Source organism: Amblyomma maculatum, chromosome 3 (genome assembly GCF_055883805.1).
Source record: "Amblyomma maculatum isolate TAMU_Amacu chromosome 3, ASM5588380v1, whole genome shotgun sequence".
Taxonomy (NCBI): Eukaryota; Metazoa; Arthropoda; class Arachnida; order Ixodida; family Ixodidae; genus Amblyomma; species Amblyomma maculatum.
This window is the reverse complement of record NC_139346.1, coordinates 116400477-116620476: the sequence shown is the minus strand read 5'-3', so window position 1 is coordinate 116620476 and position 220000 is coordinate 116400477. Positions and strand designations below refer to the sequence as shown.

The 220000-nt window shown below is 47.4% G+C and overlaps 2 protein-coding genes and 2 pseudogenes across 2 annotated transcripts; 1 reads left to right on the top strand and 3 right to left on the bottom strand.

Annotated features, from left to right (window-relative positions):
• Positions 1-4568: 4568 nt before the first annotated feature.
• On the top strand, positions 4569-61592 carry LOC146195770 (uncharacterized). The gene is made up of 4 exons (XM_084596274.1): positions 4569-4641; positions 57219-57500; positions 59565-60148; positions 60233-61592. Exons 1-4 carry the CDS (start codon positions 4630-4632, stop codon positions 61590-61592), a joined length of 2238 nt encoding a protein of 745 aa, XP_084452400.1. The 5' UTR covers positions 4569-4629.
• A 17056-nt stretch (positions 61593-78648) lies between these two features.
• On the bottom strand, positions 78649-138690 carry LOC146195769 (uncharacterized). The gene is made up of 5 exons (XM_084596858.1): positions 138553-138690; positions 136890-136973; positions 88584-89048; positions 86474-86775; positions 78649-84081 (listed from the first exon to the last, which is right to left on the bottom strand). The coding sequence occupies exons 1-5, from the start codon at positions 138688-138690 to the stop codon at positions 81279-81281; spliced, it is 3792 nt and encodes a 1263-aa protein (XP_084452984.1). The 3' UTR covers positions 78649-81278.
• Positions 138691-146059: 7369 nt separating this feature from the next.
• Positions 146060-147095, bottom strand: LOC146195768 (uncharacterized; annotated as a pseudogene).
• Positions 147096-150771: 3676 nt separating this feature from the next.
• Positions 150772-164773, bottom strand: LOC146195767 (uncharacterized; annotated as a pseudogene).
• Positions 164774-220000: the final 55227 nt, after the last annotated feature.

Sequence of the window (220000 nt, the reverse complement as noted above, 5' to 3'; positions counted from 1 at the left end):
TGCGAAAGCACTCGGGATGTCTTGCGTTGGCTTTGGTTCTCTGTTTATGTGTTATTAATTCTAAATTGCCTTGTTGGCTATGACTTGTATTAGGGCTATGACTAATGTCACAAGTTATTATGCCTTATCATTAGGCGTTATATCCAATTAATCATGCCTGGATTCGGCATTGCCTTGTTCTGTGGATTCTGGATTGGATTCAAGGCTATGACTTGGATTCGGGATATGACTAATGTTAAAAGTCATTGTCCATTTTTATTAGCCCATTATAGCCAATTAATCATGACAGTATTCGTTATTGACTTCTCAGGTGGATTCTGGATTGGATTCTTGGCTACGATTTAAATTCGGGCTAGGACTAATGTGGCTAATCATTATCATTAAGGCATTAGAGCCAATTAATTATGACTGAACTTTGTTGGCTTCTTATGTGGATTCTTGATTCGATTCTAGATTGGATTCTTGGCTATGATTTGGATTCGAGCTATGTCCAATGTGGCTAGTCACTGCGCCCTGTCATTAAGGATTATAGCCAAGTAATCATGACTGGATTCGTTATTTTGTCTTTTTTTTTCTTATATGTGGACTGTGTTGGATTGGCTTTGGATCTGTCTCTTGGTCGCGCATTTCGCGGACAGTCACTTTCTGCGCACGCGACTGATGAGCCAAGAAAGGCTTGAGCCTAAAAGCTTTAACCAAGCCATACGAATGTACCTGCGTCACCTAATCGTAGTGTCTCCATCTCGATAGCCAAGTGTTCAGAAGGGTTCGATTGTCATCAGAAGGGAAATACCCAAGTTGGTAGCTCTGCCAACTCGCGTGATCTTCTGAAGTAACATAGCCCGTGAACCAGCCATGTCCCCTGCCTCCATACTGCCAGACAAGCTTTATCATCTTCAACTACTACCTGCTACAGGTACCCTTGTGATTTTTCGCTCACAAGCCGACAACTCTGGAAACAAAGGATTTTGTGTACAATGTGGCCTTCAATGCAAACGAAGTAAAGTTACACTCTTTCTTACCCCTTAAAGGGTAAGGGGCACTGTATGAGTGCTCAAGTTCTCGGGTGGGTTTTTATGACTAAAACTATGGATTAGTTATTTACCGTGACGCAAGCAGATTCTCCTTCTAAACGTTCGGAGTTCCAGCAGTTACCAAGATTTTAATCGAAGTTTTTATCTCCTCAAATTGTTTACCTCAAGACTTCTGGAGACACGATAACAGTCTCCTTCCATTGCTAAATACATAAAATGTATGTGATGCACCCTGCATTCATGCCGTTGCGAACAGTATGGTATTTAGCATGTGACGAAAAGCTTCCCCATGGCTCTGCCGTAAATGAGCCCGCTAAAGAATGGGCTAGTCGCCTACTGCTCTCACATGAGGGTATTTGTTTTTAGAGTACAGAAGAAACACACGCACTATGCTGGGCGCTGCACTGCTGCAGGCATCCATTACCATTGGCTGCGCTTGCAATTGGTGTAAGTTTGACGCTTCTTTTAAGGCGAAATCCTTTCGAAGCTCATGAATGTGCACAGCAAGTGTCCATCGGCAGAGGGAATCCCACCGTAAGTGTCGAAGAATGGCGTCATTTAAGAGTAAAGTATGGTTGCATGATGTCTCTGCACGCAAAATATCGTTGACGTGAAACAATTAGTTGATTAATTAGAGCCAAAATTAGAGCCAATATCATTGTGTTACAATGTCGAAAACAGTCAGTAAAGACTAAAAGAGAAAAAAGGTAGTAAAGGGGAAAATGAGTAAATCGAATAAAAAAAGTGGAAACAAACAAGATAGAAAGCAGTAGAAAGAACGAAAAAAAAAAGCAATTGAGTGAAAGAGCACTAAATGAGTGCGATGAGTCGCAGGAAAGGTTTTTGCTTTAGATCACTTAAGAGAGATTTAAGAGCATCCAACGGAATGTTTAGTGCGACAGCAATCATCCGGCCATTCCTCTCGTCAAGTTCTAGTGGTGCCTCCATGTCTGGTTGGAGGCCTGTAACGACAGCCGCCTAGCTGGTTGCCCCGGGTAGCAACTTTGAGCCACCGAAGCAGAGAGAGGGACGACGGCATGCGCTACAGATCCCTGTGTGGGAACCTACCATTTGCTTGTACGGCATCACTAAGGGACCTTAACGTGAGCCAGATTTAGTTCCACTCTTCCGTGTGAAAATGGTCATTCAACGAATTTCATTTGTATGCCGTGAAACAAAGATGTTTAACCCTTTAACATTCGTTATACTAGTCTCTGGGCCAGTCTGTCGATGCTGAACCGCCTCTTTCGCAAGGCCATTGATTTAACGTACTTACATGCTTAAACATGTCTAACTTCTTCCCGCCCTTCTTCCCACGGTAGTTCGCATGAAAGACCATGCATGGTGCTGAGGCTATCATTTTCTTCATGTCCCGCTTTTTCACTTGTTTATCTTTTTCCTCTCATTTTCCTTATATAGCGCGGGTAATGTTTTATCCACTTATGTGAGCATATAATCAGTGCACAAGGTTATAAAAAGCTTGAGTCTCTTCGCTGCTATAGGGGCGTCCCTGTGCTTACATTTCTACCCAGATGAGTTCAGCAAGGCGGACGCGCAAGTTTCGCTGAGGAGGGTGACATGACAAGACACGGCACATTAATGAGTGCACCTTTATTCTGGCCCATTTGTCTATGTCCAGCTCACACTATTGAAACAACCAATAAACGAGAGAAGGTGATTACATTTGTTTTAGCGACAAAGATGCATTACCTTCCTCATCAATAACATCATCAGCGTAACTATATACGCCCACTTCAAGGCGAAGGCCACTCCCGCAGCCCTTCTATTAACCTCGCCCTGAGCAGGTTGTGACCGGGTCATCCCCGCAAACTTCCTAACCTCATCCGCCGGCCGAATTTCAGCCACATCTTTCTACGCTTGCCGTCCGCTGAAGTACGTCCGTTACGTCAAAACGATCATCAATTCACCGATGGGTACAGATGCAAGGATGTTTTGTTCATTCTGTAGCCATAGCGCACACACATTCAAGGGGAAGAAAATTGACTTGTCAGGGGTACGTTTTAACTGAACACATGATGATTTAGCCTCATGTACATGCGATCCGAAGTGCCTCTACATATAGGATAAAGATATCACTTCCCATACACAGATGTCATGAGAGCATCACCCCCGTAAAATTCATTAAGTGCATAGGAACCAGTTCCAGTCTGAGACTAAACGCACGACGACTGCCTTCTTCAATCGCCTCGATCTGAATTCCACAAATAAGCAAAAAAAAAAAGCTTCTTCCTCCCACGGGATATTACGTGATAGCAGTCTTCACCCCCGCGAATGCATAAGTTGACTTACAGGCGAACTAAGTAGGTCATTGATAACAGTGACCTGCTTGGTAAAGCAAATATTGTTTTTAGAGCATATTCTTTTTCAGCGTCCATTGGGAGCAACTCACTTGCATATCAGCCACAAGCACAACATGACAGTTTGTCTCTAGTTGGATGCTTGTTACGTCATCGCAGATCATGTGTCGCTTTTCTGATGAGCAAGGATGACCCACCAACACACTACACCTCGGAAAAGAATGCTTGTAGCGGGCTTTGCCATGCTTCCTTTCGCAGTGAAGCAACCAGGTGACTACTAGCCAGAATCTACAGTTTTTCAAAGATGTTATGAATAGGACTAGCATCGGTGACCGCTTTTGAAAGCCAATCGTGCAGAAGTGTATTCGTAGCCTTTTGACTCGCATATTCTCACTCAAATTGTCAGCACATGTGCCTGTCGCACTTTTGCTTATTTATTTTTGTTTTGCTAATAATATATTCCTTCATGTCTTCCGCGTTGTGCTTCTCATTCTAGGGGCTCAATAGAAGGCGAACGCATGAACTAATCCCGGTACAACCAGACCCGGTATGCCACGTTAAAGGGAGCTGGCGCAGACACGGAGCAAGGACGAGACTCAAAAGGTGTAATAGCCTTGCACGATGGCAGTTCACAACCCCCCCCCCCCCTTCCCCCAAGACCGGAAGAAAAATAGACAAAGACAAGACGGCACGTTGAGCATCCGTGAAGCCATATTGCGACTCTTGAAACCCGTCAATAGCGAATACTTCCTATGTTAACTCAGCGCCTTCGCCGTTGCCTGGAAGGCGGTCGTCATCGAACGACAGGTGGGACAGAGCGGCCGTGTCTTGCCCGTAATGTGTGCGGGCGTCGTTCGGCGTGTCTAACGGTGAAGCGTGGCCCGTGACCACGCCGCCTCTCGCCTTCCGGTTGAAACGGTCTTCTTCCGCGAGAAGGCGGCGGCTCCAGGGATGAGGGGGAGGAAGTCCGGGCGGCGACCACGCACCAAGCCGCGCTGAGAAGGAAAGCGTCAGAACCGAGGGAACGCTGGCGTCCACCTGTGAGGCGAGCGAAAGTGGCAAGGGGCCCCCGTGGCGGCTGCTGCAAAGGGACGAAAAGAGAAAAAACCCCGCTCGTCACGTGACGGCCGCTACCGTGGTCCGAGAGGGGAGGGCGGTGCGGTATAAAAGCATTTTGGCTGCCCCCGACCGGCCGCGAATTGTAGTTGACTCTCGCTCAGAACGGTGCCTGTGGTGGTGGACCTTTTACTCGTCAAAGGAGGGCGACGACCACTGCCATGTGTTCCTGGGTGAGTCAGTGGAAGCGTGCCACTTCTCCGTGCCGGCTCCTAACGCCACCCACAATGTGGAGGGCCTACGCGCGCTGGTGTATAATGTGCCGGGATTTCTCCTGCGGTCCGCCGCTCCTCCACACACACCCTGCGACAGCCGGATATATCGTACGCCAAAACGAAACCGGCGCTTCTCGGTCGGAGCTTCAACGTCGACTTCCTTCTCTCTTCGGCAGAAGATGCGGAAGGATGAGAACGATGAGGAGAGTCGCGCGCGATGCGCCCGGATGCGCATCTCTCCTGGGAGGCATTCTTCACTGCGCGTGTCGAAAGCGGGCGGTGCAGCAGTCACAATGCTTTACAATGCTCTGGGAAGATGCACCGGTTTACGCTTCGGCGTTCAGGCTAGGGTTCCTTGCCATTCGAAGATGCTTTTCTCGTAACGAAGTTTGCCAGAGCTCTAAGCTGCTCTAGCTTCCGTGCATCACTGCTTACAAGCCAAGCCAAATTAAAAGGCGCCTTTATTTCTTCTTCGCTAGCTTGGCGATTCGATACTGACTGTAGTCCTGAAGGCCAGAGAAAGCTCGCTGAAACTCGAGAGTGAGCGTTTTCTTAGACGTGGTATCTTTTCTGTCTTATCGGTAATAGTGAAGCTGTTTGTTCGCTCACAAGCGCGTCAGAGCCTATCCGTTTGAACAAAGTCCGCTTTCCTCGGGTACCGTACAGCACTGACATCTGGCACTCAAATCTCATTAATTTGCTAAAGTTCTGTTTTGGAAAACTGGAAACTTTCGCGTCGCTAGCGTAAGACATGTGGCTTGCTTCCGTACTCAGGTTGTTTGCTTTATGACAGAGGAACCCTTCAATCCATATGTTCTTTGGACATTTCGAGCTTGACTCCAGTCATCTATTGATGCGGTATTGCGTCTACACTGGAGTAGCAACAGATTGTTTGTTTAAAAGGGCATGAGCTTGCATTCGACACTCGAAGGCACAATTAAGTATTGAAGCATTAACATGTTAGGCGTCAGTAACTATACTCGCTGTGCTCTTCGTAAGTGCGGCAAACCAGTTGGTTGTGCAAATTTATTGTGCTACACTTCATGCTGTTACACAAATCTTCAAGCGCTTTGAAGTTCTGTGAGCGACGTTCATTGTGCTTTTTTTTTTTTGGATTTATATAACGTACGCCCTTAAAGCAAGTCCCGCAGCACTGGCTTGACGTGTATGACTCAGCATTATTCACCTTAGAGTTCCAGTGGGATATGTTACCGTATCTGCTATCTCGAAAGACTAAATCTGGATCATTAAGAGCATAAGAATTATCAAAGCAACTTTACTTGCCGTCATGTCTCACCGCTGACTGCGTTCCTGTTGGCAGCCTCAGATGGCGATATACTGCAGTTCTTCATAATCACTTTGATGCGTAACTATTTTCAGCATTCATTTTGAAGGGGATATTATTGCTTGTCCAACTATCGTGTTATAGATAGCAGCGAAGTTATTATTTCGCTGCCGGGATAAACTAGTTTTTATGAAAATGATATCTCTGAGTGATAACCCATGCCCACTCAACCCTCTTGACATATATGCTGTTGTGCCTTTGCAGTGCGCAACTGTTAGAAGGCCGCGTAAGAACAGCCATTATAATGGAAAAATTGCCTGCAAGAAAAAAAAAAAATGCGCCCTGGCTATTATTCACAATAACGGAAGATTACAAGTAATGAAATGATTTTGAACGTTAAACCGAAAAACAAAATAAAAAGTAATAAAATACATTCATTCAGTCCATTCAGGGCCCTCTTTCTTACCGCCTGTCCTTGTACGGTATCTATTAGTAACTGCTTTCGAGCGCGCAACCTTAACGAAAGGTAAATGATGTCTCGTTCATAATGAAATTCGAGTAACGAGTTGTCCAAGAACAAATAAAAAAAAAGCGGCGAAATATTTTTTCTTTCCCTAAAAGGGCGAGCAATACGCAAATTCCAGAGTAAGCGATCCCACTATCAAAAATCGCTCATATGCAATTCTTATTGCATGAAGCGCTCTAGCGCTGATTTTGTCGCGATTTTTTTAGGAGTGAGTTGAGAAACAGCGATATCAGAAAGAGAAGATTAGGTTGTCGCGTGGTGTTGTCAATTGTTAGGGCGATAGTGCGCCCACTGATCGCAATATAACGCGATGGGTGATCAACCACGGGACTGCAACTGTAGGCCCAGGCGCGTAATGCTCCTCTCGAAGTACATGGAAAGCGCACAAGGCTAGGTTCTTCTTACGCACGCACGCACACACACATACAGGAGCAAAGCGCGGAATCGCGTGTTCCAGGCCGTACTCCACCGAGGAGCCAGCGAGCTCTGCAAAGTGATAATTCGCGTGACCTCGATATATCAGCGGACCGAGAGCGCCCCTCCCCCCAGCTTCTCATTTTCTGCCCTTACTCTCACGTTGACGGGAGACGGCTTCGGACTGTGACGAAATCAGAGCAGCCGCATACCGTGGGATCGGGAACCACATAAGCGGAGCTGCAACAAAAGGAGATTAAGGTAGAAAAATAAAAATTGAAAAGGAGAAGAGATTTTGGAGGCAAGGAGGCCGTACGTCCGTGCAGGGGTTTCAAATCCAGACCTGTGATCGCCCAATAATCCTTGCATAGAAAAGAAAAGGCTGCCATAGGCGATGTGCTTCGTCATTTTTCTCTACTCGTCACTCAAGAAACAATAGACCCTCCGTTTCCTCTCACCCTCATCGCTTTCTCTCCCTTACTAGAGCTTCTGAAGCTCACTGCCCCGTCGTTCCATAGCTCGCAGGAGGAGTCATGACGGGCTTGTTCATAACACGCGCCGTTCATGTCGCCAGCTTCTCCGTGCGTCTTGGCCTGTCTTTTGCGCGGGCGGCGCTGTGTAGGATTGATGTTGGTCGCTTACGAAATCACTGCCGGCCAGGGGATCCACGTCGTCAGGCATCGATTGACGCAAATTACGTTTCGAAGCTGCCTCGGACAGCGACGTGGCGAGATGGAGAAGGGAAAGAGATGAGGAAGGATTACGGAGAGAAAGAGGAACGGAGAGAAGGATGTGGATGATGTGGACGTACAGACAGGCGCTGCGTCGGGAGAAGAGCCTAATTAGCGCGCGTGTCCTACTCTGTCGAGTACGAGCGGCCTTGGACACGCCCTGCAGAGGCAGCCGGTCGCTCCACTGACCGGCAACGCGAGAGACGCTTGATAAATATTGTTTTGTTTTTGTCCTGATAGCCTAATGCATTGCCTAGAATGCGGTAGCTCTGATGAAGGGTTCGGCACACCGACGCTAGTGGATCGAGCAGCAGAGTACGGTGTGCGTTTTGCAGCGTGTTTGCAATACCGCCTGCTACGGCCTGGCGAGTTCTGCTCACAGAGAAAGCGAAAAGCACAAAGCGGTCGGTTGGAGAAGGTTCATTATCCAGACCGTGCAGTGTTATGATGTGTGCGCAGATTTCCTTTCCGACCCCTCACCATTTGCTCGACACGACACGTCGGCAAATATGCGTGTGGTGCAGTGGCGCACGCACAAGACCACGTGCGTGACATGCTCGCTGTGCAGACGTTGGGGTAACGGACCACTTGTTTTGCATTCTTTTTTAATCCAATCATCTGGACAATTTTGCTACTACAACTACGTATGCAGGGATAATTAAAAGAGGTTACGTTTATTTGGTTGTTTTGGTGCGGAAAAAAAATTATTTTTGGTTTCAAATGCATAGCTTTGATGAGAAAGCGCACGCTCATCTCAGCTTTGCAACAAGAAAACAAAAAAGAGAAAAAAGAAAAGAAGCGTTTTTTTTTTTCTAGCATCATTTCGTTCCGAATCTTTTTTTTTTGTTTGTTTGTTTGTTTTGTTTTTCAAGCTGCCCCGGAGAAGGGCAGATTACGTATTGTGCGCTTCATTCAGGCATAAATATGGCCGCAAGCATTTTAGTGAAATAGGACAAGACCCCGATCCTTTCTAGCTTTCTTCGCGTGGATTGTGTTCTGGTCGTGCCTTCTGTGCCCTAGTGAGGCCCGACAAGGCAGAAAAAAATGCGATCGACGATTACTTCAATGATGCTACCCTCTTCCGGTTCCGCTCCTTGTTTTTTTATACCAACCGAGACTTGGGACGACGAATGCAGAAGCTAAAGCGTGTGGACGCGGATCTTTCAATAAAATACTGGAAAAGAAAGGAATCTGAGTCACGGTACGAGGCTTCACGAGTTGCGAGAAAGCGTTCTTAAAATCTTGTGGGAAATAGGAATACTCGTATACAGTACCCGCGCGTGGCAGGGGGGTGGGGGTGAAGGGGGGGGGGGGGGATGACATTCTCGGAGCACACGTGGAAGCTATAAGGGTTGTGAGTGGTTGTTGGAGGGGGGTGTGGCTGGTTGGTGATCGTGAGCTTCTTGAAGCAATAATAGCACAAACAATTGACAGCACTGGATGAAGTTGCCGCACACAGGGCACATTAACTCTTTTAGACGCTCTGTAACAGACAGTACATTTCTACCACGTTCTTTCCGCGGTAACTGTCACACTAAAGGATTAATCAGCCTAGGAAGTCGAGGCCGAAAAACGAACACGTTTAAGCTTGCTCCGTTCGATGCCTTGAACGACAGGCCGCAGATTCAGTCCTTGGCACCAGCTCACCTACTGCAATTTCATGTTGCCGACATGCATTTCACAGACCAAGATGCATTCAGATGCAATTATTCGCCTATTGCAGTAGATGCCTTAGAAGGAACAAGTCGCAACAAAGTGTTGTGCCAACTCTCTGTTTCGGAATCCGAGCGTATAGAAAAATGTTTTCGCAAGTCCACCCAGTAAGATTTGCCATGGAGCCCGCCATGACGCCTGATATGGTGGTATGGCGTTTTACAGCCTTTTCAATATAACCACTTGTGACAGGTTTTAAGATAGTGATTAGTACTACTTATTTAAATGACAACGCGCCAGGATCAGGACTGGGGCGACACAACAAAACAGTGAAGCGTTTCTCCTCCATCGCCCCCCCCCCCCCTCCCTCCGTCTCCCATTCAATGCGATACCTTTTGAAAATATATACTGTCTGGCTGTCATCTCACACTTCGCCACCGCTTGAGCGCCTTTTGGTCCCTTTTCTTGGGGGCCTACCATCTTTCGGCTTCTTTTCCAAGCGACAAGACTCAACTCTTTTTTTAGTTTTGTTTTGTTGCTCAAACAGTGCTTCTCTTTTCCTGCTCTCAGCTGGGCAACGAAATTTCCGGAGGTCGTTGCTTGTTGCCCTTTCCAGCAGCGCGATTCGCTCTCAAGAATCGAACCTCATCAAGTATTTTTCTCAGCAGCCCACCTCATTTCGCGTCGCTCAATGGTTCCCATCCAGGGTTCAAACGCTCGCTACAAAAACTAAGCACAGAACAAGAGGGGACGACAGAAGGAAAAAAAAAAAAAAAGAGCTCTCTGTTTTGGCGACTGAAAAGGCCTCACGCGGTGACCGGTTCCCAGCTTTTCACAGTTCGGTGCTTTGCTGCCCTGGTCGTACCAGCTTGATCTGGAGCAGGGTTTGTGTGCCGACGTCCCGACAGAATGGACCGAATAGCAGAGAACAATTGCTCCGGAGCTGCCCCGCGCGAAAGTGCGGATAAAACTGTAAAAAGGGACGCAGATATTTGAGAAGCAGTAGCTCTAAACCTCTAAGGAAGTAAGAAAAAAAAAACTATGTCTTGAAAATGGGACAGAACGGAGAGAATGATCACCTGCGCCAACGGTCTGTCACCGTTCAACGAGCGTACACCTGTAATGTGCGCGCGTGCTGTACGAAAGTTTTTTTTTTTAGTTTTTTCACGGAACCACGAGACACCGTATGTAGCTCTGCAAGTTTGGCATTCCATTTCATGACGCCGCAACGCATGTAGAGCTGACGTTTTACAAACACGCGCAGGTTTGCGCACATGCGCACACGCGTCCCCGAAAGACTGCTCAACTCAGCATTCGGTTTGCTGGCATTTAACACCATTCCTCGACGTTGTGGTCCCACGGTTGCGGGTAAATTATCCATGCTCTAGCGCCGCTGACGAATTACGCGCGTGTTTCGCGACGCGTGAAGGATGCAAGGTGTGTGGCATGTGCTGTAAGAACAAGCTAATCGGCATCTCGGATAATTGCGTCTTCTCTTTCCCAGAAACCGAAAAAAAAAAAAAGAACGAGTTTTCATTGTGTGCGGGAAGGATCGCTGTGCAGAGATAACACGAGGAGCGAAGTCCAACCTCGAGGTGGCTTGCCAAACGCATCATTGTTTTCTGGACTGATGGCCTCAGGTTCGAAACGCGCGATTTTGACTTTAAATGGTGGCATGCAAGAGAGCGAAATGACTTCCGGAAGGTTATTTGGATTCCTTTGAAAGCTGTGCAACGTTTTGGAGGCATGCAAACGAGGCTGCTTGCTGGTCAAAAACATCGACACGTCCTTTTATATAGATGCCACCGTGGGCAGGCAGAAACAGGCGCATACCGATGAAGATCGAAGTGTTGCCGGAGTAGGTGCAGTGCAGAAGTCGTGGAAAAAATCGGCTAAACATAATAAATTTGCCGCTGATACGTTCTATGTTTAAATGCGGTATGAATGGGTAAGTGCTAATATAGGGGCCCGAACAGAGCTTCAAGAAAACCTGATAACCCTTCTGTGCGGATTCTACGATCCTTCTGGTGCCTGTTTTACCAGTCATCGTGTTTCATCTTTGCATATATTTTTAACTCTGCCACCCTGTGCGATGTATTGGGCGTACCTAAAGTAATTTTAACATTGTCTTTTTTTTTTTCATTTATAAACTAGTATTCGTTTTTATAAAACGTGCGTAGACCTTTAAAGAACGTTCTTTTTTTTTTTTTTTCTACGAAAATTGCGAGTAGTGCCTCAGAGGACTAGCACCGAAGAGTACACCTTGACCTCAATGGCATCGACGACGCTGACAAGCGCAGGCGTGAAATCTCAAAGCGTTAAAAATCGGCGACTGTGATGGTCTGCCGCTGTTGAGGAGACCGACCACGAAGCGACTGCGATTACGCCGGAATTACAATAAAAGCTGCGCGGCTGCGTCATTTTTCCAGTTTCCCGGGACAAAAGGGCCCGACGGAGCCATACAAGTGCGGCGGCGAGGGTTTTGGTCAGTCGGGTGTTGCGCGGAACACAAGCTTGGCAAATTAGTCGCTTTCATCTCAAACGCGCGGAAATTGCTTTCAAAGTATGGCCCAAGTGGCAAATAGCCCGGAACTCTGCTTGTCAGTCAGGGCACGATGGGCACCGCCCTCCCGAAGCGACTGAGTAATAGTCATTAAGTGAAGGTAAAAAACAAGTTGGAGGGAACTTGAATGACTTATCACCTTGCAGAGGAGGCAGGCGGCGGCGGCGTACAAGGAGCACCGCGCGTATTTCACACAGGCGATGATATCATGAGGCGGGAAAGGAAGTTACGCCTCCAATATACCTTAGATCGTTGATAAGCGCATGTTCTCCTATACGTGTCGGAATATCAGTACAATTCGGATAGGCTGAATAAGAAGAGAGATGACTGCTCACGTCGACGTTTGTCTATTCCTTCTGACACGGTTTGGCTAATATATAAGTCTAGTGTCCGTGCCTTGGTTAAACTAATAACTGGGGCCTACACTGACATTTAACTAAATCACCTCCGAAGCATGTGCCGGAAAATAAACGCAGATCCAGGATCCCCTGATGGGGCTGGGACAGATAGGTCACTGCCGCTTGCGGCGGGGGCTAGCCTGTTCGAATGTTTATCTGTTGTAGGCCGTCATTGCACCCGCCACCTCTTCGGTGGTGGACGACGGCTATTGTTGCGGCGCGCGTCTTTCTTACCCTCTTTCTTTTCTTTCTTCTCTATTTTCTATTCTCTCTGCACGGGGCAGCGGAGATGGCTGAGCTACAGAGCCAGTAGCAGGCCCGTGCATTTTCTTTTCCTTCTTCCTACAGCCACAACAACAAAATAAACGCGGAAAGTGGGGAAAAGCACGTTTCCTAAACACACTGCCGGAACTAATTAAGTCACTATACTATACCCGCATTTTTCTCATTAAATTTCTGCTTCCGAATGATAAGAGTGATGCCACTTGTTTGCCTAACTTGAATAACTATACGGACACACACACCTCAAATCACGCTGGCACTGACAGCACAAACTGAAGCACTGCGCTCCTTATGTTGTCCCTCATTTTACGCGTAAACGAAATATTAATACATGCCAACATGCGTCCCAACACGACTTTCCTGCTTACGTGTAACCAAGAATGAAAGCCTATCGCGAGTCATTGAACGAAGAAACAGAATTCACTTTATGCCGATGACACGATCAGCAATTCCGCTGGAAACCGTGCGCGTTATACGTGCCGATATCGAGCATATTCAACGAGACCCGAAGCCGTCGAAGCTTGCGGCTGAATTATTCGCCGCGTCAAGAGGCCGCTCGACCAACTGGGCACTACACCATCGAAAACGAGGACGATAAGGGAGGCGAGAAACTGTTCGCGAGCTGCTGCTCGATTGATACCTAGAGAGAAAGAAGACAAAAAAAAAAAAAAAAAAAGGAGATATGAGTGGCCCGGGAAAGAGGAGAGAGTAAAGGAAGAAAAATTCGTTGAGGGAGGTGATGTGGCGGAAGCGAAAGCACAGGAATGTTTCTTCCCTCCGGGGACCAGTGGCGGAATCGCGCGGCATTCGCCCGCCTAGGGCTCGTTATCGTGTCGCTTAATGGTTGTAGGTCGCAGCACCATTAGCATCGGTGGCCCGTTTATGGCCTTCGCCTTTTGTCTCTCCGCTTTCATTTTTATATATCTTTCTTCTCCACGTTTTCTATGCGTCTCTTGCTCTGTTTATTGTCGGTGACGTAGCCGCTCAGCATGCAAGACGTTCCTAAGGCGTTAAGTATGCTCGCACGGCGCGCGCTGAGGCGTCGAACAGCCGCAGAGAGCGGTCGCAGTCGAGCTGACGATACGCCAGTTGCAAGATTCTTCTCTAATCAGGAAAAGTTGGAAGTTGGCGCTACATGCTAGTGGCTTTCCTTCTTTCTTCACCTATTTTTTGTCTTTTCGTTTCACTCTAGCGGAGGCAAGCCCTGATTATGCGGTGAGCTCGAATGAGATGAGAGGAAATAGTGCGGAACGGCAATGTGGCGTACTTAACCGCAGTTGCTCTAAACACTACTGCTTCGGCCAGGGCTCCTCTCTAGAAGTTGTCGAAGGGTGTTGCATACAAATCAAGATAACGTCTTTGAGTTCGCCGTTTAATAACTAGAGATTTTTCTTGAGCCAATGGTGACTAATAGAGGTAACGAATTGCTCGATCAAACATTTCTACGCCGAAAATTCGTCCCTATAGACCAAGTGGTTTGAATTTGAAGTAACCGCCGAAGCTTCTTAACCGGCTAACTAACACCGAATGCCTTTCAAGCTCGTGTAAAGAGAGTTGGTTAGTTAACGGTGCATAAGTTGATAGACAACGAAAGACCGCTGAAAATTTTCATTCGCCCACTTAACGATGTCACTTTTCTCAGGGAATGCAGAGCTCGATGCTTGCTTAATCAAACCTGACTTAAGTTACCGCAGCCTTCACGCGCGCTTGAAAAAAAAAAAAAAAGTCTTGAATAGTAAAATGCATCTCTAATTTGCCGAGCGCGCCATACCTATAAGACAGGCGTTTTCGGGACTCTGAAAATGAGTTGCTTGATGCATGCGTAGACGCAGCTGTTCATTAAAATTCCGTTTAGGCACAGCGAAGCGAGTCGAGGATGGATGTTTGGAGGGTCTTGGAAAGTTACGTTAGAGAAGTTCCAGTTTGCGAGAAATTGCCGGCTTTACCAGTTAGCCCGAACACGGAAGCAGGCAGGGGAGTACGTATCCACAGCTTGGCCCTCGTCTCGCGCATGCGCAGAGGTTCGGGGAGGCACTGCTGCTCCGTTCACTTGTTTGGCGAGGCGATTAAAGATCGAGCAGTTACCTAATCTTGACGAACGTGTTGCTCGGAGCTGTCCTGAAGATGCGTGCGCTATTTGCACACTTGAGGGATCGCAGTTGTCTTGTGCTGAGGGAGAGGACGAAGGGCAATGCTATTTAGGGTGCAGACGCCACCTGTCCCCGCTGCTTACGCATGGCAAGTTTTCGGTGCCTCATTATGCAGTGAAGCGGTCAATATTATGGCGAAGCGCTACCATGGAGAGGGAGGCGAACCTTGAGAACTCATCTCAGCTGAATACAGAAAAAGAGGAGAGAGTTACATCAGGCAGTGGTTCCTTCAGATTGAAGAAGTTGTAATAGAGACAGCGCTAAATATACACGTCAGTAACGCCGATCGGAGTCGCCTAACGATCATTACCTCGATGTTGCCACACTCAGGAAGAAGACTGAGTCCCGGAATGCACTTTTTAGCCGCCGCGTATTTTAACATTTTAACTGCCCTTTCTTCGTCGGTTAGACAAAGACATCCCTGTCAACGACTTGTTCGGTTCGTTTCGATTTCAACAGTTAACCCGCAAAATATTCCCACAAACTGGAACGCGTAGTTTGAAGGACATCTGAGTGGCAGCGAAAGGGATTAGGCCTATTATCTACTTATTACTGACATCCACACTACCGGGTAAGGAAGTTCGGCTTACACAGTCTCACATGTTGTGGTGAAAATTAGGCCACCGAGGGCAGACATGGTACCCATGCATTTCGATCACTTTTCACGCGTCCCGACGCCTTATGTGCCCGGAAATGTGTGGGCTATATGGCTCGTTATCTCCGCATATCATCAACGATGTCAGCAGGATGCCTTCAGTATAACAGCATGACATGAATCAGGCAGGTCAGACGAGTAACTGACCGACATATCTCCGTCTATAGTGAAACTTCTTTCCAAGGAGTTAGGCTGTGAGAGACAACCAAAAAGAGGTAAGCCTCACAGATAAACACAAAGAATGGATAAGGAGCTAAGCGTTTTCTGCACCAAGTTGACATGACAAAGAAAAATCAGCTGGAGCAGTCATTCAGAGAGTTCTGATAAGCCGCTGACATTTTCCACGGCCACAGTGCCGATATGGCTACATTTATCTCCTCTTTTCAATTTGCCCTGCTCCGTCACTTGATGTTCCGCACTTCATCGCTCACACCACTCGTCATTGGCGCAGCGTAATTAGGTGACCGTGATCGAAGATGAAAAGCCATCGCTGGTCGTCCCGGTTTGACAGTCCGATTAGGCAGGGCTATCGATCCGTCCGGGGAAGACGCGGGGTAGACGGGGAGGCTGGTCACCCACTGACGGGCCAGATTGCAGGGTGGCTTTGCACGCACAACTACTCGAACAATGGGGACCAGCCGCAGTGAGGAGAGAGAGTTCGAGGTGCGCCCATGCGCTCACTTCCTGACGCCACTCGTGTATGCGGGCGGTTTGCATCGAGAGCGTAACAGAGTGATCAGTCCGTGCTTCAGTGCGTGTTTATACGGTTTCGATTACGCCGCGGTCTCCCACGGCGCCAGTCTTCCGGCATTGGTTTATGGCTCGCGTCAGATCACACGTAATGAGGGCCACTTACATGGGAAATCTACTGCCTCCATTATAGCGGACAGTCCCTCCGTCTTTTTCCGCTCGTTTATTTCTTTCTTTTTTTTTCCTTTTTAATTTCCTGGAATGAACTCTACAGCTGCGTGACTGACTAACAAAGTTTTTTTCGCACGAGATACGACCATCGATAATTAACACTAAGCTTCAATGCTTTCAAATGCCTGTAGACGGCCACGTTTGGTTGCGCAGAGTGACAACGGCGTTTACGTAACGACGAAAAAAAAAAATCTCCTTTAACTATGTGTAGTACTGAGTTCTGAGGCTGGTGTCCGATGCGATCGTTGTTCACGCTGTCTATCCTCCTCTGCTGCGGTTCCCATTTCAATAAATATGCAATAAATGCAACATACTTTTGGAAGCGTTCTTTCAAGCATACCGCTTTCATAATTTACACCCCGTTTTCCTGGAGGTAGCAAAAAAATCGCGAGACACCCCAGCCGTTGTGCTTCATTACTTTTCCATGTCTGAAAAGCAACTTACAGGAATGTTGGTACGCGCTCATAGTGAAATCTTTTTAATTTACGAAATGCTCTATGCTCCTTGAAAAAAATATCAGCGGACTAAACAGGCGTTGCCAAACAGAGGCATTCTTTTGCCATGCTGTCGTGCTCTTGGCCCTCCCCCTGTCCGGCATGTTAAAAAATCCGGATCGATTACCCGCTGAAGTAAGGGCGGAACGCAATTACCTGCGCTTAATTACAAAGCTGCCTTGGGAAGCAATGTTTGGTATCATTCAAATCTCGTTATATATTAGAAAACGCAACTGTCTCTTTCCGCATTGCATTCGAGCTTGTTCCATATTTTAAACACTTGCAAGCAGCCTTCAGTGTGTATAGACGCGTTTTCGTGCGTGTTCTGCTGGGCTTGGTTTGAGCGCTCTTGGGGACGATAAGGGCTGCTTCTCTTCATAGAAGAGAAGGAATGAGCACATTCGCGATGGCCTTCAAGAAGAATGCAAGAGGCGGAAGAAAAAAAAAAAAAAAGACAGCAAGGTTAACAATGCCAGCCAGGAACTGCTGTGCAGGGCAGCATTGAGATGAAAAAAGAGCGCGGCTTCGTCGCGAAGAAAGGTGTCTTGCGTGTTTGCGTCCCGTTGCCTTCTCAATAGAGACACCTCTCTCGCGTCTTGTCGGCGCGTGCCAGCCGTCATTTCTACTTCCATTCGCGGTGTTGTAAACACCGCTCGGCCCGTCTTTTGCTGTCATCCGTGTTCTCAGCGCGTCGACTTTGTTGGCGACCTTAGGTGTGCACCTTCCCATGTCGCTTCCTCCGGTTCGCCTTGCTTTTCGAGTTTTCTTTTCCTTCCTATACCTTCATTCGCTTTCCCGCGGAGTTGAGTTTTATTCTTTAGCTGTTACCTGACTGCATGCCTCTGTCCTCCTCTCTCTCTCTCTATACATATATTTTTTTATTTCTTTGCGTTTTCTTTTGTCAAGCGGTGAGCTTGGAGCATGAAGGACACGTCTTCACTTTGTAGGCAGCCCGTCGAAATTCGAAAGCCGGAAAGGAGAAAAGAAAACCTGTCGAACGTCCACCGCGAATTTCACCGGCGGCTTAGTTGTCACTAGAATTGGCTTTTAGGCCGCCGCTGCGAACGACTAATCTCCTTTGCTGCCCAGCGCCACACGCCACGGACAGTTAACCTCGACCGATGGAAGGCCGCCGTGCAAAAATAACAGACTCGAGAAACCGACGCCTTTTCTTTCTCACTTTTATTCTGTCCTTCTCTTTTTCTCTGTGCTTTCTTACTAGGAAACTTAAAAACAGCTGCCGTTGACGCAAAGCCGTTTCATTGCAGTAAATATAAAATGCGAAAGATTTCATGGCACCCTCAGTGCTGTGGCTTTCGGTGTGACATTACAGTAAAGCTTGGGTCGTGCAGAATGAAATGCTTGCGTTGAAGGACTGACAATTTGGAGACGATTTGAGCTAGTAAAGTACATTATGCACCTTCCCGGAGATAATCTTTTTTCTCCAAAATTGAAGTGCTTCTCAAAGCGACCTTTCCTGCTCTGGAAGGCGCATCACAGGAAGCCAGGCAGGGCCAATTCAAGCAACACCCCGATAGTTATACATGGAGCAGTTTTACCTAGCTCTTGTATTCTGCAGAAGGCGACTTTGCTGATGTAACAACTTCTAAGTGTTGGCCATACTTTTCACTCGTAACTATTTCGTTGGTACTGAGCTCTAGTTGTCCTTTTCCCATGTGTATTGCGTTAACAAAAAAGGGTAGAGAAAGCCCTATTTCGATGGCCTCCTCGATGCGTGCGCCGGTACCAAAAAGGCGAGTACGCCTGTGTACCTAGCATGTTTACACATGCTTTCGGATTGCTTTTCATCTTCATCTTCTCCAGTACGGTGTCCATCGGTGGTCATTTTCGGAAACAGACATCTTTCAGACTGACAAGATGACGATGATAACGAACACAAAAAGTGTCCAAAAGCTTGTGTTGACATTAAACCGCACTTCCAGAAAAGTAGGCGGTGGGCCCACAACGCTAGCCCTGCCACAATTGGCCTGTCATTTATTATTCTGCATTCTTTCAAGTCGTTACATTTAGCGTTGTTTGATTGTTACGGACGGCTTCAGTTAGGTCTACATCTGTAGGCTGCCTACGTCCCCTGTTCGTATTCCTGACACTCGCTCTTTTTGCATTCAGTGAATAAGCCAAGTAGGCTCAGATAAGGAACTCACTCCGCATCTTTGCGCTTTACACCGCTTGAACGGGAAGTCTGTCACAGCATCGCATCTTTGGCCCACTGCCCAGACGTCGGTGGCCGCCGCTGTTGCGTTACGCAACTCGGTGGTCGCCAGACGCCCAGCTTCCTCCCAGCGCACGGCCTCGCCAGGAAGTGCAAGAAACGAGAGCACACCCAGTCCCCCAGGCGAGATTAACCCTTATTCTCCGGAGGCGCGGTCACCCAGCTCGGACCGGCGGGCTGCGAGCCGACACTGTTCATGCTTATGCGGCAGAGCGGAGATAGGAGAGAGTAAGAAAGAGGAAAGAGGAAGACAGGATCGTTGGCACCGCTTTCTCCGAGACTGGTCAGTTGGCCAAATGATTTCCAGCCTACGGGGTTCTGACATTGCCGGTCTCTGATCGATGCACTTGGGTGGTTACGTGTGGAACTGGGTTAACGTTAAGCCGTTTCCAGCCACCTTGTTGGCCGTGGCCCATGTATAGATGCCTCCAGAAAGTGCGTCTGCGTTCTGCCGCCGTCTGCAGCCGACAGAAAAATAGGAAGCTTGTTAGGAGTTCTGTGGTTGTGCCTCAAGAGCCGGTAGAGCTAAAAGCACGCGCTGCAGTTTGGTTGATAGGCCGGGGCAATTCTATCTTTGTCGTTGAAGGTGTCTGATCTTCCATTTTTATTTTATAAACAAAATGCTTTTATGCCTCTAAGTTCAATGCAGTACAATGTTGAGATGTTGACAGTCAGTATACGCTGTGTGTGTTTTTAGCATCTTTGTAGAGGAGAGGACAAGCGCTCTCTTAACGCCTTATAATTGGAGCATTTAGTAGGCATTTGGTGTTCTCGTGGCAACTGCATTCTTAATTTGGCATTACCTTGATCCCCCAGTGCATAGAAAATTAAACTGCGCTGTACCGTCTCGCGCCGCGTGACAACAGCTGACGTACGCGAGCGGCTTGAATATTTCTTACCGCATACCATACTAAGAGCTAAGGTTCACGTTCACCCTAGGCGGAACGCCTCGGGCGAGTAGGTGGGTCATGCAAGTAACATTCCGAAGCGCGCGTACACAGTCGCGGTGACAGCGTAAGCCGGCTCGCCGTACCACGTGGACACGTCGAAGAGGTCTGCATGCTCTTTGCGAAGCCAGAGCGGCTCTACTCTGCTCTAAATTGCGTTCCGGCGCTGGCGCTATCGCTGAAGGGCGGTGGTCGACCTCGCCCGAAACACCGCGAGCGAGCACCTCCTCTCTCTATGGCCTGTCTGCAGGCCAACCAAGAAAGAAAGCTGGCATATCGCAGGCTCGGACACAGAGCGAGCCCGTTCAACGCTGCCGACGCCCGGTCGCTTCGCCCGCGACGACCGTGGGTCAGTCTTTCCGGCGGTGTTATGAACGGGACCCTGGAAGGGGTTGCGGAAATCTCCAAGCGATGGCGACGAGAGATAGCGCCGCAGCCGCCTGGCTGCACTCTCCCCATGGCGGCGAGACGCCGAGCGAGAAAACGACGTGTCTGCTGTACTCGTGGTAAATTAATAACGTCCACCTTACGCTTCAGGGAGTGCTCTACTTATTTATTGGCACGCCGTGCCATCGTTCTCTTATTTTTGTTTTGCTTGTGCTCGTTGTTTTCAAAGTATTGTCTTTTATTTCCTGTCGAGGAAGAAAAAAAAAACCTAAACTCGTGCCGTTCTTGTCTGCTGAAGGGTTCGGATGCTCGACGAATTATTTCGAAGAAAAGAACTAGAAGAGCATGTGGTACAATGGGTGGGATACCGCAATCTCAGCTCCACTGGGTCGCACACGTGCAAACTCCGCTCTACCTTTCACTAGACGCACCGCTGAAATTCAGTTACGCAAGCTCCTTCAATTTTATATACATCGGCCTTTCCGCAGTCCGTCTGTGAAATTCGAAAAACCTAGAGAAATGTCTCCAGAGAACGCGGAACGCCACGTGGATGACCCTCCGTCGAAATGTGCTTGTGAAAAAGTGAGAAAAATGATCTGGCACGTGGATGTCCTTACTGAAACGCACAATCGTCTTCCAGCTTATTGCAGCCGCTGCTTTCCACAAAAAGAAGCCGACGGCCCAAGGGTACTCATGCTCTAACGACACGATGCGTAGCTGTGCGCGGTTTTTTCGGCGCCAATTAAACACGATTAGGTATGCACTGCATAGACCGCTCGGCGAGGCGTCTCGCGTTTCTTAAGAGGGAAGCCATAGGGCATGCGCGAACTTTCGCACGTTCGCGATTCCAGAGGAAAGAGAAGGCGCCCTGGGCATTACGTAACAGCGATTCGTGCTCTCGCTCGCGGTGGAAGAAAGACACGTGCTGCCGAAGGAAAATACGAAGGAACCCACGCGGCTAAGACACACCCACATGCCTTACACCTAGTGAGGGAAGGATCTGTAGAGGCCTGCCTGCACGAGCATGTAACCATATAGGCGTAAGAACACTATATGTCTAATTGAAACAGAGCTAACATATATATATATATATATATATATATATATATATATATATATATATATATATATATATATATATATATATATATATACCGGGTGTCCCAGCTAACTTGAACCAAGGGTTGAAAAATAATATATTTTAGGTAGGTCAATAAAACCAGTTGCATACAACTGGCAGTCGCCTTGCGCACTACAGGAAATTTTTTGTTTTGCAATTACTTAATTAGCTAATTATGTTAATTTTTCTAATTTATGAAATATTCATCTTAGACCAGAAATGTGAATTGGAAAGTTGTAGAGCACCTTCAGAAACACCCATTTCATTAATTGCGATAAAGAAAGTCTCACGTGTATCTTTTTTTCCGGGCTCAGAAGAAAGCCCGCGAAATACAAATAATACCACGTGACTAGCGCATTTGTGCGCCGCGATTGTGGTGCTCTCAGTCGTGGTTTGAGCGAGCGAAATTAGCTGCGGCCGTGTCTTCTCGGCCCAGTTAAAGCGGCAGGCCGATATGCCTGCGATGGCTTCTTCGCCCGCGTCAGACAGCCGGCCCACGTGACGGTGCAGTAGCAGCGAGAGCGGCGAGACGACACCAACGACATTCTAACAAGGCCTTTGCATCACCTTATTTCCCATCAGCGAACGTCACGACAAACGGATGAGCGATAAGGATGAGCGATCAGCCACTGAATCTGCGCATACAGGCTTGGGTAAAGGGGCGAGATGACATCATGTGACTCGACTAAAATTAGCGCTGCACCTTCATTTGCCGGTTGTTTATTGCCATCCGCCTGTCGTGATGTAGGCTGCTGCGGTGCGCAGGCCTGGCCAAAATCGCGGTGGCGACGGGCGAGCTCGAGCTCGCTCGAACCATCGCCAACATTTCTGCCTGCCGCTGCAACGGGACTATCGGGTCACGGCCGCAGATGATTTCGTTCGCTCAAACCACGACTGAGAGCACCACAATCGCGGCGCACAAATGCGCTAGTCACGTGGAATTATTTGTATTTCGCGGGCTTTCTTCTGAGCCCGGAAAAAAAGATACACGTGAGACTTTCTTTATAGCAATTAATAGAATGGGGGTTTCTGAAGGTGCTCTACAACTTTCCAATTCACATTTTTGGTCTAAAGTCGATATTTAATAAATTATAGAAATTAACATAATTAGCTAATTAAGTAATTGCCAGACAAAAAATTGCCTGTAGTGCGCAAACAGGCTTGCAGTTGTATGCAATTGGTTTCACTGACCTACCTCAAATATATTATTTTGTAACCCTTGGTTCAAGTTAGCTGGGACACCCGGTATATATATATATATATATATATATATATATATATATATATATATATATATATATATATATATATATATATATATATATATATATATATATATATATATATATATATGATATGTGCATGCCCCGCCGGGGTGGTGCAGTGGTTACGGCGCTCGACTACTGTGCCCAAGGACGAGGGAACAAATCGTTCCGATGGAGGCGAAAAGCAAGGCGCCCGTGTGCTCTGCGATGTCAGTGCACGTTGAAGAACCCCAGGTGGTCGAAATTTCCCGAGTCCTCCACTACGGCGTCTCGCATAACCTAAGTCGCTTTGGGACTTCCAACCCCACGAACCAAACCATATAAATGCATATGATTGTTTCTTAAATTCATGCTCTAATAGCTTTGTTTAAAGGTTTAGAGCTCTCAAACGAATGATAAATCGTAGCAGCACTTTTGTGAACATATCTCTCGACGTGCCCGACAGCACGAAAGGAACATGAGACCGAAGATAGAGAAGCCAAAGTTCGCATCTGGACATTTCGGGCAAGAAATCTCTGCCTGGGCAGAACCGGTTCCCATTTCTCGTTTGCCTTCGCAACAGCGTTTACTATGCGGTTCTTACGACCGTGGAAACAAAAGTAACACCATACTAATAGAACGCGCGAATCCAGGCCAAGAACGTAAAGCGAGTGTAGTGTGTTTACGGACCGGTTCGCGGGATGGGAGAGTAAATGTCAGGGAGAAAATGTGTGCCGGCCACATCCGTGGTTCTATATATGTTTGTCCCCTCCGTACCGCTCCTTTCAGACCTCCCCTTTCCATTTGCTCGTTCCCTGTTTGTCTCGTTCAGCGATTACGTGGGAACGAAGGAGACCAAAAAAGCCCCGTCAAGCTGGTCAGTCTTGTGCTGGTCTCCGTACCGCAATCAGGCAGCTACTAATAGAGGCCTTCACAAAGAGCCCCCGATAAGAGGTATGCTTGAGCAGGAGCCGAGAACTGAGCGCAGACCGTGACTGTACCACTCGACTGTGTGCTTGTGGGAATACAAAGTACACTAGCACGCAGCGCGTTACTATATCACCGTGAGTCGAACACCCGATTATTGCCATGCACGGAATTTGATTAAGCGCGATGGCAGTTTCTGTGGCCGAACTCTGGATACGATTATTAATAATTCCGCACAAACGGAAAGAACCGTGACAAGAATTTTTAATGACGAGTTGTGCACACTTAGAAGTCAAACACAGGAAGAGAACAAGGGAGATGGAGACCGCCCTCTTTCCATCTCCTTTGTTCTCTTCTTTTGTTTGTCTTTTGAGTGTGCTCAGCTCGTCATTAGCAACACTAGCCCACAAGAAGGTCTTCTAAAAATCGTAAAAACACGTTAAATCGGAGCCATGCCAGGTGACCTTTCTTGACATGACTGCTTAACCCGATACCTGATACATATGCAAGATAAAGTGCATGAAATGTGGCAATTCTATGCTACTATCTCTCAGAGTTCCTCAAATTCGAGCTACAAATATACGCGCTGACTCGTTTTGTTCGCTGTGGCCTGTCTTTGTCCATTTTAAAGTAAATTTATTGCCGAGAAGGGAGAAAGGATGACCTGACAACGCTTAGGGTGACAAACTGGATTCCAAGGGAAGGAAAACGTTGCAAGGCGTGGCAGAAAGTCAGGTGGGCGGATGAGGTCAAGAAGTTTGGCAAGGGTCAAGTGGATGCAGGTAGCACAGGACCGGAGTAATTGGAGGAATATGAGAGAGGCCTTCGCCCTGCAGGGGGTATAGTCATGCTGATGATGATGATGACAGCGCTTGTACAGTTGGCAGAAGCGCTGCAGCATCGATGTCGCCTGTGGCTTATAGACAGCGTCTCAGTGAAGATGCCGGGCTGGCTCCGATATGGAAGCATCGTGACGTCCCTTCATCCAGCATAAGAGATGATGCGCTGCAGATATTCTAGCAACATGAATGACACCTGAACTAAAACGCGCTATACCTCAAAACAAGCGCACCGAGTGCATTTAGTTACGCATTTTATCACTTTTTTGCCGGCTCTGAGGTTTTTTTGCGTCTTACAATCTGCTGTTTTTCACTTGTTCGTGCACTGGCGATTATCGACATGTGGATCTAAATGGCCCGTCCTGTCACTCTGGTGTTTCTCGGCCACCCTGTTTCAAAATCAAACAACTTTATAAAAAGACAACAAAAACTCACAATGCGTTCCACTTTATTGTAGGTTGAAGACAACAGGGTCACTCCTAATGTCAATTCCTTTGTTTCTCACATTAGTCCTGTTCACTCTAGGACCAACCTAAAAGCGAAGGCACAATCTGGATGTATCAGTACGCTTCTTCCTTATACAGATGCTCCACTCTCGCCGTTGCTCTTCCTCAGGTTGGCTGCACACAATGTTGTGAAATGCAGCTTCCGGTCTTCGAGTCACGATTTACAGCCGACAAAGAAACGCCGGCTTCGATGGAAGAATTTCTGACGAGCCGCCACTCAGGAGCCGATGTAACGCGATATCGTTCGTCAAACTTGACTCGCGTTGCATTGAAGGCTACCCATATGCGTTTCTAAAACGTTTTGAAGAGTGAAAGCTCAATAAAAGCCCGGAGGGATGCTCTCAATGTGCTTTAAGCGAACACACCCTCGATGCAGCTGTGATTTTCACGAAATCGACAAGAACAAAAACTTAAAGCCGTCTGAAATGAGGTTACGGGTGAATGTGAGGAACAGGAAGCATTCTCCTTTAACTGGGTGCCTTCGATTATTAACGCCTGCTTCCGCTGTTGCTTTGCGCTCTCAGCCGTGCATTCGCTCCTATACGCCAATAAAGACCGAGCACCTTCTCAAGGATGGCGATCAGCAATGATTATTCGAGCAGAAAATGCACCGCGCTCTAGAAAATCACTTTCCCCACGCGGAGTTTCATCAGTCAGGTGAGCACGCGAATAGCGTTTGCTGTCAGGTTGCTTGGGAAAGCGATGTTTTGTTTCCCTTTTTGCTTTTTCCTGGCCCATTGGTCACCGACCACTGCCGCATTCTGCTTATTTGCAAACGCATGCTGGGCGGTGGACCACATCAACGCATAAATAATGACCAGACCAATAAAAGGTGTCCAACCATTTCCTGGTCACTTCGTTTCCTGTCATTATGCGCGGACGGGATTTTCCTTACACGCTTGACAGGGCTCGTTTTGTTTATATTTTCTCTCTTTATTTATTTCACTTCCCGAAACAGTTTACGAGCGCACTCCCTCGCATGTTGTACGGCGGTCCGAACTTCCCGACGCTTGCCGCGTTCTTCAAGGTACGTGGCACATTCTATGCAAGGTCGTCTTCGTATTACACTTAGTAGCCCTACCGTTCTCAGTACGTAACTTGCGGTGAAAACGGCGGTGCTGAAAAGATCGGACCACAGAGCAAAGCAGTTACTTTTCTTTTGATTAACGCGCGCGTATTAGAGCCATATAGCACAATTGTAAATCCTCAATAAGGACAAGATATTAGCGCGAAAGCATTCACACGATCGTGCCGCACTGGTTGTCATAGCATTATCGCCTCTGGCGGGGCATTTGCTCTTAAGGCATCACTAAAGAACCTCTAGGGGAGGCCAGATTTCTTCTCTTTCCTGTAAAAATTATGACGCAATCGGTGTCTTGCAGTGCCATGATGGTGCCATACCATGTCGCTTCTTATTTAGCATCTATCTGCGATTCAAGTTGGAGCCCAGTTCGCTTCAAAGATTCGAACTGAGGACATAATTAGTACCTCCTATTGAATTATGTGTAATAAAGATGATCAACACTCTCTTTGCTAAACTCCATGCCGGCTTGTTTCTAAACGCTAAAACGCCAAGCAATAAATTCCGAGGCCACTGTTGTATCATGCATGCATACTGGAGAAATCCGAAAGCCTGAGCGTTACTTAAGCGCAGTTGAACTCACGCTTACTTTTTCGTTTCGCTAATAAGCGAGCAGCGCTTCAAAAAGACATCACCTCATCATGCAGGGGGTGTCAGCCCCGTTGGATTCCGTGAGCAGAATTAAACGGCAACAAAATGAAGTCTTGCGTCGCTATAGTGTAAGTGTGGAGCTCTTCCTTCAACAATGAAGTGAATCAGCTGGCCAGACAAGAAATGTTACTCGACCACTTTGCTCTGTTGCCAAGGATGCTTTTCGCTGCTTGAGCGAGACGCAACACTTTGGTTGCGTAATCTCGGCAAGACAAACAAGGCGTTGGCTCACCATTTGTTTACCCGAATCGTGCCGCTACATCGTACACGTGTTCTGTGCATTATAGAGCCTGCTCACGCTGTTGTCTCCCGTGTCTGGGCGCCGTGCCTTAAAGTAAGCCAGTAGGTTGCCCGTGTTCACGCGCGCGTGAATCGTCCCGCTGTGTGTCTAACCGTTAGCAGGGTTCCCAGCGAACAGTCGCGCGAACGCGTGACGTTCGGCGTTAATGGCGCGATCTGGCGTGTGCATACGCTGCTCGATAGTGGTGTGTGCGCGGGCTACGCACACAAGCGTGGGCGCAGTGGTCGTGAAGAATTGACTCGCCAACTAATGGTGCGTGCCTTTGGGAGAAAGCCATTCGCGCATTCAGAAGACCCCTCCCACTCTTTCATACGTGTTTTATAGGTGAGGTCGGCTGTTGGAACATTCCGCGTCGAATATGCAGCCGCCGTTAGGAGGTTACAGTTAAAGACGGTGGTAAGTGCTAGCTGTCGATGACAGTGTCGTGTATTATATAAACACACGTGCGAAACACCGCAAAATACTGCGCACTCACAAATGCGCACATGCCCTGCGCCGAATCGCGCTCTAGGAAGCGGAAACGGGGATACACCAGAAGTAATCAGGCAAAGACTAGTGGTCGCCGTTACGAACAAGTAAACAATGAGAACCGGGATTTAAAAACCGTGAATCAATGAACACAGCCAATATTTGCCGGCTGTCAGTGAGAGCGTTGATTCCCGATCACTGTTTTATATATTCAATTTAACTAGTGCCCGGAATGCTACAGAGATTGAGGTCGGAGGAATGGGATGGTATAGCGCTGGTTTCTGCGCCGGCTTTGAGCCGAGGTTCGCCTTGGCTGTGGGATCTGAAAACATGATTCTGGCCACCAAGAGAGGAAACATTGCCAGTACTGACTATTTGTGACAACAATGTTCTTCTTGAACTGCCTTTTCTCCTTTATATTCTTATCAAACTCGCATCACATTTCTTCAGCAGGGAAAGAACACGATATTGGGCGGTGTAGGTGGCACTTCTGTCATTTCTTCTTTTCCTCTTTGCAGTCACACTGCTTTTACCATGTCGTTGCGGCTCCCGCAGGCAGAAGTATCCGGTACCGCATCCCCTCTCCCCCCCCCCCCTCCTCCCCTTGCATCGCTCAGGTCAGTCGCGCCGTGTCGCAACTGCGGAAGTGCGCAGCTTATGGCTGATGATCAGCCGCGCGGCGTGACGCCATTGTCATCGCCTCGCCAGGTGCCGTGACAGAGCAATGGTCAGTGCACGCGCCCACTGCGCTCTGCAAGAAGGTGGTGACTGGAGACGGGCCTCACTCAGGGGCGTCGATTTCCAACTTATTTTGCATTTGTTATCGCCCCCACACTTGTATCGATGTGGTTTCTGCAATGACCCATTTGCCAGCTGTCTGTCGGATGTTCGGTAATAGTCGTCGGCGAGAAGTTTTCTGGCCGAAGATCAGCCCCCATAGTTCGAAATGCTTGATGATGTTACACTGACCAAATTCTTGCTACATATCTTCCGTCGTGGTATTTCGCAGAAAAAGGACAGTGCGGTAGCTGAAAAAGTCATACCAACCACCGTCTTCCGTATCAGCACTAACGGTCAAAGATAGAAACGGTGAACCCTAGATTTAAACCGCGTTGACTGAAGGTCGCTTAGGGTAACAAATCGGATTGCAATGGTAGGAAATCGAGGCAGGGGGCGACAAAAAGTTAGGTGGGCGGAGGAATTTAAGAAGTTCGCAGGAGTTAAGTTTATGCAGCTAGCACAAGACAAGGCTAATCGGAGATATTTGGGAGTGGGTATAGGCCAGCAGATGATGATGATGATGACGACGACGACCAGTAGAGGTTTGCATCGGGGAAGGAAGTTGTCTAGACGTCCTTTCCCTGGATTTCGGAAATCGTTTGCGCTGCCCCTTCCACTAGTACAGCGAAGCGCGCGTGGCAGTCCAGCGAGCAATAAGGCAGCGAATAGGAATGCGTTATTTCAAAGGTATATATTATCCTGCGAAGCAGCACGCAAATATATTTGAGATTCCCAACGTCCTTATGAATGATACATCGAACATCGAAACCCCGCTCAATTGCTATCTTATGGCAGCTCCATCTACAGTGTCTGAAGGACGAGCCCGGATTCCCCACAGGAAAAAAAAAAAAAAAAAAGAAGTACAACGGCGGGTTTTCGTTGGCGTATGCAAAACAGTCGCGTGCCAGCGGAGGCGTGCGCGTACCCATATCAGTTACGCGAGTAAGGAAGCGAAACGCAGGTTCCAGTGCATTGGAGATACAAACCCACTGGAGCGAGCAGTGGCGGCCACAGAAAGAGGGGTCAGGGTGCAGAGGCGACGCAAAATCCTCGGGGGCCACGCATCGAATGAGCACAGCAAACCCTAGACAAAAACCAGGTCGAAGTGCGTCCCCTGTTTGCCCGCATCCAGTTCAGAACACGAGCGACTCCCACACATGTGCACGTGCCGCGCAGTCGCAGTCGCACCCCATCGACAAGAAAGCACGCGATCTCTTTGAGGCTTGAGGTTTTTCGTTGTCCTGAGGGACCCCCACGGCCTCTCAGACCACGACTGTTGAGACGACGGCGTGTCAAGACTGCCCCCCACGTGGCAGCTCTTCAATGGTCCATGGTAGGAGTGCCCGGCAGAGAAAACATGGCCTGTTGCAGGCGCAACCGGGGCGCGGCAGCTCTGCCCAGCTGTGCCGGCGGGGCATTGTTTCTGCCACTCGTGCTCTCGTTTCGAGGCCGACGGGGTGCGTTTTCGCCTCACGCCGAGTTCGCATGAAGGGGGGGGGGGGGGGGGGGGGTTAGCACGGAAGAAATAGGTTTCCGTTATTTTCTCTCTCTCTCGCACCTAGCTATACCTCGCAGTGGACTTCTGCCATCATTATGCACGCAATACACACAAAGCCATTTCCCTTCAGGTTTTGCCAGTACCTTGGTGGTACTTGCGGAAAGCGCCGATAGACGAACCTATACCCCGAAAATATGAATACTAAACCGAGGAAGAGACGGACGCAGCGAGACAGTTCTACCCGTTGTTCGTCTTAGTGCGTGTGCCGCTGTCTATCCCCCGTAACTGAAGGCAGCTTCATGCGTACACTTTTATATTACGTAACATAGCTGCGGAATGTTAAGAGGAAGCAAAGAGAGAAAAAGATCCAAAGAACAGATCGATGCTTCAAGAACGTGGGAAAGCGCCTCGCGCATTCTTCAAACGGGCTCAGCTGAGCTGTGGAGGCCACGCCTGCTTGGTTCGCTCTTTCTTTTCAACTCGCGAGCGACCGCGCACTGCTGCAGTGAATTGTTTGCTCGATTATGCGCGCGAGCCAGGCCGTCTGCTCCTCAATGGCCGTTCCCGTCTCGAAAAGCGCTCTCAGTTCGCGCATAGCAATTTCGTGCCGCACATAACGTCCTTTCGTTACACACCTCAGGGCCTGGTCGTAGTGTGCATATATGTGTATAGATATACTTGGCCGTGCTTACACACTGGGAGCACTCGATCCTCTGCGTGGCCTTTCCGGTTGCGCCCACGTGTCCTGCAGGAAGCAGGAAGAGGCGCGCAAACGGTGGGGCGGTCGAGGACACTTAGCAGTCCGGCCGCGCGCGCGCCTGTAGTACGGCGGCGCCAAAGTATCGCGCATTTGCAAACTGCCGCGCTGCTGTCGCCACTCGCCTCTCTGCGGTGTGTGTGTGTCACAGCGGGTTCCTTGTACGCGTGCACATATGTCGTTACGAGGGGCGGATGGCGTGAACGATTGCGTGTTACGGGCAGCCTTTCTGTTTTCCTCCTCTTCTTTTTTTTTTTTTTTTTTTAACGGGGCTGCAACGGGAGGTGGCACGGCTGCAGTTCGAGCTTCCGGTTTACTTGGACGGGGCCGCCTGGACACGCTTACCGAGAGGAAACGTGCTTCAGCACATGAGCTGCCTGAATGATTTTCATTGCGCTGTATTCTCCACTAGCATATTGAGCAGCCGTGCCTATACACGGTCATCGCCATTTCGGAATTTCGGTATTATAGCGACGGCCTAGGAAATGACCGCCGTGAACAAAACGTTTAGTACGGATAACTACCCTGGCTAAACTATTTACATGGCTAATTGTCATGATTTAGTGCCCATCCAATTCCGCCAAAAAGGTATGAGTAGCTTACCATAATTTTACCTAGAGCCGCACGGTCATAATAGAACGTGGTTCTTATTGGGTAAACTAATCACATATGCAACGACGTAAACCATTTTTACGGCGTATTCCACAATGTCGAGCAACGTTTTCTCATTGAAATGACAGGATGCAACTGCATCGTGCCGTCAAACCGAGCAGAAGTCCTGTTGGATCTGCCAAACCGTTACCGAAATCGGATAGGTTGTTCGTCTATGTGTGGTGCCTTTTTCCCTACACGTTTTCTGCCCGGCTTATACTTACGAAAGCTTTGGCTATATATACTGTCGGAGAACTTATCGTAGGATCAACTGGCCATTTTTGGATTCGGTGGTTGCGGCAACGTGGACATTTTCTTAAATAAAACATATTGGCGTCCACCAGGGCTTTGCTAATAAATGTACTTGCCCCGTCCCATGGCTTGCAGACCTTCAACCGTGCCGGTACATCCATATTCTCCACAAAACACGGTCAAATTACGTGAAGCAACAAAATAAACACGTACTCAAACTTCGGCGACACATTTATTTGCTTACCCTTCGGGAGCTCTTATGTGGAGAAAGTGGTGAACCAACTTGCCCATTTTCTGCCTCTAAAAGACCGATGGCGCGGGTTTACAACTGATCATTTTGTGGCTTATCTTTGGCCAAGGCAACACCGTGAAGAGGTGCGCGGTATATAGGGAAGGGCTCTAGTTTTAGGTGTGCGTGTGCCAACAGCGCCCAGAAAAAGGACGTTATCGAATTTTTCCCCTGGAGACATGAATACTGCTGTGGCTACGAACCGATCCCCTGAGACAGCTTGAAAAATCATAAATCGACAGTTACTGAGCAAAAGATCAGCACCGGTATCAGAGATTGCGCAGTGTTCGGGCGACCTCTACATCCCCTGTAAAAGCAAATAGATCGTCAGTGATGTGAGCAAAGGGCAACGAAATGCTATAATATATACAGGGCCTGCACTGCCGCAGCGTCGAGAGCTCTGAATTCTTTATTCTAGAACCTCGCAGAAGTGTTCTCTCCCCCTTAGGTGATAACTCGGCGGCGCAGCATCATCGCAAAGATCGATGTCATACATCAGCGTCGCTGGCAGTCCCGGTAGGCGGTGCCTTCAGTCACAGTCGTGACTCGAGGGAATTTCTCTCGGCTCTGGAGATCCCTTCGGCCATTACAGCCGAAGTGCTCTGAGCTGAGCTATAAGTCTTCAGCCATCTCCAAGCTAGCGCAGAATGCCATCTCGAAGCTGTTGCCGGCAGCAAGTGTAGATACTTCGCTACGGCTTGGCTTTCTTGTAATTCTTTCCACGCGCACGCTCTTTACTCGATGCGATGCCATTATGGCTGCGCGTCGTCATTATGACCTGGAACTCCAATTACGACCGCAAGAAAGAAAAGGTGGGGAGAAAAAGAAAATATCGGGGGAAAAGAAAGTGCCGAAAAAAAAAGGCGTGGTCGGGGGGGGGGGGGGGGGGGGGTGAATACATACACACGAAGAAAACGCAACGGTTATTGCCGTTGGAGCTGATGACGGAATCGTTGCTCTCGGCGGTGAGCAACTACACTTTCACCGCCTCTTACGGGCAGCTCACGAAATATAAAAACGAACCACCAAATCATCATCTAAGAATCACGTGAAGAAACCCGAGTACAAGACGCGGAAACCGTCGCACTGGATGAAGCGGATCTAAGAAGGAGGTAAAAAAGAAACAGCACGCAGTAGCCCGAGAGGCGGAAAGAAGAAAAAAAGAAGCGGAATCGACACGTTCCAACAAGGCCGAAGACAGCTGGCCAGCACTCCGGTCATCATAATTGGTAGAAACGAGGCAAGGAAACCCAGGAAATTCCGCAGAGAATAGTCTTTTGCGCGCCGCTGCATTTTCCGCGTCTTCCAAAATTTGCAGCTGTTGATGGAGTACCATCAGCTGTGCGGAATCTAAAGCGTGGCCGAGAGTTGCTTGCGGAAGCCGGCACTCATTTTTCGAGACCGTGACTCACGACTTGAAAGCAAAGAAAAAAAAAGAAAGAGTAAAAAGGGGAGCAGACAAGCATAAACCTCACTTTTAAAGGTGTAAATAGAGCAACGATGCATAAAGCGCTTAAAATTTCACGCCCGCATATGTACGAGCACATCCTCGTCTCGCACTTGGTTGATGCTCGGCTCTCTACGGTGCGAGCTCACACACTGGCGTTATTCATGGCGCTTCTTGGAAAATCTAGCGCCTCTGAGTATAGGCAAAAGCTTCCATCACTCGACTGTCACTTACGAAGGATCGAACATGTCGAGCAACAGCGATGTATATACCTCGAGAAGCAAACGCAAAGCGCCTTTCCTCCAACCACTGTCGGATGCTGAGGAGGCGGAATTTACAAGCTTTACAAATTCTTCTCAAATGGCTATCTGGATCGCTCTGTCGAAAAAGAGCTGCTAATTCGTTAGGGACAAATTTATATTCTAGAATTAGTTCTCTGTACCTTGCCCTCATTTTTTTTTTTTTTTGCATTCACTTTGGCCTTTAACACGGCGGCTTTAAGGAAGTTCTACCAGCTGAAATTTGTTGCGGGATGCTTAGCCAGTCGATGAGTTACTGAGATATCCTGAAATGAGATTTACGGCGCTTCCTTTTTTTGTTACTCTTCGTTCAACTAGGGTCGTCTGTTTGACGTTACCGGCTAAAGCCTGCTGCGCCTCTCCCGTAATACAACAGCGGAAATAAACGAGGACAAAACGGAGAAATGACGGCACCCCAGAGCACTGACTTTCAACTAAATTTTAATACACACTTGCATCCATTTAAATCCCTTCTGCCAAAATAAACTTAAAAGGATGCCTGACTTATCAACACAGATCAGTATACCTAAGCCACTCTTAAACTATTCACGACTGTCAAGTGAAATGGAGGTTGACTGAGGGGAGAAAAACCAACCTTGGTGATATGGTAAGCCTCCACCACTCTCTTACAATCCGGTCGCTATGTGCGGGATATGACTGACGCGTGATTGAAGAAATAGTTGCAAGTTCGATTTTTTTGCCGACAATGAATAGGAAGATTCGATCCCGTGCCACAACTCAGCGATTTGGTGTGTTCCGTAAAGCGGATGTTTACGCAACGACCCGTCTAACCGACAGCCACCACTGGAAACCGGTACCGGTAGACAACGCCTTTTGCACTGTCAACTTTACTTTGCAACGCAACTTTACAACTTTACTCCCGTTTTAGAGCCTCCTTAGTTACGAGAGCTAACCATCTATTACACTGAGCACTGACAAGAAATTGTCGGCGGCTCTTTCACCAGTCAGCCGTTTTTGCCCAAACACCTGTGCGTGATCAACGCGGCTCAACAGAGGTTCTCATGTCAGGCTTATGCCCGTTCAAACGATGCAACAGAGAGGCTCCGCTTCTCTCATACTTGAACCTAACGCTTTGCTCTACCTTATTTTTGCTGGTAACGGCCCTCCAAACAAAAACAAGTTGTGGTTCGGGATTGAGAGGGCATGTAAAGCACTTTAGTTCTGTCACCCGACTACTGCTAAGATGTTTATTACTCGAGCGCATTGTATGCGACAACCGTGGTACAATGATTTTTAAGAGGCAAAAGTGGGTGAGAACAACCAAGTACGAATGGGTCTATTCAAGCCAGCGAGTTCTTGGGCATGATTCTTGGAAGCAAGTAGGTTTCTACCAGATTTAAACTATGTGCGAATGCTTATCACACACGGTAGAGCATGCGATGAAACGCAAGAAAGTAACCAGTAAGAAAAAAGAAAACATATAAAAACACGTTTCGTGGGCGTTACTTATAGCGCTTAAGCACAAACTGTCCCAAAGAACGAGGCCCCAAAGGACACACACCTGCGTAATAGCACCAGTCGCTTTACAGAGCGGTCAGTTGGGCAACCCCCGTCGGCCAGCCATACCTTCCAAGAGAGCAAAGGAAAGAGAGTGGAGGGGAGGGGGAGGGGAGCTAACGGTGAAAATAAACGGAAATGGACGCCTGGAAACATAACAGCCTGGACCGTTTTTAAGTAAGACATAAAATAATATGACGGGGCGGTGGTGAAAGTTGACGACCGGCGCCAGGGTGAAAGAAGCGGCCTTCTGCGCCGTTGCAAAGTGCTCATGAGTGCGGGACTCTGTATCCTTCGCCCCCTCTATAAACACATATGAAAGCGATGACGGGAAAGCAGATGGAGGGACAACTGACAGAGGCACGTCCAACTCTTAACTCCTGCTCCCGAGGGCTCAACTGCGAACGCGGTTAAGCGCGCAGTGGACAAAACGGTCTTGCGTAAAAGGAATGGAGACGGAAGAAGCCGATACCAGCGGGCGTACGAAACTCTCTCGCGTTTATTGAAAACGAGAAAGCGAGACAAAGTGATGAAAAAAAAAAAGATGAAAGATGAGACTGAACGCATGGAGGCAAACGTCGGCCGAGTGTGGATATTACGAAAGGGACAACCTTTCTTCCGTCGATAAATTACAGCATCGCGAACTGCTGCGACGATGAGGCCGAACGAGTGTTAGCGGAGCTATATCGTTTGGAGACTCGTTTGAAATGACGCCAGCGAAGAATGGATATGCGAGTAGAATTTGCCGAGACGTGTGGCAACATTGCTATAGCGCTGCACTACAGTTCTTGACGGCTTTCTGCCGTCCAGTGCCCGGCAGACGGAAACCTTGCATGTATCTTACTTGCATGCACCCACACATGAACTAGCTGTGCACCAGACATGGCTTAATAGCTGTTTAAGTACACATATAGCTGGTGTGGACATGGCACGCATTCTGTGCTCCTGCCTGCAAAGATGTACGTAAAATTTGCCAATGAAATGCTATTTACTTACGATAGGGAGAGCTCTTTGCTCTATAAATTCCACCTTTTCGTAAACATACTTGTCCATTCAAAGTATCGTATTAATCCTGTGCGCCTTAGAATTTTTTTCCTTTATGCTTCATTGTTTGAGGTGTGTATATTCTAACCTGCTTGAACAAAGGCAACTTGTTTTATACTAACTTTTGGTTATGTCTCTTAGTATTATATATTCCCTGACGCAATGTTAATAAGTTTCATGGTTGTTTTCGGCCACGCCTATAAAGAACAGCTACGAGGACCTCACTGTTCAGAAACCATACCTCACATCAACGCAGACCCGCAATATCGGCCTCCACCCAACAGGCAACGCGAAGAAAATAGCCGGCCTTTGAGCAAGAAAGCGTGTTTTACAGCGTCAAGCCGTCACTTGTCTACACATCATTCCGTATTATTCTTTACCGCTGGCACGGATGTAAAATAAGCCGTTGCCTGCTTTCCGGAGCCACTTTCCATACTGCACCCCACCCTGCTTGGCAACGCCTAGAATAATCCCCGAGATCACCGGAGTCCAACCAGAATATTCTAGTTCCAGCCTTGATCTGAACTCCGACGTCTTTGTTCTCGCAAAGTCTCAACAATGGACGCTACACCCTGGGCTGCTTCTCGTTCGTTCAAAGAGAACTACTCAATCGAAGCATCCGGCTGGCGCCCGCAGCGAGAGCCGGCCCCATGAAAACAATGCGTTGTAGCTCAAGACGACGAACCTAATGCAAGCAGGAGGTGCAGTACGTCCGCGTGTATGAATAGACGGCGCCGTCCTCGCCCTTGATGCGTATACATGGGCAGGGCAAATCGCGGTTAACCACCCGTCCGGCGTCGTTCGTCCTGACAGCACCGCGAGAGAGGAGGCTGACACCCACCCTTGCAGGCGAAGCAGTTCAAAAACTGGCGCGCAAATCAAAGCAGCGGTGCGAGAAGTGTGCGCGCGTGTATGAAGGAAACCTACGCGACGGCGGACGGCGTACGTTCGGGCGTACTGAACACAAAGCCTTAGCTTCTGGCCGTTCGTGATTCGTACCTTTAATTTTTTTTTACTCTCTCTCTCTCTCTCTCTCTCATCATCAACTCGCTTGCTTGAGCGCGAGCACAATGGCGTCTGCGGCAGGCGCCCACAAAAGCGGGGTGCGCGTGGTCTGATCTTTTGCGCGGATTCCGGCGACGGAGAAAACGATAAGCGCGCGTTGGAAAAATCTGGAGCACGGCGTTCCGGCGCCTTTGTTCCGGGTCGCGCTCGTAGGTGTTGCAGCTCGCCCGAGAGCCGCCACCGCCACCGTAAGTTACAAGCTGAGCGATACGGTACGCTCGGATGGGGTCGGCGCCGCATCCAGTGATCGGGGGCGTTTTGCTTCAGCAGCTGAGAATTGCTATGACGGACTTTTCTTTCTCAGGCCGGACGCTGTATAGGAATGTGTAGCGCTCGAACCGGTATCCATCTGTGCTTGGTTCTCACTTTAAACCGCACACAGCTTACTCCGAATTTTCAAAATTTATAAACCCGTCTCTAGCTGACCTTCTTAAACATCTAATTTAAACCATGTTTTTCGAGTTACTATACGCTCTTTTTACTTTTTCTCTCGGCTACTACACTTGCTCGACAACATCCTCAGCACTGCAGGTCCACTCTATGACAAACAAATTCCCTTTCTCTCTGCAATTAGACACATTTTACGATAGCAGTTCTGCACTGCCTTCGGTAATTTCCTAATCCCATCTTACTACCGCTTCTACCGTGATATGCTAGGTTGTCCTCTTTTTGTAATGAACTTTTTTTTTTGCCACAAAAGAAGCAGGTATGCCACCCTTGCCGCTTCCACCAATAATGAAGGTGAGTAAAGTAGAAGCCTGCGAAGCGGAGTGGAAGGAGGGGAATAACATAGGAAATACTTTGGTATTTTTGGGCAGTAGACTCTTAACTAGAAGTTCTTTTTAATATGAAGGGAAGAAACGTCCTGTCAGCAAAAGCTTACTCTCCACAAGTTTCTGACACGCAGATCCGGAGAAATATTCTGTGGCTCACAAGTTGCCTCTGAACACAAGCCTCCGACAGGAGCCTGCAAATCAAGCGCCCAACACTCGAAGCATCTCATGCGTTAGAAAGGTTTTTTAATGGACAGATGCTTCGCTGTATAGGAAAATGCTTTTGACTATTGCCGCACACCGAGACAGGATGATTGAAGGCGGCATAAAACGAGCACAGGAAATATATCGCGATATAAGGTCCAGGAAGTTCGATAGCGGATCAGTTTAGTTGACCTCCTCCATCAATGGCGATAAATACACCTCCAATGTTCAAAAACGCCGTTATGAAGCACCGAGGCATTTCGATGCCGGGGCTAACAATATCAATCGTCCACGAGTGATTTCACCCGTTTCCAGCAATTTAGGTTCCGGGACACGCACTACGTATCGGTGATACGCTCCTTTTCGGAACTCAGCCCCCCCCCCCCCTTTTTTTTTTCGCGTTTCGTTTTTGTTCTTTCCTTCTTCTTGGCACTTTTCTCGGTCATTTCTCTTTCGAGCGCAGCGCTATACGCGCCGCCCAAGCGTATCTTCTGGCATCGAATAGGGCTGACCGTCCAGCCGTTGCCGGAACAATGGACTCGCCAGCGGCCAGACCGAAGGCGAGTGGCGCGAAATGAGAGCCCATGCACCCCGTTATTGTTTACAGCCTGACTTCACGCGGCTTTGTTTTTTAGTGCAGTTTGAGGGGACTCGAATTCTAGAATGCGGCATGCAACAACAATGCGCTGTTGCGAAAGCGTTGTGCTGAAAAAAAATAATAATAAAGAGGTGAAGATGTGAAGATGTTTAGTTCCGTTCTTGAATTTGCGTCACGTTAGTAAGGTATGATGTTTTGAAGTTTTATTTTAGGGGAGAAACACAGAACTCTACCTTTAGGCATCTGGAAAGAAAGGAATGAGTAGAGTTCAGAAGGACGTGATACGAGCGTATGACAAGAAGACAATTAAAAGGAAATGTATCTGTTTCTCTGTAAGAAACTTTTCTTAGCAGCCTTAGCAAAGCAAAGACACGACAAGCGGGGAATAAGTAGACTACGCTTTGGCGATGTCAACTCACCATGCTCTGATAAGCGGAAGGATTTCGAGCTCTTTTCCTTCACTTGGCCGCCGGTACTCGCTCGCACAAAAAATTAAGCCTGTCTGTACTGTTATCCGCGGAATGACTGCATAGTGGGCGGTTGTGCTCGGCGCAAGAAATTTCGCCGCACTTAATTCTTATTCGAAATGCACATGGCGAACAAATGGGGTCGCCTTTGTTGAGCTGAATTCTTGCACTCTAAGTGTTCGAGCACAAATTGTCCCAAATGCACGGCATGTATACGTGTAGTTCAACAATATGTAATATTACAACGCTGACCTAGCAAATAAGGAGCTGCGATAAAAATATTCTCGAAAAAAACAACACCACAGTTCCCTTCAAAAGAGTTGCATCTGAGGATCCTTTTAGAATAAGTTTACCTTTGATATTACTAGGCTGCCTACCAACAAAAGTATAGCTGCTTTCTCTTTTAAATTCTCGTGACAGTCGCTCTCTGTTACATCTAGTTCTTGTCCAGAGTAAATTTTCTACACGTACACGCACAGTAAATAAGGTGACGAAAATTGGGGTCGGCGGAGGGGAGGTGGCCACAACTTGACACGACAACGCTAATGACTCCTTTCCGGCGGCATCCCTGGCGGATAGTCTTTCGCTTTCATTCACTTTGGCAGTTGATTAATTGGCAACCTTTAATTTGCGCTTCTCTCACACACTAATTAACACGCGCTAATAAGATATTTTATGTTTAAGGTCGCTCCACATAGCTATAAAACCCCGCTTAAAACCAAGCCGCACAAACCTGGCTGCTTGTACTAGGGGCAACGTATCTGACTCGCAATTTAAGAGAACCGAAAGACCATGGATTCCGTTCTCACCTTCTCATCCCATTAACTAGACTCTAGAGTTGGTACCGGTCGCAACTCAACCATGCCATATGGTCTGGCAATGTCAGACAACCCGGTGACGAGTCGGTGCTGGTCATATATCACAAACTTCGACTTTTGGTCCACGTGTTTTGCAATTGGTACATTTTATTGAAATGATTGATTGATTGATTGATTGATTGATTGATTGATTGATTGAACTGCTACCTACCAGAACCATGTCCGTGATGTTTCGCTCGCGACGCTGACAACGCCGACGCCGGTCATTACGGAGAATGGGCTCTTTAACGCCATCTCGTAAAAAAAAAAAAAAGAAAAGAATATCAAACACGAGAAATGGCGCCTCAAGGAAGAGGAATGTGGAGATTGCAAGGGTGAAAAAGCGATCAGTGCAACACCAGCAATTTTTTGTAACGAACACCACGTATGCTTCTTTATTTGTTGGGATCCAGTAAAAATGGGTTAAGTTCCTAAGCGCCGCGCTATGAACGGCCACAATTTCGACATAGGACTGCGGCGGTTGCATAGGAGTCCTCCGACATTGAATCGGCCACTGGGAACAATACACTTCGGAGGGCGACTGCGCTGGGCGGAACGCTTAAGCCCGTCATTCTTCACGCAGACCCTGTCCTCTTCCGATCACGCAAACGTTTTCGTTAGCGTGTCTTCTGAGTATCGCAGTTACCGAGGCGACGCGGACATCCATCTCGAGGCACGCTGGATGATGCCACTGACAGTTTTTCCATCCAGCCACTGTGAATGGCTGCGAATGAGTCGATCAGTCGATGTCTAAATGGAATGAGGCAAGCTTCTGGTTGCGAGATGTCTTGCTTCAGATGCGGCGCATTGTTTTTGAAACTCCGCTTGTAAAGCAGCCGACGAGAAATTCCACGAAAGTGCATCATCTGTCGTTTCAAGGAATCTATTATTGCATTCCATTTAGAGGGGCCAGATATCTACGAGCATTGTTATATCCGTTGAAAGGCTGCATTCATCGGAGAGGAATAGCGAGTGTTGCAAAGCGATCGTCTATTACTGTTTGGGTCGTATGTTACTGAGTACCGTATGTTTCTATGCCATGTCATTGCTTCGTGATCTTCAGTAAGCCAGCGACCAATGAACGAAGGGCACTGCTCGAAATCGGAACATGGCATGTACAAGTATGATGAAATGCAGGCTGTCGTCGGCTTTTGTGGGTGCAAAGGCGAATGCGGAATGCGGTGCAAAGGCGAATGGGCGGGCATTTGATGCAGTACAATCAACTTATCCAGGACCACATTTTTGCAATAAACGGAATAAATTCCGTTGCGGACGGCTTCTGTCCAAATCAAATCGCAGGGGCCGCGGAGTCAAAGAGGTCGCAAACCAAACAAATAACAGAACGAGCTCCACTTGGTCGGCTTTAGTTTTCCCAATGGCTTCTGACGTCGCCTAAGCTGGCGTGCCTTGTTTTGTTCTTTCTCTCAAACGGGTCCGTTCCTTGCAGGTCTGAGCGCTCGCGCCGTACGATACAGTAAAGCGGCTTACTGGCCGTTTTTATCCCTTTGGCGGGCCACACTTTACGAATATAGAGGCTGTACTGTCAGCCGCTTATTGCAATGCTCTGCTAACTTTATTTATTGCTTTTTTTTTCTTTTGCTACGTATATCACCAGTCGAGCACCTGTGGTGAAAAGATAATGTTTCTGTGTGACGGGCTTCATAAAATAACGTGAAATGCAAGAAACGTCTGAAGCGCTCTGCTTGAGTATATATCACAAATTGTGCCATTTTAATCAACTTTGTTAGTTTGTTCCTTGAGTATCCGTGTAACCTGTCGGCGCTAAATGAAACGAGCGGTCAGGTGAAGCTAATGGATATCGGGCGCACTATGTAAGAAGTGATGTAGTGAAATAATGCGAAAGCGAGAACTATTGAAGCAAGCTATCTCTTAACCCAACCGGATACGAAAGACATTAGTTCAATGAAAGAATGTGCGACTGCATGAGAATCACATATCTGTGAGAGAAGAATGGAACTGCTCTCTAGCAATTTTAAGGGCCATGACTTCAGATCCCGCATCACTGTTTTTCGTTGTTTTTTTTAGATATCATGTGTTTACTTGCCATTTTCATTTCGATAATCACCTATACAGACGCATTCACATGCCTTGTTACTCATCACGTAGCACGCAAACTGATAAGTCTGAAGTACAAATGTACTACAAAGACAGCATTCAACGAAGCACATGGAACGACCGCGTAGGCCTTTTTGCTCAATAGAGGTGTTTGCAGTACCTGACGTCACTTTCATCCTACCGCGGCTTATGCACCTCATAGCGTGTTCTCAAACCGAGCTCACATCTATACACGCTCAGTGTTGCAAGTCTAAAAAAACTATTCGACGGGGATTGTGCGACGTCCTCTCGCGAACGCTGGGCGTTTCCGGTGTTCAAGTAGACAGCCAATAAACTGCTTTCGTACGCATCTGTGTTAGCGTGGGCAGCGTCTCTTGAAAGAAAAAATAAAAGATGAAACGCTTGCCTTCGCTAACGGCTCTTACACGTGACAAGACTTCCCAGGGTCAGGACACGCTAAGTGTGGGCATAGGCTTTGCGGTGACACACAAAAGCTATAGCTTTAACGAGGTACTCAACGGGTTTTCTTTTCTTTTCTTTTTTTTTTTTTTTTTGGTAGCGCGAACCTTACAGAAACTGTCACTTTCCTGTCCCGCCATCCAGGTTGTCCAGCATGTCCGCGTTGTCCAAAGAAGATGACGACACTTGACCCGCACGTCTCGTCTAAGCGGGCGCGGCAATCCGGAAGAAAGGACCTTCCGCTTTCAGCTTCACCAGGTGTGCAGGCTACACGGCGTACCAGAAAGAGGGCTCATGTGACGGATTGCGGGGAGGGCCCTTTGTTGTTGGCCGGCTCGCCAAAGAGGCGATCGATGTAGATCGGGACTGGTGGCCTCCGCCATAACATGATGCCAGTTGGCTTAGCTTCTTCAGCGTCCAACGACTTAGCAAATTCGTCGGAGCTGTGGGAGGCCGGCGCCGTTAGGAGCCTGACAGGGTGCTCAAGACGTCAGTGCAATTTGTCTTGTGACCTCCAGTAATGACGGCATCATCGTATCACTAGCCATCTTGCGGTTCCGACCAGTCACTGAGATTTAAACGCAAACAAGCTTATGGAAGCCGATGCAAAAACAACGAGACTTATACAATGGGTGGGGTATGGTGCTATTTTACGGATTCGGGCGTGACAGACGACGATGATGGAGGCGCTGTCACGGTTTATTATGCTGACCGTCCGCAGTGGCTATGTTTGCGTCTTGAAAGGAGCGCTGTCGGCTTCGTGCCAGGAAGCGCTGTAGGTTCCCGTTTCGTACCTTGATTCATTTACATGTGCGGGTTTTTCTTCTTTCGTTTAGTGTGTACACATTTCATCTTATTATTCACGTCCAGCGCACCCACCTGTTTCTTGTGAACTGCAGAAAGCGGCCAAAAATGATTTTTTTTTGCCTTATTTGTTTTTATTACTTTTCAATACAACGTGCGAGGCACGTAGAAACGACTAGCTGTGATTGCTCAGCAAAGCCAATCGATCAACTTAATTTTTTCTTTGTTAGAAAACAGCAGTACACATACAATGGTTTTGCATGAGGTTAATGCAAAGCGACAGAGCGGCAGGGGTGCGTGGGATCCTTGACCTGCACACAGCGATAACGTGATTTCGGACCGAATGGGCCTCTTTGTGTGGTTTCTGCAGCTCTTAATTACCTTTTATTTCTTTTTAAACTGTTCACTTACTTTATGCAACGAGTGGACCCCAGATGAGCTGCACTAGAATGTAGAAACAAAAACATTGCTTTGAGAACACGCGAAAGTGTTTGCTTTTTCCGGGAAAGCGTTTTTCTCACTTGCTGTTTTCTGACACGAATCTAATACGTAGGAGTTCGCACGATACGGACACGTGCTGAAGCGACGTTTCAAATTACGAAAAGCTTGATGAGAGGTGTATGTAGGTAAATCAGCTGTGCAATAAAGAGAAAAAAATTGTTCTTGTCTGGTGAGATTATTCGTCTACTTTGGGGATCATAAATAACAAGGAGTTCTGTCGTTTTTTCGGTAAACGTATCGGGGATTAGTTTCTTGAGCACTGTACTACCTTCCTCGTCTCACTGAGAGGGTCACTACGGGATAATTGTGAATAAACAGTAAACAATTTTAGCACGTAGTGAATCAAGAGGCAGATTGCTCAAGAAGTCCATAAAATATGAGGCGAACGGCCAATATTAATTTTTTGTGATGCCGCACTGTTCGAGACAATGACAGCACAGAAGATCAGCACCGGATAGAAAATGAGTAAAAAAGAAAAAGTGAGAGCAATCCTACGAAAATGTAAAATAGAGCATAGCACCTGGCATAGGTTTTTGCACGTTCAAATGATCACAATAGAATTAAGCCTGACGCCTGTCCCAGGAATCACAAGCAGGGCGACTAGAGGAACGGACATGCTTCCGTCTAGCTGTGGTACTTTTATATTTAGGGTATTTATATCGGAACTGAGCTACTTAAAAATAAAACGAAAATATCAACATAAAAGAGCAGTTCTATTTAGTTGGTCTCAGTTTGAGCTCCAAAAACATTCATCATGCCTCCTTGCTGGCCCAAGTTTGTTACTGCAGTGCAAAGAACTTATACACACTGCCTTCATAAAAAACTTCGTTGAACCCTCTTATTTATTTTCTTGTCATTGAAATCGACAAACGCGCACGAAATGAAAAAGATACATGAGCTGCTTCACTATTCCAACGTTTCACACACGACGCTTGTAGTAACGCCTGAAGTTCCTAATTGATATCGGTACCCGCACTCATATATCACCACCTGCGAGGCACCTATCTCCCAGACTACTTTCATTACGTTAGGAACGCCGTGGTCCTTCTCCGTTTCCATCCATTCTTCGCCATACTGCATAGCTCCCGCCCTATATCACTTAGTTCCGGAGTGAAATAATTTCACGTGGCTTTCGGACTGCCCGTCGGGGCTGGTCGAGGAAACGGAGTCGGATTTAATTAACGAGCGGCCGCCGGCAGCGGTGGCCCCAAAACCTGCTTGTGGGCTTCCCGGGCACATGACAACCGGTGCAGGGGCGCAGAGGTGCCTCAACGTCCAAGGGTGGGGCACGTCATCACGAATGGCGCATGACGTGACAACGGAAAATATTCTCACTCTGTGTGTTCTGCGCTAAGTATAGTTATATTCTGTATATACCATTGTTGTTATTCTTCGTAATTGTTAGAATTGTGGGGCTACGGCTTAGATGTATAGAAATCCTTCTCACTGCACAATCGAGTAGGTCCTCGCCCAGCGCCCTGCTTAGTTCGATCGCATTCCATTACGTGGCACGTTCGCAGCTTCCGCTACTCTGGGTGTGACGCTAGCGAACACTCTCAAGGTTGGGCTGCACGAAAAATGCTCCCCAAAAGCAGAAGGAAACGAGGTGATGCCCGCACTTTATAACCCGATAAGTACGGCACTGTGTGTGACATTCGAACTGTCGTATGCATCCTTTTGATCATGAGATATTGAAAAAAAAAATTCTTTCTTTTTTTTTTGAAAAATTGTTAGACGCTCTTAGGTGTGGTCTGTGCATTCGGAGTGCAGATACAGAAAGGAGAGAATTATGTACTACCGTCATATAGTTAACTAGAACCTTGTTAATGAACTTGATTAATAACTTAATTTTAGTCTTAGGGCATGGACAACCGCGATACTGAAGGCCGTTAGCAATGAAAGTGAGGCCAGTTTTTTAAGCTTTCTGAATATAGGTACTGCTGTTGAAGATATCGAGCATTAACAATGTGATTTTTAATGATGTGAGATGGAGTTGAATGCCCCGCGGTTCCCATTTGTACAATTGTGCTGCTGTGCGTGGTATCGTCACCAAATCGAATTCTCTTCCCCTAAGTAATAAAATACGCAAACTGCGTATTTATTTGCGCCATTATAAATTCGATCGACATCATGTTGTCAATGCGGAGCGTGGAAAAAACCAACTCAACTGGTGTTTCCGAGCTTATTTTTGACACTCCAGATATTAAAGTACAACGCCGGTTCGAAGCACTCGCAGATTATGACTAGCAGCTTACCGGTATCGCTCAAAAGGAAAGTGTACAACAGTTGCATCTTGCCTGTACTCACCTATGGGGCTGAAATGTGGAGGCTAACCAAGAGAGTTCTACTTAAGTTGAGGACAACCCAGAGGGCTATGGAACGAAAAATGGTAGGGGTAACATTAAGAGATAGAAAGCGTGCAGAGTGGGTCAGAGAAATAACTCAAGTTTCTGACATTCTAGTGGAAATTAAGAAGAAGAAACGGACATGGGCAGGACATGTAGTGCGAAGAGAGGATAACCGATGGTCGCTGAGGGTAACAAACTGGATTCCAAGGGAAGGAAAGCGTAGCAGGGGGCGGCAGAAAGTTAGGTGGGCGGATGAGATTAAGAAGTTCACAGGGGTCAAGTGGATGCAGCTAGCACAGAACCGGGCTAAGTGGAGAAATATGGGAGAGGCCTTTGCCCTGCAGTGGGTATAATCAGGCTGATGATGATGATGATGATGATGATGGACTTTGCCGCGATGTTGAATGGCTACAATTTTACAATACAGCCTCACACCCAGCAAAGGAAATGAAAAAAAAAAATAAAGCTTGGTTAAGGTCGGGTAATTAATCGCCTTTTAATTGAACGCTGTCACGTTCTAGCCGAGGTGTAAACTGCACATGAGCAGACAACACCGACGCATCTCGCGCAGTTCTTAAACCAAAGATATGTAAAGATATCAAAAAGGCTTCTTGAATATTCTTGTCGGTTTGTTCTAGTATATATCACGCGAACCAGAGCGCGCACGCCCGCATTCAACTGCAGCATCATGCTTAGTCCAGATTAGTAAGCGTCGTTAACAATATTTTACAAAACTCAATTCCAACGCCGAAGAAGCCCATCATATGCATCAGATAACTAAAAGCTGCTCCGCCAAATGCGCTAATACGAACGCTCTTTCAGTATCCTGAAAGAGGACCGCGTATATATCTGTCTTGAGAAATCGAAACGATGTGTTTTTGGCGGCAATTGATCGTTCACGAGTTGAGCACAATCGATAAAACACTGTTCAGCCCAGCCTTTTACAGCGGCTTGGAAGCAAAGTGATCGGAAGTGACGTGCATATGCATCAAACAGCAGCGCTGACGTTGTCGCCTTTGAGATGCAGGCTTTATATATGGTAGCATGAGCGTGCCTTAATTCCTGGCTGCCGCACTCCGTCGCTTGGACTCTCGCCCTCTTACGGAAGCTAAGATTCTGGGCCCTTGGACGACAGCTTCATCAGACAGGAAAGCTGTGAAGGCGCTCCTTAAATTTTTAAAGGACTCGGAGTTGAGTTCGAGATCTTAGCGTAGGCTCTTTACCCCCTTTTATTATAGATCTCTGGACATGAGACAGACTCCTTTCCTTGGTGCTCTTTCTTTCCTTTTTCTCCTATTTGTTCCCCTCCCCACGTGTAAGGTAGCCTACTGGACATCGCCTAGTTAACCCCCCTACCTTTCTATTGTATTACATTCTCTCCCTCTCTCTCTCTCTCTCTCTCTAGTAGGTTCCGATCTAGTAGAACGTCGAAAAGACATGCTAAAGTGCGCTTATCAAGTTCAATTACTCCGCTATTATCGTATACTTTCGCATGGTCACCATTCATGACTATAGCGGTTTTATTAGAAATTATTTTGCGAGGGAGGGCGGCAAAACAAAAAATAAAAAAAGAAAAGAAATTAAGCTGCCGGTACAGGCAAGGACGCCTGCACTACTGTCTGCATTCACATAGAGACAAAATCATTTTCCGCAATCAACGCCGAACGTTCTTTTCTCAACGTGCCTGAACGGAGCATTAAAGCATTCAATAAAGTACTCTATCAGGCTCTCATCACCTGGCACAAAGTGCCGGCTCTCGCAAACACAGCAACCACGATTGTCATAATAGTATTATAACCAGGTAATGAGGCCACCATTACAGGCCACTTAGATGCTCGCAAGCGTACTTTCACCACTCCGCCTGACTACAACGCTATATTACGGCTTGAGTAAAACACACCCCGCAATTTTCGCTTGTTCCCGAACCAGTTACGCTAACAGCTTCCATTTTCCTATTTCCTAGCTGCGTGCTTCCTTTAGTATATAGCTTCAGAGTTAGCCGGTCGATCACGAAGCTGCGCGCACCGTGCGCCTGGCCCCGTCTAGTTAGCCGAAAGTTCGGGTTAACAGAGCCCGCGTGCCGTTATCGTGGCCCTTTTTGGGCAGCCTTCGCGTTTCGCTAAATCATACACATAAGCGGTGCAATGGTGCATTACACCGATATTACGAAGATTGCGCACCGTTCGATTACACGTGCCTTGCGGAAGCTAAAAATAAGCTGCCGTGCAGGCTGCCGCGCTCCATTGTACCGTGTGTTCAGTTCGATACCGAACATTTTTCGTATCTTGCGTTTTTGACGTGCGTATGCCAACGCCTGTGTTCCGCGAGCAAAGGCTGTGAGACTCTTGGGCGCAAATAGAACTCTGTGTAAACGGCGGAGTAAAAGCAGGGCAGCAATTCGCAGCGGTGCACGCACTGCTGAGAAGGATACTCCCGGAAGCTGTTGAAAGAACCGAAGAGGCTGTTAGCAGAAAGAAATGCGTATGCTTCAGCTGTAGTTCTACATTTTCTGCCCTAAGCTGAATTGTGAACAGGGATAGCAACAAAATGGAACGTATCGATCTGTTCTTTGGTCGTTCTCCTTCACCAAAAAAAAAAAAAAAAAAAAAAAAAAAAACTTTTAAGCACTTCATCGGCGAAATGCGCGAGAGGGGTTTCAGTGCTAGTGCGCTAAAACAGATGTAGTTCGTCTTCAAATAAGCTGAGGTACGCGTGCATAATACTCCGTTTTCAAAGCGCCTGCAATGGAGCAAAACTTACAGTGCCTCCTGCCGCTTACGATGTTCCCCTTTCCGTTTATAATGCCTGAAATTCTTTCTGAGAGATGCTGGACACAGCGCATTAAAAGGAAGCTTACGCCCTTTAATGTCATGTACGGGCTCATGGGAGAATGTTTCCTATCCCCAAACGCCCATCAAATGATCTCGGAAGTACTTTATCAGCGGAGAATGTGGGTCACCATTGCGTGAGGAGAGGTGCAAATATATCAAGGCAAAAAAGGCGGGAGGAGGTGGGGAAGTGACGACGAAGTTGGTTGGCTGCCTTAGCAGAGAGATTTTAGATATAACAAGCATTAGCTGTGCCGTTGATGTAAGTTAGAGACTTATAAATGGTGTCACGGGAAATTCCCTACTGGCGCGATAATCGTTTGAAATGTTAAATATTTCTATGGGCTAAAGCAACACTGTTGGACAAGAAACACAACAGACAAAAAAGTAGTAATGTACTCGTATGATCAGGTGAACCAAGACTGCTCCTGAAATAAGGGGTATTGTATTTACATATATCGTGTGTCTTTTGTGTACGCGTGTACATGCATCAAGCCATGCCTAATGTTTTGCCAGCGTAACAGTTCTGCTATAGCCTCTGTCCACACTTTTTCACTATCACGCTCACAAAGGTACGTTGTAGGGACATTGTTTGTTTTTGTTGTTGTTGTTGGTTTATTCTCCGCAAAGCTCAAATCTGTACTTGGTTTACAACCGTTCCCGCACTGTGCACGGTTATCGGCGCCGTCACCAGACAGCAGGGCCCCATGTGTCCAGAATTAGAGTAGGTTAAGCACTAGCGCGGCGTCTCAATCAGCCCCCCCCCCCCACCCCCCTTTTTTTTTGTCAATCAACACCCCCCTCCCCCCTCCTCTTTTTTTTTTTCTTTTTCTTTTTGCCCGTGCACCTCCACATTCTTATCCCGCTTCTTTTACTCGCATTAAATGTGCTCTGCGCTGGGCACAAAGAAACCGGGGCTCGCCGTGAAGGAATTTTTCGTTCCCACTTCCGTTCCGCGCTTGAATCGATCAGCCGTGAGCGCTGCCATACGACTGACTCGAGCTGGCGTTCTGCTTCCGCCGCATACAATATTACACCGCGCGTGCAACGGTGTGTGGAAAAATTGTGCCAGCTTTCTTCAATTAAGTAGACTTCCTAATTGAAACCCCGGCCAGTGCAGAGACCTTTCCAAGAACCGCTAACGGGGCCTCGGCATATTGCTCTGTGGCGTGCAGCTGGCCAATGGAAATGCTAACTTTCTGCGCCTTTTACGGAACATCACAGGAGCCAGATGCTTATAGACATCTGCTTAGATATCTGCGTCTACTTGACAAAAAATGTTAGCTGCTCTGTCTTCAGTGGTGCCATGATGCGTTCGTAAGATGACGTGACATATGACGTCTCCCTTTGAATCTTCCGCAATTTGAATCCCGTATTCGTTCGTGCTGACGAGCTTACACCAACAAATGTGGATGTGCTTGTCTGATCGAAGGACGAAATACTAAAAGACTAAGAATCTAATGGCCTGCAGCTTTTACGAAAGTTCTTAAGTTGCTTTGCCGCATTGCATTATGTTTAAGAAAAGACACCATCAGCGAACATTGACACAGTCGCACTATTAGTAGGGCGCACTTAGGTCCCCATGGGTGCGGAAATGCGAATCACTACGACTTCCGTTATGAGCTCATTCTGGTTTTCATTCTTTTTAGACGCAGACGGCTTTGCTTTTTTTATCAGCGTTTTATCTTTTTGTTTCCTTTTGTTTTTGCTTAGATCTTTCTATCTTTTTTATTTTAGTTTTTGTGTTTTCATTTATAGTCAGTTCATTTTTTCCCCACTTGCGTACTTTAAGCTTATGTCCTCCTGTACGGTCCTTATGGTAGACAAGCAGAATTGTGGAGACGATGTCAGGCAGTCGTCGTGGTGCATTGTGTATATTGATTTGAATTTGTGTCCTGTTGTCTAAGCAGGCAATAAAGGAAGAAGAAATTGGCATAGCGTAGTGGTTTGTGCGCTTGACTGGGATACGGAGTGATGGTGTCCCGAGTCCAGGCGTATATGCGATCTTTTTCTTATTATTGATTCGTGCTATGATACGTTATGTCTACATCTCGCAGTCCGGCCGCTCATCTTCGAAGAGATCCTTTCGCATTAATAAAAGCTGAACGTTTTGCATGCACTTGGGAGCTGCACATGAACAGCATGATACACACACAAAGAAAAAGTATATATATACCCGGTGTTTAAACCTTCGCTTAAACCGAATAATTCAATTCAATTCAATTCAATTTATTTTCAACTCAAGGTTGAAGGCCCTCATCAGCAAAAAGTCATCAGCAAACAATATTTACCATGATATGGCACGACTTTGCTTGGCAGTTTAGCTTTGAGAGTATGGCACAAAGTTTGGAAACGTGATAAACGTTGTTAATGCGCGGCATTCATTTGAAAGTACCCTTGTCGTCGGTTCGAAAAAAACAACTAGAAAATGGATGCTAAATCGTAGGAGAAATGTTATGACAGAGGCAACACCGCCAAAATGGCTCATCAGAGGCAATAGGTGTGAGGGGCTCTGCCACAGGGGTTTCTGTTGTGCCGGCCGTCATCCCACTCGCCGCCATTGTGGCTCGACAACATGTGACGTCACAGTTGCTATGACAACCAGCGAGGCACAAGCAAGATTTTTGCTCGGACCTAACTATCCTTTCGCACTAATATAAATGTTGTTTTTCAGACATAGCTCGGGCATGCAGTTTTTCTGTGAAAGCCTGGCCTTGGCAACGTTTTTGGAAAAAGATTATAAAAGGCCACAGTATTCCTCTCAAACCGAGTTTATTTTTGGGGCTTAGAACGGAGACCAAACCCGTGCCGCTACTGCAGCTACGAACAAGGCAACGATCTTTTTTAAAATGCTAGCTGTACAATTACAGAATATCTCTTAACGCTGTGTACTACGATGATGTTTACAAATGAAAATAAAAAGGAACGAAGTTGCAGAAAAACATCCCACAGTACCTTTGATGCCATGTAATACCTCAGAGCGTTATGCACTAATTCGCGTGTTCCATTTAGAAATTTCCAGCCCTCTGTTGAAGAAACCATATCTCTCCCTTCCCTGATTTCATTTAAACAGACTTTAAGAAGAAGCAAAAATTAATTCCCCTTAATTAAGACGCCCCAGCCACCTCGACCTGTCCGCACTTAGATACAATGGCTCCCACTTTTATTTCCTGAAAACACTGTTATTCTTGGCCACAGATGTGACACCTCCGAAAAAAATTTTCGCACGAATAAACAGGCATCAGCGGAATGGTTTTCACAGTAATATTTTGCTTTTCTTGAGATCATAAGTAACTTCGCAAACGCATACTGAGACGGAAAAAGAAGGCGCGACCGGTGCCGGTATACCGGCGCCTTCTGGAACTCGCTTTCAGATGCCTGCACTTGGCGAGCGCCCACGCCCTGCCTCCGATAAGAGTCTGTCCTCGGGTTCGCTGATGCACGACTCGATATTACGCACGTGTCTGAGCGGTGAGTTCGGCTCAGACTACCTGTTTGCCGCCCTCAGCTAAGCCGGCATATCGGAGCGCAGCACTCAATCAACAAATAAAATTAAGAAGGAAAACATCTGGTAATGGCAGGGGATGAAGAAACAGTCAAGTGCTAAAAAAATGAGCGCCTCGGCTGGAGGCGAGGCTGCCACAATGCAGCAAGAAAAGTGGCAACTAAGAAAGAAAAGGACGAGACACAGGAATGCCGGCCGGCTCCGCCAGCAGGAATTTATTTCGCCATTTTCGCTCATTCTGGAATATCAAGGGCGAGTGCTCGCAGCCGCACCCATGGTAGAGATGAACGGGATGTAGAGATTTCTCACTTTGTGTGTGTGTGTGAGAGTGTAGTGTAATAACCTTGAGCAGTGTCACCACGAAATTGGTTTTACTTTGAATATTGGTGCACCATGTACGCCTATTTATTAGATGGTTAAATATAGTGGTCCACAGGAATCTTTCTGGAATGCATTTTAAATGAGTGGCACGCACGCACGCACGCACGCACGCACGCACACACACACACACACACACACACACACACACACACACACACACACACACACACACACACACACACACACACACACACACACACACACACACACACACACACACACACACACACACACACACACACACACACACACACACACACACACACACACACACACACACACACACACACACACACACACACACACACACACACACACACACACACACACGCGCGCGCGCGCGTGTATATATATATATTTGAAACTATTATGACCAGCTGCGCAGGGAGCAAAGGGGCAAATGTACTGGCAATTTTTGACCTCACCTTACTGCGTCAAGTTAAGACAGTACTATCTCGGTGAGAATATAGTGGCCAAATGTATCCTGTTGAAGCATAATTTCCCGAAGCGAGGAAAGGAGTCTTTAGCTTCCTTTACAACTGCCAACTCTAATCAAACAAGAAGGTCGCGTTCTTTAAAATTGATCGCATAGAGAAGCAGACTTTTTTTGTGTGTGTTTTGCTTCTCCATAAGGTGTGTTTAAATGAAGTCAGACAAAGGCGAGCTGGTTTCTTGAAATGATGACCGGAAACGGCGTCCGACAGAGGAGAGAGGCAGGTATATATATATCACGAATCCCGTTTAATGCGGACACAGGCCCTCGACATGCGACGGTGGCTGTGAGGAGGATAATGGAGCAGGATCCAGTAAGAGAACACGCAGAGGTCCCCATCTACCAAAACTATTGTTCGCTAAATACTTATCGCTATCTTGAGAGCGGAGATTATAAAATTGCTGCTGTTATCAAAGACGGGTATCTATTCCTCCTCTGTGGTAGAATTTGTGACAGAACGTCTTCTTCCCGCCTTATTCTAGATACATATATAGTTCAATGTAGGCAGGAGTTTCTAATTACTGTCGCCGACTAACGCCGTGACAACTCCCAGATAACAGTTAACAAGCTGTAGCTCGTATTTGTCCCGGCTGACATCGAATCGATTAATATCTAGTTTGGTAAGCGTGATAAACGCTTAAACAGCGCGAAACACGGTAACACAAAGGAGCAGCATAAACACAATTTCAGCACCATTTCTTGTGCCCGTCCCAAGAAATAAGCTTTTGGTGCGAGGGGGTTCATAATACCCAGAACTGTGACGCAACCAAGACCGCAGTTCTGAGTTCTATGCCCGTCTTTTTGTCTCTTCTGAATTAATGTTTCATAAGTGGAAATGTTTACGAAACAATAGTCTAGCTCTCGTCTTCACGCACTTATTTGCTAATTTATCTTCATAAAATTACGTATATTTTGACGCGAGCGTCAATCGCAGCTCGATAACTTGCTTGCGTCAACTATGTGGAACTGGAGTCGTTAAAGCTTAGGCACACCCGTGCGGCCTCGACCTGTCCGCAGTGACCGCTATCGCAACGATCACGACCTTCCGTACAAACCAAACAAGGGAGCCCGAGCAGCCGGAGAAGGTTTCCAGTTCTTTTTTATTTTATTTTTTTTTTTGTTTTTGCTCTGTCCAGCTTGCACTTTCATGCGTTATTTAGACTACGCGGCGTACAATCTTCCTCCTCGCTGATAAAAGCGCCAAAATGGGAGCTACCTTGTGGGACCCTTCGAAGACTAGTAGAAGAAACGCCCCAGCAACCTGTTTTCTAATCCTCCTTTATCGCCCTTTGCTGGCCTTGACTGTAATAGGTTCTGTATTTGCCGTAACGAAACCTCCAGAGTTAGCTGCACGTTGGATGTTAGCATTAGTCTGTAGAAATTTGGGTTGAATTGGACTCGGCACGAAGAAAAAAAAGAGTGAGAAAGGGAGAGGAGGAATAGGTGGGAGGCGCGAATAATAAAACGCCAGGAACAAAAAAGGAGGATGGGAAATCAGTTTCTTTTTCCTTTTAAGGTAAGCACGGCGGGAAGTCATAACTCTGGAGGGAGAGAATAGTCGCAGCAGAGAAAAAAAAAATATCAGAAATGATGTATACCATTGATTCAAGGGGTTGTAAGTCATGATGACAGAGTTTGAGCATAACTTTTTGAGCAGCAATAGTTGAGGCACCGGTGTTTTATATAAAAGTGGCATTCCAAAACGGTTATTGCGCTCTCACCAGTTGAACGTTTCTGTTTTCAAAATAAATAAACTTTGGAAAGAGCGACTGAAAGAGCGCTCCAAAATCCGACAAAATCACCAGCAAGTCTTATCAAGATACCTATTTTAATTGTAGATGGCAGGCTATTTAACATTGCTGCACTAACTCACTATTGATTGCGTATCGTTCTCCGCAGGCTTTCCTAATGTTTTTAGAGACCAGAATAGTTTCTTTACTTTCGGGATTTCAGGACCCCCGCAATAGTTAGAAGTTTTTCTTTTCCTAGCACTTCATCGGCAAATTCTGTCCCCACTGTTTGTTTCTTGTCTCATTTTTCTATCGATTTGGTCAATCTTATTTCTGTGCTGGATGAAGCTAAACGTATTGGTTACGTGACCGATCCGCCATCCTCTACGCTGCTGGATAGGCTAGCTACGCCGCAGTACTCAACTTCATTAGGCAAAGCCACCCTTCCAGCTCTCGGACAATGCACGAGTGGAGGTAGTTTTCTTTAAACGAGAGGCAGATAAATGCAAAGGCAAACGCCGTTTATAATGATAGATCGTATATTACGCGTACATAATACCAGTAGCTGTTATTAGGATCCAATAGAATAAATAATTTCTACAAGATGCCCTGGCAGTGATGAACCGTAGTTTAAAGGCAGTTTGTAAGAAATGATGAGCTATGCCGTATTTGACTTAGAGAAGGTGAGCGAGAATGAGACCTAATGGATTTTGTAATCATCTGGAAATAACGATTCTTGTGTTTCTTGTATCAAAAAGCTTGCTGCGGACAATATTTACAGCCTAACTTTTAAGCTGACTCATTATTGGGAGCTAGACGCAGGGTAAAATTTTATGTTTGAGAAACGGAAGGCAAATAATGTTTTGGAAGTCACTTTGAAACCCGCGAAAAAACGAAGCATGTACAGAATATTAGGTGAGAACATAACTGCACAGGGAGAAGACTCGATAAAAGAAAACAAACAATGAACCGCGGAGTGTATGTTCATACCTTGCAATCAATCTGAATAATTGCTATTTTGTTTTCGTTTCGAACCGTTACTGCAGACCGATAACAAAAATTAAGGTCAGTATCGAATGCACAGGCCATTTACGTAATTGTCCAAATTTAATCCTCAAAGATAATCCCTCGGTAGCGCTCCAGTTTAGCGTCGTAAGATTGTAGAAGAGGGGGCGAGAACGCCAAGAGTGGGAGAGGAAAGTTATGTCGGTCGGCCTCCGGAATGACCTCAAAAATGACTGATTTCCCATTTCGGTCTCCACAAACGCACAACGCACAAGAACCTTTCCGCTACTCAAGGCGAACCGCCGGAGCTGCTACAGGAACCAAAAGATGCGCGTGTCGCAGAACAACTGACGACATCTGGTGCCGAGGGCGGCAACCGTCAGTGGCGTGCCAGGCCTCTAGGTCTCAGGCCATCCTTATGAATAAAGATCTGTGAATGAATGGCCGGTCTCGGGCAGGTCTCTAGGGCAGCACCGCACGCTCCTCTCGAAGCTTTAAAATTGAAAAAACAAAAACAAGATGGGCAAAAAAAAAAAAAATGAGAAGACGCTGCTGTAATGGTAACCTCAGCATGCGCCAGTCGGTAAACCTGATTACCTGTGATTTATTTTTTTTTTCACAAAAACTGTTGAACGGCTCAAAATAGGTAGGCTGTACTTAATAACTTTTTCTTTCATGACTGCATTAAAATGTGGCGAGCTCTTCAGGGTGCTTCTCTGATGATTCGCGACGATACAACAGAAGCTTCTGACATTATTGCGAATTACATATTGATGCCCTATTGCTTTGAGGTCTCAGTTAATTATAACTGAGGCCATTAAGAATATGGACGCGGTCCGGCTCTATTTCTATGCTTATTTTGCATTCCTGCGAGTTTGGCATATTTACGCTGCTTGTATTTTCTTTGTCTCCTATGCTTATAGATGGAGTTGATGTTCTCTTATTATATATTATCTGCTTTTTAGGGATTACGGTCTTAACTTTGCATTCTTGCATCTTCGTCATTTTGAACCCCGTGTGTAAATCCCTCCGGTACGTCTTAACAGCCTTTGAAATTAAGAAATAGCAAATTACTAAAGAGCCTCCTTTTTAAACTATCGTGTGTCTTTTTTTCCATTTTTGTTGCACAGTTTTTGGCATCATGGCTGCTGGCTGTGTCGGCTACGCTATGTGCCGGCCAGCAGCAGTACCTGCGAGGCCCACCGCCTCTGAACGGAGGCTACAAGGGATTCCAGCCGTACGGGTCGGGGCTCGCCGGCGGCCCTCCCCAGGGGCCACCTGCTGGCCAGAGGGGCTACCTGCCTCAAGGGTTCGTGCCTCAGCAGGTGATCCCGCCCACCCAGCCCAGGCCGGGCTTCGTCTCCCAGGGGTTCCAGCCACAGGGACCGCCACCTTCCGCATCGGCTGGTGTTGTGAGTATCGACGATGCTTGTTATTTACACTTATTAGCGGCAGTTACTAGTTTACTCCGTTACCTAATCAAAATCAAGCACGTGTTTTGAATGGTGCAGTGGCAAAGTGTTTGCCAGAAAGACGCACTGACGCACACGGCTGCATAAGCACGCGGATCATTAAATCACGAATGCAGAAACAATCGATAGATAAATGAATAAGCACATCAATACAATCAATCAATTACACAATGACACATTAGTAATAAAAAGTGGTAGTTCAGTTTGATCTAAAGGCAGCCAGGTCGCACATATTCACAATATGATCTGGAAAACTATTTCACTGAATGATAGCATATGTACAAGAGAAAGCAATAAATGCGACAGATGGATCGGAAAGTGTTTGGAAACATAGCTGGTTGGTTAAATTGCGTCATGTGTGGCACTGTTGATCATTTGGTTTGACTTAAGAGGCTTAACGTCTCCAACTGATTCAGGCTATGCAGAGGCCGTAGCGGGAGCCTTTAGGTAATTTCGACCACGTCCAGTTTAAAGTGTTTTTACATCGCTCAGTAGACGGGCTGCTTGCGTTCCACCTCCATCGGAACGCAACTGCCGCGGCCAGTATATAAGACAAGTCCAATGGCTTAGTAGCCGAGAGCACGGAGGACCCGGTTAGTTGGCACTGTAGACTATCTTATAGAACAAATATATTAGAATGAATGATCTGCAAGATTGTAAGGTACAAAGACAAAGAGAGCATTCGCAACTGATGTACACTGACTACTGACATAACGAGTGTTTCATCCACTCTGTGTCATTCATGTTTCACCTAACTCGGGAAAATTCGATTATTTACAATTGGCAGAATAATTCGTCTTTACAAGCCAATTCTGGTAACTATGACACGACACGGGCACAGTAGGTCAGTTGCAAAACTTTCAAGTCAGCTTACCTGTGAGGCATAAAGTTATGCACAATTGCGGCGGAACCTGCCTCAGAGATTATAATTATGTGCAGTGCATGCATCTCCGCACCGTCCACGCAGCTTCGCACGTGACCCACGCTCGCACAGGCCGTTGCGCGAGAACAGATTTTCGAGCATCTTTAATTGATTTGGGGATAAATCTAAGCTGACACCGTGAGGACAAGGAAGGCAACCATTCCGCGAGCAGCAGGAGGTAAGGCGTCGAAAGGCTGCCGAAGGGACAGAGGGTTCAAGACGGCCGGAGTTCAAAGCTAGTTGGGAGCACACAGTTACACTCTCTGTTGCGTAGGCTAGGCCCTAGTGGGGCCTGGCTACACTCGGTAGCACGAAACGAGAGGGTAAAGGGGGGGGGGGGGGAGGTGGAGGGAGGGGTTGGAAAGCGGAAGGGTCCATGGTTTTGCTGAGCTTTACTGAGCGTAAGGTGCCGAGGTCGGTTCTTGGGGCCATGGAAGCAGTAAAATAATCAAGCTCTTTGGGCACTTCAAACGGCGGAGGCAGCTCTGGGCAAGCGACATTCGATCATGCTGCTGTTCTTGTTGTTTGGTTGCCGTTGTCTTAATTTTGCAATGACATGGGCTCTAGTAAAGAGGAGGGAATAGTTGTCTGGGAAATAATTTGGCAGCAAGACGAAAGAATGTGTGTCGCGTCTGCAGAGTGGTTTTGTTTATTGGCCTTACTCAGATTTTGCTTAGATGAAAACTAGAAACTAATTTAAAAGTAGTTGAATTGCTGTAGTTGTTAAATTGTAATGTAATTTCATCACTTTTCTTGGAGCAATAATTAGTAATGTTATTTAATAACATTTCTGCAATTTTCAGCAAAGCAATTAGTAATGAAATTTAATTCCTTTTCAATAGTAATTCTGCCATGTAAGGGAGGTACGTCCAAAAACGTCGCATGCACGTCTTCTCGCCAGGCGACGTGCCAGCGTTGCTCCCAACTATTTCCCCATAGTAAGTCTACGCCGCCATTCTGTAGTAATTTCTGCCGTACATTGAAGCTGACTTGTAGGTTTAGAAACCGGTCTAGTTATGAAGTGGGAAAAATATTATAGGGCAATATCAGCTCAACCATGCTTTTCTTGTCGCGTTTTTCAGAGCTACGTTCCGAGAGCAGCACCTCAGCCGCAGTACCAGCCACAGTACCAGCCCCAGTATCAGCCCCAGTATCAGCCGCAGCCTCAGCCTCAGCAGCAGCCGCAGCAACAGCCACAGCCACAGCCACAGCAGCCTCAGCAGCAATCCCAGCCTCAGGCCGCGGCGCAAACATCTGAAAAAGCGAAAGCCGAGGAAGTGAAGCTGCCCACTTTCCAGGCAGCGCCGCTGCACTACGTGAGCATCGGAGCCAAGCTCGAGGGTGACTACAAGTTCGGATACGACACCGGCAAGGGCTCGGACAAGACTGGCAGTTTCCGAGAGGAGACCAGGCTGCCTGACGGCACTGTTAAGGGCTCCTACGGTTTCATCGACGCGTCTGGTCGTCAGAGGATCATCAAGTACACTGCGGGCAAGGACGGTTTCAAGGCGGAAGGGGACATCTATCAGGAAGGAGCACCCAAAGACACCATTCCTGAACATATTCAGCAGCAAGTGTCGGCATCCCCTTCGGCTCCGGCGCCATCAGCCCCTGCCCCTGCGCCTGCTCCGGCTCCGACTGTGGCCACCGCTGGTCCACCTGCCCAGTACAAGCCACCCAGCTACTCGGGTGCCCCCACAAGCGCAGCGCCCCAGTACAAGCCGCCCAGCTACTCGGGTGCCCCCACAAGCGCAGCGCTCCAATACAAGCCGCCCAGCTATTCAGACGCACCCGCAAGCCCACCTCCTCAATTCAGGCCACCAGCATACCCTCAGTTCAGGCCGGCTCCTCCCTCCCAGTCGTCCGGGGCTGAACAGGTTCCTGTGCTTTCGCTGGTGCCAAACTTCTCCACTGAAAACCTCGCCTTCCCGAGCTTCTTCAAGCACCTCGCTGAGCAAAGACCCGCTGCTACTAGCCAGCCCGCTCCCTCTACCGCTCCTTTCCAAGGAGCTCCATCGGCAGCCAGGCAGCCCCCAGTCTTCGGCTATGCACCTTATGCGCCCCCCTCAGTTCAAGCGCGGCCAGCTCCGTACGTACCACAGTTTGCAAGCAAGGCTGCACCACAGCAAGGTTCAAGGCCTTTCGCGGGTCTTCAGCTTCCGGCAGCAACATCCCAGCAGCCTAGTTACCCATCGTTCGCCCAGCAGCAGGGTTTCCCTCTGCCCCTCATCAGGCCTGGTACTTATCCACCCGCTGCAGCAACAGCCAGACCAGGAGCACCGTTCGCCGGCGCTCCGACTTCGGCTGCCCCCTCGAAGCAGTACGTGCCCGCCCAGTACTTGCAACAGCAGCAAGCGCAGCCCAAGGTCAGCATAGCCAACCTGTTCGCCCAGGAAGCCCAGAGGGCCGCCACCAAACCAAACTTCGCGGACTTCCTTAAGCAGTTCGTGCCACGGCCACCTCCCCAGCAGCAGTATTCGCCTACGGGTGCACCCGCCACTGCCACCGCTCCAGCGTTTAGACCGAGCTTTTCCCAGTATGGACCTCCCACCGGCGCCGCTCCAGCTACGCAGAGGCCACCGATTTTCCTTCAGCAAGCAGCCCAACTGAAGTCTCCAAGCTTCGCCCCTCAAAGTGGTGGACAGGTGCCGCTCTACAACTCCTTCAGGCCTCCGATACAGGGAGCCCCATCCTTTGCTCCTAGACAAGCGGCGGCACCCCAAGTTCCCGCGTACCCCATTCAAAGAGTCGGAGGATACCCACAGCAAGCGCCAACGGCATACACCGGAGCTCAGCAGGGAGCACCAGCGGGCTTTGCTGGCTCTGCCACAGAATCGACAAAGAAGGACGATGATGAGAACGAGGATGGCTCCTACAACCCGGACCTGTACGACCATGGTCTCTATGATCCCAAGAAGTATGAAGAGCCTTATCTGAAAAAGAAGAAGACGGCCAGCACATCCACGTCTCCTGGCGGGTTTGCGGGTCTTCCACCCCAACAAGTCTACCAGCCGGCAGGTCAAGGGGCGGCGCAGCAAGGGCAAGTTGAGGAAAAGGCGCTGCCTTTGTTTGACCACTCACTCCTGGCGTACAACATCGGCACGGGCTAGAGTCGTCGCCAGTCCGCTCCATGACGGGCGTCCCAAATGGCCGCCACACCCGTGCCGTGCTGTAGCTTCCCATCATCCCCGGCATTCAGATTCATCGCCGTTATACGACGGGGACTTCACTGCACGCTCGTTTATAATTTTTATTCATTCAGTGTTTCGAGGCACGTAAGGCAAAACGCGGTTCCAGCACGTGTATGAGACGAACGTATGGTTCGGCGGTGCTTGCCAAAGTCACGCCCTTGAAAGTCACAACTCGTACAGCACACAGCCAGCGCGGTCGTGCAAACTTCAAGCTTGAAATATTTCTAATGACTACGACCTTTTTCTAGTTTGATCTGCCAAAGCTTGATATTTGTACAGAATCATTTCAGATGAGTGAAGGCGAATGATCGTAGCGTCAGAAACGTTTAAGGAATCTGGTCTTTATTAAGGCGTGCGACAAATGCTGAAAAATAGGATTTGTAAATACGCATAGGCTCCCACAGTCGACAGACGCTCATTTTAGTTTCTTCTGTAAATGCAATTTAGCCAAGGCATGACAGAAAAATTATAAACAAAACAACGTAACACAGTTACCTTACATTCGTAGTGCTCGGCATGCTATAGTGCGAAAATAATTTGGTGTGATTTCAAAGCGAGGATAAATCTCCAGCCGTGCACAACTCAGACAAGACCGACACACTTTCTAGTGCAGCGACAAAGCCTTGTGTGGCTAACAGTTCAGATGCCAGCGTTTCTGACGTCACGAAGAAAAAGACCAACGGGCTATTTTTTAGGCATTACAAACAACTTCCTTCTATATCTCGACTGTTTTTCCTCAGCAAAACAATTTCATATGAGACACGACGGGTTTTCTACATAGCGTATTGACATAAGAGAGTAGAACGAGATTAACATAATCTTTTTTTCCAATTTGCAGTTTACTTTGAAGCATATCTAACCATATTTGGCGGTGCAACGTTTACCTGCTTTTTCGACTTTCAAAACGGATCAGAGGTACCTATCTTCCAGGAGAATGTAATCATATCTTAAGGACAATGAGGTAACCTGCATTCTTGTATATAGCATCGTGTCAGGCATTACTCGCGCATTACAGATAGACTGAGTTGCCAACGTAACTTTTCTTGCTACTCCACGCACCAACTAACCCTTCTGCTCACTATGATAATCTTGTCTCATTGCATGCCTTTGACATGATAGCTTCTGCGCTGAGTTATGTCACTGAACACAAGGTTGTATCAGGCGTATCTCAGCGCAAAGGCTTCTTATGTTGTTCTCATAATGATACCTGATTATTACCAACTATATACCTGAATACTTCCTTGTCCTAACTCTTTTTACAGCTGTCCTTTCGACATACCAACCTTGCATCCTCCTATTGGCTGGAAAATAACATACTTTTCTCTGTGTTATCAAACAAGTCTTTACACCACTGTCTGCGCCAAACGAAATATCAATCGACTAACAGGAAAATTCCCGTGCACCAAAATTGGACTCGCAGAATAAATGGTGCCTACCGAAATTTTCCCATTGCTTCCATAGTTTACACGTTTGACCTTGATGTTTCCTGCAATGGTGTACAACGAAGTATTCATGTTTGTTGTTATGTTCTGCATCGCTCCACGTGCAATAAAGTGGAAGAGAGAGAAAGAGCAAGAGCTTGAGTCTGTCTTACATGTGGTCTTGTTTCTTTTCAGTTACCGACAGTTTTAGGAGCGCGGAACACACAGGACCGGGACACCCTCCATTTTCACTGACACTACAGAGGAGAGGAAGCGTAACCCCGGGAACACGGCCACCAAGCTTGCACGCAAGACTGAACTTTCAAGGAATGGGAAGTGCAAAAGGTGACAGAGAAACACTCCACAGAGAGAGAGGGAGAAAGGTTCTCGTCACATATGGACCGGACTTCAGCCCACACGGACCGGCGGCTGGTTTAGAAGCGGCCCAGAACATTAGCTACTTCAAGTTGAAAGGCCGTCCGCAGTTGCCTTGTCTTGGATGCGGACACAACATTTAGCCAGCATGTTAAGGAACGAAAGAACTGAGTCGAGCGATGCATTCTAGTTAAATTATTTCACTAACAACTAATTAAATCCACTAAATACGACACTTATTTTCCTAAATTAACAAATGGAGAGGTTGGGAACAGGATGGTGTCATTTTGATTCACCAGAAACCACGCTAAAGGTATGAACCATGAAATTCAAACTATCACGTCGATTGTAAGGAGCACTTGCAGCACCAGGGCGGCAACGGTTGCGTTAACAGCGCAAATATAATTTTGTAGGCCTTTCCCAGCCGAGAGATAATTTTATTTCAAAAACTCTGGCCTTTTTAAAAGCTTACTGCCACCGTTGCCTGCATTTACATCTATACACTCTACAGCCAGTATAAGACAACGACTTCATCCTGCAGTCGATATCCTGCAAGCGGAGTATTTATGTATGTTGCGAATGAATCGTCTCCCATTTGCATCAAGCATTCACAGAGCTCCGTGTAAGATAATAACCTTGTGGGAGCACGCATTCATTCTCGCTTGAGTGTACGATTCATTAGCTTTTCTATAGGCAACGTATACGCATTTAATGGCGCATGAAAAGGCGACGTGTCCAGAGAGCTCCCGGATCTAGACGCCATAAATTTTTTAATAAATCTACATTGGAATATTCAAGCTATCAGCAGCGCGTTAAGATGTGTAAACACTGTTAACACAGTGCCAATCGTCAAGCGTGGGAAAACTGTAGCGGCGCTTGTTGTCAACGTTACGTCCAAAGTAATGCGCGAACAGATCGTTATCTCAGTCATGCATCGGATATCCGCAGCACGAAGTGTTCTCATTCGATTCTTCCCCAACAACCTCTACCGGAATCCGTTTCGATGGCCAGAGATAGAGCCAGAGACGGTATGGTAATGTCGTTACGAGCTCTCGAGGCCTTGCTTGGATCGAATTCGGCTTCCCTTAAACGACGACAGCTGCATCAAGCATGGAGCGAATTATACTGCATAAAGAAAGCTCCAGGACAAACGCCAGTAAACGAGAAACGGATGACGTAAAACCTGCCATCAAGCGCAGAGCGTATTTCTATGCCATTTCCTGTTCCCTCTGGCTACGCGGCGCCTTTTAAATGCACCGGTAATTTATGCTCACCTGGCACGTCGTCCCCCCGGGCTACGGAACGAAGACAATCGACCATTAATCGCCTGTATGCGTGACTTTGCATTTCACGGGAGGCTTACGCACTCACTCCGCTCGCGCACTAAGCTTGTTTAGGAAGCGAACATGTAGCCACCACCACAGCCGCCGGCTACTATAATGCGACAACCTGCGAGAGGCAGGTGTGCAAGGGGAGGGTTGACACCCTCAGGCCTTTCAGCGTCAGTACTGTACGGGCGTCTCAATTGACCACCACCGCCTTGCCATTAGAGATTCACGGTTTGCTCGCATGGCTCAGCTTTAAAGTAAGAAGATATAAAGAAAGGGGTAATTGAGCAACAAAACCGGCCACTCACGCTTAACGCAACATCATTGAAATGCAGAGGCGTGTGCTGTGTCCGAGCTAAGGTGGCCTTTCGGTCCGGGCTCGGATCGTTCGAAACGGCGCTCCGGTGTCCGGCCGAACGTGGGAACACCCTTGACACAGGCGCCGGCCGGCGTGGCCGCTCCGGAAAAGTTTGAAGGAGAGAGGGTGGGAGCGCAGGCGAGCGCGGGAGACAGGAAAAGGACTGTTAGGCATTAGCGAGCCGGCGGCGTGGCGGCCACGCCTTTGTGAGTGCCCCGGACGGAGACTGGCCCCGGCACAATGGGCAGCTGCGCTGGTTTCGTGGAGTCCTTGGAGCTGCATAACTTCGACGCTTCGAGCGCCGTTCGGTCACTCTGCGCAGCGAGTTCTGGATACCTCTGGACGACAGTAAAGGCAGAAACGCGCAGAGAGGAAAATAAGCAGCCCCTTTGGCCAATTATTATTATTATTTTTTTTCTGTCTTCGGTGTTTCCTTGCTTCTATTGCTTTTTCGACTCGCAGCAGTGTCCTTGTCACACGAATGAAGTGACCTGTCAAGAAAGCAACACCCATGAGAAAGATTGCGAAAGAGACTCCCTAAGAGGTCTTCTACCGACACCGCCCTGGAGGAAGAATGAAGTCGTCCTCGCAGTACGGAATGCGCCTGGAAGCGAATATGCCGGCATTTACAAATATTGATGTCATTGCCTTTGTTGCGGTTTGTGCTTATGGATTGTCGACCGTTTTTGCTATTATTCGGTCTCGTGAGATTATGTTAAATTGCCCCATGTGAAACGTGTCATGGAATATTTTGTGCTTCTTTATGTCTTATTGCATGTTACGCATGTCTGTTCCCAGCTATTATCCTACAGGAAGGTCGACATATATGTCAGTCGTCGTTGAGGTTACATAATATAATTAGCCGAAAACCAAATCAAGTATGCTTTTAAGATTCATTTTTTTTTTCAATTTGGGTTGTTTCCTTAATATCGCGTAAAATAAATCCACATCCAAAAGCCAAGACAATCTTAAGCGGTACTGAGGAAGCTTTTATCACTAAAACGATACCTTTTCTTTGCGTGTACGTAACGAAGCTATTTTTCAAATATCTATAATGACAATACTGGAGAGCTTCAACTCTGTCTGCTACCAAGTCATCGCATCGCGCAATCAAACGTAGAGGTCCACTTATATTTATTGAATGTTTAGTGTGAGTGCTAGAATAATTTAGGAAAACGTACTTCATGCGCTTTTCTTAATGTAAGAAATGTACTTTGAAAGATATGCTACGTTTTCTTAGGTATGGACCGTTTTTTGTTGACTTACTCCTTTTAAAGCGGCCATACTCATAAGCATAGAGTGAGTACAGAAGCTGTACGCAGTATTCTTCATTGCCAACGTATTTGTAATATTTCACTTTGTTTGCTCGCAAAAAGAGCTAGAGCATATAGCCAATAGCAAACACGTAGCATACTTTAAACGTTTTAACAGGGTGGTGTGCAGTTGTCTTCCCTTTGTTTCAGCGCCAATACTGGGCTTGCGCGTCCTTCAGAATCACTCATTTTGGGGGCGAGTGTATTTATTTCTTGTAAATAAACTGTTCCTTTTCAACAACTGCGTCCATCAACACTATGATATTGAATAGCATTAAGGGCAATGAGACGGTGCTGCAGCTTCTTGCCAAATTACACACCGACGACTGGACCAATTCAATATTTCACTCTGAACACAGCCCACTTCTTTGTCCCAGGGAAGAAAAAAGGTTTGAAACGTGTTACAAGAACACTCTCTATACCTTGGGATTTAATCAAGGCATATTCTTATGCATACAGAATCTGTTATGCTCGCCTCATCCGCCACAGCAGCTCTCTACCCCTTCTTGTTTCTTGTTCCCACTGCGGAATTCGTTGTAAGCGGGCACATGTTGATGTACCAAGGTGACCGTCAGCTGTTTCTCTCTATAGTTGCAAATAGTTGCTGACGATAAGGGGATAAGTCGATAATGTTTTGAAGGGAAAAATAATTCGCAAGTAATAATCATGGTCTTGGTATATAAGGTATGCGAGAGGAGAAATCACGAATGGTGATGTCACGCACACGCAGCTTCCTTGAGACGCTTTTACTAAAGGGCTTCTATAACAACTTGACTTCCCCAAAGCCGCAATCCACCAAGAGCCAGAAAAATTGTCAAAGGTTGTGGTGAAGCAAGCATTTTTATGAATGTAATTGGATGCCACTTTTCAAGAGCTTTGACGCCCAGAAAAGGTAAGTGTCCCGGCACTTGGTGCTATGGCACCCATTGCCGTGGATCACCTGCTTTACCACTCGGCTGCTGAATCGAAGGTCAAAGGTTCGTATCCTAGCCGCGGTGGCTTTATATTTAAGCAAGCGAAATGCAACAACGCTCGTATGCTGTTTCTATAGCAAACCGAGCTTTTCGGAATTAGTCTGTCATTACGTTGTTCCTCGAGCCGACTTATAATTTCGAGACGTCATACCATACCATACCATACCATACCATACCATACCAAACCATATACCATACCATACCATACGAAACCACATACCGTACCATACCATACCATATACCATACCATACTATACCATACAATACCATACCATACCATATCATACCATACGATACCATACCATACCATATCATACTATACGATACCATACGATACCATACCATATCATACACCATATCATACCATACCATACCATACCATAACATATACCATACCATACCATACTATATATACCATACCATACCATACCATACCATACCATACCATACCATACCATACCATACCATACCATACCATACCATACCATACCATACCAAACCAAACCATATACCATACCATATCATACAATGTATCGTACTGTATCGTATTGCACAGTATCATAGCGTACCTTAGTAACCGTGCCATATCATATTGTTACGTGCTTAGTACGCACAGGGGATTTGCAATCGGATCGGTTGAAGCAGGACCGCGATGAAGCCGACAAACGTCCTTCTACCTTTGCTCTTCTTTCTCCTTTAACAATCGTCCGACTATTCATCTTCTTCTTCCGTCGATGTTGTTCTAAGGTGCGTGACAATATTTTATCGTAGCCTTCCTGTGGTGGAAATGTACAAAAAGGCTTTAAGTGCACTGCAAGAAAATATCAAGCCATAACGCCATAACGTGGAAGCGACGCGCATTCACCGTAATATTTCGCACTCGAGAAATCAAGACTCAAGAGACCAGGAACTGTAACCAAGCTGTGGTCTCTGATCCAAAATTCTGCCCAGTTGCATTGCCGCTAGAAATAGGCAGTTATGTAAAATGTCAGTTCGATGACACAAAACGTGCTTATAAATGAGCCAGCATCAATGATCCTCGTTTTTTTCGGAGTTCGGCATCAATAGGAAAACCAATGGACAGTTACAAGCACTAAAACAGCTCTCGCGGTAAGTATAATTTGAGATGAATGGACAGGACGGCAAGTCTGCGCAAGAAGCACACACATTTATTCACGCTCTGGAATCACCGCAGCATACTGTGCAGTGAATTAAATTAAAACAACATACACAAGATCCTTCATAATGACGTGATTAGTTCACTTCTCTTCAAATTGCTATTGGGTCTATTGGAAGAGTCTTATTCCTGCTTCCCTGAAGCAGCCCTCAACTGTTTTGCAAGCTGCACTTTACTGTTGAACCCTTGATCACTGCTCACGCAAGTTGGAGGGTGGCTTCCGGGGCGTTGATACCTGACATGAAGCCACGACGCAGACGAGGCCGTCCAATTCTTGCGCATGCATCCACATTGCTATCTCCGCTATATTCTGTATCTTTGAACATAATTTTTTCATTTTCTAGACCGTTCTGATAGCTCCAACGTTTGACCTGTTATTGGGAGATAAACGAAATTTGCTTTCTTTTTTTATGCGGCGCAACGTTGTTTTGCCTAGCCTGTACTTGCTCCTCGTTAGTACGGCCGCCTGCCTTGCCTTCCGACCACCTTCTGTCCCTCACCGGAGACCTGGGAAGCTGCACTGCACAGCTCGCAACTGGGTGACAAAAGTCGCTAAAAAGCAGCGGCACTTGGCACTAAACGTCAGAACTAAAGACCCCGCACGCATCCTGCACCTTTTTCACTGTATCAGTATATGCTTTCATCTCCACCACCACAAGTCATTGCTGAATTACAGACGTTTTTCTGCGATGGATTTCCTATGATCCTCTCTCAAGGCTAGAAATCCAAATCCGTGGACATTGACCACAGCAGATATTCACACCGAAGGCTTCTCAGGTGCTGCTTGCTTTCTGGAGGACGTCGGGCTTGACGCTCGTCTCCGAGCCAGTGGTAATACAGAGCTCTAGTGTAGTCATATAAGAAAGAGCGAACTGGCAGCGCTTTAGCTAGTTGTAGTATAGACGCACTATGGCCCACAGAGCGCGCTTATATGCGGTAATTTCCAAAGCTTTATTCGTTGTTGTTTTTTTCGGGTACACGGGGCTATGCTAAGGCTACCTCGTTTTAAACACATGGTTCAGATCACATTTGTAATGCTCAAAAGTTTTTCTATTAAGAGCTCTGCGTGTATAGAGCGATATTTATAAAGCGTGTTAGTTAATGTGGTCTAATTATTTACGTAGGCACAACGAAACAAATACCAGTCCTTACTTTGAATGATTCCTAACACTCACTTGATTTATTTTCGAAAGAAAGTTTAATTTCTTCCTTTTAAATATTTTAATCGTAGCTGCGACACCACGACTACTTAATTAGCTTTTCACTACGATCTACTTACACCTAGCGCCCTCCATACTACCCTTCACAAAATTCCACCCGAGAGCTTTTAAGGGCACTTTTCATGACAACTGGTAGTGCACGAATGAATGACATACTTTATTCGAGGCATTATAAAGTAACAAAACGAAAAGAGCAATGAATGACAGTGGCATTGATGTCAAATCTCATTGGAGGTAACCAAACGGGCAAAGAAGAGAGCCTGAATATGCCGCAAACTGTAGGTTCCAGCCGCAGTCCTGAAGGCATGTGGCAGGTCCAGTTCTATGCGACCAGTCATCATGTACAACCTTGCGACGTGGGAACGAAGCTCGCGTATTGTGTAGTCACGCAAGGATGCCAATGCAATTCATCAAATAGGTTTTATTGTCACTATCCACTAAACGCATCGTGCTCGGGGGAAAAGCACTACTATAAAGCGAAAGACTATGAAAAATCTACGCGCTTAGTTAAATTGGTGCACCCTGTATTGAGGAATTGCTGCAGTGTCTAGGTAACCTGCAAGAACAAAAACAGGACAGGATCTGCATTTGATACCAGGTCTTTGCAGTCTTTCGTTGTGTACGATGTTTAGAACTATGATCAGTAGAAGAACAAAGGTTTGGGCTAGTTGGTGACCATTCATGTTTAATCAACTGCGCAAAAGGACATAGACAAGAGCAAGAGGGTACAAAATGACGACGCTGATTTTTTTTTTACTTACAACTGTCTTTATTAGGAAAACACACATTAATTTATACACTAATCATATCACCGCACATGAGCAACGTCAAAAACATGCGTCAAGCCCAGACATACTTATCAGGATAAAATCACTTCTATATCACATGTGTGTATACTGAGCCTTTATCCTTTGTGTAGTAGGCTCATTTCTTTGGCTGATAAAGTCACGGATGCTGTGCAGACACACCCGTCCGTTTTTGCGATAATATGGAAAGCCTCAGCCAGCTCTCTTATGCTCCGGTCATTATGCACAAACAAACCTGCTGCATCTACAAAGATTGGAACACATTTACACGAAAAGCAATGTTGGCTAGGTTCGTGGATTGCTTTTATAATGTATTGTAATGCTACATGAGCCAAACGTTAAACCATTGGGCAGTTTGGCCAATGTACGTGCGGCCGCAAGAGAGTAGAAATTGGTAAACTACACCCTTGTGTCACGAAACAAAACCGCCTACATGCTTAATGTTACACTGATTCCCTTCGCGTCCTTCACTCTTCCCTCGAACGCGCAGCCCCTAATGTTTTCTAGTTTGTTAGGGGCCGAGGATAAAATATCCACTCCGTGCCTAGCTTCCACTTTCTTTAATCTCTGAGATAATGCATGCACAAATGGCATAACCGCAACCTTCTTGCGTTATTTAAGAGCCGTTTGCATCTCCGAACCGCGCTCTGAAGATTTCAACATTCAGATAACTCTGTCAGCACCGTAGACACAAGAAATGCATCAGGGTACCCCGCATCCTTGCACATTTTAACCTTAGTGGCGGCTGTAGTGCTCATTTGATGAGGGCAGGACTTTTTCACTGTCATACTTAAACAACAATTAACTATGTCAGTTTTTACAAGGTTAGAGTGAAATTATTTATGGTTCAGCAAGGGCTTCTCACTTCTGGGAGAATACTGTCAACAGATATGGTCCGGCTGATACGCCAATTTTGAATCAAGGAAATGTAGAACACCGTCCTGGGGAATTTCATGGATGAATTTAAAACTTGACCCATTTCATGTGAAGACTTCAAGAACACGTGTCACATCCTCAGATTCTAAAGACACCCCCAACGACAAGGAAACCATCTACATAGCGGAAAATGCGCGATACAGTTCCAGCTAGATCAGTCTAAATTTTTTTGTCAACCTGGCTTAGGAAAAAGTTGCTTAGGATAGGAGCTACTTTTGCCCTTATCCACACCCCTGATTTCTGCCTAAAAATCTTTCCATCCCACACGACATAGGTATTCTCGAGGTAAAAGACAGCATTTCCAAGAACGATTCCATTGAAATATCACAGTTATTTTGAAACAGGCATTCATCATTGTCTTTTCAAATACATTGTCGCACATACCGCATCAGTTGGTTATGTAGGAGCGAATAATACATATCAACTACACCCACACTAAACCCAGTGTGGGGAACAGATTTGTTGTCTAATAGGAAATCTGTCACTGCTTCCGAGTTAGGTATTAAGAAGGGGTCTGCTACTTGTAATGAAGACAAATGTTTCGTAAGGTATGAAGACACAACGGATTCCCAAGAGTAGTGCTCAGAAACACTAGCTCTAAACAAAAGATCAGGCTTGTGTGTCTTAGCTGAATAGAAAAGAAAAATTCTAGCACTGAGGCCTCGGCATCTTTAACTTTCTTAGCCAATCTTTCGAGGTTTAGCCTTTGCAGTAAAGCTTTGCAGTGCCGTCGTTTTGTACCTTCTTGCTCTTGTCTATGTCCAGTTGCGCTGTTGCTTAAGCATTAGAACCATGATGACGTCTACTGAGAGCACTAAATAATTGCGATAAAAGGTTATAAGAATGAAATATAAAGTTTGAGCGATTGAAACCGGCTGTTGAGTCACCTTGTGTCCCTCAGGCAATTGTTATTAAGAAAGCACTCGTACCATACCATACCATACCATACCATACCATACCATACCATACCATACCATACCATACCATACCATACCATACCATACCATACCATACCATACCATACCATACCATACCATACCATACCATACCATAGCATAGCATACCATACCATACCATACCATGTCATACCATACCATACCATATCATACCATGTCAGGCCATACCATACCATACAAGACCGTATCAGATTGTGGCGTCATGGCCCATGCGTCCCGGCGCGTGTAATTGTAATACAGCTTTCCGAAGGTACCATTGGTCTAACTAGGTTAAACTCAGAATTTTTTTCGCCAACGAATTGTCTGCTTCACTTCGAATAATGTTTATATATAGGTATATTGAATTTAAATAAATGTGTGTATGTTGGACAACCCTCTATGAATACTTCATTAAACCCTCGTCCCTCAGTCTCCTGCGGCTGCGGAGCAACTGACAACGGCGGCGGTCAGACCTGCAACGCAGCAATGGGTGCTAAAATCCCGGGCTCCGGACAGGCCGCCATTGGAAACTGGCCCTGACAACGTTCAACGCTAGAACCCTAGCTAGTGAGGCTAGTTTAGCAGTGCTGCTCGAGGAACAAGGGGGCATGAATTGGCATATCATAGGGCTTACCTAGGTCAGGAGGCCAATGAGGCACGGACTGTACTGCAGGGTGGACATGTATCGTGTTAACGAGGTTTACCTGAGAGACGAGAACTAGCAATAGGACTCCTTTTCAGTAAGGATATGGCTAGTAATGTAGATGAATTCTAATGCATAATGAGAGGGTTACAGGTGTCGTAAGTAAGTTGCCCACACAAAAAATTTCTATGATCATGTATAGAAAATCTTTTGTATGATCGGCTATAGATATTTGGCCCAAAAAGCTATAGCCGTTCCTATGGTAGTCTGTAGGGTTTGCTATAGTCTTTTCTATGGAAGTCTTTAACCGTTTCTATAGACTTATAGTTGCCTATGTACTGTAGTCTTTAGCATTTTCTATGGTTGAGTACAAAATTTTATGGTTAGCTACAGAAATCCCTTCTATGGTCAGCTATAGATATTTGGCCCAAAAAGCTATAGCCGGATATAGACGTCTATACCTATGGACTAATTCTGGTCAGTTATAGAAAATTCGCATGCGAGCGCGTGTTGGTATGTGCGTGCGTACATGTGTATGCGCATGTGTGCATGTACATCATGCTCTACATCTTCGGACGTTTATTTTCAATTTGATGCCTAAACAACAGAAACTTGGCCCGCAGTCACCACCGTGAGTCGGAGGTGCTCACCGCAGACTGACTTCCATACGGCGACAGTGCTCAAACCAGTTACACCAAGATTGTGACGCAATCTATTTGTCTTATAGCATCGCGGTTGATGTCATAGGGTTTCTCGTTGCATACAGTACACAACTCTAAGTCAAGTTAGAGGACATGTCGCATAGGGGATATGAACCGACGATATATGTACCTTTATAGAAGATTGTATGACTACTGATATACAAAGCTATATACAATATTATATAGCTAGTTAAAGCAGCTTACATGGCCTGCAGTCTGTAGCTTTGAAGGCATTGACGTTTCTATAGACAGCTAAAGATAACTTATGTCTACTAGTCTATAGCTTCAGGAGCATGCACTCTTCTATAGCCATCTAAAACAGCTTATATGGCTTGCAGTCTGTAGCTTTAGAGGCATTGATATTTCTACAGACAGCTAAAGATAACTGTATGACTGCCAGTCTATAGCTTTAAAAGCGTACACTTTTCTATAGCCAGCTAAATTATTTTGTATGGTTCAGAAGGTATAGACAAAGTGGTATAGAATTTTCTATAACTACCTATGAACATTCATGGAACTTTGTGGCTGACTATACAAAAGTTCATAGATAGACAAAGCTGACCATAGACTTGTCCATTGAAGCACATAGACGATTTTTGTATGGGTAATAAACGGTATAAACTGAAGGCTGCACAGGCGTACGCGCCTACATGTACTCATTACGACCAGGCAGTCGAAAGCTTCTACGAAGACGTAGAATTGGCAATGGGGAAAGTAAAGACTCAGTATACCGTATTCATGGGCGACTTCAATGCCAAGGTGGCGAAAAAGCAGGCTGGAGACCCCGCAGTGGGGCACTATGGCATTGGTTCTAGAAATAGCAGGAGGGAGTTACTAGCAGAGTTTGCAGAACGCAATAACTTAAGAATCATCAATACGGTCTTCGGCAAACGGAAGAACCGGAAGTGGGCATGAAAAAGCCCTAACGGGGCTTCATTCTGCGGCGAGAACGAGCGAAATCCGCTGCCATGGTAGAGAATCCGCCGGAAATCTCAGCGGAAAGCCAATTCGGTCCAGGACTCAATCTTGCCGCCGTATGATTTCCGCCCATTTCCATCAGGAAGGCTAGGAAGTAGTTGAGTGGGTGCAGCCCTAGGCGTCGACCGGTAGCATCCCTCAGGGGCCAACACGCAGCAGTGTACTCGCAATTGACCATCGGCTCACAATAAGTGACGGCCACAGTCGAAATGCTTATCTATGCCATGAAACTGTATCATGTACGGTAGTACAAGCGTCCCCCCGAACATAAAAGCACTGTGAACACAAAAGCACTGGCACGAGTACGACAAAATTACTACTGGTCCAAGCTTGCCGCTATTGTTCAGCGCTATATTAGGACTTGCCGTGATTGCCAACGCCGAAAAATACCACCTATCAAGCCGGCCGGCCTGCTACAGCCTATTGTTCCTCCGCGAGTACCTTTTCACAAAGTCGGTATGGGCTTGCTCGGGCCATTTCCTACGTTATCATTGGGCAACCGGTACATTATAGTCGCCACTGATTATCTTACTCGCTATTGTGAGACGAAAGCTCTTTCCAGCGGCACGTCTACTGATATTGCGAACTTTTTTATTTTTAATCTAGTGCTTCGTCACGGTGCACCTACGGTCGTTTCAACTGACAGAGGCACGGCATTTACTTCAGCTCTAACCTAGAAAGTGATGCGGCTCAGTGACACTTGTCATCGCAGAACAACAGCTTACCACCCTCAGACGAATGGCCTTACTGAGCGACTCAATAAGACCATCGCCGATATGCTTTTTATGTACGTCGACGAAGACCATAAAAACTGGGACCAGATACTACCGTATGCAACATTTGCGTATAACACCGCAGTCTATGAAACGACCCGCTTCACACCAAGCTGTCACCATGCTGGACGCAATGGTACTGCCAGATGTTGCCCACCCATCGATTGCCGGTGCTGATCAATTCGTGCAGCATGCCGAGGCCGCTCGCCAGCTGGCTAGGCTGAGAGTCCGGACACAGCAAGCTAAAGATGCTCGACGTTATAACATTTCTCACAGAGAGGTAATTACAACCCTGGCGATCAAGTTTGGGTGTGGACACCTGTTCACCAGCGGGGTCGCTCCGAGAAGCTTCTGCGCCGCTACTTCGGCCAGTAAGAAGTACAACGCAAACTCAGCGACGTCACTTACGAAGTGATATCCCCAAGGAACTGTTCGCTCATCCCGATGGCAAGCACAATCAGAAGTCGTACATGTGGCCAGGATGAAGCCCTTCTACTCCCGCTAGGTCAAGCTACACGTGTCTTTTTTTTTTTTTTTTGCTTTCTTTAGCTGCTTTAGGTGAACGCGGCACTCTTACCGACTACGGGTATCCTCGATCTCGCCACTCGGCATCGGGACGATGCCTTTTCCACCGGGAGGGGCGATGCCGCAATGTTATCTTACTGACGCCGCCATGTGGCGAGCTCGGGAGACTGGCACGCGCTCGTCTTCTTCGCTCTAGGTGCTCGCCCGCCAGATGGTTCCACGCCTTCTTTTGCCGGTGCCTTTGCGTAGTTGAACGTAAATCAGCCTACCCAATTTTACTGGCTTCTGTATTCATGGGAGGGTATGGGCGATGCCTGATCGCGCTCTGAGTAAATTCATGTGTCATTGTGAACTGCTAACTATGCCACTTATAAGAGGTTGAGAAGACTTCTGTGTGGCCTTTGTAGGCTTCCCAGAACACACACACACATCTCCTCCTCACCTTCTTGTTTCGCCACTGTGGTGATTCACACCAGCGTCTGGCCATCGTCTGCGCGGTGCATAAGAGCGAAACGTCACTGTCCAGTCAAGGAATAATAACACTGTCCAGACAGGGACAAGTAATAATCTATGAAAGCTGTTAGAGCACAAAGTGCATTCAGATAGAGGATTATCATATCCTCCTTCACAAAGAAATCGTCGAACCAATTGCGCTATTGCGAGAGTACGCCTTCAGATGGAAAAGCAAGGCGCCTGTGTACTGTGCGATGTCAGTACACGTTAAATAACCCCAGGAGGCCGAAATTTCCGGAATCCTCTACTATGGCATCTCTCATAGCCTGAGTCGCTTTGGGACGTTAAACCCCATAAAACAAACAATATACGCCTTCAGATGCCAGCACTAGATCAGCTGTTTTGAGAGGTGCATGCAAGTCGCTGTATTTGTTATTGTCATGAAGGTGATTTGGACGTTACTATCAACCGCCGAGAGCTGTAGAAAAGAGCTGCTGGGAATCAATACCAAGAGATTGGCTGCCCTGCCAATTAATTAATTACCTGTGAGGTTCCCCGATGATCGCGCATCATGAAGTGTTCATGCTCTTCATGTTAGAGTCATCCTCCAGAGTAAAAGCTCCTTGCCACGCAGGAGGATTGAAGAAAACTGTTTTAAAAGACTCGCCAAGCTCTGAATTCCGCGCTCATTGCTGAAGTGGATAATGTGGTTCAGAGCTACATTTATGTTATATTCAGATTATTACCACTGCCGAGAGATAGCATAGAGCTGGGCAGTTAATTACGGCTTTGGTCAGCATGCTGTGCAACGAAAGCAGTTGCGATTCTTTGAAAGTGAAGGCGGATGTCTGCCGGCGGCTGCTTATCGATTAAAAGTAAGCAATCAGCTTTATATACGGCACTGGTTTAGGAACTGCATTTTTTCGTTTCTTGTAAGTTGTGATCTCATCTTTGCACTAGTAAAACCATTCCTACAGCTGAAGCATACCACGATTTCTTTGCCGATTATCGCCACGACTTCTTGGCGAAGCATTTGAAGCGGTCAGCTTAGCAATTTTCGGGCTTATACTGAATTTGTTCTCTGGCCTATTATTCATTTATTTGTTGCCACACTTGCGCCAAAATAATTGTGCCCGCATTTCGGGTATCGCTGTTGCAATGATTCCAGTATCGTTTATTACTGCTGCGTTACTACGACCGTAATCAGCAACACAAAATGACAGACAGGATAGAGAAAGCACTCTTGTACGCTTTTCACAGTGCACCAACAACCTATTACTTTAAGTTCATTTGTTCCTCCGGCACTGGGCAGTCTTGCTCGGGAAGCAACCAGACAAGCGACTCATTAGCGAGCATACCTCAGCACTAATTGGGTTCATGACGTAGCTAGTGATTAGCAGGTTCGTGCGGAAAGTGGGGATGTCAATCGCCGACGGCCGGACTCACTACCTTGTGACTGCTGCGACTGGCCGCTAGCTGTTTTCATCTGATGCTGCCATCATGCTAACGTCCGGACAAACGGAATGAAAAGTGGAACCATATGGAATATGGCCTCAGATTCGGATGCTTCGATTCCATAAATTACCGGAGTGCTCAATTTTCGGCGAGACGCATGTCACCAGTTTCGACGCCGAAACCGAGCTGATACTTTTTATGCATATTGCGTTTTTCAAATGGTTTTCGAAGGGATAATATCCATGCCCTGATATCAGACATTTCCCATTCTCTTTTCTAGTTTTTCTATTAGCTATAATTATGCAAGACAGTCCTAGCTTTCGGAGCGCTATGCACCAAAGCTGCTTACTCAATTTTGCCAAGTGAGGACACAATTTCGGAAGTAGAATTTTGAAAATTCGCCTAATTTGCTTACTTATCTTTTAATTGCTCGTTTTCACTCATCCACGAGCTAAAGTCATACGAAATAGGGAATCTTCCTATCAGCAAAAATGTAGTAAATCAGTTTAAACTTTCAGTCTTCGTAGATTCAGCTACCAGTCTAGACCCCCCCCCCCCCCCCTCCCCTTTCCAGCTTAGTAACATTCTTCAAAATAAATGAAGATGCAAAAGGCAACAAATCATTTTATTTATTTCAACAATAAAGTAAAACCTTGTCATAACAAACACAGTATAGTCACAAAGCTACATATATTTTGTAGTGTCGATTTGCTTTGTGGCGAACGTCTACAATGACATATATACACAGCCTCTCTGAGCCAAAAATATCGCAATAAACTTAAGATTACACGAGTACACAGTTTGATACTAAAGACAATTTAAGGCACAATATTATCAAAAGAAAATTCTTCGCAAGGGTCATTCTCTTGTTTGCAGTGCCCAAGACCGCAGAAAGCATGCACGCCTCGCACTGGAAACCCTGTACCGTGTATTTACGTTCTGAAAAGCAGCCATGGGTGTGTTTTCGGTATAGAGACTGGAAACATCTCTACATCTCATCTCTGTGGTTAGACATTTACTGCGTTTATTTCGACTGACAGCGTCGGTCGCAACACATCGTTTTCCAGGTGGTGCGCGCTGCAATTTGTCACCGCTAACTACAGAGACCCTGCTCAGGAGCGCATTCACTCGCCACGGGAGCGTGAGTAGTATACGTGCGTCAGATGCTCCCATATTTGCATTTACGAGACCCTGTAAAATGTGCGTACAAAATATTAAGCGTGGGTAAATCTCGGGAAACAATTGAAGTAATTGACGCTGTATAACCAGTCCCTTGGATAGCCCCATAATAATTTGTCGCGGACAGCCACCAAAGGCTGACTTCACAAGTTTGTTCAAACAAGGCTTTACCTTTTCACACTAGCAAATTACAAAAAAAAAAAAACACTCAGTCATTCCCGGATCACGTCACTCACGCACTCCGGAAGCGCCGCTGTATGGCGAGCAAACGAAAGACAAAACATACAGAAAAATGATACACATCCTGACACTAGAAATACAGATGGGAGAAAACACAGACCTCGAAAATACTGAAAGTGAGGGGAAAGAAATAATGAAATGTCGTTATCTTGCTAGCACTGGAAACCGGAGCGGGAACTGGAGTAAATAGATCGTCAACGGGCTGAGGGATACACAAAATGTACACCGAATAAAACGCGAATATTTCTGTGGCTCATTATCTATATGTCCCCGTTTCGTCATGGCTACAAATGAAGGGTTACATGCTTACATGAAAAAAAGGAGCTTTCTTCGCCAAAAATTAGGATGCCTAAACCAAGACTTGGGAAGAAACTAGTTTTTGCGGATTAGGCACTGAGCGAACTGTCAGAACGCTTGCACACCTTCCTCTTGTCCGCTTTTTAAGCGAAACCGCAGATATGAAAGAACTTGGAGTGAAAACTCGTTAAAACAAATACACATGAAATCTTTTTTTTTTTGCTAGATATTAAACATTTGTGCCGCTAAAAAATCTTTCTCTTATCCCGAAATCAGGATGACCAACGGCCATTGCATTGAAATACATGGATAAAAGAAAAAAAAAAAGAGTGAGGCTGGGCTAAACAGCAGCGACAATACATGTATAGTCTCAAGTCATAAACAAAGCTCAATAGCAAGAAAACCATATATGTTCAAAGACGAAACGTGGAATGTATATTTCAATGCTCATCCAGGGAACATGATGTGAGACAAAACGTTCAGCACAAAGGAAGAAAAGCTGCCGTAATTTTTAAATGAGAGCTCTTGGACGGATAGATACCATCGAGATTGGTAAACACTATAGAGCAAGGCTAGCAAGGATGACAGAGTGTTGTTCCACGTTGTTTTTGTTTGATTCTGTAACTGCACAGCAGCTTATTAACGAAGTGGAAATTATTGCTGCACACACATGAAATACTTGTTTGATTTCAGGTGTGTGCACTACTTCTGTAATACTTAGCAGTAGCGTTCTGTGCAGAAACAAGCAAACACTGCATATAATTAGCCATCCGTATTTAGCCTACTCCCGTTTACAAGAATATTACGCTAGCAGGTCGGCAAGCATGTAACTCTTGCACTTTGACACCTTTGGAAAACTTCATATCCTAGATAGCAAAAGAGGCACATAATGTACACCTTTTTTACAAGTTACGGATATTTTATTACCACAACAGGCTGCTACGCTATCCGTTTTATGAAGATCCAGAGTGCGTATCTTCTCGCTCATATGGCAAGATTGCTTGTACAGCGTTAAAGAAATATAATGGCACATGCAAAGCAAAAAGGACGAAGCGTCCTCAGCAAAAGGTGGTTCTTTACACAGTGCACTTCGTCCTGTGCAAATGGAAAAATTTCGTACCATCTGGAGTTCAATAACGACCTAAAAGTGAGGTGACTGAAATCATCAATTCAAAATTCTGTTGATCCCAAGGTGTACTGAAGCGCCTCTGAAAGCTTCCATTTTCAAGCATTTGGCAAGCAACTATTATTGTTCCTTCGTAGTCACAGCATCGTGCTTAAGAGTGTTGAAAGAAGAACGCTGCGTGTGTGCAAAAACCAAATGTTACTGATTGCGCGTACCCGTTGTTGTTCAGCGAAACGTTACTCCTGGCTTTTCAAGTGTAATGGCTAAGAAAAGCTTCTACTGCCAGCCAGCCTCAAGATTCGCTAGCTAAAGGTGCTAAATGCCTGCAATTTACACATCGATAAGTACGTCTGTAACACCAAACCTCTTCAGAAAATGAAATACCCGGACGACTACGATCTCAGAGGCACTCCGATATCGTATGAAAGCAGCGTTCTGTCGACTATGGGAGGGACCGTGGTTCTGTATCCCTGCACAGTTCCTTGCTGGTTCGAACCACTACCTCTGATGTCTCCCAGACCTGCGGTTGTCTGGTACTGCGAATAATCATCAACAGTGCCATACTGAGGTTGATATGGACCTCCGAACTGGGCCTGGAATGGACCTGAATCTGGAAGCTGGTAGCCGCCTCCTAGGTCCTGAGACGACTGTTGTACGGGACTGTACAGAGTGTTCCCAAGCTGATAGCCCCCTCCGTACTGTTGGTAAGGGTCGTAGCCCTGTTGAACGCCTCCAATGCTGTTGAATTGCGGCTGTGCACCAATCACGTTCTGTTGCTGTTGTTGCTGTTGAGGTACGCCGAGCCTAAAGTGACTCTGGTTTGGAGGTGGCGACGCTGACGACTGCGACTGAGGAGAAGGCGTAGTCTGGCGTTGCTGCGGCTCAAGAGACTGCTGGAACTGCGCGGCGGGTCGTGGAGTGGTCTGGTATTGCGGTACAACAGGCGATGTCGCGAACTGCGCGTCAGGTCTCGCAGGATTCTGATACTGGAGGATGGCAGGACGCGGCGACTGGTACTCGAATGGAGATGACGTTGTTCGTTCGTCACCCAACGTCGAAATCGCAGACGCTGATGGAGGAGCGGGTGTGGGAAGCTGCACAGTTGTTCCAGCATCATCGAGAAATTGGCCCTCTGCTGGAGTTGAAGGCGTGCTTAGAGAAAGGGGCGTCGTTCCCAGCTCACTACCTTGAGAAATTCCTGGTGTGGCTTCTGTGACGTAAGTGTTCTGCTGTTGGCTGGGCGTTGTCTGAGCCGCTCCCCTTTGACTGGCAAGTGGCAATGGATTTTGGCGTCTGAATGGCGAATCAACTACTCCTGGCGGTGGTAGACCACGGAATTGTGCACCCGGATACTGGTCCGCAAATCCACGGAAAGACGGAGCATTCGGACCTGCTGGTCCGAATACGTGAGCCGGTTGTACGGCGGAGAATGGATTCGCGAATGTTGGCCCCTGCTGTCCAAATCTTCCCTGAGCCGGTAGGTCGACAAATCGGTTTACTGGCAAAGGAATTGGTTCCGACGTCCTGTTTCTTACAGGCGGCGACTGGGCCGCTTCAGGTGGCACTGTCCTTCCTTGGCCAGGCACTGGACCGTCTTCGGCCAAGAATGTATTATTTCGTGGTATGAATGGTGCTCCAGCTGAGGGAATGTAGTGTTGTGGGACCGGAAGTCTTTGCCCAGGGGTGAATCCGGGAAGCTGATAAATAGGCCTCTGTGGGTATGGTGAATTAAGGCCTGGTGGGGCCTGTCCTGGCAGCAGCGAATGGGGCTGCCCCAAAACAGATACTTGGCGTTGGGGAGGCAGAGGAAATTGTTCGATCTGCCTGAATGGAGGCCTCTGAAGCGGCACGACTGGATCTGGTCGGTCTAGAGGCCTTTGTGTCGGAGCAACAGATTGCTCAACTACGGGAGCAGGAGTTTCTCGGGGCGGTGGAGTCACTGTAGGGGTTTCCTGCGCAGCAACCGATGGAGTGAACGGGGAGGGTTGTGTGAATGGTTGCTGAGGTGAAGTTACGCCAACACCGAAGGCGTTGTATGGATTTTGTGGGATACCATGCGTTCTGTAGAAAGACTGCTCAGCGGAAGGAAACAAAGGCGTTACCAAGCTCGGTGTGGATGGAACTGTGACACCCTGCAATGTCAGTGGTGTCGCTACGCTCGTAGTAGTCGTTGGTGGGGGCTCTGGCGTCGTAGTTGTGGTGGGGGCGGGGGTGGTGAGTTCCTCCTCACGGGAGACCTGGGCGAGTTGCGCAGGTCGGGATACCTTTACGCGCCTCCTCTTAGAGGAGAGACCACTTGAAAAACGTCGTGGCGCTCTGGTCACTGGAAAATTTATAGGGTCGGAAAACTCAGATTCAATGGAAAGCGTTGGTCGGCGGGATCTTCTTGTAGTCTGATAACGGCTCCTCTGACGGGGTGCGGGCGTTGGTCTCTCCTCTGCCTGGACCTCAGAGTCACGGCTTTGGTCCGACTGGGCCAAGATCGTCTGCGAGTTGCGTCTCGCACTAAGCCTCTGGCCGAATCCGAAGTTCCCTCCTCCCGGAAGGCCATGAGTTGAGTCAACCAATGTTCGCGGTGGCACGTAGGGCTCGTCTTCTGGTTCAACCGGCGCCGGCGTGGAGCGGTCCACCTCGGGGACGCGCGCAGCCTGCGAATGACGTTGCCCAGAACCAAAGACGCGCTGAGGTGCTCTGTGTACTTCGATGTCCCTAGGTGGTTGTGGCTGACGTTGCTGAGGTGGTGGCGATGCGGTAGATGAAGGCGGCCTGCGCTGTGATATGTGCTGTCTTTGAATCACTTGAGGAGCTCCATGACCTTGGAGTGGTCTCTGATCTTGAGGTGGCCCTTGTTGCTGGTTTTGTGGGCGCTGAAACTGTGGCGATCGTGGCTGCACATCGGGGATCGGGAACTGAGCAAGAGGTGGTCTGCCTTCAATTGGTGGCGGCTGAAGTGGCGGAGGTCCCTGGACGGATGTTTGGCGGTGTCCTGTGGATGAAAGATGCGCCAGTGGTGGTCGCTCGAGCTTGCGAGGTCTCAAGAAAGGAAGGCCACGCTGAGGCGTAGGTGAGGGCTCGGGTGGTGATGGTGTTGCAGGGGCAGCCGGTTCCGCTGGTTCAGAAACTTCCTCGCTCTTTACATCTTCTACAGGCGCTTCTGTAGTAGTTGTGGTGGTGCTGGTCTTCTTGGGGCGCTTCCTGCAACGTGATTGAATAAATTGCAAAATCAGAAGCTATATCGCTGCTGCGAAGCTGGTGGCAGAGCAGCGAACTCAACTTGCTGGACACAGCCACAAGATCTATAACAAACGCTTTGCGAAAGCCAAAACACCTCACATCGTTCTGCACACGGGCATTGCCATTAATCTATAGCTATTCCAATAAATTATCATCGTGAACCAGAAGGGACCTATATCAAAGGAATGCTTGTGCTCTGAGTACTTTTGTCATTGACTCTTCACGTTCTTTGCTTCATTCCTTTATAGCGCATGCTTGCCGTAAGAAACCCTGTATGCTTCATTTAATCCAATTCGGCACAATTTCATCATTCGCACAATTATGAATATGCCAGTGGTGGTTCCACATCACATTATGGTAAGCGCAAAGTATTCTTTCAAAGCAGTTTTAACGGGGAGAGAGAGAACTTCTAGGCTCCTCCAATAAAGTTTGAAAAGTTATTCTCATTTATGGTTAGATAGGTATTTTCAAACATTTAGGGACCCTGTAGGATGTAACGGTGTCCCTCTCATAGATGCGACGCTAACCACATATTGGAAAAAGCTTCAGTACTCTTAACCATCCTCTCCCGCGCATTCATTTGACGCCATCCCTGCGAACCCTGTGCTTTGAGCGGAACAGGTTGGTTAACAGCATACTAAAATGATCAGATATGATAGATTGAAAACTCGAAGGAGATTTTTTTTATTTCTTGCCTAACTTTTCGACACCGCATTTGGTTACAGGTTTTCTGAAATAGCACATGATGGATATGCAATATCCCTTCAGTTTGTGGTAACATGCACCTTGCGCGCACGTTACGGGTAACTATTACAGTGCTCTGTTTCCAGAAAATAGGGAGTTAATCGCAGTTTCTTAAAAAAGCAGAGCGCGTTAAAGAATGCGATAATCATACCAATATTTTCTTGTATTTGGAAATAATTCATTGCTCCCTCTTTAACAGAACGCATCTAAAAGAGAGAAACATGACAGGCATGCCAAACAAAGCCTAATGCATTAAATTTGCGCTTCATACTGTCGCTTGTAAAGAAGAAATAGATCTAGCATTATATGCCGAGTCCATCCTTACGTACAGGTTAGCTTGCAGCAAAACCCCCGTTTTATATGCGTGAGGCTAGCGTCATGGCTTTTGCTCCTACAACGCGTTTCGAAGACCCTTCTTTCCTTTTCACCTGGAGGTCCAATATTTACCTTATTTTGGCCTGTGTCGGTGCTAACACTCAGCCATATGTCTCCTGTACTTACGTTGTGCGTAAGCTTTCTGCTAATTCTGCGTTCCGTCGCTCGCAATTGTTGCCATGTACCACTATCTACCTCATTTTTCTTTACCACCATGCTTTCATGCTTCCATGCTTATATTTAACATGCGTTCGTGCATTCATGCCTCATCCTTACCTCGCTAGACCAAATTAAGGAGATGAGAAGACATTGTTGTAATATTCGTAAAGAAATTCAACTGTTTATTTTTTATTTGCTCTTTTATTATATCTGATGAAAATATGTGTAACTATATGTAAACATGTGATGAATGAAGTGTGATGCTAGCAAGGTGGGCAGAGAATATATTCATAAGCGTCAGAGCGGTTCGTTGTTTCAAGACCGTTCGTTGGCTTTATCTATAATAGCTGTCACAGGGCTTCGTTGTGCGTTAAACATTTATAAATAACATTCCCTACAAGTTACAGGACACAAGGGTCAGCGTGACCTTTATTGAAGCGTCCTCGACGTTTAGTGCAGCTTTTGTCCTATACATGATGTACGTTCTCATTTGGTTATAATAACAGGACAGATTATATAACGTAACTTGAAAAGTCTACGCTCCAGTTACTTGATAGAATGCTGCATGGTTTAAGGGAATAAATCTTTTCGATTGAATTAAAAAACAAGGGATGCCAGTTAATAAAACTTTAGGTACAGAATATCATGAAGAGAAAAAAAATCGTAACGAAAGTTACAGCTTTGTCCATGGCTAAGCAGATTAGAAAGGGAATTAGCTTGGCCGCACTGCAAAGTTAAAATGTAGGACTATGGTTATATCACATAGCCAATGACCACAAAATGTGCGGGATGATGTCCTTGTACAATGTAGATGTCATCGCTTTGGTGTAATGTTCGCAAATAGCTGACGCCATGCAGTGTTGAGGGACGGTAAGCAGTAAACTGCCTAGGCGGTTTCCCAACTTCTCGGTGGACTTAATTACGACTATCGAGGGTTGAGAAGATTGTGGACTGCGAAAAGTGTGAGTTTCTGAAAACCCCTTAATAATATCCAGTGCCGATGTTGTACGAAAGCAGCATTCTATTTACGACGGGAGGCTGGGCGTACACTTGGCGATGACGATATTCCCCGTACCTCCTCCTGTGCGGTCGAGCCCTGGAGGCCTTAGGCTTCTGCGGCTGCTGCGGTGGTTCCTCGGAGGGCTGCGGCGTGGCCGCAGCGGCCTCAGGCTCCGCGTACTGCTGCCTGTTCACAGTGGGCGCGGCGTAAAGCTGGCTGCGATAGTATTCGGCCTGGATCTCCTGCGCTGACTTGGAAGGCAATGGCACGGGTGCCCCTGCAGTGGCTTGGGGCGCCTGTTGCGTCTCAACCTGGCGGCTCTCCTCCTGGAACTGCGGTGCCCTAGGCAGCAGTTCTTGCGCAGGCACGTCATCCACCTGTACGGGGCAAGTGGAAAGTGAAATAAGTAGCCGCTACAGGCAGAGCATTCGGCTTTTAAAGTAGATGCTATAGTAGTACGCAACGTAAGTCCACAGTGATGCTCTGCCTGTCAATATGACCACACGCGATACATCTCAGCGGCAATGCAATCGTAAGTCCCTAAATTCAGGTGCTGAATAGTTGTACAGGAAGAAACGTTTAAAATATCGATTTTATTTACTTCTTTGACTGGTTCGTGAAGTAAAAGACCACCATAGAATCATGACCAATTATTGTCAAACGCTATTTTACTCCGCATGTGTCTTGCTGTAATGTTAGGTACGCACCGCTGTCTAGCGACGATTACGCCATCATAGCAGTGGCAGTGGTAATAGGTGCACGAAGGCTTTCATAAGTGAAACTTCAATGGTGTCACCATTTTGTGATGACTAAATTACTTAGTGGGTTGTGAGAATGAAGAATCGCTTGACAACGCTTGGCCGAGAGGGGAATAGATACGAAATCTAGTAAATTGATTCATGCAGCACAGCGGGAGTGAAAGAATGCCCTCTAGAGGGAAGCGATATGCACTGAAACTAAAGCGGTCGTTTCAGTGCAAGTCGAGAAACGTACGAGACTTTCCTTGCATACATCTTTTGTCCAATACAATCGATTTCCTTCGCAACAGAGACAGAGGTCAACCTTCAACACAAGGCTCTTTATATCGCGCTCCAGTCAATACGTTTAATAATAGGCTGCATGTCTAGAGCATTAAGTGGTTGCAATACTACGAATAGCATGACGCAGACAAGCTTATAAGATACAAAATACGGAGATGTTTGATGCTAATTTTGTGAATATGTGGCAGGAACTAATTCTAAAAGCGTTCATCTCACTGAAAATGCATCTGCATTCCTCTCTGAATGTGATCGAACCTGAAATTTTTGCGTCGTTGAATTACGCGAACTTAATTTTGGCGAGAAGCTGGAGACTGCCGGGAGGAAGAGTATTCGAAGCACAAGGAATGCCGCAATCTGCACCGAACTACTCTAATATGGCTGTCGAATAAGAGCACTCGAGCAAAGATTTGGATTGAACAGATCAGTTATAGAGGCTATGTCGGAAACGAAGCCTGGATATATCTATTCGGTGTAAGGATAGGAAAAGTTCTGGAACATGAGATTCTTGCAGAGCACAAATCAAAATGAACAATGGTCGAGGAAAAGACTCAGTGCACTATACCACGTTTCGACAAGAGCTTTTCATCTGACAAAGCCTCTTGTAAAAAATCTAGTAACTCCTGTAAAGCGCAGTGAGGCTTTTCGTCGGTTCTTTTTCATTTTCTACATTACCAAGCCTCTAACATTTTCCAATATATATGAGGATATATCCGCCTGAAAATTCATTACATCAATATAAAATGCATGCTGAAATTGTAATATTGGGCATTTTATATAGCAGTTTCTTTAACCACGAGCCTGGTCAGGACTACCCGTCAGGTCTTTACGAGCAACTTGTCTGCCCCCAAACAGACTGCTGGTTATGCAATCAAGAGCGTTAAAGCTTATTATAATTCATAATCGGTTTCTCCCCCTAACTCAGTCATTGTACCCGCTCACTATGGTATCTACTTTTACGAGAGCTTGCAGTTCCTTAAATATGTACAATGACACCGATTTGGATAGCTTGCTTGAGCCGAAGATCTGTGTTTGGTCTCTTTGTATGTTTTGCCATAAATCTCTTCAAATAAACACTGCAAGTTCTCCGAGGTATGTCACATCGCCACTGTCCGCACAACAGAGTCGCAACAGGCAGGGCTCAGGACCTTGGGCGGTACGGGCGTGGTCGCGAGGAGCGCGGCGTCGGTTACAAGGAGCCCTTCCTTGGGGGGCTCCTTGTCCAGGATGCGTTCGTCCTTGAGGATGACGAAGCCCCTCTTGCCCGCACTGTAGTGCACCTTGCGCATGTGGCCCCGGGAGTCCACGTAGCCGTAGGAGCCCCGGATGCTGCCGTCGGGCAACCGGAACTCCTGGCGGTAGCTCTGCCCCGCCGGCCCATTCCCGGAGTCGTAGCCGAACTTGTATTGCCCGTCGAGCCGCTCGCCGATGCTCACGTAGTGCACAGGCGCCGGAGGGTAGTAGCGAGGGATGGCTGGCGCCGATTTGGGCAGGGCGTCCTGGTAGTACTGCTCCTGTTGCTGCGGCCTTCCTGCTGGGGTCACCCGTTCTTGTCGGTCGTGCTGCTGATACCGCTGGCCGCTGGTTCCCGCCACAAGCCAACAGCACAGCACCTGCGGCGTGTTTATTACACAGGTCACACAGAAGCTCACACACTCGTGGTCAACCACCTTCCAGTGCACCCATTTCTCTCAGTGGGCATCAAGCAATTTTGTAATGTTTACAAGCTTTTTCCTAAGCCTGGCGCTCAGCTCCAACCCATGGGATGAGAACATAGGAAACAGGGAATATAAAACCACGTGCATGTCTACGTGTATGCAGTTCCTTGCACCAAGTCCTCATCGTCATCATTATTTACCTAGCCGTTCTGTAACCCTGTGATATTAAGTTAAACTAAGTGCTTGCTACCTAGCAGTGATGTGCTTATGCGGCCCATAAAAACGCAAAAATATCCTCTAGTTCTTATTTCGTCGAAGTGAAACCAAACGTGGTGCTTTGAAAACCCTGCGATAACGCGCCCACAATCGATGAAAGTATGTGAAAAAACGTATGGTACGTTAAGCAGCCCTCCCTTAAAAGAACGAACTTATAAGCTATGAAAAAAACTATGACTTATTCGATGGCAAAGCAAGCTATGCTATCTTCCCAAGGAACAGATACTATTCCCAGGAAGGATCAAAGGTTGAGCATTGTACCATCTCTGGCTGTTTCTATAAACTTCGTGCTAATAATGTGTCGTAGATGTTCCCAATGCAGTAGCACTGACATGATTCATCGCGATCAATAAATCCTTGCCATTATTAAACTAGTTTCTGGTTGCGCCAAAGTCTTCAACTGCGTAAGCGTTTACTTTTAAGGCATAACTGCACAAAAGCCTCTAGTAGGGGATCAATGGAGCCAAGCAAACTTTTAGAAACCACTCTCGACTAGTTCGCGTAGTCCATGAGCTTGAGTTGAAGCAGTATCCTAAACTTTCTGCGTTGTTGGCCCAATGTGCTGTTCTCGCCCATCTTTTTTTTTTTTCGGTGGATATAGAACTGCTCGTATTCAATAAGTTTTCCCACATGCACATCGACTACAAAATGTCTACAAGCGTCCCTCGTACAAGCGTCCGCGCTTTAAAGAAGGTTCTTGACTATTGCTTGCAGGCCTTACTTCCTTCAGCACATACTTAAATGAGTGCACTTTTTAAAGCCAGCGAAGCTTTTCCTTTGGTGTTAGAGATAACTTATTGTCCTATGCTCTTTTTTTTTTTTCCTAATGTGGTACGATTAGCCATATACGCCTGGCTCTTTTGCTTTTCTGTGCATGTACATTTTCCGGCTCACTGCACGACCACATCGTTCGCCTCATTTCCTGCTCTTTTTTGCAGAGCGTTGACGCTGTTTACAGTCCTGCTTCCTGCGCTCAGGGCTTTACGCAATTACCAAGCGCAAAAAATAGGCATGATCAAACCGCTCAAGAGGGTTTCGCGCGTTACTCTGCGTTAAGCCTTGTATTTCCTTTATTCAAACGTAAACGCTGTCTAAACGCTCGTATAAATAGTCACGCAAGTATTTTGCTTTCCTACTGTCGCGGTTTCTCGACAAACTTTCGAACCTATAAATGCACAGCCGCAGAGTGTTTTTATTTATTTTCGCTTTGCTCCCCAACTTCAGCACCAAAACCACTAAATAACCCCCCCCCCCCCCCCCCCACCACCCTACCCCCTCTTCGGTCGTTTGTTTTTGCAATAGATCGTAATCTCGTTCACGCGCTGTCCGAACGGCACGCCTAGTTTCCGAAAACAAGTCCATAAATAAAGCGCGGATAGAACCTACGATTATGGAAGGAGCACAAGCCTCTGGGTGGTCTCAAGTTTACTCCCCTTTCTCGCTCCCCACCTCGCTCCCCGGTTAAGCTTCCCTCAGTATCGATGAGAAGGCAGTCGCGAAAATATTCGGGAATTTAGTAGAAGCCCGGAGCCAATGTAAAGTCAACACAGATCCTCGAGAGGAGATCGAAAGTGCTCAGTCCTTGTTGTCTCTCCCAGTCCTTTTTAAGCACAGTTCAAGTTGTGTTTTCTTTGCACTCATTCCCTGTTTAGGCTTAACGCTACATGCAGGTTCTTCTATTATTGATACTGAGCTGAATACGCGAGCTGTGATAGATACAAATTTCTTTTTATTCACTGACCAGGTAAGCCAATACAATGGCCCAATATATAAACATAAAGAAAACGAACAAGTTTTACCCCGCTGACATGTGTGACCGTGCGATGCCGAAGAGTGGACGTAAAATAGAAGGCCCGCGTCGTCTACTGACGCCGACTTTCCGCACTTCCTTTACTTCTTCCGACAGCCGACTCTCTTCCGGAACTGTCCGGGGATAGAGACGTTGAGTGAGGGTGCGCAGAACGGCCAGCATCCCTGTCTGGGTGGCGAAAAATAAAGGAAATCCTGAAGCTCGATTTAGACCGCTGACATCGTTCCACCATCGCACGGTGAACGACGACCTCTTACCTCCTTGACCCCCTTGACACCGCCTGATCGCGGTGAGCCCAAAAGCGAAGGGAGTAGGTCCAGTCAACAAGACTGAGGCAGCCTCTGCGGTTGCATGTTGATCAGTTCTTTGAATCTGCTGTATACTCATTGTTGACTCACGAAAATTCTGATCCCACACCGCAGTACCACTGACTAAATATTATACGAAAGCTGAATTCCGGTCGCAATGCAAACAAAATGAGCTTTTGTTTTTACAGTAAGCAGTGCTTTCCGCTGGAAATTGCCAAAGCTTCCTTATGGGTGCAAAGCAGGCATTCTCCAGTTGTGCCGTTACTATATAGCTGCCAAGGCCGAACCACACGGCTTCTTCTGAGTAGCATAAATTTGTTAGGGACTTGTTTCTGCCAAATCTGGTGTTACATCATTGTGGGTGATATAATACCCATGCGGGCACTCCATTCGGCATCGTCCCAAGTAAAGGGTCTAATAACAGTGAGCAACAGCGGTTCCAATTGAACAAAGGCAGTTAGCCAGCACGCTTAAGGAAACGGCTAATGCCGACATTATTAACGTACCGCTTCTCGGAGAGAACGAGAAAAGCCTTTCGGAAAAAAAAAAATGTGTTTACGAAAATAAATTATTTTTATTTTATGGGTGAAGACTTATATAGCGTTTACCACATGCAACTTGTAAAATTTAAGGAAGGCGGTATAGGATGATAACTTTGTGGTCTACGTTTTGGGAGGAGGAGGAGGATGGGGGAAAAATTATTTTTTTTTTTCACTTGAAGAAAGGTTTTTTTGCTTTGCTAACAGCATCAACGGTGGCAAACATCACAATTCTGATTACACGAGTTAACTTGTTAGATAATTATCTAGAAGTTAATAGCTACCTCTTTTAAGTGCTAAGTTTAGGCACTCCATCGGTAACCAATAGCCGTATACATGGTATAGATTCTTTTTTTTTTAAAAAAAGTTATTATGAAAACTGTACCATCACTAGTTTTAGCACCAAGAATTTGGGCTCTCCGCAATGTTATAAATCCAAGCTGCCCGGTTATATATGGATGCGCAGCTTGGACTGGGGGTGTGGCTGTGTGCCCTGTATATGCACACAACGCGCGTCAGTCGGCGCAGGGAAAAAATAACGCAATGGTCCCCGGTCTGCTGCTGCCAGCTAGACAACCAGGAAGGCGATAATGAATGGCTTAACTACTGCTTACCGCCTTTCCGGTTGCTTCTACATAGCGGCATACACCACACCCTCAAGCCGTTTTGGCGTGGGTGCCGCAGAAGGTGCAGCCTAACAGGCGCCCCGCCGAAATGAAGTGCGCTTGCACTTATTGCGCTCCATGGCCACGGAGCTTGTGTGTTTTCATTTACCGCTCCCGGAAAGCCCCAAAGTGTGACTCTGTCCAATGGACGAGAGTCGAGATTCGGTAAATATACAAATCGATGCATCTGTTACAACAGGCTATCTTAAATGTTCAATTTTGTTGAGTAGAGTATATTCGCTTTCGTTTCAAAAAGAAAAATACATTACCATAGGCTTGCAGTAAAACATATGACATTCTTGCATATTTTCAAATGTGTATCACCGCCGACACTAATGTCATGAAGAAATCACAATTTTTACTGAAAAGAGCTAGTTTTAAATATTCAAGATATTATCAACAGACCTCCTCGAAACGCTGTGAGCTCGCACGAACACTTGAGTATGCGTTGTGTGCGTGCACGTGCATTCCATTTGTCTAGGCCAAGTTCCCATCAGTCATATTAGTATAATAATTTATATTCGTAGAATATCCAAGTCCTATGAAGGTGAGTGTATTTTCACATGGCTCTGGTAGCAGCCACAACGTCCTACAGAAGAAATCGCGCTAAGTGGCACAGAAAGACGTTCACGCCTTTCTGTGCCACTTAAACACAATTTCTTCGGTATCGAACACCAACCAGCGTCTGACCTGCACAGAAGGAAAGGACAACTCATCAAAGGCAACAGCGCAATGCCCGTCAGTTACTGACACTCTCTATTTATGACGTTGGCGAGATTTCGACATAAGTGTTCCGAAACAACCAAACCAAATCTGAACGCTGTGAAGGATACCGAAAAGTCGCTAAAATATATCTAAAATCTACAAATTTCAAAGACAAATTCTCACTAAAAACAATTTCGTCGGTGAAATCGGCCAATCATCAAGGTGGTTTAGCAGCCAAAACCAGTTGTGCACGTCCTTAAATATGAAATCATGCGATGATTCTCCTGGACTCATGCGCCAGTCGACCATGAACCAGCGCATTTACAAATAAAATTTTTGTGGCCGCTGGTTGGGAATGGAAGATTCCCCTTTCAACCTTCACTAGACTGTATTCTAAAGCGACAGTTAATGCGCCTCATTGCATTATGTCAGCTGATAATAAAACTCATGCACAGTAAGGCATTATTAGCAATTTTAAACCAAGTCACACGCGGCGCTGCGCAAGAAACATTGTACTTGTCGACACGGCCAGCAGACAAAGGGGGCGCATTAAACATTCTACTGCGCGTATACGGAGAGCAGTTTCGAAACTGTGTGTTACCGTTTCTATCGTTCCAACGAAGCTAGCACGAAAATTTCTCAGGCGGGTTGGCACAATCCCGCGTGCACGTCTCTGCGAGCAACATACGCCCTGTTCCTCGGGCCGAGGTTGTTTCAAAGCAGCAGCAGTTAACTTCCCTTTTCTTTAATTTTCTTGTTCTGCAGGCAGCCATCATTACAGGCGCTGCTACACTCTCGTTTGTTCTCGTTTGTTTCTGAATGTGAGACAATGGAAAGTGATTCTGCGCCGGGAAGCTTTGAAGGTGTAAGGGGGCCTCAATTCGCTTTGCGGATTGCCGTGAGCCTCGGTGCGCTGCTGTAGAGCGGCGGCAAATAAAAAAAAGGACGGTATCAGGAAACATGTCTGGCGCGTTGCGTCGACTGTTAGTTTGTGATGCACTGACTATGCACGTCAAGTCAGGGGCTTAGAATCCTACAGACTAATGGAACAAGGCGTGCGTCACGAACCGACGTTAGTCGTACCAGCTTCAGTCCCGATTCTTCAATTTTGCAACAGTGCGCCGGCCTCCAGCGACGCTCGATGCGATGCAGATGCAGAGGATTACGTTAGGTAGTGTCTGGCGTCTCTTGCCAATAGTATCCATATACCTACCGCTGGGGAGCGGTATAGTGCTTCAGAACAACGTGTGCTGCCTGCTGACCAGCCAAGCAGAGGTTTATCGATATCGTGTTTTCGACTTAAGTGCGATTCCGAAATCACGTGAAGGAAAAATTTTCAGTCTAATCACAGTGGTATATGGTTTGTCTGCGCAAAATACAGACGCTAAAATAAAAACTAATAATAATTAACTTTAGTTGTTTCTTCTTTCCAAGAACCTACAACCTCGCAACCACCATGATTGCGGATTGCTCCCCATGAGCTGAGTTCGATTCTCTGCATTCAGAATAAAAAATGGCAGTCCCCTCAGTGGTTCTCTGCGCCGTATCGAGGCCATTTTGTTTTTATTCTTGATGTTGTACAGACTTAATACAGTATATCTAATCGTTAAAATATAAGCAATAGATGTGGCTGCGTTAGTTAGTTTCAAACCCATGCAGCTGTAGGATACACCCGTAAAATAGCCAGAAATATTTTTCCGGTGGTTTTCAACGCCATTGCTAGAAAAAAACCAAATGCCCGAAAGAAGGTTAGGAGGGGGAGGGAAGGGGGGGGGGGATGCTTCGCTTACAACACTTGAGTGGGTATTTCTGGCACCAAGACACCCCTCCCGGCGACTGCCTTATGACACAAGGTACCGTAGGTGTTTAAGTATAACACACGCTCTCAGTCCATGCCTTGTTGTCGATTAGAGAAGCCGCACTCTAACAGTGCACTGTGCATTGTGGACTCGAGCTAGGAACCGGCGCTTATGATGACACGCTCTATAACAGCCATCTTACAACGTCTTAGCTGCTGCTTACACAGACCAAACGGGCAGAAAACAATATTATATATATATTGTGAGCCTTCTGTGGACCTTCTTTCATTTGTACATGCCATGATCTTCTTCTTTCATTTGTACATACCATCATCATCGTCCCGCGGCGCCGGCACCCCGGCGCGCGCTTGGGTTCGTGATCGGATTAAAACGCTAGACAAGGCTTCGCTGTCCTTGTCGTCACGACCTCGCCGTCTCGACCTAGCCTTCTTTTACAAGTGGTGGAGGCGAAATTTGATCCCCTTGCTGCCTTGGGCCCTGCCTCTCGCTGGAGCTATGTTCCGGTCGCCGTTTGGCAACTGCCGCCATCGCTATGTCTACCGACAGTACCCACGAACAAGCCGAACCCTCTACCTCGGCTGCACCACCCCCTCCGACTGTGCCCACACGACAGCGCGACCCGCCGCTGTTCGCTGGTCGTCGCGACGAAGACGTCGATGACTGGCTTGACACCTACGAACGCTGCAGTGCCTACAACCGGTGGGACGATGCTCTGAAATTTCTCAACATCTCTTTCTACCTTATTGAGGTCGCCAGGACTTGGTTCATCAACCGCGAGCCCCACACAACTAACTGGACCACCTTCAAACAGCAGTTCCGACAGTACTTCGCCGACCCGGCAGTTCGGACTGAGATCGCGAAGACCAAGCTCGCTTCACGCCGTCAAGATCCTGATGAGTCATATGCGTCTTACATAGAGGCCATACTTGCACTCTGCCGGCGTATTAGTCCCACCATGGCGGAACATGAACGAGTACACCACGTCTTGAAAGGAATCAATTCTACGGCATATAACATCCTAGTTGCTCAGAATCCTTCAACTATTGATTCCATTATTACGACCTGCCAACGCATCGAGCAGCTGCAGTCTTCCCGATTGCAGCCCGCCAACGCTACTGGCCCGACCTATGCTGATCTCGACCTGCGGGCACTTATTCGAGCCATCATCCGCGAGGAGCTCCAGGCCCTCAAGCCTGTCTGTCGACACGGGTGCGATCACTCTTCCGCAACATCTAATGACGCAGGTCTCCGCAGCATCATCAAAGAAGAGCTGGCAACAATCACCGAACCTATGACATCTGGCCCTCCGGCACCCCGCTCAGTACCGACTTACGCGCACGTCGCAGCATCCCCCCCTCCTTTAGTTCCCCCGCCTCGACCGGCACCAACCTACAATCACGTCAATGCAATAGCGACGGCTCAACCTGCGCCACCCTATTACGCACCTTGGCGCCCCTCCCGACCAATTTGCTATTACTGTGGCATTCGAGGACATATATCCCGCGTCTGTCGTCGCCGCCTCCAGAATGAGCGCCGTGGTTACGATACCTTTGAAAGTGACATCCCTCCAACGTCATATTATCAACGCCGGTTTACTCCAAGCTCACCTCGAAGATCATCCCCACCTCCAGAATCCTCGTCTGAGCCTCGTGGAACCCATGCATCCCGACGTCGGTCCATATCCCCATACCGCCGCTCAGTTTCCCCTCTCCGACCCGCAACTACTCTCTCTGCCCGCCATCCGGAAAACTAAGCGTTGCAGTTTCCGGAGGTCAAACTGCAGTCTGCGAACTTACCAAAAGTCCTCCAGATCGCCCGTATAATGTGATTTCTGTTTTCGCTGAAGGATTACCGGTTGAAGCATTGATTGATACAGGGGCTGCAATTTCTGTCATTCACGCTGATTTGTGCTACCGTTTGCGAAAAGTTACCACACCATATGATGGGCCTGAACTCCGTGGAGCCAACGACGTCCCTTTGCGCCCTTTAGCAAAGTGCACCGTCCGAGTTGTTATTGACGGCGTCCGCCATCATGTGCAGTTTGCTGTGCTCTCTCCATGTGCGCATCTGATGATTTTTGGATGGGATTTTTTGTCAACCGCTTCGGCCTTAATTTCTTGTGGCGACCGTGTTATCCATATGACAGACAGCGATTTTTCATGTGAAGTTTCTGAACGACATCATCCCCTCGTTGCCGCCGCTGATACTGTTCTGCCTCCTCAGTGCGAAAAACTGCTTACCGTTGTTTCTGACCACATCGCTGACGGGGACGTACTCATCGCACCATCTTATCGTCATCTTGAACGCGGTATCGCCTTCCCGTCTAGTCTTGTGAGGTTCTGCAACGGCTCAGCGACAGTAGCGGCCACTAACACTTCACGTGAATCCCTCGTGCTCCGAAAAGGAACTTCTCTCCCCTGCAAGGTGGATGTTCAGCCTTTGTCCTTGTTGGTGCTCACCGCCCCTCAGCCTCAGCACCGCGTTTCGACAGACGTCTCTCTTTCTGTTCTCACAAAGACTATTAATCCTAACCTCACGCCGAACCAACGCCAAGAACTGCTGACATTGCTTCGACAACACCAAGCCATTTTTGATGCCACTTCCCCACCACTGGGACGGACAAGTGTTGCGCACCATCGCATCATTACTGAAGGTAACTCTATCGTTCGCCGACGGCCTTATCGGGTGTCCCTCTCTGAACGAAAGGTAATTGAAGAAAATGTGAATGACATGCTCCATCGCAATATTATTCGTCCCTCGACAAGTCCATGGTCCTCCCCAGTAGTGTTAGTTAAAAAAAAGGACGGCTCGGTACGCTTTTGTGTTGATTACCGCGCACTCAACAAAATTACCCGCAAAGATGTATACCCAATGCCAAGAATTGATGACGCCCTTGACTCTCTCCAAGGCGCCGAATATTTCTCGACTTTGGACCTCCGCTCAGGTTATTGGCAAATACCTATGCAGGAGGACGATAAAGAAAAAACCGCTTTCGCAACTCCCGATGGCCTTTACGAATTTAATGTTATGCCTTTCGGACTTTGTAACGCACCAGCGACATTTGAAAGGATGATCGATACTGTGCTTCGTGGCCTAAAATGGAGAACCTGTTTATGTTACTTGGATGACATTGTCATCTTTTCGTCAACTTTTAACGACCATCTCACGCGCCTGGATGAGGTCCTCACGTGTCTCGCTTCAGCGGGCCTTCAGCTCAACACCAAGAAGTGCCACTTTGCACAGAAGCAAATTAAAATATTGGGACATCTAGTCAGCTATGACGGCATTCGTCCAGACCCTGAAAAAATCGTCGCGGTCTTGAAATTTGCTCGTCCACAACGAACTACAGAATTGCGCAGTTTTCTCGGCCTGGCGTCTTATTTCCGGCGTTTTATAAAGAATTTTGCAAGTATTGCTGCTCCACTTCATCAACTACTTAAAGCACGCAGCCCTTTCGTGTGGACTGAACAGTGCGAAGCTGCTTTTAATAACCTGAAGCACGCCCTCACATCAGACCCTGTCCTTGGCCACTTCAGTGACAGCGCTCCAACCATCCTGCACACTGATGCCAGTGGTATCGGTCTTGGCGCTGTACTTCTGCAGCGCGATGCAACTTCTCGTGAGAAAGTGATTGCCTTCGCCAGTCGGACTATGACTCCAGCTGAGAAAAACTACACTATTACCGAACAGGAGTGCCTTGCCGTCGTCTGGGCTGTCCAAAAGTTTCGCCCTTACCTATACGGTCGGCACTTCACAGTTGTGACCGATCACCATGCTCTTTGCTGGTTGTCTTCGCTCAAAAATTTGACAGGCCGACTTGGCCGTTGGATTCTACGCCTGCAGGAATACAATTTTGACGTCATTTATAAATCGGGTCGCCAACACCAAGACGCCGACGCTCTTTCTCGCTGTCCACTTTCAGAATCGGCTTGCTGTTTGTCTTCCCAATACATTTCCACCTATGACCACAGCCGACCATCTCTTTCCCCGACGTATATCACAACAGTTTCATTTGACGACTCAGAGAACAAACACGCTCTCCGCTCACAGCAATTAGCCGATGCCTACTGCCGTCCCATCATCGACCGCCTTATTGGCGCTTCGGACCCACCCAATGCTCGGCTTCGCAGACAACTTCGCAATTTCAAGCTCGAAGATGGCATCCTACTCCGCTTCGTGTATTGCCCTGATGGAACTCGCTGGATACCAGTCGTGCCGCGTGTGCTTCGTCAACGTATACTGGCGGCTCTCCACGATGACGCTACTGCAGGTCACCTTGGGGTTGACAAAACCTACGACCGCGTGAAAAAACGATTCTTTTGGCCTGGCCTATCGTCCAGCGTTGCCAAATACGTCGCATCCTGCCCTCTATGCCAACGTCGCAAACGGTCGACTTCTTCACCCGCTGGCCTTCTACAACCTGTTCCCTGTCCCGCCACGCCATTCGACGTAGTCGGCATCGACTTATATGGTCCCCTACCTCTCTCCGATGGGGGTAACCATTGGATCATAACAGCTGTCGACCACCTTACACGCTATGCTGAGACAGCACCTGTACCAACTGGTTCCGCTCAAGAAGTAGCAAATTTCTTTTTGCGATCAATTGTATTACGTCATGGCGCTCCTCGGGTACTCCTAAGTGACCGCGGGACGGCCTTCTTATCGGCAGTAGTTGCCGAAGTTCTTCATGCGTCATCCACCCTTCATAAGACTACCTCAAGCTACCATCCCCAGACTAACGGGCTGACTGAGCGATTTCACCGCACCTTATCGGATATGATCTCCATGTACATCACACCGGACCATCGAAATTGGGACACTATTCTACCATTCGTCACTTTCGCCTATAACACAGCAGTACAACGGACTACCGGTTATTCTCCATTTTTCCTCGTTTATGGCCGTCCTCCCACTACAATTCTCGACGCTTCTTTCTTCTCTACACCCGACTACTCCACATCAGTACCTACCCAGTTCTTATCTCGTGTGGCCAGATGCCGTCATCTTGCCCGCCTAAACACAGCAGCGTGCCAGGAAGACCGCAAGTGTCGCTACGATTCTACGCATCGCGTGGTCTCTTATCGTCCCGGTGACGAAGTACTGCTTTATACACCACTGCGCACCCCTGGCCTTAGTGACAAATTCCACCACCGCTACCTTGGTCCCTACGAGATCATCAGCCAAACTTCTCCAGTTAACTACAAAGTCACGCCTGTTGATCCCCCAGCCGATCGACGCCACCGTGGAACTGAAATTGTTCATGTTTCTCGCTTGAAACCGTTTGTGCGCCGCGGTACATCGGTTGATTAGGAGCGGCCAGGCAGGCCGCTTCCGACCCCCCGGGCAGATTGTGTGAGCCTTCTGTGGACCTTCTTTCATTTGTACATGCCATGATCTTCTTCTTTCATTTGTACATACCATCATCATCGTCCTGCGGCGCCGGCCCCCCGGCGCGCGCTTGGGTTCGTGATCGGATTAAAACGCTAGACAAGGCTTCGCTGTCCTTGTCGTCACGACCTCGCCGTCTCGACCTAGCCTTCTTTTACAATATATATATATATATATATATGGTCTGAAAGAGATAAAACTTTATTATATGCCCCAATTTTGTATATATATATATATATATATATATATATATATATATATATATATATATATATATATGGTTTGAAAGAGATAAAACTTTATTATATGCCCCAATTTTGTGTACGCGGTCTCAGGTGTTTTAGTTAAGGCTACTGCTCTGCGCGGTGTGATGGCCAGCAGACTCTTGTAGAACAACATAATTTCGAGAAAGTGGGGCGTGGGAGAATAGCATGGATATTTTGTTACAGCATTGCATTTATGCGTACATTCATATTTGAGATTTCAGTGTTTGTGATTATCAAGGCAGCGCGTAAAATGGCTAAATCTTTATGGTGATTATAATAAAAAAGAAAGGGGCGTAGTCAAGCGCAATTTCGGAAATGTCGGAAGATAGGCCAAATAGAAGTAGAAATAGAAAAATATCAGGAACAAAAAAAATAGAAGGGAGCCTGTTCCATAGTTGTTTAGTACGTTGTATGCATGCTCCCTTAAGTCAGCGCTACTTGCTTCTATTCTCATCTTTTTCCTGCACGTTTCAGATCTGCAAGTAAAGTAAGCACTTTCCTTGTCTGCTCCGTGCTTGCCGCGGTTTATAGTTAAGCCTTGCAGTACAAGGGCACAAGAATGCCTCAACGCTATTGTGCGACAACGCTAAACCACCGAGCGAAAATGGCGCGATTAAACGCGCTCCTTGAAAACTAGCGGAAAAAAAGAGCGCGTGCGAGGTTGTTCCCGAGAAACGGGCCGAAAGATGCGGTAACTCCTAGCCACGCCCCTATTACTACACTCTCTCTACGTCTGGGAGAATTTCCCGTAACTGCGGCGCGGGGCGCGGGGTGTGACGAAGGAGGTTGAGCGCCACAAGCGCCTTTATTTTTCATTTTAAATGGCTTTCGTAAATGAGCTCGTAACCCCGTCACCTTTCACGAAAGCGTTACAATGGCGACAAAAAAATCAGACGGCGCCAAAACAAAAAAGCAAATAAACTCAATGTGAAAAGAAAACGTAAATGGCCTGCAAATAAGAGGCGCAGAGCGTGGCCTGGAATTTGCCTGTTTTGTGCTCGGTCGGGAAAAAAATGGAAAGAAGGTTCTAAGCTCGACCACTTCCGCAGAGACCCAGTGTAAAAAAAAAAAAAAGAAAGAAAGAAAGAAAAAGGGAGGGGGAGGGTTAGGACCAGAACATATATCGATCACTGGCCGATCGCCCTGACCGGCCCTGTTGTGCGCCCACGCGAGATTGCGCGACGTCACTGAAACCGGAAGGCCCGCAGCTCCAACCGTACGCATGCGCGTGCGGACACGTGCGCACGCATGTATTACTTTGCTCAAGGGAGAGTGGGAAGGGTACGCCCGAGTTAGGGCTAGGCTCGAAATAAAGAGAAAGGGGCGAAGGAATGTATATCCCCTCGCAAACCGAGCGAACCAGAGCTATTGCTCGCAAGCACTGGCACACGCGTCTCGTTGGATGCAAGGCGCGTGTCTTGTTTTGCGCGCGAAACCTTTGGCGCGCAGTAAGTTAGGAGACGCGTAACAAGTTTACTGAACGCATGCCTTCGCGTGGACACGCCGTTCACGCATGACGTGTGACAAGTGTTCGCGAAAGAAAGAGATTGAAAGCGGAATGCTAATGAGGTGCGGTTCGCAGCAGGCGGGTTGTCCGAACCAGGACGTCTAGCAGCTCGGAGCGCTTTGCGAGTCGATGGCTGAAAGACTGTGAGAAATGGCACTTCCGTCAGCGCACGCGTGCCAATCGTTCCTATCGCTGATGCGGTCCCGGTAAAAGTCGAGGTTTTTGTGACACGCTTCGTTTTCGCCTCCTCGTTAAGCAAAAGAGACGAGCGACCCGCACGGCTTTGGAAGGGGCAGGTGAAAGCGCGCTGCCGGCTTCGCTTCACAGTAGTCTCGCCCTAACCTAAACAGAATAGTGCAGAGGCCCTGCTGCCGGATGGGAGCGGAAGTCACGAGTATGGACTTTACGATGGGGCTGCAGAAACACCTAGTGGCGTGCTCTTTGTATACACTATGCCGCCTGGCACAGTTTGGATATTTAGCAGAGCGACTGGAACTAATTGCCGCTTGCTTGACTATTGCTACTAGAACCTAATTTATTCTGAACAGGCTCGCATTGTACTGCGCGTCTTTTGCTCTTTGGTTGGCCACGTCTGTGTGACGCCTCGCTGTCTGAGTGGCCACATCTATGTGGAGACGACATCCAATGCACAACGTGGGAGAATAATAGTTAAATCTGTGTGGTGGTGGACTGCGGTGACGGCCCAGTGCTCTTGAATATAGTTTTAGTGAAGCGGTTAGAATCCAATCTCGGCCGAGGTGTTTTTTTTTTTTTTTTTTTTTTCATTTGCAAAGTGAGAAACGCTGTACAAACCTGCTGACCGACAGTAACGGCGTTTCGGCTGAGTGTAAGTCTAAGTGCTGAGCGCTGATAAACGCATCTAATGAACAGGGTCGTTTGTATTTTTTTGTTCAAGGTTTACGTACTGAAAATAGCGCGATATAAGTCCCTACGGGCGTAGCAGACGGGTTGTACAGCAGTGAAGACGTTATTTACGTAATATAATTCAATAAATGAGCAAATAACTAATCAGCTAAACGTAGCCATAAACTTTAATTGTAACAGTAATTGTTTTATTGCCGAGAGAAAAGGAGAGGAGGAAACTTTATTAAGCATTAAAACTAGCAGCAGCTACATGGTCGGTGGTTAGAAATTTATCTCAACAGGCAGTGCGGTTCGAAATATATCGCATGCTAAAAAGGCTCATTTAAAAGCTTGCTGTGTAGGTATTTCCGCGCTGTATATCCACTAAAAAGCGTAGCTCACGTTTTCTATGGATGCGCCGTCTGATGATGTAGAAGAAGATAACGATTTCCGTTAGGATGCCACGTGCAACGAGCGACGTCGCTTGAAAAATTTGGAATGCAGGAAAGCTAACTCAACAAGACTTCAAATGAACATTTCTACCGGTATTTCAAATGGCACCACCGGTTATGGAAATTTAAAAAACCGTCTCACCTTCGATGCTGACACTCTTCAATTTTTTCATGTAAACTTCTCAAAATAAAAAATAAATAAAAATATATATTTTATTATTAAATAATCGACCGTCTAATTTCGAAGTTATAATGCATGCATAGTCCACCTCACTAAAAAATCTCCTGCACAGATCGCATCAACCTATCTCACAAAGTTTTCAAGATAAAGAAGGTTGTAATTGTTACAAACGCCCATCGTTATATTTCATTTGCATGACCTGACTGATTATTCTTGAGCTTTTCTATGTATGTGCCGTTTTTCTATAACGTACTCGCACGCCAGTTTGACATAGCCACGGTACACCGCCAGCTTTAAATGGCGCTGCAATCGACTTCAACCACTCATTGTGAAGTAAAAAAAAAAGTACTTATTTTGTCACTTAACGAGGAACCCACGCGGAAGAAGGCTACTGCTCCCTCGTTTTACACAGGGTGAGACACAAACTTTCCATGCATTTCTTTCGCGATAAACACCTTGAATCGATGAGAGCTCCCTGCGCTACTCTGAAAACCAACGAAAACAGTTCGGAAGCTTCCTCATGTCTACGAAAGAAAAATTTCATGACTGCGCTTAAGTCTTCTAACAGCGGAAATGGCGAAAGCCACTTTACAGCACTGCTTTTATTTACTGCATCGTCATTGTCATCCCTATTATTATCATCATCATCCTCATTATCGCTACTGTCATCATATAAACTAAACGCTTCGTCACTGTCGTCGCTACTGCCATCATTAACATTATCTCTAACTGCATCGTCATTGTCATCGCTACTATCATCCACACGCTGCACAAGAATTACGATCGGTTTCTCACGACCACGGCATGGCGGTTGGGACATACTACAAAGAACTCTTAAAAAGGACATTGAAATTACGCCTTATACAATTAGATTTTTGCCTCCTGACAAAAACTCTGTCGTGCCTTACGATCTATTTGTGTTGACGGGACTGTTCAGCCTTTGGAAAATCCGCATGATCGACAGGCATGCAGAGCCACTAAGATCGTCCAAATCCGTGTTTCGGGAGCAGTGTGCTTTGGTGAGAAGTGTATATGCTGCACGTGAAGAACCTCCAAACTGGATGCCGTATCTAGACGCATGTGTTTGTCTCCCAGACGTTTGATGTTCTGATGATTGTGCATTGTCGGGCTGGGGATATGACGGGCTCGTATTAATGCAGCCCGGTAACTTTAGACATGGACATGTTTAAGTAAGTGGAGTTGTTCCTTTTTACAGAAGTTTTTCCATGCAATAAAGAAAAAAAAAAAACACGGCATGGCGTAGTGGTGTGCGCGCTCGACTGGGTACCGGAGGAACAGTGGTTCGATTCCCGGTGGAGACAGAACCATTTTCTTTAGATGTCAGTTCATGCGAACATCTCTTGCGAATATTTCCACAGCCGATGAGCCAAAAAATGCTTTCGCCTTAATATTTCTTTAGTTTATATCGGCAACTTCCACGAAAACAACAGTTGCCAGCAATGACCGCGCGGGCGACAGGAGCATCGCAAGGGCGTACAGAAGGCTCTCAGAGCTTCCCAGAGCAGAACCCGAGTGACTTTAATCGAGGCTGCCATGAAAAACGAAATTAAATTGAGACTGTAGAATACAGCGTATATATGCAGGAGGAAACGTAGAGACTTCAAGTATTATAGCTCGAGGCAAGTTCGACAGCGATCCGCCCATTTCGCGGGCCCTCTTGGAGCTCAGGCGTGCGGTATGAGAACGTGACGCCTTTCAAGACGCCTGCGAAGGCTATTAGGCAAGGTAGATGCTGAGCGAGCGGAGACTTGCAGACAGATAAAGCGACGATACTGGCAAACGCCCTCGAGCAAGGCGTGCGCGGGGAGCTTCAAAGCGCTTCGGTGTGCCCATTGCGAGCAGATGCGGGGTCGGAAAAATGGCCGAGTCGATCGCGCCATCAGATATAAACGGTTTGTGGCGAGTGCAAAGAAAGAGTTTTCACACTGAAAGACTTCTGAGAAGCTTCAGATCTGTACCCCTGCGTAACAATTGGAACATTGTTCGAATTCAAAGCAGAGATACGGGATGGGTCAAGGAAAGAGCTGTATAAATCTCTGCTTTAAGGGCAACTCGAGAGCGGGCGCTTTCAAGTATAACGTACTACGCACAGACGTTCAGATTTCTTTTATGCCATTCAGGTTAGATAAGAATAGCTTCTCGAAATCACCGCGCCTCGACGTGAGTAGTTTGACTCGGCACTTGAGACTGCGGCACTGTGCAAGTACATGTACAGTCTTTGTCAAAAGTGTAGAGCCCAGGGTGTCTGCTTCCGAGCTATGTAGTGGCGCTGATTTAGCATTAATGGGGATTCTTACCATTGAAGAAGGTAGAACAAAAGGTGTTGTTTCCATCAAGAGATATCGAAACAATGAAAATGCCTTACAAGCCGCACAAAGTGGCTCAGAAGCAGACGCCCTGGACTCAACACTTTTTACAAAGGCTGTACCTACCTTAAGGCGTATTTGTAGTCTCGTGTTTCTGCTTGCAACCCCTCAATGAGTGCTGAATACGCACTTAGTCGCAAAGAGTATGACGATAGCGCTGCCGAATATTGTTTTGTACGCCGAGCATCGGTGGCGACGGCTTCGAAGCCAGTGACGCCAACAAAGTCGCTTAACACAGCTCTCAGTTTGCTTTTGCGCGTCATGAGAAAAAAGCACGAAAACCCTAATACGTACCAACCATGCAGCAGTGGCTATGATTTTTCAGTTGCCTGCCTTAATTAACAACCACGCGAGTATACTAGAGAAGCTGGATACATGTCAATTTATCGTGACTTTTAAAACGAATACGAAAAATTATTTTTGTAGAGCTTTTCTACATAACATCTTCATAAGTGTCAAGTTATATTTTCCTCGAAAGGCTGCTCAAAACATTTCATTTTGTTTGTTTCTAAAGGCTTGTTTGTTGACTGCATGCTCAGAGGCTGTATATTTTGCATTTGCTCTTGAATGAAAGTACTACTTGTTGGACTGCTGTTATCTCTAGAGTGTATAAATGGCTTTGGTGTGAGGCAGAAATATTGCCTTTTTCCACAGCACCTGAGACTACTGTACGTCTTAAAGAACTAATTAATAAATAAATAAACATTATAGCATGCCCCCATCCCCCGCCCCCATTTCTCCGTGTTGAATCAAATATGTTGTATTTTTGTAAGCCGTAGCAACAGAACTTCAAGAAAGTTTCAACTCAGTAATCCATGTCAACAAAATTAAACAAAGTTAACCTGCGCTTATCTCCGCTTACATTAATCTCGGCAAGCGGACAACAATTATGCTTAAATAATGGTTCAGCAAAATAGGTCCTATAATTAAAGTAAAATTAAATAGCGAGGTAAGTTAAACGAAGGGTGATGCAGTGAAGCTCGGGCCAATTGAATTTAAAAGAGGTAACCCTGCCGGATGCGCATGTGATGACTGTTACCATGATCATCCGTAATGCTTCACAGAAGTAGTATATTGTGCCTCAGTTGGCCAGATACACCCTTGGCGACATTAAAAAAAGATTCAGCAAGGATGAGCAGCCTTGACCAAGACTCTCTGTGGAGGCCCACGTATCGCTTCTTTTAGGGCGCATCCATGCAGGGTCGCCACGAGAATAAAAGCAGAAGGCATCTGCGGAAATACGAAGCGCTGACAAATACGGTGATTGATGTCAGGCTCGCGTGAGCCAGATTCGATGTCTTTTCTTTTTTTACACATCTCGCTTGGCAAGCCTGTCTGTGACACTTGTACCATGCTGCCCTAAAATAAGAGCTTAAAACGCTACTGGGTACTTTTGGTGCATCTGCACTCATTCCTGTATAGCCGTAAGATTCCGAAACTATGTACTCCTGTTTTAGAAAGTGGTAAGGTTCAGGGCAAACTTCGAGCAGCTTGAATGAGAGCCAAAAAATCTTTATTGTTACCAAACACAGCTTCAGTATCTGCGTTGCTAAAAAAGTGCCAAGTGAAGTGTAGTGTTTAGTATTTCCTCAGGCAGGTTTGTAAATTGAGTTAGGAAATTTATTAAAAGAAGTCACAATGTGCCCGCCCTATTCCGCGGTCATTTATAATGAGGGCATTTCACTTTTCTGTCACATTGTAACACGAATCAAGCCAAGTCTGCCCCATGCATTTGCTCTGTCGGACGTGTGCCGTCAGTTTTCTTGCCACGTTTACCTGGGAAAGTCGGGAGCTCAAAGTACCGTTGTGAAAAGCGCGTCGTCGCGTCATTTTCAACTCTGTCCAGGAAGAAGCTTGTTTCTTTTTTTTAATTTTTTTAAGCCCATAATATTTTATATATGTCGCAATGCCATCGCAATGAAACCGATGTTTTATAACTATTCCTAAACTTTGCGCATAAATTTTTGCCGGAGGAGCCTTGGCGAGAGGGGGCTGAGGCAGGGGGCGGGGTGGGGAGGGTGCTAAGGGCCCTGCGATGAACCTTGGTTCAAATCATGTTGTGATCACTGAAATCCCATTAGTCAGCTGGGCCTTCGCTTCTTCTGTGTGCTTGGCCTTCTACAGTTGAGATGCTGTAACATGTTCCATAACTCGATCGCTTGCAACGGCGTCACGTTTACCGCTATTATCCTTCTTTGCCCCAATCCGTATTCTGCGCCCTACATCCCCGGCGCCTACATTACTAGGCACTCACGAGAGGAGCATACAGACTTAGAACCGCAGTTCTTTCTTTATTTCGTATTCTCAACGAGTCTTACGAAAGGCTTTACCGACCAACGGTCCCGTGCGAAGACATAGTGCCTGCATTCCAGCTTGGTCCTGTTTTACTTAACGGCACCCATCTCGTCTACAGCTCGAGGCCAACAGCTCCTCTTTGGCTGCATTTTGTTTTCTCCTCAAAGATCACCCTAAGTCCGGCAGCACTCGAACAGCGGAGAGCTCTTGGCCACAGCGTGGCCTTGGGGCCGGATGTCACGCACGTCTGCGGGGATGGCGAGGACGTTGTCAGCGCCACATGCCTGCACGCCAAATTGGCTGGATGGCCTCCGATGCTCTGAACTTTTATGAGTAGAGATGCAACCGGCTGCGACGGCGATGCACCTAAGCTGACCCCACTGTGAATGCGCGCGCGTTCTTGGAGCCGAGAGGATAGCTCAGCATAGGCGGCACATTTCTACTAGACCAGTGTACTTTTCGTGTTCAAGATGAAGTGCTGAAAACTGACGCTAAAAATGTGTCATATTGCTCTTAAACAGTGAAATCACGAAAATGTGTGCGACTTGATTCTCGAACTTATAACCTTGACTGCGTGTCAAATGGGGCATATTTAGTGATTTATTTGGTATCAGATACCACGCCACTTATGTACTCTCTAGCATAATAACAATATTAACAGAATGAATTTACTGGACGGTGTATAACAACTCAATTACGATAATTACGCTATTATCGAACATGCTTGAAAATCAGGCAATCATTCTTCCTTTCTTTCTTTCTTTTGATTTGATACGACGAGCGCCATACCTGAGGCCTTCAGATTAATTGTGACCACGTGGGTTCAACGTTCTGCGAAAATTTTAGTACATTAGCGTACTCAACTTTCGCCTGTATTGAAATGGAAACACCACTGCTGGAAACCAAAGTTGAGGTATCGTGCTCAACACAATGCCATAATCAAATTAAGGCCAAGGCTACCAAAATGATTAATAAATTAAAATGTTTTGAAGAGAACGCCAAGTTATGATACCTTTAAAACCAGTCTTGGAATTAGAAAGATTCCAGTTTGTCGTGTCCTAGGGTCGCATAGAGCAATTCCGCAGATTTTCCACCAAAGGGGTATTGAAGTGCGATTTGTACCCAATGTCTTCAGAAGGAACGTAGCAGGTCGATTAAAGCAGAGATAAGATTTCCGCAACATGGTTTATCAAAGTGTTTTAGGTAATGCACTGACAGCCAGCACCGCGACAAAACGAGCTATTTAGGCTGCCTCCATTTATATCCATGTGTCAACCGTTTATCTCCCTGAGCGCATAGCTTATCTTATTTGATATGCCGCATATGCTTATTTTACACAGTCGTGAACTGTTACCAAGTAACTGACGGTCTTTTTCTCATCACTTTGGGCTTGGTGGAGTAGCATTGAAAGTATTTGCTTGACCATCTGGACTATCCTTAAAGTCATTTTTTTCTTTTTGGCGAATGGGTGAGAAGGTATTCAAGCTTTTATTATGCAAGAATTGTATGGAAAAAGATTGCATGTTCTTGGCGAGAACCTAAAATGGGATTATGAAAAATTGTCAGGTAATAAAAGGCGTTTTATCATTCTATGATTGCTTCTGAGGATCAACAAGTCTGCACAGTGCATTTAGAGAGAGAGGCTTTAAATTGTATGCAATGAATGGCAAAGCTTGCAGTTGTGAAAAGTTTCACTGTGCGGCATTCCGAAACTTTCGGCATCAAAACAGAAATAAATTACTCGACATCACTTGGTCTCAGATTCTTCATTGCGTTCAGAATATTCTACATCCTTACAGCGCTACGTTAACATTCTGATATCAGTCCTACGAACTTTATTCGCGAACCGGAAGAATAGGTCCTGTGCCGATTAGGCTGGCGATAGTATTCTAAGTACAAGGAAGATGATGCGTCACTGTATTAGGAGGGAAAAAATTGAGGAATAGACCAATCGCGAAGGTAGAGATAATGTATATACGGAGTGGGAAAAAGACAACTCAGTTGTTTCTGATGTAGCAAGTTCAATAAGTCAGAATTCTGGCCAGGAATTTTGGAAAAAAAAGAAAACGACAGAGAAGTGAAGAAGATGGATTCGGCTAAAACAGATATAGGACTTGCATTGCCGTAGCACAGCAGACAGAGATGATCGAAGACTGAGAAAACGACAAATTTGCGTAGGAATGGCAAAATGCGGTAATGACATTAAGTATTTTCTATCAGCGTACCACCGACGTCACACTGAACATTCATATCATATAAATGAAAAGATCCGGTCAAACCAGCTATCAAACAGAAGCGCTCATCCACCCAACCAAGAGCAGCTGGGGCAACGCTGGCGGATTACGATGGCTTATTATCAGATCAATCAGTAATATGCCCCGTTTGCCTAGCGAAACAAATGAACAGTATGCCCGCGTTGCGCTCTTTCTCAACAATTTCTTTGACCTTTAGACGATCAAGAGTAAGATATCACATTAGCTGCATGTAGCTGCAATGAGAGAGAGTATATCAACAATGGACAAAGGCTATTACGCAACGATCACATCACAAGCGCGTCACAAACCTCCCACAAATTTACCATGCTGCTCTCGTTCCTATCGATCGATTCTGATGGGCGAACATATCGCCGAATAGGAGTGGGATTAACTAACAGGTTAGAGACAGTTTTACAATGTCATGGTTACTTACTGGGTCCCAGATGTGCAGAGGCAACGCATGTGTTAAGCACGCGTATTAAGTGGGTACTGTTTATTAAACTCTCATATAATAAAATTTCTCCAGAAATAAAATACTTCCAGACTGCGAAACTTTTACAGATGTCAGAGCTTAAAATGTTGTTCAGGATGTTCACAAAGAGTACTTACTGCAGAGTGTATGATAAATACTACGTGGCAATAGTCCTTGTATATTTTGAAACCGATAGGTTTTACTGCAAAATAAGACTGCTTTCAACTGCAACCGACGGAATTGTCTGTATTGTTTGTCTTTATCGAAAATAAAACTTGAACCAGAAGGGGGTTATTAATATTGATCACGATCTTATGAAAGGGGGGGGGGGGGGGGGGGGGCTAGTACTCATCGACAGTTACTTGGGGCACTGTCTCAAGGCACAGTTATGTAATAACCTCTTAGTGGTACCTCGTCAGTGAGGAAGAAAAAAAAGGGGGAAAAAAATAAAACATGCTGTAACAATGTTTTGTAATATCTCTCAGCCATTTCATCAAACTCTCTGAAAGCTTTATTGATTTTTCAGCATGTTATTTCACATTGTATAGCAAACAGCGATCATGCTGCGAGTTCTATAGAACTTTTTTGTACGTCTGTCATTCTTTTATGGCGCGTATAAATTCATCTAGAATGCCTCTTGCTCACGAAGAAACTCTCAATTAACTCCAAAACGCATTGCACATCTCACCTCTTGCAATGATGCCACTCAAACTGAACACAAATTTCCTTGCAGCTGCTGTTCTTTTGATTTTCGCTGGCTACAAGGCAATAGACTGTCATTCAGCGTTTGCCTCCTTGTTCCCAATGACACACGGACATCAGCTGCATAATCCCCACTATTACGTAGCTTTTCTCCTCGGTGTTTCTTCCCTTGTTCTATATCTGACGGAAGCCTTAAGATATTGCGAACATGTTTAATAAATCGGGCAGGTACCTCATACGCTTAGAGTAGTGATCTCCTGGTTAGCCAATGGGGAGCGCTGACCGTTTAGGCTATTCACAAGGACAGGAACGTACCGGCAATCACATCAATCGAGTCCATCCATACACATTCGCCCTGAATCAGCTCGGAAGTGCACCAGGCCAAAACACGAAATACCGGACTGCCCAGACAGGCACGCATCGGCTATACGGCGGTTAACCGCCACGCGCCCGAGACCGGTAAATCGCGCCTTCCTCGCAACGCGTCTGCCAAGGGGCACGCGCCGGTCCTCAGGAGCCCAATTTTCCGCACGTGCTGCTATGCGAGCAAGTGTATGGGGAAGGAAGGATAAATAAAAGTGAAAAAAAAAAAGAAGAAAAAAAAAGCAAACTGTTTTCACCCCTCGCCTGCGTCCGCACGTAGTGAATGAGGTGACCGAGTCCCTGCCCTCATCCGCACAGGCAGGCGAGCGCTTAGTAGACACACTTTCGCCGTGATCACGCACGACGTTGCCGTTTCGCTCGATCGCGGACGTGGCATGGCGCGGACAGGCCCCCGTCGAGATTGGAATAACCGGAAGACGAGGAAGGTCGTTATCGCGACCTCGAATCGAACCTGCGCGGTGCCCCGAAGAAGGCGAGCAACAGGAGATCGACGACGAGTCGAGAATTTCACGTCGTCACCCAGGCGGGATCGTCCCGCCGAGAAGTTACGCCCAACTCATGTTTCAGAACCGACGGTCGCGAGGGCGAAATATTTAGGGGTCACCGAGTCGGGTGATGTGCGGCCTTCTGTTTTTGTATGCAGTGAGCCCAAGGTCCCTCTGCATATTTCTACATGGCAGCCGCTGCAGTTTAGGGAGAGGAAGAGACTTCCTTGACACATTTTTTTTTTTGTTTTTTTCGAGATTTTAGCGACAAGGCGGCTTTAGTCGATGAAGATCTGGTAGGCATACAAGCGTAGCTGTGAACAAGAATGAAGGAAGATGCCTGCGCGTAGGATAGGGCAGTTGGTGACGAACCGCTTTCGTTTTAGGTTCAGTTTGAATGAAGAGCCACTTCATAGGGGCTCTCACGGCTTAAAAACACATTTCTTGCTTGAATATTACCTGATCAGTTTCATACCCATGTTTAATGAACGGTACGTCATTGTGCGGAGTCCTCCATGTTTGTTCAGTTTTGAAGACGTACGCCACGAGGCTAACTAGTTACTTCTCTCACCGCTTCCATAGGTGAGGACACAGCATCAATTTCAAGATCAAAAATATTCCTGCAGAGCGCAGTTGGGAATGTGGCACATTTCATTGCCATTGGCTTTCTCATAACTAAAGAAAAAGCGAAGCTGCTATGGAATATCGCGCATGCCCATTTTATTTAAGTTTGTTTCGCTGATAAAACTCGAAGAATGGAGTTGCACTGCTCTCACGCTGCTCTTAGGCACCTTTCTGTCGGGGGGCAAATGTTTTTCACCTTCTCATTTGCTCACCCTGCATCTCATCGCGCCATCTTACGCTTCTTCACGTGCACGATCCGCTTCTCACGGGGTATCTGCCTAACACCGCTCGGAGTCCGAGTGTTTCCCGACGATAAGCCACGAGAGAGTGATGCTCATTCCATCACGCACGTCTGCAAAAAAGCCGCGCATCACGCATTCACTGTGAGAATGGCCGCAATAACAGCGCGGACATGCCTGCGCTGTGTCCGGTGTTTCCGAGAACTGGGCTGCCTAGTTGGCTCCCTCCGGAACCAGGTTTTCGGAGCTTCGCCACTCGGCCCCCGCGGCTCTTCCGCGGCACGAATTGTGTCCGCCGCCGCATGATTGCCGATGCGTGCGACAAGGCGATCGCGCGTACGCGCCGACGTAATGGCCGTCATCGTCCCGCCGTGTCGTGGTCTGCACGGAAGAAGTCGTGCTCCAGATGACTGCCTCTCCTGCCGACTGACACCGGGAGCACGTGCGCCACTTAGCGAGGCAAACGAGAGCGCGGGCTCTGTGCCGGACATGTGCACATCGCGGAATCACTGCGAGACGAAGGGCTGTGTTATGTCGAAGAAGTTTCCAAATGATGGAGCAGCGCGAGGGTATCCAGCAGTACAAGCGGAGCCACAATAATGACGCTTGTATAAAACCAAACGAGAGATTATGCGGACTTATTCAGAGTATACTCTGATGTAGCATTGCAGAAGCATGCGCTAAGAGAAGCATAGAGTGCATATGCAGACAATCTGAAAATAAAAAGAGTCTATGGGCTGTCTCAAGCAATTCAATTTTTAAGGACGTATTCTGGCGACGTAGCTTCATTCGATACTTCAGCATTAGCATAGATGGTCGTAGACATTGTGAGCGTGCCATGCGATACCGAGTCGCCGGTGGCTACAGCGTTCCGCTGGTGAACAGAAGGGCGCAGGATGGAATACCGGCCGCATAAGCTACCTGTTTCCAGCGGCGACATGCCAACGATGCTCGTGTGAAGTGAGCCCATTTTATACTTCCTCCATCATTTTTCCCTCACGGTGCGCTGGCTCCTGAAAGAGCATCAGTATAGCGAGATATTCCTCGTATCAGCATTCTTTTGCAGACACCAAAACGGAGTGAAGTGGTTCGTAGGTAAATAACAGAGCGTCTAACTCCGGCAAGGTTATAATAATAAAAAAAAAAAGGATTTGGAGGATCAAAATGAAGCCCGCATGTGCCCAAAGTATGAATCAGCCTCAGTGACAGTTGCCCCACGACTTCAGGTTGAGCACAGTCCTCGGATCGCAGGCATTGGCATGAGGAAGTAACAACCGTACATGTGGCACTAGTATAGGGTAGTAGCTCACTGTATTGAATTGGTGTTACGTAAAACATGTTCCAGTGTATCAGCAATCATATGCAGCGCAAAACCTCCGAAAACCAAGGAACACTAGAAAACGTAACCAAAGACAAGTTAGAATAATTTGCAAAGCAGTGAGAATGAAGCTTCCTTCATTTGACGAACCAGTGCATGCAGCTACAATTCTCCAAGCGGGATTGATATGTGCATGTGGTTGCACATGCTTCGTCAACACCAAAGCAGTCTTAAACTTCTCCAAGCTTCTCCTTCTTTTGGTCAGTGCTTCAGCATCGCTTGGCTTGAACTGACAGCAAGCTGGAAAGATAAGATGCCCTCGTGCCGTGTCGCCATCTTTCTTAATCACGTAACGCACGCTCAAGCAAACGCAATGCCGCAGTTTGAGGCTGCCCGACCAACCAGGCTTCCGCCAGTTGCAGAGCCACGCTGTGCGAACGAAACCGCTGCCCCGACCAATAAAGCACCACCCCATCCGACCAGCGGCTTCTTAGCGCTGAAGGCGAGAGACCCGATAGTTCCCCTTTACGAAAGGTTCTAGGTTGCTCCAGCACTCGAGCGGACAATCACTCCGTTTTGCGTAACGAACCGTGGTGCTCAAAGGGCCGCCGCTCGCAACGCTCACTTAAAATCGAATCACGGCGCCTACTCGCCCGAGGACGATGGAGGGCACGTCCTTGTGCGCCCGCAGGAACAGTAGGGCCAGCATGCGGGGTGAATGGAGAGGTCACGCATGAGATGACCCGACCGACCTCGCCATTCAGAGCAAGCAACGTTCAGCCTACAAAGTCAGTTGCTCAAGATCACCGCTATTTGACCGCTGTTACTTTCGTGGGCGCCAGAGGTATATTGCGAAGCCGAGATACGCTTAGCGTATTCGCGCCGGCAAGTATGGCTACTCCCGCTTTTTCCTTAGCGCTATCTTCAATCTCTTTCTGCGCGCTGGACAGTGAACAGCTTGCCGCGTGCACTGGTCCGCGGCTTCTCTTTGCGTTTACCGAGTTTTGCATCAAAGGCAAAAGCAAAGGAAAGCGAATAGGAACCACCAACTTGAACTGCTTTAAGTTAAGCCGGTTGAACGGAGGCTGTCATCCACTTAGCCGATCCTGGCTCTTTCCGGTAACCCTTACACTGGACGAAGCCGTAGTGGGCCTCCGGCAAAACAGTGGATACGCAACGCGATTGTTCCGACTCAAGTCTCAAAGCCGGCCGAACGTATACGCACTCGGTGGTGCGCGAGACACCGCCTTACCGTTCGAGAGCCGGGTTCATTGTTCTCGAAGAAATAAGAAGAAAAACGGAGTGCGGACAATAACAGTCCGTGTTTGCTACCTTTTTCTTGCTTGAGGGCCACACGGCCGTTACGGAAAGGCGCAGCAATGGCGAGAAATAGCCGGTCCAAGGTGGGCTGGCCCAGGCTGGCTGCGTCGCGGCCGGTGCCTTTGACAGCAATAAACAGAGTCAGTCGCCAACAATAGCGACGGCCGCGACGACTTGTAGGAAACGAGCGTGGCCTCGAGTGATATTAAGGCAGACAATGAGGGAAAATTAGGTATTTTTTCTACTGTCCATATATACTTTTTCTCTCTCACACGGCCGACGTTTAAGTATAGACGAAAGCTGAGCAGCTGAAAACCGACTTATTTGGTTCGAATCTGTACCCGTTTCTTTTAATGAGCGCGAGCCAAAAGAGACTATGGTTCTTGAATGCAATATCTCGACATCTTTTTTCTTCACGTGATGACGTTTGCAGTATCGGCCTGACGAAAAACGCAATAAAACACACGTACAAACTTATGCAGGTCAATGAATAATTACTGCCTTCTTACAAATTACTACATCTTGAAGGATTCGCCTAAATGTTATATCAGTATACAGGTCTATGCGTCGCAACCATGGCACATCAAGGCAAACACCATTCATATGAGACAAATTGAGACGAGAACTAGCACATGAATTTATTTAGATCCTTTCGCAAGTGCTCTAACTAAGAAATACAGCAACCAGTGTTTCTTCTCACTACATCGCAGGCATGCAGCATTCAGCATGCAATAAATTTTGAAGAAAAAAAAAGAACAAACATGGCGCCGGTGTGGAGTTACGCCACGGTCTGAGTAACATACAGGTCCTCGCAGAGTGCCGCACCGTCGCATGGGGAGGCGAAGTATGCGAGTGGATCGTTGCTCTTGCAGCCGAAATTTTCGGCATGCCAAGGTTTTGCGGAGCGATGGAGACAGTCAGTAGAAGTGAGCTCGCATAGCATGCGTCTGCTAGCTCAGGACGGGACTCTTTACGCGTGCATCAGGTACATTTGTCTCCTGAATTATTATGTGCGCGCATGTATTATGCACCGCCTAAGTGTAGCGAAGCGTGCATGTCTACTCACTTTATTTTTAATATAGAGGTTACCGTGTCTGTTTCTAGAAACCTTGGAGAAGATGTATTATGGGTCACCACAGGCATCCGACCACACCGCGGCGGCTAAGTCGTCAAGACGCTCGACTGCTAAAGCCGAGGACGCGGTATATAATCCCGGCCTCAGTTGCCGCGGTTGGATGGGTCCGAAAAACAAGGCGCTCGTGTATCGTGCGATGTCAGTGTACATTAAAGAGCCCTATTATCGGAACCCTCGAATACGGCTTCCCTCGGAACCGACGTCACTTTGGGACATTGAACCTTATATAGCAGCGCACACTAACATTCTCAAAGACGGGACCGCCTTCTATAGTCTCCTAAAAATACGGAACTCTGAATGCATAAAACGAATCACACGGGATAATGTAGAAACAAAGCTTGGAGCCGTGTGTATAGTGACAAATGGCATTCGAATGCAAACTAATAATTCACGGTACATTACTTGATCATTTTACTAACCATCTCAGCATTTTTGGTGCGTGTATGTATTATTCAGTTCAGTTCAGTTCAGCCGTTCAGTCGTGTCCGACTCTTCGTTACCCTATGGACTATATCACGCCACGTTTTCGGGTCTCTCACTATCTTCCTAACATCACATAACCTCATCTGCAGTGCCTCGAGAATGCCATCTAACCACCGCGTTCGCTGCCTACCCCTTCTCCGGCGACCCTCAACCTTTCCCAACATCAAATCTTTCTCCAGCGACTCCTCTCTTCTCATCAGATGACCAAAGTAGCTGAGCTTTAATTGTGTATGTATTGTATCTTGTGTTATATATATTGTGTGCTGAAGTTCTGCTTCATTGCGTCTTGTTTCATCAATTTTGGTATAGCTTTCTTCGGTTAAGCGAAGAGGAGTAACTGGCACTTCTTTCGGGCATTGACGTGTCCGTATATATATAAAAAGAGAGGCTTGCTCGTGCAATAGCCATTTGGTCCTACGTCAAGAAAAACGACCTCTAATAATTGAAACAGGCCCATTCAATCACCTGTCACGTAAGCCAAAAACAAACAAACAAAAGGTTTTAGAAGCCTACAGTGCCCTTTATTTCTTCATAACACTGTCTGTTTTTATGCGCTTAAATATTCCTGTAGCTGCACTGTGTTTTTGGGCCACTGAGGATAACTCCATCCAATTATTTCTCGGAAAAAGATGAATTCTGCACTTGTTCTGTCTCTGTCGGCATCTACGCGACAAACAAAAGGCTCACTTATCGCCGAGAAAATTTGGGTTGAAAATGTCCCCGCCAGCCGATTCAAACCCAAGACATTCTTCCCGAGAAAACGGGTTGCCGCTGTTTTGAAGCGCACTGGCTGTGCATCCTAGACACTTAGATTCGCGCCCAGATATTGCCCAGCGTTCATCACAGCATGACTCCCTGTGCAATAAGCGAAGTGTGGTGCCTGCCTTTGCCTTATTACAGTAATCAGTGTAGATGTATGCAACTGACGAGAGAAATCGGCCGCTGATGGAGACGTATACCCTCTGTTTAGAGAACTTGGTTAGATTACGAATTCTCCGATTTCAATGAAATTGTTCTCTTTGTGACTAGGACGCGACATACCTTATCGATACAGGGCAATTTTTTTTTTTTTTTTTTTTTTTTTTGTCCCCGGCGTCCTTTTATACGGGCGGTAATTTTCTGCTCACTCTCGGTCGACTCGGTCTCGGTGCTCACTCTCGGTCGGTTCAATGATTGCGGAAGAGAATTACGTGATAAATTTAGCAATTACTAAGCCTGCCAGCAGTTCTTTTACATTGCACCGCTGTTTGTGAGCCCCACAACACTCAACTGGTAGCCAATTTCTAAGCAAGAGAGACAAGGCGACCTTACTTGCAAGAAGAACATTTTGATTTAAAGCTCGGTACATAGTCTACATCTAATATCTTCACGTTACGTCTAATGCTTCCTGCGCAGACGCACAAAGTTCGACAATGATTTCCTTCCTTGGCTCTCTCAATAGCGACAAAAAAAAAAAATACCGTTCCTGATTTTCCCGTTCATTTTCCTCCTTACTACACAACGACCTTTGGAAGTCAATTGAGCATGCAATGAGGCTCAGATATTCCCAAACGATTCCGCGAAATCAACTTGTTAGCGGACAGGCCACTTCCCAGGCCACGCCCCCCGAGAACATGGCCACAGATCGCTTATCTCTAAGACCCTTACGAGAGTCAAACACGAAGCCAACAACCATAACGACGCCAACCCACGTCAGGAACGAAAAGCGGAAAGTTTGCACGGCGCTGCCCCGACCGAAACGGGCGAGGAATATCGGCCTGATTTGAATCGAACTTTCTCTCCAGTCTCGTCAGGGCACGCACGATCACGCGAGAAAGCGCGAGCGCCTCCTTCCCATATACACGGTCCGCACGCGACCGAGAAAGTGTTTTCGTAGGCTGCACGTGTAGGAGGGGGAGGGAGCAAATGCGCGAACGCGCCTTGCTCGCATTCCTGAAGCGGAGCCACCGTTGCCGCCGCCGCCCCTCGATCGTGCTGCGTTGCGTACTACAGACGCGCTGATTATAAGCTGCAACGCAGTGAGGCGGCGTGCGTGAGCTGTCCTCCGCTTTCCTCGTGGGCACAACTGCAATGAGCGCGCTGCCGCAGCCATGGAATGAAAGATGAGGCCTCCCTCCTTCAAAAGATGACCAGACAGATAAACGCGAAGCCCGTTTTATGAACAGAAAAATTAAAAAAAAAAAAAAAAGAAATTCTACTAGCAGTGCGGGGTGTGCACTACGCGCCCGCTTCTGGCGCATGAGGGTTACTGCGCTGGTCGCTTGCTTTTCTCTGCTCCGGACTTTCTTTCATGTGTTTCTCTTCCAGTATTTTACTGAGCTCCTTGGTGCATGCTCATAGTCTCCGCCGCAACAGCGTCAAGGTTTTATACCACTACATATCTGCAGCGGCCGTTATAAGGAAAGCGCGCTTCCCGTAGGCATGTTCAGGGAACGTGTCTTGAATTCTTACAATAAAGATAATGGTCAGTGTCTGCCTTCGTTCGCAGTTCATACATCAGAGAGAAAACGAGATTTGATAGCGGTAGGATACCTCCACATGCAGGCGGCCGGCAACTGCAACAGCCGCCCGAAAATAGTAGTAAAGGGAAGCGCGCGTGGCTAGAAGGAACATGACGGAGGACAAGATAAAAAGAATGATTTGATAGGCAAATATTATTAACGGACTCGTGCACTCACCTGCACACGCCAAGGAACCTGTTTCCGCAAGTGAAAAAGTTACCTTACGCCATCAGACCGAAAGCTAATCTGGCTGTTTACGGCCACAATGTTGCCCGCCGCACGTCCTCAGCGCGACGCCTGGCTGCATTGTGTCTGCGAATCGACATGAGGCGAAGTAACCATTCGAGCCCGCTTTCGAAGCTTGTAAAAGGGAGTGCCCCTGAGTCAAGCTTAAAAAAATGTCTTTGAAGCAGATGCCCAGACAGGCAACTGAAACAACCCTTGGGGAGCAATTATTTGTAGAATTAGTTTAACGAGGTGTTCTGCTTCCAGTCAGATCGAAGTTTGTTTCATTACCATTCTGTTGGTTTCCGACCATACACTGTTTGCTCCCAGGCTTTTGCCTCTAAAATGTTAATACATTGTTTAGTATCGTCTTTGACATTTGTTTTCTGCTCTTGGGAACACTCCTGAGAGAGTTATGAGCATGACGAATCTCATACAGACTACCTGGCTTATAGAAGGTAAGGATGGTTCCCAATGCCAGCGCTGCTAGCTTTAGCAAACTGACAGTTAAATTATCCTTTTGGCAGGCCACCTTTACAAAACTGCTATTGCCACATTGCATCGCATTTAGGAGTTTGAAGCAAAAATAAACTTGCTCTTAATGAAAGAGTTGTACATAAATGATAACTTAGGACTCTACGTCTACGTCTTACTGACCAGATAGCCCTGCTATAACTGAATTCAGCTTTCTTTTCAATAAATGCGTCATTTTCGCAAAGAAAAAAAAAAGTGAGGCAGAGCTGTCTTGTGATGTGAAAGGAATCATTAATTTACTGGGGCTGACTTCTTGGAGTATGCTGTACATAACAGTAAATTGAAACACCAAATTATTTACATCGCCTCGTCTTTTCTTTTTTTGACAGTCGCTGCTGCTAATTTATTATGTATGGATGTGTCAGCACCATGAGGCGGCGGTAACATTTTTCATCTGCCAGTCTGCTTTGAGTATTGCAGTGGTATACTGTTTCGCCAACAAATACTATGTCCGAAAATGGCCTCGTTGCTCAGCCCATCGATGCCTCATGGCCTCATTTCAATTCCTTCGCTGTTTCACAATCAGCTGATGGTGGCCTTTTTCCGAAGCTTCGACTGCAGTTAGCTGTGAAACGAAGAAAACTTTTCAAGGCACGCTCTGAAAACAATAAAGGGAAAATGGAACCTTCGTCGTTACTGTGGCTGGAGAAGTGAGATGACTCACAGGAAGCGCTGTATACCGTATGGAAAACCACATGAATAAAAATTAAGCAGTTTCTCTGAAGGCTGCCAGCGTGAACACGCGTTTCGACGCTTTGTATAACAACGCTTAAGAATGGCCCACCGGGAGTGGAATGCTAACCATCCCCGAAGAACCGCTTTCGCCGGCGGGCAGCCGCCATTAGCAAAGCGTTGCTCTGAATCTCAAAGACGTTACGCCCAACGAGCGCTACGCCCATCTCACGCCCATTAAGGCCGAACACAATCGAGTCACCTTGAGCAGCCGTCTATAAGGGCTACTACACCGGGGCAGCAATGGAGCCGGCGTACAAAGCCAATAGCATTGAAATGAAGTAAGAGAGCACCGTAGCAATAAGAATAATTCTCTCTCTTGTTGCTCTTATGACAGACCACCAGAGGGATAAGCCGCCACGAGCAATCGCCCTATTCGCCCTTCCGTGTCGCCAGTCAGGCGGGAAAAAAGCTCAGAAGGTGGGCGGCTGCCGGCGCACGCTTTTCGCAAAACATTTCTGCGTCCGGATGAATTGTTACGAGATTCTGTCTGGGTAAGTCACCGACGCGGAGTCCAGAAATAGCAGACGCGCCTTCGGCGGCAGCCTGGGTCACGATAAAATGTGCGCTTTAACCGCAGTCGTGACGTTTCGCTCGTCGACGGACTTCCGGGGGATTCGGACAGCCTGGCGAATCTGAGCGACAACCACGCGTGCAAAAGGAAAACTTTGTATTTAGCAATTGTGATATAATAACCGGAAGCACTGGGGTCAGTATATGTCATTCTCGAGGCGCAGGCACCAGTCTTCTCAGCTCGATAGTTTTCTAGAAATGGACTGCACCAGCGTAAGGCAATCGTCGAGCCGAATGTGGTGCTAACAGTGAGGGCATTGTAAATTATACGTAGCATCGCAAAAACGCCTTTTTAACTCGCGTGAACGACTAGCGCTGTACAAGGAATAGCTCTACCTCCATTATAGCTCAATATATATCCGAACAGATCACTCGTCTGTTTGCACACCTTATTATTCCCGCGCCGAAACAGGTGGAATGCACATAGAGAGTTACCTTTAAATGTAGTGCGACCTGTATATCAGTGCAGATTACTGTCGGCAAGTAAAGACATTTAACCAAAATAAACAAAGCTGGTTTGAACGGTGTCGGATGCTTCAGTGTTACATTGTTTATCTTTTCTTATATATCCAGTAAGTCACGAAAACAGGAAGTGGTCGAGCATCGCCGGTGCTCAGACCAGGACGTTCGTAAATCACCGGAATATCGTGCACTGCATGCTTTGCATACGCGTCTAGAGAAATGACTGTCGGCGCAGTTGTATGGAAGGCGTACGGCCGAGAAACGTATATAACCAACGTATATGCCTCGTGTCTATTTTGGGGATCCGTACCACAGCGCATTTCGTGCACGCTGCCAAGTGCTTTGAAGCGAGCTGGGAGTGTCGAGCTCGTAGGCGACTGCCCAGGCCCACGAGTATATTACACACAATCACACGCAGGCCCTCGCGAAGCTGACCCCAAAGGCACGCGCACAGGGGTGGACGGTGAAACGGTTTCTCCAGCAGCCCGCCCCGAAAGGAAGTGGAGCCGCTCATTCCACTAAAAATGGCTCTCTCTCTCCGGAACATCCCCCTCCCCCCCCCCCCTTCTCCTACCGAATCCGGCTGCCTTGTTCCTTATCGCCGTTTCTTCCTTAATTTATGTTTTCTTGGTTTTCTTATTGGCAAAGCCGAGAAAGAGCGCCGCCCGAAGCGTGTCTCCGTTCCGGTCACCTAATCTCTCGGGCGACAAACACGTAATTCCGGGCCCGATCTCCTCTCTGTAGGAACCAGACGCCTTCCCCTTTGGTTCGGTTGCCGAAGCCACTGCACGATTGAGACCACGCCTCTGTTCAGCCAGCTGTATAGCCCTTAGGCAGCTTCCATAAGTGCGTAGGCTTTAATTACTTCTCAAAGAAGCAAGTAATAGGAAGACTAACATGAACTTGATCAATTACTACAACACTATTCTCAGTCCAATAATGTGCCAAGCACGGGTGACAAAATATGTTCGTTTAAAAACTTGCTCCTCTGCCTCCTTCGCAGGAGACAATCGCTATCGAAAACTGCCACTCGATTGCCAACATCAATCATTCGACCTTAATTATTGTTTGAGAATAATCTCTCACCGTCAAGACGGGCTCCTCTGCGTCAATTCCTCTAACGTACACAGTTACGAGCTTTAACTGATCAATCATATATCACCATTATCTGCAACATGAAAGCGCTTCCGTGAATGAGGTCCGCACAGGCCTAAGGGAAGTCGTGATCAAGTACCGGAACAACCTACCGACATAATGATCTCTTTGAATATTGTCTCTAGAAAAGGGGCTACGAAATAAGAGAGCGACAGTACATCTCATACTGCCATCTGAAAAGTGGCCCAATAGAGCTTTGCTCTATTATCCGCAGAGATCACGTCGCCGTAGACGCACAACAACAGTGCAAAACAAACAAAAACTTTGTCCGGCTGCTTTCAAGAGTGGCCTTCGAGCCGTAGTCACGTCTGTTGAAGTTAATCTGATCCGACCGGCCTTCCCCAGCACTCCACCGGTGTGTTGCCTTTTATGCAGATACAGACGTAGCGAACCGACTGCGGACCTCTTTGTCACGACTGTTTAGGTTGGAAGATGCCAAGGTTTACTTGCGCAATTAGACTGTCGACAGTCGGTGCTCGAAAATTAGACAAACAAAGCAGAAATTGAGTTGTGAGTTTCAAAAAATCAATAAATTCGTGTTAGTGTTTCATCTTTGTCTTGTTCGGCACGTTCGATCTTGTTTTTGACAGCCAGAGTTGAACAGAACTAGCACACCGTAAAATCAAAGCAGCGAACGTTCGACACGACAGAAGGCCAGATTTCTCTCGGTTGCTTTCTTTTTTTTTTTTCTTCTTTCCATCCTTTCACCGCATTTTCCTTCATCCCCACATGTAAACCTTAGCCGCGTTCAGCCAGTCGTGACCATTCCACAGCACGCGCGGTAGTCGTGGACCCAAACCAGTCATTATGCAAACGCTCTATACTGTAATTCTCGCATAACGAAGCGCGTTTATCTTCAAACTGTTACACAGCACAGGGAGCAGTATATGCTGCCGCGGCCTCGGAATGCACAGCAGAGGCAAGCAGCGGGGAGTTAGCCATCCCTCCGATCACGCTAGAAACCGCGTCCACACAATCAGGGGCAACCGCCGCTTCGATGCGGCGTGCGTGAGCTCCACTGACGAGCCCACGTTTCGCCATCGGTTCCACCCATACGAACGCCTTTCACCCTCAATGCTACTGGATGCTGAGGTTCGGCGTATACGCAGAACCGCTCCCTCTCCGAGGGTGCGGACACACGCGCTTGAGGTCATCACGCGCTCTGCGGGCAGCAATTTCGGCTCCACAAACATGCCGAGGCAAATGTTTATGACGTGTCCCGGTACAACGGTCTTTGACATCACTGGTGTCCTTCCTTTTCCTTGTGCTCAACAAGCGCCGTTAGCGATTTCTGTCTTCGATACTGAGTCAATGGTAGCACCATGCCCGCACTACGTTTGAGAGGCGCTGCCACAACAATAACTAAAATCGCTACCAGGACACGGGAAATAACATTAAGTCCTACCCCTCGCCCCTTTCCCTTTCGGTAAATGCATTAGACTGCAACTGAACGTTGCAACCTGATGTATCAAAATGGCGAGTTTTCTGCTGCCCCTGCCGCCATCTTTTCCAAGAAGCAAATACAATTCACCGCACCCTGCCCAAGTAACATATGCTGGTTATGTCAGCAGACCGAGCCTTACTGCCCCCGCTGAGTAAATTGTCCTGAATAGCCTATAGTTAACGGTCGTCGTGACTTGATGTGTCAAGCAGTCAATGGCGGTGCCACTGTGAGCGACATCGCGGCAAGTCAAACATTACGCGCACATACCGCCCAGAAACGTTCACACAGATGGTCTGTGTGTGCCGGCTGCTGAGCCCTGTGAGCCCGCGTCGCGTTAATCCGCCACTGACAAACTAGCGCGTTTTGAAGCACCTTCCCGGTTACGCCCATGATAACAGGCCCTTGTGCGCGCCCGCATGCGTGGACAGCAGCCGGCGCTCTTGCTCCACTTAGGCGCAATCATCCTTGCGGCGGGCCTCTGTGACAGCGCGCGTATCGCGTGCGATGTCTACGCGCGCATGAAGGACAATTACGCGTCAAGGAGTGACCTTCGGTGGCCACTCTGGCGTCATGGCGCCCTTCTCGCTGCTTTGCCTATTCCTCGATAGGGTTGTTTACATTGTCATTATGTTGTTGTTTTTTTTTTTATTCGCCCCTTCTCTTTCCGTTTTTTTGTTTTGTCCTTTCTTTGAGGGGCTGTGCTGCTGCCGGCTTCAACTTACCTTACGCACGCTACGTGCTCGTTTCGCTGTGAATATTACTTTATCTTTTTTTACCTTTCTTCGCCGGCGCAAATTCACGGACGCGAGCATGCGCACGGAGGGGCGTGTGAAGCGCGACTTGCAGCCTTAGAGCCAGCGTGCCTTTGCCAAGAGCGCTCGCCGACGTCGCGTTCCTTGCGCTCGTGCCGACGCCTAATAAGTTTATACTGCACTGAAGGCAGCCGGCGCAGTTCCAACCACTTCCGGTGCCCGAGGAGCAACACAGCTGCTCAGTGCTTTGCAGCTGCAAATAGGAACAAAGATTAGCATCAGCGTTGGCTACAACCAAAGCGCAACGGTTAGTGCAGTGAGCAGCGCCGTTGACTGAGCTTCGCGCTGTAATGCTCACGGTTGTGGCTGAGCTAATTTAGGCGTGCTCTAGTTGCAGTCTCCGGAAAGTTCATCAGGGTCGTCAGAAGTATAGCTCCAGTCATGCCGCGGGCGTTGCGCTTATCAAGGAAGAATTGCCTTAAATAGAGCTTCCGTTCCTTGTTAGGCTGTCTGTAGTGGTTCTTGAAAGCGCAGGTGAGGACATGTAGTGGCTGTGAGCTCTGCATCTATGCGTTTGCTCCATTTTCCAATGCTTGTATAGCAAAAATGAAGCTAATCGTATACTACTAATACAAGTAGTAGCATAATACTGGCGACAGATTGGCAGTTGCCAACTATCTATTTCGTTTTAGAGTCAGCCTTCTTTCCGCGCAAAGTGCATACAGCTCTAAGAGATGAATTCGTTCTTCCGATAGCCATTTGTTCTGCTTTGCAATCCAAATGACAGCGCTTGGAACCTTCCCAAAGTTGCGTGGTTAGGACAGTCCTGAAGATTGGCCCTTTCGCTTCGTTTGGCTGTTGCAGTCGGATGCAAGTCGAGTGATGGCCTTGGAAAACTCGCGTTTTTTTTTGTGTGTATTTTGCCTTAGCAAGGCGTAATTCGTAATTAATCGCAGCTGCTGCTCCCGTTGCTTATAATTAACCAGAATTTACAACCTGTAAAAGTGCTTTGTTGAGTCGGGACATTTATCGCCGACGAAGCGATTGCAGACGGCACAGGGTTAATTGCACAAGAGGCGTCCGGTTCCGTGAGCACAGTACAGAGCTTAATGCACAAGGCAAAATCTATACTAATGAAGCCTTATTTAATGCAGACGAAAAGCACTCTAAGTGAGATCACATAAAACTGGGCCAAAACTTCTCAGGCAGTGGTAATGAGTGATACATCTCGTGGCAGATTGCAAATCGAAGAGCTATGCGAGTAAATTTACAAGGCTAACCACGCTGTATTCTGTTAGCATGGAATAATAAATAAACGTTCCTCGCAAAGTGGCTCTAGTAAGAAACAAAGTCGAATGGAAAAATTCATATAGACGCGAGGTCGATACTGCTCCCAGGCAGGAGATGCAGCGCATTGACATCATCGCTTTAAAATTCATGCCGAGAAACGCGCCCCCGAGAGACGCACTAATAATACAAAATTAAAAGATGCAGAAAAGAAGAAAAGATGTAGGACGCGCGTGCTGTTTAGCTTGGCTGCCAGCCGGTTTCGATAGGGAGGACGACTTTAAGCGAACGATCGAAGCGAGCCGTTAAATGAAGTGGGTTCGCTGGCACCCAACATATCGGCCGACTGCGACAGGTACACCGGCAGCGCGTGCGGCCACCTCCAAAGCCGTGTATGCAAATCGCGAAGCGACTTAGATTCGCGATTTGTCGACGGTGGAGACGGCGGCGGCGGAAAAGAAAAGTAAGAGGTTGCCGATGCGGATGACCTAGCTTTCACCTTGAACCGAAGCGCTCTAAAAAAACCAGATTCGCAGGAATCTGTTGCAGGAATGACGACGTGCGTGCATGCGTTGAGGTAGAGAGCAAATAGCGCTCGCTCTTACGCAAGCGCAACAGGTTTTGACAGTTGGGCATGTTCCTTTCGTAGATAACTTGCACCCGTGACCTGCTGTCTCGCCGTGTCTGCATCAGGGCAGATATGCGATGAGCAGATGCGGATGACTTCAGGGTTAAGCCCGGGCGCTAGGCAAGGACACTTGATGCGAATTTGCACTATAATGTTCGACCTTTGTCTTCTGACAACGAGAACGATCGTGCTTAACGTAGATACCATTTTGTTCTGCCATTACAACAGTTATTTGATTCCATCTAAGTGCACGGCATTTGCCCTCTCATTGCTACCGCATTACATCCTAGTGACAGGAAAATAAAAGAAAGACTTTGCTTGCATAAAAACCTCACAAATAAAACGCTCACGGCAGTAGAAGGGAGTGGCTAAATCATATTAGCGGAGAATGCACTCATGTCTGAAGAAAGCACGAATGCAAGAACAACAAAAAAGGCCAATGATCTACCACAGCGCCGTCGACTATCGCGCAGTGACAACGCGTCGTCGGAATAAACAAGGCCAGAATGCAAATATTTCGTTCATGCGCCTCCATTACCCAGCGGAGGATGACGGGTACTGGCGCATATTAAAGTCGCCGACAGGAGAAAACGCCACTGCGAGACACGGGCTCCCTGCCTGCGGAGCATTCTTGCGCAATAAAAGCTCCTCGACCAATCTTGACAGTCAGTGATTTGTTTTCGATGGCACTGTATGTAGGGCGGTGTTATTATTTCAGTGTACATTTGGCTCAGGTATAACGGCTGACCTTACGTGAAGACATCCATTTGTAACTATATACATTCGCAAACCGATAACAACCTTGCCAACATCAAAGCAGCGACATTAGTTCGGCAGGCCTGAAGACGAGATAACAGGGACAACCTGCATGAGTCTTCCGATTCGTGTTTCAAGGACAGGGCAAGGACGTCTGAAAGTAATAACTATACGAGTCTCCACCGAAAGTGGCACAAGTCGAGAACTAACACAATTGTCTCTACATCACAACATTACAGCCCCTTCATTTAAACAAGGAGGAGCAATAAATGCGTAGGGCGTTTAAAGGGGAATAGCTTAACAGCAAAGTAACATGGAACTGACCAAGCGTTTAAACGCAAACCATGAGTCATGAGAGCTTAATGGATGAAACTCCCTATCGGCGCGGTACTTGTATGTGAATTCGTCGGTGGTATTATGCCAGTCGGGCTGATTGTCCTTAGAAAAGAATTGTTACGGGATCCCACAGTTATGTACTTTCGTTCAGCTAGAGAACCAAAGTACCTAAAATTTTATTATGATGACCCCTCAAACTTTCCTCGCCTTATACATGCGATATTTGCATATTCCCAGTACAAATAAGTTTAGATGAGAAAAAAAAATAATTCTTTCTTGGCCTAAGAATTGTGAAGACCCCGAACGAGAAACCCTGCAGCGCCATAATTTTGTGTCCCTGGTGAAACCCCAGACGCTGATTTGAGATTGCAGGTACAGTCTGGCACCCTGATTTCTGTGGCACGCAGCCACTTGCATGCTATCTGTTAACTAGTTCCGATCGTTTGTTAGCTCTACTGAAGGTAGTTAGACGGCAGCGGTCGCTAGTAAAATTACGCGCTACAGTTAAATAGTTAAAATACTTGCCCAGATATGAACTATTTCTCATGCCACTGTTGCGTGAGAACACCTGTTTGCAGTTTAAGCACGGAAGAACCTGCTATTGTTGCTGTGAAACGAGACAAGGGGTGATATCTAAGTCTTCAGAGTCAACGCATCAAACAGTCCACGCATTCGAGTACATCTCTCACCATCCCTGCCTGGCCACGCAATGCCCTCCCGCTAAGACCAGAAGATATGCACTGTTACGTAATCAGCGCCGTCATCCCAGGGGGCGATCGGCCGCACTCTCAAGGCGGCATGAGATAGCACCCTTTCATGTCCGCGCCTAAATGCAAGCATATATCTACGCGGCGGCGAAAGAGAACCGGGTCGTCTCTTGTCTCTTCCATCCAGGGTGTGTCCACATGCGCGACGTGAGGAAGTTAAGAAAGGAGGTGGAAAGGGGCGGAAGTAAGGAAGAGAGAAGACCGGAAGTGTCCCCTGTCCGTCCGACCGAGGCTTCGGTCGAAGCTTTGCTAGAGGACCACCGCGGTGGCTAACGGAACCGTGTCGCGTCCACGCGCCGAGTCGTCGCTGGATGCCGGAGGCAAGATAGACCGCTTGGCCAACGCAAGAAGAGAGCAGCCTGGCTCCATAGGAGCGGCCGAAACCGAGATAAACGCAAGAAGTGCTTGGCTAGACCGGCCGTGGCTAGTTTCGAAAGCGCAGTTGCTTTTTTTCTTTTTTTTTTTTTTCTCGCGAGCGGGTGGGCTTCCGCCTCGCCAACGGCTGCGCTAATGAAACCATGCATTCTTATTTGAGAATCGCGTCCATCTCAGGTGCCCGTAGTTTTATCTTTCGTGATCTTCATCTCACCTTGCTTCGAATTTCGGTGTCTCTATATTAGAGTGCCTGTTCTTCTTTTCGTGTTTGTTGTGGAAAGCAAGGTGTGAGGTGCTGGAAGAATAGGGTTTACTCTGCACGAGGAATGGAGCGCATAAAGAAACAACACGCGGCCGCATTTGATACATGTGCGTACCCGTGGTGCTTATACGGGAAGAGACGGAAATCGGGAAATGAGCTGTTTCCTTTTCTTATTTTTTGTCTTTGGGACACGGACTTATAAAAGTCGAAAGAAACGAGACAGTTATCGATTGGTATGCCGCGTTAGGCAGCCGCGGCCACTCGCTTCTGTGTCCCAAAATAAACATGTGCTCATCTGCTGACGCTGGCGTGTCAGTGAATCAAAATTAAAAAGCAGCGATTCAAGAAGAAAATGATTATTCGGCGGAAAAATAATTAGCCGCCTCAGGCTTGATATCATTTAGCGCTAGCAACCAACGCTGTAATGAGAAAAGACGTGAAAGCACCACGCGGGTGTCCGACATATGCGACTACATAGCCTACATATCCACAGACGAAGCACTGAATAATTGCGTTTTTAAAGGAGCTGCTTTTGCATCCACAGTAGGTTTTCTGAACTGAACACATTCACACGTTTCTGCTCGAGAGCAGTGGCAACGCGTTCGAGCTTTGAAAGACAGAATACGGTCACAAGACCTGCCATACAAATCGCTATCGATTGTTGTCGTCTTGAATTCTGTAGCAAAAAAGAAATAATGAAAAGTGCCGTCACTTTGCGCTGTGCGCCCACTTCACTATTTTTGCATGTCATTGATAGCACGGAAGCAATGCAAGAAATCGGTAAAAGTGCTCTTGTCACCCGTAGCAATCAGTGTATTTCTTTCGGCGGCCCAGCGAGGAAAGATTCCAGCCAAACTGAATCTATAGGCCCTTGCAGCAGGTGGTCTACCGGCGAACAATCCGTCCTCAAATATTGTTTGGGCGTAAGAAACAACATTATCGCTCACTCCTCGACTTCATTAAGTCAGCAATCCTTTTTATTGCGAAAGCAATACTACGACAGCCGAAGCGAGACCTCGGGTGGCCGCTGCTACGCCGTGAAAAGGCGTAGCTAAGGTCTCCTAAAACAAATCAGTCTGCCATGATATTTGAATTCACGTTACCCCTTATGCCACGGGCAGGAGCTGCCAAATCGGGTCCTCCTTTCATGTGGGAGGGCGATATCAGATTCTGCCTGCCAGAACCGTTTGCATTCTCGTTACCCCTACGACACGCAGTCACGTTCATACGGCTTGGTTGAAGCGTGACTTTATATGTGGGGGCAGCTTGCGTTCTCGCGTCAGGCCCTAAAAGTATGAGCTTAAGCGTCCCCAATAATGTAGCACCTTACACTGATAGAGCGTGATTAGGGGAATAATACAGCAGGCGAAAGAAGCTTCCGCCGTTGCTTTCGCAATTCAACTAGGATTAAGCAGAGCTAAACCGCAACTAATTTTTTTTCTCCATTTATCATTCCTTTTATTTCATTGTGAGAAACCCCTTTATGGCCCAGACAATACACGCAAAGTTTAAAATTGACGGTGAGAAAGGTCGTTAAGCATTACTGTACATTATTATTTTCTGGTTTGGTTTGGTTTGGTTTATGGGGTTTAACGTCCCAAAACAACTCAGGCTATGAGAGACGCCGTAGTGGAGAACTCCGGAAATTTCGACCACCTGGGGTTCTTTAACGTGCACTGACATCGCACAGCACACGGACGCCTTGCTTTTCGCCTCCAGCAAAAAGCTGCCGCCAAGGCCGGGATTCGATCCCGCGTCCTTGGGAACATTAGTCGAGCGCCGTAACCACTGCGCCACCCCGGCGGGGTATTGTTGTTTTCTATTATTCTCATTCTTTGAACACGGGCAATGAGAGTAAAAAGAAAAATGGGCTATAACAGTGAAGATACGTTATTGCTGGATTAAATATTAAACTAGTGCGAGCACAGTGTGGCCGAAAAAGAACGTGCTCCGGAAGAAAATTAGAAAGCGCTGCACAGAAAATATACTTTGTCACGCATCGTCAGCACAGTTACCAAGAGCACGTATTTCTACTTGTTTATTGGGAGACACTTAAAAGCGAGGCGTTCAATTTTAGACAAAGTTTGCTCCACCATTTTTTTTTTCTCTTATTTTGATTGCGCGAACTCTGCTACGGCACTACGTGGTACTAAATAAAAGCTTGTAACAGTGAAGACCAGGTGAAAAGACGAGGCCGTCGATAAGACGTTACTTTATCTTGAACTTTGCTAAGGCAGGTCTAAAAACTTGATTATGTGTTATTCGGACGAATCGGTTTCAGTAGGGCTCTTTTTCCAATTGAAGTAATTTGCTCTTTATTATTCCCACTTACAACAGACATTCACTGTTCATAAAAGATAGTACAGTACTTTAAAGGTAACTATGAGTACGGAGCCATTGAGGTTCCGAAACAATGGATAAACACAGAGGTGGCAAGAGCAAAGCGTTTGTATTAAGTTTCTCCTTTCGTCAAATCGTGAGAGCGGGCGGGCAGGAGCTCAACTTCTTCAGTATCCGATAGCTGATGCCGCTACTAGTACACATCTTTTCCTTCCTTTTCGAGTTGTGATTAATAACCATTTCTACTACTACTAATACTACTACTCTATTGCAGAAACTGTACCGAAGCGTTCCAAAATTATCTACTTACAGCGAAGCAAGCAGGCCTTCGTGACTGCACATGGAAGAGGCTGCTTTCTCGAGCAATTTACGTAACTCTTAACATAACGCTAACGCTGGAATGATACAAACTTATTTTTATCGCAGACGCAGTGCCATAGGTCCACTGGGTGTGGACAATTCGCGACATGCAGGCTCACTAGAGTTGAGTTCAAATATACGATGCATAGGAAGTGAATGGTGATTTATCTACAGTTCACAACTTAGTTAGCCTGACGTCATTTTAATGCACAAGCCGGATCACGTCACGATGTTTTATATTAACTGCGCCTAGACAAGCAGGCCTGTTCACTATTTTCAAAACCATTTGAAACTCTAGAAATACGAGTGTAACGATAGCTACTACTAGCCTGAAGGAGAGCAGTCCTCCTAACCGAAACGTCGCCCAGTTGAAACGTTTTAAAAGAAATTCTTTAACCAAGCTTTCAGTGTTTTGCAATCTCGCGCCACTCCTGCTACTTTTGAATGTTCTGTGAATATGCGCTTAAAGTCCAAGTTGCAACTAAGATGAGTTCTTTCGGCTCTGGTGCACCCCACTGAGGGGTTCAAGAATGGTGACATCATGGGCGAATTATTTGCGCAGCGGGCCTTCGATGCCGAGGATGTGTCTATTTAGCCTCAGTTCTTAAGCACACGCACAAAAAAAAGACACCGACGTACTGCAATGTTGTATGTTTACATCTGAGACACGCTATGTGGATCGCTACTTGTCGCACTTCGCGTCGTGAACTCACCACGAGCACGGGAATCGTCATCTTGGTCGGCGAAGCTCCTAGAGGCGTGAGCCGAAGTCCCGGCCGACGTCGGCGCTTTTCAACGCACGGCGACACGGAACGTATGCGGGGGGCGTGGGGGTGCACCCCGAACGAAGAAGTCCCTCTTCTTTTCCTCCTGGGCGCTTCAAGCGAGACCGGGGCAAGGTGAGATGCGCTCTCTCGGCGATGACACCCTGCGCGACCGCGGCTGCTTCCAACCACGGCTGGCTGCACACGCTCCTCTCCCTGCGTCTACACCAGCACAGACTCCGAGACGACGACGACGACGACGACGATGCACCAGACTTGGGGGCCGGCGCTGCACTGGCCGCGTGGAGGTCCTCTCGCAGCACCGGCGAGTTGGGGGGTGGGGGAGGTGGTGGCGTTTAGCTCTCAGCGAGGCCCCCTTTGGCTTCTGGCGGTGTTTGTCGCCGGTCTAGATACACCGCAGTTCCGGCCAAGATTCGCGCAAGAAAGGGAAGCGCGCCGGAGAAGAAAGGGAATTCACGGCGCCAGGTGAAAGAGTTCAGGTAGCCGCCGTGCTGCCAGAGGAAGAGAGAGTCGAAGTCCGCGCAACGTAGCCGGCAGCCGGGGCGAAGGAGAACAAAACGCGCTCGCAGGAAATCAAGGCGGTCAAGAGCAGTTCTCCAGAGCTAAGAAGGAAGAGGAGGAGGAGGAGGAGGAACAGGAGACCCGTTGGTGAGCGGCACGCGTCCGCTGCACCGGCTTCGTCTTGGTGCTCCCTCGCTTCCTGGATGCCCGCTGCCACAGGCGCTTTCCGTACCTGCGCAGCGAGACCCTTCTCCTCCTCTTATTTACTTTTTTTGTCGCTTTTTTTATTCACTTCAGCAGCAGGATCAGAGACCGCATGAAAGTATTTAGCGCAAATAGAGTGTGAATGTGGGCCCCAACGCTATAACGCAGCGATATCTTTTTTTTTCTTCGCAAAATTGTGACCACCATTCCGACGATGTTCTTGGGGTGCACAAGAAGCGAACAATTCTCGCTCTTTAAGACGGGCCAATTTTAAGTGAAAAGCCGGCGTAGTAAGGTTAGCGAAATAAAGAGGTTGTTCCTGGTTCGTGCCCCATCATAAAGCAACCGCTTCCGGCTTTCGTAAGGCAGGTGTGTCTGATTTATGTTATGATTTTTTATTGGTGTCGCATATGTCTGCAACTGCTAAACATACTGACCGTCCTCCATCGAATTACGTAGCGACAAGGCAGGTAACTCAGACGTAGCTGGGAATCATGTATTAAACGAAGAAATCGATGTGGCACAGTGCAAATATGTGCGGCGAGCGGTTCTGAGGACAGACAGACAACAGCATATTTTTCACAGTAGTCTCGTGAAAATAGCGCCTGAAGTAAGACGTGAAAGAGTTTCTTGTAGCAGTACTACGCCGCAGCTCCGAAGGAACAAAACAAGAGGAGAGGAAAGGAGGCGGCATTGCTAAGCCTTTATTTATATAAAAAAAGGGAAGGCTTGTTAGCATCGATAATTTCAGGCTATTTCGAATAGTCGCATGACAAAGGAGGGGAAGGAATGAGATGAAATCGTCGAGAACAAAGTATGATGGCGATGCCTATTTTGGATTAGAGTAGTTGTAGCTTTTAGGAAGAGAATGTTCCAAAGTGCACCTACTGGGTATTTGCAAGCTTTATTGTAGTCCCAGTCCACTACATGAATCCGCGCATAGAGTCACTTGCTTCTTCGGGCAAACGCCTGATGATCTGATGAATGGATTTGCACGCATTATTGTTGAAGTAGTTCACGTCGCTGAGACCAAGAGTAGCCGGAATAGTTTAAGGAGATAACCGGTGCTCAAGAATTGAGAAGTAACCCACAGCAGTGATCTTTCATTCGATGCTTAAAATTCCCTCTTCAAGGTGCGCAGGCGCCTCCCTTGCTCATCGGGCGACCGGCCATCTTCCAGTGGGCTTGATCTTTAATTAAGCTAATCAAGCCAAAGGTTTTCCCTCGCCTCCGTGGTTTTCTTGAGGATGCATTTTACTACTTGAACTCCCTTTTCGGCCAGCTCGTTGGATCGAGGAAACATAGGGTTTGACGTAACATGTTTGAAGTGATACAGCTCGGCGAAAAGAGCGAATTCATGACTGGAGAATTGTTGGTCATTATCTGTGCATACCTCCATCGGAATTCCGACTCGAGCAAATATCGCTCCAAGTTTCTCGATGACACGGGCTGCCGTTGGATCGCGGAGCTCCTCGACATCTGGATGAGGTGGTATACATCGGAATATGTCCACACCTACGCGGTACCAGGCTTGAGCTGGAATGGCGCGTATTATCAGTGTCTCTGATGATTGGTTATAAGCATACTTTCTGCAGGTTGAACAACTCTCAATCAATGATGCAACGTCGGCGTTGATGTTTGGCCAGAACACAAGCTGTCTTGCCCTTGCTCGGCATTTAGCAATTACAAGGTGCCCAACATGAATGCGTTTCAACGTCTCGGCACGCGCGCTTCTGTAGGTACAACCACCTTCGTTCTCTTAAACAGTATATTCCACCCACTACTGTAAGTTCAGCAGCCACAGATCTCAGCGGACCTTCAACCGCGTTCCCGTTTGCAATGTTTTGCGCTACCGCTTTCAGAGAGTTATCGGATGCAGTCCCACGCGCAAGTAGTGCAGCTATTCGGTCGCACACGAGTGCGGAAACAATACTGACTGCATGAACTTCCACGTCTCTTGTGTCCACGCGGCTGATGTCTGCAGGATCCAATGACCTTGACAGCATGTCTGCAAACTCTATCTATTTTTCGGGAACAAATGTTAGAGTATAATCATATTTCAGAAGTCTCAAGACCTTGACAGCATGAAGGCTACGTACTGAGACATTCTGAACTACTGTAAGGGGGTACGAATCCGCTATCCGCCGCCTCATCGGGATCTAAAACAACAAGAGGCAGTGTACTGGCGAAGACTGCAGACAGGAATATTCCCTAACCTGCATATCCTTAGCAAGATTTACCCGTCGCAATATCGGGACACCTGCCCATGGTGTACGTGGTAGTAAACCTTCGTTATACCACATCACGTGGCAATGTAGAAATAACGTTAGCTTTCGTAAAGACCCGAGTGCGGAACAGTGGGAGAGCCGGCTCTCCAGCGGCGACCTGGGTTGCCAACTAGGTCTGATCCAGCACGTCCAGCGAGCAGCGAAGCTCAGCGGAGCCCTGGATAGGGGCACCGACCCTGTGAGAAGAAGGAAGATGGACCTCTTCTGCTACTAGCACAAGACCTTCCTAGAAAAATTAACGTATTGCCTATCATATTCTATCAAGAAAAACCGTTGCAATCTGGGTGGCACGTTCCCCATGGCATTTTTTTATGTCTATCAGCGGCTGATGTTGGCTCTCAAGCAAGATGGGCGACCGTATGTAAAGTGGTCAAACTTCTCACAGCCAAATACGAGAGCCATCAGTTCTTTTTCTATCTGTGCATATCGCTGTCAACACCCGGTCAGTGCTTTGGGCGCCACTGGCCTCCAACTTGCGCCTAGCTGCTGCAGCAGAGCTGAACCGTTGCCATTCTGTGACGCATCTGACGTCACATTTTTTCTTACTGTGGGTCGAAAACAGCTAGTAATGGTGCCTTGGTGAGTGCGTCGCATATATCTTTTCCACTCTCATGTTTGGCTGTTCATTCAAATACGAAATTTTGCATTAAAAGAGAGCGCAGCACTGCCGTTTGCAGGGGTAAGGATGACCAATACTTGCTGAAGTAGTTTACCGTACCGAGTAACCTTTGCACTCCCTGTTAGTTTTGTGGTTTTGGCATGTCCCTTACGCTTCAGACTAGCGTTGGACTAGGACTTATTTTTTCGCTGCTGATCACGTCACCCAAAACTCCTCTTTCTTCGACGCCAAATTTGCATTTTTCCAGGTTGAATGTCAAATTTGCAGCTTAAGTTACTTTTAGCGCGCCTCAGTCGTTCGTCGCGGTAAAAACCCAAATGAGAACATCATCCACGTACGCTCGTACACCACGGATATCTTCGAACACCTCATAGAGCACCTTTTCAAATATCTTGCTAGCGGAAGCGATCCCGAAAGGAAGCAGGAGAAAGCAGTACCTACCGAAGGGCGTTGCGAATGGGCATACGTTCAATGAAAGCTCATCAATTGGCATTTGGTGGAAGCCTGCATTCGCGTTTAGACAAGAAAAAAATTTCGCTCCCGCCAACTTTGTCTCGATGTCTTCCCGACGCGGCATTTGATAGTGCTCTCTTTTTAGGCTGTTGTTAATCCTCCTAGGATCCATGCAAACCATCATTTTGCGGTCTTTCTTACGGGTCGGTCTTTCTTAAGGGTGAGGAGTAGAGGGCTTACCGAGTCGGTCAGTTCGCTGACCTTCCTGATGATGCCTTCTCGCTCCATTCGTTGTAGCTCAGCACGCAAAGGCTCTTGCAAAGCGATGGACACCCTTCGAGCAGCTTGAAATACGTGCACAGCATCTTCACCGGCCATACTGACGAAGAGCAAAAACTTCTCGGCAAAATGAGGAAGACTACAACAGCTTATCCAATCAGACAACAATGGGATGATTGAGTCCGAGACAGGAGCTATTTGCTAGACAGTGCTCCTTATCGGGTATATTCAGGTACGAATTTTTTAACAAGGCACGATATATGCAATAGAAAGTTTGGGACTGAGTGCACATTTGCCTCGAAAATAGACCTCTTTTTTTTTTTTGTTTTTACAGGGCAATGCTTAGGACTAGGTGAACGTATATCATATGCTAAAATAAAGAGAGATATACGCCGGACAACGTATGGGAAATGGCTCATCAGTGACCGTTCAAACGTTGGTCAGCCTTGTGCAAAAAGAAGCGAACGGTAATCAGAGAGACAATTGTATCCTTACGTTGCGTTTTAGGGCTCACTCGCAACGCAGACATACACGTGTATACACAGATGAGGTTCTGTGCCTAGCACCTGCTCCTATAATGACTCTCTGACATTCTAAAAAATTGAGCAACAATCGTAGGTAAGCACACTGCTCCCAGTGCTGATAGCATTCCTATGCTATGCTCGCCTCCCCTTTTTAACCCGCTGCACAAGATGAAGTTATAAAGTAAAATGTGAGAAACAGGCATGCCCCGCTGCGGTGGCGCATTGGTTTCGTCGTCGAGACCATGACAGTGACAGGCTAAAGAGATAAAGAACAAAACTGAAAAGTGTAGAGGGACCAAGCTATCTATTTTTGCAAGGGCCACAGTTTACAACCTGTTTTTTATCAGTAAGCTCTGGTATGTTATGAGCACTGTTCACGGTTGAATATTCAGAAGCTGCACAGGAATTTCCCTGTATTTGTCTGGGCGTCTGAATGGGAGAGCTGCAGCCGGACTAGCTTGTTCAGACAAGTAAACGATGGTGGGCTAGGATTGGAATTGGACCAACTGTTTTTGCAACAACTGGTCAGTCGTTTTATTTATTTTTTTTTTTTAAGAGACACGACTGACACTTTCTTACGCACCGTATGCCAAGTCAGATTGAGGCGGCTGCTACCGGAGTGCGTTGTTTCAACTGAAGATTTTTCCGCAGGGATTAAGGGCTTTTATAGAGACGTCGTAGCAAGTGTTCGGTTCCTTCCAGCGTGGTTTTCAAGTGACTATTTGTCAACAGTACAACGAAAGAAATTGTACCGTGCATTGTGTGACATTATTTTCCCTGTGCCTTTGCACAGGGCCTTGTACGATGGAGGCTTTAAAAAGGGTAAAACGAATGCAGGTGACGCCAGGAGCAAAGACCTTTTTTTTTAACTTGCACACCGGTACCTTTCCGGTAAAAGCATTTTTGGAAAAAAAAAAAGGAATTATTCATATCCTGGGGATCACACTGTTTAATATGCAGGCAGCCAGAAACCATAGACAATGTTTTTTTACACTGTTGGGAAGGAGTATATTTTTGGGATGTATTGCAAAGAACGGTAATGAAAGATTTTTCGCTAGAACCGCATGGCATTCGGTACTTATGCGTAGAAAGTGATGATCGGGTACCATTTGATTTAATTATGCTCATGGGCCTCCACTGTATATGGCGCTCAAGAATGGCGGGTTACCATTGCGATAAAGATGCACGGCCTGCCAGAAGTTTTCGGGAAAGCATGGACAGGTTTTTGACAATCCAGAAAGCTGCAGCAGAACCTCTCGAGTGTGTCATATGCAAATAGCGTATATAAATAACATTTGCGTGATTTTTGTTGATTGCATTTTGTTCTCGTGAAATGCAATATGTCAAGACCAGGCAATAAGGAAAAAAAAAAAAAAGACGCGGTGGCGTCTTGGTTAAGACGCCCGACTACTGTGCCGGGGCACCTACCTGGGTTCGAATCCATCCACCGGAGGCTGCGTCTCGATGGGGGTGGAGCAGAGAAGCGTGCATGTTATTGTTGTTGAGGCTGTGGGAAGAAGGAAAAGAAAATGCACGGGCCTGCTACTGGCTCTGTAACTGAGCCACATCCGCTGATTGATTTGATTGATTTATAGAAAGGGAAAAGCGCGGTAACTGTCTGACGTTTTCTGCGGACACCTCAACCGCGCCCTAAGGGAAGGGAGGGAGGTGAGAGTAAAAGTGTAAAGAGAGAAAGGGGAGCCATAGTGGAGCACTACGGCGTAATTTCGACCACCTGGAGATCTTTAACGTGCGCTGACATCGCACAGCACACGGACACTTCGTTTCGCCTCCATGGAAAAGCAGCCGCCGAGGTCGGGTTCGAACCCGGGTACTCCGGCACAATAGTCGGGCGTCTTACCACTGCACCACCGCGGCGGGGCGTTTTCTGTGGACACCTCAACCGGGCCGTAAGAGAAGGGAGGAAGGTGGGAGTGAAAGTGGAAAGAGAGAAAGAGGGGCCGTAGTGGAGGGCTACGGAGTAATTTCGACCACCTGGGGATCTTTAACGCCACATCTGCTGCCTCGTGCGAACAAAGTAGAGAAGAAAGAAAACGAAGAGGGAGATAAAGACGCGCGCCGCAACAGCCGTCGTCCACCACCTAAGTGGTGGCGGGTGCAATGCGGCCAACAACAGATAAAAAGTCGGTGGCTGGCTAGCCTCCGCCGCGAGCGGCGTTGACCTACCGTCCCAGCCCCGTAGGGCTAAAAGCATCCACCTTTCCGCGTTCATGTGCTGTGCGATGTCAGTGCACAGTGGAAGGCTGTGGAGTAATTTCGACCACCTTGGGATCTGAAGGGTGGCTGTTCCTCGCCTTACGGGGCTGGGACGGTAGGCCAACGCCGCTTGCGGCGGGGCTAGCCAGCCACCTATTTTTATCTCTTGTAGGCCGTCATTGCACCCGCCACTGCTTCGGTGGTAGACGACGGCTGTTGTTGCGGCGCGCATATTTCTTTCCCTCTTCTTTTTCCTTTCTTGTCTAGTTTCTCTTCTGTCCGCACGAGGCAGTGGAGGTGGCTCAGCTACAGGGCCAGTAGCAGGCCCGTGCATTTTCTTTTCCTTCTTCCTAAAGCTACAGCAACAACATGTGCTGTGCGATGTCAGTGCACGTTAAAAATCCCCAGGTTGTCGAAATTACTCCACAGCCTTCCACTGCAGCACCTCTCTCTCTCTCTTTTACATTTTGACTCCCATCTTCCTCGTTAAAGATCCCCAGGTGGTCGAAATTACTCCGCAGCCCTCCACTACGGCTCCTCTTTCTCTCTTTCCACCTTCACTCCCACCTTCTTCCTTTCCCTTAAGGTGTGGTTGAGGTGTCCACGGAAAACAAGTGAGACAGTTATCACGCCTTTCCCTTCCTATAAATCAATCAGTCTTTCTCTCTCTCTCCCTTTCCGTATGGCGCGCTCAAGTGCGAGGTGGTGCCCCGCCGGGGTGGTGCAGTGGTAAGACGCCCGACTACTGTGCCGGAGTACCCGGGTTTCGGACCCGACCTCGGTGGCTGCTTTTCGATGGAGGCGAAACGGAGAGGCGTCGTGTGCTATGCGATGTCAGCGCGCGTTAAAGATCCCCAGGTGGTCGAAATTACTCTGTAGCTCTCCACTCCGGCTCCTCTTTCTCCCTTTCCACTTTCTTTCCCACCTTCCTCCCTTCCCTTAGGGCGTAGTTGGGGTGTCCGCAGAAAACAAGTGAGACAGTTACCGCGCCTTTCCCTTCCTATAAATTAATAAAAAAAAAAGGTGCGGGGTGGGCTGGTGACGGTACTCGTACTCCCCAGAAGGGGCTGAGGCAGGCAGGTCAGCGCCTCTTGTGGCGGGGGGCTAGCCTGCCGCAGAATTTTTATCTGTTGTAGGCCGTCATTGCACCCGCCACCGTTTTAGTGGTGGACGACGGCTGTTGTTGCGGCGCGCGTCTTTTTCTCTCCCTCTTCCTTTGCTATTTTCTCTGCTGTCTGCAGCCCCGCCGGGAGTGGTGCAGTGGTAAGACGCCCGACTACTGTGTCGGAGTACCCGGGTTCGACCCCGGCCTCGGCGGCTGCGTTTCGATGGAGGCGAAACGAAGAGGCGTCCGTGTGCTGTGCGATGTCAGCGCACGTTAAAGATCCCCAGGTGGTCGAAATTACTCCGTAGCCCTCCACTACGGCTCCTCTTTCTCTCTTTCCACTTTCACTCCCACCTTCCTCCCTTCCCCTACGGCACGGTTCAGGTGTCCACGGCAACAAGTGTGACAGATACTGCGCCTTTCCCTCCCTCTGAACCAATTACCTTTTGTCTGCACGAGACAGCGGAGGTGGCTCAGCTACAGAGCCAATAGCGGGCTCGTGCATTTTCTTTTCCTTCTTCCTACAGCCACAACAGCTCAGGTGTCCACAGGACAAATGTGACAGATACTGTGCCTTTCCTTTCCTTGACTTCATTATCATTTCATTTCATTTATTTTACCCTCAAGGCCCGAGGAAATTAAAGAGGGGTGTGGTAGAATACTATAGAGGATATATACAGTGCAATAGATATGCAGTTATGTACAGGGTGTTGCAATTCTAATCATACAATATTAACTAACGCGGAACAAAAACGCTGATGATCAATGATGGAAGCAGTAGTTCCGGAAAGGTGGTTCCAGTCCTTTGCTGTTCGCGGGAGGAAAGACTCGGCTGCCCCCATGTTTAGTTTTAAAAAAAGGAGTACCGATTTTATGTGAATGATCAACTCGTGCCGAAACATATGATGGGAGAGGTATAAGATCGCTGCGCAGGCTGGGGTTATGAAACATTATTTTATGAAGTAAACAAAGACGAGCGTACTTTCAACGACTAGCAAGAGATGTTAACTGTAATGTACTCCTCATAGATGTTGCGCTGGCGGTGCAGTTATAGTGCCGAAGGATGAAACGTGTCGAGTTATTCTGAATTAGTTCGAGGGTGCTGATTAGGTTTTCAGTAAAGGGATCCCAAATGGATGCAGCATATTCCAACTTACTGCGAACTAGAGATTTGTAGAGCAGAAGTTTAAGTGAGATGGGAGCAGAAAAAAGTTACCACGAAGGTAGCCGAGAGCGCGGTTGGCATTGTTAATTACGGAAGTGATGTTAAAAGACCAAGTTAGATCCCTTGTTATGTAAACGCCTAAACAGCGGCATGAAGACACTTGTTCATGTTCGATAATATTAAGATGATAAGAAGTGGGCTGTGTCGAAATGCGCGACACACGTAGTACTTTACATTTGGTTATATTTAGTTGCATTGACCACGTGGTATACCATTCACAGATTCCGTCAAGGTCTTTTTGCAAAAGAAAAGTGTCGTTAGAGTCATTAATTTCCCGAAATATTACGCAGACATCTGCAAATAAATGAATCTTAGAAGAAACGCAAAAAGGGAGGTCATTAATATAAATTAGAAACAGAAGGGGCCCTAGGACTGAGCCCTGTGGAACCCCAGAGAGCACGGAAGACAATGAAGAAGGAATGTTATTATCTAGTACAAATTGTGTTCGGTTACAAATAAAATATTCTAACCATGTTAAAACATTGGAGTGAAGATTTAGCTTGCCAAGTTTAAAAAGAAGTAGTTTGTGACTAACCTTCTCGAAAGCCTTCGAAAAATCTAAAAAAAATACAGTCCGCGCATGAACGACGATCAAGAATAGCATGAAGCTTGTGCGTGAAGGTAAGTGATTGTGTCTCGCATGAAAATAATTTGCGAAAGCTGTGTTGAGCGTTAGTGAAGAAGGAGTTCGATTCAAGAACGTTAACAATGTTAGTGTATAAGATGTGCTCAAAAATCTTACATGGAATACTGGTTAGCGATATTGGGCGGTAATTAAGAGGGGTATCTGTACTATACCTGACTTGTGCAGCGGAACCAACTTCCCGATCGTCCAGTCCGCTGGAAGCTCAGATGTAGCGAGTGACTGCTGAAATATTTTGGAGAGGATGATTGGAGAAATAAAGTTCAGTACTTTTCAAGAACTTCGCGTTAATTAAATCAGCACCAGGGCTTGTAGAAGGTTTAAGATTTTCTATTTATTTTTCTATCCCTTTGGTCTCGACGTCTATCCCTTGGGTCTCGACGTATATTGCATCCATCATTGAAAGTCGACACTGTTCTACTGAAGGAAACGTGATGTTAGGACAAAGTACAAAATTACGACAAAAAGTTTCATTCAGAATTTGAGGACAATCAGTATCAGCGATAGTTGAGCCATTTTCATCTAACAGTGGAATTGACTCATTTTTATCGGGATTGATGGTACGCCAAAATTTTTTGGGATCATTTGTAAGCATGTTCGGCAGAGTGTGCTGTAGGAAGTGAGCCTTTGCGTTTTTCATTGCCAATATATACACGCTATTTGCCGCTTGATAATTTTCCCATTAAGAAACAGAGTTAGATTTTTTAGCAATGCGATAAAAGCGTTTTTTTCTGTTAGAAAACCTTTTTAGGTGAGCGTTATACCACAGTGCATTTTCATGAGTTGTAATGGTGCGTAGAGGGATATATCTTACTGTTCGTTAATTTTAGCAATGAAAATGCTCCAATTCACTTCCACCTGGCGGTTAATGAAATCTGGTAAATATACATCGACAAATGAAGCTAGCTCTTCATTAATAGCCCGAAAATCAGCTCGGCTATAATCACGTATACGCTTGATTTTCTTGTCAGCATTATTCGATGGAATGCAGAAATTAAAAGAGAGTAGAGAGTGGTCACTTATGCCGGGCATGCAGGTCAAGTGAGAAATGAGATCAGATGGGATGTTAATATCAAATCTAAAGTGTTAGCAGTGGTATCTAATACCCGGGTTGGTTGCGTTACTAGTTGGTAAAGGAAAAAAAGTGAACAAATGTTCAGGAACTCATTGCCTTGGGACGATGGGAATGTTTTAATAGTTGATTCTAAAGACCACGTCCGCTCAGGAAAGTTAAAATCACCCAACAAAGTAATGGGTGCTGCAGGATAGCGCGTAACAACAAGGTTAAGCACATCATGTAGTTCTGATGTGAACGTGGAAGGATAGTTAGGAGGTCGATAGGATACACCAAGAACGTACTTTTGATGGTTTAGTTCCATGCATGCCCAAAGAGATTCTAGGTTAGTTTGCAGAGGAATGTGATAGGACTGTATTGATTTAGATATAGCCAGCAAAACACCACCGCCTGGTCGCAAAGTGCGATCGCATCGATAAACTGAGAAACGGGATGAGTCGTCAAATATCTCCCTGTCGTGTATGTTAGGATGCAGCCAGGTTTCTGTTATTGTGATAATATGAGCCTAGCACGTGTCGACAGCGGAATTAAACAATTCACGTTTATTAAGAATGCTTCTTGCATTCGCCAGGAGAACATTCAGTAGGGTCGAATATTTCACAGAATCACAAACGAGTCACTTAGGACTGGTGGGTGGAAGGGACTGTGATGAAATAGATGGACCAGCTGTTGGCAATGGTCAATGCACATTTTCTACACAAAAGGCATGCTGGCTAACTGGCTCGGGTGGGGTACAAGAAAGCACAACCAAAGAATTTGAAACGTGATCCCAATCGTACCGAACGCCATCAATAAACATATGGTCAAAATGCAGCCGTACCCGAGAACCGTTACTGCGAAAAGAAGCCGAGGCGTCCCAGAGTTTCTGTCGAATAGACCGCACCCTAAGCGAAAAGTCCTCCGTAATGTAAATTTCAGAGCCTTTTAGTTTTGAAACATTCCATACATTGATTTTATCTCGAAAATCAAACAGTTTCAGAACAACTGGACGAGCCCTACCACTGCGCTTTTTGCCTATCCTGTGGCAACGTTCGATTTGAGGACATTGAATTCTTAGTTTTTCTTCAAATAACCGAGAAACAATGCCAAGCAGAGTGTCACTGGTTTCTTCTTCTTCCTCAGCCTGGCCATGCACAATGATGTTATTGCGTCTTGAACGATTTTCTGTCATCTATTTTTTTAATTACGTTTGTGATTGTACTGTTAGTTTGAAGAAGATCAAAGCGCGGCTTTTCGCGTTCGTGGCCAGAAGACAATTCAAGCGCTGGTACGCGAGTTTCAAGAGCATCAAAACGAGCTAAGAACTCTTACTTGATATCGTTTACATCACGAGCAATTTTGTTCCAATTTTCAAGCAGTTGCGAAAACATAGAAACAACGGAGGTGTCTGAAGCTGTATCATTTCCAACAACGCCTAAACCATCATTTGCCGCAGGCGCGGAACCAGAAGAACCATTTCTAGAGCGTGTTGCAGGCCTATCACCTGACCTGGCTGACAAGGTATTTTTCGCTGGCGGCCCAGGATTAAGCTCGACATCGCCACTTAACAAGAGACGACGACTGAAACAAAACTAAAGCATGTGAAGCTGAGGCAAGACTGCGTGGGCAAGGTAACAGCAGCAAGAAGCGATCGTCAGACCGGACACAATACGCATGGGGAAGATAACATACCTGCACAAGAAACAAACATCGGCTAAGCATTGCGGTGTTGCCGCTGTCACCAAGCCCACTGAAGATACAGTCCAAGTCCCGTGATTTTATATCCTTGGCAAGCGACGTCACTGGACTACTGCCGATGATGACATGGTTATTCGACAATGATGATGGACCAGCCAGGAGCATGAGTGTCGATGGACGTGCAGACGGACATATCTTCACTATCGCACAAGGGGGCGATAGGATAGTCCGAGTAAAGAAAAGATCCTGCATCCACGCGCACCTTGCTCGTCGAAGGGGAACCTGTAGTTACTACGATGCACCCCTCAGGCAGCGCAGAGGGACCTAAGAACGGTGTTACGATGACGCATCCTTGGCGCTTGTTTGTCGAAGGGAAAGCCGTATAGTTACTGCGATGCACCCGCCAGGCAGCGCAGGGGGACCGAAGAACGGTGTTACGGTGACACATCCCAGGCACTGCACAAGAAACAAACAACGGCTAAACGTTGTGGTGTTGCCGCTGTCACCAAGCCTACTTAGTTGCAGTAAACAGACAAAATTCCCCAGGCGTAGAAGAATGTTTTTTTTTTTTTCTGTTTTTCAAAACCTCTAAAAACAGCGGCCTACTTCAGTTATTCGCCCCGCCGTGGTGGTGCAGTGGTAAGACGCCCGACTACTGTGCCGGAGCTGCCGGGTTCGAGCCCCACCACGGCGGCTGAGTTTCGATGGAGGCGAAATGAAGTGGTGTCGCGTGAGCTATGCGGTGTCCGCACATTAAAGATCCCCAGGTGGAAATTACTCCGTAGCCCTCCACTACAGCTCCCCTTTCTCTCTTTCCACTTTCACTCCCCCCCCCCTCATCCCTTCCCTTACGGCGCGGTTCAGGTGTCCACAGAAAACAAGTTTGTGAGATTCTGCGCCTTTCCCTTCCTGTGAGCCAATTATTATTACTTCAGTTATGAGCCGACTGCGCTCACAAGTTTTCTAGGAAATTCTTTCGCAAGTATTGCACGCAAAGGCTTACATTCGTCCTCCAGTCACGCAAACTCATTGACATAACCAGTTCGGACACAGGAAAGAATGCTCAACGATCGACAGATCAACACGCAAAATGAAGCCTTGAATGCACAACACAAGAAGCATTTACGCAGAGGCAACCAGTATACCTTGACCTGGAAAAATACTCGACACGCCTTTTTTCTATCCATGTCCAAGGAAACCTAGGTATTTGCATGAGATTGTTAATTGCCTACAGGACTCGAATTGGGCATTTCTAGTGCGTTTGAGCACCACTCTGTTTAAAAGCTTCATCCAAGAGGATGGTTATTCGTAGGCCGGTATCCTAAGTATGCGACCATGTTTTAAGTAAAAATGAATAAAATAGCCTTATAATAACTCAAACGTCCAGTATATAATAAACATATGAATGTACTGAACATCGCATGCCTATATCCGAGAACATCATCTAGTGAAACGCGAATAGAGGCTGCAATGAATACATAATTTCGTTGGGTGAGAAAATGATTTCAACATTCACTTCAAAAAGCTGTAGCCGTCGTTTTGTCGTTGAGCCGAGGAGTACAAACTGGCATCAGTCTCCATGTAAACAGAAGCCAACTACATGCATAATCGGAACCTAAATTTTATGCTCTCACCTTTGAAAAAAAAAAAAAAAATCTTACTTTCTGTTAGATATAAAATGTCTGACAGCTAAAGCTTCTCTAAATATGAATATTTATAAAAGTGCTATCATGTAAGCATTGTAGTTCCGACTAGACTTATCCATTTGTATACACGTATATGATACCTCTGTCTACTGTCTACTAGGTGTAACTGTCAGCGAGGTTGCCTTAACTAAAACAGCTAGGTCCGGTACACAACTCGGGACTGCGCTTGCAACAGGCGGATACTGAATATCACCTATTGTGTTCCAACTAATTAGCCTCTCTTAGAATACAAGCAGAATAAGGTGCAGACATAATTACATATCTCGTGTGACCTAACTTGGACCTGTCATATTAATCACATAATAAATTCTGCTAATTGTGCTCTACGTTATTTACGCCGTAACCTTTCACTCGCTCCTCCCCCTATTAAACAGCTTGCTTTTCAAACCTTTGTGCTTCCCAAGCTTGAGTATGCTAACGCTATTTTTGATCCGCACCACGTTAATCTTACTAACGCCCTCGAATTGGTTCAGAACCGCGCAACACGATTCATTCTATCAAATTATTCCTACCACTAAAGCATCTCAGCACTAAAAGCTCGAATCAACTTGTCCCCCCTAGCCTCGCGCCGTAAGATAGCACGTGTTAACCTTGTTCATAAATTTTTCCATTCTTTGCCTCTTGATAACCCCTACATAAAAAGAGCCCACCGCATCGCCCGGTTCAGCCACAGTAACGCAGTGTATCCCCTACAAGCCCATACTGTGACATTTCAGCAGTCATTTTTTCAGCGTACTGCACGAGACTGGAATGACCTGCCCACCGAAGTTGCCATTATCATCAACCCACTAGAATTCAAGCGGAGCGTCGCCAACCTTTCATCTTTACATTTTTTACCATTGTTTGCCAGATACCGTCCACTCCCTCATGTAATGTCTCAACCGAGACCTTTGAGGAAATAAATAAATAAATAAACGGAGCACGCTATTCTGTTCTAATTGCGCTCACGTTTTCCCTATAGGGTATAATGAAACTATAATGATCCTTGAAAGTTCACGACCTTGCTGATTCTGTTGCGTCTAAACTTTCAAGGACTTCATTCGGTTCCCCATAGAACGAGAATCAGTTTGTTTATTTGACAGTGAAGAGCCGGGAACTCACATTTACGCTTGTGGCTGCGTACTTGGCATCATCAAGCCGCTTTGACGCCGAAAGGTTCAGTGCTTTTGATAGCAGTTACATCAGGCCCGTGGATAATTGTAGGTGATTTCAATGCTCACCATACCATACTGGGAAGTGTTAGGACGAATCTTAGGGAAAGGAAGTTTGTGTCCTTCGCCTCCGACTGTGGCCTTCAGTGCCTTAACGGCGGAACCTCAACTTATATTCGTGGGGTTACTTATGGCTTGACATTCCTTTCGGAATGCCGTATTAGCAACGTCCAGTGGTTTTCAAATGTAGAAACTGATGACAGCGACCATATCTCAACTTATCTGATCATTGCCGGCCATGCCACATTCCCCTTAGCCAAACGTTTGCAGCGCATTGATTGGACAGTTTTCAAAGCCCTAATGGCGGATGCCTGCAGAGGATTTTTCGCAAGTTTTGAAGAAAACAATAAGGAGGCCATTGAAAGCGCAACCTGTTCATTTAACCCAGTTGCAAACTGCACTGATTTCGACATCGAATTACAAAGACTGCAATCACTTCGGCGGAAGGCTGAGCGTAGATATAGACGCACAATGTCGCACTTAGACCTCAGAGATGCAAGACGCACGCAGGAGATTCAGCGCTGAATTCAAGCCCTGCAGATACATTGCTGGAGGTCTTTTTGTGAAAAACTAGATCCACGCAAGCCTTTGTCACGCGTTTGAAGTGTCATTCGTGGCCTTCGCATGTCCCAACAGCGTCTCCCGTTCTAATCTCTCGCGCCCCACCAAAGACGCAGTGAGGTAGAAGTAACCGAAGATTTCTGTGGGAATTCTGTAGGCATGAAGCTTCCGAATCTTCGAGTAAATAGAAAAATAAAATCGCTGTCCTGTCCTACCTTCATCAGTTGTCCCATGGTTTAAAGCAGGTAGGCCGCAGATATGGGGTAGATGTTCTCTTTTCTGCACCTAATAAGCAAGGCAAAATTTGTGCCATGGTTCATAGGATATCCAAACAAGAAAAAGAACGAAGACAAGAAAGAGGCAGGACAACGAAAACATGGCAGATAAATCATGACAGGAAGTTTGTCCCTTGTACCCCGGGTATAATGTATGATGTTCCCTTCATGCGTGGACAAAGATATATAGGCCAGAAGGAAAGGTACGTGAATATCCACATACCTGAACACAATACTTCTTTGGATGAGACCCGTTCCTCGAAATTGGCCTTGCACTACAGGGAATTCCGTCGTAAACCGCCTAACTCTAACACAGAACCACATAGTCTACACTTTAAAATAATAAAATCTTGTACAAGCACCGCGATAAACTAACCAGAGAAATCAGAGAATTTTACATTCATAAAAACCGCGACACATGTTTTAGCACCCTATCTGTTCTCGTTCATGACTATGAACTGCGGCAAATTGAACGCTAAGATTCAAGTTATCAGGTATCGGTGCTGTTAGTACTGCTCATGCGTACTCCTGGTTGTAAATGGAGTATATATTTGCGTTCTTTCCAAAAAAAAAAAAAAAAAATCTTCAGTTGCTGTCAGCGCTGGCCTGTCTGCTCTCTTGTCTCCATTGTTGTGCTGTTTTTTTGTTTTTCAAACTATGCACTGATCACAATTCATTCTGAGAAAACCTAACCGACCATGTTTCGTAAGGACAGCCTATTCAGTCAGGTACAACGTAGATGTTAGGGTAGCGAACCTTTCATAGCTCCCGCGGTGACAACTGAGTAAAGCACGAGCTTCTTGGCACCGCCACGCTGCCACGGCGCCCTGTTCTAAGTACTAACGCAAATACAAAAAAAAAGTGTGATATTATAGTGCCTATGTTTGGAGCGAATTTCGATTTTGTTTCTTTTAGACTACGAAAGACAAGGCCAATGACGACGAAGACGGAACGGTGCTGGGGCAAGTCGGCAATAAATCGACCCATAACTTTTGAGGCAATTTAACTTGACAGGAAATTTGACTGCCAAGTTAAGCCAAATCTTTATGTTGAACAAGGTCAATTCTTAGCCGACTCGTCCAAACATCGTTCGGTCTCCGTCGTCGCTGGGCTTGTCTTTCAGTGCGCATCATATAAAAAAGCATGCTGGATTACTCCACTACTTCCATCCACCTTCATTCTTCAGACTGTAGGGAGAAGAAATTGCATGCATTGGCCGGATGAATGAGAAATTCGTGGTAGTGTTTGCACACCACTAAAAACATAAAGGCAGAATGGAGTGTCGGAGAAGCACCAGTAGTTTAATGGCAGCTTTCGGACGTGACCGCGCAGCAACTTGTTAAAATGGTACTGAATAAGATGGAATATACAGCTCTAACAATAACAGAAGTAGAAGTTGCAGCCGCAGTACGGTCAAGATTGAAGATGAAAAGGCCACGTAGAAAACGCCTACTGACCTACACATCTTTCTTCGTGTGTACAGTCATTTACAATATAAATTGCCATATTACATCACAAAGGCTTGGCATCCAGCTGCAAGTAATGTTGTCTTGCACTGTCGAAGCCAATATGTAGAATGTTACATAAAGGTTGATAAAAACATTTAAAAAAAATTAATATTTTCAAACCATAAAAAAAAACTTCTCCACAGCTATGTTCCCACAGACTACACTTCTCAGGGCACACAAGGGAAAGAGAGCCCCTTATGGAAACGAACATGCTGGAGCCCCCACAACAATTTATGACAGGACTCTGTGCAAATGCACTATTACATGAAAGCTTATTGTATTTGGTGTAATTTTTTGTTTAAAAATAGCAGTAAGCTTGCACGCATCATGCCAACGCAGTAAAATTCCCATCAACCCAAATATTATGCAACTGAAACACATGCATTCCATAGCACAACCCTTCACTCCACCGCTACAAAACGTCGGACATCTGAATAGACTCAAGAACTTAGCCCTTGAACTTGTGTCCTGCCCTTCGCATGAGCAGCCACGATACAAAATGCGCCCATTCTCTGCCTCGCGAACCAATGCAGCCTAACTCGTAAAAACAAGGAAAACAGTGCATCAGTTTCGTTGCACATTGCCAAGCATTTTTCTACTCTGTGATGAAGGAGGGAGCAAAGGCTTGGGCTTGACCGGCATTGTCTTGAGACACCAGCCTCTCAATAGAAGCCTTAAAAAGGTATCCACATGCCAAAAAATTAGGCCTTCCGCGCCTCTGGCCGTGAACGCCACTGTCTTATCGCAAAGATTCCCACCCTGCCTTCCACAGTATTCCACAATGCCTTCAAACCTATCAAAAGATGTGTTACGGGACAACTCTTCCTGGATGTACCTCTCGTCAAACATTACGGTGCATACTCGCTCGGGTGCACCGTCTGAGAAGTTTTGCACGATACAGGCTTCAGCGCAACCAACACAATGACGTGCAACAAAGTCTGACAGATTACAAACCACGTTCACGTAGAGTGCAGACGCTTGAAAATGGCAATATGAAACCATGACGTTACAACAGAGACACCGCTGAACCGCCGTCTTCCCGTACAAAAGTCCATGGCATTCTGGAAGGTTCCACAGAGTTTACAGGAGCAAAATAGGCCGCTAAAAATAAGATGCGCTATAGTTACTGCCCAATAAGTACACCTCGTTCTTCTTTACAAACACATAAGCTTGATGTCATCGACATAAGTACGTGAAAATGTGTCCTTTTCTTTTTTTTCTCTCTCCGTAGTTCCAATTTTTACAAATCATTGCAAAGATGTGCTTCCAAATGAATGATTGATTTCACTGGCCATAGGCTTCCACACCAGTTTTGGTACATTTAATGTGCCTATGCGATGGGCCTTGTCAATTCTAGTACTTTAAGTGTAAGATGGGGGTTTATTGATCAGATCAGCAGGACTCGATCAGCAGGACTGGGCAGATCAGCGGCGAGCACAGCAACAGCGAACACCGCCAGGTCCAACACGCGCAGCGATCACGATGCCACTGCCTAGAATGTTCCTCGTGTACTTCTTCCTCTTCACAATTACCCGCGGGACGAAGAGGAGACATCCTGGCGACTTACGGCGTGAGCAAGACGGCAGGGTCGTAATAGCGTTTAAGACGCTGGACGTGAGCAATCTCGCGTCCGCGCCGGCGTAGATCATGAGACGGCGTAAGAGGTTCCACCACATACTTAACCGGAGATGTGCGCTCGAGAACTCGGTATGGGCCATGGTATTTAGCAAGAAATTTTGAAGACAGTCCAGGAGCATTGGAAGGTATCCACAGCCGCACAAGAACGCCAGACGAGAAGTCCGGTGTCGAGTGTTGGTTGTCATGGTTCGATTTATGGCGTGTTACGACCGTGCATCATCCGCACTTGCGCGCTCTATTGTTCGCCTGTGGACATGGATAAGTGCTGTGGATATGTGGTGTTGGTACAATGGCTCTAAGTGAGCCTGTTTCCAGGAATCCTGTTTTGTAAGCCTGTTTTGCTTTGTGGACACCCTGCAAATGCCAAATTGACCCTGTCAAGAGAACGTCTAGAAAAACACAAAGAAATGTCCCCCTGCGGGAAATAGCCGGAAGTGCTTTGGTTCAATTGTTCACCCTTCCCGTCGAGAAGCCTTATCGTCCAGTGAGGAATGCCTACTGTCCAAAGGAGACGACAGAGTGACACGTCCGCTGACGTGCAGGACAAGAAAGGAGCATGACGCATACGGCCATTAAATGATTTCCCGGGAATGCAGGAAAGATTTGCAATTGTCGAAAACGGACAATGCTGGGAGCGTATGCGGCGCGCACGCGCACTTGTGTTTCTGAGAAGTAAATCCACTTGCCGGAACCAGCCTATCGATTCTTGGCTGAAGAATAGAAATGTACCTCCTCGCCGTTCCCAAGCTTTTCCCGCCAACAAGTGACCAGGCTCAACGAAACAATGCCGGGCCAGTCAGTGCTTCAGACCATCAGTGCAGTGATGTGTTCGATTGGATGCCGATATCTGAGGGGCGTGCCCTGGATTTGGTTGGTCAGCATCTTCAGAGAGGGGCTGGACATAGGGGGTTTTAAGGACGCTGCAGAGCACGAAATGTCGCTCTGAGCCCTGGGTAAACGGCTCATCCAGTCGCTTCTCGCTATGAACTCTTAACGCTTGCCATTTTGCCGTTGTACCCTTCTATTTCTTGTAAATAAGTTTTCTCAAAGTGCCATTAAACCTGCTTGTACATATTTCACCAACTTCGAAGATTCAATCCTTCTTCAACCCGGAGTCTCTGCACGCTACCAAGTGAAGGCCGGGTCGACACAGCCCCAGCGTCACGACAGGCGGTATTGGGTGTTAGCCGTGAATGCACGGGCAATTTGTCGACAGTCTTCCGCATGCTGGGCTGCTTGAGACGCAGGAGTATACTCTGATATGTCTGGCTGATACGGGAGTATGGTGTCGATTGTAGCAGAGGGGTGACGGCCGTAGAGGAGAAGAAAAGGAGAGAAGCCAGTAGTAGACTGCGTTGCGGTATTGTAAGCGTAAGTGAAATACGGAAGGACGAGGTCCCAATTTGAGTGGTTGGAGACGTACATAGAAAGCATGTCGCCAAGGGTATGTTTGAAACGCTCAGTGAGGCCATTAGTCTAAGGATGATAGGCGGAGGTTGTTCTATGAATAATGTTGCACTTGGTGAGCAAGGCTTTCACAACGCCACTCAAGAAAACGCGTCCTCTGTCGCTGAGCAGCTCTCGAGGTGCGCCGTGGCGAAGAACAAATCGCTGCAAAATGAAGGAAGCTACTTCTGACGCTGTGGCAGATGGAAGTGCGGCGGTTTCTGCATACCTCGTCAGATGATCAACGGCTACAATAGCCCAGCGGTTGCCGGCTGCAGTGTAGGGAAGCGGCCCATACAAATCAATGCCGACGCGGTCGAAAGGGCGTGGTGCGTTGGGTAACGGTAGCAACTCTCCAGCGGAACGTTGAGGAGATGGCTTGCGACGTTGACAGGTGAGGCATGAACGAACGTACTTGAGTACATGCCCCGCCAGTAGTAACGCAGCCGGAGACGAGTGTATGTCTTGAAGGCACCCGCGTAACCGGATTATGGGTCAGCGTGGAAATAGTCAGATTTGCGAACGTAGCTGCCGAGGAATAACTAGCAACCACTTGCGGCCATCTGCACAGTAGTTGCGGCGGTAGAGGAGGTTATCACGAATGGCGAAGTGGGAAGCATGGCGGCGGAGAGCACGCGATGGAGAAGCAGCTGTATGATTGGAGATAAAATTTAGGAGAGAATTTATCCAAGGATCGTGCCGCTGCTCTGACGGCATGTCATTGATGTGAAGCGATGGCAGGGAATCGTCGGAAGGGGAAAGGCTCGCGACCTCAGCTGTAAGGGGGCAGCGGGAAAGTGCATCGGCATCGTGATGCTTGCGGCTGAAGCGGTAAAAAACGCGGACATCATATTTCTGAAGGCGAAGAGCCCATCTTGCCAGTCTGCCGGACGGGTCTTTCAGTGAGGAAAGCCAGCAAAGCGCATGGTGGTCCGTCACTACGTCAAAAGGGCGGCCATAGAGGTAAGGGCGGAATTTAGTAAGAGCCCAAATAATCGCTAAGCATTCTTCTTTCGTGACAGAGTAATTGGATTCAGCCTTCGTGAGTGTTCGACTAGCATAGGCGACCACGTATTCAGCATAACCTGATAATCGCTGAGCGAGCACAGCGCCGAGACCAATACCACTGGCTTCCGTGTGGACCTCAGTAGGCGCTGTGGGATCGAAGTGACGTAGGACAGGCGGTGCCGTGAGGATCCGGCGTAAAGTATTGAAGGCATCGTCGCACGTTGGCGACCACGACGAAAGGTCGGAACTGGCGGACAGAAGGTCTGTCAAGGGAGCAGCAATTGAAGCAAAATTTCTAATAAAGCGGCGAAAGTAAGAGCACAGCCAGAGGAAGCTACGTAGATCTTTGATGAATGTCGGTTTGGGAAAGGCTGCTACGGCATGAAGTTTGACAGGATCTGGAGATACACCTTCTTTGGAGATAACGTGGCCAAGAATGGTGAGCTGGCGGGCGGCAAAACGACATTTTTTTCAAATTCAGTTGCACTCCGGCATCAGATAGGCAGGTCAAAACGTGCTTCAGGCGGTAGAGGTGTGTGTCAAAGTCCGGAGAAAAGACGACAATGTCGTCGAGGTAGCAGAGGCGCGTCTTCCACTTTAGGCCACGCAAAATAGTGTCCATCATCCGCTCAAATGTTGCCGGAGCATTACAAAGGCCAAACGGCATAATTGTAAATTCGTACAAGCCGTCGGGAGTTACAAAGGCAGTTTTGGGGCGATCAGCCGTTTCCAGGGGAACGTGCCAGTAACCGGAACGTAAATCTAGGTAAGAAAAGAGCTCGACGCCTTGCAAACAATCGAGAGCGTCGTCGATGCGTGGGAGAGGGTAGACGTCCTTTCGCGTAATCTTATTAAGGCGGCGATAATCGACACAGAAGCGGACAGAACCATCTTTCTTTTTTACGAGGACAACAGCTGACGCCCAAGGGCTGCTTGAGAGCTGAATCACGCCATTCTGAATCATTAGGTCGACTTGCTGCTCGATACCCTGGCGTTCGGTTGCAGACACACGATAGGGGCGCTGTCGCAGTGGTGCGTGGGTGCCGGTGTCGATGCGATGAGTGACTGTAGCAGTTTGACCCAAGGAACTTTGATGAGAGTCGAAGGAGGAGCGAAACTGATGTAGTAGGTTCAAAAGCTGAGTGCGCTGCGCTGGAGGAGGATCGGCGTCGATGGAGCGGAGGAACAAGTCTGTAGAGGGGGGAGCGGGCGCAGCTTAAGGCGGGCTGAGCGCATTCACGGCAGAGTGCGACGCGTCGTCAGGTTCCTCAGGGATCAGAAGAGATGCGATTGGCTGGATACTTCCGAGGCATTCACCATGGCGCAAAGCAGTAGGGGAGTTAAATGGGTTAGAGAACCATAACATGGAAAGGCCAGCGGAAATGGCGAGCACAGCGTAGGGCAATGGAAGACACTTGCGGCGCAGGAAAGTATGGGCTGGTGTGAAGAGAACGGTCTCATCGCTAACAGAGGCACAAGCGACACGAACAAGCACAGAAGAGCAGGGAAGAAAGGCAATATCTTCGGCGACGAGGGCTTTAGCATAGGAATTTCGTGGATCAGCGTCTGGTAAGGCATCGGGCAAATTCGAGAATCCCACTTCAGCTCGAGCACAATTGATAATAGCAGCGTGACGCGACAGGAAATCCCAGCCTAAAATAACAGCGTGGGAGCAACTTGGCAGCACGACGAACTCAATCGTATGAAGGGAATTCTGGATAATTACTCGAGCGGTGCACGCTGCTAAGGGCTTGATATTGCCAGGGGGCGCTCGCAGCGAAAGACGTTGAAGTGGCGCTCGGAGAAAAAGGACGAAGTGAGTCGGCTCCGGACTAGAAGGACGTACCTAAAGCTTGGACCTTATAATTCCACCTGCACCGGCTCTGATAGCCTAGCCCTAGTCGCCAATATCGTGACAAATCTGGTGGAGGTCAGGTCTGATGTCCCGTACCCCTCCGCTAAGCAGGAGTGCTGGTCATATATTCGAAGAAACGCCTGTTCACCGCACCAGCCGCAGGCAACGAGGCCTACCACCTGAGTTTTCCCCATCGGCTATGACTACCGGCAGCCACGACGTCGTCGCAATGCCTGGAGCGGCCCCTACTTACGTGACGATTCAGAACCCCCGCGTCCCAAAGACCTTTCACGGGGACACCTATGAAGACGTCGACGACTGGTTGCAGCACTACGAAAGGGTAGCTACCTTCAACCTCTGGGATGACGCCGCCCGGCTTCGCAACGTATACTTCAGCCTTGAAGATGGCGCTCGGACATGGTTCGAGAACCATGAAGACCAGCTGTCATCCTGGAGTGAGTTCAAGCGTCATCTTGCGGCTGCTTACGGTAGCTCAGATCGCCGCGAACGGGCCGAACGCGCTCTCCAATCTCGGGTTCAAATGCCCAACGAGACGGTCGCGGCATATATCGAAGACATGACACGCCTCTTCAAGCGGGCAGACCCTACAATGTCCGAGGACAAAAAGCTGCGCTGCCTTATGCTTGGCGTTAAAGAGCAGCTTTTTGCTGGCCTAGTGCGCAGCCCACCGAAAACTGTCGCAGAATTCCTTGCGGAAACATCCACAATAGAAAGAGTGCTTCAGCAGCGAGCTTCGGCACAGAATCGTACCGTCCACGCCACCTCCGTCTCTGCCGAGTTACCATCGCATGGCATGGACGCATCGGCGCTACGTGAGCTCGTACGTTCGATTGTGCGCGACGAACTCAGACTGCTGTATGGCGCACATCAACCAGCTTCTACCTCCATTGCGAGCGTTGTCCGCGACGAAGTGCAGCAAGCGCTCCGGCCTCCGTTTCCAAGCGGTGAACCTCACCCTGCTCCTCCCCTTACGCCACCTGAGTGCCAGCGTCCCACATACGCCGAGGTGCTACAATACTCGCCACCCCAGTCGCCGACCCTAATTCCTGCTAACGTAGCTGCACCAACAACACCGGCCCCCGTGATCCAGTACGTAACGGATTCCCGACAGTCTAGACGGAAAGCAGACGAGTGGCGTACCCCCGACCGACGGCCTTTATGCTTTCACTGCGGCGAGCCAGGACATGTCTATCGGCGCTGTCCCTACCGTCGACTGGGCCTCGAAGGTTTTTCCGCCGATTCTCCGCGGCCTCGCTACGGCGAACGGCCTCGAGCCGTTGAAGATTTCCTCAATGACCAGCGCCGTGGTGTTCCGTCTCGTCTGCGGCAATCTCGATCACCGTCGCCCAGGGCTCGCCCTTCGCCATCTGCTGCGAGGTCCTCATGGGCAGCGCAGGGCCGATTGCCCAGCCCCCAGCGGGAAAACTGAAACCAGCGACCTTCGGGGGTAGGCTCGCTGGACATCGCTGCGCGGGAGACCCCCCATCGACGCGGACACGGAAACTCTACGAATCGACACTGGAAAAGTCCGCGGTTGCCGATTATAACGCTACCTCGACGCCACCACGACGCACCCGCAACGACGACGAATTGCCGGTGGAACCGACGACGCACCAACGCACCCGCAACAACGACGAATTGCCGGTGAAACAGACAACGCAACAATGCACCCGCAACAACGACGAATTGCCGGTGAAACAGACGACGCAACAACGCACCCGCAACAACGACGCATTGCCGGTGGAACAGATGACACGACAACGCACCCGCAACGACGAAGAATTGCCGGTGGAACGGACACCGCAACAACGCGCCTGCAACAACGACGAATTGCAGGTGAAGCATACCGCGTACACCGATGCAGAGCACTCAAACACTCATAAGCCTGATATTCGCGAGAAGCTGTCGTTGGACATACCAGTAATACTGGACGGTCGCCATGTTCGAGCTTTGTTGGATACTGGCGCTGATTATTCTATTTTGAGCAGCCAGTTTGCCGCGATTCTCAAGAAGGTTTTGACTCCGTGGGCTGGCACACACGTTCGCACTGCGGGTGGTCATCTGGTTACTCCTCTAGGCATGTGCACGGCCAGGGTTCAAATTCAAGAGTCGACATTTGTGGTAAGCTGCCTCGTTCTGAAAAGCTGCTCACGTGACCTAATTCTGGGCGTAGATTTTCTTCGTGAATATGGCGCAATTATTGACCTCCGGGATTTTAAGGTCTCGTTTTCAACTGAGAAAGCAGTGGCCCTCAGCAGTACACAGCGACCACTCAATGTGCTTCGAGTTTATGCGGACAGTGTCACGCTGCCACCCCGAACCAGCACCTTCGTGAATGTCAAATGCAATGCACTTCACGATGGTGATGCAATAGCCGAAACTAACCTCTCGTTACTGTTGACGCAGGGAGTCTGCGTGGCTCGCAGTTTGATCCATCTTAACTGTGGCCAGTCCAAGGTACTTGTTACCAATTTTTCGCACGAGTATCGACACCTTTTTCGGAATACTTCCGTAGCTTTCGCGGAACGCATATCTGAAGTCTCCGAGTGCTTGTCCACAGAAACCGTGCCACCGCCCACATCCCTCGACAACCTCGATATTAGCTCAGAGCTATCGGTGAGCCAGCGTGAACAGCTGTTTTCATTGTTACTTGAATTCAGAGAGTGTTTTGCATCATCGTCAAAAGTGCATCAGACTCCCATTGCCAAGCACCAGATCGTGACGTTCGATGATGTCCGCCCAATTCACCAGCACCCCTACCGCGTCTCTTCGACCGAGCGCGAAGTTATTAAGTCACAAGTTAAACAAATGCTCGAAGATGATGTTATCCAGCCTTCAAATAGCCCATGGTCCTCCCCAGTCGTTCTAGTTAAAAAGAAAGACGGCACGTTACGTTTTTGCGTCGATTACCGCAAGCTGAACGCCGTAACCAAGAAGGATGTATACCCCTTGCCGCGGATTGACGACTCTCTCGACCGCCTTCGGCGTGCGAAGTACTTTTCGTCAATCGATCTAAAAAGTGGCTATTGGCAGATTGAGGTAGATGAGCGAGATCGTGAAAAAAGGGCCTTTGTCACACCCGACGGACTTTACGAATTTAAAGTTCTACCTTTCGGACTTTGTTCCGCGCCGGCCACATTTCAGCGGATGATGGACACTGTCCTCGCCGGGCTTAAATGGCAGTGTTGCCTAGTCTACCTAGATGACGTGGTGGTCTTCGCAGAATCGTTTTCACAACATCTTAAACGCCTGCGGTCAGTACTCGAAGCCCTTCGATCCGCTAACTTGACGCTTAAGCCACAGAAATGTCACTTTGGCTACCAAGAGCTTAAATTCCTCGGTCATGTCGTAAGCGCTGCCGGCGTGAAGCCCGACCCTGACAAGCTTACTGCTGTTGCGGAATTTCCGATTCCACGTGACAAGAAAGCTGTTCGCAGATTTCTCGGCTTGTGCAGTTATTACCGCCGTTTTATCGATAACTTCGCTGATCTTGCTGAACCGCTGACTCGGCTCACCCGGGGAGACACCCCTTTTGTTTGGAGTCACGAGCAAGAAGCAGGAGTCACGAGCAGAGTTACGAGCCCTGATCGATCATTTAGAAGGTCAGCCAGCCACAATACCTAAGTGCTTTTCTCGGAGCCTCTCAACTTTCTGCCTGAGAAGTGGTGTACTCTATAAGCACAGCTCTAGATCCGATTCGAGAACCTACCTCCTCGTGGTACCAGCAGCTCTGCGAGAGGAAATCCTTTCCGCGTGCCACGATGAACCAACTTCTGGTCACTTGGGCTATACTCGCACACTTGCTAGAATACGAAAAACATTCTACTGGCCTAACCTTGCAACTGTCGTTAAGCGCTATGTTAAGAGCTGTCGGCAATGTCAGCGTCGGAAGGTTCCGCAATCAAAGCCTGCAGGCCTTCTCGTGCCCATAATACCACCACGCGCACCGTTTGATCAAGTCGGCATGGACCTTCTCGGTCCTTTCCCTCGATCCTCCGGGAGCAACCGCTGGATAATCATCGCCACAGACTACCTAACTCGATATGCCGAGACCAAAGCGTTACCTAGTGGTACAGCATCGGAGGTTGCCCATTTCTTTGTACACCAGATCATGCTGCGGCACGGTGCTCCGACCTGTATTATTACTGACAGAGGGACTGCCTTTACTTCACAAATGATGGCCGAAGTTTTTCATCTCAGCGGTACGGCACATCGAAAACCTACTGCTTACCATCCGCAGACCAATGGGCTGACTGAAAGGCTTAATAAAACCATTGCGGACATGCTGGCGATGTATGTCGACGCCCAGCACAAGACTTGGGATGCTATCCTACCATATGTGACATTCGCGTACAATACGGCAGTCCAAGAGACGACACGCTTCACGCCGTTTCGCCTAGCTTACGGCAGAGAGGTTCGGACGATGCTGGACGCAATGCTCCCTTGCGAAACAGATACCGAGCTTTCTACTGACGCCGAACACTTTGCCCAACATGCTGAGCAAGCACGCCAACTAGCACGCGTCCACATCGCCCAGCAACAGGACAAGGATTCACGCCGGTACAACCTCCGCCACAAACAAGCTTCCTACAACACCGGGGACCAGGTGTGGGTGTGGACTCCTGTTCGACGCCGTGGCCTATCAGAAAAGCTGATTTGCCGTTACTTCGGACCATATAAAGTCTTGCGGCGCCTCAGCGACGTTAACTATGAGGTCCTCCCAGATGGCCCAGAGCAGAGAGGCCGTCGGCTACCTCGTCCAGAGACAGTTCATGTCCTACGCATGAAGCCGTATTTTACGTGGTAACTGAAAGACGGCATCTGCAAACTTTTTTTTTTCGTTTGCTTTTGTCCACCTGTGTGCACGTGTGCCGTGTGCGTCACGCTTAAGAAGGGAGGAATGCCAGGGGGCGCTCGCAGCGAAAGACGTTGAAGTGGCGCTCGGAGAAAAAGGACGAAGTGAGTCGGCTCCGGACTAGAAGGACGTACCTAAAGCTTGGACCTTATAATTCCACCTGCACCGGCTCTGATAGCCTAGCCCTAGTCGCCAATATCGTGACAATATGCTGAGCGCTGGCCGTTCGCAGCGAAAGTCTCGCAATTGGCGTCTTCACTTTATTTAAAGAGCTACATAGTTTTGCGTCCATAACCGAAATCGCAGCACCAGTGTCAATTATCGCCTCGACGAAAACTTCAATAAGGTTGGCCGGCGACAGATGAGGCCTTTGAAAGTTCTACGGGGTCGCAGTTCTCGCCTCAGGAACTGTGGCCTCTAGTTTTCCTCACATGAAGCGTTCTGTCGACGCCGCATCGGAGAGATAGAGCGGCGTCGCGGCGACGGTGAACGGCGGTCAGTCATGGCTGAGCGGTCTGGGGAGAAATGACGGCTGGCTGGAGGCTCAGTAGGCGCGGAATACTGCGGCGTCGAAGACCGGTACCCAGAACCATGAGTAGGTGGTGCCGACACTGGGACACGGTTTCGACAGTAACGAGAAATATGTCCAGCCAGTCCGCAATTATAACAAATAGGGCGGTTATCTGTCGTACGCCAGGGATTGCGCGGTCTTGGAGCCGGTCGAATAAACTGCGCAGGTTCTCGAGCAGGACCAGGAGGCGGCTGAACGTAGGCAGGTTGCGGCGGAGCATACGTAGGTGGTGGTCGGGCAGCAACAGCCGCATATGCCAACGGGGCTGCGACAGGCATAGATTGAGGAGCTGGAGGAAGAGATTCAGCTACTTGTTCCTGAATAATCTGTCGCAAACTGAGAGGTAGGTGGGAGGAAGGCTCTTCATGGCAGGACATAAGTGAGAGCTGCCGAGCAACTTCTTCCCGAATGAAGCTCTTGATTTGTGGCAGCAGCGCAGAATGTTCAGCTTCATCTGTCAGGCCAGCAAGCGACTCAGAGTGCATGGTGTTCGCGCGAGTTATGGCCCTTTGTTTGCGCAGTTCATCATAACTTTGGCACAGTGTGACCACTTCTGCGACGGTGCGGATATCTCGAGCAGTCAGCATCTGGAAGGCGTCGTCATCAATGCCCTGCAGAATGTACTTAATCTTGTCGGCCTCTGACATCTGTGCGTTCACGCGCTTGCACACGTCGACGACGTCCTAGATATAACTTGTGAAATTCTCACCAACCTGCTGAGACCGCGCACGCAAGCGCTGTTCAGCGCGGAGTTTCCTCACAGCTGGTCGGCCGAAAACTTCAGCAAAGCTAGCTTTGAATACGGACCATGATGGAATGTCCGCTTCATGGTTGCGAAACCATAGATTTGCTACGCCGGTAAGATAGAATATCACGTTCCTTAACTTCGTTTCCGCGTCCCATTTGTTATAAGCGCTCACTCGCTCATAGGATGTGAGCCAGTCCTCGACGTCATGGTCGTCAGTGCCGCTGAAGACGGCGGGGTCTCGCTGACGGAGCGAGCCGGGGCAGATAATGGCCGAGCCGACTTGCACGGCTTGGTGGTTAACGTCCTCAGGCATCGCAGGAGGTGGTAATGTGCGGCTGCGGCGTTTCAGGGCGAGAGGATAGATCTTAACCGGCAGCTCCACCGAATGTAAGATGGGGGTTTATTGATCAGATCAGCAGGACTGGGCAGATCAGCGGCGAGCACAGCAACAGCGAACGCCGTCGGGTCCAACAAGCGCAGCGATCACGATGCCACTGCCTAGAATGTTCCTCGTGTACTTCTTCCTCTTCACATAAGAAGCATTTTTTTATTCTTTTGATATCATGCCTTTCACACTGTACGAACGTGTGTTCGATTATTTTTTTTTTTCACTTCTTGCATTTCACTTCGTTCTGTATAACCTTTTAGACGCTACTAACGCGCTATATATTGTTATTTTTTCCTATTACTTTCGTTAACCCAAGTATTATTTTTCTGCGTTTCTCGTGCTATTTTTGTTGTTGGCACAAAACCTTGAGCGTGTTCTCTCCTAATGTAATGCCCTCAGGCCTTTAATGGAACAATATATCAAAACAAAAAGAATTAAAGGAAGCATCTCTCCTACCCGAAAGTCACTCAGTGCTTATCCACAACATCCTTACTGAACTTAACCATTCCAGCCACAGCTAATGTGATTTTAGGATATATATGCCGCGAACTAAAATTACTGGAAACACTACCAGGTGCGGCGCATAGCTTCTACCCAAGTTACCTATGGTATGCAACCTCCCAGCTGCTACGATATATTCCTGGCACACTTCCCTTACAGCCGAGCCCAACAGGAACACATCATACAAGAGTATCTCGCACTACAAGAAACGTATGAAGGATACACTCAGTTTTACCCAGGCTGAATCTAAAGCAGCTCGTTACGTAGGAGGCACAGTTGAACAAGGAAACAGGGGGAAAACAATTCGCCTATACCGAAGAGCTTGGGCATTGTTATAGCGGAAATGCTACGACTGTGTCGCAATTCGAAAAATATTACAAAATGATAATAAGAAAAGCATAATGTTCACGGTCGTCTTTATCCTTTTAAGAGCACTACACTGCAAAAATTGCAGTTAGATAAATTAATAAGGGATGCCATCCAAAATTTTACAGCAGCCGAATTATATGGGCAAATAATAAAATTACGATAGATGCACGGCCATGTCAGCACAGGCTGTAAGGAAATAGCGGACACGTGTTTGCGACGAACCTAACAAGGCAAACCAGAGAAAATAAACGTTCCGCACAAATATTCGTTAACGTTAGTAGATCAAAAATTCACTTAAAAAAAAAAGCGGTCTGCCTAGTGCAATAGAATGAACAACAAACTGACCCTAGATAAGCCGATCCTCGGCTAATGGAAGTCGTGTCAACGTAAATATAACGCTTTGTTAAAGTCATCTTTCGTAACATTCGCATTGTATACACACTCATATTGCGCATAATATGTTCGCGAAGCAAGGAAATCTCACTTGTGAGTTCTGAGGCAAAGTGTTTACAGTAAAATGATTTTTTGTTTCATTTCCAGGCAGCTAAATATATACAATTCGCAGCATTTTATGAAAAAAGAAAACGACTTTCTGCTCCAAATAACTGCTAAAAGAGAATGCACTAGTTGACCTATCGTGCGTTTTTATTTTGTTAACATAAGCAAATATGATCAACAAGTTGCACACTTTAAAAACGAATAGTACGCAAGCGTTTCGAGACCTTTTCGACGCAGAGTTCAGTGCATGATACCCCAACAGCTCATGCGCCGTAAAACCATACATAAAAATACCGTCATGGCACTTTTTCTGATTTTGTAATTATCTATTCCAATACTGCGCAAGAAACAACGTGCCTTGAGCGCTGCCGTATCCACATTTTCTTTCTGCAGCTATTTATTTGTCTACTTTTACTTATAAATATATGCTCATATTAAGAAAGGCTGCAGGCAAGACGTGACGACGTGCGGCTTCATCCCCGCCAACGAGTTAATCATACACTGGATCACATGAAAACAAAAACGACGAAACCTTGACAAAATGAAGGCTGCCAGGCTTCAGCTTTTCCCAAGGGCAAATAAATAAAGCTGTGGCAATTCTGCACATAGCAACCTCTACCTCTCTCAGTCATCATGATCACGTGATCGTAACCACCTGGTCACGCGACACTTTTACTACGGGCCATCGAGCGGGCAAATGAGGTCGCCGCCAGCCATGGACTAGCGGCCGTCTAGTACGTCTCTCCTTAGACTTGCCTGAGCGATGAAATATAGTTATCTAAAACCCCTTGCAGCCGTATCCATAATGTCTCAGGCGCACCTCGCGGACGTTTATCTGATATTGTAACGCGACAGCTTTCAATAACGACATATTACACGATACACAGCTTGCCGCTGAGAAAGTTTCCGTGCATAGGAAGATCATAATACATTTTCTTAGACTATGTGATGTGATGCTATGCTATAATATAGTATTTTATTGTATTGTATTGTATTGTATTGTATTGTATTGTATTGTATTGTATTGTATTGTATTGTACTGCACTGCAATGCAGTATTGTATGACGAGCGACGTCGCTATGGGGACTCCGCTGCATGATGAAGTGATAGACTCTGGCAGCTCAAACTCCAAACGACATTTGATTACGAAATTATTTATACATCGCTCGCTCAAAAGAAAACATTCGTTTTTTTGTGAAAATTACAGAACGACTTGCGCCAGAACTCTGATGAGATTGCGACAGATGTGCTTCCGCGTCTTTCGATCAAAGGCCTCATATATTATTGAGTTCGGGAGGGCCACAACCGGTCGGTATATTGATTGCAACGATGCCCGCTAACCGGCACACTGCAGTCATTAGGCGATAGGCGCGTCACCGCTAGTCTGCTTGCACCCGCAGCGTAGGGAAACGGAAGCCTCGATAGCTGCGGCGACGCTACTCGGTTGAGTCCTAATACGCTTGTCCGCGCAGGCTTACGCGTGTAAGAGGGGGACGCCCGCTAAGGCTATTTATACGGACGCACTTTCCCCCGCTGTTCCAAGAGATTGGCCACGCCTCGTCCCTTTGCTTTGCTACTTGTCTCTGCCGTCGTCCAGTTTCGCTACCTGTCCTATCTCTCTTTCTTTCTCTACGCATATTTACTTTTTATTCCCCCCATGGAGCGCGATGCTCGTTTCTTCGGACTGCCGGAAATTGCTGGCTTCCCTTGGTTGCAGACCACTATATTTCTTTTTCTTTTCCTGCCTGGAATTCTGACCAGTCTTAGGACGAAAAAAGGACTCCTCGTCGAGGAAAACGCTACTGTCTAAAGCGCTGAAGTAATTTTCAACTCAAAGTAAGCGAAAGGGAAATCACACGTAATTGAACTATACGCAACTTAGGGGAATCACGCACGTGAAACTAAACCTGCCGTGCTTTGAACGTCGAAAGTCGTTAAGTGTCAGCCTTTATAGAAGAAAGCAGTGCACTGCAGCGTACGTCCGAGTTTTGGACGAAGCCTGTACGTAACTTGGGCACAGACTACAAGCGGCGCTTGCACAGCCGATACTTTTGCTTTCAATTAAGGGGTTATATTTAGCGAATATTTCAAACTGCGCAATGCCAGCCCAGTGGATACTCGAATCTACTTCAGTCTCCCGATTTTCTTATGTTTTGGGTTTTGTACGTCTGCCGCTCTCTCCGTACGTTATTTGTCATTTTTGTATGACTGTTGTTTTGCTGCTGTTCCCTTCTTTTCTGGTTCTGGTTCCTGTTTTTGTTTCATTTGCAAGTCTGGAGGCTACCTTCTGGTTTTTTCTTTTCGTTCTTCTTTAAGCCAGCGGGGACCACCTTGCGACATGGACCTCATTTTTTTTATTACCTTCTTTCGCTTTTTCAAATGTTTTTTTTTTTTTTTTTTGTATCGAGCTTCCGCTCCCCTTTATTTATTTTTAACTAGTTTTAAGCCTGGCAAAGCTTTTGCTGGTCCGGGCTCCCTCCCCTTTTTTTTATGATTTTTTTTTCTCAGTTCGAGAGGACGAATAAAATGGAAAAAATGACTCCCACATTCTGAATCGTCGCACCGACTTGCTGGAACACACGAATAAGGAAAAGTTTTGGAGCATTGCTTGCATTGCTTTTATGTAGCGTTTTAAAGCGAAAGCCTTTCTAGGCTCATGGGCGTGTTCAGAGAGTGAGCGTCCGCGCGCGGGGTCCACCATTCTAGCGCTTGAACAAAATAAACATTGGAGGAAGAGAATGAGTACATAAGATACGGGCGGAAACAACGAACCTAGACGGCAATTTCGTTTATTGTAGACTAATTAGTTAATTTATTACAGCCACAAATGTCAAATTCGCGTCGCAATAGAGCCGGAAGCCGATATATTTATGGGACGTGAAAACAACTCGGGCGTGCAAATAGTACAAAAAACGTCAAAATTGCGTTACGCCGGATTTGTGTCTAATTAGATACTTATTATCAACAAAGGACCTAGCGGTCAACTCGGGTCAAAAAAGACGAAACTTGTATTGTGACGTCATACCGGCCAAAACGAAGTGGAATGAGGGCTTTCTCTTTACTGCATTTAATGGGTAACTAAGTGTCTCAACGAATTTTTATTCGAACGATCACCCGCTCCAGGGTTGAAGGGTTGACAGGTGGCGCGACATAGCTGAAATAGTTTTCTAAGTTAGCAGAAGTACAAGTCTTCGTCCGTGACAGCGTGTCGGCGACGGAAGCCTTTCAATCGTGGGAGGCAGACCGCATGAGTTCCGCCACCTGTTGTTGTTGCAGGTGCGCTATCGTCTCTAGCGGCTGCTGCCGCTATCCGGGCGCGTGTCAAGAAGGCCCGTTGGGCCTCTAGTTCAGAGCTGGATAGGGCAGCCTCCCAACCCTCAATTTGGCACTGCATTCGGATCATCTGGAGGATTGTGTGGGCAGGTCCACACCATGTGGTGCAGGTCTGACTTCTCGCCGCAATATTTACATTTGAGGTCGCAGAACCCGGGGTACATTGTGTCTAAACGGGCTGGTCTGTTATATGTACCGTCGTTGCCAAAATTAACCAGGCTGCAGGGCCTGTCTCTCGGCTGTGTGGTAGTAAATTCATACCACACCTGAAGCTTTCAATCTGTGAAGACTAAAGGCCAGCGCCTTTCCTCACTTCTTAAAGAGTTGTGATCCTCTGGGAATCTTCGTTGGCTTTATAATACAAGTGGAAAGCAAAACATGCAGCCTGGTTACTTTTGGCAAAGACGGTACCTGTCTGTAGGCGTCGCCATCTAACTTCCCCACTTACACATCCCCCTCCCTTATCTCTACTTAATAAAGTTTTTCACTCACTCACTCACTCACTCACTCACTCACTCACTCACTCACTCACTCACTCACTCACTCACTCACTCACTCACTCACTCACTCACTCACTCACTCAAAGTTATAGTTCCTAAACATCTCTCCAGAATCAAGCAAACGCGAGCTGTTAGGACAACAGTAATCACTGAAGAGCAGTGCAAAAATTCACCTGCTCAAACGCGCAGTTTATGTGAATGCAAAGAAGACAGTGAGAAAAGCAGAACTTACATTACGGATTGAGCCATTAGCAAAGGTGTTCCAGCTAAGGGGAGCCACAGTAGTCAAGCCTCAGAGACCGGGTTGAACATTTTACATCAGAAGTATACGAAGTATGCAACAAGGCCCACCGGTGCGGACAGAAGTAAACGGAGCACGCTATTTGCTTCTAAAAATTTTCACGCGTTTTATAATTGAAACTCGCTGTCATGGTATAAGTGCAAACCTGTAGTAGACGCTGGTGCGCTTTTGCTAGGCCAAATAACGTTTTCTTATCTTCAATAAACTAGTCGTTATTGCAATTTGAACGGAAAAGCGTGCTCGCTTACTTATTTATGTCCGCACTTGTACGTGTTCGGATCCCAGCGTGCATAACCTAACGCAGCACGCAAGCTACCTTACTTGCCTGCACGCGCACATATTCTTTCCGTACCGAGTTTTGGATTGGAAACCATTTATTGCCAGCAATGAGCGATTTGTGGGCGCTACACTTAGATGGCCTCAAGTCAGTTGCTCTCGGCGACCTTTTGAGCCCACTCAGTAGCCCGAACTTGCGTTAACGGGTCTGAGCTGGCCAGTATGGCCTCCTACCGCTCAAAAGAAGGGACTGGTAGTAGGTCCGCGCTGGTGGCGGCGACTTTTTGCAACTCCATAATATGTGATCATATCCTGCTATTTCGCCGCAGTGTTTACAATTTGGATTGTACTGTGCTGGGTACATGTGTGATAATTTAGATGGGCTGAAGAAGGCACGCGTCTGGAGCCGACGCCAGGTCACTTCCTGTCTTTTGTCAAGTTTCTTGTCTGGTGGAGGATATGTCCGCCTTTCTAGTTTAAAGTGATTAGTGTAGTCATGAAATGAGATTAGTGTTATCTCTCGAGAAATTGGGGGAATCAACCTGGCTCACTGCTCGGCTGACATAACCTCGAGCTATACTGTGAGCCAACTCGTTTCCTTTGTTCCCCGAGTGTGCCGGCACCCATATTAATTCCACCTCTTTTTGGTTCCAGTCTTTACATTTTAAAATTCGCTCTGTCTCTTTGGAGATCATGTCCGTCGCAAAATGATTTATAGCAGATTTGGAGTCGCTTATTATGGTAACCGCTTTGGTGCTGACCATCGCCATGGCGATAGCCGTCTCCTCCACTGTCCCTGAGTTGTTTGTTTTTATTGAACCTGTCATTAATGTTTTACCCGAGTCGCCGTACCGAGTGTTTTAGATATTCATTTTTTACCCGTGCACCTACGGAATGGAACGGTTTGGATCCACACATCACTAACAGCACATCGTTGCCGAAATTCGTAACCTTTCTAGAAGAACTACTTCACATGCGTAAACCATTTCGAATCAAATAAAACAAGCTAACTACAGTACTGTACATGAAATCTATTGTATTACTACTTTATTTATCTTGTATAACTGCATTATTACCTAGCAAATATGCTGTGTATGTCATTGTTTATCACCTGCTAACTGCTTTTCTTCTATATTCATGTATTTGTAACCTTTGTGTCGCCATTATTGTAGTGTGTGTTCAATTATATGCTCATCCTGTAAAAATCCCAATGGGGATTGACAGTGTCTAAAATAAAAAAATATATGACATGCGTATAAAATAAAATATATGACATGCGTATGATTCGTTCTTATCGAACGGTGCATATTTCCTGCTCACGCCATCAATGAAATTCACTATCTCTTTATTATTTAAGCTAGGATCCGGTAGCGGCATCAGACGTCTTCCTAATGCATAATTTTCGACGATTTCTTTATAGATTTGGAACCGTTCGGCCTTCTCATGGCAGTCGGGCGGCTCCGCGTATGACCGGAAGTAAAGATCTCGGGCTAAATCATGGGCCGCCTCCTTGTTGGGGACGGCCTTGTGTGCTGGGACCAAAACAATAAAAATAATAGACAGGCCATAAAACCTGACGGCGATTACAAGCCAGAAACTTCCAAAGCTATGTTTGGTTGTTTCACATCCGGATAAATAAGAGAACATAATGATAAATCTAAAACCTGCACAGCGAGGGGGACCCTCGACCATATACTTTGGGAATACCCTAAGTCTCCTGGCTCTACATTAAAAGTAGAGAAGCCTGGAAGCCACTGCTGCGAAGCGACATCCCCGCTGACCAGCAAAGAGCCGTACGCCTGCAGCAGGTGAGACCGCGAATAACCACTGTATATTCACCAGTCCTTAGTCGCGGAGGTTCCAGGCCCCGTTCATCAGGCCTGTGTGCCTGAAGCGGGAAGTAAGGGACCTCCTAAATCAGTAGAAAATAAAGTTTTAACCAATAGATCACTTTCTTTTTGTGAAACGCCCATATTTCGCCGCTCTCGTTCCATCGGCGAACACTGCATAATAAACTTCTCTTTGTTAAAAGGCGAAATTTTTATACTGAAACCGACACCAGCCAGCGGAAGCGACGTTTCATAGAATGTTACAGAAATGCAAGCTTATCCTGCCTTCGAATGACCGTTATTACACTTGCTGTTTGCCTTGAGCTACTACACATACTTGCCTAAGTGGTTTTTACGCATGGCCACACCCGTGTCACTACGGACAGCGTCAGACCTGCCGAAGGACGCACAGGAAGAGCTTACTGGCCCATAAACATGGATGGCAGCGTGCCTGTATTTTGCCGCATATTTCTAGTACAACCCGCTCTAAGCATATTAAAAGTCTCTCCCTCAACCCTCAGCTCATACTGAGCAAGGGCAAATATTTAACTGCCTCTGTTCGCAAGCGGTGGAATAGAAACCGGCGCAGAGCAGACTGAAGCGCTTTCTCTGGCGTCAGTGGAATAAATCAGTAACCTATTCTGTCTCTTACAAATTAACAACACCGTAAAACTTTTTATTCTGTTATTTTTAAACGTTGACAAGTTAGGCAGCGAAAAGAACAATCAATGCTGCCCAGCAGGCCGCCTGGCGCTGAGCTTTCGGCAGCATCTTGATTAAAATTTTGATTCGCTTGTCGGCATATGTATTCAGTTGCAACTTCGGCGCCTTTCCTGTGCTTTATGCATTCAATATGTTCTGTGTTTTGCACTGTGCATTCAGCTAGTAAAAATAACCTGTCGTGTCGGCTCTCTACCGAAAACGTGTGGAACGATATGATGCACCTGTCTACTCTTACTTTGAGAAATGTTAATATTGAATAAGACTAAACCTAAACCTGTGTTGTCATCATTCTACTCCTTATATTTGTGGCTTAACGTAAACCACATAATGCAGTGTGTTTGTGTGCAAGGGGCACAACCATCACGCCAGCAGAAAAGCGTACGTACCAGATAAAAGCCTGCAATATCAATGCATGCATGACAGCGGAGTATGACGGTGAGGTGAAATACTGCGCTTACTTGTACCTTACAATCGCGATGGCTTGGCGACTATGGCACTCATTTGCTGATCCCGGGGACGCGGGATCGAGTCCACTTTGCAGAGGCTGCATTCTATTTGAGGCGAAGTGAGAAAGCTCCCTTGTACTGTTGGACGTCTGTGCATGTTATAGGACCCCTGAAATGCTACTTGCAGTAATATTCTAATGCAAGAAATGCATAGAGATGGTGTTTGTGAGTATTCGAGTAAAATTTCGAAGCTTTTCATAGAGCTCATTATTTACAAAAAATTTTTAAAAGTGCTCTTGGTGACCTCTCGCAACCGATTCGGGCAACATATCCCCGCGCGCAAACCTCCGCTATGCGGTAATTGGGGCTTGCTGGGTGCGCTCGCTCGTCGGACGCTATCAGTTACGCGGGTGGGACGGGACGTGGGGGGGAATGGGGCGCCGTTGCGAAATTTTCGCGTGCGCCGTCATAGATGGGATTGGGGGGAAAGGGGAGAGGAGCATCGTTTTAGGTCGTCCATATATATTTTCATACTAACGAAGCTAGCTTAAAAATGTTTACATTGCGCAGAAGATTGATGGGATTCATTTTGCTGTTGCACGTTTTCTATTTTAGTAAATAACTTTTCATTGGTCCTTTAACGAAAGCACCCCGGGTGATGCAAATACAGTCACAGCACACCCCTACTCTGTCGAAATAGCCTACGTGCTGCTCTGGAGCGTTAAACTACACATGTCACATACAATATTTATTTCGAAATGTTTAAATCAAGGTCAATATAAATGAGAAAGTAAATGTTCATCGCTGTTTTATTCGCCGTAGGCACTTGCCGTATTATAAATGAATGCTCCAATGTCGCGATATCTCCGCTTTTCTATGTGGTACAGCCTGGCTGCAGTTCAGAGACTCCTGTCACGCAAGCAGATTTAGTGTCATTTACAACGAGTGACATTCGCCTTTAGTGTCATTCGCGTAGTGTCCCCGGGCGATCTTTATTGACGTTCTCACCAGAACGCAATTGCTCCATCGTGAGTTTGGCGAACTCACTACACTCCATCCGGCAAGCGAGTGTGTACAGCAGGGCATCCACATAATATTTATACATTTTTGAGAATAACAACGTTTGGACTTTTTATTCTAATTTCATGAGCGTTTTTAAGCTCTCACCAACTAAAAACAAAGCGCAGACTTGAGCAGCTTCTAGCTCTCAGTGTTCGCGCTAGGACGAGGGCGTTCGTCTGCTGATGCTCTTGGATGATTTGCGCACCAGTGAAGTTAGTTATTTGTAACTGAGAGTCTAGAAAGCCTTCCGATGAAACGACAACAGTACGCTCAAGCATCGGCTGCAGGCCGCATCGCTTTGTCTGCTGCAAACCGTCTGCCCCAAGCAGCACCTTTACGGTGCGCATCTTTGCAATCGCCGGCGTCACAAGAGCGTGCTAGTATTTGTTTTTCTCATAATTAATAGGCCCCGGAGTGAGGCAGTGCCAAGAATGAATCCTTCTTCGGGATCGTTGACTCATACCGTGCCGCGTATAAAAGGAGTAATAGCTACGATACAAGCAAATATCTGCTGACAGCCTCATGGCCTCATAGCCGCTGCCGTCAGTATACGGTGCGGCTCTCCCGGTCAGCTTGTACACGTACGCTAGCTTCGCTGATAAGTCATCATCGAATTGAATCGCACTTTCCTATCATTATAAGACATTGAGGTTGGCTATAAGGCAGTGCCACGATTAAGCCATATATGTACTATTTAGCTGACCAATACAAAAGCATCGCCGGCTGATGCTTCGATGCAAGCATGGCCAAGCGCTACTGCTCTGCGCGCTCTGCCGCCCACGGGCGCTCAAGGACGGTACCGCTGCGGGAAGCTAGTGGCATCTGGTGTTGTGAACATTCCTACCTTCTCGCCTACCTTCGTGATTCGGCAGAGATTGGACCTTTTTAACGTTGTGTTCAACGACACGGAAAGCAGCAAACGTTGTGAAGGCGCAGTACGTGGTTGCTGCGCCGCTGGACTAGCTTTCAAGGGTGGAAGGTGGCAGTTCCTGGCCCTAGGGGGCTGGGACGGTAGGTCGGCGCCGCTTGCGGCGGGGGCTGAACAGCCACCGAATTTTTAGCTGTTGTACGCTATCGTTGCACCCGCCACCGCTTCGGTGGTGGACGACGGCTGTGGTTGCGGCTCGCGTTTTTCTCTCCCTCTTCTTTTTCTTTCTTCTCTTTTTTTTTTCTTGTGTCCTCACGAAGCAGGGGAGGTGGCTCGGCTACAGAGCCAGTAGCAGGCGCGTGCATTTTCGTTTCTACAGCCACAACAACAACAACAACTGTTGAGGCTGCATAGAAGCCCCGTCGGAAAGGAGCTTAGCCACTCCCTGTTATAATGCGTTGCGCTTAAAACGTGATTTCGTGCGAGAAATTACCGCTGCCCTGAATCAAACCAGCTCATGCATTTTTCGCACTCGAACACCGATGACTCCCCTCCGCCCGTAGACGCTGCATTCTCTCGGTTAACGATGTTTATTTTTTTTTTAATACCTTCTATCGCTTTTAAAAAGTGCTTTTTTTTTATATCGAGCTTCTGCTCTATTTTATTTATTTTTAATTGGTTTTAAGCCTGGCAAAGCTTTTGCTGGTCCGGGCTCCCTCTCATTTTTTTAGTTTTTTTTTTTTTTCTCAGTTCGAGGGGACGAATAAAATGGTAAATGGTGTAAACCATGCAGCTATAGTAGCTGCGCGATAACCGCGGTTAGCTACGTAACTATGTAGCATAAACGTAGTTGGTTGTGCAGGTAAACAGCAGTAACCAAGTCAGCGAAAAGCGCAGTCAAGCGTGCCCGTGTGATATTGCGGTGCTTTTTGTAGTCAAAAACATGTAGTCAGGTGCACCAATTAACTTTCCATATTACCTTGGCGTAATTGTCCATGAGATGAAATTTGGCGTTTAAGTTATTTACGCGAAAACAAATTTATTTCCACAGCGTACTGCAACATCCATATCGGCGCTGCCATCATTTAAAAATCACACTTATTTTTGCCATGTGACAGCACAGCACGCACCGAAAGTGCCATTCTTCCAATGAAAGTGCATTTCATGAAAACGTCACTAACCTTACCCGTGGGACAGGAGTATTATACTGACAGCTCTCCAACTCATTCGCCGCTCTCGGCTGTTATTCCACTCGCCAATGCCAACGCTGTAACCGGAGAGAACGTGGGTGCTAGCCAAGGAAGTAATAGAAACAAATTCGTCGAACAAAAAACAAGCGAAACGTGCAGGTATTGCATGGAGACTGCAGAAAAACATGTAATGACCTTATAGCGACAACAACTCAGGGACGAGCATTCCAAGAACAAGGCCACAGTCCGGACTTCCCCGATGAGCTTCCCTTGCATACATGCACGCTATCTATACAATGAGGACAGGACAGTTGTTGCCACAGCCAGGAGTGGGACATTACAGTAAATCTTGTCAAGCGTCGAACATTCGCTTCAGAGCTAAGAGATAGGCTTTCTCGGTCCCACGGAAGGCAGAAGGAGCATCGTTAACACACAGTCGCATTTATTAGTAGGAGGCCGTTGTTACACCATCTAATTTACATGTTCATAGAGTTTTCTTTCTGTTTGTACAATATGTATAAACCACGGTCAAGCTTTACTGCTATGAGTTTATCGCTAACTATTATAGTAAAGCAACCTTCATCACGTTCACAAAAGGAAATATCGGGGATTCTCAACATCTCTCTTTGCTTTGAAGCACTTGTGCCAAACAACCGCTTGAGCAGCTTCCAGTTTGGAATTCAGCATTTCATGCATTTTGGCGAAACCAGTGCTGTATCCCCAAGTTGCTGGTTCTGCACGACGGCGTCGTTGCTTACGTCAGGAACAATGTTAATGCGGCACAAAAAGACAGGTTATACGTACATGCATCGAGTTATCGATATATCGGTAGTTGTGTGCATATATCAAGTACACGCACGCACGCACGCACGCACGCAACCACACACACACACACACACACACACACACACACACACACACACACACACACACACACACACACACACACACACACACACACACACACACACACACACACACACACACACACACACACACACACACACACACACACACACACACACACACACACACACACACTCTCTCTCTCTCTCGTTGCAATCTGAACCTATACACGTCTCTTCACCTTGTGGTGATTTTTACCATGAACCAATTGGTCCTCCAAAGATGTACTTGAAGCGCTGGTATATAATCCCATAGGAGGAAAAAAAACATCCGGAGGAAAACAAAAAGTGATCATTTTCCTCAGCGTTTCTCTAAGAGTAGTACCAAAATGTTTCTTTTCGTAATGCTTGCTTAAAACTGCACCAATGACTTGTTAATGAATTTAGAATAAATGACGTGAAAGAAAACAAAGCGATCGGTTGCATTTGCCTCTCTCATTTCACTTATGTGCAGCCATAACTTTAGATCCTATTACGTCCGCATTTTGCAGGCTTTCTGCACGGCTTGTCGTGCGCGAAACCTCTCTTCACTTCCTGGAGTTGCATCCAAATATTGAGCTTGCGAGCCGCCACGCGTAGTCGTCGTTTCTCGTCCTCATCCAGTTGTGTGAATGAACCCGGAGAAAGCCCGAATTATGCCATTCTGGCGCCGTACAAATAGAAGAGGCACGGGAGAAACGCATGTTTTCGCTCCAACAGCGTGCGCAGTCGAGCTGCGCAGGATAAGCAAAGCGGAAAGAACAACGCGTGCCACAGCGGACTACGAGCCATGCATGCATGCGTGCGGATGTGACGGCGGGCACCTGGTCTTCCGCAACCGAGACACAGACATCACGTTGCCCCAGGAATGCGCTCCGCGCGAGATAACAGCTTCACGGAAGAAGACGCTGCACAGCACGCCTTGTGCAGCCGTCAACGCCGTGTCACGGTTGTGGTACTACGAGCTGGCTACTGGCGCCGGACGCACACGAGCTGTGTATACTCTGATCGAAAGGTCCGGTAGTGAACGAAAGATAAATATTTAAACAACGGCCACATTACGCACTTCATTCTCGACTTAGAACCTACAACTTCGGTGAAAATTGTCCCCAATGGCTCTGCGTAAAGCAAAAATAAGTAATATAACGCGGTTTAAAATCCAATTGAGTTGAAGTTCTCAGAAACAGCGAATTCTCCTCAACAAACATGCCTCGGTTACTCTATTGCTATGACATCACGCTGCAGACGCTGACGTTGTGTCTGTCACAGGACGAACATTTGATGGGTATTGAGCACAAAAACATTCCCCTATTTAAATTTCGATGAGAAAGTACCTACGAGCTCAGGCTTAACACTGTAACGTAATGTAAACATCCAATTCTTTCATAACGATCTGTGTGGTTGGGCGCTCTTCGAAGTAAACGGCTCCAGGAAGCGAATACAGTTGATGGCGGACTTAGTCAGAAGCAGACCTGGAAACGTCACCAAGTGCCCATTATTGGCGAAGGTTTGGTGATATATGTCACTCGCGTTTAAAAGTGGCTCATAGGATATATGGTAGGCACCGTAGTGGACGTCCAACCACCTGTCGCTCTTCAGCCTGCTGATATCGAATGCTACAAGAGCACCTTGGATTACACCTCAATCTAAAAACAGCCGCCGCGGTAGAGATCGAACATTTGCTTCTGGCTCCGCATTCGAGCTATATGAGCACCACGGACGGAAAGTTTAGTGATAAGTGTCAAATAAAAGGATTATACGTATTTCGAGGCGAAGGAAGGCTGTAAGAATACATGTAAATAATGACAGACAAAATTGAAAATGACGGATAGGAATCAAAATGTTGCTGGCAATTATCAAAACGCAACCGAGTCCTAATAAAAGGAGTGAATTTAAGGCAATATGCATCATCTACACAAATAGATGTAAATTTTTTATTCTTTTAGGAACTGGGGTGATATCATGACTAATGTACTGAGGCTAAAATTCATGTAACATGTTATTGAACCAGGGGCACCAGAGTTGCGGATTTTCTGTTCCCAAAAGTGAATTCTCTTTTCTTTATCATCATCTTAAACGTTAGATAGTGGTCAACGGTGGCAGCAGCTGAATAGAGGTTTAATAATTTCTGCGTGCCAAAAATATAAATGTGGCACGTTTAATTTTAAGCCAGCAATTTTCAAGGCACTGTCAGAACATTTTTCAAATGGCGTTACCTGTGAACGGAGCAAACAAAAGAACTTAAAATGCGACTCAAAATTCTGGAAGCTAACAGCACCGACACCTCAGCAAACCTATATTATTTTCACTGATTCAAATAAAGAAGTTACATTCCCTTACGTACCGGGTGCGAAGCCCTAGTGATCACCGCTACATCGTTGACCGGGGTAACAAAGTAAATAAGAAATTATTAACACAGTGATGAAATGATTAAAGGATCCCCGCCACTGGCAATAACTAAAAGCAAATAGCCGCCAGAGTTCATAAATCATTGAACAAGTTAGTGACATTGGGATCTGGGTTAGAATATTGAGTTTGAATTCAAACGCCCAAAAGTATTCTTTCTTGAGGGTATACAGGGGCGCTATGACGGCTTTAGCTTGCCATAGGTGACCATCGGGCGGCCTTAGGGCGCCGAACACGATCCTACACACTTGTAGGTGGGTATAAATGATGGTTCTTTAGCCATTTGCGCAGGGGCATGCGAACCGTATGACGACGAATACGACAACGCGAAACAAGGGAACTGCGCTGATGCAGCTGGGAATGTTATTTGTAAAAGTCGTTGGAGAAAGCTGCTAATTCTTATTACTCGCCTGAAACATGGTACAGAGCTCTAAAACAGCTCTTTTAAAGCTAATCATTGAAGTTTGGGAGTTACAGCGTCGGGACGCAGCTATTACACACGTCCTCCTTTTTTTTTTTTTTTTTTCAGATTAAAGACGGCCGGCCTGGAATTCCTCGCAAGACAAAACAAACAGAATCGCGTGCAGTTCCGCCGAAAGTAGCCCGTGCTTCCGCTTCCACTCCGATAACAACCATTGCCCGGCAGAATGGTTCTTTGTCCAAGATACACAGGAGAGCGCTCTTGGGCAACTTCCGTGCTCTGCAATGGTTCAGCTATTAGATATTGCAATTTTTTTTTTTTTTTTCAATATTCAAAGTCTACTTTATATCGTGTCTTTTCTTTCCAACCCTTTTCATGGTAACCATCGCTCTGTTTTATCATCTTCTTCTATAACGGTGAACTTATGATTTATTTCCCGGAGATAACGAAAACCACATTCTTTAAAAAGCAATTTTTTTTTTTTCTGCGAACTTTCTCACTTTGCATCTCACCTCTCTTCATTTATCTTTTATTAACCATTAAGGATCCAAAATTTTTCTAGAACGGCCTTTATCGTGTTTTAGCTTTTCCTTCACATTGAGACTATATTTTACGGTGTCTGCAGATATTGCAGTGTGATCCGTGTCTTGTTGCCCGATTTCGAGCCCACGTAAAGGCAAGTGTAACCCTTAAGTGTAACCCTTACTGCAACCGTTCTGACGCTTCGTCCCTACTACTGCAGCGGCTACTACTGCAACCGCTACTACTGCAGCGGCTGGTTCCATAAGTTGAGAAGTGCAAGGAAAAAATAAAGTTCGGCTTGTTGAGAAGTTTGGAAAAAATAAAGAAAAGATTTGGCTTTATTTCTGGGGTTTAACGCCCCAAAGCAACTCAGGCTATGAAAGGCGCGTTAGTTGAGGGCTTCGGAAATATCGGCACTGACATCGTACAGCACACGGGCCCCTTGCTTTTCGCTTCCACCGAGAAGCGGCCGCCGGGGCTGAAACTCGATCCCGTATCCTTGGGCACAGCAGCCGAGCGCCATACCACTGCACCACCGCGGCGAGACATTGAACTGAAAATAAACGCAACAGACAGCAGAAACGCCATAAATATGAAAGACACACCGGCGGCCTCTTTAAAAGCATCTCCTTAAAGTGTTTCAGTTCTCAGAATTCATGGGGCCTTGCGAGAGCTGATTTTTGTGGGTACGTATATACAGGGGTATTAAAGAGAAGAATGCTGAATTTACATAAATGCATATGTTTATTCCAGCCATGGCTATACGAATCACATTGCGCTTGTCCCCATTTTCTTTCTGTCAGTATCACTTCGTGGAATTTCAGCATCGTCGTGATCAAGGAATAAGACTATATCAAAAGCTTCCTCCTTGGCCCAGATTGATTCCTTTTCCCTTTCTTTCGTTCCGCCTATTTCCCGTTCTTTAAAAGGCTCGTTTCATGGAGAATGGTAATTACAGTGCACACAGGTACGAGTGCAAATGGTTTTGATACCTCCTGATTTTATGAATAAGCGATGGAAATAATATAATTTAACAGCTCTGTGGACTGGTAGGGTGAAGAGGCCTTACCGCACAGCAAAGACAGGGATAAAATGTTAATGATGACACTCATGCTTGAAAGCCTCCAAGTGAACCTAACAAAATCTCTCGGGTGAGTGTTCATGCGTGAAGACAGAAGGAATTCCAAAATATATTTTCTATTTTCTAAAAAAGAAGATCACCATGCGACCACATCAACGAATGAGCAGGTTTCTAGAATTCTTCAGCTGCCATCTGCCGCACGCACTGAGAGCTCCAGCTGCCTTCTCTGGACCCGTCTTGCGCTTCGCCACTCGACCGCGCTGCATCAACGCTCCCCGTTTGCAGCCCTTCTGTAACGTCTCAGTAAATGCCTTTGCAATTTATTAACGATGAGTTGTCCGTACTTTTTTCTTTTTCATAATTTCCTCGTCTTTTTGCTCCCAGAACCTTCCAGGCAGAATTCCATCTTTATGGCAATAAATGTTGTATCAGGAAGCGCGAAATTCAACGTTTTAAATGCCAAGGCATCTAGAGTCTCAGCTTTCTCTTCGAGAGGCCGTGCCTACTGCGACAATCGCTCGTCTAATCCTATATAAATTCTGCAGCGGAGGTGGTGTTCCCATGAATGCTCTTGCCGCGTTCTTGCCAACCGCGCTGTCAGCCATTACGGTAACGTCTCTCTACCGCCGGCCATTATACTTCCAAGATTTTTTTTTTTAAATTTGGAGAGTTAATAGTCAGCGCTGTTCCCGTCTACTCGCTTGTCCTATGTTTGTTGCGCTGTGTATTTTTAAAAAATGATGCACCAACTAGCTCAACTCACAGTTCTTTTATACTTCCAAGTAATAAAACCCAGCGTACTCATTTCGCGAAATCCGCGTTTTTATAGATCGCGTTATTCCAATCGTTACTACAACCGCCGCTATTACAGGCCAAACTGTATTTACGGACAGTATTATTGCGGTTGCACTGTAAAGTTGCCGAGATGTACAAAATTATTCTATTTGAAAAAATCTCGACTTTTGTTTATGTAGTTGTTGGTTTTGCGTCTCGTTTTGCGGGAGGGTTATAGGAGGTACGGATAAATGGCTCTGAGGGAGGTCAGCGCTACATCAATTTCTTTGCTTTACATCTCTTCCCAGCAAAAGCTTGGCTTCCATTTCTTTCTGCGTCTTTCTCTTCTGCACTTTAGCGGAAGATTCACTGCATTCGACCGAGCTACACCAGACAGACAGAAAGAATAGTCTTTATTGGGTTTACGGAATTGCGCCATCCTTAGTCAAGGATTCCAATGGTCTGGGCTGCCTCACAAACAACTGTGATAGGCTGCATGAATATGAAACATTTGAATGGATACTAAAAGAGAGCCTTAGCTCAGGAGGCTGTTAAATTAGCGCCACGTCATAATATTGTTACGTGGTGGCATGACAAGCGATGGAACACGGCGACACAACAGAAACAGAACGACGTGATGACATGACGATGAAATATGCCTTAATGGCCAGCGGACCTGGCGCGAGAGCTGCGCCCCGCGCCACTGCCCGCTTCGTCATCTTCGTAGCAATATTTATGCAATTTTAAGAGAAAAAAAGCAAAGGCTTTATAAGTAAGAAGATTGCGTAAAAGCAAAATACGAACGGCGCCATTACTTCCGGATTTGTATAATACTGCAGAAATGACGTATTTTTGCGCTTTTTCGGGCAAAGCCACCTTTCCGCTAATGGGCCATTGACGACGGTGAGAGCATACGTGGAAAGCTACGCGACGGACCAATGATAATGCGACAAGCCTCGCGATTCAAACAGTGCGCGGGAGAGAGACGGCAGAGAGAAAGGCTAGACGCAAACACGAGCGCTGAATCTCGTGCCTCGCATTTTGCGCACTCGGTTTGCCTTTTGAAGTTCTACACAGCAAGTTCAGAATCGCGAGACCTTCGAAGAATTCACGCTCTTTTGTGCTTGCAGGTGGCTGCTGAAGTACAGGCACATCACCGCATCGCACTGGCGTGTCAGTAGCGTGAGGAAGATGCTCCTTCACCCGAACAAGAGTAATTTTTTTTCGCCCGAGTTTGCAGCAGCCCAGCAGGGATGTAGAAGGGGTGGGGTCCACGAAGCACCGTCAACCTTTTAGCACGCAAAAAAAAAAAAAAAAAAAAGAATTGACGACAGACGCATGAGCGTCTCCAAGACGTTGAAATGTGTATCCTAAGGCGACAGCATTAAATGCCGCGTTACGCAGAAAACCCTGTGCCATCACTGTGAGTTAAAATTAACGAGCGTTGCTTTCGCAGGTGCTAGTGTGCGGGTGAAAAACATCGATGCCCTTACATCATCAGTTTCAAGCCTAGCAGCCTCGAAAGGTCACGAGCATATTGATCTGGCTGATAATATTACCGGAGGCTGATTGATCGGCGGTTTCGTAAAAGGATATTGCGACAGCACAAAAAGCGATTCTAAAACGAGCAATATTGTCTCAGTCATGTCGTCACATGAGCGATTACAAAATGGTATAGCATGCTCTAGAAAACTAACGCTCGTGCGCATGTCAGCATGAACCTCATTCATGGTCTGGGAATACCTTTTTATTCGGAGAAAGTGACGTACAGATGAGCTACGAATCAAAGCTGATATTGATGGTACCCGCAATTCAAAGAGGAAAGCGCTCAACCTGATAATGCATGTTCGTCAAGAATAAGGCATTACCTGGGGAAACCCACAGCCGGCGGGCAGCAGACTCGTGGCTGCAGCCGCCATCGTGATTCGTTCCACAAGAAGAAATTCTGAACCTACAAACTGCAACTACCACAGTACTATCCAGTAATTTCCTACACATTCTCTTGTTTCTTGAAGGGAGCCTTTTAATCGTAACGGATTATTACTCAGTTGACTAGAGAAAGCTCATACCTTTTATCCTGTACCCTCAATCCCCCCCCCCCCCTTCCATGCCTATACATTTAAAATCCTTAGAAAAAATCAATTATGAGCATCGTCTGCAGCCATACTTACTGCGTAGTTGGTAAGCAAACACGTGATAACAGAAATCACAGCGCGCCCTTTCATGACCAGGGCCAGAATGAGACTACTACTCGCATGCTTTGGAACATCCCCCGATGCTTTGGTGCACACTTCACGACATCCCACAAGACGCCGAAGGCCACATGCTCGAGTCATCATCACGTATGTTTAAGTATAAAAATGAGCACGGTCAGCGGTTTGCTCTGCAATCTTCTGCAATCGCCGATATCTTCACTTCGTTTATTTCTACCGTACACGCATGCGTTGCAACGAGAGGCATAGACACACGATGCAGCAGGAAGCATTTGCCTTTAGTTGCGTGGTGCGGTACAGTGGGGCGGCTGAGGCGGCCTGCACTTGCATCTTGTTGCAGAAACCACTGCCTGTTACGAGGACAGCGTGTTAGCTGCTGTCGAGACCAGCCGTGCCGTGACCACCGACCTGATTGATCAACTACCGGTGGGCTAGTTTAGCTTTCTGGCCGTGTTTCCGGTTTGGAACCGAAGCTTTTTACTTTTTGGAGAGCTCCACTGTAGATGCTTCATAGGAATAGCGTCAATCCAGTTAATTATTCATGGGCGCTTGAAAAGTGGAAGGGTTTTGCGACTTTTGTTCCTGATTTGCTCAACAACACAGCCATCTTTCGGAGCTAAAAAAAGCATCGGTAGTCTTTCTGACGAGCATTCCCCGTAGTGCCTTCGAGTGACCTTTTAAAAAGGTATTTCGAACACATAGATTGCCGCAGCTGGAAGAGGACAGATATGAGAGTGGCCTTTCCCCTACAGTGGATGCAGTTAGGCTGATAAAGAAAATGATGATGATGATAGTGCATTTAAATACGCGTCAATGAAAGCTGTCGTGCGCCTTTTCCAACCGTTGAGGGAGGCTTGTGAGAGAACAATGTGGTATTCCTGAAAAAGGTTTCAGAAGTCATTAGCGTCTCTATCGAAAGCTTACCGCTGAGCTGACTTCCGGCGCAGCCAGCGTTCAATACAGATCGCTCTCCACATAATGGAGCAAGCGGCGAGTTTGAAAGGCGAGGCAGGTGTTACGGTACAGTCGAGGCAAAGAGCACGCTCGCCCAAAACGCAGGCCAGAAAGGTAAGGTCAGTGTTCGTCAAGGGTGCTCGCCGAGGTAACGGTGCAACGCCCGGCACATTGGCAGGGCGCGAAAGAGGGCGCCAGATGAAGGCGCGATACGGCCCAGCGTTGTTCCTCAAGGACCCGGCCCCGTCGTGCTGAGACCGTGCGAAAAGACGACAATTCGAACAATGTCCTATGCACCTTAGCTCGTAACGGGTTAACCTATTGTAGTTGGGTCAGGTGCCGCAATGATTCTTCACAATTCTCTCTCTCTCACCTTTTTTCACCAAATGCCTCTAATGTTTGTCTCAACCGGGACAGCAAAATGGCGTACCATTTTCTAGCGCAGTACGTATATCGATATTAGTAGCGTTCAAATCTCAATTCTCCCATGGATATGAAAAAAAAAAAAAAGATTATTTTGTCTGAACTGTTTTTGAATTGAAGCAAATACTTTGCGAATTATTTATGGGAACGTAATTAAAGAAATTTAACCGGGTTGTTCAAAAAAGGGCGTCGATAACTATTTTCGAGTACCCAACAGCGTGTGCGCTCGCATTGTAGATGAAGCTGCAGTCAGTGGTTAAAACACTTAAAAACATTGTGCCTGGTTTCCTTGATGTCATTGTATTCCTATTCGCTAATTTAGCGAAGTTGAGGGCGTAAGCTGGAATATAGTGAACGGGAGGGTATGTTTGAAAGTTCTGTAATTAATTATTTTGAGCGCCCATCGAACCCAAGAAGAAAGAGAATAAACTTTAACTCGTTGACTGAACTGCGTGCGTGCCTTTCCTTCGCCGAGGATTCCAATAACTTGGGCCACCTCCTAGGTCCTGGTGAGCAGCTTCCGCTTCTCCTAGAGACCCGCGTAGGCTAACTGCGCCTCCCACTTTGTTTGGCTGACTGCTCGGGTGTTATACTTTTTGATGTTGTTTTTCTTTGCAATTCATTGTCATAAAACATAACTTTTGTCTCCATTGCTAACGGAAGCAAAACCACTTGGCGAATTGATCTGGTACTAAAACTGAGCACGTCATCGTTCCTTTTAATATTAATAAAAACTGACAGACCATCAGTGAGATTCACGCGGTCTAAACGCGATAGTGTTATTTTTCACCAGCAGGCTAGGCGATCATGTTATTGCCTATGTAAAGAAACGACAAGAACATTAATGCTCACTTCTGAATAATTTATTGTGCACTGGCAATTTCTTTTTTTGTAACACAGACATCATGGTATATCCTGTAGCCACCGACCCTTCTTCCAGGTGAATGGGATCAGCATAGCCTTCTGGTCAGAGAAGCGGACACTCCCACACCACTTCTCCGCGGCACGCTGGTAATATTTCGAGACCTTGGGGCTTCGAGGACATGTTTCAAGCCCTGAAGACAGCTCCTGCTTGCGGCTCCCCTCGCGGATCTTCGTTCGGATACATGCACTTCGCTACCTTCTTAGCCACAATCCCTTATTTAATGCCCTTATTATCTCACATATACTCTCCAGCACGTAGACGTAAGCTACTACATTATGCGAAAGGCCACCCGACATAGACGTAAAGACCTGCTTATTTCAGCCTTAAGTCTGCGCCACAGGGACAGCCTGTTTCACGTCGAATCTAAAGCCCCCCCCCCCCCCCCTCACTCCATCACTCCATCGCCCTCAAGCCTTAGAGGGCAGTGCCTGCTAACTCGATCATATCATGTAGTCTAGTGACCAATCAGTACCTACAGCCATATCGCTTGCCACTGCCATCGGCCAGGGTGGCAGTTGGCAACTAATCTGAGATTTTTATTGTGTTGAAAGTAACCTGTGAGTTTAACCCGTAATTGTTCCCTCACAACGCTGATGGCAGATATTCTGTACAGCAGGGTATTAACCCTGTTGTGTTAAAAGTGCGCTAGGGGCATAACCAGCAATTCAGCTAAATTTCACGTCATTTGATTACCGACACTTTGAAACGTGTATGTTAAGCAGTCAGCCCCATAAAGAAGGACTGTATTTAGCAATCGGTTAATAACTAAGTTATCGGCTTCAGTTGCCTCTTGTGCATCCTGAAGGTTTTTCTCACAGCTAGTAAGAGGTTTAAGGTACTCGCGCAACCTGCAAAAGCAGGAAAACGCAGTAGAACAGTTAGTTCATAACAGGAAAATACTAACCTAACCAAAATATTTCAGATACATCGGCGCGTTAACTTAGCTGTAGGTTTTATCCCTGACGCAATACCACGCGACGTTGAAGAAATGCTCTTGGCCAGCCTGGCCAATATTTTAATGCTCTCGTGCACAAAGCTGTTTTGTCAACCATCCACTTCGTCTTTCGTAAGAGCTCCTTCCGGCCACATGCCTCAGGCACGTGGGGTTTTGGTTTCCCAAAACTTGAACTTTTGGAAAGGCACTTGGGCAGGTATGTCGCGATCTTACAACACACTTGAATATAAAACTTCTCTCCGCTAGCAAATCAGCCTCGGCTGTTGCTAACGCATTCACAAGGTGTGCATGCAGAAAAGTGGTGAACATCGTTTGCTATCTGAGTAAATAATGTAGCAGACCTCTGCGGCTCGCAAATGCCTACTGCATCAAAACTATAAGCGTAAATAGTTCACAAAATCAGATTCGTCTCAACTCGCCATGCGATATACCCAGAATGAGAAGAACCGCCTCTGGAACTTGCCAAGTCAGCATTATCTTTTTCTCCATTCCATCGACCCACATCGCAAATCAAGACTAACACTCGGGCTTCCACGTTATCTAAAAACCATTTATCGTCGTCTTCATCTCAATGCTGCCTTTACGAACATTATACTACACAGATTCAAGCAAGCAGACAGGCCGTTTTGTGACAAGTGCGGCTCAATTGAGTCTGTACTGCATATTCTCCGCGAATGTCCAGCGTACGCCAACGAATGTGCGCACTATGAACAACGCATGCAGTCTGTCACCCAAGTGCTGCTCACAGTGGACTCTATATTAGGTCCTTTAGGATACTAAAGATAGCAGCGCCGTGCAATGACATTCTTATTTGCCTATTTAGGTGCTATTGGTATGTTAAACAAACTCTAAATTACCCACTAACTTGTTCATCTCGAATACAAGCACACTACTGGACTTCGCTCTTATCCAAAAAGCCATCCACCCATCTTCTAAGGCCGCACTCTTTCCTAACCCTTCTTTCAAATGTATTCACTATTCCCCCTACCCCATGCAGGGTAGCATGTCAGCGAACATTCACGCCGGCTAAAATATCTATATCTATTAACGAGCCTTCTCTCTCTATCCGAGGTACCCAGGTAGCAGCATTGCAAAACAGTCGTCAGTCTCTAAAAGCACCTCCCTAGTACGCGATGAAAGCAAATTGTTTCGGCGTTATATCCACCGCTACATTGCAAAAAGTGCAAAACAGGGCACGAGTTCGCCTGTAGCGCGTGTGATCGCAACACCTCGCCGACGAGAAGCTCACGAGTAAATAGGTAAATTGAGAGACGGGCTACACGGTTCCATAATTCTTGCTTTTCTTTTGCAGGTGAAAGAAGATAAAAGTCCACACCACGCAAACAGCTCCTTATATTGCTGATTTGCCACTGTATCCTTTCACTGCTTAACCGAAGTCATGCAGTGCAACTGCTATAATGTAAGAACTTCAACTTGGACTAGTTGGTATCTGCTTACTTGAATCATTTTCTAGCGGTATATAAATAGACATACGCGAACACCAATGTTCATGTGTGTCTGTTTTATTTACCGCTAGAATATGATTCTCCAATTATGACATAGCGCACACATTGACCAAGCTGCAGTGCTGATCGGCTCTATAAGGGCACGTCGAATGCATTGAGCAGTGCATGTGTGCAACACGCAGAATACCTTAGAACTTGACTCTTAAAAGCTGGTGGTGACTGTTTACATGCCGGGGTTCACGGAGCGGACATTAGATAGGGAAGGACTCTATATATGTTAGTTCGAACTTCAGCTGCAGTACTTCGTAACATTTACATTGGAATTTTAGTAGGGAAATATTTTTGCGTTTCCGATTTATCGAGGAAGCCTGAAATTTTACCTGTCTACGGGATACGCGGGCACGAAACAGGTCCCCTTCCGAAGTTTCATACCTAAAAGGTCATGGCAGTCGTACCCACTGTGATTTATTCATTTGCTGCTGACTCGACTGCCGTGCCTAGACGTTGAAGTTGCGACTGCGGCAGCCTTGAAGTTACCGTATACCTACACAAACGTCCCAACGACCAAGACAGTCGCATAGAGCACGAACTGCTCGCTCTCGATGCCGCGCCCGCAGGCGTAAAACCCACACTGGCGTACACGCGTTCGTTGAGAAACCACCGTTGCACTCAGAGCCACGCCTTTCTTCGGCAGGCCTTTGCCGGTGGGGTAACGCTCGCCGCGCAATCCCGCCTGATGATACAATAATCGACACTAGCTGCTGCTCCTGCGGGCAGGGTCAGGCAGTATGTCTCTCGCGTGTCTGCTCAACGAAATAATGGCAGCACGCTGCCGTAAACCCATTGTCTGGACGGTCTGAAGGGGGTTACACGGCAGTCTCATGTCACATTAATCTGGGTGTTGCGAGAAGACATTCTTGCGCACCGTCGTTTCGTGTGATCCCCCAGTCTTTTATGGGGCGAACACGAACGGTTCTTGCTAGTGATATCGTCCAGAGAGGCTAGACAACGTACTTTCTGGACAGACAAGCAATGAGAAAGGTGACTCTTGCCGTGACCCACATTTCTCTCTGGCGCGTTTCTGCATGCCGTAAGTTTCTATCGCTCTTTCGTCCCCAAGACGTACAAAACAAATGTATAACGTGTCGTATATTATTACTACATTGCATAATGTTATATTGTATCGCATTACGATCGCATGATTTGCAAGGCTTGGTCAAATCCGTAATCAATTACGAGCTGTTTGTGGTTTTTGTATCAGTGTAGCCACAGTAAGCATTCCACTGAGCAAGGAAGGCCTTATCGATCTATCGAAACATACTGGTCATACAAACCTCGGACTAGCCAACATCTACAAGACATCTGAAAGCTGTCTTGGAAAGCCTTATGACTTCAGCCAAGCATAACATTTAAAAGTTAAGTCAACAAGATGTCTTCAAGGCAGTCTACTTCAGACCATATAACAGGCCTCGCCAGACATTTTCTGGCTTGAGCTTCATAGTAGAATGCAGCAGTAGAATAAAATGCTTAGCGGAGTCGCGTGGCCAGTTCAAATAAGACGAAAGAAAATAGCTCGATTCCCCTGAGATCAACACGTACAGCAAGCATAACAGCATACAGCAAGAATATTTTATCACCATGTACACGCTATTATAACTGCTGAACCACATAAAGGACAATAATACCCCGCCCCTCTTAGAACCAGTCCGTCTACTGGATGGCTGTAAGACGTCTCTCCACAATATACGAGCTGTCCTGTAGACATCTCGACTCCCACTGACATAACGTTTAAGACATATCGTGTCAAGATATGTAAGGCATTTCAAGGCATAACATGCATCTTGTACCAATCATCTAGCTCAAATAATGCACCAACCTTTCTAAGCCCCAAGATGCCTTGCCAGGACCCTTCTAAAAATATTGACAGGTAGACTGTATATGTCTACAAAGACCCTTTCCACTGAACACCAGATCATTTACTGAAGGGATAAAAGCTTTCTCGCCAGAATGGACGTGCTGTTCTGTAGACGTCTCAGCTGACATACGAAACAGTTGATGAATATTTATAAGAGCCTCGATTTTTGACCACATGTGCGAGACATCTTGCAGACTGATTTTAAGAGTTTCTGGATATACTGAAACATCTGATAGCCTCTTCTAAGGTATTACTCCTATTTTTTGAGTGACAATACATCTTCTTCTCAAATGTAGCTCTAGATGTCTATACTGGGATTGCATATGGAAATCTACGACAGGAAAGAGGCGCTACAATGAGGCGTCCAAACAGTTCAACTTAGGCTTGTGCTCACTGCTCGCTGAGCACAGTACAACTGAAAGCTATTTATTTATTGCAATACCTACAGCGCAATAAGCGGCATTACAGTGGGGAAACAAAACTATTTATACCTGAAACTTGTAGCAAACGAAAAACAAACAATAATAACGTGACAAGCCGGTACATCTCCAGAATAGGATATTTAAAAAGTAGCAGCTGAAGATTCGTTGGAGATAACTGGCACTACCTCTTCGCATAGCCTATTCTAGTTTCTAATCGATCTTGAAGAAACGGAAAACTTACAGGAGTATGATCTGCGGTTAATTTCCTCGATCTTTAACGGATGGTCAAACAGTAATTAAACGTAATTTGGAGCATGAATATACAAGTCACGGTGCAACAACACCTACACTAAAAGAATGGAAAGAATGACATTGGAAGAATGGCACAGTTCAGTGAGATGTTTCAAAATCTATAATTGGTTTGTTATCGTGGGAAAAGAAAGACGCCGTCTTTCTCTTCTTGGTGGACACCTACACCTAAGATAAATGGTATACAGTTGCAGTTACATATTGCAGGTAATTGTTAGGTTCCTATATGGTACACATTGCAGGTAATTGTTTGGTACCTATGCGGTCCGGAAGGGTGGCTGTTCCTGGCCCTACGGGGCTGGGACTGGTAGGTCAACGCCGCTTGTGGCTGGGCCTAGCCTGCCACCGAAGTTTTATCTTTGTAGTCCGTCATTGCACCCGCCATCGCTTAGGTGGTGGACGATGTCTGTTGCTGCGCGCCTTTCTCTCCCTCTTCTTTTTCTTTCTTCTCTTCTTTCTGTTTTCTGTTGTTCTTGTTGTGGCTGGAGGCGAAACGAAGAGGCGTTCGTGTGCTCCACTACGCTCCTCTTTCTCTCTTTCCACTTTCACTCCCACCTTCCTCCCTTCCCTTACGGCGCGGTTGCGGTTTCCACAGAAAACAAGTGAGACAGTTACCTCGCCATTCCTTTCCTATAAATAAATCAGTTGTGGTTGTAGGAAGAATAAAAAGAAAATGCACGGGCCTGCTGCTGGCTCTGTAGCTCAGCCACCTCCACTGATTGATTGATTGATTTATAGGAAGAGAAAGGCACGGCAACTGTCTCACTTGTTTTATATGGGCACCTCTACCACGCCGTAAGGGAAGGAAGGAAGGAAGGAAGGGTGGGAGTGAAAGTGGAAAGAGAGAAATAGGAGCCGTAGTGGAGGGCTACGGAGTAATTTCGACCACCTGGGGATCTTTACCGCACGCTGACATCGCACAGCACACGGACGCCTCTTCGTTTCGCCTCCATCGAAACGCAGTCGCTGAGGTCGGGTTACCTCCGCTGCTTCGTGCGGACAGAAGAGAAAATAGAGAAGACCTCCGCTGCCTCCCGCGGACAGAAAAGAAAATAGAGAAGAAAGAAAAAAGAAGAGGGAGAGAAAGACGCGCGCCGAAACAACAGCCGTCGCCCATCACCGAAGCAGTGGCGGGTGCAATGACGGCCTACAACAGATAAACTTCAGTGGCGGGCTAGCACCCGCCGCAAGCGGCGTTGACCTACCGTCCAGCCCCGCAGGGCCAGGAACTACCACCTCCAACCTGTTGTTTTCTGTCTGCAAGATCGTACGTCTGCCTCTCTCTCCGTATTGTTATTTGTCATTTTGTGTGACGGTGGTTTTGCTGCTGTTCTCTTCTTTTCTGGTTCTGGTTCCTGTTTTGCAGGTCTGGATGCTACCTTCTGGGTTTTGTCTTTTATTCTTAAACCAGCGTGGACCACCTTGCGAATGGACCTCGTTTGTTTTTTGTTTTTGTTTTTTAATACCTTCTATCGCTTTTGAAAAGTGTTTCTTTTTTTTATCTCGAGCTTCTGCTCTTTTTCATTTATTTTTAATTGGTTTTAAGCCCGGCAAAGCTTTTGCTGGTCCGGGCTCCCTCTCATTTTTTATGTTTTTTTTCTCAGTTCGAGGGGACGAATAAAATGGTAAAATGGTAAAATGTCTGCACAAGACAGCGGAGACGGCTCAGCTACAGAGCCAGTAGCAGGCCCGTGCATTTTCTTTTCCTTCTTCCTACAGCCACAGCTGTTGTTGTTGTGGCTGTATGAAGAAGGAAAAGGAAATGCCCGGGCCTGCTACTGGCTCTGTGGCTGAGCCACCTCCGCTGTCTCGTGCAGACAGGAGAGAAAATAGAGAACAAAGAAAAGGAAGAGCAAAAGAAATACGCGCACCGCAACAACAGCCGTCGTCCACCACCGAAGCAGTGGCGGGTGCAAGGACGGCCTACAACAGATAAACATTCGGTGGCAGGCCAGCCCCCGCCGCAAGCGGCGGTGACCCACCTGCCCCATAGTGATATATACCCATGCGCAAAAACCTATGTGGTCCGGTTTGAATACCTAGCTTCCAGTTTGCCTAGAAGATGTGTGCAAGTGATGAGAAAAATGATTTGACACTAGCATGCGCTTCACAGTGATCAGTAATATGCCTCTTTTCACATAAACCTTGCATTACAGAAATTTTAAGTCAAAACTAAGGCTCCTAACCTACAAAACCTTTTGATGCAGAATGCATGTGCCTGCTCCGAAAGTAGGTTTCACTTTCTAATTTTTTCGCGTGCTTTGGTGAGAATTGAGACTTTCAACTAACAGAACGTCGCAAACATTACATCGTAAAATGTAAACCGGTTTATAGGAAAGGAAAGGCGTGGTATCTGTCACACTGTAGACAGCTGAACCGGGCGGTAAGGGAAGTGAGATAGGTGGGAGTGAAAGCTGAAATGTAGAAAAAGGAGCCGTAGTGAGCAGTTACGGAGTAATTTCGACACCATGGAAACCTTTAACGTGCACTAACGCCGCGCTAACCGGTTACGGAGCAAGTTCGACCACCTGGGAATCCAACAAACACTGACGTCGCATTAAACGCCTACAGTGTTGGCTAACCTCTGCCAGACACTAAAGAAATTCCGAGAGCACTGCAGAATCTGCACTGAAGAAATGCGAAAGCCTGAGCGTTGCCGCTGCATACGGTATATCGTGCGCCCCTTGTAGAGCCTGCTGTGTCGACAAGGTAACTGTTCCATTCGCTTGATTGTTAATAGTCACTTCTCGGAGCCTGTGCCAATTCGATCATCCGTGAAGCAAGGCTGTCCTATGTCACCGCTACTCTTTGCCCTGTTACGACCGTGCATCCGCATTTGCGCGCTCTATTGTTCGCCTGTGGGCATGGAAAAGTATTGTGAATATGTGGTGATGGTCCAATGGCTCTAAGTGAGCCTGTTTCCAGGAATCCTGTTTTGTAAGCCTGTTTTGCTTTGTGGACACCCTGCAAATGCCAAATTGACCCTGTCAAGAGAACGTCTGGAAAAACACAAAGAAACGTCCCCCTGCGGGAAATAGCAGGAAGTGCTTTCTTTCTTTTGTTCACCCTTCCCGTCGAGAAGCGCTATGGTCAAGTAAGGAATGCCTACTGTACAAAGGAGACGACAGAGTGACAAGTCCGCTGACGTGCAGGACAAGAAAGGAGCATGACGCATACGGCCATTAAATGATTTCCCGGGAATGCAGGAAAGATTTGCAATTGTCGAAAACGGACAATGCTGGGAGCGTATGCGGCGCCCACGTGCACTTGGGTTTCTGAGAAGTAAATCCACTTGCCGGAACCAGCTGCCTATCGATTCTTGGCTGAAGAATAGAAATGTACCTCCTCGCCGTTCCCAAGCTTTTCCCGCCAACAAGTGACCAGGCTCAACGAAACAATGCCGGGCCAGTCAGTGCTTCAGACCATCAGTGCAGTGATGTGTTCGATTGGATGCCGATATCTGAGGGGCGTGCCCGGGATTTGGTTGGTCAGCATCTTCAGAGAGGGGCTGGACATAGGGGGTTTTAAGGACGCTGCAGAGCACAAAAGGGCTCTGAGCCCTGGGTAAACGGCTCATCCAGTCGCTTCTCGCTATGAACTCTTAACGCTTGCCATTTTGCTGATGTACCCTTCTTTTTCTTGTAAATAATCTTGTAAATAAGTTCTCTCAAAGCGCCATTAAACCTGCTTGTACATATTTTACCAACTTCGAAGATTCAATCCTTCATCAACCCCGAGTCTCTGCACGCTACCAAGTGAAGACCGGGTCGACGTAGCCCCAGCGTCACGACAACTGGTGACCAGCGTTGGGATCTGAATCTACAAGCCACAACATCTGATGACTGGAGGTGGGATCTGGATCTACAAGCTACAACATCTGGTGATTCGAGGTGGATCAGAATCTACAAGCCACATCTTGTGATCGGAGGTGGCATCTCAAGCAACAAGCAGGAGCAACAATCGGCCAACAAGAGAGCAGCTCGGAACATCGATCGCATGTGTGGGTGAGTGCTTGGCTTTTCTTCTGATGTGGACCAGGTTCTAGAACAGGGTTAGATTTTAGAACTGGTAAAAAGTGTTGAAACGCCTTTAGGTTTGGTAGTTTGCACTGTTGTTTTGGAAGTAGCCGACACTCGGAGCGATCATGGACCTACAAAAGCTGCAGAAACCGGAACTGTTGCTATTGTGTGAGGAATTGGGAATTAATACAAGTGGTTTGGCACGAAAACCCTTGATTATAAAGGCAATCACTGATTTGGGAGCCGATGATGAGGAGCTCAGTGAAGCATGGAACCTCATCGCCCAAAAAAAGGAGGAGCAGCTCAGACAGCAGAAAGAGCGGGAAAACGAGGAAAAGAGGCGTGAGCGTGAACTTGAGAGGGAAAAAGAGGAAAAGAAGCGTGAACTTGAGAGGGAAAAAGAGGAAAAGAAGCGTGAACTTGAGAGGGAAAAAGAGGAAAAGAAGCGTGAAATTGAAAGAGAAGCAAAAAGGCTGGAGCTAGAAATTGAGCTCCGGAAATTAGAACTAGAGTTCAGCAAGAGGTCGGGCAATTGTCCCCAGCTAGCGGTACCTCTTCTCAACAAGGAGGCAGATTTCAAGATGTCAAAGTACATGCAGCCATATGTGATATCAGGGGATATCGGTCTGTATCTGGCTAACTTTGAGCGAACTTGCGAAAAACTGTCCTTCCAGCGAGACACTTGGTCTCAGAGATTATTGACGGTTCTGCCCTGCGAGGCAGCGGAGGTTGTCGCGCGGCTAAGCAAGGAGGACGCGGACAACTACGAGAAGGTCAAAGCTTGCCTTCTGAGAAAGTATAGGCTTAGCGCCGAGGCGTTCAGACAACGTTTTCGGAACGCTACTAAGTCCAGGGACGAGAGTTACCCTGAATTCCTGTACAATTTAAGAGTTAATTTGGGCGAGTGGCTAAAGAGCACTGATTCCTACAGTGATAGGGACGCTGTAGTCGAGCGAATTCTTTTGGAGCAGTTTTATAGCTGCCTCCCAGAAAAAGAAAGAAATTGGTTACAGGACCGAGGCGACATTAAGTCGGCAACTGAAGCTGCCGAACTCATTGAGGAGTACGCTTCGCGCCGACAATTCAGCAACCCAGCAGTGGATAGGCTCCGCAATCCCAAGTTGAGGGTGAATAACCGTCAGAAAAGGCACTTTGCTAGATTTGCAAACGAAGAAAGGAAGGCTTCTTCAGGCAAACGCCCTAGACAAGACGGCAGTGAGAAAAGTGGGGAAGTGACCAACGCGCAGAACACAAAGAATAAGCTTGAGGCTAGGAAGCCGCTCACATGCTTTAGGTGTAATGAGCAGGGTCACATTGCCGTCAACTGCCGGAAAGAAAAGATTGCTTTCTCGTATGTCAGTGACTGCGATGAAAATATGCAGCTTTTAGAACCCTACCTGCATGACCTAGTAGTCAACGGGAAGCCTTGCAAGGTACTGCGCGATTCGGCCGCAACGATGGATGTTGTCCATCCGGCGTATGTGTCGCCTTCCGACTATACAGGACAGTGTGCGTGGATCCGCCAGGTAGTGGAGGAACAGAGTGTGTGCTTGCCAATCGCGAACGTGGTCGTCGAGGGCCCTTTCGGCGAATTAACAACCGAGGCTGCCGTTTCAGGAAAGCTTCCTAAGTGCTATCCGTATTTGTTCTCCAACAAATCGGACATGCTGCTGCGAAAGAGGGGCATCCTTTTCGGAGACAGAGTTGTGCAAGCCTTAACACGTTCAAAGGCGCGAGAACTAGCTACACTGCTCATTCCAGAAAAATCCACAGCGGAGGAAACGGCAGTTAAAACAGTGGTAAATGCGGAAGATAGCAGGTCAGAAAACTTTGAGAGCGAGGCATCTCAGATAAGTCAACTAGAAAGTGAGCTTGATAAGACACGGAATGAGGACGTTCTAGAGAGTAACCTCTTGCCGCCGGTGTCTAGTAATCTCACGAGACTTCTAAGTGGAACCCGAGAGGACTTAGCTATGGAGCAAGCCAATGATCCCAAGAATAAGCTCGAAGTACAGTGGGAAGGACCTGCTAAAGTCGTTGCAGAGCTTTCTGACACTAACTACGCAGAGAAAATCCCCGATAGGCGTAAAGCAGTGCGCATTTATCATTGCAATCTTATGAAGCCTTATGAGCAGAGGGAAACCATGGTAAATCTAACGTTAAACCTTCCTGAGGAGATTGGGGACAACTTGATTTGCCTCAGCGGAAAAGGAAGCAACGCTCAGGAGCTTCTCAAAAAGACGGAGCAGAGAGGAGAACTAAAGAAATCCCAGCTGTCCGATCTGGGCGAAATAATAACAGAGTTTGAGGCCTGCTTCGTGGACAGGCCAGACAGGACTGATTTGACTGAGCACGATATTGAGCTGACTTCAGACGTGCCAGTGCGATCAAGGTGCTACCGATTTTCTCCAAGGCAAAGAGAAATTCTGGATAGGGAAGTAACTCGCATGCTGGAATTGGGAGTAATAAAACCCTCGGAAAGCGATTATGCTTCGCCTATGATCTTAGTAGAAGCTCCAGGTAAAGACCCTAGGCCTGTGGTAGACTACCGAAAGCTAAATTCTCTCACCAGGGATCAAGTGTATCCTATTCCGAATATTGAGGAGAGAGTAGAACAGGTCAGTAGAGCGGCATATGTGACTACGCTGGACCTTACTCGAGGATACTGGCAAGTACCGCTCACTGAACGCGCCAGCAGATACGCGGCTTTCGTCACTCCGACGGGCAGCTACTAGCCAACAATGATGAGTTTCGGGCTCAAAAATGCTCCATTTTGTTTTTCCCGACTCATGGATAGGGTTTTAAAGGGGTGTGAAACATTCGCGGTGCCTTATTTAGACGACATTGCGGTTTTTTCCGACTCATGGGCGGACCATATGGTACATCTAAGAGCTGTACTGAGCCTTTTGCGTCAAGCTGGACTAACCGTAAAGGCCGAGAAATGTTGCCTGGCAAGGGCGACCGTGGACTACTTAGGTCACAATGTAGGTCAGGGTTTCAGGAAACCCAGCGAGATTAAGATTTCTGCGGTAGCAGACTATCCGCGGCCGAGCACGAAGACGGAAATTCGAGCATTCCTAGGTCTGACTGGGTACTACAATCACTACATCCCTAACTATTCAGCTTTGGCCAGCCCTCTGACCGACGCTCTCCGCAAGACAGAACCGACAAATGTAGTCTGGGACGAACAAAAGGAAGTCTCCTTCGTAAACCTGAAGGCTGTGCTGATTAGCCATCCGGTATTGCGAGCTCCAGACTATGACCGAGAATTCACGGTCCAGTGTGATGCCAGTGATCGAGGGTTAGGTGCTGTTCTCTGCCAGAGAGATGACGACGGTAATGAGCACCCTGTGCTCTACCTGAGCAGAAAACTGAGTTCTAGAGAGAGGGCTTATTGCGCGTCAGAGAAAGAGTGCGCTTGCATTGTATGGGCCATTCAAAAATTGCAGTGCTATCTTGGAGGGACCAAATTCACCGTAGAGACGGACCATTGTCCCCTGGCTCGGCTGCAAACTGCGACATCGAAAAACAGTCGCCTTCTTAGGTGGAGCTTGATTTTACAGCAGTACAATTTTGAAATAAGATACAAAAAGGGGAAGTTAAATGGGAATGCGGACGCGCTTAGCCGCTCTTTCTAAGCGGTCCGAGATGTTCCTCACCATGTATCGAAATTGATAATCAGGTTTTTTTTTTTTTTTTTTTTTCGTGCGCTTGTATATGTGTGGCTATGTAAAGCAGCACGTTTGGTTTTCTAGGAATACGTGGGTCCTGAACGTCTTGAGAGTGGGCTTTTCTCGAACAACAATGGCAGTTTTCTTTTGACCTGGTCTCTTCAGACGGGAGCCGAGTGCTTGTTTAGACATGTGGTTGAGTTTCAGACAGCTCGAGCAATTTGGCCTACAACAATCAAGACAACGCGACAAGCAACAGCGAGCTTCAAGCGTTCACGTGCAGGCCATTAAGTCGTCTCTTCATGCAGCAGCGGCGACTGCTGCCCTCCGTGACTCTTCTGGCGGGGGAGGAGGCTGTTACGACCGTGCATCCGCATTTGCGCGCTCTATTGTTCGCCTGTGGGCATGGAAAAGTATTGTGAATATGTGGTGATGGTCCAATGGCTCTAAGTGAGCCTGTTTCCAGGAATCCTGTTTTGTAAGCCTGTTTTGCTTTGTGGACACCCTGCAAATGCCAAATTGACCCTGTCAAGAGAACGTCTGGAAAAACACAAAGAAACGTCCCCCTGCGGGAAATAGCAGGAAGTGCTTTCTTTCTTTTGTTCACCCTTCCCGTCGAGAAGCGCTATGGTCAAGTAAGGAATGCCTACTGTACAAAGGAGACGACAGAGTGACAAGTCCGCTGACGTGCAGGACAAGAAAGGAGCATGACGCATACGGCCATTAAATGATTTCCCGGGAATGCAGGAAAGATTTGCAATTGTCGAAAACGGACAATGCTGGGAGCGTATGCGGCGCCCACGTGCACTTGGGTTTCTGAGAAGTAAATCCACTTGCCGGAACCAGCTGCCTATCGATTCTTGGCTGAAGAATAGAAATGTACCTCCTCGCCGTTCCCAAGCTTTTCCCGCCAACAAGTGACCAGGCTCAACGAAACAATGCCGGGCCAGTCAGTGCTTCAGACCATCAGTGCAGTGATGTGTTCGATTGGATGCCGATATCTGAGGGGCGTGCCCGGGATTTGGTTGGTCAGCATCTTCAGAGAGGGGCTGGACATAGGGGGTTTTAAGGACGCTGCAGAGCACAAAAGGGCTCTGAGCCCTGGGTAAACGGCTCATCCAGTCGCTTCTCGCTATGAACTCTTAACGCTTGCCATTTTGCTGATGTACCCTTCTTTTTCTTGTAAATAATCTTGTAAATAAGTTCTCTCAAAGCGCCATTAAACCTGCTTGTACATATTTTACCAACTTCGAAGATTCAATCCTTCATCAACCCCGAGTCTCTGCACGCTACCAAGTGAAGACCGGGTCGACGTAGCCCCAGCGTCACGACAGCCCTCTACCTAGAGCCACTTTGTTTGAGTTCACATGCAAAACAACAGCATGCGTGGTTATGTTGCCTTTAGTAATGAAGTCAAACTGCTTGCGTACGCCGATGATTTGGCGTTTTCCTGCACTGACAAATCCAGCATTGACAAAATTATAACCACTATTGAGCAGTTTGCCATTGTCCCTAGCGCTCAAATGAATAGCTCTAAACGTTCGGGTCTGTCGTTCGGTTCATGGGGATCAATGCCGACTCGTTATGCTGCAATTGAATGGTGTCGTGTTCCCCTTAAATACCTTACAGTTCACCTTCATGCATTTTAGTCTAGTGGGCACTATACTAGAAAGAGGGGGTCCCAACACTTCAAAGCTATGCTCAAACTTTTGTTCCGCACCGCCTATCAATTGTTGGTCGAGCAAAGGCCTGTAACATGCTTCTGGCCCCAAAAATTTATTTTGTTTTGCAGGTACACCATTGCGCGAGGCATTACATCCAAAGCTTTCACCGAACGTTTGCGACGTTCATATTGTCCTCCAGTTTTTTGCCTATGCGGCGCGATAATCTATTCAGGCCTGTTTCTGCTGGCGGGCTACTTTTGACACATCTCTATGTCAGACAGATAGCTGCTCGTTTCTTCTTTTCCCGTAATAGCTCCCATCCAATTACTACAACATCCCTGCAAACTAAATTTGTGAACCTTCTTCCCAACTCTTCCAATTTTACCGGTCGGCCCTTATTATTTGGTCTTATTAAATACGTTTACGATTCAGTGCGTTTTCTGGCAGTTCGCTTTTTTTATGAGTACTCTGTTTCACGGGAAATTTATACAAAGATTTGATATCTATGTTGTTCCCGCCTCTCTTATATAGTTCAGTCTGTTCTATTTGTATGGGGCATAATGTTTTAAAAAGGGTACGCAAAATCACAACTCGCCTTCTAGTAAAACATTTTTCATCAAACTCCATGCCTAATTTTTCTGCCCCTGTAAAAGTGTGGCTTCAGAGAAAAAATATTTTCGTTTCTTCTGTTCACAGTCGGCTATGTGATACACCTGAAACCATCGAACACTGTTTTACTGCCTGCAAAGATTCGATACTATTTTGGGGTGTTTTACAAAGAACACTGAAGAAAGACTTTATTTTGAATTCCCACAGTGTGCGTTACTTAATGGCCACCGAACATGACCACGAACCCTTTGACATGATTTTCCTCCTTGGACTGCACAGCCTGTAGAAAACGCATATGTTGGATCGGAATGCTGAACCTCTCGTTTCGCCAGCACTCATTTCGGCCAAATGGTGCAAAAGCTTAGAGACCCTTACGATGATAGTGACTATCAACCAGCCTGGATGCCATTGTTGATGTGTTATCTTTCCTTTCTGCCGTTTTAGTGAAGTTGTGCTAAGTCGCATTCTAATTGTGGGGTGTTGTGTTGTATGTTTCAATTCGACTTTTCTGTTACTGGCTGATCACTTTGTAAATAATGCATATAGCTATTTCTTAACGCTTAATGTAATGCGTTAAATAAAGTTGTTTCCTCCTCCCTCCTCTTCCTAGCTATTTCCTGCATTTAAAGGCATGCCATAAATACCATGCGGGAAAAAAAAATCCGGGGCGTGGTGCAGTTGGTAAAGCACTAGGCTGGGGATCGAAGGGATGTAGGTTCGATTTCAGATGGAGGTGGTTTATTAATTTAATTTTAACTTTCTCGAAGACGTGGCACATCTGCTGACAACCTTCTGCTTACAAAGTTATGTCGATAACGAAGAGGCATTAAAGGTTTTCGCCTTAAAAGGTCAAATCGGCGTCAGACATCGGTTTTTGCGAGAATGCGTGTAGCAGTGCTGCAGCACTAAACGTTGACAGATAACTTCGTATGCTGCACGCTTATCCACGTTCAATTTTTAGATTATCCCAAGCTGTGCTCCTCCACGGTGGTGCAGTGCTTAAGATGCCTGACTACTATGCCGGAGTACCCGGGTTAGATCCCGACCGCCGGCGGCTGTATTTCGATGGAGGCGAAACGAAGAAGCTTGGTCGGTGAGGTTTAACGTCCTATAGCGACTCAGGCTATGAGACGCCGTACCGAAGGACTCTGGAAGTTTTGACCACCTGGGGATCTTTAACGTGCACTGACATTTCACAGCACACAGGCACATTGCTTTTCGCCTGCATCGAAAAGCTGCCGCCGAGGCCGGGATTCTATCCCGCTTCCATGGGCACAGTAGTCGAGCGCGAAACGAAGAGGCGTCCGTGTGCTGTGTGATGTCAGTGCACGTTAAAGATAACCAGGTGGCCGAAATTACTCCGGAGCTCTCCACCAGTTGCCCCTTTTTCTCTTTACACTTTCACACTCACGTTCCTCCCCAGAACGAATGTGACAGATACTGCAACTTTCCTTTTGGGCGTACCAGGTTCGATCCCTGGTGCCGCCGGCTACCCACCGGTTTTTAAATGGGTACAAGCTTTCCCCGGCCGCGTATTTGGGTTTGCTCGGTACGGTGGCTCCGCAAGGGACAAAGCGACAGAAGAGACGAAGAAAGCGGGCTGTTCCGACTAGCATTTACCGCGCCCAGGAGCCGAGCAGCCTAGCGATTAGCGGCGCATGCTTTTTCAATGGGCGTCATGTTGGACGCGGCACTAGCTTGAGAAAGCCTATACTACTATTACTACTACTACTGTTACTACTACTTAACGTAAAACTTGAGAGTAGAAATCCACGTTAAGTAATGTCGGCTGAACAGTTACGGTGTCCATTTTTCCGCCTTACCCTAGCATCGTTCTGCCTCAGTCGTCGTTTTGCGTTTTTCGTCCAAAAGTAAAAAAAAAATGAAATAGAATTCTCCGTCAATGATCCGTGACGGTGACGTCGCGAGCTTTTGTGACGTCACAACGTCACGTGTTTGCTTTGCCACCCAGTTCGCAGGAGGCGCTAAGAAACTAAAGCCTCGCTCAAAGTCACGGTATAAGAGTAGTTCTCAGAGTCGACATGCAGACTTGTATGGGAGCTACGCTATCATTTACTTTTTCTACCATGGTCGCGGCATCATGCAGATGCTGTCTGCCGAGATGAGAAGGGATGGAGGGGGGGGGGGGGGGGGTGCAGGCGGGGCCACCCTGCGCGCTACGCCAGCTCTCTCACCTCCACCCCCTCCCCCGCCCTCTCTACAGCAGCTCCATAGGGAAGGAGGTCTCTCTTTCCTCCCACCTTCCTCCCTTCCCTCACGGCGCGGTTCAGGTGTCCACAGAAAACGAGTGAGTTACAGCGCGTTTCCCTTCCAGTGAACTAATTATTATTAGGTCAAGAAGGGAAATATGAGAGCTCCCTGTGGATGAGAAATATGAGAGCTCCCCGTGCCCTCGTTCGCCGCGTCGTGCGGACGAAGGCAATACTGAATCCCCACAATATATATCCGAGCTACTCCTATGATTTTTATTTAGGACTGCGTTTCTGATAACAGCTGTGTGCGCTAATAGAAAAACTCTCAAAATTTTTTCCTGCTTTCATAAACTTATATTCTTTCTGCTGCAGCTGTGTCAATACCAATTCTGCATTTAAAATATACATCCCCTTTGGTTCTATAGCATGCGAGTACTTTCACGCAGTTAGACTTGTTTTCACCAGTTCATTGTTGTTCAGGCCGAACGTATGGCTCTCAAATGGGCCGTATGGTTGTTACTGCACCGACGTTGGGAAACTCAGAAATCCAGAGTAACATGACTTGAAGCCCATTATGGTGCAAATAAGACAACACAAGAAAAGGAACCAACCTGCGCACATGTGCTTGAGCATACGAGGGAGTCAAACACATAAAAGAGCTTACTGTACAAGAAAGGTACTTAGAATGACAGCCTGCGGGGTGAGTTGGTTCATGACTTGACATCTACTATACGGCGCAAAGAAAAAGACACCACATGCCAAGAGTAATATGCGTCCTATGCGGATTGCGCGTACTTTGTATGTCTTGCGGCTATTGTGACATTGCCTTAGTTCGAGTTTGTTTGCTGGCCCGTGTGCACTGCCTGGGCGCATAGAATTCCAGTAGGGCGCTGGGTGTTCATCTGTGAAGATTTTACAAGGTTTTCCTTTTTTTTGTGGGCTCAAATTTCTGATTTGTTTGCTTTACCAGACGCTGCCCTGCATATGCCTGTATTTGAAAACTGTGGTTTAACCGCGTCACGAAGCAACCTCGTTGTCGCTTGTATATTGGTATGGCAATGCATGCATGGTTTTTATGACTATGTAATGAGAACTTTGAGTTTATGTTCAAAACTTTAGAGGAGTTCAACGGTGCCCAACCGAATCTGGAGCGAAAGCTTTGGCTGCGGGCGACAGAGCGTTGCATCGAACACAACCAGAACATTGCATGTTTTCATGCCCTGTCGCAATTCAATCACCTCATTTTCCACACCCTCCTCCCCCAACATGGCGGGCTTGGTTAGCCTCTGACTAGCTCAATAGTGGTGGTAGAAACATTTTATTGCCATTGAAACAAAAAGTGGGGGCGAAGGCCCCTGCATGGCACTTGGGTGCTCTCTTACTACATGGGACACACCCTTATAAGGCAAAAGAAAGTCCTTGGAGAGCAGTCCTCCTCATACCGCTGGAAATAATTTTCCGTTGGTCTTGACTTGAAGTTCTCTTCATAAGATACTCCCAGTAGGACTCTGCGACGTTCGGTGATCGGGGATGAGGAAAGGTGGAGCAGGTAAGAAGGATGTGTAGGAAGTCTCCTGGTTTGCCGCAGAGTCAGCATGATGAGGAAAACTGGTCTGGGTATCGGGCATTTAGAAGTGTAGGGTATGGTAGGGTGCCTCGATGCGCGCGCCCCCCTCCGCGAACGCATCGAGGCACCCTAGGGTATGGAGCAGTCTGAGTCTGCAAGCTTCGCCAGTGTGCGGTCTGCGCTATAGTGAGAGTGGGGGCTGGGGGCGTATATTCCCTTCGTTTGTCCCATAGTGCAAGAGAATATCACGGAAGGAAAGAAGGCGCTCCCCGGCCCGTAGAGGGGGCTCCATTCCTCTAGCCCGGAATGTAACCTCCTCGTTGCCAGGGAGGCCGGCATGTGCTGGCGTACAGATGAGGATTATGGGGTACTGGGGCTGCCAGAAGCGTAATATGCGAGCAGCGGTACGGGGTATATAGCCAGCCGTTGACATAAGTTAGAATCGCAGATTTGGTTCGATTTGTTTTGGTTTGTGAGGTTTAACGTCCCAAAGCGACTCAGGCTATGAGAGATGCCGCAGTAGAGAACTCCGGAAATTTCGACCACCTGGGGTTCTTTAACGTGCACTGACATCGCACAGCACATGGGCGTCTTGCTTTTCGCCTCCATCGAAATGCGGCCGCCGAGGTCGGGATTCGATCCCGCGTCCTTGGGCACAGTAGTCGAACGCCGTAACCGCTGCACCACCAGATTTGGAGTCACAGATAATTTTGTGGCAGATGTAGAGATAAGAGCAAGTGCGATGGCTGCCTCCTTTGCTTCTGTGGTGGAATTGGTGATCACAGAGCTGGCAGTAAGCAGCTTTGCTTGACTTCCGGCTACAGCCAGGACTATACGGGAGCCTGACGTATATTCCACTGCGACCACGTAGACCATCTCTTGGTCCTCGCTGTATTGTCTGTGAAGTGCGTGAGCCCTGGCTATTCTGCCGCCCTGGTCTCGCTCAGGGTGCATGTTTTGAAGCGAAAAGCTTCACTGCGAATGTCGGAGCCGATCTTCGCGTATGCCGTGACGTCACAGCCAAGGTCAGCTGCGCTGACCCCTCGCCAAGCTCTGCCGGCATTGCCTAGCAACGCTTAAGAGGTGTGCGACTGCTCCTCATAAAAAAAACACGCAAAAACTAGCCTCCATCCGTTCTCCAGTCGAGCGCTCTACCGTTGTGCCACGTCCCGGGCCTTCAAACGCTCTTCATAATTCTGCTTGCCTACCGTAAGGATGATAGAGGGATTCCGCGAGTGACAGATACTGCGATTGCCATGCAATTTGAAAGTACCAAATACTAAAATAGTTAAGCCACTCAATTAGGGTGACGTCACATCCTTGACGTCACCCATCTGCCGTCAGCTATGAGGACCAAGCGGAGGAGGAGGAAGAAGAACATTTCTTTCCGCCGAATATGGCGCGGCAGCCACCTCCGGGTCCGCACGAAGGCTTTCGGGGAGGCAGTCTGTCGCACCGCGGCCGGAGGACACCCGGCCCCGTCTAGGAGAAGAGGTCTTGAGCCTCGGTCGCCAGACGGACGGCGAATCGCTGAGTTTTTTCCTCGGAGCTTCTTAGCGTGGTCTACCATCCATCACTAGTTTTAATCGCGTTGCGCCCTGGGGCACGAACGCATCTCCATATTATGTGATCTAATGTTGCCACGTGGCCGCAAAATTCGCAAATTTCGGTTTCTGCACCGTCCCTCTTCCGCCCTCTGGCACCCGTCCAACTCCTCCACAGGGGCGAAAAGAAATTTCGAGCTTGGAGTCTTCTCCGGTCGTATGATTCCTTTTTACTCAGGGATCTATCCGGTGGCGGATATATCCTCCGGTCTTTCTTCAGGTTGTCGGTTACATCCCTAAACATACCAATACATTCTTTGCTTTTAGATGTTGTTGTGGAGGCGTCCGCAGCATCCCGAGGTAGCGAGGAGCGGGCGAGCATGTGGGCAGCCTCGTTGCCGACGAGACCGGCGTGTGCTGGGGTCCAGATTATGGTCACGCTTTCGGCGAGAGACGACTCGTTCAGAATTTTTGCAGCACGATTGCTGACTCTACCCTTGCTAAAATTCCTAACCGCTGCTTTGCTATCGCTGATGACGTGTTTCACGCCCGGTCGTGCAATGGTAATGACTATTGCAATCTCCTCCGCCCCTACCGGCGGTAGATCTCGGTTTCTTTCGATTCCTATGGCGATCCCGGTGTCTAATAGGATGACCAAAATTACGTCGCCTTCTTTCCCGATTACTGCATCGGTGTAGGCGACCGATCCCGGCTTGAGTTTATCCAATTTGTTAGCGAGGTGCTTAGCTCTGCTTTTCCTCCCCCCCTCGTCGTGTACGGGGTCGCTCTTTCCATTCTTTATGCAACCCCATTTCCTCTAGAATGTCGTTAGAAGTAGTTATGGGGAGTCCTAGAGCGCACTTCGTGCATCTCTTAATTATGGTGTTTAATTCGCGTTCTTTGGTCTTGTTGATATTTAGGAATGGAGTCGCGAAGCAGATTCTGCTCGTGACAAAAGCTTGTACGAGTCTGAGTCTACTATAACCTCCGTGAGATTACTCCTTCTGTTGGTCGTCTTCTTAAATACTCCGACTACGAGCTCCGCCTGACCATTTAATCTCTTAATCAGGCTTTTGTTACTACCCTTGCGGTTGATAATCATACCTAATATTCTGATTTCATCTACTTTCGCGACTTCGTTCCCGTTGACTTTAGTTTTGATATCTGGAGTTTTCCCACTACTGCTGGTCATTACCAGGAGCTCCGGTTTTTCTGGCGAACAGCATAGACCTACGTCTTCTGCGTGTTTGCTGATTATATCTGCTGCCTCTTGGAGCCTGGATGTGATGTACCAGTCGCTCCCTTCGCACATCCAGACGGTCACGTCCGCCGCGTAGATGCTTAGTTTTAAGTCATCGAGATGGCCAAGCTTACGGAGGAGCTTCCTCATTACGATGTTAAAAAGGAAAGGTGAGAGCACAGCCCCCTGCGGAGTGCCTCTGTTACCCAGCGGGAACTCCGAATTTAAGCCCTGAAAGCTGATGATCGCCGTCCTGTCTAGCAGGAATGATCTAATGTAGTTGTAGGTTCTTTCGCCCACTCTTAGCTCAGCGAGCCCGTCGAGAATGGCGTCGTGGCTGACGTTGTCGGGAGCTTTGTTGAGATCTATGCCTAGAACAGCTTTCGTATTTCTTTTTTAGAGCGCAGCTCTTTGGCGTCCGTTCCTGGGTTTCGCGTCGGCGTCGGCGTCGTCGTCGGCCTCGTAACCAGCTCCGCCCCCCTTTCATCCCCCCAGCGCTAGCAGCGACCGACTGATACCGCTGGATGCCGCTGACGCCGCTAGAGAGTCAAGATAACGCGACTGCATAGAACACCGTCGCCGCCATGCAGAAAGAGGAGCGGAGGGTTCCCCCCACCCTGTTCCTGTGTGGCGGATAGGGTGCTCTTCAGTTGCCGACGCGCCGGTTATTTCACGTAGGCCCCGGCACGTCGACGAATACGTGACCACCTTCCCACGGCTAGACCTGGTTCTTGGCGCTGCGGAAGCGAAGGTATCATATTGTTTGCGTCGGCATCGGCGGCGTTGTCCCTGAAACCAACTCCGCAGCTGGGGTTGACTCACTATCGGCGTCAGCAGCATCAGTCAGTCGCTGCTATCTCTTCCCTCCCTCTTTATCGTGTTGTCCGCTTGCTGCGCGCGCTTCTGCCCCCATCGTTTGCCGCTGGGTGTACACGCCGCCATCTCCCCCCTCTTCCTGCGAGTCTCCGGTTGTCAAAGCGCCGGCCGCCCGAGCCGAAATTGCAGCTGCCGTTCGCCACTGCGAAATTATCTGCCAGTGCTTTCTGAGCCATGAGCGAGACGACCGGTGGAAGTCTGCTGCTGCTGCTGCTGCTGCTGCTGCTGCTGCTGCTGCTGCTGCTGCTGCTGCTGCTGCTGCTGCTGCTGCTGCTGCTGCTGCTGCTGCTGCTGCTGCTGCTGCTGCTGCTGCTGCTGCTGCTGCTGCTGCTGCTGCTGCTGCTGCTGCTGCTGCTGCTGCTGCTGCTGCTGCTGCTGCTGCTGCTGCTGCTGCTGCTGCTGCTGCTGCTGCTGCTGCTGCTGCTGCTGCTGCTGCTGCTGCTGCTGCTGCTGCTGCTGCTGCTGCTGCTGCTGCTGCTGCTGCTGCTGCTGCTGCTGCTGCTGCTGCTGCTGCTGCTGCTGCTGCTGCTGCTGCTGCTGCTGCTGCTGCTGCTGCTGCTGCTGCTGCTGCTGCTGCTGCTGCTGCTGCTGCTGCTGCTGCTGCTGCTGCTGCTGCTGCTGCTGCTGCTGCTGCTGCTGCTGCTGCTGCTGCTGCTGCTGCTGCTGCTGCTGCTGCTGCTGCTGCTGCTGCTGCTGCTGCTGCTGCTGCTGCTGCTGCTGCTGCTGCTGCTGCTGCTGCTGCTGCTGCTGCTGCTGCTGCTGCTGCTGCTGCTGCTGCTGCTGCTGCTGCTGCTGCTGCTGCTGCTGCTGCTGCTGCTGCTGCTGCTGCTGCTGCTGCTGCTGCTGCTGCTGCTGCTGCTGCTGCTGCTGCTGCTGCTGCTGCTGCTGCTGCTGCTGCTGCTGCTGCTGCTGCTGCTGCTGCTGCTGCTGCTGCTGCTGCTGCTGCTGCTGCTGCTGCTGCTGCTGCTGCTGCTGCTGCTGCTGCTGCTGCTGCTGCTGCTGCTGCTGCTGCTGCTGCTGCTGCTGCTGCTGCTGCTGCTGCTGCTGCTGCTGCTGCTGCTGCTGCTGCTGCTGCTGCTGCTGCTGCTGCTGCTGCTGCTGCTGCTGCTGCTGCTGCTGCTGCTGCTGCTGCTGCTGCTGCTGCTGCTGCTGCTGCTGCTGCTGCTGCTGCTGCTGCTGCTGCTGCTGCTGCTGCTGCTGCTGCTGCTGCTGCTGCTGCTGCTGCTGCTGCTGCTGCTGCTGCTGCTGCTGCTGCTGCTGCTGCTGCTGCTGCTGCTGCTGCTGCTGCTGCTGCTGCTGCTGCTGCTGCTGCTGCTGCTGCTGCTGCTGCTGCTGCTGCTGCTGCTGCTGCTGCTGCTGCTGCTGCTGCTGCTGCTGCTGCTGCTGCTGCTGCTGCTGCTGCTGCTGCTGCTGCTGCTGCTGCTGCTGCTGCTGCTGCTGCTGCTGCTGCTGCTGCTGCTGCTGCTGCTGCTGCTGCTGCTGCTGCTGCTGCTGCTGCTGCTGCTGCTGCTGCTGCTGCTGCTGCTGCTGCTGCTGCTGCTGCTGCTGCTGCTGCTGCTGCTGCTGCTGCTGCTGCTGCTGCTGCTGCTGCTGCTGCTGCTGCTGCTGCTGCTGCTGCTGCTGCTGCTGCTGCTGCTGCTGCTGCTGCTGCTGCTGCTGCTGCTGCTGCTGCTGCTGCTGCTGCTGCTGCTGCTGCTGCTGCTGCTGCTGCTGCTGCTGCTGCTGCTGCTGCTGCTGCTGCTGCTGCTGCTGCTGCTGCTGCTGCTGCTGCTGCTGCTGCTGCTGCTGCTGCTGCTGCTGCTGCTGCTGCTGCTGCTGCTGCTGCTGCTGCTGCTGCTGCTGCTGCTGCTGCTGCTGCTGCTGCTGCTGCTGCTGCTGCTGCTGCTGCTGCTGCTGCTGCTGCTGCTGCTGCTGCTGCTGCTGCTGCTGCTGCTGCTGCTGCTGCTGCTGCTGCTGCTGCTGCTGCTGCTGCTGCTGCTGCTGCTGCTGCTGCTGCTGCTGCTGCTGCTGCTGCTGCTGCTGCTGCTGCTGCTGCTGCTGCTGCTGCTGCTGCTGCTGCTGCTGCTGCTGCTGCTGCTGCTGCTGCTGCTGCTGCTGCTGCTGCTGCTGCTGCTGCTGCTGCTGCTGCTGCTGCTGCTGCTGCTGCTGCTGCTGCTGCTGCTGCTGCTGCTGCTGCTGCTGCTGCTGCTGCTGCTGCTGCTGCTGCTGCTGCTGCTGCTGCTGCTGCTGCTGCTGCTGCTGCTGCTGCTGCTGCTGCTGCTGCTGCTGCTGCTGCTGCTGCTGCTGCTGCTGCTGCTGCTGCTGCTGCTGCTGCTGCTGCTGCTGCTGCTGCTGCTGCTGCTGCTGCTGCTGCTGCTGCTGCTGCTGCTGCTGCTGCTGCTGCTGCTGCTGCTGCTGCTGCTGCTGCTGCTGCTGCTGCTGCTGCTGCTGCTGCTGCTGCTGCTGCTGCTGCTGCTGCTGCTGCTGCTGCTGCTGCTGCTGCTGCTGCTGCTGCTAAAGGAGCTGCCAGAGCAGAGGCCCAGCGCCGTCGAAGCCAGAATCCAGAGCAGTAAGCGAGGCTGAAGCAGAAGCTCATCGCCGCCGTCGAGAAGACCCTGCCGTTCGCACCGCCGAAGCGGAGGCTGATCGCCATCGTCGAGAGCAACCAGGTGTAAGCGAGGCTGAAGCAGAAGCTCATCGCCGCCGCAGAGAAGGGAGTCTTTGTTAAAGGAATGCGTGTGAAAAATAAAACCAAAATTCTGTGATAGCGCATACATGTGTTGCTCGATTTCTTTGCCTCAATCTATCGAAAAGGTGAAACAGCTTATTTGCTGCGCTCAAATTTCGCATTAGGAAGTAACGTAATCGTCGGTAATTTTTTTTTCCTGAAGTCTCTGACTACTACATCGTTATGTAGTCTGAGCATGGCATCTTGCGTACAGAGGCCGGGCCTGAACCTGACCAATTCAGCCGGCCACGCATTATTCTCTTCGGTGTATTTGGTTAGCCTCCTCTGAATTACTTCCTCAAGTAATTTGCCTACGCAGGATGTTAGTGATTTTGGGCGGGAATTCTCCAAGCCCTGTGGTTTTCCCTGCTTGTGGATTTATGTATTACAATTTATTTATTACAAGTTCCTGCAGCGCCCGAAGGCATTATTGCAGGGGGGTGGAGATGACAAGTAATCTTGCTGGGAACGCCAGTGATAAAATACATAAAAATGAAGAAAATAACACGACACAAGTGATAATGCGGAATGAAAAACATGCATCTAAAGGGGGCGACTGCGCGACGAACAAAGTGATGAAAACACTCAAAAAACAAAGTAATGAAGGAAACACACGCAAGAGAACTGGGCGCCACGTCACACATCCGATAAAAAAGCCCGAAATAAATTTTCAGTGCAACACTCAGTGATGCCAGCTGGCAGCCGGTTCCACTCATTGATCGTCAGTGGAAAAAACGAGGTTTTATACACATCTGTCCGGCATTTTATTTCGCGGATCTTCCACTGATGATCAAGTCGTCTAGACAAAAAGTGAGGTTGAAGCAGGTACCGGTCTTTGTCAATGCTGAACTTTCCAAAATAAATGCGATACATGATCTGCAGTCTGAAATGTTTTCTGCGGTGAGCTAAAGATTCCCAACCAAGATGATGTTTAATAGACGTGACACTAGATGAAAGATTATAATTATTAGACACAAATTTGGCAGCATTATTTTGGACACGTTCGAGCATGTCTGATAAGTAAATAAACTGGGGATCCCATACAGGGCATGCATATTCAAGAATTGGCCTTATGTAAGTGAAATACAGGAGCTGCCTGACATTTGACTGCGCTTTGCTGAAATTACGCTTTAAAAAGTTAAACATTCTGCAGGCTTTCGATGTAATATGCTCAACTTGTCTCGTCCACGTAAGGTTAGAGGTGAATTATACGCCGAGATACTTATATTCAGAAACTTTTTGCAGGGGAACATTATTTATTGAGTAGCAGGTCGGTAGATGCGAACGCTTACGAGTGAACGAGACAAGTTTGCATTTTGAAATGTTCAAAGACATTTGCCATTTTGAGCACCAGTGCTGGATAAAATTTAAGTCTCGCTGAAGTTTTAATGCGTCAGAAGAACTTTCCACAACATGGTAAAGCACACAGTCGTCAGCATATAGCCGAACTTGGCAGGTGAGGTCAAGAACAATATCATTAATAAAAATGAGAAAAAGAAGGGGTCCAAGGACAGACCCCTGGGGCACACCTGAGGAGACGTTTATGGAATCGGAGTTACAACCATTAATTACAACACGCTGCATGCGGTCCTGGAGATATGAATGAAGCCAGTCGAGGATATTGGGATGCAGACCAAGACAACGTAACTTATGTAATAATAGCACATGAGGTACAGAATCAAAGGCTTTTTTTTAATCCAGAAATACACAATCAATTTGATATCCGTGGTCAAAAGAGGAAAACAGATCCTTACTGAACTCAAGTAACTGGGTGGTACAGGAAAAACCCATTCTAAAGCCATGCTGAACTGGCGTAAAGAAGTCATGAGAGTCAAGGCAGCGCTCAATGGAGGCGCACTTGGGTGCGGCCCGTCGCGTCGCCCAGAAGAGCCGTATTGCGCCTAGTTCTCATCGCCGCCGCTGCGGCGCCACCGCTCCGGGACGAGTCCGGGCGGAGAGCTGCGCGCAGCGGCCGTGCTTTCGTTTCGGCGTCCGCGTGGTCGGCGCTTGCTCAATTTAGGATTTATGAGCGGCGTTTCACACATTATGTGATGCTACGTGCAAGTTTGCTATTGATAAGGTGATAGCGCATGTCATCATCACTGGGCTTTTCCAAGTCATACGTGGTCTTCCGTTTACAACGAGAATCGAGGCAGTCGTGTGCTTCGCTGAGTGGGCACCCATTCAGTTGCGTTCCCACCACTGTAATAACGTATTAGATATTACAATCTTGAAATCGGGACAAGGTTTGGGGCCATTTATTCAGCGTGCACTTTTCTGGAAGCTTACAATTCAGGGCGTAGCGTTCAACATTATTGTTCAGCCAGTTCCTCCGTTTTCACTGGAAATAATATTCAAGTTGATACCACCACCTAAACATACTACCTAACACAAACTGTTGCAAAAGAAACAACACAAGACAGCCAGCTCATCGACACGCCCGCAGGTTCAGGCATTTTTTTTTTCGGTTGAGTATGAAGTCGCGAAAGCATTTGACTCAGTTGAAACCTCGGCGGTGATGCAGGCATTGCGAAATCAGGGGGTAGACGAGCCGTACGTGAAAGTGCTGGAAGGTATATATAGTGGCTGCACAGCAACCATAGTTCTGCATAAAGAAAGTAACAAAATTCCCATAAAGAAAGGTGTTAGGCAAGGAGACACAATCTCCCCAGTACTATTCACAGCTTGTTTAGAGGAAGTATTCAGAGACTTGGAATGGGAGCAGTTAGGGATAAGGCTAGATGGAGAATACCTCAGTAATCTGCGATTTGCTGATGACATTGCCTTGCTAAGCAACTCGGGAGATGAACTGCAAATAATGATTGATGACCTAGACAGGAAAAGTAGAAAGGTAGGCTTGAAAATCAATATGCAGAAGACTAAGGTAATGTTCAACAGCCTCGGGAAGGAACAGGAGTTTACATTAGGTAGCGAAATACTGGAAGTAGTAGGCGAATATATCTACTTAGGACAGGTAGTAACCGCAGATCCGGACCATGAAAAGGAAATTACAAGAAGAATAAGATTGGGATGGAGCGCATTTGGCAAGCACTCGCAGATTATGACTAGCAGCTTACCGGTATCGCTCAAGAGGAAAGTATACAACAGTTGCATCTTGCCTGTACTCACCTATGGGGCTGAAACGTGGAGGCTAACCAAGAGAGTTCTACTTAAGTTGAGGACAACCCAGAGGGCTATGGAACGAAAAATGGTAGGGGTAACATTAAGAGATAGAAAGCGTGCAGAGTGGGTCAGAGAAATAACTCAAGTTAACGACATTCTAGTGGAAATTAAGAAGAAGAAATGGACATGGGCAGGACATGTAGTGCGAAGAAAGGATAACCGATGGTCGCTGAGGGTAACAAACTGGATTCCAAGGGAAGGAAAGCGTAGCAGGGGGCGGCAGAAAGTTAGGTGGGCGGATGAGATTAAGAAGTTCGCAGGGGTCAAGTGGATGCAGCTAGCACAGAACCGGGTTAAGTGGAGAGATATGGGAGAGGCCTTCGCCCTGCAGTGGGTATAATCAGGCTGATGATGATGATGATGATGAAGTCGCGTGATGCACAGAAGGCACGCAAGCTTATTTTACAAGCGAAGAACTTTCCTCGAAAAGTGCAAGCGTGATTTTTTCCACTGTCAGATTGATGTTGCCTGTCCAGTTGGTCAGCAGTGGTCGCATTAGTTTGGTTAGGTCCTTAGTGTGACTGCGGTCTTCTCTCTCGCAAATCAACTCCGGAAATTGCACAAAATAGGGAAGAAGGGATGAAACTAACATGTTGCATAGCTTGCTGCTTCTTCTGACCTCCGGGCACTTCATCACCTTGCTAACAAAGGTGCATGGTGATTTTCAGATACCTTAGGCGTCCGTCATCAAGAATTTTGATAAGTCGAGGGTTTTGCAGGAATCACAAGGCACAAAGTTAATAAATGGATGGGGACTAATAAAATAAAATTATTGACACTCTAAAGTATGCACTAGAAGTTATTTAAACTTTGGTAACATATAAATAATGAAAACACGGGCAGGCACTGAAAACAGAATAAATAAAAATGTTTCATGAGATTCTGTAAAACTATTCATACTTTCTCTTAAAATGGACGTGCAAGGTAACCAGCCAAGAATGCAATCGGTGCTAACTCTATCTCAGCTGCTGGTTCACACCACACATGAATGAATCCAAGCTGACTCAAAAACTCTCTCGCAGCAGACGTGATATGGCAGTTGGCAAGGTACGACTTTCATAATCACGAATTCCAAGTTTTATAGCTGCCTATTGTTGATGGGTGCATTTGCAGACCGATGCTTGCAAGATGCCAACCAGCACAAAGCATGGCAAAATGTGTATAACATCAGTCGATATATATTTTTTTTTCGCTAGTGGTACCTTCAGTATTTTCTCCAAGGTTAAAACTGCAGCCCTGCGTCAACTTTGTCGTTCCCGCCTTTGAATTGCCTTAGGCTGCTAAAAAGCGATACTATAGACCCGCTTTCAGAGCCTGCTTTAGGGCGTATCGGAAGCTGAAAATAAGATTCGGTTAAATGCAATGCAGTAAGGCACACAGAAGACATTGTTGTAAGATACTTGATGTGATCAAGAAGGGATTTGCGCCACTGTGGATCTGATTGTCATGATTGTTGCTTCTTACGTTTGCTTGCTTAGCCTTTGCTTTGACGTGCCTCTTTGGACCTGAATGTCTTCGATATGGCAAAGTCCAACTCTAACCAAGATAGTCGCTCGTCACCTAACAAATAGAGCGGCTCCTCTTGGTGTCTCCATGGCTTCCCTTATGTGATGTTGGGCAAGGCATACCATTTTGATATCATCGTCATAAAAGTGATCGTGGCGCAGCTATCTTGAAACACACATGCTTCAGGATGACACGGGGGGTTGTCCAGTAGGAAATGAAGTGTGGCTATAACAAGTGGGGAAAATAAAGCTATTGACTTGCGCACATTAATTTATTCAAGGTTGTTTGGCTCAACATGAGCCCACGTGAGTAACTTAACTTGTAATGTGGGCAGTTCGGGAACACGGAGGGGACAGCTGAAGGAAGCAGGATCTTCAGTTTTATGTTCTTCCTGTAATCGTCATCTGTGAAGTGTAGTGAGTACACCAGTGACTTGTCACTCGGCTCCCACCGGCTTCCTTTTCCATCCTAGCCCTCCCGAGATATTTTTTTCAGCCATGCTGCTCGACGTTGTGAATCGCATGGGAACTCATGGTAACCGATCTTTTCTTGCTTTCGTGGTGCACAGCGGCACACAGCAGTTGCCTGGCATGGTGCTGCATACGCTTAGGACGCTGTTATGCTGAGTAGTCAAAACGATAACACGCGCCAACCCAGCCAGCGCGCTCCTTCCGCGTCGTCTGCTCGTCCGTGCCGGCTGCGTCTTATCCTGGAGTGGTGGCGCCCCCGCGGATAATGACGGCGGAAACTGTAACTTCTCCCAATACGCGCTTCCCCAGCCATTGAGGCGCGACGCGACGGGCCGCACCAAGTGCGCCTCCATTGAGCGGCCGTGGTCAAGGTGTTTCATGACTGCACTGTAAATTATATGTTCCAATGTTTTACAACACACGCTAGTCAGAGAAATGGGTCGGTAATTAACAACAGACATTTTCGAACTGCTTTTATGCACTGGGGCAACATTAGCATTTTTCCAGTCATTTGGCAAACATGCCGAGTTAAGAGATGTTTGGAACAAGGTGACTAAATAACGAGCAATTTCGTTCGCACATGATTTTAAAACAAAGGTAGGTACACCATCAGGGCCGCTAGCGGAGGCGGCCCTGATGTTATTACGACGATGGGATTAGGGTGACCTTAGCCCTCTTCCACTCTTGGGGTACTTGACCACTCTCCCACACCTGATTTAAATATCTGGTTAAGGCATTGATCGATTCGTCGACCAGATTTGCGAGCATCTTGTTATTAACGAGGTCCGGCCCGGAACCAGTGAGCTCGATTGCCGCCGGGCGGCGCTTCCTGCCTTCCGCAAGTCACAAATGCTGCGCCTTTCCTTTCCTGTAAGCGAATTATAGACGACGTGCTCGACATGGAAGCCAAGGAGAGTTTAGCTGCTGGCGAACGGCTTTTCGCTATGTATGTACAAGCATATCAGAGCTAAGCCATTGTGGCATGCGATCGTCGTCTCGGCGAAGAAGAAAGCCTCAGCACGCCTGCCAAGCACGCGCAGTTATTGTACGTGGCAGCAGGATTAAATGCCAGCGGTTCGCTGTCCCGTTCCCGCCTGGCATAGCTGGACCTGGCAAAATATATTTGGAGAGTCCCGACGACAAGTATTTCTATTGCTCACCTCCACAAATTTGGTGACTCCGGATTTCGCGTCTTCGCTCTCTGCTCCTGCCCTGCGCTTGCATCAGCCGCTTTGCTAGGCCTACTAGCGCCCGGAGCGCTGGTAGGCCTGGTTAATGTTGTAGGGGTGGGAGGTATGATGAGGTTATGGCTTTGTTGTCATAGGCTTGACAGTCGAGAATGTGATGTTTTAGCTGTAAGAAGAGATCCTGTGTAGAAATGCCAGGAAGAAATCTAAACAGGCAGGTGGGTGAGAAGTTTGTCTTCTAGATACTGACAAAGTATGGTCGGAGTACATGTTCTATTAGTTTGCCGACAGAAGAGGTGAGAGAGATAGGTCTAAGGTTTGCAATTAGCAGAGGTTTTCCAGCCTTCGGTATAAACACAACTATGGCCTCTTTCCATTGCGGCGGGAGGGTTCCCCGTTGCCAGCTCTCGGTCAGTTTGCCTTAGTGACCCGTGTCCAGGACATTCTTGACGCTTAGCAATCCCTTAAATAAAGGTTTTACCTGCCCCCTCCCCACCAGAATTCCGTCGAATGCATCAAAGTTCACCGGCGTTCTAATAACAATAATAATATTAATTGGTTCACAGGAAAGGAAGGCATGACATCTCTCACACTTGCTCTGTTGACACTTGATTGATTAATTGATTTATAGGAAGGAAAAGGCACGGTAACTGTCTCACTTGTTTTCTGTGGACACGTGACCAGGAGTCATCTGATTGTTGAAATGCCGGAACTGGGTGTTGCCACTGCGGAACCGGAAGTGGTGGCAACATCATTTTTCAGCGTTTCACCAATCAGGTGACTCGAGGTCGGGGAGGTAGCGACACTCACGATAACGACGCAAACTCGGAATACGGGCCCTGAAGTCCCCCGGAAAGGTCAAATTGGCTTCATGAATCGGGTTTTTATCTAGAATGCGGGCAGTAGTGCTGCAGGACTAAACATTTCGTGGGAGAACTTTCGACCTCTAAGGGGCGGTGAGGCGAAAGCGCGCGCATGCCAAGCGGATTCGACGCGCACGATCTTTCTAGGTCTATTTTAATTGGTTCACCGGGTAGGAAAGGCGAAGTATCTGTCGCACCTCCTCTGGACACCTGACCCGCGTCACAATAGGTGTGAGTGTGGGAAGAAGGAACAAAAATGCACGGGCC

What these genes read in the sequence shown, in the direction of transcription:
- LOC146195769 (XM_084596858.1), bottom strand. Translation starts at nt 138,690, where the DNA reads ATGGCCGGTGAAGATGCTGTGCACGTATTTCAAGCTGCTCGAAGGGTG. An exon ending in TCAGCGAACTGACCGACTCG is followed by an intron (nt 136,974 to 138,552) that starts GTAAGCCCTCTA and finishes CCCGAAAAATAG; the next exon opens with ATAGAGTTTGCAGACATGCT. An exon ending in GCTCGACCGCACAGGAGGAG is followed by an intron (nt 84,082 to 86,473) that starts GTACGGGGAATA and finishes ATCACGTTGCAG; the next exon opens with GAAGCGCCCCAAGAAGACCA.
- LOC146195770 (XM_084596274.1), top strand. An exon ending in CTTCCGCATCGGCTGGTGTT is followed by an intron (nt 57,501 to 59,564) that starts GTGAGTATCGAC and finishes CGCGTTTTTCAG; the next exon opens with AGCTACGTTCCGAGAGCAGC. An exon ending in ACCGCTGGTCCACCTGCCCA is followed by an intron (nt 60,149 to 60,232) that starts GTACAAGCCACC and finishes TGCCCCCACAAG; the next exon opens with CGCAGCGCTCCAATACAAGC.